We start from the raw sequence: 236,232 nt of genomic DNA, 5'->3' as shown, positions 1-236,232 counted from the left end.
ACAACAACATATCACAAAATTAAGTGAGAACAGCAAGCTCCCTACCAAGTAGAGAACATATACAGTGCCACCGTTGCTGCTTGGGGAAAGAAAAGAATACACTTCAAGGAAATAAACCAATGGGCCACAACTAAGGACCTTCTGTTATCCCAGAACAGCTAATTATTGTTTGGCTGGGGTTGCTAATAGCTGTTGATGTAACTTGCTGATATTGGATCTCTTTGAGAAAACAAGGATACTAATGATGTGGTAATGAGCGGGGAATTTTCAAAATGTCCTAGAAACAGAATATCTAGCCTTATAAATATTTATGAAAAGCCAGTTTCCATCCATATATACCGGTAAATGAAAACTGGTACACGCACATTCCCTGGTTAGACATCTTCTGCACAATGGAGAGCTGCCAACCTGGAATTCCCACAGCTATTTTATGGGAGCAACTCGGGAGTTCATAGCAGCCATGACAATTGTGAACCGACCCCATTTGGTCCCAGATCGCAAGATCAATTTGATATTTTGTTCTACCCAGAGAGATATTCTGTGGGTGGGGCATCTCTGGTTTCCACAGTATGGTAGATGGATCACCATCCAGTTAAAGTTGCATTAATAGTTGTCTCTCATCTTTGAAGAAGAATTAGGACAGCCCAACCTAGAAGCCTTTGAAGGATTCATTTGGATTATATGACATCTGGGAAGAATTTGGAGCTGATCCCAGAAGTTAGTTTGTTGATGTCCTGTTCATAACTAGATTAAGAATTTACTATGGTTATTGACCCAATTGCTCCTACGTATTCTCTCCAGTTTGCTTTAAAGTTGGTCCCATGATCCATCAATGAACCATGGGAACTGAAATAGCAAGGTAGACGACTACAGGGCAAATAGAAGACACACATCTGATCAGTATAAAGCCCAATTGAAGGCTTATGCTGTGGCAATTTTAATAGGTAAAGGTAAAGGTTCCCCCGCACATGTGTGCTAGTCGTTTCCAACTCTAGGGGCCGGTACTCATCTCTGTTTCAAAGCCAAAGAGCCAGCGCTTGTCCGAGGACGTCTCCGTGGTCATGTGGACGGCATGACTAGACGCCAAAGGCGCACGGAACGCTGTTACCTTCCCACCGTAGTGGTCCCTATTTTTCTACTTGCATTTTTACGTGCTTTCAAACTGCTAGGTTGGCAGAAGCTGGGACGAGTAACAGGCGCTCACTCTGTTACGCGGCACTCGGGATTCGACCTGCCAAACTGCCGACCTTCTATTCAACAAGCTCAGCGTCCTAACCCACTGAGCCACCGCATCCCTTGTGGTGATTTTAATACAACGCAATAAATTGTAGACTTATACAGTATAAAGAAAAAAAAGAGCTGAAAAAAGTATAAAATACTTTACTGTGTACAGTAAAAATCTGTCTTTTAATAAAGATGGTTCATATGCTTCATAACCAAAGGAAGTCTGTCTGCATTTGGCATGTTGACTAAGACTGTAATAACTACTCTCCCACCTCATCCTGTTGCTTGTATCAGATTTGCCTTGCAGGCACTAAAAAACTATAAGTGTAGACCTATAAATTTCTCTGCGAGAACAACTGTTGAAAAAGAGTAGGGAGACAGAGTAGGTGGAAGGATAATTGATTATGGTTATCTTTCATATACCACCTTAACCCAAACTGAAATATATAAACAACAGGATCCAAACCAACCAACCGCAGACTAGTTGATTATGTCTGAATCCAGCCTGTATGAACAGTTTATGGTGTAGTGTCTTGTATGAATCAAATGAACGATCTGAGTAAATTATTGATCAATTAATCATGGGGGAAAGGTGTTATGCAAACAAAGCCAGAAGATACTGGCATAAATCACAATGATAGAGGACTTAGGTGTCATAGCTGGAAATATAGTGGAGCTCTCCACCGCCAACAAAGGATGCACATCTCAAAACATCTGAACGCCTGTAGGAAGTCCATGATGTTTAAGAACTGGAGATACAGAGGAAAAAGAGATGGGGGGGAAAAACCCTGCAGAGGCTTCATATTTCTAGTGCAGAGTACAGGTAGTCCTCAATTTACAACAGTTCATTTAGTGACCATTCAAAATTACATCATTGAAAAAAATAACTTATGTATCGCAGCAGCCCCATGGTCACATGATCAAAATTCAGACGCTTGGCAACTGACTCATACTGATGACGGTTGCGGTGTCCCGGGGTCAGGTGATCACCTTTTGCGACTTTCGAACAAGCAAAGTCAACCGGGAAGCCAGATTCACACTTAACAAACAACCCATGTTATGAATTTACCAACTGCAGCAATTCACTTAAGAAGCGCAGCAGTAAGAAAAGTCGTCAAATGGGGCAAAACTCACTTCACAAAACGTTTCACTTAAGCAAGAGCAATGTGGGGCTCAGTTGTGGTTGTCAGCTGAGGGCAACCTGTACACCTGCAAAAATAAATATGCAGTACTGCGCACGCACACACACACACCCACACACGCCCACAAGTTAAACCCCACATTAAAATAAAATAGGGGGGGGGGGGGAGAAAGGATTTTAAGGACCAAAGAGGACAAACATTTCTAGCGTCTATGAGTCCCCGGAGGCCATTTTTCCTTTTTTTTTCTTTTTTGACACAGCTTGGCAACGGACCGGCCGCTTCTCTTGCGAAGCCTATCTTATAAAAGAGCCACTTGAGACTTTCCTGAGCCCTGGGGGCCCTCTTAGAAGAGGAGGAGCGGCGGCGGCGGCGGCTCGGCTTCCCCGCTCCAGACACACAGCCTGGCTTACCTGTGCGCACACGTTCCGCCCCGCGCCAAGGTGCTCTGGTGACACGACACGCCCCCGACCGCCTACCCCGTCCTCCTCCTCCTCCTCCACAGTTAACCCTTGAATCAGGGGTCTTCAAACTTGGCCCTTTTATGACTTGTGGACTTCAACTCCCAGAATTCCTCAGCCAGCAAAGCTGGCTGAGGAATTCTGGGAGTTGAAGTCCACAAGTCATAAAAGGGCCAAGTTTGAAGACCCCTGCCTAGAATCCTTCAGCCCCCGGCGCAAGAGGCAGCAGGAGTTCCGCAAGCCCGGCCCAGCTCGCCCGGCCGTCCCCGCTTTCGCTTTTCCAATCAGGAGGGGAGAACGGGAGGCTGGGAGGGATTTCCTGCTGAGCGATCCCAGGCGAGGGAGGGAGGGAGGGAGGGAGAGAGAGAGAGAGAGAGAGAGAGAGAGAGTCGGAGGGGGGGACAAGGGGAAGGGGAAGGGAAAAAAAAGGCGGCAGAGGCGGAGGCGAACTCTTGGGCAGAGTTCCCAGGGCGCCTGGCAAGCTGACCGGACGAGTCGCCTTCCGCGGGCGGGCGACGCTGGCCCGAGGAAGCAGGAGAATGAGAGAGCGGGCGCAGAGGGCGCGGGAGGCGCTGCGCCGGGCTTTCCTCCGCTTAAGTTCTCGGGTTCCGTAGACTTTGCGCGCGGACTCTTTGCGCCCTCTCGCTTCTCTTCCTTCCTTCCTTCCTCCCGCCTTCGCTCGCTCCCGGGTATAACTAGTCTCGGGCGCTCGGCAGGTCAGGGACGCGAGCGAGCGAGCGAGCAGGAGAAGTCCTCGTTTTACGTCTCGGCGGGTGTCGTGGAAGGCGAGGGCAGCCTTCCTTTTCTCCTCGCCCGGAGGAGAGGCAGCGAAGAGGAGGCAGGGGAAGCCACCGGCCGGTGACAGGAACGCTCGCAACTTTTGTGTGTGTGTGCGTGCCGGGAACGCGACGAGCCCCCGATGCGGTGAGTTGTGGGAAAGGAAAACCCGAGCGCTCGAGTTGGGAGGCTGGAGCGGGGGGGGGGGGGGGTGGTGGTGGAGAAAAAGGGGAGAAATCAGCCCCAAGTCTTCAATGTTGTCGACCGAGATTTGTTTCTCTTCCCATCTCCGCCCTCGGCGCCCCTTTATTCGCCTTATTTGGTCACTTTCGTGCAGCCGACTCTGGATTTAAAAACTCGGATTTTGCTTCTTCCGAAACCAGGCTCCGTCCTTCGGTGTTCTGTCTAGGTCAGGGGTCGGCAACCTTGGCTCTTTTATGACTCGCGGACTTCAACTCCCAGAATTCCCGAGCCAGCTATGCTGGCTCGGGAATTCTGGGAGTTGAAGTCCGCGAGTCATAAAAGAGCCAAGGTTGCCGACCCCTGGTCTAGGTGCTTGGTCTGATGGCTGCTCGCTTGGATTTTTTTTTTCAAGACAAACTTTTCAAAGAATTATATCCGCCAGGCTATATAATATCGCACTCTGATGCGCTATATAATGTACACTGGTTTATAAATGTTTTTTATCCCGAATAATTCTCGGCTTTGATTTTTTTTTCCCCCCACTACAGTTCTGCTCCCTCTCCTCCTGCATCTCCTCTTCCCGGATACCAGATCCGCTTTTTTTTTTTTGCAGCCTCCTTTGACCCATCTAGGTGCGCTGAACTACCACTTCCATTATCCCCAGCTCATTATCGATCATGTTGGTTGGGATTAGTCAGGTTTGCCGTGCAATACCCCTGAAGGTTTAGGTTGGTGAAATTGTTTTTAAGGAAAAAAGAACTGTGGTCTATTTCCAAAGCCTCAGCTCTTTTTCTCTGAACTCTGACGTTGTAGCATGCCTGAAAAATGATACCACTGTTGTGATACAAAAGTTCCCCAAGTCCTACCAGGTAACCTTTGCTCTACGCTTTGTTTTCCCGTGGTAGGAATGTTTGACTCTCGTCTTCCCCCCTCCAGAGCTGGTATTTTTAATAATTGTTGTTCAGCATCTTTAGCCTATCACTTACTTAATATGGTCCCCCACCCCCAACCAACTTTTACACTATGTTTGAGAAAGGAAAATTTCAGATACTTGATTGAGTTCAGCAGGTAGAGAGTCCTGGAGTGGTATATTAGATTTCTTAAGCAAGTTGGGTGTTTACCTGTTCTGATGGGGTGTAAGTGAACCTGGCTACTGGCTGCAATGCCATGCCTAAGCCTGAAAAAGGTGCAAAAGTGTTCACCAAGTTTAATACTTTATTTCTCCTGGTGAGAACACTGGCTTGTAAATGAGCACCATTCTGGTTCATTTGTTGGTCTTTATGTACAACAGCAAAGTTCCTAAGATTGCTTTAATACAGGGGATCTCAGACTGAGTAATATGTTTTGTACAAAAATTAACAAAAACAATTATTTTACTGTGCTTTGATTATAAGAGGCCAGGGATGAGATCAGGAGCTACAAATACTATTTTAAACCTAAAATCTACAGAAAATTCAATAATCAGTTGAGGAGAAAGTGCTCAGCGGGGAAAAAAAGGACTACGCCAATGAAAAAAAAATCCCTTTGGGGTCTATTAGCAACTCTTACTTGACCTTGAATGAAATGTGCCAGAGCTCATCATTTGCACCCCGTGAGCCTGGAAATGGGTAGAAGAGGCTGACCTGAGCAGAGCAGAGGAATGTGTTCTGCCCATGCATCTTGGAGCTTTTTGCTGTTATTTTACTTATTTTACTTATAAGAGGACTGATTACCAAAACCAATTCTGGTTTTTGAGTAGTAACTCTAATTACTTTTGTTTTAAGGGGCATAATCATCTTTTTGTTATGTTATAATAAATATAACATAAATGCTTTATTTGAAGTGAAATTATGACTTATGGTTGTAGAACTTGAGTAAATATGATCCTATTCATAGTCTCTGGGGAAAAAAAGTTATCTCTGGGGATAACATTTTCAGATCACATCTCGTATTTCTGCTGAGATGGGCTTCATCAGTTTGAATTTGTATCCTGGTGATTGTGTATGCAAATATTTACCATCTTGAATTGTCATTAATTATAAATTGTAGTTTGTCCAAGGACATCCTTGTAATCACATTGTTCCTGTAAATCCCCCATATCCATTATCTTCCTCTTTCTCTACTTCCTTCAACCTTGCCAAGCATGACAATGTTCTCCAGTGCCTCTTCCGTTCACAGGACATCCCAAAGTATCTTAGCTTCCTCATAAATCTAATTATGGCAGTTAAAATGGATTGGAGAAGAGAAAGAGACAAAGCTCAGAATATGTTTTTTTTAACAAGCAAAGTACCAACTACAAGTTACTGCTAGAGGTCCAGATTACTAAACTGTAATAATTGTATCTCAAGAACAAGAACAAGAGTGATCTATTATGCTCAACAGGGTCATTCTAGACACAATCTTTGAACAGAGCTGTAATATTTCTTGTATATTATGGTTTTTACATGTTCTAAATTGATTTTTTAAAGCAAATGAATAAGATGGTATGTTGCTGTAAAATATTTATTTATCTGTATGGCAACACGGTAACGCCAGTCTGAATCCCATCCAATGTGTGTGTTGATATTGTATTTTTAAATAAGATTCTGAAAGGCCTAATCCACTTAGTATTAATGGTCTGCAGTCAGAGCTGCTGTAGGAGATAAATATAAATATGAGTTTTTTTACAGCCAATAGCTATTCCCCAACATTTTGTCAAGCCAACCAGTTCCAAGATTCTCCATTAATGATGCTTCAAGCTAGATCAGCCCAGTTACCTTGTTCACAGCTTATTTAAAATCTATACTCTATGGAAATTCTCAACTGCTTAAGGTTTTATTGCTTTCAAGGTTATCTTGATCCTGCTTACATTTACATCCAACCCTTAGACCACTTGCTGGTTACTTGTTAATACTGATATGAAGGGTTTATATTTTTTGCGGTCATAGGAACTTTCGTTTTACTGAGCCTGCTAAAGGTAATTCTGGGTGGAAACGCTGCAGAATTTCTGGCACGTTATCTGTTATTTTCAGTTGGAGTTTTAGTAGTCAATGAACCTGGTCACTTTTGCCCACAAAGCACTTTGAGGCCATGCAAGGCCACTATAGTTGCTGAGAGCTCTGTGAGTTAGAACTCCCAAGCTCCAGTTTCTGAGAATTTCGGTCCTGATCCTGATTACTGTATGCCATTGATTGTTTCTGTCCGAGTATTTGCTTTCTTTTTCCTCCTTACATTTACCATTGTGTTTGTTTTATTTATTTACTAGATGTATGTTTCTATTATACTAGATTTATAGATCAATAATATTGATCTACAAACCCATTAAATAATATGTTGTATAGTTCTAGTTATGTATCCTGCCTCCCACTTACTTCCCATACCTATAGCACCCATTGCTGTTACTGTGGAGTCAAAATGGTCCTCAATGTCTTGTCCAACCCGCTTACCAAAAATGAAAAGGATCTCTCTAACATTAGAAGCAAAGTTGGGCTTATTATGTCATGCCATAACAGGTGAGGAATTGTCAGGCCCAAGAGGAGCTGTTAACCTGGATGAATCTCCTGTGTGCAATAAAATGTAGAATGCTAACAAGATGCATAGTCCTCTGAAGTTCTCTGCTATGATAGTCACGTACATTAGAAATCAAATTCTCGCTGTACATAGAATATGAGACAAGGAAGAAAGCAAGTTTCGATAATGTAATAGTCTCTAAAAATGTATGGGCACATGTCAATGTATTTGGGTTACAAAAATTGACATGTCCTGCAACCCCCCTTTTTCCCCCCATGTCTCACTTTATGTGAATTTATTTTATGTGAGATTTTCAGGGAACCTGTGCTTGTTTGGAAAGATAGCAATGCAGGTGATAAAGTAGCTACCAATATAGAGCCAGATCTTGTTTCATCTGGATGAGCAATTCATTTGTCATCTTGATCATAGCTGAGTGGTTGCTGTGGAGATGGGCAATACTAACACCAGATAAAAAACCTAGCTCATATACTAAAGCATCAGGTGATTTTGTCTTGAGGGTCAGTAAATGATCCATGTGGTCTTTGGAGTATTTAAGATTTCAAGAAGGAACACTAAAATATCCAATGTGTAAGCCAGCAACACATTCTTATGAGATAAGATCATATTTTTCTCACACGAAAGAGAGCTTGCTCTATCTCTTGCAATCAGTTAAACCCAAGGCTGATTTTTATAAATCACCTAGTTAATTCCAAGCGGAAATTTTCTAATCTGTACATTGTTAGCCTGATTTCCAACAGTAAAGATAATACAAATTCACCCTACTGTGTGTGGTGTTTTTGTGGCAGGGAAAGTTTGTTGTAGCATCTTTAAAATTAATTTTTAATTTTTGTTTTCTGTTTCTCACATGATTTTTGTAGCTCAATGCATCTTCTCTCTTAATTAACTGTACACACAGGCATGTCTCCACATTAATTTGGGAATGTGCCTTATAATGGCAGGGGTGGACTGCTGGGCAATTTCTACATTGCATTAAGACTCAAGATGGTCTCGCTCCTCTGAGTTTAACAAACTCCTCTGTCATCTTAAATATTCTACATTTCAGTTGTGGGACAAGTGAAAGTTTGTTCAAGCAGTAATCCTCAAACCAATCAACTGGTTCCAAGTTTAAAACCTAGTCTGAATCACATGTTTGTATAAATTGTTTCTCAGTTCTTCAATTCTCTTTTCTTTCCTTTCCTAAATCAAGGGTGCTTCAATGCAAAAGATATTGTGCGGGTAACCCATCTAAATTTCTTAATGGATGGGTGTGGGTGCAAAAAAAAAGATGAAGCAGTGGTAGGCAAACACAAGGGTGTTACAAAAGGAAGATGATATCTTCCGGATCCCCATACAATTCAATATTTTTGCAATGATGACATTATAAATCTCAGTGTGGGAGAGCCCTGGTCCCCAATAAGCAAGAAGAATGATCCCACTGGATCATTCAGATTATTCTGTTGCATCTGAACCAGATCTGAAAGGTCAAATGCCGTGTCAATAAACTCTGTTCTTCTTTGCCCAGCTTGCTACTTTTGAAATAGGTTAGATTCCAATGACCTTGACAGTTGTGGATTATGGGAATTCTCCTCTGGGCACCCCTATCCTGGTCTAAGGGTCTGTGGGGGGTTTTTTTGTTTTGTTTTTTGGTTTCAGATGTGAAGAATCTCTTACGGCAAATTGTAAAGATGCTGTTTTATCCCTTCAGTACTGGCAGATGAGGCAAGATGTTGGTCTTAGATTTACCTAGCTTATAAGGGAGCCAAGTTCAGAGCAAAGATTGTAAAGAACTCATCAGTTCATTACAACTTTGGAGGAAGTCTGAGGCAATGGAGAGAGGAGCATGTTAATCTTCTAATACTAGAAAAGATTTGTATTGTTGAATTATTGCAGGGCCTTTCCCCACTTCTCATAAAGTCTATGCTTGTCTGTTTGTTTCTCCCAGAGGACAGTCCCAAAGGTGCTTTTTCAAAAGGCAACTGGGCTTTGTTTTTCCTTGAAGACACTTCACTCCACATCCAAGACGCTTCTTCAGTTCTGACTGCTGTCTTCAAGGAAAAACAAAGCCCAGTTGCCCTTTTGAAAAAGCACCTTTAGGACAACCATGATCTAGATGACTGAGAATCTCCATAGACGCTCCCAGAGAAAGGAGAAATGGTCTTGTAAAGGGGCAAAGGAAACAGGTTATACAGTAAGTACACAGGAGCCTCAGATAGTGATGGGATGGAAAGTTTCAGTCAGAAGTCTGGGTTAAAACCCTATCTTCTTGCTTTTGTTTTTCCCTTTTTCCTTTTCTTGACTTAAAAAAAATTAAAAGGATATAACAGATAGCTAGTACAGATTTAAAATATCAGGTCCTGCTAGAGACATATGAGCAGGTATGGAACAAATCTGAAATATTACAGAACTAATGTATTCGGATACATCTTTAAAAGCTAATACTACGAAATGTTTTATATCCGTTTGCTAGTCAGACTCTAAGTGCCCCTGCTAAGTTTTATGCTTAACAAAATGCTTGTTCAGTTTCTGCTTATGTGATGCCTTAGACCCTGGCTATCTTGCTGCCAGCTGCTGTCTTCCCATTCAGAAAATTTTCAAAACAGATGCAGACAAAATTTAGCCAATGCATTAATAATTCAGAACTTTTTGAAGTTCTGAAAGTATTGGTGAAAAGGCTCATCTTCTAGCTCCAGCCACCCAGTGGTGCCCTCTGATGAAAAGAAGGAGCAGCAAGGCCAGTGGATTGGAGCTCATGAGTGAACAAGCAGAGGCTCGTGTTTGTATCCCACCCTGCCAATTATTAGGCAGCAGTGTTTTTTCTTCACATTTTGGATGTTTTCAATGACCGAATTTGCACAATGCACTAGCCAAAGCCGGGGGGGGGGGCGCAAGGGAGTATGACAGGTTTTTTTTGGGGGGGATGGTGCGCACACAGGCAGCACACAGGTTTTTTTCTCCTTGCTTTATATTGCAACAGTCACATATACAGCAAAACTGTTTTCTTCCCTTTAAATACCTAAGGGGTGCCTAGTATTTAAGCAAAATTGGCTGCAAAAGGTTGTTTTCCTTTCACATTCTGATTTGTCAGTTACCTTCAGATTTACCTTCCCTGGGATTCTTAGAGTTCTTACCTCTTGTTCAGTTCTCAGACCAACCACTGCTAATCTGTAGCAGGCTGGGTTTGACCTTGGTTGTTTCCAAAACAGTTGAGTGTGGGAAAGTAGATTTTCCCACCTCTCTCTGTTCCTATGCTTCCTCTTGTAAGTGGCTCACTGAGCAATTGGTGCTGGACTAGATCAACCTGCCACTTTAAACCTATAACAAGGTTGTCTCTTCCCCCCCCCTTCTTTGTTGTCCTTAGCCTTGTTTCCTTCCTTGTAGGTGATACCACCAGGCTGCACTTTGAACATCACTCTATAGCAGTGATGGCGAACCTTTTAGAGACTGAGTGCCCCAAAACTACCCCCGCTCTGCCCCCCTGCCCCGCCTGCCCACATGGTCACCCACCACCTCCATGGCCCACCGCAGCAGTTCGCTCAGGCGGCCCAGCAGTGCCATGTTGACCACGTCCTCTGCCCACACCCCACAGCATCATCTGCATGCAAAGGGCCGCGAGGGTGGAGTCTTGTCCCCGCTGCCCGGCTGCCATGTCCTTGGCTGCGCTGCTCCATACAGGCCGTGCTTGGGGCAGCTCTCCTCAGGGGGGTTGCTAGTGAGGAAGCTGCGGGGGGAGGCAGGGCTGGGGCGACAGCACACGTGCCCACAGAGAGGCCTGTGAGTGCCGTCTCTGGCATGCGTGCCATAGGTTCGCCACCACTGCTCTGTAGGCTTTTGCTGGCTTGGTTTATTGCTGGGGCGACTTCTAGTTTCTGCTCAAACTTTGTGGTCATTGGCAAGGCAGGTAGCTTGGCTCTGCTCTAGATGGACTGCTGGGCTTATTAGTACACAACCTGGATTTCAGCTGCCTAGCTTATGGGCCAGATTGGTTTTCCATTGGTGGTGGTATGTGCTGTCCTTCTACTGTTACTAAGTAGCCCCCTGAGTGAGCTTCTCTGTTATCCCCAACTAGGAATTTCTCTTATTGTCCTGACTAGGTTTAGGCCCTGAGTCTTCGGAGAAGGGCGGGATATAAATGGAATTAAAATAAATAAAAATAAATAAATGCTATTTTGGTGGCCCGGATGGTGTCCCAGTCAGCTTCTTTTTCTCCCTGACTGGGTCTGCAGATAATTGGCTGCCCTAACTGCAGTGAAAGGACCACCCAGCTGCGGTCTTCCTCTCTTTGGTGAGGTAAGAAGGGGCCCCGTTCACCTGGATCACGCTTCAGCTCTCTGCTGCCCTGGCAATATCTCTCATTGCTACTAACACCTGCTCCAGCTGCTGATCCTGATGGCCAGACTTCCCAACGCTCTTCTAGATGTTTTCCAAGCCTAAAAACCTGAATACCTCCAGTCTGCTAACTGAAGAGAAGATACTCCCAATTAAAAGTTCTCATGAACATCCAACCCACATTTTTGCACTGGCCAGTCTGCCAGCCACCAAGCCTCCTAGTTTGTTGCCAACTTCCATTGACTGATCCGCCAATTGAATTTATCAGATCTGCTGATTTTCCTCCTGAATACTCCTGTGTTGGCCAATCTACCAACCAAATTCTTTTCCCCATTGCAATTTGTCTATATTACCGGCCTCCTGCCTTCTGGGTCTTTACCTTTTTTCCTAGGTCTGGAACACAGCTTGAGTCCTTTGTCCTTTTCAGTGTCTTTGGAGCACCCACCAGCTCAAGAAGCAGAATTTTGGTAATCTTCCCCTGCCCACCACTGCTATGTCCAGCCAGCCAGCCAGCCTATTTGCCTGCCTTGCTTCAAAGTGAGCCAATTTCCTCTTGACCTACAAGCATGAACATAGCCATATATGCAGTACAAACCACCTCATTTGAGACAAAAGATCTTGGTGTTTGCAATCAGCTAGCCCTCCAGCATAGTGTGGGCATGAAGTTATTAGTCTCTTGAGTGAACCATGCCATACACGTGGCATTTGCTTGAATATAGCTTAGTCAGAGAAAACAATAATTATGTTTTATTAAACTGGGTTTAGAGTTAGCATGTTTTCTGAACCAAGCTAATGAGTTAGCAAACTGGAGAATTACAACAACAACTTGTATACTGCAAGCTCTCAACAACTCTGGCTGAGCCAAATAATAAATACGGGGGAAGAGATAAGCTGAGGGAAGTTAGAAAAAGTCTTCTGAAGACTTTGTCCTGTTCAAAGTTGAAACACGTATAGTACAATGAATTATTATGAGGCCTATTCAGTCTATATCAAAGGTGCCTGGCATGTAATACCTAAGATCTTATCTTGGGACAGGTGAACAAAAAATTATTTATAGAACCTGTTTTCAGTGTGAGTGTTCAACCACAGGAGGTGCATAACAATTGTGTAGTGAGTGTTTTTAAATATGCAGATTGTTTTCTTTCCTCTCCCAGGTACTATAGTAAATTCCTTGAGTTCCTGAAAACAAAAGAGGAAGGTGGAATTTACAAACGGGTGTCAGTTCTACTTGCTTAACTTTTTATAGGCAAAGCTATGCTTAATAGTAAGGGATTAATTTGGCAAATCTTCCACTTTCTGAACATCTTGCTGCTAGTAGTCCTATTCTATGGCCACTTTGAAACTCATTTTGCCTGTATCAGGCTTGGAATGATCACATCCTAGTTATATAGATGTAGATATGGGTATGTTGTTACATGTTGTTGCTTTTCTTGTATTTGTTTTGCACGGTCTGCTTGATTTTGCAGTGTGCTTGCTTAGTTTCTTACAGAAAAGCTATAAAGCATGAAGCAACAAGAGGTTTTTTTTTATCAGCCAGCTTGTTGCAGAGCCTGACACTGATTAGGACTGAGAGGGAATAACTGGCTCAAGGTCACCCAGAAGCTTTTGTGCTTAAGGGAGGACTAGACTCTGGCCTGCCCCTTCCTAGTCTAGCACCTTTACCAAAAACTACATCACACTGGCTCTCTATGTGCATACTGTATACATATATACATACAGTCCCTGGGTTAAGAATGAGTCTCATTCCTAACTCTCTCTGTAATCCAAATTTATATTTGTGTTGGAACTTGTACTTACAAATGGAGCGCCTATTATTAAAAATGGCGGACAGCATTCTCCATTCAATGCTTTCAGGAACCACTGAAAACAGGCTGTATATTAACAATGTGCGGCTTCAGCAGTTCCTGAAAGCATTGCACACTTCAGCGCTTTGTCGGCTCAAGGAAAGAACGCTGTCTGCCGTTTTTAGTAATAGGCAGGCCATCCGTATCTAGGGATTGTCCTTAAGTCAGACGTTCTTAACTTGGGGACAATATGTGTATACACATACATATATTTGAAATCCCAGGGTAATAGATATAGACACTTCCCTTCAGAATTAATAAGATAGATCTATTACATTGAGAGGACAGGAAGGCCTGGAGGAACATTGTCCATAGGGTCGCGATGGGTCGGACACGACTTCGCAACTAACAACAACAACATTACATTGAGATTCCTGCTGTAGGAATGAGTTCTGAGTCCTATCTATTTCTAACAAGTTTATTAGATGATGGAAAGAAGCTAAGAGTACAAAGTGCTAGAGCAGTGGCCCTGTGTGATTTACCATTTTATTAATAGCAAGTGTGTTAAAATATTTCATACACAAACATCAGTTCCTGCTTAACATCTGCATTGTATAGATTCTTATCATAAGTTAACTGAGCATCACTTAAAAATGTTAAGTATTCTGGAACTAAATGCAAGCTCCACTTCGTGCAACATTCTGACATAGCAAAGGGCAGCATTTAGCCAACTTTGCTGAGCTCAGAAAGTTAAGTGTGTGTGTTTGGGGAGGGGGGGACCTAGTTAATTCCTGGGTGGGAGACCCGAGACTCTTGACAAAGCTGAGAAGTAGGGGGGGGGGAAACTGAGAAAGAAGGCAATGGCAAACATTTACATACTGTTGCCATGATAACCACATGTGTTCACCAGGAATTTAGTTGATTCAAAGAAGTCTATACCTTTACTGTTTCTAACAAGAGCTAGTCAGATGCTTCTAGGGATTCAGCATCCCTTCCCCCACCCTGCATAGTTTGCTTTTGCTGTCTGTTATTTAGAGAGAGATTTCTCTGAACACAGAGGTTCCATTTAGGTTCAAGGCATTCGTTTATAAGTTGGTTTTTATTTATTGCATCTTATCGTCTGATGACTTAATACTTTCTGAAAGCTAAATAATAGTTTCTCCTAAAGGTTCTTCACTCCAACTGTAGCCTCCTAAAGTTAATTTCCCTTGTAAAGAGGTGGGTGGAGGGTAGTGAAAAGCATGAGCAGACTTTTTATCTGTCCTATGTTATCCATTTTGAACATAAGAACATAAGCAGTGTCCTGCCAGAGAAACCCCCTGGCCCAAGTCCAGCAGTCTGTTCTAAATGTTTCCCCCCCACACATACTATATTTAGTCCAGACCATTGCTTGATTTTGGAATATTCAATAGAGGAGGATGCTGGTGTGTTGAATGTTCAACCCCTCTAACTTAACTATTGTTTGCTTCAGAGCCTTCCTAATTATTCCTGTTATTATCGCTTTATGTGCCACAAGCCCTTAACACTCAGCTCCCTTTGAGACAGAAGAAGAAGAAGGTCCATTGTTGGTGACAGCTATGCCAAGCAGTAAACATATTTTCATAGTCATCTTACAGGATCTGAAGAAACCACAGCCGCTGGAAATGCTTTGAGTGGAGTCTTTGTGAGAGCTTTCCTGTGGATTAAGGGAGCTTCTGTTTTCTTCTGCATAGAAGAGAAAAACAATGAATTCTCAGCTATGTCTTGGTAGTTTTTTAAAAAAATCTTGCCTAGAAAAAGATCCCAGTTGGGATAGTGAAAGGACAGACCAGATTGTCAATCTGTTATGTAATTCCCCATTGCTGTATGTGTTTGGTGTGCCTCAGAAGATAATCCCTGCATTTTTAAAATTTATAAACAGAACATTAACACTGTGTCTGGATACCTTATTTGAAAGTATAAGCTATATATGCACGACAACAAGAATGCTGTTGGGCTACTACTGTTTGAGGAAGAGAGTCCATACCTTACCCTCACTTCTGTTTCAGCTCATGCCCAACAGGCTTCTACTGACTATGAACAGTGTCTACTAACAGTGGAAGGAGTAATAAAACTACTGTAGTGCTGCAGTTTGTGTTTTTTTTCAATGTAAACACAATTTTGGTCCTGCAATACTTCCTCCACACTCTACTATCTGAATGGATCAAGCTGAGCTAAAATTCTTTTTTATTTATGCAAGCTAGGATAGGCCTTTGAGTAACCTTGAAGAAGATGGCATGAGGTCAAGAAATGAGGAATGGTTGCTGGTTGTCCTTCCTAAATCTTCTTGTTTGAAAAGAGCCATTGCCATAAACAATGACAGCCTTTCCCAAGTTAAGATCCTCCATCAATGGTCAAGTGGTCTCATCATTGCCAGCCGCCACAGCAGTTGCCTTTGTGGGTATGACAGTGGGAATTATAGTTCAGAAGTTCAGACAAGACCAGAAAAATGCAAGATTGGCAAATCTACACATCTGGGTTTTGATTTGTGTTTCAATAAGATATGTGCCTCTAATTTTTCCTGCATGGATGCACAATCCTTTTAGATTATGGTTTAGAGCAGGGGTGTCAAACTCAATTTCATTGAGGGCCACATCAGCATTGCAGTTGCCCTCAGGGGGCCGGGTGGGTGTGGCCAGGGTGGGCGTGACCTACTGGGTGGGCGTGGCTAGAGTGCATATGGCCTACTGGGTGGGTGTGGCCAGCTCTACAACATTCGCATCAAGGGTGCCGATGGGGGCCTGGGCAGGAGTGGGACAGATCTGAGGGTCTGTGGCAGAAGGAGGGTCTCTGGGCCAGGGCCAAGGCAGTGGGGGCCATTCCCTCACTGTTTCCAGGATGGCTTCGCGGGCCACATGAAACCACTTCGTGGGCCGGATCTGGCCCCCGGGCCTTGTGTTTGACATGTCTGGTCTAGACAAATTAGATCATTTGATCAATAAACAAATATTAATAATGGAATGGGAATCTACCCCCACCCTAAACACAAGAGAAGATGGTTAGAAAAAGAGTAGCTGGTTGTTTATCGTGTCTCAAAGGTACTTTTCCAAAAGGCAACTGGACTGTTTTTCCCTTGAGGAAGAAGAAGAAAACATTTTGCTTCTAATCCAAGAAGCTTCATCAGTTCTGGCAGGATGGTGAGCTAATGAAAGGGTTAGTTCTGACAAGATGGGCGGGGGGGGGCGGTTGAAAGGATCATATTTCTTTGCAGTCATCTGGTCGTTAGCACTGTCCCTGAGAACTCTTGAGGCCACTTGAGGGTTTATCTGTGCCATCAGGGTCACCTGTATCAGAGTGCAAATGGTGCTCGCTTCGGCAGCACATATACTAAAATTGGAACGATACAGAGTGCAAATGGAGGAGGAATCTTCTTGGAACTGCTGAAAGGATTGTGTTGTAGACAGGAGATAGGTCTTGTCCTATCCCTTCCCCTCTGTTGAGAAGGCTCAGTGTTAACATAAATGGCCTCTTTTACCTTAACCAGTGGTCCTTTCTATCTAAATGTGGACTTTCCTGTCTTTGAAAGAGTGACCTCTGCCTTTCAAATGCAGATGGATGCTGAATCTTGTCATGCTCTCCTATGTTGTGTCATGCGTTTGTGAAGTGGTTGTTTTGTTTCATCAATGTACAGATCTGCACATGTCTCATTGCATTGAATTGTTAGGCAGTAGATTCAAACAAATACACACTGGAGGGTTAAAGGCAGATTAATTCAGTACTGTTTGTTTAATATTTCAGACATCAAATCCATAATCTTTATAGAGGACAGGGTAGAAAAGAAATTAAGACAACTCTAATGGTAATTCTCTAAGTACCTGAATAAATACAGTTACCGTAGCTGCTTTCTATTTTATTTGTATGATGACATCTGCATTGCTTTTATCTTTATATGAATATCTCCAAGGAAAGTTCAATACTCTGTTGAAGCCTTTCCTTATTTTAAGGTATTTTAGGTATATTTTAGCCCTAAAAATATACATAAAACTTCCCTGGTACCCCTTTATTTTTGTTGCAATAACTATTGGCTAAATATTATTTGTGGTGTCTTATGTTTCACATTTTCTAGGGTAGCTTCCTCAAAGTTAGGATCTTTCTGATGTTTTAAATCAGGGGTACTCAATCCCCAGATCATGGGCCACTACCAGCCTTGAGCTATTCGGAACTGGGCCACAGAAATGGCAGGCACACCCACATCCCTACTTGCACAAGCAGTGGGCAAACACATGCACACACATTCCATCTGCATGAGTGGTGGGTGCATGTGCCCACGACTTGTGCGAATGGAACTGGGTGCTTGTGCCTGTCACTCATGTGGACTGTCTCCCTCCCTCCCTCTTTGCCAGTCTTCAAAGGCAGAAAAGTTGGGGAACTCTATTTTAAACAACAATTCCAAACATCATTTACTATTGGCTGTATAGGGGGGGTGGGACATACTTTATAGAATTACTAGTTTAAACTGGTAAGATCTGTATTGGGAAAGGCTGTTCTAGCCTTTAATGTTTAATTCACAGCTTTTAATGTCAGGCCCAAAGGGACTTTCTTTTTTCCCAGATTTCCTATATCTCAGAGTTTGTGATATAGTAAGGCATTGTGCATGAGTGAGAAATAGCACTGTATATTCAATAAACAGGCATTAGAACAACATGCTAAGGCCATTTCAATTCTCTTGTTCATAAATTATAGATGTTGCTCGCAATCTACTTACAACATCCTTTAGTAAAGCCTGGCTTTGTTCAGAAGCGAGTTTAAGCCCAACTTAGAATGTTGTGCTTGTTTTTTTATTAAAAGGTGCACATACACAAATAACATTGTAAGAGGCAGATAGAGTAATATATTGTTCAGTACTGTTTCCAGTTACTGATGCTGTAAAGCAGCAATAAGAATGACATTTTGTCTTCCATTGCAAATAAGTTGAAATGTAATTATTCTGATTGTTTGGCTTTCTGTTTTCTACCATTTCTTTCATCTTAACAATGTGGACAACTTCATTTGTCTCTTTGTTTTAAATTTGGAAGGAGAAAAAAACATCATGATTGGATTTTTGTGTGAAAAACCTGAAACAGAACAAATTTTGCCAACTGGGTGTGTATTCAGAGATAGAACTTAACTTGTCTTTATTTCTGAGCATACCTCTCACTATTGAACCGGTGTACGAATACATAAGTCCAGTTGATGGATATTTGCTTTGTTTTGTTTTAAAAGGTCCTGTGTAGGCCATGAAATCTGTTTACCTATGATTTAACAATGCATATGGTTGCAATTATATCATTGATGAGATACTTAATAATATTACAGATAATTTCTGCAGACATTTGAGACCCCTGATTTTGGCTTATGTTAACAGAGAAAGCCCCTAGATGTCAAGTCTTTAAGAGGAAATATCCATGAAATAGTTCTGGTCAATATTTTGAAAAGCACATAAAGATTAAGGGAGGGTTATAGTACCGGTAATTGGGAAATCAGATTTCTCAGCCCAGCTGCTACTTCTTTCTTGCATCCTCTCCCCTTCATCTGTTGTATACCGAGTGAAACATTCATTTCATGGAAAATATATTCTATCTCAGGGGTGTCAAACTTACAATGTCACGTGATGAGTCCTGACGTATTGCGACTTTTTTGCCATTGCCGGCAATGGGGTGGGCGCAGTTTCGCTATGATGCATCCGGCCTGCGGGCCAGCAGTTTGACACCCCTGTTCTATCTAGTATTGAATTGTACTTGAACTGAAAAAGCAAGTTGCTTGTAATCCAGGATTTATATTAGTACAATACAGGTAGTCCTTGACTTGCAATCATTTCTTTAGCAACTGTTCAAAATTACAACAGCACTGAAAAAAGTGACATATGATCAGTCCTCACACATATGACCATCACAGCAGCCCCAAGGTCACATGATCAAAATTCAGGTGCTTGGCATGTATTTAGGACAGTTGCAGCTTTCTGGAGTCATGTGTCCACCATTTGGCACTCTTCCTAGCCAAGTTCTGATAAGCAAAATCAGTGAGGAAGCTGGATTCTCTTCTTAATGACTTCATGATTTACTTAACAGGATTAACTCTCTTAACAACCATAGCAAAAAAGATCATAAAATTGGTGCAACTCACTTAACCAACTTGCTTAGCAATGGAAATGTTGGTCCTAATTGTGGTTATAAGTCGAGGACTACCTTTATCCCAGTGATTCATAAGTCTTTTTTAAAAAACTCATTCTGACTTTTATTTTCATAGGTATCTGAGAAACAACTCAGGCATTGGCTGCAGAGACTCTACATCTACTGACGTGGAGAAACAGAGGATTCCTACCACCTGAGACGAACCTCTACCTGCCTAGGAAGAACTGGAGATTTGGAGAAAATGCTCTTATTTAGCAACAGCAGCTAAATATAACACTCTTTCTGTTGCTACTACCTATTCATTTTTCATTTTTCCTTCCCAATTTTCCCCCACAACTGGGATCCAGTCATTAAGCACCAAATTATTTAATGCCCAGTGGTATTTATCATTACTAGACTATTTTTTAATGTACTGTGAGAGGTCTAAAAATATTTTTGTTTCTTGGCCTTTTTACTCCTACCATTTTTGGGGACTTCCTCTTGAGTAGTTATCTCTCACACGGAGCATCTGGATGGCTTCATAAATTGGGAGCAGTGCCCTTGTTCATCATGGGGCGAGAACAGGAACTGATCCAGGCTGTGAAAAATGAGGATGTACCTGGTGTGCAGAAATTGGTAGCAAAGATCAAGGTGTCCAAAAGTAGTGAGTATCTCCTTACACCCTAACGTGATATTTTGCTTTCACTTGGGTCAACAGTAAATTAGCTGCAGTTCTGTGGCTTTTGGCAAACTGGCTATGGTTATACAGTATATAGAGACCAATAGTAAGAGATGACTCTATGGTGATTCATAATGTATAAAATACTTCTTTTTATCAATCCAGAACTGTTAACTGTGTTGGAAAGAGCAGCAGGATATAAGTTCTACCTAAGAAAACAATTTTCTCTTTGAGGACTATATTACCGTATATACTTGAGTATAAGCCGAATTTTTCAGCCCACTTTTTGGGCTGAAAAACTCCACTTCGGCTTATACTCCAGTCAACAAAAAAAAAGAACTGTCCGTTCGTTCGGAACAGGCTGCTGAGAGAAGCTGCCTCGCCTGCTGCGCCCCCAACAACCGCCGCTGCCGCTTTCCCCCCCCCATCGCTCACCCGCTGCCCCCGAAAATGCAGCTGCCGCTTTCCCCCCCCATCGCTCACCCGCTGCCCCCGAAAATGCCGCTGCCGCTTTCCCCCCCATCGCTCACCCGTGCTTTCCCCCCCATCGCTCACCCGTGCTTTCCCCCCCATCGCTCACCCGTGCTTTCCCCCCCCATCGCTCACCCGTGCTTTCCCCCCCCATCGCTCACCCGTGCTTTCCCTCCCCATCGCTCACCCGTGCTTTCCCCCCCCATCGCTCACCCGTGCTTTCCCTCCCCATCGCTCACCCGTGCTTTCCCCCCCCATCGCTCACCCGTGCTTTCCCCCCCCATCGCTCACCCGTGCTTTCCCCCCCATCGCTCACCCGTGCTTTCTCTCCCCATCGCTCACCCGTGCTTTCCCCCCCCATCGCTCACCCGTGCTTTCCCCCCCCATCGCTCACCCGTGCTTTCTCTCCCCATCGCTCACCCGTGCTTCCCCCCCCATCGCTCACCCGTGCTTTCTCTCCCCATCGCTCACCCGTGCCGCCCCGAAAATGCCGCTGCCGCTCGCCCGCTTGCTCGCTTCCTCGCCCGGGGACCAGCACCAGCCAGCCAGCCCGCCGGCGAGAAGCCCGGCCCGGAGGTGAGGGGAGGGAGCGGAGTCGCTCACCCGTGCTTTCCCCCCCCCCATCGCTCACCCGTGCTTTCTCTCCCCATCAAAGATCCTTGGAAGTAATGGTTGGAAAAGTTTGCAAGTCTTTGGGAAAGTTCAAGAAGTGAAAGGAATACCCTCCTCTTGAAAGACCAGATAAGGCAGACAGGGAGATGAAGAGTTCAACCGAGTTTCCTCTTTTGTTCAGGCATCTGCACCCGCTGCTTTTAAACTCGCCTGGCGCTGCAACGGCACCCGTTTTCCCCGGCGAGTTTTCCCTACCTGGCCCCTGCAGAATCGCGGCGGCGCCCCCGGAGAAGCCTACCCCGAGGCTGCGGCCGATTTTTCCTTCTCCTAGACTCTGCCGCCCAGAGCGTTGTTTCTCCCCCTCGTGCGTGCATGGGATGAGGCGAGAAACCAACAGCCTGCGTCCGTCTCTCTTTATGTATATTTCTGTATATATCTTATCTCGGGATCTAGACCTTTCGAAGGAGAAGGGGCGGCTGGAGTTCGTGAGTTGCTGTGGGACCCAAGGGTTGGGGGAAGAGAGATGGGAGGGAAAAGGGGAGAAACCTGCCGCTGGCTAGTTCTTTGTCTGATCGGGGAGCCTGAACAAAAGAGGAAACTCGGTTGAACTCTTCATCTCCCTGTCTGCCTTATCTGGCTTTTTGAAACGCACCACCGGCTGCTCCGTCCAGAAGCCCAGATTCGGGAGGGCTGCTTGGCTTCCACTTGAGCCCATCTATGTCCGCGGGCCCCCCCCCCACTACCCCTAGACCTCCGCCGCCGGCAGAGGCTGGATCCGCGCTCCGCAGCGGCAGGGCGCGGATCCAGCAGAAAGAAGCAGGCAGGCAAGGCACGGAGATCCGGAGACCTGCTGATGATTGGGGAGGTTTGGGCACCTCCCCAAACCTCAGCAGGTCTTCGGATCTCCGTGCCTTGCCTGCCTGCTTCTTTCTGCTGGATCCGCGCCCTGCCGCCGGCAGAGGCTTGTGGAGCACGGATCCAGCCTCCGCCGGCATGCAGGCAAATCCTGCTAAAGGGCTTTCCCCCCCCCACACTGGATCCGCGCTCCGCAAGCCTCTGCCGGCGGCAGGGCGCGGATCCAGCAGAAAGAAGCAGGCAGGCAAGGCACGGAGATCCGAAGACCTGCCGAGGTTTGGGGAGGTGCCCAAACCTCCCCAATCATCAGCAGGTCTCCGGATCTCCGTGCCTTGCCTGCCTGCTTCTTTCTGCTGGATCCGCGCCCTGCCGCTGCGGAGCGCGGATCCAGCCTCCGCCGGCGGCGGAGGTCTAGGGGTAGTGGGGGGGGGGCCCGCGGACATAGATGGGCTCAAGTGGAAGCCAAGCAGCCCTCCCGAATCTGGGCTTCTGGACGGAGCAGCCGGTGGTGCGTTTCAAAAAGCCAGATAAGGCAGACAGGGAGATGAAGAGTTCAACCGAGTTTCCTCTTTTGTTCAGGCTCCCCGATCAGACAAAGAACTAGCCAGCGGCAGGTTTCTCCCCTTTTCCCTCCCATCTCTCTTCCCCCAACCCTTGGGTCCCACAGCAACTCACGAACTCCAGCCGCCCCTTCTCCTTCGAAAGGTCTAGATCCCGAGATAAGATATATACAGAAATATACATAAAGAGAGACGGACGCAGGCTGTTGGTTTCTCGCCTCATCCCATGCACGCACGAGGGGGAGAAACAACGCTCTGGGCGGCAGAGTCTAGGAGAAGGAAAAATCGGCCGCAGCCTCGGGGTAGGCTTCTCCGGGGGCGCCGCCGCGATTCTGCAGGGGCCAGGTAGGGAAAACTCGCCGGGGAAAACGGGTGCCGTTGCAGCGCCAGGCGAGTTTAAAAGCAGCGGGTGCAGATGCCTGAACAAAAGAGGAAACTCGGTTGAACTCTTCATCTCCCTGTCTGCCTTATCTGGTCTTTCAAGAGGAGGGTATTCCTTTCACTTCTTGAACTTTCCCAAAGACTTGCAAACTTTTCCAACCATTACTTCCAAGGATCTTTGATGGGGAGAGAAAGCACGGGTGAGCGATGGGGGGGGGGAAAGCACGGGTGAGCGACTCCGCTCCCTCCCCTCACCTCCGGGCCGGGCTTCTCGCCGGCGGGCTGGCTGGCTGGTGCTGGTCCCCGGGCGAGGAAGCGAGCAAGCGGGCGAGCGGCAGCGGCATTTTCGGGGCGGCACGGGTGAGCGATGGGGAGAGAAAGCACGGGTGAGCGATGGGGAGAGAAAGCACGGGTGAGCGATGGGGGGGGAAAGCACGGGTGAGCGATGGGGGGGGAAAGCACGGGTGAGCGATGGGGAGAGAAAGCACGGGTGAGCGATGGGGGGGGAAAGCACGGGTGAGCGATGGGGGGGGAAAGCACGGGTGAGCGATGGGGAGAGAAAGCACGGGTGAGCGATGGGGGGGGAAAGCACGGGTGAGCGATGGGGGGGGAAAGCACGGGTGAGCGATGGGGGGGGAAAGCACGGGTGAGCGATGGGGGGGGAAAGCACGGGTGAGCGATGGGGGGGAAAGCACGGGTGAGCGATGGGGGGGGAAAGCACGGGTGAGCGATGGGGGGGGAAAGCACGGGTGAGCGATGGGGAGAGAAAGCACGGGTGAGCGATGGGGGGGGAAAGCACGGGTGAGCGATGGGGGGGGAAAGCACGGGTGAGCGATGGGGAGAGAAAGCACGGGTGAGCGATGGGGGGGGAAAGCACGGGTGAGCGATGGGGGGGGAAAGCACGGGTGAGCGATGGGGGGGGAAAGCACGGGTGAGCGATGGGGGGGGAAAGCACGGGTGAGCGATGGGGGGGGAAAGCACGGGTGAGCGATGGGGGGGGAAAGCACGGGTGAGCGATGGGGGGGAAAGCACGGGTGAGCGATGGGGGGGGAAAGCACGGGTGAGCGATGGGGGGGGAAAGCACGGGTGAGCGATGGGGAGAGAAAGCACTGGTGAGCGAAAGAAGCAGGCAGGCAAGGCACGGAGATCCGGAGACCTGCTGACGTTTGGGGAGGTTTGGGGAGGTGCGCGCGCACCTCCCCAAATCTCCCCAAACTTCGGCAGGTCTCCGGACGGCGGCGGCTTGGGAGAGGTGCGCGCGATCCTGGAAGCACCGAAGCCTCGGCCGCGCGCAAGTCCTCGGTAAGTTCCGGGCGGTCACTTGCTTCGCGTCTCCTGAGGGAAGGGGGGGCGACTGGAGCGGGCGTGTTTCCTCGCCTGCTGGGCGCCGCGATTTGCCCAGGGAACGCGCGGGCCCCGAATGGCAGCGTGGAACGAGGAAGCGGACAGCCAGGGCTTCCCCGAGAGCCGCGGCCACACAGGGTATTCCTGTGTATTCAGGCTTGCAAAATGGCGGATCGAGCCTCTGCTGGCGGCGGAGGCTTGCAGAACGGCGGATCGGCTTATACTCGAGTCACGAACTTTTTCCAGTTTTTGGGGGTGAAAATGGGGGTCTCGGCTTATACTCGAGTCGGCTTATACTCAAGTATATACGGTATCTGGAATCTTCCTGGTTGGAAAGATTGTCCAGTCCATGCCTGATTTAAAAGTAAAGAACCATAAAAAACGCTCTTAAGCTGCCCATCGTCACTTAATAGCTGATTAGAAGGGTTAGCAGGCACTGAAGTGATGTGAACATATTCTTCCTCACTGTTGTAAAGTATATTTATATTTGAATTATGCTCTTACATATGCAACATGTATTTTTCTTTTCTTCCTCTTGAATAGGTGCGTATCATTTACTTTTACCTTTATTGGAGACTTCCAGTTTTTCTTTCATGAGCTCATGGTGTTATTGTTAACTATCTTCCTATTATGGATTTGACAGGGAAGGTGTGGGTGCTGGGATTTGGAGTTCTTTTTGAATAATAACTGCATCATTTTATTTGGGGGGGGCATATTTGAAATATGAAATGTGCAATATGTTAAACGAAAACTAATTTTAACTTTTGCTTTTAATCAGAATAAATTACTTGGGAGTGTATGTTTTGGCCATCTGTTCAATATTGGGAAAATTCAGATGGAAAGAAGATTAAGTAGAAATAAAGCTTTTGTGTTTAAAAAAAACCATACTTAAAATATTGGGAAAAGGATATCAGCAGGTGACCAAGCTCCAGGCTTTATAAATAGATGGTTTTCTGCCTCAGATATAAGGGACTTGCATAAGATTTTAAAGGCAAACTTCAGGAAGCATCTCTGACACCTGCTTGGCTGAAGATGGAAGCAAATAAAGTATGAGTGATGGATTTATTCCAGTACAGGTAGTCCTTGGCATATAACCATAAGGGAACCTGCCCATTACAAGTTGCAAGTAGAGATCCATAAGAAAAGTTCTTAAGCTGCCCACGTTGCAAGTCAAGATGGTCGTTAAGCAAGGCATTCATGTGATCACGCTGTTTAACAACCTCAGTCGCTCTTTCCCCATTATGATAATTAAGCAGAGCATGGTATGCCTCAGGCATGGGGGCAAGCCCTGGGAGGCCTAGCGCAGGCCCACACTGTAACACCTTCCCAAATAACACATGACCTGACTCAGGCCTCTCCCATCCCCTGGGGCATCCTGTGCTCCACTTTCCACCCCATTGGATCCACGCAGATCTTAAGCTTGCTTTCCTATCCTGTGGGGTTCCCGCAGCATAGGTAGCCTTAGGCCTGCTTTCCGCTTCACCAGGTCCCACCATCATGGCTTGGTCCACTGACCTTTTCCTTGGGAAGCAGCTGCATTGCCACACAGCCTTCCTATACAGAAGCTGTCGGGCACCATCCTGGAATTGGATGCCATTTTGGGAGTGGCCACTATAAATAAATTGTGGTCACTCCAAAATGGCACCCACTTCCAGGTTGGTGCTACGCAGCCTCTGTACTCTATAGACAGGCCGGTGGGGGGGGGGGCAGATTGGCTGGCTCTTCTTCCCAAAGATGATTTCTGATTTGCCCCTTGGCCTCTCTGTATAGTATGGAGGCTGCATGGTACCATCTTGGAAGTGGGCCCCATTTTGGGTGTGGCCACAATTCATTGGGGCCACCTCCCAAAATGGTTCCTGCTTCCAGGACGGCACCATGTGACCTGTGTACTGTATAGAGAGTTCAAGGACTGCATCAACTTGAAGGAGACATACAGACAAGATAAGTGACTGAACTGTGACAGGATGGAGAGGAGGGTTTTGGACTCAGCAGGGTAGGGAAGCAGGCCCAAGGCCTGTCAGGATTCAGTGGGCCAGGAGACAGAGGAAGATAGACAACGGTTGTTTCAGTTTCTTTGTGGTTAGCTGTAAGGATGATCGGATTGCCCAGCACCCAAACTTTGTTCATGTGACCCTGGGGGTGCCATAGTGGATGGAATTTCGGATAGGGCTTGTAAGTCCCTTTGTTCAGCGCTGTCGTAATTTCAAACAGTCACTAAATGATCAGTCCTAAATCAAGGACTATATGTATTTGTTTTGCAGTTTCACAAATGCCATCCTTACCAGGAACTACAACTCCTAGCAAAGTTGTTAGTGTTTACTGTGTGGATACCAACTATTTAAAGAATTGCTGGGTGAAAGCAGATCCTGGGAGCTATAGCAGGTCTTCTGGAGAAAAAGAATAATGAGTATACGGAAAAATATTAGTTCTACATAGAAAGAAGTAAAGCAGAAAAAGCAGTGCCTTCAAAGAAAAAGCTTGCTGACGCATGTCCTACATATTGGGACACTTTATCTCTCCTGGGATAGACACAAATAAATTTGGATTATACCTTCAATCCCCCTTATCTAATTGCTGATAGCTAGGTTAGGCAGTCTTTTTTTCTGCTAAGGACCATATTCCCATAAGATTAATATGGTGAGAGCTGCAATACTTGCTAGTGGTGAAAAGGACCACAATCAAATTTGAATGTGGCCTGCATTTTCGTTCTCTGAGGCCTTTTTTTTTACTCTTTGGCTATTGAGAAAGAGCAATACCTGTTTTGAGAGATCCATTGTTTGTTTGCAAAGGACTCTTCAAATTAGGCTGAGGGTATGTGAAACTAGGCCAAGGCCCTTTTGAGTTGCAAGTGGCTGGTTCCTGATATATACAATGAAATCTCATTTTTAAAGAAATAATTTGGTAAGGAGGTTGGTTATTCCCAGCTGATGCCATCAGTACAAATTTCACAAATTTACAGCAAGGTTTTAGAGGTGGGAGGATTGTAATGGCCGCCCAAGCATCTCAGGAAAGTGCCCTGTGGAAGCAAAGGTGTTCCTTGGTAAGCCTACTTAGTTGGCAGGCCAGACTCTAGACTTTGGAAAGAAGAGGAAAAAGAAAGGAAGGAGGAAAAGATGTTTTCCCCTTGATTTACCTCCAATAGCTACTCACCTCCCATCTTTTTCTGCTCTCCTTAGGATCAGCTCCTACCCAGCCCAAATGAGGCTACCCTTCTCATCTCAATTCTAAGGGGAATTCCTGCACCCACCTTTCTAGTTGATGGGGTCTGCCACTCCCTTTGTGTTTATTTTGAGCACCACCTTCTCAGGCTTCCTGGCTGAGCAGTTGCTGGGTGGGCTCTCCAGTGATAAAGGGCCTTTCTCACCCATAAGTATCCAGTTTAGACACCTCAGATGAGCTGTATGGCTTGTAAATGTAGTTGGCCATGGAGGCAGCCAGCAGCAGCCTCTTTCTATAAGACAGGATGAGATGACCTTTTTTAAAAAACAAAATCCTTGCCAGAACCCTTTCCCTGTCTCAATGGATTCAGAATTGTGTCTTTCTGATCAGCCCTCGGGGATCTCATGTATCTAAAAAAAAGTCACTGCACATAATCAAGAATCAAGTGCCAATCCCAGCGACAGGAATTTGAGAACGTGTAGTTTAATATTCAGCGGACATATTCTTAAGCAATGCATGGCTTGAAAGATATAGGTCTACAAATGGGTCACGATGTCTATTACTGTATAAACTTATGGGGCTTGTAGGCAACATTTTATTGAAGAGGGGCAAAAATGATATCTAGCTGTGCATGGAGTAGAAGAGCAATGTGGTATCACAACTCTTGATAATTCAGCTAGAAAGGGAAAACAGTCATCTCTGGACAAGATGGACGGCACATACATTTAATAAATAAATAATACATTTTGCAAACCTTGTACCTTTTATAAGGAAGGCCTTTTTGACCCTGCTAAGTTGCCATAGGAGCTTTGCCCACAATAGCTGTGGAAAAGTCTCCTTTTTTTCCAACATTTTTTCTTTTCTTTTTTTTTGCCTTTGAATGCTGAGCAGCTTAATTGAAATTGTTAAACGACCCATCAAAGCATTGGCCTTTCTCCCTGATGATCAATCACTTTCCCGGCTGGACGCGCTTGTTAACAAAAGGCCAGTTGGCTGGGTTGGGGCGGACACCGTAGCCCCAAAGGAGAAAGTGGAAAATCCAAGCTCAGGCTGACATTCCTGGGGGCAGGAGGGTGTGTGTGGATATTATCCCTTGAAAAGGACAATGTCTAGGAGTCTTTCTGCAAGGAAAAGGAGAACCTGGTTCAGCTGCCTCATAAGAACTGGTCTTTCTAAAACACATTACAGTTTTCATTTCTTCTCTGAGAATGTTACCACACTTGACATGTTTTCTCTCCTTCCTATCACCAGTCCTAGCAAAACCCCTCATTCTATAACTCTTAAAGAAGACACGGCCAAATGTTTGCTCAGACTGGGAATTCCTCCTCATTTTGACAGTGATTCTGTCTGGGAATTGTGTTAATTTTACAACTTCATTGTTGAGATAATTCACCTCTGAAAATGCTGGTGGAAGTTGAGATCTTTGCTTAGCCAACAGTTTGATAGTCACTGGTACCTAATCTTGTGTATCTGAAAAGATTCACGTTTAGTACTTTTAGTTCTTCAACTGGCAAGAGAGAAGTAGCTAGATTATATTTAAAAAGCCCGGGCAAGCACCTAGGAAATTTTCTGTAACAGAGTATGTTCAGTTTCTTGATCTCTACAAGTGCTCAGTTGAAATTGTTAATGAAGTCAATATATCATTTGTTCTTATTATTTCTATTCTATTTTGTACTATGACTGATGGTGGAATTTTGAACTTCAAAGATGAAAGTGACATCTGAACATTCTGCCAGGATGCTGAATCAAACACATGGTTGTATGGTGGAAGCTCACTATATTTCCAAACTAGAAACAGTAAGAGGATATAATTGAAAGTGAGCCTCATGCTAACTCATGGTTCAGACTATAGACACATTCATTATTCTGTCTTTCTTTTGAACAAGTGGTGCTACCTTCACATTTATTTAAGCTTAACTAGTTTAAGCAGACCAGATTCATAAGCCACTTTAAATCTGTTTCTTACATTCCCAAAGGCAAACTTGAACTTGCCACACACTGTATACTAAGTAGAGAACTACAGTTGAACTGTGATCACTGGAATATTTTTCATAAGAATCAATGCTTGCCAGTATGGATTGGCATACCAATATTTTATGTAGTTAGATATACATTTAAAATATCTTAGAGGCATATTTTTATTAGCTTGCAGAAAACTAAAACAGCAAGTACGAAACGAGATAATTTTCAAAGAAATTAGACTGATATTTTTGCTGGTTGGGGCTGCAGTTGCTATATTGTTTCCTGATATATTCAATTAGTTGTGAAGTAATAGTGTGTTGCATTCATATGTTACATTTTCTGGTGGACATTTGAACCATCTTAACTATTTATATACTGAACAGAATATAGTATTTCTTTGAACTACCAGCGAAGAGCTATCCCTACTGAATTGATTGATTATGTGCTATTAACTCAATGTCAATTCTCAACAAACCCTTGACAGATTTTCTCCAGGAAGATTTGTCCCCAGTCTGATCCTTCAGATGGTACATTCACCACTGCTATAGTTAAGTCTACTCAAGTCTACTGAAATATATCTTTCAAATATCCTGGAGCACTGGGTAACTACCAGAGGACTGGAAAAGAGCTGATGTAGTTCCCATCTTCAAAAAAGGAGAAAAAATGGATCCAGGAAACTACAGGCCTATCGGCCTGTCCTCAGTACCTGGAAGATTCTGGAAAAGATAATCAAGCAACAAATCTATGCCCAACCATCTCTCAGGGTCCCAACAATTGGGCCCATCCTCGAGGGAGATAGAACAAAGGGCGAAAGGTCGTATCCAGGAGGCAGGAACCCTCCTGAGGGCTCTAAACTTAATTTTTCTCAATTTGATTTTGGATTGTGATAACAGTTGCTAGTCTCTGAAGTCTGCTGGAGGTATTGGATAGTCTCTTGTTATAGGTTTTCTTATTTCAATACTTACACAAATCCTTCTGTATTCATTGGCAATCAGAATATGAATCCAGAGATATCAAAGCAATTTTCAGATATCTCATTAAATATGTGGTAAGAAGTAAGACTCCTGGGTGAATCCTTTTGTTTATTACAACTCCTACTCTGCTTCGTTTGGTAATATAGAAGGGATTTATATGTACTGTAGTTTATTCCAATGCAAAGAAGCAAGTGAAATTAAATTCTACCTGATGTTTTCAGCAGCCTATTGTTCAATATACATTGTTTCAAGATTCATGTCCTGTATTGTGCAATAGATTTAAATAACTGTAGAAAAAAGGTGGATCTTCTCAGTCATTAATCATATAAACAACCAACACTAATATATGAAGATCATTAGGGAAGTTTAATTCATGTGGTTTGATTCTTCTGAGGTCATTTTTTATTCTTCTGAAGAACTTTTCTCTTATCTGTATGAGGATTTATTTTGGAGGGAATCTGGATTTTTGACTTAATTTGGAAAGTCTTTATTTTGATGGGATGATTTTCAGTTGTTTTCTATAAATATAAGGCATAAAAAGACAAAAATATTTGGGAGTTAGGAACGAGGAAGGGGCTAGAGAGGGTGGCAAGGAACAATCTTATCACATTTTGGTAAATGAGAGTTTGGAGCTGATCACACCATGTTGCCCGCCCAAAAAATTATCTTGACCAATGGTACACCATATAGACAACCATATAAGTCTCAGTTTAGCTATTTTATCTTTCTGTTGACAACATATCCTCAGATTGGTAAATTGCCCACTGTTCTTAAAAAGTTGAGATCCCTTGTTTTAGAGGGACAGGTTGGGCCTTTTAACTGCAACCTGCTACTCTTTGTCTCTTTCTGATCGGATAGTGAGGACCAGTAACTTTTAGTTTGCTATTTGCTACCAGGAAATAAATTATGTTTAGTCAATCATCAAATCCAAAATATGAAAATGAACAGGGGTCAAAGTTACTTCCATTTTTCTTCTAAGAGTTGGCAAATAAAAGAGCCTTGGTGGAGCAGTGGGCTAATGCCTCCCTAAGTAACACCAGCTGCCTGCAATTAGTGCAGGTTTGAGTCCCACCAGGCTCAAGGTTGACTCAGCCTTCCATCCTTCCGAGGTAGGTAAAATGAGGACCCAGATTGTTGGGGGCAATAAGCTGACTTTGTAATAATGCCGCTTGGGGGGGGGGGAAAGCCCTAATAAGCAGGCATATACATAGAATGAAGGCTATTGCTTAAGCACATTGATTTGTGCTTTAGATTGTAAGCCGCCCTGAGTCTTCGGAGAAGGGCGGGATATAAATGCGATTAAAAAAAGTGGTAGATTTTTGCTTTAGGTTTTTAGTATGTTTTTATGTATTTTATAATGTAAACCACCATGTGTAAATCACCAGAAATTATCTTCTGAGTAGAGTACTGGAGCAACACAATAATAAATGAAAAATAAATAAATAAATTCAAGACCGGTGGCAAATTGTCCTGCTGAAATTGTGTAATAGTATAACAGTAATATCAGCTTTGACATGCACTATTGGATGCTACCTCGTCCTATCTTTTCACTGATCTCATGGTATTTAGTTTGAGGTGTTCTTCCTTTGTGAATTACAGTATGTCTAGACTTAATCCTAAGCGTCATTTATGTAAGGTAGGAACTTTACTGTGCATGTTTTTTATACTTGGTTGAACATATGAGCAAACTGGACTTAACAAACATCCTTTTGGAATGTAACCTGTTTGTAAATAAGGAACTGTCTGTATTCTAATCACATTTCCAAGAAAGAAAAGAGATAAAGAGATAATCAGAACTGCAACATCACTATAGTATAGAGCAGGGGTGTCAAACTCAATTTCATTGAGGGCCGCATCAGCATTGCAGTTGCCCTCAGGGGGCCGGGTGGGTATGGCTAGGGGTGGCCTACTGGGTGGGCGTGGCTAGAGTGCATATGGCCTACTGGGTGGGCATGGTCAGCTCTACATTGTTCGCATCAAGTGTGCCTATGGGGGCCTGTGCAGGAGTGGGACAGATCTGAGGGTCTCTGGCAGAAGGAGGGTCTCTGGGCCAGGGCCAAGGCAGTGGGGGCCATTCCCTCACTGTTTCCAGGATGGCTTTGCAGGCCACATGAAACCACTTCGTGGGCCAGATCCAGCCCCCGGGCCTTGTGTTTGACATGTCTGGTATAGAGTGTTTATGGCTTGCCTGTTTCCATTCTGGAATGACCACATGCACCAACCACTATATGAGGCCAATAACAGGACCTTGCTCTCTCTTGTGTGTTGTTAAGTGGGGGAACACTCTCCATTGAGATATGTTGCAAGGGGCTTTGGTTGACAGTCTTGAAGGCAGAGTTGGAAGGAGAGACTACATGCAGAAAGTTCATTTCTCTAGATTTAAGTATCTCTTAAACAATAGAAAAGAGTCAAGAGCATACTTAGTTACCTTGTCCTTGAAAGCAGTTAAAAGATGGACCATGTACATAGGGAATATTTGACTTTGTTGAGACCTACTTTTATGACAATAGTCTGCTGAACTTGAGTTGTGTATAAAGTCACAGGGTAGCTATGAGCCTCTCTATTTACACTTGGGATATCAATCTCCTCCACCCCACGACCAAGTTAAAACTTCATCTATTAATGGTCTATCAAAGAGTCTTTCATGGTGGATGTTGCACATACCCCTTGAGTGTGATTAGGTTCAATCACTTCCTCCATCAGGAAACAGATCAAATCTGGATGACATGAAGGGAAAAGTATTTCAGAGAAAAATCCTATCAGTATTTGAAACTGGGGGTCACCGAGTTGTGACTTACCAGCTTTCCACCTCTCTGATCTGCTTGTCCCCTTGGAGGGGTTCTTGTCCAGCAGCAGCTGAGATGTGTGCCAGCAAAAGCATTCCTTCCTACCCTGGGATCTCTGGAATTCATCTCAATCTCTCTCTCTGGGAAAATATAATTAGCTGTTTCCTGTCTGACCAACTTGGACATTCAAGTAGTTGATAACAGTCACTATTATGACAATTTCTGCACTCAACATGTGTATATTGAAAAATTATAATAAAATGTGGAAGAGGGAATACAATTAGAATATTTTTTTAAAAAATTCCTGCTAGACCATTTTTTTCTTAGATATGGATAAAAATCATATATTTCTGTCCTGCCACCCCTTTTCCTTTTTTCTGCTAATTCATATCACCAGCTGAACTTCCTTTGTTGAGCCTCAAATCCGAAGCATGGAGTCCTCAGCAAACTAAGATAAGCACTGATAAGCAGCTGCACTGTGAGCCACCTTGAAGGAATCCAACGATAAGGCTAATCTAAAGAGAGAAAGGTACTGTTTCCTTGCCCTTTTCTCATACTTATCAAGCCCCATCTTCCTCTAACCTAAGGGATAGCCAGGATATGTAGTTGGGGTACAATGGCTACTTTGCCATGCAGTTAGAGAGTGGGGAATAGAATATATGAAGGCAGGAAATGTTTGAACAGCACAGAATAGACAGAATCACAGGCAGAATGCCGTAGTAAAGTGAGAAAAGAGCAGAATGCCTAGAGAAGTCCCATCGTTGTCAGTCTCTCTAGGATTTGATCTTAGATTCAAATGGTGCCCCTGTATTCCATTTGAATAATATGGCTGCCCAGGATTTGGTAGGAGAGTTGTTTTACTCCTAAATAGCCTTTTATTATAACATAAACATAACTCTCTCTTTGCAGTAAATTTTTAATCCATTAACTTATATGGGACCAGAAAATTGGGTCAATTAAATGAACTACAGTTAAATAAACCATTGAGTAGGCTGTCATAAAAAAAATTACTATATGCAGATGGTTTCTATGCACTCTTGAGAAGAGAGAATTTTGGGCTGTGGTTCCTGCCAGAGCCCCTCTCATTGGTGACTAATGGAGCTGGGTTTGCAGAGCAAAGCGGTGATATTAGGCACAGCTGGAATCAGAATTATCCAAAGGTCCAATTGAAGCCATATGGCTCAGAATCATCCTTTCCCCTCTTATCTTCTGTTTAGAAGCAGCTTTCAAATGGCCTTCCCTCCATATCTTGAAATAATAATGTCATTATTATACTGTAATTGTTGTTGGATTGGATTGGATGCTGCCTAGAGCCAAAGAAACTTGCAATGTGTTGATGAGCATAATAGGTGTCCCTGGGATCTACCACTTGCTTCAAAACGTTGAAAGCAGTGTTTTCTGACATGACACGAGCTCTTTCTCTTTCAACATTATAACACACATACAAAAAAGGATGGAGTTTGTGTTGTGTCTATGTAGCTGGGTTGCAGAGTTGAAGGACCACATCCTCCAAGATTGTCCAGGTTACCAAACGCCGATCTATAACAGAATAAATCTCTCTGACTTGGATTTGTGAAAGTGCTTAAATCTACACCAGCTCTTGAGAATGTTCACAGTGTCAGGACATTCCATAGAATCAGAACACTGATTAGTATCCCCTCTTGGAGTTTTCCCAGCTTTAGCTAGAGATACCAGGGATTGAGCATGAATGAGACTGTCTGCCTGCAAAGGCAAGGAGTCTAGCAGAGCTGCAGCCTCTTCATGACAAGGGAAGAGTTTCATAAGGCTGAGAGGAGGGAAACTAGCAATGTTTTCCGATTCAAGGATTTCTTGTAAAGAGAAGGAAGGTAAGGATATCTCTTTTCATATATTGGGCTCTTGCTGTTTTGTGGAATTGCATTTCCCATTGACCTAGCGCTTCCCGCAGAAGAATAGTTTCATCTGGAAAGGATTCTCTGGAACGTTTGCTGGAGTGCAGATGAATTTCCAATCAGACTTTGAAAGGAGCTGAATCTGCCAAGTTACTTTATATGTTCATATTCTTGCAGTGCTTGTGTTCTGAAAGACGCACAGCATGGCTTGGCACAGGGCCAGGGCCAGAGTGTGCTGGTAGTAGTAGATGCTGCTTCAGAAGTATGAAAGTGCAACAATTTCCCTACTCCCTACTTTCGCTTCCAAACCTGAAAAAGGAGGTAGGAAGAGAGAAATATTCCCCACCACCACCAAAAAACAACAACAACCCAGAGGTGCATATGGACTCACCCTATCCCCAAAGTTGAATTCAAATTTCAGCTTGGAGGTAGAGTCTGAGGCTGGGGCGGTGCTTCAGCAGTGTACACTCCACCTGCATTAGTAAGCTTTCCAGTGGTTTATAAGCCTGTCTGGAAATGCCTCCTAGCCACCGCTCTAGTTTAGCAATTTGATCTTCTGGCAATAGTGCAGATGATATCATCCCAATCGAGAGCTTAAAAGGCAGGCAAGGCTCTGTGCAACTTAGTGGTTGAGCCAAGGGTGTTACATGCGCGTGCACAGGAAGCCACCAGCAACCACAGATAAGGAAAGAACTCCGTACTGGCATCATTTGTCATGAGATAAAGGGACATACACATACCCCTATCTTTTTTCCCCTTTCATAAGCCACCATGGATGGCAGCAGAACATGTTAAAAGAAACTGAGGTGTATGAACCCGCTATACATGTCTTTCTCTTCCTAAAATTCTGTCTTTGCATTACAAAATTATCATGTATTTCTCAGAGAAGTAAGATCAGGCTTGTACTTCTACTACAACAATAAGATAAATAAAAGTCATAGTTAAGATGCTCTATTGATTCTGAGTTAGCAGCCATTGTTGGATGAGGGCTAAAGCTTATGTTGACTGATGGCTCCAATTCCACTGGTCCTGTCAATGGGCTTCTTTGCGGATTTTGCATAGCTACCTTTTCGTTTATTCCTTTACAGAAGTAAATTGTCTGGTTCTGAGCTTAGTGTTTGCTAGAAAAATACACTACAAATCTCAGAAGGAGCTGTCTTTGTTATGTACAGAAAGCCACGGCAAAGTGAGATTGGCCTCAAATTGCATTCGGCTCCCATGCTGCAGAACTTGCCACATGGAATGTAACTGAGATATGAATGGCCAGAACATTAAGACAAAAGCTAGAGTAGAATTCAACAAGGTGGACATTGTGCATTTTTTCTGCTAATTGACTGGATAGCCCATTTGTTTTCTTGTGGAAAGGGCATAGAGAAGACATCAGTCAGTCCTTGAGATTGATGCTGCACAAGGCAAACTCATCTGAGAAAGCCCATGCATTCCCATTTCAAAATTACCATTCTGATGGACCCTTGGTCTTCATTCCAACTCTTGGTCTTCCTTCTGCATGTGTACAGAACTTTGCTCTGGCGTTATAAGAGACCCTAAGAAAAGCAGCAGAGCAGATTGTAGACTGGCTTTTGAAGAAGCCAGTTCAGAGGTTCTGAGCACAGGCCTTGTGAATAAACTATAAGAAATATTTTTTTCCAGAAGGAGCCTGTATGAGTTGTTGGGGCTACATCAGACATGTCAAACACAAGGCCCGGGGGGCCGGATCCGGCCCGCGAAGTGGTTTCATGTGGCCCGTGAAGCCATCCTGGAAACAGTGAGGGAACGGCCCCCACTGCCTTGGCCCTGGCCCAGAGACCCTCCTTCTGCCAGAGACCCCCAGATCTGTCCCACTCCTGCCCAGGCCCCCATAGGCACCCTTGAGGCGAATGATGTAGAGCTGGCCATGCCCACCCAGTAGGCCATATGCACTCTAGCCACGCCCACCCAGTAGGCCACGCCCACCCTTGCCATACCCACCCGGCCCCCTGAGGGCAACCGCAATGCTGATGTGGCCCTCAGTGAAATTGAGTTTGACACCCCTGGGCTACGTTTTCTCCTGTAAGGCCAAGATTACCCTGTACCTAGGTGAATCACTAGCCAGAGATAATGCCTCCTCAGTGACTTTTTTCTTTTCCCACCAATCTTACCAATATATTGTTTTGGTAGGTTGTAATAACAAAATCACTGAGATTTTGGAGAGATTTTCTAGTGTGCTCTATTGTTCTTTCATACACAGTGGGGAAAAGTACATGCATAAACAAACTGGTTTAGTATTTAGATTAATTATTTTAACATTCATTCCATCTGAAGGTGAAGTGCCCTTTAAGTTGAATACTTACATAATTTTTCATGAGGCTCGTGAAAAGAATTATCCCGCTTTTGATGCATCTTACTCCTTGGAACCAAATGTGCTGTGGGTGAATGTTTCAGAAAGAGCAGTGAATTATAATTCTGAAAAGCCCATTTTAAGAATAGCTGAAAGAAGGCATTTCATTAGTCAACAGAATGGATGACAGCAAATCCCTTTAAGGCAACGACAAAAACAGTTTAGTTCGTGAAATTTGAATTTGGAATGAGAGGAGAAAATTCCACATTTGTGCAACTGGTAAAGAAAAGGGAACATCTAAATATGCATAAGTCAAAAATCTAATTATAATTAGATAGTCACTTTCCTCCTCCCTTCCCCTCCCCCCCAGAATCAAATGTGTAACCAATGTCTGTAAAACCAAACTAACCCAATCTGGCACCTCCAGCTATGCAGGTTGCAATTCCTATCAGTGCCAGGATACACCAGTTGCCCATCACATCTGGAGAGCTCCAAGCTAGAGAGGATTGGTGTAAACTGAATGCAGAAACTCTGTACTTGCAGAAATAGAGGAGGCAGGGTAGTAGATAGACTGGACAGATGGCCTGTTGCAAGGAGAGTGGAAGGATAAGCACTGTACTACAAGTACTCTGTCCAGACGTCATGCTAAAAGAGTGAGCCAGCCCATCAATTTATGCCTTCTTCCATTTAAAAAAAGATGGGTGGGATCTGTTCCTGCGAATGGCCAGGGAAATTATTGGTTGAACAAGAAGTCCAAAAACAGGACAGGAGCCACTTGCAAATTAACATTTTTGCATTTCATTCTTCCATGTTGATTTTCTGGATGAATAGTTGAGAATATGTTATTTTATTTATTTCTTCACTGTTGTAGATACTAGACATTTATTGCTTTTGAAGTATAACATTCAGTTAATTCTTTCTCTCCCTCTTCTCCTTTAAGCTTTGAAGTAAGAAGAAACATAGGGAAGCTCCATTACTCTGGGCTCCTATGGGAGGGGAATAAGTACATACATAAAGCAATAAATAATGCAACAAAAATAATAAATCCGCCTTCATGTTGGAAATGGTGTGTATCTTGTGTGCATGTCTCGTACAACACAGGAGCATACATGAAGCAAAAAATCTTTGGTAATGGGTTCTATAGAAGAGACACTTCTGTCATCATTAGGCAATAATTATATTTATGGAGCAGATGCCATTTCTGTTTAAATGTAATGTGTGTGTGTTACCATGAGTGAAGCTAATTCTGTAAGCAGTAGAAGACATAGATGCTCAAACTGATTCACCTTTTGAACTGCACGATCACACTATGGCCAGGTTTACAGTCAATGATCTTATCAATCTAAATATCTATGTTATCTTCATTTATATCATATGCTTACAAAACCTTTTTTTAAAAACACAGAAAGAACCATATACAGTAACGTCCTGTACTATATCAGCTGTCAAATACATTATGGGATGTACAGTTCTATTTTGTAAAAATTAAAATATATATGGGCCTTTCTAGATATGTAAATGATGAGGGCTATAACAGAAAAGGCTTCATTGTTTTTACATAGTGATCAGGCTTCCCTAAATGATGGAAAGATGCAGAGCTGTATTAAATAATATAAATATAGAATGGAGCCCAAAACCAAACTATGGAGTAGGGCATCTTTAAATAATTAACCATTTAACTGATCTAGCTGGAGGATTGTAAGATAAAACTGATTTGAAATACACAGTGTGTGTATTTAAAATTAAAATTATACAGACATTCTGAAGACATTCAGAAATGAAAGAGTGGTAAAACATGGAAGCATGCCATTACAAGGCTAAATAACTGAAACTTATCACAAAGTAAATGATAAGTAGAATGTAATCTGTGGGGGGGAAATGCAATTATTTATTGACATATGAGTTACCATATGCCAATTTAATCTGGCACTTGAAGGACACATCTTATCCAAAATCTGAGATCTCAGAACTATCACTATTATTTACAGCAAAATGCTCATACAATTCTTACCCAGTCTGAACTTCCCATCAGCCCTAGATCATACTTACATTCTTATATGCTGGCTGAGAATTTTAGGAGCTGCAGTTCTAACTGCAAGGTGCTAGAAACAAAAATGTAAAAATAAGGAATGGAATGCAGGGTGCTAGAAGACTGGTCTCCATTGTCAGGTAAAGGGAAGAGGTGGATGGGATGAAGAAAAAAACTTCCTTGTTGAATTCATAACGTCTCCAGGTACTCAGAGTCTTGGGAATGTGTTGTTGTTGTTAGCTACGAAGTTGTGTCTGACCCATCGCAACCCTATGGACAACGTTCCTCCAGGCCTTCCTGTCCTCTACCATCTTCTGGAGTCCATTTAAGCTCATGCCTACTGCTTCAGTGACTCCATCCAGCCACCTCATTCTCTGTCGTCCCCTTCTTCTATTGCCCTCAATCTTTCCCAGCATTAGGCTCTTCTCCAGTGAGTCCTTCCTTCTCATTAGGTGGCCAAAGTATTTGAGTTTTAGCTTCAGGATCTGGCCTTCTAAAGAGCAGTCAGGGTTGATCTCCTCTAGGACTGGGAATGTAGGAGGGGTTAAATATTGTTGGAATTAGCTCACAGAGAAAAGAATTTTAATAGTACTTAATAAAGATGTTGACTCATACCTCCTTAAAGTTTTTTAAACCATAGAAAAACAAAGGTAATGGTGTATCACTTTTGTTCATTTCTTATACCACACTGGTGATAACATGTTCTGCTTCATCAAGTGTTTGATTTCATTTGAACTTCTGCCACTACCACAATTCAACTATGACACTTCTACACCCATGTAGTGTGCATCCATTTAGCATGCCTTTTGACTCATCCAGTTCAAAATAACACACTGTATAAAATGCAACCAACAAATTATTGTGTGGTTGGAAAAATCATGTACACAAGTTCAAATAATATAACAAAAATCTGAACAAAAATAGTTTAGGGACATAATTTAATGTGCCCGTTGGAAAACTATATTAGATACCATCAGCTGAACTCTTACTGCTTACGAAAGATAGATCAGTAACATCATCAGTCTAGACAGAGGTTAGAGTTCCAGAACACTTTGGCTAATTATTATCACCGTAGGATTTGCATAAACTCAGTGTCTGTTTTGTTGTTGGCTATTTAAATGGAACAATGCTTACTGGCCAATTAACTAGTTCTGTTTTCATCTTAGACAAGGTGCAGCAAACTGGATGCTTTTCTAACGTAGTAAAATCTGTAGAATGCTTTTACTCATTTGTGGATTTTTACTAATCATCCAGAGGATAGTGCTTAATTTGTTCCAACCATTTGTTCATCCTTTTTGTACTATAGAAAATCCATTGAGTGGGAAAAGATGGAATAGCTGTGAAATATTTTGGCACAATTGTCCTAGCATCACAGCATAACATCATGAAAATACATATTTGCATTGCTGATTTTTACATTTTCTTTTCCTTAGCCAAAAAATATAAGATTATATTGAAGATGTCATGGCCTCCTCTGATTTTTCTGATTGAACTTACCTTCCATCAATTTTAACCTCTAATTTAGTTGAAGAATTACAATCTACAACAACACAAAGTAGTGTATATTATAGATAAATCTATATACATGACTTGTGCAGAAATAACTATTTTTGAAAAATCTACTGCTTGGTAGTTTAATCTTTTATACTAGCATTTTCTTAGTATGAAAATAAAGAAAGAAATGGATACATATTCCACTTGCGGTCTCATATTCCCATCAATTGGTACCACATTTAGAAAAATATGATAGTCTAAGCAGCAGATAACATGCAGTTGAAGTCAGTAAGCGTGTCATGTTTGTCTAAAATTGCCTGTCCTATGAAAATGATTGTTTTACCTGGGATTGTTTTCTTAACATAATTTGTTTTCTATTCATTGTAAAGGCTAAAGCTGGTGAAGAGGAGTTCTCAGGCTAGACAGCACCGTTACATAAACATTGAGCAGATATCTCTCAGTCTCAAGGATAGGAAGAGAACAGCCACATTTTCACTGACTTCAAAAGGCAGGAAGAAACAGTCTATAATTTAAACCCTTGGGCAGACAAAGAGAAACTATGCCTTGATTTCTCTGTTCTGCAATAGGTAGCTGTTTGGGGCATATATGATTTCTGTCATAGCTGTAATAAAGCTCCCTATGTAATTGTCTCATGTCTATAAGCTTATGCTGTAAGCAAGTTCCAGGACATGGGGCAAAATCTTGAAGAGCCCAGATTTATCGCCATGCCTGATGTGAAGGTCAATACATTAAGGATGCTTGTAGTTTTTAAGTAGTAGTATAGAAATTATAGTATAGAAATTAAATTATTATTAATTATTATTAATCTGACCATTACAAACATGGAGCTCATCCATTTTGCAGAGCCCTGTAATATCATCCTATCTTTTATCCCACATAGATGTTAATGTATGGGATGTCTATAAAAGAATTGAGTCTATGAATACTGAAAAGAAATGCTAACACCCTGTGTGATTACTTTTCAGTATTATTTACAATGCTTGTTGACTATTCCAGTCATACTGTATTGTTGAGGGTCATCTTCAACAGGAGAAAAAAAATCAAATGCATCATAATTATTTTTTAAAAAATTACAAATGACCAAATGCACAGCTGGTAGGGGTATCTCAGATTTGGATAAAGAAATCTATACAGATGTTTTTCTTTTTCTTGCTGGTCCTCTTGCACAAGGCCCCAGGTTGTTGGGGGCCATATGTTGACTCTGTAAACTGCTTACAGAGGGCTGTAAAACACTGTGAAGCGGTATATAAGTCTAAGTGCTAAGTGCCATTGCTAAGTGCTATGGGAGAATGTCTTCAAGTCAGAATTGTCTTTTTTTCAAATGTATATGATCTTCTGCCAAAAGAGTGCCTGCAGATTTTGAACTATCTTCTTAAAGAGGCCATCATGCAATGTACCAGATGACATAGACCCATTTACTTTGAGACTGTGAGAAAGTTAAATATACTTTTTTAAAGCTTGAATATAATTTAAAAAGAAACAAGATTATTATTGTTAGTTCTAGTAATACCTAGCAATAACCAGAGTAGTGTACTTTTTGGAAACAACTGTAAGCTTTTCCTAAGCAAGACTAAGTGGTTTTGAGTTTTATAGGCAATCAGGTCAAGAATTGGGGATTGATAGTCAGTTATAAAACCAGCCTAATACAATGATTGCTGGAAGGTATGTTAAGAAACTGACAGAACAATCTTATCCAAACTACAAATTCCCAACTGGTTTGTATAAGATTAAAACAGGATTTACTTGGACCGATCGAATCATATAGTTCAGCTTATTTATCCCAAAATCAGATATCCCATTACAGCATTTATAGGTTGCTGAGAAATATATTTCTTTCAAACTGTGAACTAGCATCCATCTTCAGAATACTTCTTGCTTGCGAATATGTACAGAATTTTCTTGGAAGACTTAAGCCATCCTGAATGCCTTTCGGATGTGCTAGACTACAGTTCCCATCATTTTCAGCTAGCACGGAGTTAGTTCATCTGAAGAACTCCTAATTGTAATGCTGTGGGATGTTCTACAGTGATAGATACACATATGTGTGCTCATGTTACTTTGAGTTCTTGTTCAGCCCTAGAAAAGGTGTGTACTGTTTCCTTACTGCCAGTTCTCTAATCTAATGTTCCATTGCTTTTTTTGTTTGTTTGTTATAACCTCAGAGTTCTGTGTCTTGGAGCATCTGTTTCCTGGACTATATTTAACAATACTTCCTGGCTCCTTGTTATGTTCTTAAGGAGACCTGAGCCTGAGGAAGAATGACTTTACCTACTTGGAAGGATTTATTTATTTTTGGTACCCTGTCAGTGTCTTCTTAACTCAAATACATGTTTTTCAGGGATTGCACAGCTTCCATTTGAGGCTGGGAAATGGCTCCACTTTTTTAAGGAGGAATCCATGCCTGCTCTAAAGCACCTTTTCAGTTTTAATGTGAAATGCACTACATTCCTATCTGCAAGCCCTATGCAGAATGCTGTAAATCTCCTGGTTCAGGTATTAGAGTGTGAGCCATACAATCTTGTATCAATGAAGAGGAAGCCGGTAAAGGAAGGAGCAGAGAGAAAGGCACCGACTAAAGAAAGCTGGTTTAAAAATTATAAAGTAACACACCAAGGAGACTAAACCTCTCCTTGGTATCTGTAACTGATGTGCAAATCTACATTCAGGAATGGTGTATTTCTTTGTTTGTTTTAGGAGGCAAGAGCATCCAGATATATACAGCATGAAGCAGTACAGGCCAGGAAGGAATTCTGCTACATGATTTTGCTAAAAATGAACCTTGACTGTGTTGAGTTTATTTAAACCAACCTTTGGTCCCCCGTTAGCCATTTCTTTTCTTTTCCCAAGTATAAGCTGTGCAATTATTAGAATGTAAGCAGAAACAGCTGTGCTGCTTCTGTTCCTCATCCCATTTAGTTATGTCAGCCTTGGCAAAATCCACTGGGTGTATCTCATTCAGAATGTCCCATTGATGAACTTCATCTACACCAGGTATGTAGTGACCCTTCTCGTAGCACACCACTGGCTTTTCACCGAACTGCAAACAGATTGGGTTCCCTTGGCAAAGTATGCCTTTGGTTAGTGAGTTCAACAAGTCCTCCAGAAAAACAAACAATAAAGCAGAGAAGATGGCAACAGTGTGGGAAGGCCAAAACTGTTCTTATTCTTGTTATTACTGTTGTGCTACCCATCCTCCACCTCAGCTGACTATAGATGTGGAAATTTGAGATGATTCTGCCAAATGGCCACTTGTAGATTGGGCTGTTGCTGTGACTAAATCTGACTACCCAACAGACCAAACCCATTTGTATGGTCCTCGAGGAGCCCCCTTAGCCGACTCATTGCAATCAAGAAATCAAGGGATTCCAGCTAGCTAGAGGGTATTCATGGCGCCTACGGTGTTGACAGAGGGCCTCTTTTGAAGAGATTTATGAGGACCAGTCGTCCTAGCCACACAAAAGGAACAAAGGAAAGGAATTTCAGCCTAAATCCATACTGTACAATGTAAGATGAGCTTCCTTCAGAGACATACGCCTGAGTTGCACACTGGAAAGAGATGGGGTGAGGTGAAAATGGATCGGGTGAATCCTGCCTCTACCAGCTAGCCCATCTCTGAGTCTAAGAAAAGAATCCGAGCAGAAGGAAAAGAAATTGAAGAACAAAACAGAAAAGGCTGATATTTATTATCATTGCTGTTGTTTAAAAATTCAGTTGGTATCCATCTTTCTGCCTGGAAAGCATTCCAGGTAACCAACAATAACTAAATTAAGAGGGTAATATCTCTCCAAGACATCCTAGTAATTTTAGCACAATACTGCTTATCAACTACAAGTTTTAGAATGGAGAAGGTTTACAAGAATTATGGGGAGGGGGTAAGGATCATGGTCTTTTCACTTTTCCCACCAAAGCTTACCCGTAAATGCTCTATTTAACCGGGTGTAAACCTGTTATTTTGTCACCATGTCGTTAGCCTATTGTTCCCCTTTGCATCTGACAGCATCTGTCAGGGGTCTATCACGCTTTGTACAAACAGACGAGGCAGATAACAGCATATGGAGCAGTGATTCTGAACCAAGAGCGAAACTCATAAATCCTACTTCCAGGCGAGCAGGTGTTGTAGGAGGAATAAGGAAAGAGCCTTCCCACATCGTGGCACAGTTAGAGGTGTGGCAGGAGAACAAATGCAGCTCAGAATAACATGGAGTCCCAGGTCCATTGCAAAAGAACACAGAGATAGAAGCAGGAAGGCTCAGATTCCTATTGAAGGATGTGATTTAAAGAGAACAAGGCAGCAATATAGCACAGTACAGGATGTCTGATTATCAGGGCAGGGTACTGGTGGGATTCAAATATGTGTGGATGCTGCTTCCGTAAGTCCCTTCTAGGCAACAAAAAATTAGCTACCGGTTCTGGCGAAGTGGTGCGAACCGGGTGAATCCCACCACTGCGGGAGGGGGAATATAAACACCTTGTTCTCTTGCATAAAGTCCTGGCAACAGCAGCAGCAGCAGCAACAACAAAAAACAAAATAATGAAAGAAAGGGCAGGAAACACCGCAGTTGGCTCTCAGTGCTTCTTTACCCTTGCCGGGTGGGGGGTGGGTGGGGGGTGAAAGATACAAGGAAATTTGCCTATGGTTATATGCTTCCCTTTTGATGTATCCTGGAAGGATGATCAAGTAGAGAAGGCTTGAGACCGTTTCATCTGTTTGGATGAAAAAAGATGGAAAAAGTTTCTTACTTGCCCATTCTTGTTTTTCCTCCCCCGCATACCCACAGTGCATTAGGAGGATTTTTAAAACAAATATGCGACTTTTAATCCTATTGTTACCTGTTCCTAAATGGGGACCTCAACTGTTTGACATTAAATCTTCCTGTTATTCTTCAAAACATAAGATCTGGCTCTCAAAGAGTTTAGAATTTTCTAGCCAGGAAAGTAATTCTAATTCAGTCCTCATAAATAAGTAGACACATATTTTAAAACTATAATGGAAATAATCAGCATATAAATATCATTAAAATCATAAAAATATTTAAAAGCTGGTCAATAGATAACAGCTATAGGCAAAACTTTATATATAATAATATGCTAACATTAGTAAAATGTAGATAAGGATGTTTTCTTAAAGTTCTCTTAGAACCAAGTCAAGAGGAAAAAAATGTAGATTTCCATAGGAGGATATTTCAGAGATATGGGGCTACCACAGAAGGCGTTCTGTCCCTATAATTTACTGGAGCTTCTGGACCATCTTCAAGGGCATCTCCATGTAGTAGTAATTAAACCTAGATGTACCTTGGAGGGATGTTAAGCACTTGGAAGAGTGCTTAAAAATAAAAATAAAATAAAAAACTTCAATTTTGATTCTAATAAGGTGTCTCAGAATAAATGGAGATATGAATGTAATATGTATCTGCAACTCTTTAAAGTAGATGTGTCTTTTTCTGGGATTACACTGGATAAGATTTCAGGAGGCAAAACTGTTAAAAACATTCCCATATATTGATTCTACTTATGTCTCCCTAGTAAGCATCTAAAATATCCAAATTATTTAAAAGTATCTTGCTCTGTTTCAATCATATTAAGTAGTCCTTACCTTCAGTATCTTGATTTCTAACAATAATATAATATAATATAATATAATATAATATAATATAATATAATATAATATAATATAATATAATATAATATAATAATATAATAATAATAATAATAATAATAACAACAATAATAGATTTGGAAGGGACCTTGGAGGTCTTCTAGTCCAACCCCCTGCTCAGTCAGGAAACCCTATACAATTTCAGACAAATGGCTGTCCAGTCTCTTAAAAACTTCCAGTGTTGAAGCATTCACAACTTCTGGAGGCAGGTTGTCCCACTGATTGATTGTTCTGTCAGGAAATTTCTCCTTAGTTCTGTTTATCCTCATGGACATCTATTTTAAGTTTCTTCTATCTTCTTGAGATTAAAAATCCATTTGAAATGCAATTTTATGTATATAAATGATTGGACCTTAAAGTACTTCTATCCAGTAGTTTCATGAAAATAGATTTTTGACTATGTAGTTTCTACCTCTGATGAAAAAGCCTCATTCTTTGAATCCTTTCCTCCAGGTAGGACCTGAAGCATACCCCTTTCCTATGGTCTACTCTTGAGACAAGGTCCAGGGACCTTGTACTTCCTGAACCCATTGTTTTATTTTCTCTTTTATTCTATCATTCATTAAGATAATATCTGTCCCAGATGAACACTGGAAGCCCAATTAGAATAGATCTAAATAATGTTCCACAAAATAAAGCACTCCCTAGTCAATTAGAGACGTTCACATCTGGCTTTGTGCCATACATCTGTCATTGGCTTCATCAGAAGTGTTTGAATGCATTGAGACAATCATGCCTTATGGCTCTTAGGAATACGATTAATGATCCCTGTTTGATTGAGCTGATGTCCATTATAGCTGTTCAGCCTTTCAGTCAGAAGGCTTGGTTGCAACTAAAGAAGTGTTGACGATTTTAAAAATCTATTCAGCAGCAGGATCTAACCTTCTAATTTGTTCCAAAATCAAAGAAGTGAGGCCAGAAATATCCAGGTATTTAAGAAATCTCTCTGCTGCTCAGAGATCACATGGAAAATAAGGAAGAGGAAGTTTTGTTTGAAAAGCCCTGCTCATATATAAAAGCCAGCTCATTAAAATAGAGCATAAGAATATCTGCAAGTACCAACAGATCTTTGCAGGGATGAATACTATAAAATGGCTGGAATCTCGTGGTTGAAGAATATGAGGCTAAGCCTATTTTGTATGGAGGGTTAGAACTTCAACAGTGAAAATTCTCAGCTGTTGGCTACCCTGGCTGGAAATTCTGGGGGAATTTCCAGACTAGTATCCTGCAAAACATTTCTAAAGGATAGGGGGAGGCAAAGAGATATAATATTGCTGATACTGAAGTATAGTCATACATCACTGCGAAAACTATTGTTTCAGCTATACTGTATCAAAGATCTTTAATGAAATTTCTATAAACAGACCTTGTTTTGCATAGTACTGTGATAGAAACAACTTTTGGAGAAATCTCTTTAGCAGTTACAATGAGTGCCGGGAAATATTATCTAAGCTTTTCTGCTATTTCTGATGAATAGACTCTTAGCTACACATTTCTGAGCTATAGCAGTTTGTTTGGAGAATAAACCTTGTTCAGGTCAAAGTTCAGGACAGGCATCTGTGTCGCATTTTAAAACATTTAACCATTTGACAATTCCAGCCATAAGTAAAAGTGCTGGAAAGGATCGGTGAGTCTGAAGTTGCCTTCACAATCCCAAACAATACCTTTATTCCCAACTATGGACAGGGAGAGATTTTGCTCCTGATTTTCAGACATTCCCAGCATGAGAAAAGGAAAGGAGAATAGTTAAGAATACAAACTCTGACCCAGCGTGACCTTCTGGACAATCCTGGATAAGCTGTTTCATCTCCCCTCCCACTTCTTTTTTCTCTTTCAACAGATGTAAAATAAATGATAGAATCTTCAGCTCACACATAGGTCTAAGGACTGGACTCTTCATGCACCATAGTTGGTTGTTGTTTTTTTTGTTGTTCCTGAAGTAATGAATTGAAACAGTCTCACACCTCTTTTTTCTCATAACCCAGGCACTCCATGCATCGTAGATTATACAGTTTGTGTTTTCTAAAAGCAAACAAAAAGAAGTGGGATCTGAAATTGCTGTGGGGCCTGTAGTGAATTCAAAGACCACATGGCTGATTACTCTATTGTAGGAGCAAGCTAATTTTTTTGTCCCGTGAATATACTGCAACATTTTCCCTCCCTTTATTAGGCTGATATCAAATTAAGCAGGAAGGTAGCATATAAAGAGAATTGTTTGACCAGTCCTAACAGGTTTTTTAATTTGCCTGATTTAATGTGTACATTTTGAATTATGTAGTGAAATGATAGGAGATCTAAATTCAACAGCATTTAAAAACAACAACCTTTTTTTTTTTGCATGAATGTCTATTTGAGGTACTTGAACTGCACCAACCTGAACAACATCTTTACACGGTAAAGTGCATTGTTTAATGCATCATAATTCTTGGAGAAAAATGAGCTCCCCATTTTGCAATATCTCCAGGCAGAGTCCTTCCTGGAATGTACCATTACATTTATTTAATTAAACTTCAGAAACGTTACAATTAACATTTCTTTTTTAAAAAATGTGAAATTATACAATAAACCAAATAGCAGTATACTAGTGTAACTTTGTATGCGTATGCTTTTGAGTTAGTGTTGACTCCTGACAGCAGGCTGAACTAGTCCCACCAGTTTTCCTGGCAAGATTTCAGAAGAGGTTTGCCCTGGCCTGCTTCATGGAGTCAAGAATTAGTGGCTGACCCAAAGTCACCCAGTTGGCTTTGTGCCTAAGGCAGGACTAGAACTCATGGTTTCCTGGTTTTTAGCCCGCCGCTTTAACCACTGTACTAAACTGGCTCTCAATAATAAAACTATATTGTTGTTGTTACTGTTATTATTATATAAAAACTATTATTAAAAAAGAAACATAAAAATAACTTTAAAATGTTTTAAGAAAGAAACTTAACCCAAAAGTAGTTAAAAACAACAAAAGCAAAGGAAAAAAAATAATGTATCATGTCAAATTAGGTTAGAAGAGTTACTTTGGTATAGTATATAAAAATGTAAATCAGTAGGACCACTGCTTTCTCTCTCAAGTGCTACAGAGAAAGAAAGTTAGCTGTAATAACCAAAACTATTGAAAAACCTTTAAATGATTGGGGTCACACATCGCATTAACCCATAATGTAATTTTGATTGAGCCTGGCTTGTGAATCCAACTATTATGACTTGTAAATCAAGGTTAATGGTATTGCTGTATCATCAAACTATCATTAATACAATTAATCATGTTAATGTTATTAATCATAAGCAACTAATCAACTTTTAACATGATGTGTAAACCCAACCCAAATAATACTTTGTGTACAAACTCTTGAATGCGTTTATATGACACATCACACACAATATACTTCACAAATTAATTTCTTATTTTCTGTAGGAATTCTACAAAAACATTTTGTGGAATTGGAATTATGATCAAATGGAAATTAGTAAATTGAATTATTTAGAATATCCCATAGCATGCATATGTATAATTCATTACTTTGTTCTCATTTGTCTAACTATATATAAAATTTAACTTATTCTCCATTAAAAGTAAACAGTGATAGACTTAAACAGATTACAAAACTGCAGCAGGAATTCCAACATACACATGCAACTGTCTTAAGTGCTTTTTGATGCCAACTGGGAAGACTTTCATCTCTCTTGCCGTACCCCTAGTTCATGTTTATAAGATACATGTCTCTGCAAACATCACATGTCTCTTCACCTGCAAATATATTTGCCGTATAAGTGTGTCTTAAATTATTTTTACTATAATTCTGTGCTGGATTTAATGCTTCCATCATATTCACTATTTATACTATTTGTAATGCACTTTTGTAACTTTAATAAACTTGGTAAAAAGTTTTCCCCTCTTTACTAAGCAGTTCCTTTAACACCTTAATGTACTTTTCTCATGAATTCCTGAAAGTCCTCTTGTCTGCCAGTGACATCTCGGTGTCATTGAGCATACAGATGCCAGATTCATCAAACTTCACTAACATTTGCATGTCAGATAAAAATGCTTGCAGAAAGACAGGTTAATTTAAAGAATTTAGGTAGTATCCAACTGCAAGTTTGCCAATATGAGTCTGTTGCACTGCAGTCTCATTTAGTACAGAACCGTTTACATTGGAAAGCTGCTTTGAGACACATACACACACAGAGAGACATTTTTATTGAAAATTTGTAGAAAAAGAAAAGGAAGAAAACTCAGGTGTAAGACAAAAAATGTTAAATTGTAAATTTTTCACATTTTTTTATTTTATTCAAAAAATTAAAATACAAAATACAAAAGAAAAAATAGACAAAACAAAATTAGTCAAAAACATTAAAAATATGAATTAAAAAACAAAAACACATATTATCGCCCCTAATTGAACACTGACAAAGCTATTGCAACTGTGATGACTTCCCCCCCCCCTTGCAAAATTAGATAGATTAGACCAGAGGTCCTCAACCTTTTGGGCACCAGGGACCGCTTCAGTGGAGAGAGGTTTTTCCACGGACCAGAGGGTGCATGGTTTTGTGTGCTGCCTTCATCCAGTGGATGGGGCTTTGCTTGTTTGTGAGGACCAGTAGCTGGCATGCCACAGCCTGGTACCAGTCCACGGACCAGCGGTTGTGGACCCCTGGATTAGAGGATGTAAGAAATCTGTTCATCTGCAGAGTTGCATCTAATTTTCAAGGATTTTATAGATTGGTTCTTTTCATTCTGATATGTGCAGATAGATTGCCTGCCCAAAGCTGCTCTAAATTGCACAAGAAGGCTCTTCTACTGCCTTCAAAAACCACGCAAAAGCACGTCCTATTCTTGCATTATTTTCAGAGGCCATGCAATAGCACAGCTCTTGTGCACAACTTCCAGAGTCTTTGGAGGCTGCATAAGTGCACACCCCATTCTTGCACAAGGTTCTTCAGCCTCTGAAAATAATGCAACAACAGGCCATCCTTTCAAGAATAGTTGTTGGGTTTGGGTGAATACTAGTGTGTCACCCAAATTGTTGCAGCATGTCACCTTTGACACGTGCCAGGTTTGCCATTACTGTCCTATAGAAACTGGAAGAGATTCGGCTTGGCAAATCTCTCAGGGATTTAGTTCTCAAAATCTCTTGAGGATTTAGCTCACAAATTCAGGACCAATTCCAGTGTTATAAATAGAACATAAAGTGTTTGCTCTATAATTTATATCATGAACATGAAAGAAGGTAAAGTATAGTTCCAAGCTTCATTTGGGGTCTTCACGTTACCTCCTGTCTGCCCCAATTGGTAGACAGAACTAGGAAATTAACTCCATGGGAAAGATAAAGCTACTCTTGTTGAGATTGGCTACCGTAAGAGAATTTTGCAATTCTGATTGACGCCTGCCTTATCCTTGTAGTTCAGTGAATTAGGGAGGCTAAGGCTCTTCCAAAAGTTATCTCATTGTTTCAGACTCAAAAATGCTTCAGCCCCTTTTGCCTAGAAAACGGTTCCTTCATATCTCCATTAGGATCACCCTCCTCACTTTCTACACCTTTTAATCCTCCTTCCTAATTCTCTGATATTGCATAAAAATTTGGGTTGGTTGCACTTCACCCAGTTTTCACATTTAACCTAATCCCGTGTGTGACACCTGTGAATCTCAGGTGTTTGGTGAAAGGTCAGTTCACATTCAATGTAATTACATATTTATAGCTTAATCACAGAGGTGGCAATTTGTAGAGAAACATAGATATGACCTTGCAGTAGGAATGATTTAAGCTGGGGGAAAAGAAGAGAAACTCAAGCTGGCTCCCCCTTAACTTTCTTTAGAGTAATAGGCATGGATGGTCAGGCTTTCAAGATTCTGTTACTTTCTGAATAAAAAAGAGTTCCAGTCTTTCTTGTGGAGCCTGTTTCTGGACTTAGCCTACCTCAGTGTTGACACACTTACAGCAGTTACATGGGCCATTCCTGTCATAACCACTGAGAGCCTTATTTCTTTCAGGAGTCATGGAAATGGGTGGGAGGGGCCATCACCACCTTCTACATCAGGGGTATCAGACTCAATTTCATTGAGGGCCGCATCAGCATTGCGGTTGCCCTCAGGGGGCCGGGTGGATATGGCCTGGGTGGGCGTGGCCTACTGGGTGGGCATGGCTGGAGTGCGTATGGCCTACTGGGTGGGCATAGCCAGCTCTACATCGTTCGCATCAAGGATGCCTATGGGGGCCTGGGCAGGAGTGGGACAGATCTGAGGGTCTCTGACAGGAGGAGGGTCTCTGGGCCAGGGCCAAGGCAGTGGGGGCCGTTCCCTCACTGTTTCCAGGATGGCTTCGTGGGCCGCATGAAACCACTTTGCGGGCCGGATCCGGCCCCCGGGCCTTGTGTTTGACATGTCTGTTCTACATCTATTCAAGCAGCTACAGCAATTCCTCCATGTTGCTGTCTCAAGGCAGTTCCAGCAGGTGTTGATGTAACTCCTGAAGCATCAGATACTTACTCCCCCCTCCAGTGCTTGCGACTGAATATTAGTTTCTGTTCAATTAAGCAATTTGGCTAAACAGCATTTGGAAGCCACTCTTAATACTGAGTGATTAGGAAAACATGTGGCTGCAATTGCAAATTCATCTGCAGGCTATATCTGCATAGACATCTGGCAGTCATAAAAATGTCCTGGATTGTTTTGGATGCTTCTCTTTTAATGGAAGGTAAAACTGTATATGATTGTCTGAAGTCATCTTTTAGTTGTATGTGGCCAAGTGCACACTTTTAATACCTGACTACAGTGATTTCCTTCATATATATATATATCTTTCTTGTGCAGTCAACAGCAACGGTTAACTGCATTCAGAAAAACAGGCTCGTGACAAGGAAAATCCAGGAACTTATGATGGAAACAGATCCTGAAACCCAACAGCATTTAGGGATTTCATCTTCACAATTTTGCTAAATTTTACTTGGAATAGCCATGTTAAAGCAATTTTTGTCAGAACAGAGGTCCCGTGAAATTTCTACAGTGAGAAAAGGAGCCACCCTTTGCCGGCACTGGGAGAAAGCTTCTCAACTGAAGCAGATCCTCTGTCGTATCACATGCGTTTCAGTTCCTCCTGGAATTGTTCTGTCCTTTCGGAAGGATGAAGGAAATGGACAAGGCTCCACCTTTTCCTTGTATAAATGAAAGTCTGCTAAGCTATCGCATCCTGAAAAGAGGAGTAACTGGATCCCAGAAGAAAGGGTGACTTCATAGGCCAGTAACAGGTTTCCTTGCCAGCTGGAAAAAGACCATTCCATATTTCGGAAGGAATGGCTTGATTCCCCCCCCTCACCCAATGATTTCCCCAGCTGTTTCCGTAATGGAGTGAGAAACGGGTAAATTTTGGATTCCAGGAGAAAAACAGACTTCCTCTGCTTATGAGAAGAACTACCTAAAGGCCCAGGAATCTTTCCTTAGGCATAGGAGACTACTTACAAGTTTATAATATCTGTTGGAACGTAAAAGTCAGGAAAGATTGAATCAACCCTTGTTTTCAGTTGCATCCTGCTAGCAATAAATGGATTGGAATGGTTAACTTTGGACTTTGCAAAACCACCTTTTTCCACCAAGCACTTTATTCTGTGATGATAAGCAGCTTTTCATTTTCATACATCTACAGCAGTCACACACAGGCCACGCCCACTCCAGCTCTGCAAAGGCAAAAAATGTCACAATACGTCACGATACGACACATGACACAATCGAGTTTGAACCTGTGATCTAGAGAGAGATCAGGTTTGTTTTTTTTAAAGCTAACTGTCCTTTGAGGCAAGTTTGATTCTTGGGTATTTCAGAGTACTAGTGTGCCATGGACTTCTTTGGGGATTATTTTCTCCATGTACCAGTCTAACGAAGGGCCCTCATATTTCTCCATGGCTCTTATCCAAGTAGTAACAAAATCCAACCCTACTTAGATTCCCAAGATTAATCAAGATCGAGTGGGTGGTGTTGTACTTATACTATAATAGTAAGATGTTGGGGAAGTACAATTCCCCTCTAATCCTTTACTAGTCGTAACTGCACTAAACATCATGAGCAATGTTTTTGGTACCTATTAGGGCAGGGGTGTCAAACTCGCCAAGTCACATGACATGATGCAACGTATCGCGACTTTTTTCCCCTTGCAGGAGCTGGTGTGAGCACAGCTTCTGCGTGACACATCCGGGCCATTCAAAGAGACCCAGAATAGCAAAGACAATACTTCCCCCCCCCCTGCAAGCAAGTCAATGAGTTTAGGACTTAAGGCTGGCCCAGATCTTTTGGCTTGAACCCTCTAAATCCACCTCTCTAGAAATAAGAGTACAATAAAAGTAAGTTACAAGTTAACCATTTTCTTGCTTATTTATGTTACTCCCTAACATAAAAGTTGTTGTCAGCTGTCTTATTCTAATAAAAATGCTGCTCTTGATACTTATGACATCACAGCTCTGAAGCAACTAAATAAGAAATAAATACCCTTCACACACATAAGTGTTATTTTGGGATTTTTTAAAAAATTGTTCTTTTACTATTTTACACCCAATTTTCCTTTTAGTTTTTAATTATTTCCCCTTTGCAGCAGTGAAAAATGAACAAGCTAGCCTACATTTCCGGCTTATTCTGTTGGTGGGGATGTAGAATGGCCAAATCTGCAGTTGTATGAATTGAAGGCAGCACTAGTTATGGGTGACCAAATGAGTGGAGAGATTGAATTATACTAATTAGCAAACTTAATGAAATCAGTGAGGTTTAAATTAATCTTACCTTGGTCTCATTGATGTCTCGGTATCTTCTCTAAATACAATTAAACCTGAAATTAAATCATTTTCTGAAAGCTCAGCAAAATTTTTAAAAACAAGTGTTTTACATTTTGAATCCACAATTCTCTTCTAATATCCTCATGGATCTGAAAACTATTCCTTCATCTTTTTGCATTGACGATTGGTATATTATATCCAAAAATGAAGGCCTAGACAATCCTCTCTCAAGCAGACATTCCTGAACTGCATTGGAAGTACAATCTCCATCATACCCAGCCAGACTGTTCTAGGATCTATCATCAATCTGGGGGGGAAAATTGAGTAGAGAAGTCTCTCCTTGCCCTAAACCTAATTTACATAGTTCTTTTCTGTTTCTTAGTCTGATTTGTTTTATTATCTTTCTCACACATGGCTAAATCTGAGGTTATCTGAATAAGATAATAGGTTATCTTCTTTGAACTACAGCATTAGAAGAATACTTTCAAGATTTACTAGATATAATTGATAACCGATGTAGTTACACTTGTTTTATACTCTCTGTTCATTCTGAATATTAGTCCAATGTTTTAAGGGTGATCTCAATATTACTTGACACAAATTAGTTACCCCCTCAGCCTATTTAAGGGGGTTTTTTTGTTTGTAGCATGACTAAAATGTTTTTAAAAGGAGCGTTTTTCTCTTCTTTCACTGACTGCTCCTGGGAACCTTTCCACAACCCAATATTAAGCTCCCTTTAGATTTATTAATTCAGCATGTTCTCACAGCCATGGATTAGAATCATCTCTTACCCCTCTGAAACACTCTTGGGAGCAGTCAGACGGGCCTATTTTTCATCCTTTGTGATAGTACCAACAAAAGAGTGATGAAAAAAGTATTGAGTTGTAAATAGTCAGTGTCTGCAATCATTTGAATGCTTTCCTGAACCGCTCTACTTCTTGGATCAGTCATTTAATCTTCTCAAAAATCAGATCTCTAGTATTTTGATCAGAATCATGAAGTTAAACTTACCTAAGTGCTAGTTTTAACTACCCTTGTCAGATTCGTGTTTTCTTTAAAAAAAAACTTCACTTGCAATTTAGTCTTTTGAAATTCTTTTGGCTTTAATTGTTTAGAGAAATGCACTGAGAAGGTTGAAATGATCTTCATTTATGTGTTATTGCCTTCTTTAAAAAAATGCAGTTACAACCCCAGACATCTCCAGCAAAAAAAAATAATAGTTGAACAAAAGTCTAGCACCATTCTCTAGACTAAGTAATGGCATAACTACCTCCACATGATAATGCTCTTTTGTAGCCATTTTTCTCAACACTGTTTCTGCCCAGTGGCTTCCTGTCTACCAATTACAAATTCTGACCTCTTTGTCCCCTTCCTACTAAGGAGCTGGACCTCATAATAGATCACACACTTTGGAGGAGGGAGGAGGGAGTGTCTTTCCCTCTTCCTGGCAGAGTGGACTTTCCAATGCTTGTTTCCTTCCATTGTTCTCCTCACCATTGACACCCTTTGAAATTACCTGGATGTTCCTTCCTGTTCTGCTTTGGGCTTTATGGAGCTTTTTGAGGAGGGAACTGATATACGGGAAGCCAAGATGCTAGACTACCTACAAACCAACAGTAAATTTTCACAGAAATTTTGGTTTAAGCTGTTTCTACAAAATTCTGGTTCTCCTTCACACACACGCACACACACACACACACACACACACACGTAGTCCTCAACTTATGACCACCATTAAGCCCAAAATTCATGTTGCTAAGTGAGAGATTCGTTAAGTGAGTTTTGCCCCGTTTTACAACTTTTCTTGCCACATTTGTTAAGTGAATCACTCCAGTTGTTAAACTAGTAACACGGTTGTTAAGTGAATCTGGTTTCTGCATTGACTTTGCTTGTCAGAAGGTTGCAAAAGATGATCACATGATCCCAGGGATACTGCAACAGTCATAGATGTGAGTTAGTTGTCAAGCAGCCGAATGTAAATCATGTGACCATGGAGATGCTACAACAGTCATAAGTGTGAAAAATGGTCGTAAGTCACTTTTTTCAGTGCCGTTGTGACTTTGAACAGTCACTAAGTGAATTGTTTTAAGTTGAGGACTACTTGTACATTTTGTGTGTGTGTGTCTGTGTGCGCGCGTGCGTGCGTATCCCAATTTTTCATCATTGAAAACAATTGTAAGTTTGTCGGCTCTCTTTCCTCCGTTGGGTGGCTTCCTGATGTCAGGAGGACTTAAAGTCCCCCAAATTCTCAGTTTGCAAAACTGGGACTTCTGAGAACTGGAACCCCCCCAAAAGTCTGGAGAATATTTGATAGAAATGCAGAGCATATATCTGTTATTAAATCAGTGTTAATTACTAATCTGAGGAGTTTGAGAGTCACAATATAGCTGTATAATTTATAGGACTGCTAAGGATGCTGCAACATTGCAAAGGATCTAGGCCACACTTTCCTGACTGCATGATGCTTCGTTTGCTCATCTAAATTTATTGCTATGGAAAAAAATAACTTGGATATTTGTGCAGGGATCAGATTTCATTCCTAAATAGCCAGTGCTCTTGAATAATGTAAAGCAGGTTAATTGCTTGACCCAGTAAATGCATCATATTTTTAATGCCAAATATCTGAGGTTGTGCTGCTATCACACTTTATTTTCCTGCTCTGCTTTATATTCTCTATAACCAGATCTTTATTAACAGCTTTGCTCTCTTACTTCTTATTCCCCTTCCCATCATATTCATTCTGTAGCATTCTTTTTCCACACCAGCAGCAACTTTTAGTGCAGTGCAGTGATGAAATTTTCTACAATGCTTCTTTGCCTTAAAGCAACTAATTATGTAATTAAAGTTAATATTGCATTCTCTCATCACAAGTGATGTTTTAACCAGCTTAATTAATGGCTGCTTTTGGGTAAATAAGGGGCAGGTATCTTACTTGTGGGTGTGTGCATGTGGAGAAGAGATAGGATAAACCCAGTTTAATGCACAGATAACTTTATAACTCCTCCCTCAACAGTGAGCAATCCAATCAAAACTTCCGTTAAAATGTGGTTTCCATCTATGTTTATTGAATTGAGTAAGGCATACAGATTAATGGGTGGATTAATTTGCAACCCTACAGTGACTAAAGTTCAACTCCTGGAATAAGTTAGGGAGTAGTAAGACTATATTGCTATCATTTTTCCTCTGAAATTTTTCCTCTTTCTTTTTGGTCTCTCGCTGTGGGTGAGTGGCACGTAGCTGCAGGTGTGTGCCAGACTGAAATGAACAATTTCAACTGCCTGTTTTGTTGGCTTCTTAGATCCTCCCCACCCCATCTGTTTGTCCAGATCCTGTGTACACTCCAAGTGCTTTTTACTCATAAAGGTCATCAGTAAGGCACGTGCACTTTCTCATGCCACCTTCTGAGTTAACTATTTCCTGACAACCTGTTCTACAAAATTCAAGCTAGCACTAACAACAACCAATGAACTACAACAACCAATGCTGATCAGGAATATTGGAAATTGTATTTCAACAACATGTAGAAGGCACAAAGTCAGTAGAGGATGATTCTTTGTAGATCTTTCTTTTTTTTCTTGCTATAAATGTGGTCATGGTAAAAAAACACAGAATTTCTGTACATCTTATTATTATAAGAATGGAAATTTTAGTGGATGGAATTTCCCCATTCCTGTGCAATAGTCAAAAATCTCTATCTGAATTATTCTCAAATTCAGAGATTAACAGAAAACCCATTCAAGACCTTTGAGAGCAGAAAGGCCCATTCAGCACTCCAAAATCTCCCCAAGCAATAATCATCCAAAAAAATTTCAAATCTAGTCCCTCATCCAGCAGCAGTCTGGAAGTTAAGATGAAGTTCCCAGCCTTTACTACCAAATTCTACCAATTTGGGCTACCAAATTCTGATGTAGAGAGAGTAAGTTCAGAATGCATTATAAATCCTCTACATGTGTCTTATGTGGCAGTGTGAATATCTTTAGATAAAATTGTTGGAATAAGATTGGGTGAACCAACCCTGAAGTTGGAGAATATCATACTTGCTTTGCAGTAAATGACCTCATACATCATTCCTCCCCGGTTTAGTGCCTCTAAATATATTGGGGATACAGCTTCTATTATACCAAGCTACCATAATGGAAAGCAGTGTTTGCTGTATGTCAAAGGCTCAGCTGGGGAATGTTAACATTACTCATCTTCAGCATGGTGCTTAGGGAACAGGTAGTTTAATATCAACATAGAACATCAACAATGTGACTCTACTACCAGATTGCTCATACCCCATGATATTATTCAGTGGAGATTCATTTACTGCCAGTGGTACTGGTGTAAATATTGTGTGGGCTCAAAGTCAGAAATGTGTTAAAATCAATAGTAGTAATCACATGGCCTGCTTGTGCCTTCCATTATTCCTAGTCTACGACTTTAAAAAGATGTATTGCAAGAAGATAAGAGAAATGGTACTCGCATCGCTACTCTGGCCAAGAATTACAATCCCACCAGAGCTTGATGGCTCCAAGGGCTAGGAAAAATCCAAGAGCCTCTCCTTTCAGTTTGACATGCTACATTTTCATGAGTTACATCATCCACAGTGGAGATTTTGTAAGTATTCCTGGGAGTAGGTGTAGGTCAAGTATAGGCAAACCTTTGAGTACTGGAGACATGTCAAGAATTTGGTGTGCATGTGAAAGGCTTTTATCAGAAGGTAAATTAATTCTCCAGATTCTTTAACTATTGTGGCCCAAAAGTATTGCAGAAAATACTTAATATGCTAGAGGCCAATGCTGTATTTTGCAGCATGCCAGCTTCCTATTTAATTGCTTTATTTTAAAGAAACATTAAACTAAGTCAGGTTGGTAGGGAGCCTACTGGGCACTCTGGAATATACCTTGGGGATACAATGATGCCTTGGATTTAACTGAAATATACACAGGTGCATGCATCGGTACCGACTTACACCTAAGTGTAAGTTAAGGGGGGGAGTGTATACACACCTGCAACTCACTTAATCCCACAGTAATGAGGTTTCCCCAGCACGATTGTTAGCACTGCGGGTATGTTGTGACAGTGCACTTTGACATTCCTTTATCAGATCATCTCAGCTTTATTAGGAGTCAAGTGTGGGCAGATTCAACTCACCCAGATAAATTTGTGTTCAAGAAAGACAGGGGTTTTAACACCTGTGGGGCAACATCTGGTCTTTGAAACTGGAATGTAGCTGCTCCTTTCCTAATCTTACAACCCTCTACCTCGCACACCAGCCATGGGCAGGAATTTTCCCTAAGAGAGCCTTTTGCCCAAATGGAGGTTGAGTCTGTTTTTTGTTTTTTTTCTTGAAGCCTCTGAACCTAGTGTTTGTAAGGGGTGGGGGGAGGAAGAGGGCAAGACCAGGCTTACCTCAGCAAAGAAAGATAAATTTGTTTGGTGCCTGTAACAGGCTAAGGAGGGGTGTGGCAAGCAAGATGGGAATGTGGAGAGCTTTTTGTAAATATGTCTGAGGAGAAATATATTCCCCTTGCTTTTTTCTGCTCCGGGTGCAGGTTTGTAACATTTTAGCTTCCAAGTTTTAGCCACCACCATTGGCTTAAGCTTGCCCCCTGCTGGACTCGTATTTGTTTCTCCAGGCCACAGAAGGACCCTCTCCGCTCCAGTCTGTGCCCAGCTTCCCAAATGCAGCAGTCTATGGACCCTGCCAGTTTAGGCTCTGGGGTGCTTGGCAAGAGTGGAGTGTGACTCACTGAGCCAGGCATGCCCACACAGCCCCAACTGCCACCCTTTTTGCCCTGCCTGTGCCATAGGTGTGGAGTAAAAACATTTCAACCTTTGGCAACAGTGCAATAATGGGAGGCAGGGAGGTAAGTAAGAGTTCATTTAGGAACCTGCTAGAAGCTTTAAATATCCCTCAGAAAGTGAGGGACAGAACAACAGATACCCTGCCCTTCACACTTTTTTTGGGGGGGGGAATAATATATGAATTAAACAGAATAGAAAAAAAATAAGAGAAAAGAAAGCAAAAGAATGACAACAATATACAGAAGGGCTTTTCTTATTTGTATATTTATATCTATAGCATTATGGTTGGTCATCTTGTTCGATGATGTTAAAGGTATCATCGCAGGATGTAAGCCATTCCAAGTAAAGCTGCCTTTTGTAATTGACAGTGATTTTGTCAATGCCAGTGGTGTTCAAGTGGTGCTCCACAAGTTTTGGGATTATACTCAAGGCACTTATTACTATTGATAGTATTTTTGCTTTCTTTTCCCACTGTCATCACACTTCTGTTGGCAGGTTTTTGTATTTTGTTATTTTCTCCACTTTTTTTTTCTTCTAATCTGCTGTCTCCAGGTACTTGAACATCTACTATCCAGATTTTTTTTTGTCTTTCTTATTGACAATTGCTAAGTATGTGGTGTTATGTGTGTTTGAATTGTAAAATCCCAGACCACTTTAGTGTCTTTATTTTCTGTTACGTTGTGATCCCGCCAGTTCTTGCTTGCAAACAAATGACATCTTTTTGCAGATATCTTATTGCAGCAGCTAGTGTAATGATCCACTGTTTCTTCAGCTTCTTTGCAGAGATACTATTTGCTATCTCTTGCCTTCTTCTCAATTCTGGCTTTCTATGGGTTTGTTGTTAAAGCTTAGTCTTATGCATCCAGAATTAGCCCCTCTGTTGCTATCTTCAATTTTTCTGCTCTAAGCCATTGTCAGATCTCGTTGTCATCTGCTTTGCCTGCCAGTATTTTTTTAATGCACTGGCCATGTAATATTTTGTCTTCCATGTCTCTTTTCAGTTCTTGATTTGTCTTTCTTGTGAGCCAGTTTGGTCTCTCTGGTATTCAGTAAGACTTCATGGTGTACTAATTCCAATGCATCTTTTTCATTGTTCTTCAGATATTTTCCCAATGCCCTTTTTTCTTCCTGAACTGTCTGATATAGTTGCAACATTCCATACCAACCTATAATTTGATATAGGAAAATTATCCTCTTGGTTTGTTATTTGCAAATCCCTTTTTTATTATTAATTATTTCGACATCAGCTGGTTTATTTTGTATATCCAGTGTAGCATCTTTTTCCATGTCATTCTTTTATCCTGTCATTTTTAAATCCACTTTCAAATGGTCTCAATCATGTCAGGTAATACTTGTTCCTCTTCTGTATCATATTTTAAACACAGTTTATCTGTACTCTTTAAATTAACTTCTGGGTCCATTGTTCAAAAATATCCTTCAACATGTCCAATGTTAAAATTCTATATTAAGTCTAAGTAAACTTAAGTAAGTTTAAGTGTTCTCCTCCTTCAATTATAATCTTTATTCCACTTAGAGGGCAATTTATAAAGATTTATTTTTTAAAAAAGAATTCAAAACAGAAGTATTTTCCCATGAAATGGATTCTTTATAATTAATTCCAAAATCTTATTTTGTATTTATCTATAGCCTTTGTCCATTTGTAACTGTCTAAAATCAATCTTTTAATTCCGCTTTTGCTGTTTACTCCAGGAAAAAAATTAAGTCCTTAAACTTTAAAACTATTTTAACTAAGGACTGAAGGAAACCCACTCAAATAATGTAAAACGTGTTGATCCAAAGTTTCCTAATAACTGAAAAGCGCTTAACAATTTCCAAAAGTGATTAGAAAAGGAAGTAAGTGAAAGCAATGTCCATTGACTATGGTTTGAGCAAGATGGCTGTTCCCTCATTTCCCAGAGTTCTAAACATGCTGGAGACCACTGTTTTTTGTTTCCTTACAAGAAGCTTCTGTATGGAGCATTTATGGGGAATCTCAAGGTCTCTCCTTGTCTGGAGAGGAATTATAAAGAGCCAGCCTATGCATTGGTGAGATCCACTTTTGTAGAGACATTCCTCAGTTTATCTTTTCTTCTCTGGAAGCTCCCAGAAGAGTCAGTTCTTAAACATTTAACAGTACAATACTCTGTGGGGGTGATTATAATGAAATACAGTCAGCCTCAACTGCCAGTATGATAATTTCTGAATACTTTGAGAGCCAGTAGGACTTATCCTTGGCTGTGCTTTGGAAATGGATAGACTCCCAACTACCTAGCCCACAGCAGTTCAGGGGTCATATATAGTTACCTAAAAATACTGAGAAAGGACATTGCCCCAAAGTCAAATGTTAACATCAGAAAGTCTGGTAGCATCTTTTCTGACTGACACACATTTTTATTAAAAAGTGTAAGTTTGGTGAGCTGTGATTCACTTCATGAGATGCTCAGAGTGGTTAAACTTTGGCTACCACAGGTTACCATGGTTCTTCTTCTAGGGCAAGGGTAGGCAACCTTGGCTCTTTTAAGACTCATGGACTTTAACTCCCAGAATTCCTGAGCCAGCTGGCTCAGGAATTCTGGGAGATGAAGTCCATGAGTCATAAAAGAGCCAAGGTTGCCTACCCCTGTTGTAGGGTGTTATTCATAATACTTACAGAAAGGCAATATTTGTTAACCACGGTTTGCTGTATAACTTTAAGTGGGCTGAATTTGCACAAACCATGGTTAACAAATCATAATGGCTAGGGTCATATAAAATTGTAATCCAGAATCCCAGCACTATGGCTTAGCATATTGTCTGAACCAGGCCCATAACTTGTTCAACAGTCCAGGGCATAATTGGATAATGAATAATTTAAAGCATGATTTAAACACTCACTTTTTTGCAGTGTTCTTATGTATAGTGAGAAATAGTTCTATGAGCTAGGTCTCTGGTTACTTTCATAAACTTGGTTGTATAAGACTAATATTGTGTACACTTACTTTGTAAAATCAAATCATAGGGCCTTAAAAGATGGTTACTTCATTTCAATGTTTCAGTCATGATTACTAAATATTAGAAATAAAGAGAACCAATCATATGTACTTACCTTACGTCCTACTCCATCTTTCACCTTTGGAACTTGAAGTGATGGAGTGATATACGTAGAGTACAGAGAGAGGCTCATCCAGACTGGCTCTGAGCAAACCTTAAGTGGCTTAACCCAGGGCTTCTCAACCAGTGGTACGGGTACCACCTGTGGTACATTGGCACCTGGCAGGTGGTACGCGACCATCCTAGAAAAGTGGTAGTGGGGGAGGGGAATGAGCTGAACCGGTGGCAGCACCGCACAAGCCTGAGCAAGAGATGGCTGGAGCTGCAGGGCTGCCAGGGCTCAGCGGAAGCACCAGGATCAGTGCCAGGCTCCAGCTGGAGCTCGGCGCTGATCCTGGCGCTTCTGCTGAGCCCAGAAGAAGCACCAATCAGCTGGAATGTTGCAGCATCTCCAGGGTCTTGTGATTTACATTCAGATGCTTGGCAACTGATTCATATTTATGACAGTCACAGTGTCCCAGGGTTATGTAAAGTGACCAAAACCTGCTGCAACCACCCAGCAGAGGGGGGAAATAAAAACCAAACACCCCACCCCCACTGCCAATGCTCAACAGAAATGCTCACAACAATGAAAACCTTGGACAGGAGGAAGAGCGCCGCCGGGCGGGCAGGCAGGTGTCTTGCTCGGCTGTGGCTTAGGGGGCACGTTTTTCAGTACCATTGTAACTTTGAACAGTCACTAAGCGAACTGTTGTAAGTCGAGGACTACCTATCACTTTTCCCTTTTTGTTTTGGTCATCAAGTTTTTGACACCTTGGTAGGCAACTGGGGGTACTCAGATGTTGCCATATCCTAAAAGTGGTACAATGGGTGAAAAGGTTGAAAAGCCCTGGCTTAACCTATTCCTGAATGGGCCCTTGAGTGCCCTCAGGTGATGAACTGGGAGATGGTTTCTTTCTGCTTCTCAAGCAAGAAATCAGAAAATTTAAGTCTCAACTGAGAATGAGGATTTTGAGATTAGAAGCATTCCTATTAAGAAGTCTAGAAGAAATTATTTAGATGGGGAATATTATTTGGAGGACAATAAAAAGCAGTGCTGTGCAGAGCAGGTACGATGCTTAGCAGTAAAACAAAGGAACCAGATTTCCACCTCCTTTTTTTGCAAAGAGTGACTTACTGACAGCAACATTTCTGTGGCAATAACCACATGAAGAACGACAGACTTTAGCTATGAATTTCAAAATCTACTGGCTTTGAGCTAACTCCCAGAATTTTAGCTTCCATCTTTTTTTTAAAAAAAACAAAAAACAAATTTAGGCTCACAGTTGCTAAAGTATAATTTTAAAAGACTGTATGCAGATGCACATATGCATGTTTGAGCTTATGTTTGTATAAATATAAGAGAAACCAGTATAGAGCTAGTTAATATTTGGAGGCACGGGACTTCTGGATTTTGGTCTAATTCTCTAAATTGCATACAATCCATTGCCTAGAAAGGAAATTGCAGTGGAGAAAAAGACGAATGGCTCTTCCTCAGACTGTTTTAAGATCTTTTTCTTTAGGTTTGCCTGTGCAATCTGCTTTCCATAATTCTAGGCCAGTTGTCATGCTGAGTTAGGATTATGGACATTGTGATCCAACAGGTTTGGAAGACACAAGTCAAGGGAGAGGCTGCTTTAACAGCCATTGCTTCCGTGTCTTGTTTTATGGTGGATTGCGAAGAGGAAATGTCAGGCTGCTCCTGGGAAGAAGGGCTCAGAAGCCAAGTAATTGCAGTTGTGGTTTCCTAGCCTGTCCCCAAATGTAATTTATTTATTTATTTATTTATTAATGGGATTTATATCCCGCCCTATCTCCCGAAGGACTCAGGGCGGCTAACAACAAAACATATAATAAGTACAGAAATTAAGATAAAAATAAAATTAAAATCATCTGTGCAATAAATTAAAATTAAAAACTAAAAATAAATTTAAAATTGTAAATATAATTAATTAAAATGCCTGTCAGTCTAGGTCAGCCTGCTGGAATAGGAGTGTTTTGAGGCCGCGGCGAAAGGATTGGAGATTTTGGGTCATCCGAAGCTCAGGGGGGAGCTGATTCCATAGGACTGGCGCTCCCACAGAGAAGGCCCTCCCCCTGGGGGTCGCCAGCCGGCATTGCCTAGCTGACGGTAATCACTGACACACCAGAAATATAACACTAAAAGATGATAGCTCTGCAACTGGGCCTGACAAAATTCTATCAAAAAAGGGTGTTATCAAATGCAATGAAATAAATTAACCATAGATTCATATATAAACGAATTTTTGTATTTTTAAGACAAATTATTGCATATCCTGGTTTTCTGATATTTGATATTTGTTTGTTGGGTGGTTTACAACCTCACAATGTTTCCAAATACTTTTCGATATGCCCATGAAATCCTGATTGAAATCTTGCCCCTAATGTCTATGGAAATTCTCAGTCATCCAGGTCATGGTTGTCCCAAAGGTATTTTTCCAAAAAGCAACTGTACTTAGCTTTTCCTTGAAGACTGAAGAAGCTTCTTGGATGAAAAGCTTCTTCAGTCTTCAAGGAAAAACTAAGTCCAGTTGCCTTTTGAAAAAGCACCTTTGGGATTTCCTGCCTCTAGCTGTTCTTTACCTTGTCCAATGCATGATGTTGTGTGTCAGTAATTAAGAATTAGCATGAGAAACCCATTTATTGTTTCATTAATCTGGCCAGTGCAACAAACAAGAGACATCCTCCATCGACAAATATCCAAAATACTGTGTGATTCCTATTATTCTTCTGGGGTTGGATGCTGTTCACTCCTTACTTACAACACACACACACACACACTTCTTTTTTTCTTGGCACAGAGTTGGATATTTTCTGATCAAGATGGAATGTGGCAAGGAAAGAATTCAGATAGAGCTGGATAACGAGCTTTGGGAAGCTGGAGATAACCAGCTACAGCCCATAACATCCCTCTCAAAGGTCAGGCAACCACATCAGAGAAGATTGTGGGTCAGTCACCAGAACCCAAGCAACTTCAAGGCTTGAGATTGCTTCTCAGAGAGAGGCCTGCTTAGCCTTGTGGTCTTAGAGGACAGTGCCACACCTCTTAAATAACAGATCCAGAGGAGACTGCGTGATCAGTGAAAGGCCCGTGTTCTAGCTATTTAGCCCACACTCCAAAATATATCCGTGGGAACCTGCTTAACCCAGCAGGGTTTAGGACAGAGTAAACCACTGGGAGGGTGTAAGATAGTATCTCATTCTGGCATGTAAACAAGGAAAAATTGAAGAAGTGAGAAAGAAAGTTTTCAGGGGAAAGAATTTAAAGAGCTACAAAAAAAAGTTCCCCTTCTTTCATTGAGTAGGCAGTGAAAACACTCCAATTATTGACCTGTTTGTGGAGGGCTCCATTGTACTCCACAAATTGTATTAGTTAAGACTTATTAGCAATCTTCAGTGCTGAGCTCTTGAATATATGAGTAGGCTTTACATTCTTGTTCGTTCTTATTTTAAGTTGGGAAAGATTTATTTTGGTTTGTTACTGTGCTACAAAATTTCCGTTTCACCGAATGGGTACTTGGGTCTTATATAAGTCACTACCAAGCAAGCCTTTGATTCCTACTTTCCAAAAAGTAGTCTCAGCACCCTTATCTGCCAAAATTGCAGATAAGGAATCCATTAATGAGACCTATAACCCAGTGCAGGGATTAAATGGTGGAGTTCTGAAGTCTGGAAACAGACCTCCCTTCATCTTCTCTTGCAAAACTGCCAATCCCAGTCAAATCCTTTGACAGAAAGAATGTGCGAACAAAGCTTGCTTGCCTAGAACTTTTGAAAGGAAGAAGCCCTTTTTCTCTCTGCCCTCCTTGCCTCCCCTGTGTATAGCTGGAGCAGGGTGGGATGGGGGTGGTAAGAGCTGCATTCTTTGCCATGGGCTGCGCTCCACGGCTTTGCTATTGTTGCAGTTCATGACATCAACATCCTTGGAGTTGATTGAGTTCCTCATCTGTTGTGAATCAATAAAAGACAGATGGGGGTGGGGAAGAAGCCACCCAAAGAAGCTTTCATATCATTCATGAGTCTGGCCCTTATATCTGAGAAAGGAGGAAGCAGGGGTTCTGCCAAAGGGAAACCAGTTTTTGCATTCTCTGTTCCAAGGGGGAGATTTCATAGACAATGAGGCCCTCCACAGTTAAAAGGAATCTCCATTTTTGGAGGCATTGTTCCATCTGAAGAACTTGCAGCAATTGGAGATTCTGCATGGTGTGGAATCAAATAAAGAACACGAAGCTGCATGGAGAATTTTTCCCCCTGTCAAGTTAGATTGATAGTTTTTGTTAAGGCTTGGGGCTCTTTGCCAGAATTTTGTGACTGAGATCTTTCTGTGTACTAAATGGCCACTGCTTTGAAAAGATATTTAGAAACCTTCCATCTCCATATTGTGCTACTAAGCAGTGACCTTGTTTAAACAGTCTCCTGGAAAAGGAGCAGCAGAGTGGTGCCAGCTTGTATGAAGTACAGAGCAGTGGGCCTTCAATAGTCATTGAGAAATAATTTATAGCAGACACAGCCTCTCCCCCACTGCCAAAGAGAAACAAAGCCTACCAATTTTGGGGAGGCGTTCTTAATGTATAAAAAAACATATGGGATATTATTATACCACGTTCCTTCATCATTGTAAATCACAGCTAGGCTAAAATTTGATGACACTGAAATCAAAACTATTAACTAATTATATATTTTTTTTCTTATAGGCTCCCCCTTATCTTGGATCAACCAAGTGTTGATCCATTGGTTGCGAAAGAAATTGATTGACCAGCTTGTCACCAAAGTCTGACATCATGGGCTGAGAAAGAGTGACTGATCCAAAGTCACCTAGCCAGCTTTCGTGGCTAAGGCAGGACTAGAACTCACATCCTACTGGTTTCCAGGCCAGCACCTTAACCATTAGACCAGGGGCTCCCAACTGGGGGTGCAAGACAATATTCCAGGGGGTGGAAAAACTTGGGTTTAGAAGTTTCAAAATTATAGTGTATATGCATAATTCGTTGCCATTATTTTGAACTTTTGTAAGGGGTGCGAGAATATATCAGAAGCGTTATAGGGGTGTGGGGTATAGAAACCAGCTCTCAGCTAATTATAATACTAGACTAGGGTAAAAATAAAATTATACAGGAATAAATAACATTTCTGCCATTAGATGGAGCTCTTGCAATTAGCTGTGAGAGCAATGACTTACAAAATCCGAGAAGAAAATCTGTCTTCCAATTTGCCAAATGTTTTGTTTGTGAAAGAGAGTTCTGTTTTTCTACTCCATTTTATTATGTTCGCTTGATACCCTAAATCACAAACTAGCAAGCCGTATTTTAGCATAGTATGATATTTAAACCCTACCAATGTGTGACTTCATGGTTCAGTGCAGTGGTGGGATTCAAATACCGGTATGTGAACAACCGGTTCTCTGTGTGGATGCCACTTCCGGAAGTCCATTCTGGGCCTGGGCAACAAAAAATTAGCTACCGGTTCTGCCGAAGTGGTGCAAACTGGCTGAATCCCTCCACTGGTTCAGTGTATTGTGAAATTGGGTTACTTTAGCCAAATAACCATGGCTTAGTTAACTACAGGTAAGTGTGTTAAGGGAACAGTCAGCAGCCCTCTTAATTTCTTCCCATGTTTTAACCCTAATTTTTTGTAACCATAAAACAGAAAAAAAAATATCTGCGGTTGTTTCCAGTCACATGTCTTTCCACCCCTCTGTGGCTAGCATGGTTGCCCACAGTTAATGATGTGTGTGACTTTTAAGAAAAGAGACTTCCCTTAGGACGTAACTGTTTGGGAAGCCATAATTCTTCTCCACCTTATAATTAAGATAAGGATTAAGAACTCAAAATCTTGTATACAAGGGCTTGTGGGGGGGAGGGGGGAGTACGCCTTTGTGTCAGTATTGAGACTGCCTGGACAAGTCCCTGCTGTTTTTTTGGCAAGGTTTTTTGGAAGTGGCTTGCCATTGCCTGTTTCCTCGGACTGAGAGAGAGTGACTAGCCTGAGGTTATCCAGCTGGTTTGGCCTCTCAGTCAGGATTAGAATTCACAGTCCCCTGTTCCTATACTGGTGCCTTAAGCAATATATCAAACTGGCTCTCTATACAGGGTTTTGATCAATATATTTTTCTTCTTTGGGAAAAAAAAAGAAAAGAACCATTTATTTTCCAGGCAAATGAATGAGAACAAGTTTTTCTAAATCTAGAATAAAATTTGGTAGAGCATTAAGTGATATTTTCTAGAACTGGATATATTGTCTCTAAACATGGTAGTGTTTTATCTACCTGAAAAGTAGATTCATGGGAGAGATAATTACTCAAGACAGAAGTTGCTTGAATTCAGCAAGGTTTTCTTCTATGCATGCAGTTATAGCAGGCTTTTCACGACAGCCACAGTGGATAGAAATTTTGAACACTCCAGCCCCAACACATCTAGAAAGTTTCCAGTTGGAAATCTGTCTCTGTATATATTGCAAGCTTTAGCCTTATCTTCAGATGGGCTAACAAAAGAGCATGAGAGGTAGTGGCAGTTGGCAATGTTATTTTAAACCACTGTTGTACTTGTCTATCACTTCTGGATCTATTGTGTGAAATTCATTTTTTGGTTTGTGAATTTCTTCGATTACTTCTTTAAGTTTTCAAAGTTTCCAAGCTCATAAGGAGATGGGAGTTTGATAGACAGCCGAACATTCCACTTCCAGACCCAGTGAAATCTGTTGGGCCAAGACTGTGTGACAGCCATGCTTTTCATGCCTAAAAGAGGACTACAACTTATAGTCTCCTGATTTCTAGTCACTACACCAAACTGGATCTCATGTCTTGTATATCAGAGGTCCCCAACCTTTTATGCACCAGGAACCAGTTACATGGAGAGAGATTTTTCCATGGACCGGAGGGGGCGTGGTTTGTGTGCTGCCTGCATCTTGTAGATGGGGCTTTCCTTGTTTGTGCAGACCGGTTTCTGGTATGCCGTGGCCCAGTACCGGTCCATGGACCGGGGATTGGGGACCCCTGTTGTATATGACAGAGGTTGGGGATTTGTAGTGCTCCAGATGTTGCCTAATTACACAATCCAGCATCCTTTGTTCTTTTCCATATTGTCTGGAGTTTCTGGAATCTGTTGTTAGTGATGTTAAGAGAACTATAACTTCCTCACTCTTATATCGTGTGAAAGGAGATCATACAAACCAAACATTTTTGCATACTTCTTTACGTGTGACTTCCAGAAAGAGTGGAAAATCTTTCGCCCACTAACTGCATGCAACCCAATCCATTTCTTCATAGTGTCTGAAGTCCCCTTCAAGTGAATGTCTGAATATCTGCATTTTTGTGTCATATTTAGAAAAAAGCAAGGTCTTTGGAAATAAATTAAAATATATATTTAAAAAAAAGAAGAGGAAAGTTCTGACTATTTTATCTCACCACATCTGTCTGGATACAGATGGGACTCAGGTAACTCAAATAACCCTTCTAGAAGAACCACTGCTTTCTTCCCCAAAAATGTCACTGGGCCTTTGGCATATGAAGAATAGCTCTTTATCCATTGAAGATTTCCTCTTCTGTTCAGATTCCTTTTATGAGATAGTCCTGTATAGGTTTACGTGCTGGCTGCCTGATTTGTTAGACTTCAAGCTACTTATGTGAAAGGTGGGGGGGAAACCCAGTCTTTTCCAAATAAAAACTTGTTTAGGTTTTACCACCTGGTCCCTTTGCTCTCAGCTTAATAAAAGAGGAAAGGCAGATCAGTTTTACCCCGTTCCTTCTTTAGTACAGAATGACTGTAGAACATTTTTTGAAGATGAAAAAGCCTTTTTAAAAAAAACAAGAAGTTATTCTGATTTTCTTTAGATTACCTCCTTTCTGCGCTGCTTGGCTGACCCTATTGGTTGAGTTTGTCATGCATGTTGTATAATCAGCTCCTTGGAAATGATTTTGCATTAATACGCCTATTTGCAAAATATTTTAATTAGCCCAAGGAAAACCACAATTACCAGAGTTTTCTTTTCAGCCCGTATTTCCATATGTCAGTGAGCCCACCACACTTAGAAGGGTAGGAGGAGTTGCAAAGCTTTTCCTCTATGTAACACAATCTTTTTATTCCAGCCCCCATCCTCAAGGTAATTGAAGCAAAGGAGAACAGAAAACTATAGTCCAAAGAATAGAAGTACATTTGAATGCAGGTCACGCAAATATTTACAGCAATGAGCTTGGGAAATTTCTAGAGGAAACCTTATTAGTGACATTGAGGAAGAAGAGGGATGCAAAGCATTTTCTGTGGCCAGTGCACTTGTTCTACCCTGATCTTTATCACCCGTCCTGATATACTCCACTTCTGTATTGTCTGATTTAATTCAGTTGCTAGGATCAGGATTATCCTGCCTGGCTGCTTTGGTGGTCCATGCAAACCAAACTTTAAAGCTACATTCCTGAAAACAAGCATATGCCTATCCTCCCCAGTCCCTTTTGGCATTCTTATTCTTTAGCCAGTTCTACAGAGACCTGAGCTACAGGAGGCTCAGAGACCTCTCTGTTCATTATGGAGAAGTATTCTGTAGCCCACGACGTCATTCCACCCATTGCCTGTCTCTAAAACAAAAAAACGTTCAGATATGCTCTTATCCATTCGCCTTATTCTGGTGATTATAAATGTAAGAAATGCTTTTGTGGTTGAATGGGGCCAAGAGGCCGAGTGTGTGGAAAACCTGATATCAGTAAGAAGCTTGCTGCTTGAGGCTGCAATTATGACCTTGTTCATCCTCAACATTTAGCAGTAGGATATACAAAGGCAAAGAGACGCGGTGGCTCAGTGGGTTAGGATGCTGAGCTTGTCGATCAGATGGTCGGCAGTTTGGCGGGTCGAATCCCGAGTGCCACGTAACAGAGTGAGCGCCTGTTACTCGTCCCAGCTTCTGCCAACCTAGCAGTTCGAAAGCACGTAAAAATGCAAGTAGAAAAATAGGGACCACTACGGTGGGAAGGTAACAGCATTCCGTGAGCCTTTGGCGTCTAGTCATGCCGGTCACATGACCACGGAGACGTCCTCGGACAAGCGCTGGCTCTTCGGCTTTGAAACGGAGATGAGCACCGGCCCCTAGAGTCGGAAACGACTAGCACGCATGTGCGAGGGAACCTTTACCTTTAAACAAAGGCAGAATACGATATTCATGATTTTCCTTTTTTCCTCTTTTTTTTGATAGCATGCAACTACAGGTAATGCTGTCCCCTTTCATTATCCCCTATCGTTGAAACACAGTCCTATCATTCTCTTGTTTGCTCTGGCTGGACCCTCATTTAGGTCTATGTGTTGCCAACCCTCACCTATCTGGAATGTTTTCCTTGAAATATAAAAAAAAATACTGCACAGAGTTTGAAATGACAAGTATGAGCAGAAGTGGCTTTGGAAAACCTGGACAGCTTGGTGTAGCTAAAGCATCTTTGGGATAGCTGTTAGTCATAATTACCAAAAATAAGATTCTTGAGGCAGAAGTAAAGAAGCAGGTTTCCCCCCCCCCACCTCCCAGTCCCTTGCAAGCAGATATGCTCCTTGTAAGTGATGGGGCTGGAAATAATAGAAGAGCTGGAAGGCTGGCCTAGAGCGTAGCCTCCCCCTGCCCATCTGTTATTTTATTTTTGTAATTTTCTCTTTTGCATTTTACCAGTAAAAGTTTTTTCCCCTGTGCATGTTGATAATGTTGGTGACGCTGGAAGAGTCTTTAAGATCACTGTAGTGTCAGAAGAATCCAACTGCTCAAGTTGCCTGTTTATTTTTACTTACATGCATTGCCATTTTAATCCCCATTTGCCCAAAGGGCTTGCAGGAATTAGGGTTGTCAAGTGATTATAAAGCTGCAGCAACTCAAAAGAAAAAAAAACTGTTCAAGCAGCCATCCTGAACAGACCTGCCAAGAAGATACCATCATTAAATAGACCCTCATCAACTGGATTCTATTCTAATGCTTTTGCTTTGCTAATTAGCTTAATTATTCTGAAATTCTAGGAGCTATAGTATTTATGTTTTTCTTTTAGATCCCGGGGGAAAAAAAATGAGGAAACCTGCTCAGCTAAGTGATGACTTTTACACTTAAAAACATGATATTTCAACGGTGGAATAACAAACTGCCTGTGTAGGATTGGGGATGTTAATGCTTTTTTTAAAAAAAAAATTCCATTCAGTTGTGTCTGATTCTAGGAGACTGCGTGGACAAGTCCCTGCAGTTTTCTTGACAAGGTTTTTCAGAATTGGTTTGCCCTTGCCTCCTCCTTAGGGCTGAGATAAAGTGAATGGCTCAGGGTCACTCAGCTGGCTTCATGCCCAAAGTAGGACCAGAACTGGCTACCTTCCTGATGTTTTAACCACAACACCAAACTGGCTCTCCATGTTAATGTCTGTATGCATATCTAAATTCTGAAGGTATTTTCTGTTTCAAAATGGGCGGCATGGTGGCCTAGTGGTGAAGACTCTCACCTCCCACTTGGAAGGTTTGAGAGTTGAATCCTAGTTAGTGGCAGATGTTTCGCTCCTAAGGCACAAAGAAAAAATATCTGCTGCGAACACCGCATGACGTCAGGAAGGGCATCCGGCCAATAAATATTCAGTACCCTCCTGTCACTCTGATTCTACCCCAAATTAAGGGATTACAGGTTCATAAAAAGGGAGTATTTTCTTTTTCTTTTTTTTAATGTTAGCAACCAGGAAAATTCTCCTGGTTAAAGCACCAAGCTAAAAACCGGGAGACCGTGAGTTCAAGTCCCACCTTAGCCATGAACGGCAGCTGGGTGACTTTGGGCCACTCACTTTCTCTCTGCCCAACTCACCTCGCAGGGTTGTTGTGGGGAAAATAGAAGGAGGAAAGTGTGTTGCATATGTTCTCTGCCTTGAGTTATTTATAAAACTAATAAAAATGGGATACAAATAAATAAATTAATAAATATAAAATACAAATGTTGGGTTTGAAGAATAGCAGGTAACATATAGTGCAATAATTATATACAAGGAAATTCAGAGGATTTTTACAAAACCTGCCAGTATAAATAATGATGATTGATATCTCTGGGCCAGCTTCACCTAACCTACGTGCTTCAGATATACAGTGATTACTTTAACCAGTTGATCTGGAGGGAGTTATACTGAATAAGTGCTTTTTGCTCTTGAGATGATGATGAAGATCCTAAGATATTACAAAATTGTATGTGCAATCATTACAATCCTGTATTATGAAGGAAACTGGCTGAAAAATAACCAGTTAATTTTTATGCATTACAAAATCTGCATTCAGAAAGGGTTTTATTTTCAGTATGATTGTCCTTTTTAATCAAGAAGGCATTAATCACCTTTCACAACCATGGGACCAGTTGCAATTTGGCTGATTTAATCATCCAAAAGGGGAGAAGTGGCCCTCACATCTCCAGAAATCCTATCCGGATCTTGAACTAAAGTATCTGAAAAAATGCCACATTAATAGGATGTGTGGTTACTTTCTTGTGATCTTCCCTCATATTGGTATCCAAATTGGGCCAAATCAGATCAACCCTTCCTGCAAGGAATGCTGAAAATTGCTCACAGCAAGTTCATTGTATTCTTTGTAAGATTCCTTCAGGCATGCTAAATAGCTGACCAATTTACATTTTTCAAAAGCTGTTCACAAAAATCCAACATATTAGGTAAAACATGCTAAATCTTTGAATTAGTTTTCAGAGAGTATTTAAAATGGTGTCGTGGATAGGACTGAATTAGTTCTGGAGAGTCAAGCTCAAGTCCATCTTCAGACATAGAAACGCAATGGATTACTTTCGTTAGGTCACTTTCCCTCAAACCAATCCATCTTGTAGAGTTAGTTGGTGCTATAGAAAAATTGCAGGATGAAGTATTTGCAAACCAGTAGAGGGACGCGGTGGCTCAGTGGGTTAGGACGCTGAGCTTGTCGATCAGAAGGTCGGCAGTTTGGCGGGTCGAATCCCGAGTGCCGCATAACAGAGTGAGCGCCTGTTACTCGTCCCAGCTTCTGCCAACCTAGCAGTTCGAAAGCACGTAAAAATGCAAGTAGAAAAATAGGGACCACTACAGTGGGAAGGTCACAGCGTTCCGTGCGCCTTTGACGTCTAGTCATGCCAGCCACATGACCACGGAGACATCCTCGGACAAGTGCTGGCTCTTCGGCTTTGAAACGGAGATGAGAACTGGCCCCTAGAGTCAGAAACGACTAGCACGCATGTGCGGGGGAACCTTTACCTTTACCTTAGAGAATAAATTATATAGAGAGATCTAACAGATAAAAATGATTCTTGCTTATATTTCCTACCCATAAATGTCAGCTCCTTTTGTTGATGCCCAGTTGTTTTACATTCAGATTCCTGAATGGCTCCATTATCATCCGAAAGAAAAGAAATGCATTGGCTGCTGTGTATGGGAAAGAGAGCATCATAATTGGTTCAGTTGCATACTTCATTTAGAAACTTTTTTTTTTCACAAAGTAGGCCATGAAAAAGTGGGGTACTTGGAGAGTAAGCAAGGTGAATAGAATGTCAGGCAAACACAATGCCTTTATTTAAAAACTCTGGATCTACCACCTCTGCCTCTGGAGGAAAAATGCCAGCCATCTGATGTGTGGGGGCTTTTCGCTGGTGGCAGGGAAAGCGAAGGGAGGCGGGAACAAAATAAATGTCAGGGTTTTTTTCCCCATTTTTCTGTGCATGCCACTTTATAAATGGAGGCATCTCTGATGGGAAGGAAAGCAAAGATACTGAACCAGTGCCCAACACTGATGGGAAAGGGGGATTTTGCCTGCTGGTTTTGTGGAAATGATCAGTTGGAGAGGAGAATATTTGCAGCCACTGTTTTGAGGAAAACTGAAGTGAAGAATGGAGCTAGTCCCAACCTGGTACTCACAAAGAACAGAGTTTAGAAGGCAAAGCAAAAGGAACTGGAAAGAAAGAAGAGACCGAAGGGATGGGTCAGGTGCTGTTCTGTGCACAGCAAGGTGAGTCTGGCCGGCTTGGGAGAAGGGCCAGTTACAGATAAAAGCCAGAAAGCCATGCCCTTATCCATTGGCAGTGGCGTAGCGTGGGTTGTCAGCACCCGGGGCAAGGCAAGTAATTTGCGCCCCCTAAACCATGCACCGCACCGCACGCCTGGCACCCCCCCTCCACAGTGGGCGGCGACCCGGCGGCTCGGATCAGATTCGCACAGCCAGCACTGCAGTGAGAGAGAGTGAGTGAGCCAGGCAGGGGCAGAGAGTTGCGAGTGCGAGCACGCCCCCCCAGATGTTGCGCCCGGTGCGGCCGGCCCCCCCTGCACCCCCCACGCTACGCCACTGTCCATTGGAGCACCAGGTTTCTGTTGTCATCACCATCAGTTCTTCTGACTATTGGGATGGCCACTTTAATTTCAGAATGACCACAGGACTGTTCCTGAGAAAGCAAGGAAATATCTAAATATATGCCACCAGAGAAGCAGAAGGGAAAGTATGCACTGAGTATATTTCTTTATCTGGTAACTGATTATTTAATTATCTGTCTATTCCTTTCAAAGAAACATTATTGTACTCATTCTAAACTACGGTTAGAGACAACCTAAAGGAGTTTGCCACTAAATTACTTCTCTGGTAATATTCTGACTTGGAGCTGAGCACAATATCTGTGACCAAGATGCTTCCTTATAAAGTCTTCATAGAGTTGCAGATTCCCGTGAAAAACATTGTTAAATGTTTCTCTCAATTTGCATTCAAACATACAGATCCCACAATTTCTCAATATACTAAATTGACACATTTTTTCCCCCTTCTCTTTTTCTAGAACTCTTGGGATCAACTAAACGGCTGAATGTGAACTACCAGGATGTGGATGGGTATGTAATTAAACAAAGACAAAAGTGTTCATGATTTAAATGGAATTTTATTATTTGGGTTTTAAAAATATGGCTGCCTAATTTGAAGATTAGACCATAAATTAAAAATGAGGCAAAATGAGCTACTTCAATTAAAATATAAAAACTTGGTTATAATAGGCAACCGAGAAATCCCATTCATGTACCTCTCAACCTGGGAAATTCCCATCATCCCATCCCCAAAGTTTGAGAATAACCCAGGTTTTTAATGCCTTTCTAAAGACAACAAAATAATATCCAAAGGTATTTTGGGGGGATTACTCCAGAGTGCAGTTGCCACAGTGGAAAAACCATACTTCCTGGGTCCTACCAAATGGCATTGATTCAGGGAGGGGGACGCAAAATGTGCCCACAAATTGGAGTGTGTGGGATGAGCCAATATTATAGGGAAGAGTCAGTCCTGCAAATAACTCAGTTCTTCATTATGAACATATGAAGAATTTGTAGTTATTTCTTTCTCCATGAGTTTGTACTCTGATTACAAGCTGAAGGATACTACTGGATATGTTTTGTCTTGTGCCTTGCCATTGACTCCCTGTATGACCTTGTGTCCATCGCTTCACATTATGAATGCAAAACACAAATCTAAAATAGAAATCTGTTCTTAAAATGCTGCAGGCAGATACTTCATTCAAATTATTAGTAGCAAAACATCCTTGTGTCCTACAAATGGGTATAGTTTGTAACTCCCAAATGGCTGGAAATTCATGGAGGGCAAATGAGAGAAAATCAAATTTGAGTTTGCATCAAGAGAGATTTGGGATCTGCAGCCACAGACCCTTTGAAAAAAAAATCCAAATCACTTCTGAAGAAGTACAGTAATTTCCCAGAGAAGCTACAGTACAATGCGATTAAAGGCTGAGATCATATCATACATACATAATTCAGTGGATTAATGCCATAGCTGTTTAAATGCATGAACATGCAGCTAATGATCCTCAATCATTACCTATTTATATAGCACCAATACAATATTATTTCCCAGTCCTGATTTTAAGTGGAACAGAATGCTTTTCTAGTTTTCTTACCACCTCCTTTTATTTTTGCAGACCAATTGTTCTAATAGGGAGATTGCATCTAACTCCCACAAATTTTCAAATGAATGAGGCAAATATGGCTTTGTGACAGTCTTTTGACATTCTAGTTAGAAGGAATGCCTCAGATTCTGAGGTAGATGCAGTCTAAGACAGGGGTAGTCAACCTCGGCTCTTTTATGACTCAATCTTCTATGAAGTCCATGAGTCATAAAAGAGCCGAGGTTGCCTACCCCTGGTCTAAGATAAATGTCTGTATGAAGAAATGTGATGGAAATTTTTCAAATATTCCCCTCCTCAATGAATTGTGGGGACTTGGGACAAGTAAAATACAGAACAAATAAACTAGATGATCAACCAAGAAATCAGGTCCAGGCCTGCTACTAGGTAAAAGGAGGAAGCTATGTGAGGCAGTAAGCAAAGGGCAAAAAACTTAGACTTCTGTTTTGTTGTTGGGTATGTTGCCAGGAATAAAGCGATGTGCTTGAGCTATTTCTGCCTCATTTGCCAAAATAACCTGACTTTGTTTACACTACATGTTGATTGGGAGAGTTTGCTGCTTCCTCTTAGGCAGAAAAATGTCTTGAGATGGGCTTGCTAGAGATCGGATGCTGACAAAAAGAGATAAGGTGAAAAATTCTGAGGAACAGTCATAAAATGTCCAAGATGAGTCTTGACTGGACTGTAGGAGATATTTAAATTGGAATGTACTAGCGTTGCAATCTTATCCACTAAAGATTAATAGTAGTAGTGATAGCGGTCTTTTTCATAGGCATCTTGCCTTACAAAGTAATAAAATATGGCGTCAAGCAATCAATATATCTCAACAATCCAATGGGAAAAAAACCCCCACAAAAGCTTGAATTCACTAAAGCTGACTTAAGTTTTAAGTTTAATTAAAGGATTCTAAAGCCTATGGGGCAAAGCAAGAGAACTTGTACAGCCCAGGAGCAGTTCAGAATAATTTTTTGACATGCTTTTCTGTCAGTGGTTCACAAACATGATGAGTTGAAGGTCGGTTCATAGGTGCATCTCTTCCAACATTTTTTCAGAAAAAGGGGATCTGTGGATACCCCTGGGAGGGGGGGGAGAAATTTTAGTTCTGGGCAAAGAACTTAAACTATCAACAAGGGTATTATTACTTCTTGATACTTTTATTCTTTATATGCCAAATACAAACTTACCGAGTGATGGAAATGGTAATGTTGCAGTTCACATGAGAAGAATCATTCATACACACCCATATCAAATATACATAAATACATAATAAATTTATGTTTGGAACGCAGGAAATAAAAAATTTATGTAACTTTTATAAATTACTTTACCACTAGGAATTTGCCAGGACTTCACTTTTATAAGATGAAAGAAACCTTCTAGAAACTCACACATTTTGAAACTTATAAATTTTAAAACTTGTAATGCTTCTGTGTTTGGTAAAGTTTACATTACATTTGTAATGTATTTAATGTATTTATCAGTGCAGAGTTTAATCTAACTAACAAATCTTAATAACTAGTATTTCTTTAATCATTCTAAAAATGAATTCATTGTTGAGCTATTGTATCTTAAAGCATTGATTACACCCATTCCCTTATCAACAGTAGTTGTTCTCTAGTGTTTCCTTGCTTTCTGTAGACTAAATGTTGTATTATATTGTATTCCAAGAATTGAAAACAAATAAATTAAATGTTGTTCCAGCTATTACCATGGTGTATGGTTTTAGTGGTTCAGAGATGTAGATAGCTACATGTCAAGAGGACGTTGAGTATATCTCACTTTGTCAGTTTCTCATTAGGTGGACTTCGCCAAATCACTTGCTTCAGGTTCACTGATGCCAATTCTAATATGGGGAAAGATCTGGACACAAGCAAGCCTGGATAACATTAAAGATTCTAGTGGGTTAATGTTCATGGTTCAGGCAATTTTCTCAACATTGCCCCTCAGCTCTTCTCCAAGATACATCTGTGGGATCTAGCAGTGATGAGATGGGCATCTCTGCATTCGTGCTATCACTGCTCCATTTGTCAAATAGCGTCAGTGTTGTGAGGTGATTCTCCAGTCTCAATTGTGTCTCGATTTAGAATATTTCAGAGTTGCTTGATGGGCTGTAGGAAAGCTTAGTGGCAGGCTGAGGGGGCAGAAAGTGAAACCTTGTATTGGTTGTTTCAGTAACACTGAGAATTTCAGCAGGAGTGGCAGGCTGCCAGTAACCTCCCCGGGACTCTCACAGGTTACCAACTCCTGCTAGGCAATGCCAATATAGCTCTAGGTGGCTATTCTTCCTAGCTCCTTTGGCCTGCCCCTTGGAATGGGCAAAGGGCTCTTTCAGATGCTCTGGCCAGTCTTCCTGGCTGTGAGAGCTCTCCTTCCCATTGAGAGGTTACCGTGGGGATAATTGGAGCCTCCAGGCCTGCAGCAGAAGCCCAGCAGGAGCTGACTGCTTGCTGGCTGCCTCTAGCTAAGGAAGGACCTCCCTGATGGAGAGTATCATTGTGCACAAGGGGACTGGTGGTGTTGGTATTCCTTGTGTTAATGGCTGCTATTAAATCCTCTCAGACAGGCTCCTACGGGAAGCCGAAAGACACAACTGCTTCCAATCTGCGAGATGGATGCCCATCATTATTGAACAGTGTCAGAGGGCTAAACCAGGCTGCCACTGAAGTTGCCCTCCACACTTTTCACTCCTGCTGGGGATAACAGTGCTGCGATCCGGGGCCGCATTGCTGCAGAGGTTGGGTTCCCGTGGGTCCCGAGCAACCCTCCATCCTTTCCAATGAATGAAATCGGCGTTAAGCAACGGGAAGGCGGGAGCCAGCGGGGGAGGAGGGGTATGGATAAACAAGCCTCTTTCACAAACCCCAAACACAAGAACTATTCATCCTCAGTGGCCTCACACACTCTGGCAATAGGAAAATGGTGCTGGGAAAGAGACGGCCATAAGCAGGACAAGTCCAGGGAGGTAAGGGGAGGGAGGAGTGATGCTCCCCCTACTGAGACACAGCTGGTCACTTGTCCCAAGGCCAGCATTAGCTTTTTCTGTCTGACCTTTTGGGTGCTACTCTGAAGACACACACACACACACACACACACACACACACACACACACACACACACACACCAGTATAAGAAGTAACTCATTAGACGGCTTAATCTTCCTACAAGACTGCTTGTACACTTTTTTTTAATTAGAGAAATGAGGGGGGGGGAAATCCACTCCCACCCACCCCCATATTTCAATGAGCAAAAGATCCCTTGTGTCTTTATGAGCTGCAAGGCTCGCTTGAGGCAGGCATCTTAGTCCTTTTCAGATAGGACAATGATTAAAAATATAACCCTTGCTGAACATCCTCTTGCATGCTAGTTACTGAATCTTAAAAGCACCCTAAATCAGAATATACAACTTGGGAGAAGTGGGCTATAAACATGCTGGGTACCACAGTTTAAAACTAGATGGGGCCAGGGCAAACAGGTGGATGAAATCAGTATAACTGGATTCAGAATGAATGAAAATTACATGGAAGGAATTAGATCCAATGAAATGGTTACTCCCCATTTATTTAACATTTCTCCTCCCCTTCCACCTTAAACCTTTTGAAGAGTCCACTTCTAAGACTATATATGGCTCAGATTATAGCTTTTATTTTAGCCAGTTGGTGCTATGTTATGTCCTTCCATCTCTTCATAAAGTGAGCAGGGTACCAAAATGCAGACACCAAGTCACAACATAGCAGCTTGCTCAAAGTCCTCTATTTATTAGAGCCAAGAGGGGATTGTTTGTGTCCTGTAGAACCATGGCAGCAGACTTTCCCATGTGCAAGAGCGTATATATAACAAGGTCTTCAAAGGAAAATGAAAAAGTTTGTGGAACATTAACAGGACAATGCCAGAAAAAGAAACGTGTCATTAAGCATTCTGGGCTTGTTTGGTCAATGCTGAAAAAGTGTAAATGGCAACACCTCCACAAAGAAAGGAGCTTACCAGAGCCTCTTACTGTCTGTGATTTTAGAATCTATTTGCCAGGACACTGTAATGCCAATATTTCAAATTAATACGTTCCAGAAATACTGACGTATACTATGAAGTACCATTTTCCAGCCATCATAGCAACTAAATTTGTTGAAAGTTATGGTCAACCACATCTGGAATACATCATATTGGGAAAATGCTTTCTTTTCTCCCCAAAAATCAATAGTGGTCCAATAAAGCCCCCTGTTTCTCATAACAACTCTGTAAAACAGATTAACCTAAAAAATAGTGGCCAGCCTAAGGGTAGCTAGATAGCTTCAAAGCGGAATAAGAGTTTGAACTTGGTTCTTGTCCAGTTTTTATACTGTACTGTCCAGTGCTGGCTTTCAAACCTTCTATATTGCTTCCCTATCTATATGGAGGACTAGAGTCACCATTAAAGCACAGTATCACCACGAAGAGGATGTGCAGAGATGAATCATGCCAGGGTGGATCGTGTGCCTAAAGGGAGTTAAATTTTTGTGGTATCAGTCTTAGTAGTCTTAAGTTCTCAACATATCTCCTAACAGGGAGCATGCCTGAGTCAGGCCAGGTCATGTTATATGTTCAGGAACCACAGAGGCTTGCTCCATCAAGGGATCTTATTCTTTTTTTTTCTTTTCTTGGTTTCAGGTTTTCAGCTTTGCACCATGCAGCCTTGGTTGGAAGCCTGGAACTTATCTCCCTGTTGCTGGAGGCACAGGCCATTGTGGATATTAAGGACACAAATGGTAAGACATTTGCCTATTCTGGCTTCTCCCCGTGCGTGATCAAGAAGGAGAAAGATCTTCTGAGATGTTCTCTGTAGCAACCGCCGCTGATGTGGGGAATTACATTTGTCTCCCTAATGATAATTGTCATTTGCGAAGAATGTGATAGACAACATTGCTTCTAGGGATGTAATAGTTTTATAATATTTTGGAACGAGAACAGAGGGCTGCCATACTCCCATCTTTTGCCCTAGTAGAGATTGTCTGCTTGCTGAACCATCCATGGTTCAGATCCAAAAATTTAGCACAGGCAGTCCACGACTTAACAACCATTCATTTAGCAACTGTTCAAAGGTATAACAGTGGTTTTTTTAAAAAAGGGACCCGTTCTCACACTTATGACTGTTGCAGCATCCCCACAGTCATGTGGTCAAAATTTGCATGCTTGGCAACAGTATTTACAATAGTTGGGGTGTCCCAGGGTCACATGATCACCATTTGTGACCTTCCCAGCTGGTTTCCAACAAGCAAGTCAGTGGGGGGAGTTGGATTCGATTAACAACTGTGTGATTCACTTAACAATTATAGTGATTTGCTTAACATCTGTGGCAAAAACGGTCATAAAATTGGGCACAACTCACTTAACTGCCTTGCTTAGCAACAGAAATTCTCGTTCCAATTATGCTTGTAAGTCAAAGATTACCTTTATGGGGTTTTCTTTTCTTTTTTTAAGAAAACTGTTTAATTTCTTTATATCTACATTCTCCAGATGTGCCTCTATAATCTCCACATTAGGTGGCTTATCTCTGTCTTTTCCTTTCTGATATTTGTTTTCGTACAGGAATGCGCCCTTTACACTATGCTGCCTGGCAAGGGAAGTTGGAGCCCGTGCGCCTCCTACTACGGGCGTCTGCCTCAGTCAATATGGCATCATTGGATGGACAGGTCCCACTGCACCTGTCTGCCCAGTATGGCCACTATGAAGTGGTAAGTGGGGAATTATGATGGAAGATGCAAGAGATTTTTTTAAAAAAGAGGTTCTTGTAACTCTGTGTGATAAGTCAAGCCTTCATTCTAAAGTTATGTATGGAGAAGCAAATCTGCTGATGTAGTTCTGTAAAGACAAACAACACGTCATTTCTTAGGCATCTTGTACAATAGTATACTGAAAATAAAATGTTAATTGTGTATAATCAACTGGTTCTCTGAATAAATGAAAACTAGAATACAATTCAATCACTCCCATTTCCCCTAAGACATATACTACCAGATGAAGAATATATTCGTGTGTGTCCGTGTGTGTGTGTGTGTGTGTATACATATACATATATTTATGCACACATACATACATACACACTTCGTCTGGTAGTACTGTATATGTTCAGACCTCACTGATGAGGAAATTCTAAGTTTGTCTTTTCAAAAAAAATCCCAAATGTCCTGTCCTCTTAACCTCATATTTCTTATATGTTCATATGACACACACCCCTCAAGTGAAAATTGCATAGCAAAACTATTATAGTGCTTTGGTATAAGCACGGGTGGCGTGCATAGTAGAATTAAAGTAAGCACAGGTGGCGTGCATAGTAGAATTAAAGTACCGTAAGCTGCAATCAGTGCCAAGATAGCATTTATACAGATTTTGTCAGGAAACAAAAAGGAAGAAAGATGACAAAAAATATTTGGTCTCATAGGTAGCATAGTTTTGCAGGGCAATGCATTCTACAAATAAACTCAGTGGAGTTGTATATATTTTGCTCTGGTGAAAAAATGTCATACACGCCATCACTATCATCCAAAAAATTCCCCATGTTGGTTATTTATAACATGAAAGCTTTTCTAGGAATAGCTCCAAAGTTCTGTCATATTTTTCTTGGTTTTTAAGCTCTCATCAGGTCTTGCATTGCACACAAATGAGGACAAGCATTTTATTTACAATTTTTTAAAGATAGAATCTGAGATTATTTGCATACCAAGCATTATAGTTAGAACTCTTATGAACTTGCGGGTTTAGAAAACTCGTCGTTTCTCCCGATCCAGTGGGAAAACTTTCCAGTGATTTTCACTGTCTGAATGAAACACAGCTTCAAATGTGTTGAGAGGGTGAGAATGCAAATAAGGATGTTTACTTTCCATCAGATTGATTTAGAGAAGAACTTTAAAGTGGCTAGAAAAGACTGGAGAACTTTCTGAGTTTCTTGGTCTGAGAATTAACTAGGAGGAGCTGGAGAAGCAAATTACAGGCCCACTATGATCCATATATAGCTGTGTTTTATTGTCAGTTCCAAATAAGGTTTTTCCTGTATAAAGGCTTTGAGTATGCGTCACAGAGAAATGAGTTTTGTATCACCGGGGAACGTGCCGCCACTTTCTCCAGATTCACTGACTTCCTTTCATGTTTTTACATGTTTGCCTGCAGTCAGAGATGTTGCTTCAGCACCAATCCAACCCGTGTCTTATAAATAAGGCTAAGAAAACCCCCTTGGACTTGGCTTGTGAGTTTGGGAGGCTGAAGGTAAGCATAGCACCTTGTATTACAAAACAAAACAAACAAATCAGAGAAAAGATAACCCCGTCTGTCTAGTTCATATCCACTGTCTATTGAAAAGCATTCTGGTGCGAAAAGCAGTCAAGCGTGCCATATAATTCCACCCTGTTCTGTCTTGTCCTGTCCCATGAAGCATCTTAAGCTAGCCTTAAATCAACTATCATACATTCTGTTTTCCTCATCGCATTGAGTTTCAACCCTTGCCCTATAGTTTTCTGTGGTAACCAAGTCTATGTCAATAGACTAAAGCAGAGTTTCTCAACTTTGGCAACTTTAAGATATATGGACTTCCCAGAATTCTGCTGGCTGTGTCAACATATCTTAAAAGATGCTGAGGTTGAAAAAAACTCTGGGCAGGCAGCAGTTTGGGTCAGGGCTTGCTGTAACTCTGGGACATAATACAGCGTCCTTCCCCTGGATATCTTTTTCCATTACAGTTCCAAAGCAACCAGAGTTTTGTCTTTACAGTTCCCACACAAAACCACACAATGCCTGGAACCTAATAATCCTTTCAGGCTATGAAGTCAGAAGCGAGGCCAGCTGGAATAGAAGGCCAAGCATTCCATCCTGACCCAACTGGGAGCTGGCTGTAGATTCCTGGCTCTGATATTTAGGACAGGTGCAGACGTCTTTTGAAATTCCTGGGGATGGGAAGCTTCCTCCAAGCTAAAGAAAAGAACAGAAAATATAAATAAACCCTAAGTTGGGGTGGGAACATTAATCTAAGGGATTGCACCAAAGAAACTGAGGGAGTGGCACATTATTTGCACGATTAATAATCAGGAAGTGTTTTGAACATCAGCTTTAGTAGCATAAATGCGCCATAAATAGCATGATGAATCTGACATAAAATAACATGCTCAAGATCTCTGCACGTGAACTACAATTTGTGATGGTGTAAGGATTACTGATAGCCAAAGACGGGTCAAAACCAAACTTGAATTTGAAATTATTTATCATTTAGTAAACTGCTCTAAGCATAACCTTTAGCCTGGCTGTGTTTTCATGATACACTGCCCATGGGTTGCCCAGTTTTCTGGATTGGTAGAACATGTCGAACTATAAATACACTCAGACATAAATCAAACTCTAATCAGCGTTAAAACTAACGCACCTTACATGGAAACTGCATCCTCGTGGAAGCAATTTCTGGGCAGGAGCATCTTCTATAAGGATTACAGGACCTGTGGTTGAAGGGCTGAAGATGGAGAGGCTGAAGGAAATGGGCAGGTGGAGTCTAGAAAAAGAGAAACGAGCGGCTGATAATAACAGAGTTGGATGACCCAGTTCCTAAAAGGCTGAAGAATTTGGCCTCTTTAAGGACTTGGAAGCAAAGCAGATGTACAACTCTTTCTTTCTCAGGGCTGTTGGAATGGGAGGAATGGCTGCTCCTAAGCATTTGCCTTCCTTGGAGGTCAGAAGCACAGTAGCTATCTCTTTTTTTTTAATTAATTAAAAATAGCCATTAGAAAGGACTAGACAACCCAATGCTGTGTTGGGGGTCATCATTTCAGAAATATTTCCTTATCTAAATAGAAAAACAGAATGATCCCGAGTGGGGCAAAACAGTGGGAGCAAGAGTAATCTTGGAAAGGAAGGATACAATGTAAATGCATTTCTAGTTGTTCTAAAGAGGATGGGAAACCACATTGTTGTATCTTATTTTCTTTTTTCTTGATTGCCTTTTTTCTGTCATTTCTTTTTTCATTCATAATTTTTCCTTTTCTTCTTTTCTTTAAAAATATGGTTTTGGCTCGATAAAAAAAATATTTAATGAAAATCAGCTGGGGAAAAAGAATGAAACCCATATAATTAAAAACAAAATTATGCAAATGGTGTCATAAGGATTATAATACGGAAACAATACGAGAAGAACAACAGAGGCAAAACTGGTAGGTCCCCAGAGAGTGTCCTTCCGCCCAATATTCCGCAAGAGACTCTGGAAAGCCATTGGAGTGGAGAGCCGACCAGATCTCAAAATTGGGAAGAAACTATATTTCAGGGAGATAGGAGAGTCTGAATGTTCTTGATGAGATGTTCTACACTGCTGAATAGATGGTCTGTCAATGAATTATCATTGGTCAGGTAGGCTGCCTATTGCATTTTATTCATTGTATCATTCCCTGTTCATTTTAGGTAGCCCAGTTGCTTCTAAACAGCCATATGTGCGTGACTCTACTTGAGGGACAATTCAAAGACACAAGCGACCCCAACTACACTACACCTCTACACCTGGCAGCCAAGAACGGGCACAAGGAGATTATCAGGTAATTTTCTAAGCACTTCCAAGATGGGTAAAGGCAATTGTCTTACTAGATGAGTCTACTGCTGGCCATTACTTAGGGCAGGGGTAGGCAATCTCGGCTCTTTTATGACTCATGGACTTCAACTCCCAGAATTCCTGAGTCAGCTATGCTATTCCTGAGTTGAAGTCCATGAGTCATAAAAGAGCCGAGGTTGCCTAGCCCTGACTTAGAGGAAGGGAAGTGGTAGCAAATCGTTTGTTAGCAAAATATATCTGCCAATAGCAGCATTCCTTTCTCTAGTATCCTTATAAGAATGATGCATTGTGATGTTGCATTGTTCCAAAGGACTAATAAAATGCTGTAGAGCAGGGGTGTCTAACTGCTGGCCCGCGGGCCGGACGCATCATCCGGAAGCTGTGCCCACCCCATCACCGGCAATGGCAAAACCGTCCCGATACGTTGCACGACGTCACGTGAGGTCGCGAGTTTGACATGTCTGCTGTAGAGGCTAAAGAGCTGGGAGGACTATCAATGAGTTTCCAATTCCTAAAAACTTATCCTAACGCTTCCCTTTTTGCAGCTCGGCATTCTGGCCAATAAAAGTTATAAGTAATTTTGTACTTACAGTTTACGCTTACCTTTCCAGACTGTAATTTATTCCTAGTAACTCCAATCTGCGCTGGTTTTGAACTGTGCCAGTTCTCTCTGTCATGTATTTTAGAGGAAACAGCAATTAAGTGCATTTTGGATTTTTCAGCTGTAGCAACCACTGAGTTACCATCTTTTAAGTCTGAGCCTAATTATGTCATAAATTAAAACACATTACTATATAGGGCACCCACATCCATTGTACATTCTTCTTGTAGTACAAAAGCTTCCTCCGAATTTATTTCTTGACTTCATCTGTGATCTCCTATTTTCACCCAGCCCGCAGCTAGTTTAGAGTAAACAACAAGGTTTTGTTACACTTCCTAGAATGATTGACCTAAAATCAGCCTGACTATTTTTGGTCTGCTGGTGCTCATTGTTTATTTTGCTGTCCGCACAGACAACTCCTGAAAGCTGGAATTGAGATCAACAGGCAGACAAAAACAGGCACTGCCTTGCATGAAGCTGCCCTGTATGGCAAGACGGAAGTGGTGCGCCTCCTACTGCAGGTGAGATCAGGAAGCAGTTTGCACACAACAGTACACCATAAAGCTGGATTCGTGATCTTCGTGACCATGAGCAGATAGGCATAACGAGCTCTCCTGAGTAAACCAACATGGCGTTTGGCAATCGTATGCAGAGCCCCAATATGATTCTTCCTCATGCAGATAAATCCTTCGTGCATATGCCAGCTTACATATAGCTCAAGGTTGACTCAGCCTTCCATCCTTCCGAGGTAGGTAAAATGAGGACCCAGATTGTTGGGGGCAATAAGCTGACTTTGTAATAATGCCACTTGGGGTGGGGGGCGAAAGCCCTAATAAGCAGGCATATACATAGAATGAAGGCTACTGCTAAGCTTGTAAGCCGCCCTGAGTCTTCGGAGAAAGGGCGGGATATAAATGGAATTAAAATAAAAATAAAATAAATAAAAATAACTCCCTGTCATACCGCTGCTGTATGAATGTACATATTCTGGGATTTGGGGCCAGTGAGAGAAAAGAATAATTGCCGATAATAGGGGAACATTTTAAAAAGTCCTGAAGTGTCAGAATCAATGTCTAACCAATGTCATCTAAGCAACACTGTCTAATGCAGGTTACCTAACCAATGCTTACTCGTGGCTTTAATTAAGCCAGTGATGAAACTGTGAGGCTCAGATCAGAATACAGTTCCCTACCAGTAGAAGAGTATATCTGTGGCTCAGGGTTGAACTGTGAAATCCTTAGTGTACTATGAGCTTGGTTGTTTATTTGCCGGCCCTTTTATTACCTGGCTAGGTAACATCAACCATGCACTGATGATGTTAGTTACTTGGGTAATGAAATGTCTGCAAGCAAACAAGCTCAAAGAGCACCAAGGACTCCACAATTCTCTACCTCAAGAAAAAAAATATTTTCCCTGTCTTGCAGATACCCTCTTTCCATAGTTTTTTTTTTAAAAAAAATCTTTCTCCTCATTCTATTTCATCTTTTCTCTGCTAGGGAGGCATTGATGTGAACATTCGCAACACCTACAACCAGACAGCCTTGGATATTGTGAACCAGTTCACCACTTCACATGCCAGCAAGGACATCAAGCAGCTCTTACGAGGTGAGCAAACTGAAAAACTAATCCCCATAGACCCTGAAGCTAGAAGATCATCTGCTGCAATCTGAAAGGACTTTGGCTGGAAGGCTCTTGGTGAGAGTGGGAGTAATGAACAACCTGTAGGTTTTTCAATCCCACTGCTGACTCTGAATCTTATAAGAAAGTTGAGGGTGGAAATAATATACCGCTTGCTTGAAGAGTTTGCAAGATGTGGGAAACAGGGGGGTGGAATCTATTTTGTAAGTAACAGTATCATCTTCTGGTTCCTTGGCATTTTTTTGCCCATTTCTGTCTCCTCTCTTTCCTTTTTTCTCTCTCCCTATTTATCACCTGTCATCAGAGGCATCAGGAATCCTGAAGGTCCGTGCTTTAAAGGATTTCTGGAATCTGCACGATCCAACAGCTCTTAACATCCGTGCTGGAGATGTCATCACGGTGAGAAACTGATGGAAATCATTCAAGATCTTACATGGTTATCCCTCTCCCCTAAAGCGTTCCCTCATCGCTCTCCCTTCGTTATGCCCTCTTCTTTTGTCATGGAAGGGCTTCATTATTATCCTGAGAAAAAGAACAAATACAACTTTGACTTGTCTTAAAAGAAGCAGCAAATCCTTACTATAGGAGATGGGGAAAAGTATATTATTATAATCGGATGTCAGTTGGCAATATATTCTGGATGCCAACAAGGGCTTTTAAGAAGAATGTACAAAAAGAAAGATTCATTAAATAATATACTTTGTAGCATAGCATTTTGTGTGTGGCACAACTTTTGCAGAGGTACCGAGTGACGAATCTCAGTTTTAGGTGCAGGTATAAAATTCAGGTAACAAGCTTAGCTTTCATTTTTTTTAAAAGAAAATATTTAGCCTTTAGAACAAGACAAGTTTGGTCTAATCCTAATGAAGCATTTCTTTAGTTTTTAATTCCATTGTATTCTATTTTTATTTACTACTTCTTTCAAGTGTTAATGCATAAACGATGCAAAACTAAAATAAAAGAATCACTCTCACACACACACACAATTACTTCATTTTAATCCTTACAACAGTTCTATAGTTCTAGACTACTGTATAGTCCTCAACTTACGACCACAATTGAGCCCGAAATTTCTGTTGCTAAACAAGACAGCTGTTAAGTGAGTTTTGCCCCATTTTACGAGCTTTCTTAACCTTTCTTGTTAAGTGAATCACTGCAGTGTTAAGTTAGCAACACGGTTATTAAGTGAATCTGGCTTCCCCCTTGACTTTGCTCGTCAGAAGGTCTCAAAATGGGATCACGTAAACCCCGGGACATTGCAACCGTCATAAAAATGAGTCAGTTGCCAAGCGTCTGAATTTTGATCATGTACCCAAGGGAATGCTGTAACGGTCGTAAGTTTGAAAAATCACTTTTTTCGGTGCCATTGTAACTTCAAATGGTCACTAAATGAACTGTTGTAAGTAGAGGACTACCTGCACCTACTCCCATTTTGTAAGTGGAGACAAATAGGGAAATGGCTAGCAAGTTCACAGCAAAGGTTAGCTTTGAAGAACAGAGGTTTCCCCAGGCTTACATCCATCACTATGCAACATGCCAAGTCTTAGAAAATCTTGCTTACCGTAGCAGGAAATTAGACTTAATGAACCTTCTTGCCTTTTTCAACCTGCTGATGGGAATTTTCTTTTCTTTTCTTTGGCCAGGTCCTGGAGCAGCATGCAGATGGACGGTGGAAGGGCCATATCCACGATGCTCAGAAAGGCACTGACCGAGTTGGCTATTTTCCTCCATCCATTGTAGAAGTAATCAGCAAGCGGACAGGTTGGCCCAGGGTTATAAAGGGAAAGTTTCACGAGAGTCCAATGATGTGATTGGTGGGTGGAGGAAAAAGCTGGAGACATTTGCGATTCCATGTTCCAGGACATCCCTTTTACCCTATTTTTCATGGCTTCATCAACTGCTTTGTTTAAAAAAATAAATCAATCTCGTAGCCTCTTATTCCGACCACAGTTACTCCTGGCAATACCTGCTCTGTCTTTAGTTGCCAATTCGAAGCCATGGTTATTGAGGGCAAGTTCAGCATATGCTTTATATGAGACTCACCTCCCCTTCCTTACTCCCTACCCCCGTATCTGTACCACCTTTTCAACATGAAAAGGCTTGTGCCCATTTATTTGCTGCCCAGAGTCACTTCGTACATACTAAATAAGAGGATAGAAAACTTGATGACTTCCAGATATTTAAGACTTCAGTTTACTGTATTTCCATGGGACCTTACAGATAAAGCTTATATTGTTAGTCATTCCCCTTCATCAAAATCTCCCCCAAAATAGAATATGGCATTATCCATAGATAAATACAAACTATCATTTATCAAAGGGAAACTTGCAGAGATGCAAATACAGCCTTATAGGTAATTTAGCTATTCACCTGGTCCACTCATGTTGTTTTAGGGTGGTTGCAAATATCTAATTATCTTCAGTCTATAGATGGATGTTACCGATGTCAGTTTTAATGTATTTGAATACCTAGCAAAGTAAAATACTCATATTTTAAACTTGTTCATGTTCTTAAGCAATTAAAATTTGGAGACATTTATTAAAAAAAATAAATGGTACAAATTCTATTATTGTATTATTGCTTCTAGCAGAAAAAAAGGTTGGGGGTTTTAAATGCAAAACCCTGCAAGATCTCTTATTTTTGTGAGGGGTGCACAGGTTTGTAGGAGAGGTATGGCAAGTGTCGGAGTGGGTGTGAGTCAGTGTGCGAGAGGTAGTGAGGATTGGGGAGGATGCACAAAAGTGCAGCATGGGTCAGGGAGAGTACAAAAAGGGTGTGCAAGAGGCACAGCGCAGGTGATACAGGCTGCTAAGGATGGGTAGGGGGGCAGCGTGCATCAGAAAGGGTGCATGGGGGTGTAGGTCAGAGACTGTATGTAGGGGTGCAGCACAGATCAAGAAGCGTGCCCAAGAACTGTACAAGATGGGGAGGTTATGCAGGGGTGTGGGGACAGGGTGTCTGGGAGGATGCAGTCAGGGTCAGGGAGGGTATGTGAACATATGTGTCAGGGAGTGTGTACAAGAGGCATGGTGCGGGTCAGGGAGGGTGCACAGGGGTGTGGCTGGGTGAGGAAAGGTATGTGGGGTGCAGCTTGGGTTGGGGAGGGTGCGCGAGGGCATGGCACAGGTCAGGGAGGGTGCACAGAATGTATGAGTGGCTAACACAAAGGACAGGAACTGAGGAGGATGCACAAGTGGGGGAGACTTACCTCAACAACTTGCAACCTTTCCTGCCGGCTTGCCCATTGATTGTAAGGGAAGATTGCAAATGGCAACCATGTGAACTCACGGCACTGCAACCAATCATAAGTGCAAACCATTTGCCTAGTGCCCAGATCACAATCACATGACCACAGGAGTGCTGAGATAGCCGGAATTCCGAGGGCCTGTCATAATTCATTCAGCACCGTTGTAATTTTGCAGTTGCTGAACCAAGGGCCATAGGTCAAGGACTACCTGTATAGGGATTCTGATTCTGCTGTTAATATCCATTATATGCTGCTGAAACTCTTTGTTAAAGGAGCATTCTGGAAGCATCTAGGTAATGGATAAATAATCCGCTTTAAACCTTTAGATGAACATACATACTCCACGAGTACCAAAGTTGTCCTCTAAAACGGCCTCTTTGTCCGTGTGGTGTAGTCCTCCATAGTGTGTCCCACTTGGAAAGATCAGCCACGCAGAGGCCAGTCCACTGCCTTACCTTTACATGCGCTCTGTTCTGACATGCATGTTTTGTCTCTACATGCAGGCCTGACTCTTTCCCGCACGGTGTCCACACATCAGTGCCAGAGCCATGCAAAGGGACTGCAGGTTACCACAGCCACCCCTCCTGGTGGGCTACAACTACATACCGACGCCTCTCCGCCACAGGCACCTCTCAGCCTCCCTACAGGTTGGGGCCACCTCACTCTTACTAGGACAGCTCCAGCACCTGAGAGCCCAGGTCAGGGTTACAGCTGGGCTGGGCTGGGCAAGGCTTCCTACCAGTCAGGCTGCCTGACTGCAGCCTAGGAGAGCACAGGCTAGGGAGAGAAGCAGCAAGGAAGAAGGGAGATGTCTGGTTCATCATATTTATCACCGGAGTATTTAGTTTTGGAGACACGTCCTCACTCACGCAAACCCCATTTGTTCTCGATTGATTTACGTGCAGGTGTATGTGTGCATGCATAACACTGTTGGGGCCTCATTCTTGCCTCTGTCTTTGTTCAAAAGATGGATAATGTGTGCCTCTGTGCTCCAAAAATTGCTGAATGCTTCCTTAGCCAATGGCAAGGGTTGCTGAGAATTGCAGTTCATCAACAGTTGCCCATTCTTGCACTACTACACTGCTACACTGTGCTGCTACATTTGTAGTAGACATCTGTGGACACTTCCAACCCTACCTGGTAACCCCACTAAAGGTACATTTATTTGCTTCTTCTTCCTTTTATTTTAAGAGCAGTTTTACCTATCAGGGCAGACTTCTGATGGCTATGCCACCCACGTCTACCACACACATCTAATGGGAGTGACACACTTTTCTCTCCTTCCATCTGCACGTGCAAGTTTGACATTCCTAGGCATCCCTGCAAAATCAGCAGACCCAAGCATGTTTGCTCTGCTTGCCTGCTTGTTAGTTATTGCATCTTCCTTCAAATAACCTGGTATGGTGGATTTAGAGTCAGAATCAGGAAAAGTGGAGGCTGACGTAAGGAAAGGGTCACATAGCTAAATTCCTTCATTGCTTGCCAACTAATCTCTTTTTTTGAAAACTGGGGCTTCTAATTCTATTTAGAAACCGGGGTTTTAATTTTGTGTGCTCCGTGACAAAGCCTGCAGGGCTGTGAAACTTGCTGCTACCGATTGCTTTCTTTCATTTTTCTAACATTTTCTTTCTCATGGAAGAAAAACTTAGTCTCTCCCCTCTTCCTCTCCACAAAATGCCATTTGAAATTTCTCCCTCCCTGTCCAGCAGGTGACAGAAACAGTGTGGGCAGCGAAGGCAGTATTGGCAGTATCCGAAGTGCTGGTAGTGGTCAAAGTACTGAGGGTACCAATGGGCAATTCATGGGAATCCTCATTGAGAATGTAAAGGTAAGGAAATAGTCATTTTTGTGTGTGCGCGCAAAAGAGTGAGAAACTTTTATTCTGTGATTTTCACCTCCTGTTCACCCAATACCAGTGCTTTTCTGGCTGGAGTTGATTTCAAAGTGATAAATTCATCAGAAGAGCAGAAAACATCCAACACGGCAGGGGTGTAACAGAATTTAAAGACACATAAAGCCAAATCCCAAGGAAAGGCCTTGACAATTTTAAGAATGGAATTCATTCACTGATTGCCATAGCTCCTGCAGCCTTTTATGGAAGGATTATATGCCATCAGGAGAGCCAGTGTGGGGTAACGATTAAAGCACCACACTAAAAAAAGCAGGAGGCTGTGAATTCTAATCCTTAGGCAGAAAGCCAGCCAAGGGACCTTGGTCCAGTGACTCTCTCTGCCTTAGGCAGTTGGAAAGGGCAATCACATCTGAAAAACCTTGCCAAGAAGACTGCTAGAGACTAGAACAGGGAACGAACGAATAAATGAATGAATGCTTTATCCCACCTTTATTATTTTTATAAATAAGCTAATGTGGTGAACAGACTTGATACTTGGTGGAGCCTTGGTGGAGCAGTGGGCTAATGCCTCCTTAAGTAACACCAGCTGCCTGCAATCAGTGCAGGTTCGCATCCCACCAGGCTCAAGGTTGACTCAGCCTTCCATCCTTCCAAGGTAGGTAAAATGAGGACCCAGATTGTTGGGGGCAATTAAGCTGACTTTGTAATAATGCCGCTTGGGGGGTGTATGAAAGCCCTAATAAGCAGGCATATACATAGAGTGAAGGCTACTGCTAAGCTTGTAAGCCGCCCTGAGTCTTCGGAGAAGGGCGGGATATAAATGGAATTTTTAAAAAAAATACTCCTTGCTCTTGCTATTTTTCCCACGAGATCAAGCCTATGAAGCGGGTTGGGTTGAAAGAGAGTGATTGACCCAAAGCCACTCAGTTAGCTTTCACACTTAAGGCAGAATTAAAACAGGTGCTTTAGCCACTAGACCAAATTGTTTCTAATTGTGAGGAATCAACGTTGATTTGAAAGCAAACACACACACACACACACACACACACACACACACACACGTATGGCTTCAAATTGGTCTTCATTATTAACCACCATGGGTAGGCCTTGTCCAAGATGTTGTGTCCCAAACCTGACCTTTCAGAACTTCCCATGATGCTCCCAGTGTTGTTGTAATTGAGTCCATCCACTTTGCTGTTCAACACCTTTTACTTTCTCTTTCTATGAGACTTCTTAAGAAGATCTTTGCATAATGTATCCAAAGTGATCATTTTGAGTTTGGTCAGCAACCTGTCATAATTGCCCTCCAAATATCAGCAGTCTCATAATTTACTTGGGCACCCCTGGTCTGACAAGACCGTTCAGCCCATTAATCCTGGCCTGCTTTGCCTGTCTCTTAACAAAGCCAAGCACCCTTGTCTTTTCAGACGCTGGCTGTATTCCTAAGGGCTGTGTGGAGGAGTTCCTGGGTCTAGGACAGGAACGTCTGGGCAGGTTGCTGGCTTGGTTTCATTGATGGGGCCCAGCAGCACAGGATCCACTTCTTGAATGCCTCTTCCTGGTCTTGGTCTGGATATTAGCAGGGTTCTGGGGACCAGACCATGATATTGTGATATATTTCCACTCAAGTGACACTGCCTTTAAGCCATTCTCATTTTAAAGAGCTTATATCTCACTTGGCGCTTATGCTCAGGTTCACAATTTGCTAATGGGTAACTTGTGACAAAAAAAAAACTAAAAAGAAATCAATTGTGAGAGATAATCTGCTTTTTATGGCCAAGCTAGATGAGATGTGGGAGCATTTTCTCATTTAACAAAAAAATTGAACTGCAGTTTTCTTTAAGACCTTTGTCAGACATCAGAGCTCAAAATTTGATTTAAGCACTGTTAAGTGACAGAGCTGATTGTAATTCTTTGCCTAGAGGCTATATATCTGTTCAGGTTCCAGCTCCTCCCCATCTACATTACTCCCCACTATGGAAAATATAATAATACTTTGTATTATGTTTGTTCTCGGCTTCAGATAGCAATTGCCTGGGAAGTCTGAGAGTTATAATCTGAATAGACTAAAGGGCAGCTGGTTGGGGAAGGACGTTCTTTATTAATTAGAGCCATAATTGTATGTCATTGTATGCAGTCATTTGAAAGGACAGGGGTGCTGTATCTGACAAAATTTCCAAGGAATAACCCTGTGATCCTTTTACATAAAGCAGTGCTGTGTTTTGTTCTGATGTAATAAACTGGGTATGAGGAGACAGTAGTCTTCCACTTTGGGGATGAATTGGGGATGGTTTGCATTCCCATTCCCTTTCTTTTCCCACTTGGGTTTTGAAAATGATAGAGCTTCTGTAGATCAGTGTTACTTACCTGCAGGGGAGAAATTAAAAGAACAGTCAGTTGGATAGCTCTAAAATCCCAAAGGGCTAGAAATTACCTTCTGATCTTAAAATATTTTTAACCAATGGGCAGTTGTGTGGCATTTGGGCTGATCAGTATTAATTGCCCATTTGCTTTTGCTAATGCTATATGCAAAATCTTTGAGTATGAGGGGGAAAGAATCCTATGTCTGGCATACTAATGACTGTGGGCTCTTCTTCACTCTCATATTTGCAGCCACTTTTGCCTGGTGGGGAGGATCTGCAGCAACATGTCCTGAGTTCAAATTCTCACAATGGACAAACCATCTCCTTGGGTAAGTGGAGATGTTGTCATCTTGAGACAAGAGGAGTAGATGTCACAGAAGTGGAAAGGGGAAACAGAGCATCTTTCCTAATGGTAACAAATACAAGCTTTGCGTGAGGTGAACATTCAGCTAGGTTGCATGGCAGGGAGACTGTGCTATTAATTTGTTACCAGAATAACAGAGTTATTGGAAGTCTTTTAGTCCATCCCCCTGCTCAGGTAGGAAACCCTATATCATTTCAGACAAGTGCTTGTCCAATCTTTTCTTAAAACTTCCAGTGTTGGAGCATCCACAACTTCGGGAGGCAGGTTGTTCCACTGATTAATTGTTCTAACAGTCAGGAAATTTCTCCTTAGTTCTAGGTTGCTTCTCTCCTTGACTAGTTTCCAGCCGTTGCTTCTTGTTCTGCCTTCAGGTGCTTTGGAGAACATGTCTAAGACTTAGAGCAGGGCTCTTGCTATCTACCTTGCAGTGTCAAATGCTGCTTTTATACAACAGCTTTTCCCAGCCTGATAGCAATAGCACTTAGACTTATATACTGCTTCACAGTGCTTTACAGCCCTCTATGAGCAGTTTACAGAGTCACCATGTTGCCCCCAACAATTTGGGCCCTCATTTTACTGACCTCGGAAGGATAGAAGGCTGACTCAACCTTGAGCCGGTCAGAATCGAACTCCTAAAGTGAGCAATGAGTTAGCCTGCAGTACCGCATTCTAACCACTGCGCCATCAGAGCTCTTGATAACCTCTGAATGAGTTGGATTACAACTCCCAGATTTCCCAGTGGCCATGTTGGCTGGAAACTATGACAGGAGAAGCTCAATACTTCTGAAAGGTATGGTGCAGAAGGCTGCTCCAAATCTCCATGAAAATTTATGCCTGAATGTCTTCGGTTTGAGCAATGAAAAATTGAAATTCAAGAGCACGTGAGAATTGACTTTAAAACAATACATTGTTTAAAATGAAACTGAATATACTGTTTGATTGTACTTTCCCCCCGCCTCCCGTCCCCTCAGAAGCTTCAGGTAGCTTTTGAGAAAAGATGGATTTTAAAATTAAAAAAAATTACAGGACAGAAATGTAAATAAAGTACATTCCCTGTTGGTGAATTCCATGGGTGTAAATGCAGAAAGTGCCACCATGACAGTGTAAGGATTTCCAATTCTCTTCCATGCCCTGTTCAAACAGAGAAATGTTATGTAGCAACGGGCCTTTTTGCATGACTATGTCCTGCATTGATTCTTCCAAGGCTCTGTTGTCTGCTCTGATTTTGCTTTGATTCTTTGCAGGGACACAAGTGCATCCGAATTTCTCCAACGACAGGATCTTCTCCCAGCAATATTTACGCCCAGAGCAGCTCCTGGAAGGGAAGGTATTGTAATTTCTTGGTTCAAAGAACAGACAACCCTTAGAAATGTTGATATCAGGTATTCCCCAAGATTCCTTAAAAATCACCTGGTGCCACTCTTGCCTGGAATTAGAAAACGGACAGAAGAATTGAAAGAATGCAGGGGAGTAATAGTGCAAAGTAGAGGAATAACAAATGCAGTGCTGGGGCTGCAAGTATGTTAAGACAAATATGAGTTTCATCTTTTCTGGAGTTGTGTTGGCAAAGAGGCATGCTGTATTAGTGGGTCTAGTTCAGGGGTAGGCAACCTCGGCTCTTTTATGACTCATGGACTTCAACTCTAAAGAAATAGAGAGTTGACTCAGGAATTCTGGGAGTTGAAGTCCATGAGTCATAAAAGAGCCGAGGTTGCCTACCCCTGGTCTAGTTGGGCGAGAAACCTTTCCTGGCAAGGTCTCTTTTTGTGGTTTTGCTGTCAGAATAGAGAGAGTAGAATGCTAAAGACAGCAGATGTTTCTACGGCTACTATAAAGAGTTGCGCAAGGGCAGAGATCCCTCTTCCCAAGAAAATGTTGCTAATAATTATTATTTTGAGCGCAGCAGTAAACAAAAGAATTACATAATAAAGTTAGATTCCCTCAGATCTTTGCAAGGAACCATATTATTAATAGCTGGAAATAAATCAGTAAATTTGAAAATATTAAATTGCACTTTCTGGACTCCGGTCTTGATTTGGAAAGTGCACTTGAAGACCATTTGTGAGGACTTTCCAAAGAACAACAATGAGTTCATATCTTTTCACTTTATCAAGAGAAATTGTATTACTTCCATTAAATAAGTGCAAGCCAAGCATGCCGATGAATGGCAAAGCTTCACATTAAGTCCAATCTGGCCCAAGTGCTGACAGTCTACTACTTTCGAATAGACGCCCCTACCCGGGGCTTAATGAGCGGCCCAACACTCAGAAAAAGTGGGGCTTAAATTACAGCAAAAACAGGCAACCTATTGTCCTCTTGCGTTTTCAACTACGTAAAACTCCTATGATCCTTATCCATTTGGTAAATTAGAGGTGGGTGACCTCTGCTTGGTTGTTCTTGTTTGTTTTAATACACACACTCAAGTGCACTATTAATATTTTGGTAAAATAACCAAAGGACAATAAGAATGTAGCGGTCTTTTCCAAAGGGGGCTTTTCTTTCTTTTCTTTGCAGGATGCCGCAGCCATTTACAACTGGCTATGCGAATTCCAGCTGGAGTGTTATACAGCCAACTTTCTGAATGCAGGTTATGACGTGCCAACAATCAGCCGCATGACTCCAGAGGTAAACAAAATAATTAAAATAATTAGAGGACCAGGCAAAGGTGGGAAAGTATCTTTGAGTTTCTCCACAAAATTATCACTCGGGATGTATAAGGACTTGCCCATTTTCCCTGAAGAGACATTGCAGGACAGACATTGCGTAGATGTTTTGCTCCCCATTGTAGACTGTATTAAATGCATTTCGTTGGTAGTAGATAACGTATCTACTATTCTTTGTTCTAGGATCTCACGGCAATTGGGGTAACCAAACCAGGCCACAGGAAGAAAATTTCGACAGAGATTGGACAGCTCAGCATTTCTGAATGGCTCCCAAATTATATTCCTGTGAGTAGGGCAACTACCGAGATCTGCAAGAAGCCTTTGATCAGCTGTATCCTATCTGAAAGCATACGCTTCCAGACCCCCCAAAAAGGCTATAGAGTGTCTGTGAGGCATATTTTAATCTAATAATTATTCAATGCCACCATATGTTTGACCATTTTCTACATAAAATGAGGTTGCATCTATTTCTATTCCCACTCCTTTCCCCAGAGTGCTGCATGCTTTTTGTGCAGATATCATAGAGTATTTGCAAATGTAAACCCAATAAGCTGCTCTCTACTTTACCAGGGCTATCATTTGCTCACTCTGATAAATTGATGATTTGAGTGAATGTTTTGATCTCTATATATAAAGTTGGTGGCATTTTGAAGACTGCCTTTTTTTTGGCTTGTCCTACTTAGTTCTTAGCCATGGTGCCTTCCAGTGAACATAAAAAATGGCAAGGGAATGCAGGCACTGTAACCCAAAACCTGATCTGACATATGTATCTTCTAGGATCCATTCAGTTTCCTAACCCTCCCAAGTTGCATAGACTTGGAGAGAAACCAAGATATTGCTAATGAAACTCAGAGCGATTGCACTATTTTCTAGGATGACTTGATGGAATGGTTGAGTGCTATTGGTCTACCACAGTACCACAAAAAGTTGGTGAGCAACGGTTATGACTCCATCAACATTGTGACCGATCTGACTTGGGAGGATTTGCAGGAGATTGGCATCAACAAACTTGGTGAGAAGACATCATAAGCCAGAGACAAAAGCACCGGGGCTTTGGGAACTTCTGGTTGTATGTACTAACAAGACTGTTCCTGTAAGGATGGGGAAATTGGATCCGTAACATAATATTCACTGCACCTCAGCTTGATTGTGTTTCAGTGATTCATCTCTCAGAACTTTTTAACTGACCTAGAATGGAAAATCTAGCTTGTCTGTATCGTTGGTTATCCATTAGAAGAATATTATGGTGACTGTGGTATTTACAGGCAAGAATAAGAACATTAGAAAATGTATTAGCAATTATCAATAGCACTTAGACTTATATAACACTCCATAGTGCTTTACAGCACTCTCTGAGCAGTTTACAAACGTCAGCATATTGCCCCCAACATTCTGGGTTCTCATTTTACCGACTTCGGAAGGATGGAAGGCTGAGTCAACCTTGAGCCGGTCAGGATCAAACTCCAGGCTGTGGGCAAAGCATTCTAACTGCACCAGGACTCCTAGCCTTTTGCCACTAACCTGGCATGATGGGAGTTGAAATCTAAAGTATCTTGATGGTGTCAGTTTACCTGCTTTTGGCCTAAGGTGAATCCAAGGATAGCCATAACTAGCTAATAACCAACTAAGAATAATGCAGCACCTCACAAAAGCTTTTACACTCCAAAGCCTATTTGATTTAAACTTACTCCTGAGATTCCATGGAATCCTAAGAAAAGTATTTCCTTATTCACATACAGTAGACTGACAGTTTGCCCAAATTTTGTTGGCTGATTCCAATTCACTCTGTGATATGTAGCCCTGAGAGAACATTGGACCTAGCCCGGGATGCAGTCTTCATTTTTGCACAGTGACAGACTCAGCAAAGCTTGCCAAGGATAGTCCCAAAAAGGAGACAGCCTCCTAGACTGTATCCACAGAGTTCTCTTCTGTGCACTGTGACTTGTTAGCTGAGAGATGGATGCAGCAAGAGCAGGAAACATTGCAAAAACTTTGTCAGGCACAATGGTTTCCTCACTTCTCATGGACAGTGGCTGTCTCTTTTTTTTAACAGAGCAGAATCTTGTGGTATCTTAAGGAAAATATTTGGAGTAATAGGTTACATTGTTGGTTGTGGAACATTTTGCACCTACATGTACAGTACATCCTTCTTTTTGTCTGCAGTTATTACTGGAGAGAGGCTTTAATCTGCCCCCTTTTAGCAATGAAGGATTGTGGTTGGCTGCCATTATCCCAGCAACTCTGATTAAGAATCAGGAAACTTTCATTCCTATCACTGGGCCACATGGAGCAATTCTAAGGGATGGGATGGTGTAATTGGACATCAACAGTTGGAAGCATCGAAGCAAATTCCGCATCTTGATCAGCACCTCAGGCAGCAATTATTTTGTTCGTTAACTTAATTTCTTTAGCATTCTTCCTCCTGGAGGAGCTGAAGTAATTTGCAACAAAATAAACGTAGATATCATAACATCCCAATCTTTAAAATTGATCAATACCAAAAATTTTAATTTCACCTGATCGGTACAGAGCATCAATTGTGAAGGACGTGGACACGGACCAGCACAAAAATGCTTAGATGTTTATTCCCTCAGGAACTGATTATCACGCATATAGGAAAGCTTCCTGCCCGTTCTTTCTTCTGACAGAACAGCCATGTTTCATTTTTTTTCTGCCTTGGTCTGGGAAACTCCCTTTTCCCACTTCACAGAAAGCCCAGTTCGAGGCAGCACTCAGAACTGTTACATCTAGATCAGTGTTTCTTAAACTTTCTTCTGTCAGGATCCCTTCCCACTGTAAAAATTATGGAGGACCACAAAAGAGTTTTTGTTTGTACGGATCATATTCATTGATATTTACCATATTAAAAATTAAAATCGATGCATTCACTATCGCTAATGTTTGCTTGAAGAGATTTTAATATTAAATTAATTTTCAACATAGGCTGGCAAATAATTTTGACTTCATGGACCTTTGAGAGGTGCTAGGGTGGCTCCAAAGTTCTTAGGACTACACTTTAAGAAAAACACTGATCTAAACCATCCTTTTAACAAGAACAGGATGCAGTGCCTCCATGGAACACGATACCATAGCATTTAACCGTTCCTGCAAATGCTTCTTCCACGCCTTCTGTCATGGCCTGATTTGATGAGTTAGGCAGCTCAGCCACCCCATCAAACTTTGACTGGCTCCTTACCAAAACCATGTTTTGCAACGAGGAAGGAAAAAGAATAGGGTGGAAAGCTTGGCCCTTTCTTTGGAGGCAGGAATTAGTGTAATTTTTGGCACTGCACCAAATTCCCAGAGTAATTGAATCCTGTTTTCAATGAAGGCAGCCTTGCTTGTCCGTGAGTATAAGCATAACCTAAATATGCCAACTGGCCTCATCCCCAAACAGCCAAACGTATACGTAATTGGGTGTACATGACAAATAGCTATTGATGAGACCCCCTTTAAAAACAAATGACCCACTTCTGACCCACTTAAAACAGTTGCTCCAGTTTCCCCCTTCCCACTGCTTCACTCAGCTTCCCCCACTGGCATATACAGAATGTCGAGAACTGCAACCCCATTCTCTAGTCATACATTAAAAACAAAAATAAAAACGCCATAGCTCTCCTCACATAACATGCTTAACCAGGTTAGAGGAGTAGGAAAAACGGCTTAGTTTACTTCGTCAGTTAATTGTAGAGATTTAATTCCATTTGTTGTGACTCAGGGCCAGCCGGTGGGTTCGGCAGCCGGCTCAGATGTATCGGATGACTCAGATGAGGGGGAGGAGGAGGGTGTGGAAGGCGAAACGGCTGATGATGGCTTGGAGGCTTCGCAGAGCCCTCAGCCGGGGCCCTCTTCTCAGCTGCGTGAGCCCGATAGTGCGGAGGATGATGACCCACAGCTGGCCCTGTTCAAGGACGCCCGACGCAGGAGGCAGTCGAGCAGGAACAAACAAAGAAAGGCTGTGGGACTCCTCGGGAGGAGGCACAGGGAGACCACGCCCTGAACTCTAAATAAAAGGAGTGTTTGGGGAGGGGCTGGTTGCTGAAAGCAACCCTTCCGCTTGAGGATTCAAGTTCCTGTGTTTCTTGTTCTGTTGTTTGGCTTGTGAATTAAACTTGGCAGACGCTTTGCAGCCTCAGACGCTCTCCAGTCTCTACTGCTTGAACAGGGGTTTGCCTTATTACAAGGCCGGTAGTTGGCTGGTTCAGAACACCATTAAGCTAACTCTTTCTAGTCAGAAGTACTGTATTGTCTGAATAATTGTTGAAATCCCTACAAAATAGGGCCTCTCTAGACATTCTGTTTCTATGGCTGTTCTGGTTGTCACGTGCCCATCGTTGCCCTGAGGCAAAGAACGAAACGAAATAGATAGCCACACACATTGTTTTTCCCACTCTGGCAAAAGAATATTATTACTGTTATTGTTTTTAATTGTTATTAAAAAAAAGAGGGGAAGGGAGACAAACGCAGGAGGACCGAAGTGATGAAAGGCAATGTAGAGTTATTGTAGTGATTGAGGTGGCATATAAATTGATAAATAAATGCTAAGCCATTCATTCCGAGTTGTATGCGGCTGGTATTCAGCAATGAATGAATGAGCAGTGGAGGTGATTGCTGGATCATTTGTGTTTTGTCTAAATGCACTTAATATCCTTGAGGCGCTATAGAAAAGACCCTTTAAACAAATGATGCATAAAAAGGGGTCTTATTTTACCGGCTGCTCAGCTGAAATGGCTTCTTCCAGGCTGCTCTGCCTTGCGCTCGTTTCGCCGGGACCTGAAAACCTGGCTTTTCGATCTATCTGGCCTGGACTGAGGGGGGTTTTAGTTTTATGTTTTAACATTGTTTTATTGTTGGGCTATTAATAATTTAATTCTTTTTAATTCTATTTTTATCTTAATTTATATTGTCTTTTAAATATTGCCCTGTAAACCGCCCTGAGTCCTTCGGGAATAGGGCGGTATAGAAAACTAATTAAGTAAAATAAATAAATAAATAAATAAATAAATAATACAGAGGTCCTTTTGGACTCCAGAAAAGAAGAGCCTTGAGCCTAATGAATGCTGCAGAGAGCTTGCTAAGCTTTCAGGCCACAAGAGGGGGTTATATATTGAACAGTAAAGTCTCTTAGGATTCAGTGCATTAACTGCACAGCCAGTTATTAATTTTGGTTGCTCATAAAAAACTAAACAGCGCTGAACCAGGAAATCCCAAGATTGTAGGCTACAAGAAACTGAACGTTGCAGAAAAAAGCAGTGGGAAACAAATTCCACATTGCTAAAAAAAGCTACATTGACTTATTAATTATATCACCAGGAGCTGAGGTAAGCTTGAAGGTGATTTTACCTTTAATTCAATATTGATTGATTCTGTGCTATGAAGTTAGCATCACCTCTTAGCAACCAGATAGATTTTCTCTAGGATTAATTCAATAACCAGAAGCATAAAAGATCCTGAACTCATTATAGGTTTATTATGATCATATGATCATTAGTAACAGACACATAACAATATATGTATGACAAACATGCAGCTAATAGCTATACTTGCAAGAAAAAAACAAAGAAGTTTAAAATTAAACTCTAATCGCAGATGGCATAATGTAGGAACAAAAACTTTGGCTTTACTTGGTAGATTTGCTCTTACAGCTGCTAAAGGGCAGTTTATTTAAAATGCAATCTCTGTGCCTGAAAGATCCTTTAAAATAAATCTTAGTCAAGTATAAGGATCTGTATGAAAGGGGTAGTGTAGAAGGATGTGGCATATAAATTCAACTTCGTTTTGAACTATAGGCAAATGTTTAGAAAGTAGAAGATTTTTTTGTACCTATTTGATATGAACATTGAAAGCAGCATATTGAACTGCCAATTGTGAAAGCTTGCTGATACTTTAAATTTGCTATGATAATAAAATGTTGATATAATATTTATCATGGTCCCTGCACAGGGCGATCTAGAAACCTATATCTTGTTGAAGCTCCATGTCCCAAATTTACTGTTTATTTATTTTCATCCTCATAGCCCAGCAAATCTGTGAATACAGGGGTAAATCTTAATATTTAAGCCTATATTTAGAATTCTTTTCAAGCCAATTTTCTACCAGACTTAAAATGCTAAAATCTGTTGGAGTGCACCTGGGCATTGCAATAACAAGCATAAACATTCAGACTGAAATACTTTCAGAGCTTCTGCTTCTTTAGAGATGTATTATTTATGCCCTGATGAAAGACAAAGCCTAATTCATGTTTCATTTATCTGTAAAGCTGCTGGAGCACAAAAGCTATCTCTAAGGACTACTGTTGACTTTCTTTGGGGCTACTTGTTCACCATACTTAACATGGAAACAGAACAATGGAAGACTCAGAACTTACATCATTTTCCAAGTTCTAGCACATTCCCATCAAATGGCCATCAATGTTTTTGTTCCCAAATTTTCCTTGACTCTTTTAAAATTTGAAGGTCAGCTATTCTCCTACACAATGGGCCAATTGCCCTTCGTGTTCCCAAATTCAATAATGATTTAATTTAATGATGACCATTGTCAGTATACATTTTAGTGTAGACAAATCCACAGCCAACTTAGGGAGATGAGATGTTCTGGGTTAGAGAAATTTGTACAGCCAACAGATTTATATAAAAATTAAATAGGAGCAAGGAGACAACATGCACCAGAAGTTGATCTACATGAGTACAAATAGCTACAGGTACAGGCTTCAACTATTCTTGATTGATTACCTGCCATCAAGTTGTTTTATATTTCTAGTGACCACTTAGATAGATTGCAACAGTTCCAGGCAATAAAGTCTTTTTCTGATTGCAACTGTGAAATAAGCTTAGATATTTCTGAGGGTAGAATTGGCCAATTCTGGTAAGAGGCCTACCTGGGTTCAGTTAGGGTCATACTTTCACAAATGTCATTAAAGATGGAACCATAATATTTCTCTGAAACATTTGCTAAAATCCCTATCAATTCTGGGTCCTTTGAACTCCAATCTCTTCCAATCAAATGCTTAAAAACTGTGCAATTTCTCAACTTAAAAGTTATAGTTGTGGGCTAGGAATTCTTTCTCAGAATTAAAACTTTGGATACTTGCTAATTAAAAGTTTGGATAGTATTTCCCATTCAAGAAGCAGAATTGGGAACTGCTTTCAATATTATCTTGACAACACAGCAAGCAGGACTTCCATCAGAATCTGGAATTGCTCGAAATCATTTTCAGTTAATCTGCTTGATATTATTGTTAACTGAAGATGGAGCCACTGCTCTGAGCTGAGCAGTTTTAAAGTTGCTTTCCACATTATCAAAAACCACCTTGCCTTTACAAAATCTATCTGTGCTACTGTTAACCTTAAATTACGTGCATTATAATTGACAGGTTGAAAGTCCAAGATTAGAAGCTGATAATCATTCCTTATTGAATTAAACAAGGAGCACGAGGCTATCCTATAATCAGTGACATTGGTTTCTTGCCTAGGATGGGAAGTGTCTTCCCCAATGTCCGCCCTAAGAGGTAGACCAGACTAAGACCCTCTCCCATTTAGATTTAAAGTTTTTATTAGAACAGCACAGAATCTTGAAGTCTGGTTGTGCTTCCCTTCCTCCTCATTTTATGTTCAAGTGAATTGGGGAGGAGGGACACCTGAGGTGTTTTTGTAAACCACTTGCTTGGTCTGGGCTCAAGTCTTGTTTATTTGATCATTTCCTTGGCAATGGACCTTCCTTCTGTCCTTTCAAGGCCATCCTCTATTCTTACTACATCCAACTACATCACCCTCCGCTAGCCCCTTCATCAGCCTCAGGTCTAATGTATTTGCGGTTTGGGAATGAGTCGTGTGACTTCCATTTCTTCCTCTTCCTTAGTCTGGGATGATGGGGTAGGTTGAGCCATAGTGACTGGTTGAAAGCTACCAAACGCTCATGTCTGAGTGACAGTGCTCTAATCATTATACACACTGGTCTTAACGAAGGTGGTGCTGTACCTAATATTCACCTGTTCATCTGCTCTTTGTGATAAGGTTTGTTTATGTACGAAATTACGTAGGACCTAAATTAATAAACGGCCCACAAGTCTGGCCTCAAGTAGGGAACTGGGAAATTGAAAGAAAAGGCTCCCAGACAATTGCTGAGTTTGTTTTTCTTGTGTGACATGCAGGCCACCAAAAGAAGATCATGCTGGCTGTCAAGAGATTGACTGATCTTTGTAAAAGTCAGAGCCAGGCTGAAGTCAACACTCTTAGGCGCAAGATCCCTGGTACCTTGGAAATAGTCACCATTGAGACCGTGGAGAATGGGGAGTGCCATTCTCCTCTCACCCCCAAAATGACCACTTTTCAGGACAGTGAGCTGAGCCACGAGCTCCAGACAGCCATGTCCAACAGCTGCCAAGAGACATTGACCATCAAGAGTACCCAAGGCATGTCACGGAGCCAAGAGAGCATTGGTGCACGTTCTAGAGGATCAGGACATTCCCAGGAGAACATGCTGTCCCAAAGCACATCCTCTAGCCATTCTCAGGAGAGTTTGGGTAGTGGCGAAGGGAGCAGTGGGAGCAGTGGAGGGCATTCTTTCACCCAGCCCCATCCTGCGGAGAACTCTGCCAGTACCCAGGGTCGACCCAGCCCAGACCATTGTGGGAAATTCATTCCATTGCTCAATGGACCAGATGGAACCAGTGGCTATTCTAGCAGTTGTGTGGGAAGTCCCCTAAAGGAGAGAAATCTGCCCGAGGGGATGGATCACTACCAGAGACCAAGTGCTTCACCAGAGCCATCAAGCCCCCTCCCAGTCCCCTCCCCCTGCACATTGCCCCATGCTGCCAGCAAAGGGACAGCCCCATATGTCTTCATGTATCCCCACATATCACTGAAGGCCCAGTCAGCTCCTCTACCTTCCATGCCTGAACAGGCCAAGGCATCTACCCATTTGTCTGTTCAGAGGACCACCTTCCAGTCAACTGCCCAGAAAGCTTTCTCCTACCTTCATTCCCACTGCAGCCCTACAGAGCCACCTCAGGTGCCCCCAAAGCCTAGGCTTGAACAGCAAAACGGTGAGGGTTTTAAGCACAAGAAACGCTCACAAAGCTTGAACCGCTATGCTTTGTCTGATGGGGAACCTGATGAAGAAGAGCCAGCCAGTAGCTCAGTGGGCTCTTACGCTACCCTAACCAGGCGACCTGGGCGCAGTCAGGTGTCACGGACACAACCACCTTCAGAAGCTAAAGTCTTGCGCAGTCAGTCTTTTGCTATCCGTGCCCGGAAAAAAGGCCCTCCACCTCCACCTCCTAAACGCCTCAGTTCAGTCTCCAGCCCTTCAGCAGTCGATGCAGAGTTTGAACAAGGGCAACAGATACAGAATGGATCCTTGGTCTCCAAGGACGAAGGGGATAATACTAATGATAGAGCTTGCCTGGGGAAAAACACAGCTGCTAAGCTTGATAGGCCAATCTATGATGGGAGCCCAGCCCAGCCTCTTCAGTCTTCCCAGATCCCCAGCTGTGGTCAGGAAGGTGCCAAGAAAGGTGGCCTACACAATTCAGTTCAGGGAGGCCTTGGTAACACCAATACCTTAAATGGTAGAAGTCAAGTCTTGGAAGGCAACGCTCCCAGAAGACGAACATTCAGTGAATCAGCAGTTACCATGACAGAGGCTTTGCAGTGTAACCATGAAGATATCCGATCAGACACTGAGGAAGATGGTCCAGCTGAGAAGGATGACTGTGCCAAATCCCCTTGTTCTTCCCAAAACAGCTCCAGTGAGTGCATCCCCTTCGCAGAAGAAGGCAACCTAACCATCAAACAGCGACCAAAGCCTTTGGGGCAGCTCAAAACAGAGGGCCCGGCTCCAGACTCAGACTCCACTCCTGCTCAGACCAATGGGAAAGAGTCTCCAGAGGCTTCCGCAAAAGAAGCCCCAGTGTTGGAATTCAACCTCACAGAATCCGACACGGTCAAGAGGCGGCCCCGGTGCAAAGAGAGGGAACCTCTCCAAAATGTCCTGAAGGCCTTTGGCATGGCCACTCCAAGCCCTGGCATGACCACCGCCCCACAGTACGCCCAGGCCCAGACAGTCAGCATCAGTGGGCCTTCGCTGCACGTGATGGAACCGCTCCCTACCACAGGCCCGTTGGAGGATGACAACATGGCGTTCCAAATAGTTGAGATAGAGAAAAGCATCCTGTCCCTAGAGAAGGGGATTAGCAAGCTTCCTGTCCCTTTGAAACCAGCCGGTCCAGGGCCACCGCACAGTGAGAGTCCTGGAGGGTCAGCCCAGCTAAGAATACCGGCCGTGGCAACAGGTAGGTTGTAGGTTTTGCTGCTGGATTGGGAAAGTTGGCAATAACTTCCAGAGCTACTGCCAAGATTACTACTAAAAAATTTTAATATGACAGATGGGGAAATTATTACTGTACTGTTACTGTACTAGTATTCTTAATAGTAAACACTATTAACTTTACTTAGAAACGTACTTAAATACATATAGGTAAAGGTAAAGGTTCCCCCGCACATGCATGCTAGTCGTTTCCGACTCTAGGGGCCGGTGCTCATCTCCGTTTCAAAGCCGAAGAGCCAGCGCTTGTCCGAGGACGTCTCCGTGGTCATGTGGCCGGCATGACTAGACGCCAAAGGCGCACGGAATGCTGTTACCTTCCCACCGGAGTGGTCCCTATTTTTCTACTTGCATTTTTGCATGCTTTCGAACTGCTAGGTTGGCAGAAGCTGGGACGAGTAACAGGCGCTCACTCTGTTACGCGGCACTCGGGATTTGACCCGCCAAACTGCCAATCTTCTGATTGACAAGCTCAGCGTCCTAACCCACTAAAAGTAATCTAAATCAGATAGTTTTTGTCCTGATCTGACCTACTTCTTTATAGAAGCTACACCTGATCTAGAGAGAGAGGGTGACCCTTCAATTTGAAAAAGGGATTTGGCTTAGTGAGATATGGGGACCTAGCTCCTCTTTGCTCTTTCTGTGATAATATGTTCACCTGTCATCCCTGCACCTTATTGCCTAAACTCTCTGGGATACTCTGAAGTCTCTTCGGCATCAGACAGGACACTAAGCACTAGCTTTTTTCTTTTTCTTTTTTTCTATTTCAGACATGACAACCATGCCGACGTCCATCGCTTCTACCAAGCTGGTATTTTCAGGACCCAAAACCATCTATCAGCAAGTCTTGCCAAACTCTCATCACACAAGTCCCTCCAGAGCAACCCCTGAGACAGTGTCGGAAGTGTCCGGTCCCTATCCCATGAAACTGGGTCTCAGCAATAAGCCTTCTTTAAATTTTGGGGTGCCCCTTCCACCAAGACCCTCAAGCATGTGCCCAGATATAACACAGACTCAGCAGCGTCTGGAACAAACCAGTTCATCTTTGGCATCTACACTTGAGGCTGCCGAAAAGGAGATCCTTGCGGAGGAAGCAGACAGGTGAGTAGAAGGCATTGAAGGAGACATCTTCAAATTCCACTGGGATAGATATCCAGATACAGGATACAGCTGCTCCATTTGCTAAAAAAAAAAAGCACTTATGCGCAGACATCATGGTCTGATTCGTTAGGACCAAATGTGTTCAGATTTTTTTTTTCAAGTTCAGCTGTAGGTTTGTGTGAAATTACATACAGGACATTTTGTCTGTGATGGCTCTCCCATTTCTCCCAAGCTATGGTGCTTCCATCAGATTTCTCTTGCCCCACTGCTACCATGTAGCATTAGCAACGTAAAAGGGCCACAGAGCCTTCTCAATAGGAACAAGCTGTGTGGACCACTTCTTCAAAGCCACACATTTTTGCACTCTGTTGTAATTGTGATACCCCCTTGCCTATTCTTGCTCAGACTTCAAAGCAAGGAAAACCTATGCCAGGGGTAGGCAACCTCGGCTCTTTTATGACTCATGGACTTCAACTCCCAGAATTCCTGAGTCAGCTGACTCAGGAATTCTGGGAGTTGAAGTCCATGAGTCATAAAAGAGCTGAGGTTGCCTACCCCTGACCTATGCAGTAGCTAGGGATATATGGGTGCAAGAGAGACCAAGCCTGCAAGTAGTTGCCAAAAAGGCAGCTGGTTATGTTCCTCTTTGCCAGCCTCTGTTATTGATGGGTAGCATTAATCTTTATTGACAAAATTTCCAAAGTCACCTTCAGGCCAGTCTTATTGCCATCATCATCTTCAGAATTTAAATGCCTAGATCAGAAAGACAGCCCTAGAAAAAGGGTGTAGTCCCGCTTATGTAAAGATGCAGCTAATAAAATGGCCTTTTAGTAACCACAAATCTTCATTATCTACTTCCAGAGAAAGCAGAGTTTTGGAAGCAATTCCTGTATCTGTTTTAAAAAGGGAAATATAGCTTCTATTACAGGAAGAACCACCAGCATTTTCTTTCCTTTGTCAGGATTTAGCTTTTTAGCCATATTTAACCACCAAGACTACCTACCCATCATTTGAAAAGATAAAAGAAAAGTGTGTGTGTGTGTGTGTGTGTGTGAGAGAGAGAGAGAGAGAGAGAGACAGACAGACAGACAGACAGAGATAGAGGTAGGAAGACAGAGACAGACTGACAGAGAGATGCAACTTGCCTTACCTGTATGTACCTAAGGAGGTATTGTGCTGGATCCAAACCTGTTAGCTGATGTAAATGCTTAAAAGTACTCATTACTTTTACTGCTTCTTGTGGTTTAATTGTTTTTATAATTTTTCAATTTTTTTTCATAAACTATCTTGTGAGCTATCTGGGGAAAAGGGTAAGCTGCAAATATAAATTATTCAAGTGCATGATGAGCTTTGTTCTTCAAAATAAAAGTTGCCTTTTTTGACACATTTAAAAAAATCTTTCCATATGTGGACATATTTTATAATATATTTGAGGATGTGATTTAAGTTAAATATCCAACATACTCAGCTCTGCATCTTTTTCCTATTTTCTTCTTTCAGACAAACAAACATTCCTTTTCTGTACTGAGTACATATTATCCAAAGCCTGTCCACGATAGCTGAACAAGATAGAAAATCCTAGGAATAAAAACTCCCAATATCACTAAATTAAATAATAATTGGCAGCCCCTTTCTAAGGTCAGATACATCTCTATTCTCTCACCCTCTGATGGAAGAATTGATCTAGGTGTTGTTAATCTGAAAAATGTACAGAAATTTAACAGCACCTTAAAGAATGAAACAGCTATAAAATACAATCTATTGTATGAAAGCAGTCTGTTTTGGGGAAGACATTTCCATGACAAGGATAAGCAATTGTATCTAAAGTGTGTGAGTGACATGGTCTTAAGTTGCCACAAAAGGGGTAGATCCACCCAACCTGTCTATTTTGCTTGACTTCTGCATTCATTTGGTATTTCTCTTCTTTTTCTGCAGTTGCTATGGGACAACACACTCAGCCAAGAACATTCTTGAAGACATCAGCAACATGTTCAATGACCTAGCTGAACAGCTGGATGCCATGTTGGACTGAGCACCAGTTTCTCTGCATGCATTTATAGGTTCACGCTTCTAACCTTATATAACAGGTGGATAACCTCTAAGATGAGTCTCACAAGTACTTCTAGTTTCTCCTTCCTGCACTTTAGCATCTTGCTTACTCAACATGTTTTGCTGGATAGAGGCTCCCAGATCTTCACCTCCAGCTGGAAACCACCCTAAATAGCTATTTATGCTCTGGTGCTTCCTACAACTTTGACACAAGATGAAGCAAGCACTCCAATGCAGATTGACTTGGTTTCTACTTATACACTAGAGCAACTGTACGGCCTTATGAACTGATGGTGCACACCATACCGCGGTTGCAAAGGGGCAGAAGTATCTCTACTCAGGCTAACTGTAGAATAAGATGATCAGTGTCACTGTGAGCTTCTCCTCAAAAGATCTCCACAGAGAGCTACATTTCTTCTCAAGACTAACTCATTCTTCGTTCCTGGATTTTGTCATTTCAGTAGTAGCAGCACTGTGTCAATTTCTTCAGATATAGTGATCCACCACACTGGTTAGTTGTTGGCCGCTTGCAGAACAAGGCAAATCCTTGAGGCCTTTTTAACATATCAATACAGAAAACCCTATATAACCAGTGAGCTTAAATTTCCATCCCTTCCTGTTTGAAAAGTACATGCTTGTGGTTCACAAAAAAAATTGCACACAACATTTCAAAACAAGGCTTTGGGAGGAACTGAAAGCTACTTGACCTCTCCCAAATTCTTTGGACTTATGCAATGCACGGGACCGAAAGACCAGAGAGCAGAGAAGAGATTTGTTTTCCATTTCCCCCCCCCCCCACACACACACTTTCAGTAGACTCTAGTTTAGCAAACTCCCTAGGGCAATCCTGGCTCAGGAATTCTGGGAATTGAAGTCCAAGAGTCATAAAAGAGCCAAGGTTGCCTACCCCTGCCCTAGGGCAAAGGTCCCCAGCCCCCAGTCCACGGACAGGCACCAGTCCGTGGCATGCCAGCAAATAAGCGAAGCCCCGTCAGTGGTATGCAGGCATATCCTCCATGGAACCGGTCCCTGGTGCCCAAAAGGTTGGGGCTGCTGCCTAGGGATAATGATTATAAAAATATGCTAACATGCCAACTGCGTTTCTGTTGTAGCCATATTGTGACTTTTTTCACTTAAGAGATCTTTGCAGGGAACAAAACACTTTTGACAGCTAATTAGAACGCTTCCCTTTTTAGGAAATGAAAAATGGCAGAATTTGGGCTCCAGATGTGGGCAAAACTGCCCCTCTTAGTCCTTTCCCCAGCTCAAAGAGTGCCTACAAGCTTATCATTAAACCCACGGAACAAGAATCTAGAGGACAAGAGCCAAGCTATGGCTTGTTACCCTACTTCACGTCAGAGACGATGATCTTCTTTGAAGTGAGATAAGGGAGAAGTTGCACACAAATTCTGTTTATAAGCTAGGAATAGACTATAGCCAAGATTTTATTTTAATTATGCCTGAAACTATATGATAGTGCCCTTCTCCCTTTGAAGGTTTCTCCTGTTTGAAGGGTTTTTACCAGGAGGGTAATGGCTCTCTTCATTGCTAGGACGCCCTCTGCTGGTGGAACCCAGAAAGCACAACTCTTTCTTTTTTCAGTGATGAATCATGTAAATACAAGTGCTGATTTCTTCAAAAGAAGAAGGGGGAGGGTAAATAGTAAATAGGACTGGCAAGATAAAGGAGCTTTTTAGCAGTTTTTTTGCCCTAGGTCTAGTTTCTCTTCTTGTTTGACTCTTTTTATCCAGTGTCAAGTAGATTAGTCACCCTTCGGTCGATGACTAGGGCTATAAGAATAATAGCTGCAACCAGTGGCACTTTTCAAAAAGGGTTCCTATAAAACTTTTTTCTAAATAGATTATACATTTCACACTTTACGGACAGGCAGAGCTCATTTTCCCCACTGTTGATAAAACTGTAAAAAAAATTAAAGATATGTATATATTTTTAAAATGTGGGTCTGTTATATATTTACTAATCAAAGGTCTGTTGTATTTTATGATCTGGGTGGAACCACGTTACTGTCTGAGCCACTAAGAGGCAGTAAAATGCTATTCTTTCTCCTTATCGCTAAGAAGAGAATCCAGTCTGTTTGGTTTTTATTTGCTCTTTCAAAGAATGCTTATTTTTAAAGAACTAGTAGTTTATTTTAAATATATTGTATGCTGTGTAAATTATGTATGGATGCAGCTGAGTCTAACCAGCCCTGAGGAAGAAAATGATGGGGAAATTGCTTCATGAGAACATCTGACCGTTTTTTTAAAAAGTTTAAATCTTGTTTAATGTTAATCATGGCTTATTGTTTTCCACTAACACACCTTACAATTTGATGGTATTAAATAGTGGAAATAATTTTCCTTTTAATGGCCTTGCCTGGCTAGTTGAGTCTCCTTTTTGCTTTCAGATGAATTGACTGTGTGAATATATTATTAGATTTAGCAGATAGAGCTTAAGGAACTCTTGTTTTCTTTGGACACCATAAACCATGAGTGCTAACTATACAGTTCAGGTACATACAGTGTAAATATACAAATTCTCAGGACTCAATGTGTAAAAATTTCAAAAGGAGCTGCCACAAGAGAAGAAATGGCCCTTCCTAACAGACTTGAAGGGATCTTGGAGGTCTTCTAACCCAACCCCCTGCTCAAGCAGGAGGCCCTATATCATTTCAGACAAAGGTTGTCCAATCTCTTCTTAAAAGCCTCCAGTGATGGAGCACCCAGGATTTCTGAAGGAAAGCTGTTCCACTGGTCTATTGTTCTGTCAGGAAATTTCTCCTTAGTTCTAGGTTGCTTCTCTCTGTGATTAGTTTCCCATCCATTGCTGCTTCTTGTCTTGCTTTCTGGTGGTTTGGAAAATAGGTTGACCCCCTCTTCTTTGTGGCAGCCCTTTGGATATTAGAACATTGCTCTCATGTCACCCTAGTCCTTCTCTTCACTAGCCTAGACAAACCCAACTCCTGCAACCGTTCTTCATGTTTTAGCCTTCAGCCCCTGCAATCACCTTTGTCACTCTTTTTCTGCATTCTTTTCAGAGTCACTATATCTTTTTTATAATATGGCAACCAAAACTGGATGCAGTGTTCTAAGTGTGGTATTACCAAGGCTTAATAATTTTAAAGAAATTCATGCAAATTCATGTAAGTGGTAAAAGGATGGAACATCACATCAGACGTCACAGTCCACAGCTAATAAAGGGAATTGTTCTATTTGCCACTCTGTGAGGTCTTTTCAAGTGTCATTAATAAGGTTACTTTGATTTGAAAGGCTGTTGGTGGGAGGAGGAGAACACAAACCTAGCCAGTTGTCATTTAGCCACTCAGTCACAAGTAAGTCAACCCTTCCAAAGAACCAACCTTACAAACATATAGGTCTCTGAAAGTAAGTTCCCTGAAAGCCAATGGGACGTCTTAGATTATTGTGTATTCAGTTGCAATCACTAAGTCTCTGGTTCATGTCTTACTTTATCTGGGAACTAATTAAGAGGCATTTGTTTCTTTCAATCTTCTCATCTGCAACATACTTTGCAGGGCTATGTTATATTAAAGAGCGCACTTGAAGAAGTTATTAAGGCAAATACCAAGCCTCAGAAAGCTGCTTTCTCCACAATATAAAATCTTAGTGTTTTCCCACTCTTGAGGGCAAGAGCTGTTCAGCCGTATATGTTGTCAATCTCCAGAACTGTGCTCAGATAAGCAAGTGATGTGACCTACAATGAAGTCTATCCAGTTTGTTCTCCAAAGAAGACAATTTGCAGAAAATGTTACTGTATCAAAGACAATCATTTATTGCCATTCATATCAGGTGCTCTTGGTTTCTTTATACAATTTACAAGTTTTAATACAAATCTATTTTACATCCATCCCAAAAATCTTAAATATAAAATGTACACCATTTAAAAACAGACTGTTAAGTGAAATTCATTCCTAAGGCGATGCCCCACACTTTTCTGAAGCCCTGTCTGAGTAAAGGCAGCAAGTTCTTCAGGAGTCCGCCATGAAAAAGGCTTTTCAGTCATGGTTTAACTCTAATTGAGTACCACTGAGGACAGATGAGAATAGGAAAGTAGGAGGAGAAAAGTCATTTTCAGGTTTCGAAGAGAGAAAAAAATAATTATAGGAAGCACCTTCTCTATAGGAGACTTGGTTTTCATCCACTGTTATATATAAAAATGGCCAAAGAGGAGTTTTTTTAATCTGTTGAGGAATCCTTTTTCCTACAGCAAAGGAATCCTCCCTTTTTGCACATCCTGACATTTTAACCTGGGATTGAGCAGGTTTCTCAACCCCAATAAGGATTCAAATCCCAGACAACTTTGTAGCTTGTTAATAAAACAGTTGTGTAAACCAGAATACATATTCCAAACCTCATTATTCTTAGAAAACCAGATAATATAATAATAAATTGAGAAAATGACAGGCTTTAACTATATGTGGAGAATAGCAAAGTTGAACAAAAGGAAATGTCTAGGCAGTAAACTATTTAGAAATGTAATAATAAGTTATTGATCACTTTCCCAGGCCAAATCAATTAGAGGTCACAAATCATCAATCTCTGCTTGCTGTATGTAGAGGACCATTGATCACGTTTCTAAAAATCTTCCAGCTAGAAAACGTCCTTTTTCAGAAAAATGTCCCAATATTGTCAGGCATCAATCTGTGATTATTACCTGGCAAGGATGAATACCATTTTGCCAAGTATGGAAAGATAATGTCCCCTCAGAGCATAGTGGGATTAGTCATAATCAATCAGTAATTTTAAATAGAGCAGTAGGAAGTGAATTGGGACTGTCTCATCCATATCTATGGTAAGTGGGTGCGTTACACTGCAGCTCAAAAATCTGACCAAAACAGTTTTTATCTAAGCATCTACCACCATTTCACTGCACATTATGTCTGGGACAGTCTTGATATGGATCATATAATCTAGCCTTAAGGAGAGTAACCTGAAGAAGTGAAAAGAAAACCGATAGCAGAACATAGTTGCAATAGCCTTCTGCTTAGAGAAAATTACTCATCATAGCTAAACTGGCCTTTAAGACAAGAGATAGGTGTAGGGGGTATGTAGGTTCCCACCAGAAAATCTCTTTTCTGGGGACAGACTTCAGAATGAGGTATTTTGTGTTCTTAAGTTCACTAACTCGAGCTTCTCCTCAAATATGCTTTGAAGTACAGGCAAGGACAACATTCAGCTAAAGGCAGCTCTCTGCTGGGCCTGACAAGCGACCATCCAGCCCATGGACTTGAGGCAGGAAGAGATACGGCCAGCGTCACCTGCCTTCACTCGTTCAAAGCAGCTGGAGGCAGTTGCCTGCAAATGTGCTCTCATAGAAGGAAACACAAACTCCTGCCCTAGCTGTGGTTCAGGCAACTTTGTGGGACACTTTGACTGCCATGTTTACAGGATCGCATGGATTCTTGTGGCTTCCCAGTCCTTGGGGGTGTGTGAGAGACATTACCACACACATCCAAATCTAGCCAATTAGCATGGAGCATTAAGAAAATATGGCACCTGGCCAAGCTGAGAAACCCACAAACTAACTTTCCCCATAAATGCTCTCACCATATGGATGAAAGGCCTGGCTTAGTAGTTAGGGATAACAGACGTCACATCCCAGGGAGTTTAATTTGAGAGCCTGTCTGCAAGTCACTTGCATCCAATTCTCTCCAATACTTTACTTCAGCCATGGTTTGTTCCTCTCTCTTACAAAGGGCAGTCTCACCACCATAATAGGAGAGGCAAACATTGCCACAGCAGCCGCAGTTAGGGGCCTCTTCGGGCCTTCTCTGCAGGGCCTAGCAGGACAGGAAAGTCAGACACGCACTTGAACAGAAGCAATCAACAGGAGGGAGGTCAACAAGTGACAAATTAAAGAATCAAATCATAAAGCCTGAAAAAGTATCAAGGACAATTTCCTGCTCTTAGATCCATGCCACCCTAAGGGCTTCCAAGAAGCATCACTGGAAGAGGTCCTAAAATAAATAACGGCAAGGACAGCTGTCTGTGTCTCATTGTCCCAATGTCAACCCTTTGCCTGGACCCCTGCTGACCTTTCAATCAGACCATAGAGGGATTCCTGTGTGAGGCTGTTGCTCTCCCTTCCTGCTAAGTGACAAGGCTGGACACAAAAGGGACATGCAACCCTCTAGGGCACATCCAACCTCAGGGGATTAAAAAGGAGAATTCATGCCCAGCTTAGTTTCAAACTGCAGCTTCTGTCTCTTCTGATAACGCACCCGAACCCTACAAAGAGAGAAAAAATATATAAACAAATGAAGAAAAGACAACAGGAAGTGGTCCTCTTCCTACAGTCTAAGCTACCCTCAACACTGCTCAAAGATTTTTTTTATAAATACATTCGTGTGATTTAATGCAGCTGTTTTTAAGCTCCTTGGAAATTGATCAGAAATTTCTCAAGTTAACAAGAGCAGCCGCTCCTTGGTAAATCTGTGGTGCAAGGATGCATTTACAAGGACTGGTCTAGGAAAAAGCTACCACATTAGCTTGTTTGGAAAGTTCAGTAAAGGAAGTCAGCAATTGAAGAACAGCAACTTAGCCCATTGGTTAAAAAAAAATAGGTGCACTAACAGTTCTGTCTGATCACAGACTGCCTACACAGCAGAATTTGCAGGCTCTCTGACTTGAGAATCTCTTTTTAATAAGCCTTCTTTGATAACTGGAAAGAAAATGATTTCCAATTATATCATGGTGACCTGCAGAAGATTTCCACGTTGCATATTTGCCAAAGGGTGCCTTGAATTCTTGACCTCCTCTGTGGGCTTCCCTCCATGCCATGGGTTTATGCTTCTTTCCTTTCACAGCTGTTTTGCCCCTAATCCTTGCCAATGTATTTCTGAACTTCCAAAGGCTTCAGTTTGACAATGAGACAAGATTACTGTTGTACACTAAATAACTCTGCACCTGGTGGCATAGTGGTTAGAATGCAGCATTGCAGGCAAACTCTGCCCACAGCCTGGAGTTCCATCCTGGCAAGGCTCAAGGTTGACTCAGCCCTCCATCCTTCTGAGGTCAGTAAAATGAGGACCCAAATTGCTGGGGGGCAATATGCTGACTCTATAACCCGCTTAGAGAGGGCTGTAAAGCACTACAAAGCGGTATATAAATAGCACAAAATTATTCTCCCTTTGAAGAGGGGATGAGGAGGACAATGATGAAAATAATGGCAAGCAAAATGCACTATCAATTCAAACATCCATAGCAATGGTACTTAGACTTATATATTGCTTCCCAGTGCTTTACAGCTATTCTTAAAGGAAAGATATTATACCCTATAGCAGAGATCTTAAGTTTTTTTCTCTACAAACCTGAGTAAAAGAGGACATTTTTACCACAAAGGAAATGTAGGGCTTCAGTTTTATCATCACACACACACACACACACACACACACACACACACACACACACACAAACACACACACAGAGTTTTGTTTAGCTGCTCTTTTGTCTTTTTTCTGCTGTTTTGGTCTTTTTTTATGTCCCGGGTTCTATTTGTCTCAATAAAAAATAAAATGTTTTTAAAACAGTGATAAGTTCACCTCTGTTGAAACAATTATTTTTCTTCCTAGTATTTCCCTGCAAGTGTAGGATATGCTTTTTTTAATCAATTTTTTGTAACAGGAATTGACTGACCAGTTTGTTGCCTAAGCCTGGCATCATGGGCTAAAAGAGAGTAACTTGCCTAAAGTCACCTAGCCAGTCCACTTACTGGCCCTGCAGAGAAGCTGATCCTTTAGCAAGATAGGACTTTTTCTTTTTAACAAGAGAAAGAAAGAGCCAGGGGGAAATGAGAGGCAAGAATGCCATGCAGGCTTTAAGGCTATTGCTCTCACCTATACTAGACATACTGTAGGCAACAGCCACCCATCTTCAATACTCACCAAAATGCCTTTCATTTTGACTCTATAAATACGCCTTCATTTTGTGTATATCAATATGTATATTTGGTGAGGTAAATGGTATACGGGAATGACCTTGTGGGACAAGGCAAAAAGGCAACTTAGCCCACGGCATGAATGTGGGCAGGGTGAGAGGTTCCCAAGAGACCCTTCTTAGCTTCTTGGGCCATAAAGGACATGTGGAGAAAGATATATTTTCAGACTTGCAAGGTTCTGTTCACCTGATAATAAAGTAGAACTAGCTCATCTAGCCATGTTTCCTCTCTGGTCTACCTCGCAAGGCTGAAAGGTTTCCATGCATCATGGAATGCTTTTTATCCTTTTGTATGAAGGTGCTGCAGAAGCTGGTAGCCATAAGGAGGTGTCAAAACATGGGGTCCTCTTGCACCTCATTCATTCTTTGGACCAAGGGATGCTATTTCTCTATTTCTCACCAATCTAATGTGAGGAGGAGGAGGAGGAGGGAGGTACCACCCTACCTGCTTTAACAAATTCCAAGACTTATTATAGACAAAATACCTCAAGCACTAGAAACGCTAGTAAGGCTGGGTTACTTAGTGAGTTGCTCTTGCCTGATTTCGTGGAGTTTGACGGTCTCGTTGATTATCACCACAAGGACAAGAGAGAGCAAACCCAGCAGCCAGGAGGCCATGGGAATGTCATGCATTTGGTAAGTCACAGGAGACTCAAGATTCACCCAGAGTTTCAAGTCCAGGAAGGTCTGAACAATCTGTCCCAGCAACCTGTCATATAAGGAAACAATCCTTGAGCAACATCATTCTTGGAAGGGAGATGCTGTCTTCTCCCAAAGGTGGCTACTGGCAGAAGAGAAAGCATAGTGGAATAGACAGAAGGAGGGAGGAAACCTTGCTGCTGAATTTAATAAGAGCCATTGGCTCCACCTCATATGGGGGCAACCTGTGCACCTCAACCTGTGCTGCTGATGTACAGATCCCAGCGTTCCTCACCCCTGGATTTGGTGACTGGAGTTGTTGGGAATTGTATGTTACAGTATTTGGAGACCCACAGGTTGCCCATTCCTGACCTATCCACAAAGAATCTACAAGATGATGGTGTATGCCAGGAGTTCTTCATCTAGGGACTAGAGAGCCCTAAAATGTCCCTGAATAAGATTCAGGAAGGTCTGTGAATTTGGATGGGAAAACGTTATATTCCCTTGACCACTAATTAAACTTTACCTTCTCATTTAATAAAGAATGTAGAGCACAAAGTAATCTGTGGCCTCTAGACGGCAAAAATATGAATGAATTTCAATAAATCTCACTATCTAAAATTATTTAAATTATTTTTGATGAATATATGGAGCATATATTGACAGTTTTTGTTACAGAATCTATGACTTTTATGTCATGCGCTTAAATATGTATTTTCTGGGAATACACCTGCAGGTTTCAACAGATGTTCAAAGTGGTCCAGGATACAAGAAGATGAAGAATTCCTGGTCTAGACCATGAAATACATTAGAAGTTCCGAGGCTAAGGAAATGATTACGAATCTGAAAAAAGAGGCAGAGAAAAATATTCCAGAAACACATAATCCATAAAATGACTCAAATGTGATGCTGTTTCCCAGTCAAAAAAAAAACAACAAAAAATAGAATAGAATATATTAAAGGAAGTGCTTAGGTGATAAAAGGATACTGGTTAAAAACAAAAGCAACTTGATAAAAAAAAAGGCTGACTAGATTCAGCTGCAGTTTCTAAGAATTAGGAAAAGAGACTCACACAACCACTACCGTCAGAGTCCACCAGAAGTTAGTGAAGGGGCTTTTCTTCCACAGTGGTTTGGTACGATGGACATGGGTAACTGATATAAACACTGCAAAGAAAAACCAGCTTGTTTTTTATTTGCAGCTTTGCAGCCGGTAGGCCAAAAATCTACCCAACCACCTATTTTTATGCAGGCAAGACTATTCCTTAACGCAATATGAAGTAAGGGCTAAAAATTGCTTACCAATGTGTAAGACAATCATTCCAGCTGTAAATTTCTGGGCTAGAAGAAGAACACTGGAGAAAGTTCCAAACCAATCGGGGTGGCGTTCTGCTCCACTAGAAAAGAAAAGAAAAAACCATTTAAGGATGGATCGGTGTTGAAAGCATAAAGACGCTCCCCGTAAAGGAATGGATCGGGACGGGGCCTTATGAGTGATCTGTAGGTGAGATGGCTTTCTGCGATTCAGATTAGATACCTTCTTTCTTTGGATTAACTGGTCAACCGCAGATGGTCATGGACATAGCATTACCATAAGGCAGCCGGTGACCAAGGACTGCCTGAAATGATAATGTGTCCCTGTGTGTATGTGTGTACGAATGAAAGTGAGTGAGTGAAAGAGAAAGCATTGGCTAAATTTACAACACCTACATATACTTTACCAACCATGAAAGCTATTGCAATGTGAGAAAGCTATCTTCTAGAGTAAATTATGGCACCAACAACCTCTTGGACATGACAGATTTAAATCTGAGATGATCTCAGAAATCCAGAGAGCACAGAGGTGAATTAACGTAACCAGTATCTAGAAGCTAGGAATTTAATTTTTTGCCCATATGCTCAGCCACACAGCCTGGAACAAGCACTTACTCTATGGTTCTTCACACTTCTCTTTTTTTTATCTCTGGGAAAAATATTGTAGACTATGCCAACTTGGAATAAAATATTAAAAAAACGTCAAGCTAAACGCTGCATATACTACAGCACAATTCTTCCAGCTGGTACATTTGGGAACATCCAAGAGATCCCTGAAACCTACCTTTGCAGCACGAGGGAGAAGCAGCCTGTGACATTCATGCTGAAGGCAGATGAGTTGAAGTTTGCACAGTAATCTTGCAGCAAGTAGCCAAAACAAGCCAAGCAGGAGCAGATGGTGAGGCTGAACTTCAACAGGAAGCAGAAGAGGAAGTAATGCTGAGTCTACAAACATTGCCAAGAAGACCAGTGTTATGTGTGGAAGATAACCCAAACACTCTCCCTGCACTAGCTGAGTTGCAACTGCAAAAGAGCCAAATTACCAGTTGCACCACTATGTAATTGGGCTGCTACTTAAAATAAACCTGATAGGCCTGGGGGGGGGGCATGGCTGCTGTTGCTACTGATGATCTGTGGTCTGGGAAGGATGAAATTAGCCATTTCCTAGTGACTTGGAGAAATGCATTGCTGACTTTTTGGGTGGCTTTCTCAATGGTATAGAGCAGGGGTCTTCAAACTTGGTCCTTTTATGACTTGTGGACTTCAACTTCCAGAATTCTTCAGCCAGGCTGAAGAATTCTGGGAGTTGAAGTCCACAAGTCATAAAAGGACCAAGTTTGAAGACACCTGGTATAGAGTCCAGAAGATTCAGTCACTGAGAAGAGCCCTTGAAAATCAACCACAGAGATTAGATGTGAACTTCTAGCAAACATACTGAGAAAATCATTACCGTTACATTACAATACAAGTGTTGTATTGTTTGTGAGTCAGCAGCAAAGAAATTTAATAAATAATTGGATTGAGATCTATCTGATGCAAAAGAGGAAAGACAATTTGTTTAGTCCCACCCAGAAGTCTAAGAGAATTCTCTTGCAGAAGTTAGAGCTTGGTCAGTAAGGCATCTATTGGAAAGAGAGTGGGATGATTTATAAGCAACTGGCTAGAAAATTAACCCTATGTAAAGTTTCCTTGTACTCCAAGCAAATAAGACATCCAACTGAAACATTTGCTTACCTTTTTAGGAATGAAAGTCAGGTTTTTCCCAGTGGCCATTGACATAATGGAACTATGAGGGGGCTTTCCCAGAAGGGACACACTTGAAAAAAATAATGAGGTAATTAATGTGAAAGATAGTCTAGAACATTAGAATGCAACAAGCACATGAAACTGTTTGGACATCTCGTCAGGCTCACCCCTAAGAATAACAGACATGCCAGCCAAAGTTCAGTTCTTAAGTTGCTCACACCAATAAACAGAATCTTGCCAAGCTAAACCTTTACTATTCTCACCACAGCAGATATTCTCTGGGAGATTCCAGGGAGTGGCAATCTTAATCTGTCTGACCCAGTGTGGGATTGTGTTGCTGCTTGTTTTGCCCCCTTTCTGAGAATGGGTTCCTTCCTTCCTGGGAAACTGCCATTTCCCTGTCATCTATCATACCACCTCCACCTTTGTAGGCACCCCCCATCTACTTCTATACTGGAAGGGAATAAAGTTTCTCTGATCAGGAGCCACAATTTATTCTTAAATACTACTGGTGGTCAGGGACCACCAGAATCAGATCAATAACACAGTGACATTATGAACATAGTGTAACTAATTTCTGTGGAGGATAGTAGCTTCAAGAGATTTGTGGTTTACAATATTGTAACTTTCACTGAAGAGTTGCCACAGCGTTTTTTCCCCCCATCCATAATCAGCAGGAAATTATTCAACCAACGTTTACCACTTTTCCTTTGCCTTTTAGTGGTGTTCTCCAGAGGATCACCAAACTGGGGCTTAAGTAGTTGCCCATCCCTGGTCTACAATGAGAGGCAATCAACAAAAATCAGTTCTAGAGTGTCGACTTATGTTCTGCAAATATGTGCAATATTTGCCCACTGTGTCGTCCACTGAGAACTCCCACATACTACAGACCTCTAGCAGTGATGATGTTACCTAGTTTAGGTAATGAAATGTCTTCAAGAAAACAACCAAGCTCAGAGAGCACCAAGGACCCTTCATTCCAACCCAGAGCTACAAATATTCTCCTTTATTGGACAATAGCTGCTGTATGGAAATTGTTCTAGTAGCCTTAGTACAGTGGCTAGAACATGAAAATCAAATCCAGCGTTCCTTATCTTAATTTTGCCCTTCTTAACTTAGGAAACCACTCCCTGAAAATATCACAAAATGGTGTGTGTGTGTGTGTGTGTGTGTGTGTGTGTGTGTGTGTGTGTTTTACAGGTAGCTTACCTTAGCAATGGGTAGCAGAAGCACGAAAGCCACAATATGTCAGTGGTACTGAGAATGGGAGGCAGTTGTGCCAGGCAAGACAAGAACTACATACAACAAAGCGAAAGGCATCATCAGAAGAAAAGCTGGAAATCGAGGAATCAACAAAACATCAAGGAGATCTAGAAGAAATGTATAATCTGACTATCTCTGAGGCTTTCAAAATCAATATTTATTTATTTTTAAGAGAAAAACAACTTACTTATTTTTAGAGAAATATTAGTGGCATACTGTATACCCCATAGTGACATTCTGTAGCTCTGCTTGAAAAATTCAGAATTGTGCCGATGTAAAAAAACTGACAGGAAAACTCACAAAGAGACCAACAGGAATTCAGATAGGGCATCTGCTTACTGGACACACACATAAACCTTTGTTGCTGTGCTTCTTTCCCTATAAAAAGTAATTGCTAAAGTACCCTCCACATTTCTTTCATTTCCCTACCATTTATTTAGAAAAATATATATCAGGAAATAACAAATTAGATTGGATTAGAGCCATCTAATACTGAATTCTACAGATAAATAATTTCTGTGATTGGGTCTCTGGGAAGCTACATTCTTCTTTCCAATATGCCTTTTCTGCTTTGTGAAATTGTTTAGGATAACTCACCTGAATAATGACCAGAGTCAGCTGACACTGCAGGAGAAAAAGGAAGCACTTCCGTATGCCATAAGTTGCATGGCGGGCCTAAAAGTGAACACATTTTTAGGATATTATTAATGTATGAGCAAAGCAGCAAATCTATTACCTACACCAGAGCCTACTGTTACAATAATAGATAACAATACTTTTATTAGGAAGCAATTTTTCAGAGCAAATACTTTCCAAAGATGTATGGAGGAAGGCAAAGAATACAACAAATTAATCTACTTTTAATTAATCAAAATTAATCAAATAAGTTTTCAAAAAATGCAAAGAGCCCATTCTAGCCTTTCAAATGCTTTCTCAGAATTCAAAATAACTTTAAGAAATGAACCATTAAATTTCTTAACCTATTGAATTACATTCAGACACCATTATATATTAGTAGTAAAAGGAAGCATTTTACCTGGATTTTTACCTAGAAATTTACCTAGATTGATTTCAAGTAGGATACTTTTGTCTAATGTAATCTTCTAGAAGCTAACAGAAATATTAATAAGATATGATCCCAATTAAGATGAGAAACTGTTCCTTTTACTTCTGGAAAGAAAAGTGGGCTTACTTGCTCTATAAGTCTGATGATCCCAATTGTTTCTTCAGGACAAATAGACAAGGAGCAGGATAAGCTATTCAGCTGGCCAGAGAGCTGAAGAGGCGTGAGCTCATCAGAAATATGGGTCAGGTTTGTGCTGGTAGCATAACCAAAGGTCTCCCAGGAGCATCGAGAGGGATAGAGAGGATCCAATGCAATGCTATATAGGTAAAATGGCATAAGGAAGATTAATGCAACGGGGGGGGGGGGGAGCCAGAAATAATGAAATAAAAAATGCTCTAAAATAATACGATGCTGATTGTAAACTAACAATGAAAATTGTGGATTACATGTTTGTGTCTGACTGAGATGATCCATTATCATTGGCAACTAATCAGGACGTCTACATACTACTTCCAGAATCTGAGGATACCATTCCCAGTAGAAAGGACTCTCCTTGATCCAAGAGCTGCAATTTCGTCGAAAAATTGTGTCCCAGCTGCTACTGCCTTACACCTCAACTGTCCTCTATACATTTATTTATTCAGAGTATGGCATCTACAGAGGTCATGTAATCACTGACAATATAGGAGATAATATAATAATAATAAAATCACCATCATATGGAGCCAAAGAACTGCAATGGAACAGATGTTATAATTCAATATCTAAGGGATCTGAGGGGTATAAACTGTAGACTACCTCCACGATGGTACACCCTGGGCCATGTTCCGTCTGAACAGAGTAGCTAAAAATCTATACACACGGTGACCAAACTGAATGCTGCATTCCTCACAGTTAAAAACTACAGAGGCAGCAATTCGACTAGAACAGTTCCTTTAGGAACTCATGATGAACAATATTGGACCCCAGATCCATATTTTGCAATTCAACACAGAAGGCTGAAATAGAAATAAATGTAAGTACCTAAGCAGACTGGCCATAGATAATAGGCTAGATGTTAGAATACTACAAGAGACTAATTTGGCCAATGAGGAACAGATTAAAGGTCGAGGAAAGTTTCTGGAATGCAAAATTGTAGCTGACTTAATGTCTAATGTCCACGGCTCCTTCATGTATCCTCTATACATTGGTATAAATGATGATTTGGATTTTCAGCTCAGAATCTCTTTACCTGACAACTAAATGGAAGTACATTTGTGGTTGACCTTAAGAGAAATGTAATGCCCAGCCTACAAGACCACAAAAAGGGGATGAAGCGGCTAGGAAGGGGGGGGAAAAACAACAACACACAATTTAGTGCTAAACTTCACCTTCGTGACTTAACGGTATGAGGAAAGTTAAGATTTTGGAAGGAACTGGGTTGCCCACTCCTGAATCAGACCACCCACAATTGTCTTCCATTCTTGGTTGCAAGGAAGAACATGTAACTGTACTTTCAAAGGCATGGAATGCACTCTGAGACAAAGCAAAGAAAAACGGTAATTTTTAAGACTGAGGAATGTTTTGCATGGCCCGAGCAATAAAAAAACAGCAGAGAAACAAAAAATCAGGGATGAGGTCATAGATCTCTCAAAGTCAGAAGATTAAATCCTGAAAGGCTGCTGCTTTCTTTTTCTTCTTACCTGATATCACTCTGAATGAAAAGGCAATTGTTGCGCAAGTTGGCAGAGCTGCCCAAACAGCAAGTGACTTCCCCATACTCCTGCATGATCTTGATCATCTCACACATGGCTGGACAAGGGAAAAGGAAAAAGAACTTACCCCGTGGACACCCTCTAGCTTTATTCGTTTTGATTTATTTTTATTTTTACGTAGGTAAAAAACAAATAGTGAAATATTATAAAGAAAAGAAAAAACAGAAAAGAAAAAGTGCAGAAAAGAGGGTTAAAGAAAAAAAAATAGTTACAGGAGTGACTCCCACCCTTCTTTATAGCAGTTACAAACAAACTCATTATCCCTCCTCCCTCACCTTACAATAATCCCTTCCGCCACTTAGTTGATCTTTTTTCAACTGTCAAATCCAGAAGTTGCCATTTCACTTTTTAAAATTTTTCGCGAAAACCTATAAAAGGGTTTCCCATCTTTTAAAGAAGTACTTCTTGTCCTGTCTCTGACAGAGAGTTCAGTTTTGCTAACAATGCCAGCTTCACCAGCTTCACCATCCATTCCTTCACTGTGGGTATTTCAGTATTTCACTGTCTTTCTGGATATAATAATCTTCCTAAAGTTAACCATATATAAAATCAGTCTTCCAGAAGTCTTTCCTTGTTGAACTATCCAGAAGCCCCAATAAAGAGAGTTCTTGTTTCATCGGCACCCTCTAGCCAGGGCTGGCTGAGGAATTCTGGGAGTTGAAGTCCACAAGTCTTAAAGTTGCCAAATCTGAAGACCCCTGCTCTAGCTTTTTATAATAGAGCCTTTCAGTCTGAGCAACAAAGAATCCAGTCAGCCTGAGCTTCACTTACTTTCTGGGGTGGAATCTGTAAACAGAGGAACGAGCAAAGGCACGTTGTCAATGTTCTGCAGGTGGGGTCTCACCTGATGGATTCCCCGTGGAAGTTTGGCCTAAAATAAACAAAGCAAACAAGCAAAAGAAAGACAGCTTATTAGGACCCATAGTCCTATAGTCAGATGCTAGGCGGATGGGTTGGCAAGGCAGAGGAGCACGATAACTCTAACCCTTGTTTGCTGCTGAATCCAATCTGAAGTGAATCTTACCCAGAAGTATTTTTATTGAAACTGATCTGTTGCTTGTTCTCAATCCATGTAAGCAAGCCACTCTCTGCCCTTATCAATCAAGATGTCCCAAATTCAGTGCAATATAATCCAGTTCTAACATCCAGTAATCTAATATCCAATAATCTAGGAATTACAAACCAGATCAAGTTGGAATCTCTTGCAAAAAGACTCCAGTGATGCAACTTACAACAATCCATCCATCAATCAATCAATCAATTAATTCACGTCCCGCTTTTATTATTTTTAATAAATAACTCAAGGTGTCAAACATACCTAATACTCCTTCCTCCTCCTATTTTCCCCACAACAATAATCCTGTAAGGTGGATTGGGCTGAGAGAGAGTGACCGGCCCAAGGTCACCCAGCTGGCTTTCATGGCTAAGGTGAGACTAGAACTCCCAGTTTCCCAGTTTCTAGCCTGGTTCCAAACTGGGTCTTAATATTCATTAAGAGGTTCTTTGCTAATAAAATATTTTCCTTGCATAAATTACAAAGATCTAGATCTATTTTTTTCTAGATTCTGGCCCTGTCAAGCTTTTGAGGTAATCCAGATAGGAAACCGAATACTAATACCACCTAATGCTTACTATAACCATAAGATTATATTAAAAGAATCTGGAAAGTCTGAAAGGATTTACCCCATCTCCTGCCTTTACTTTCCATAGAACTAGGCAGGGCCTCTTCTGAGATGCTTACTCTATCCCCATTCATGAGGACTTCACAGAAAATAACTGCTGGAAATAATGAGAAATTACTGTAGATATATTCATGTGAATATGTGAATAATTACAAGTTTTCTTTCCAAGACTCAGGTAGCTATTTTTTTCCCTCTAAGCCAGTGAAATAATTTTTACTCTCCTTTTTTCAAGGCATAATTTTCAGAAGGGGGAAAACACCCCTCCTTCGCTGCAGTGTCTGGAAATCCTCCAAAAGTGGATGTACAGTGATGCTGCACTGTAATTTCTAATGTGACAAAAAGGAGTATGAGGTATCATTAACTATATTGTTAAACACAGAAAGAGCCGCTGTATTAATTGCACTGAATTAAATTTCATTAAGTCAATCAATTCTACCTTTTTGCCTTTGCCCTGCCTGCTTTGTCTTGACTCTACATTCAGAGAGGCAAAGTAGAGTTCTTAGTGCCAAAAGAGTTGCACAGGTACATTCTGCAGCCGGCAGGCATCACCTCCTTGCATCAGATAATTATATCCTTTGAACTTCACTGGTACACCTGGGCTTCTGCTACTGAGATATTTTACAAAAGATGACATAATGTACTCTAATCTCCCATTACATATGCTAATACATCCATGGGAATTTGAGGAAGCAATGTGTTAATGTCATGGTTCCGACAGATGAAACTCTTCAAAGAACTTTGAGGCATTGTTTACCTTAAAGAATCTTTATTCAAGTAGCATGGCATCGGCATGTACATGGTCAAAGCCAAAATCTGAATTCTCCTGCCCTAAACACATAGTATCAAAGCACAATCCCTCCTCTAATTAACAGTCATACAGTTGCAAGGAAAAGTATGTGAACCCTTTGGGATTACGTGGAGTTTTGCATGAATTGGCCATAAAATGCGCTCTAAACGTCATGTAAGTCACAACAATAGAAAAACACAGTCTGCTTAAAATAATACTACACAAACGTTAGCTGTTATCATGTTTTAATTGAACATAACATGTAAACATTCACAGTGCAGGGTGGAAAAAGTATGTGAACCCCTAGCCTAATGACTTCTCCAAGAGCTAATTGGAGCCAGGAATGAGCCAACCTTGACTCCAATCAGTGTGATGATATTGGATGTGTTGCTGACAGCTGTCCTGCCCTTTAAAAACACACACCTGTTTTGGGTTTACTGGTCTCAAGAAGCACTGTCTGATGTGAACCATGCCTCGCAGAAAAGAGCTCTCAGAAGACCTACGATCAAGAATTGTTGACTTGCATGAAGCTGGAAAGGGTTACAAAAGTATCTCCAAAAGCCTTGATGTTCATGTGTCCACGGTAAGACAGACTGTCTACAAATGGAGAAAGTTTAGCACTGTTGCTACTCTCCCTAGGCGTGGTCGTCCTGTAAAAATGACTGCAAGAGCACAGCGCATAATGCTTAATGAGGTAAAGAAGAATCCTAGAGTGTCAGCTAAAGACCTACAGAAATCTCTGGCACATGCTAACATTTTTGTTGACACATCTACAATAAGGAAAAAATTAAACAAGAATGGAGTGCATGGGAGGACACCACGGAGGAAGCCATTGCTGTCCCAAAAAAATATTGCAGCACGTTTGAAGATTGCAAAAGAGCACCTGGATGTTCCACAGCACTACTGGCAAAATATACTGTGGACAGATGAAACCAAAATTGAGTTGTTTGGGAAAAACACACAACACTATGTGTGGAGAAAAAAAGGCACAGCACACCAACATCAAAACCTCATCCCCACTGTAAAACATGGCAGAGGGAGCATCATGGTTTGGGGCTGCTTTGCTGCCTCAGGGCCTGGACGGATTGTTGTCATTGATGGGAAAATGAATTCCAGTTTATCAGGACATTTTGCAGGAAAACGTACGACCATCTGTCCGCCAACTGAAGCTCCGCAGAGGATGGGTGATGCAACAGGACAATGACCCAAAGCATACAAGTAATTCAACAAAACAATGGCTTCAACAGAACAGAATACGCCTTCTGGAGTGGCCCAGTCAGAGTCCTGACCTCAACCCGATTGAAATGCTGTGGCATGACCTTAAGAGAGCGATTCACACCAGACATCCCAAGAATATTGCTACACTGAAACAGTTTTGTAAAGAGGAGTGGTCCAAAATTACTCCAGATCGTGGTGCAGGTCTGATCTGCAACTACAGGAAACGTTTGGTTGAGGTTATTGCTGCCAAAGGAGGGTCAACCAGTTATTAAGTCCAAAGGTTCACATACTTTTTCCACCCTGCACTGTGAATGTTTCCATCTTATGTTCAATTAAAACATGACAACAGCTAATGTTTGTGTAGTATTATTTTAAGCAGACTGTGTTTTTCTATTGTTGTGACTTACATGACGTTTAGAGCGCATTTTATGGCCAATTCATGCAAAATTCCACGTAATCCCAAAGGGTTCACATACTTTTTCTTGCAACTGTAAATCACATTCTCCAATTAGTTTGAAATGCAGACCTTCCCTCCAGTTCTCCAACACATTTCTTAGCATCTCTTATTTCAAACAACCTTGAAAAACACTCTACTACAATGTTGTTATGTCTAACTAATTCCCATACACATTCTTCCTCTCCCCCCCCCAGCATTATCTAATTCTAACTCTAAAAGTAACACACAAGGGGGAAATGGCTGCATCTTCATATATTGTCAAAGCAAGAACATCCGATGTTAGCAGCATTGACAGTTATATTAGGTAACATACACTATATATATATATACATATTTTTTTAAGTCACATTAAATTAACCCGAGCTTCCTTCTCGACACCTTCCCACTTCCTCCCTATACTTATTAAGCATAAGAATATGCAAGCACCCAAAGCTGCAACAATTGCTGAGAATCTACTCTGGCCAGGAAGGAAACGTCAATCGTACCCTGTTGCAATCCTCCAGGAAACTGGGGATGTCACTGTCTGTTGGCTGGAAGCTAATGAGATCCGAGTGGCCTTCCTCCTCCATCAACAGAATCCCCTCCGGATCTTCTCGGGAGACTGAGGACAGAGAGGACAAGAACATGAAAACAGAAGACCGCTATAACAGCTCTTCATGAATCTCTAATGTCGGGCACCCCTCCCAACATTTCCCCACAAGGCACTGTGACAGCCTAGAAGTGCAAATTCTGATTTTCTGTGTTACATCAGCTGACAAATCACACTCAACGTTCCTAAAATAAAAGGTGTCTTAAATAACTCATCTTAGTCAGCGTCAAAAGCATTAGCTCATAGTCAGCCAGGTTTTAGCTACATCTAATTGCCACTAAGGAAGTGTATCAAGTAGAAAAGCTTAAAAGCACAGATGCTTCCTGATGGATGGTTGGTAGAACTCCATAGTGAAAAGACAGGTAGCTGGATAGGGCAGGTTTGCTTTATGTCTGCGTTCTGGATGGGATCCATGGACTCGGGTGAGAGATGGCAAGTTTGGGAAGAGTGCTGGTTCAACAAGGGGGGAAGCAGGCAGTAATATCTCAGTGGTGACGGGCAAAGGAAGATATAGTGGAAGACAGACGGCAGATTATTCTTGGGAAGGGGAGATCTGGATGGGGAACAACAGATTTCAATGGAACTCAATGGCGGGAGTGGCTTTGGGGTTTGGGGCCCTCTGGTTCTCGGACTGCATCATCTTTGCTACTGAATGGCGTTCCACTGCCCAAAACAGACACTACGCAGGATCTGGGTGTACTCTAAATGTAGCTAGGAGGACCTTTGTGCAACTTTGTATTGAGCTCCAGTTGCACCTGTTGCTGGATCAAGAGGGTAGGTCAAGGTCATTCATGCCCTGGCCACTTCCCAAATGGACTATTGCAATATGCTCTACATAAGGGTTGCTTTTGAAAATTATCCAGCAACTTCAGCTAGTGTAAAAAGTGCAAGCAATTATGTGTGTTTCTGGTACAGCGCACATTACATCTCTGCTGTGTGAGCTGCACTGTTGCCAGTTTCTTTCTAGGTCCAATTCAAGCTGCTGGTGTTGACTTTTAAAGCCCTACACTGCCTGAGACCAGGTTATCTGAGGGGCTGTCTTTTCCCAATTTCATAGACTGGTCCCACTGGATCCAACAGAATGGGTATGTTATATAGGTACCACCATCTAGGGAGCTACTTTTGGCTACTCTAGGCAGCAGATTTTTTCTGCTGCGGTGCCCACATAGTGGAATATTAACCCAGATAACTGAGGTCCAACGTACAATGAAGAGCGAATCTGACAAATTGTTGGCAAGTTTTTAATAAAGATTAAAGGTAAAGTTTCCCCCGCACATGCGTGCTAGTCGTTTCCAACTCTAGGGACCGGTGCTCATCTCCGTTTCAAAGCCGAAGAGCCAGCGCTTGTCCGAGGACGTCTCCGTGGTCATGTGGCCGGCATGACTAGACGCCAAAGGCGCACGGAACGCTGTTACCTTCCCACCGTAGTGGTCCCTATTTTTCTACTTGCATTTTGACGTGCTTTCGAACTGCTAGGTTGGCAGAAGCTGGGACGAGTAACAGGCGCTCACTCTGTTACGCAGCACTCGGGATTTGACCCGCCAAACTGCCAACCTTCTAATCAACAAGCTCAGTGTCCTAACCCACTGAGCCACATTGTAGCAATAAGAGCAGAAAGACACAACTGCATTTTTGCACTTATTGCATCCATGGATTGCCATCTAGTGGCCCTGTTTAAGATGACTTGGTCCCTCCTAGGGATGGATGGCTCGAAAGAAGGACCCCCATGGGAACCTTTGAGGAAATTGTCAGATAAAAGTGCCATATTCACTCTGAGCTGAATTCCAGCTACACAGGTGATGCTAAGTTGCTGGGAGTCTGGTCTGGTGAACAGTTTGAGCCTTTTGGTCCCAAGGAAGGGAACTGGATTCTCAAAGCTGAGAACGTGGTGACTTACTCATAGATTCATATCCTTCCCTGATAGTCAAGGCCTCCCTAGAGATGACTATAGCTAGGTCCAAGTGGTGAATGCAGCCTTGTCTGAGGGACCATTCTGTCTGTCCTTTAGTAGGAGATGGCCCACTGATTCCTCAAGAAGCCTTCATATGATCCAACATTTCTGCTCAATTTCTGATCTGTCTCTAATTTTCCTTCTTGGGAAAGGTTGTTCAGAAAGTGCTTGGGCTACAGCTCCAGAGGTCTCTGGAAAAAACTGCTTACCTGGATCTCTTCCAGTCAGATTTCAGATCTTGGCACAACCCTGTAACTCTATTGACTGTGCTTATGCATGATTTATAACAGGACCAGAATGGGGGTAGGATGATGGGGGTGAAGATTGCTTTCTAGATCCAAAGATTTTCCATCTTTGCTTCTGAATGAATTGTGTTCCCCAGACAGGTGTGCAGTTTGAGGGCACTCCTACACTCATGACTTCTGCTTGAAGATATGTGGCAGCCACGACTCCAATCTATTTTGTGTACCGTTCCAGGATTTGGAACCCCTATCCATAGTCACTCATGCCTGTTCTTTCCCATCCACCCCTTAATTACCGCAACATGCTCTACACAGAGCTGTCTTTGGATTCTAGAAGCTACAGCTAATTCAGAATGCAGCAGAGGAGTCTAATTATGAATACATCTTTGGGAACCACTGTAAAACACCTGGGAAATTCCCACTCCCAATGATACTAAAGCTAGGGTTTTAGGGTTAGGGATAGGTCTCCTTGGAATCTAGGAATAGATTCTTAGAGGTGCTCTAAGGAAAGGGACAGTTATAGGTTTTTCTTCAGACTTCTTCTTGGACCACATAAAATACATGTGAAACTCCCATTGCCAATTAAAAGAAACCAGAGTTAGTTTTAATCTTAGTCATAGTCAGTGGTGGGATTCAGCCGGTTCGCACCACTTCGGCCGAACCGGTAGCTAATTTTTTGTTGCCCAGGCCCAGAATGGATTTCTGGAAGCGGCATCCACACAGAGAACCGGTTGTTCATATTTGAATCCCACCACCCCGGTGATAGGGTTAGGTCTCCTTGTTGTTGTACTTTGTGAGCTGTGCTAGTTATCGGCAGGCTTTTAGGTAGAATTCAAGGTTATTGCCCCAAAGGTGCTTTTCCAAAAAGACAAGTGGACTGGACTTTCTTGGTGTGTTTTTTTCCTTTGAAAACATTTTGCTTCTCACCCAAGAAGCTTTTTTCAGTTCTTCTTGCCTTCTGGAAAAGCGCCTTTGGGACAATCGTGATCTGGATGATTAAGCATCTCAGACAATTGAAGATGATTACTTTTAAAGTTCTTCAAGGCATGAGCCCACATAGATGGTACTTGCGATTAAACAGTGCCCCACCCCCCAAGTCCATTTGACTGGCTTTTCAGTTCTTAAGGTATTTGTACAGTATTGAGGAATTAAGAAAGGTTGTTGCCCTTTACCGCGTATTAGAATTTGCTTCAACAAATCAGACCCCTTTGTTGCAGCCAGTGTTCTACCCACCCTCTGCAAATCCTGCCAAGCTATTTTCCACTCACCTTGAGGAAGGTCCTCACGTAAGGAGCCTGCTTGACTGGGGCTGGAGGGAGGGATTTCAGAACCAGACACATCTCCATTGGGAGTTAGAGATATATGGCAATTCCAACCAGTCTCGAGACCCATCTTCTCAGCAAAAACCTGCAAAAAATTAATTAATTAATTAATATATGCTGTCCAAAGATGGAAGGCAAGAGGTTAGAGAGAAAATGAAATCAAAGCAGTGATCTGGGTCTACAATCCATAATTCAATTTCAAGATCACATATTACAAGGTATTCAGAATTTATTTTGATCAAAAACCTTTCTGGTTATTTTGATAAAAAGTCATCAGTGGTACATTAAAAACTATGTATGTTCTAAAAATGTGTACGTATTTCCAAATGTACTTTGGCTCTACTAGAAGGAAACTTGCGGCCGGCATCAACTTTCCTCCGCCCAGTACGCTCCCAGAGAGAGGGCCTCCTCAGGGTGCCACCGGTCAAAGAATGTCAACTGGTGGCCCCCAGGGGGAGGGCGTTCTCTGTGGGCGCGCCGGATTTATGGAACCATCTTCCGGCCGAGCTCCGGATGGTGCCTGAACTCCGCTCCTTCCGGCGCGATCTCAAAACCTACCTTTTTGAACAAGCTGGCCTGGCCTGATGGGATGGGGTTGGGTTTTATAAATCTGTTTTTAACTTTTTAATGTGTACTAATTTATTCATGGGCATTGTTTGTTTAATCGCTTTTAATTTTTGTATCTTGTTTTTAATATGTATTGCCCTGTTCACCGCCCTGAGTCCTTCGGGAGAAGGGCGGTATACAAATTAAATAAATAAATAAATAAATAAATAAATAAACTTCTATTTGGGGGACAAAATGAGTATATTCCCATTTTTGGACGCACAAGCCTATCTAGATTTACTATGTCAAATTTACTATTACAGTAATATATATTAAAATAAGCCTAATGAGCATTTAGTGAGATTCTTCCTTAATATACATCTTTCCGATAACAACAACATACTTTGGGAAAATTGACCATGATCACAAACTGAACAACATTCCTGTTAGGCATATGGTTATAGCCTACCTGGTTGGGTTGGAAATATATAAACCATGATGTTATAACTTTAAGGTGCTAATTGGCCAATGGGTGTGTAAGTTTTTCCAACGGCCATAAGAGGGAGCTAGGAACATGGCTTCTCTCTCTCTCTCTCTTTGCTCTCATTGTTTTTGCTTTTGGTTTACTACTGTGTTAAACCTTAGAAACTGTGTACTTGACCTTCAGACATTGTATTTTGGATACTCCCTGGACTGTTGCTGTTGCTTATCTGTGTATGACCTGGACTGTTTATTCGGATTGTGTTTTTGTTTTTACACCTACTAGTAAAGTATTTTTCTGGTTATCACAACTCAGTGTATCTGTGTGGTTACTGTGTGACTCTTACTATTCTCAGTACGCTTTTGCCTGTGCAGGTTCTTGATAACTCAAGAAGCACTTTGCACAACAATTTTCATTTTGCTAACAATTCCATTACTAAATTATCAATTGTGGTATTTATAGGAAAAAGAAGTGGGAGGAGAAAGTATTTCAAATTTAAAAAGATTAGCTATCACGAAGACTATCAATGCTAACATACAATAAACATATCAAAGGAAGAAAAAAGGGTAACATTCGTTCAGAATCAGTCCCAGGATGAACAGGACCACTGGGTCCTTGACCTGGCTGCCACAGGAGGAATGCATGCTAAAAAGTGACGTAAAAAGCAAAGAAATTGCTTACCTTACTCTTCAGCTCATCTTCCAGGGAGAAATAGACAAAACGAATGCAAGCATTGACTAGTCCCTCAATGAGGCGGACGACATCTGATCGGGCCTGATACTGGGAGGAGACCATGCCCATGAAGATCTGGCCACTCAAAGCCTGGATACAGTCCTCCTTCTCCATCACTTCCCCGATCCCTTCTTTGGGCATGCGAACAAAAGCAAATGCACAGCGGCAGATACGCCACGGAGATACATGCAGCCGAGAAGGCAGGCCGAGACAGGGACAGTCACCAGAGAACATCCAAGGCATCCAGTCAAAGGATCAAGAAGGAAGTATGATCAGCCACGACCAAAAGATCCCAGTGCAACACGTACACGTGTGCAGTGAAAGAGGGAAAGAAAAAGGAAGAAGAAAAAAAAAAGGCTAATCAGTTATAAAAAAACTAGTGACCGAAAAGGTATGTGCAAAGGTATCAACAGAACACCCAAATCCCAGAACATTTTTAAAAGCTAGGGGCAAGGTTTGGACGATCAATAGCTTTTTAGCAAATAGCCCCATCGGCAGAAAGTAAGGGAACTGGACTTGGAAGAGATCACTGTTATTCCACTTTTCTTCTCTTGTGCTAACTGGGATGTCTAAATTAGTTCTTTACAATCAGCTAAAAAGAAGATCCTTGAGGAACTTGCCAAGCTAAAGCAGCAAGACTGAGGCTGGATCAAATTAATCCTTTTTTCCGATGACAGGGCAGCTTGTCCAAACATCAAGGTTTTTTCCCCCCTCTTAGCACTTTTTCTTTTTTTTATATTTCCCTTAGTCTATATTAGCCTTTATCTTTATATTTTTAAATTTCAATAAAAGTATTATTAAAAAAAGCACACATCAAGAGTTTAGGTAAGCAGAATTCTTTCACAACTGCCAGAGCAGAGGGTGACCAGGAAAGGACCTTGAACCAGGGGGAAAAATGAATCCAAGAGTAATGAGATCTTTGTGCAATTACAGTGCCTTCTTATAAGAAATAAACTTTATTTAAACAGAGAATTCTCAATGAGACAATATCTTTTGCAGCCCAAGTAATTTTGCATTTACCATTAAGAGCACTTTGACTGACATTTTGTAAAAAAAAACACTGTAATTGAAGGTGACAATCACCTGACTCTGTCTGTATTTTTAAATTGCATCATTCCCCTCAAATCAGTGGAACAACCTGCCTCCAGAAGTTGGGAATGCTCCCACACTGGAAGTTTTAAAGAAGAGATTGGACAGCCATTTGTCTGAAATGGTATAGGGTTTCCTGCTTGAGCAGGGGCTGGACTAGAAGACCTCCAAGATCCCTTCCAGCTCTATTCTATTCTATTCTATTCTATTCTATTCTATTCTATTCTATTCTATTCTATTCTATTCTATTCTATTCTATTCTATTCTATTCTATTCTATTCTATTCTATTCTATTCTACTCTACTCTACTCTACTCTACTCTACTCTACTCTACTCTACTCTACTCTACTCTTTTCCTCCCTGCAACATCTTTTAAAAGCTATGGTGAATCTAGATCAGCTTCTCTTTCTGCATCAAATCCCAACTATGGTGGTGAAGCACATACCATCTGAGCTCCAGCTATTTCTGCGGCTGCTTTGCTTGATAGGTATGGTCCCTGGAAGATCACAAGAGGTGAAGATGGCATTTTGCCCAGGAACCTGCACCAGTTCTATGCATTTGCCATTCAGGAGGGAAGACAAGGCACAGTGCATGGGCTTGTAGGAGAAGGCAGAACAATAACCCGAAAGGCAGGCACGCTGGTAGAAATCCAGCACTTTCTTCCTGAGAAAACAGAAGACAAAAGCCCTTAGAAAAAAATTCACCCTAAATCACTTTTGTTGTTGTTAGTTGTTGCATAAGAAACCCTTGTGTTTACATTAGCAATGGATGAAATACTGGATTCCCTTGAAAAATATTACTTCAGTCTCACCCTTTTAATAGTTTTGGGGTCAAGGAAATTAAAACAGCCTAGTGAGGAATGAAAATGCTGTCAGGCTGCTGGAAGGGAGAATAAAAAAGTGTGTGTGTGTGTGTGTGTGTGTGTGTGTGTGTGTGTGTGTGTGTGTGTGTAAAAGAATTGGTGTCAGGTCCCCAAATCCTTGTTTTCCCTGGATATGTGCTCTTGTCTGGGGCTTGCCAATCTGCTGGCGGGGGGCGGGATGACTTCCCTACTGTCACTAACTCCTACTAAAAGTTCCTTTTGTGAAAATGTCTGTTTCAAGAGTTCTGCTTTCTTGGGTGGAATGGAACATCCTGGGAGGAGCTACAGTTAATTAATGAGGTTTGGCCTAGTGATCAAGGTGCTGGCCTAGAAACCAGGAGGTGGTGAGTTCTAATCCCACTGTAGGCATGAAAGCCAGCTAGCTGACTTTGGACCAGTCTCTCTCAGCCATCTCACAGGGCTGTTGCTATAAAAAAACATTCCTCCTGCAGAGAGGAAGACAGTGAGAGAGAAAGAGAGAGAGGGGGGTGGGTGGGTGGAATAAAAGTATAATAATGATGATAATGATGATGAGCACCATTATCATCATCATGCAATTGTTTTTGTTGTTGCTGGCCTTCTATAAATGGGCATTTGGGCTTTTAAAGTTGCAGTCTGAAATACTAGAAAAGACTGTAAAAAAACAGCTTAGCTCCAGAGAGGTCACAATAAGGGTGCTTGACAAGACAATTCAACCTCCATTGATGAGTGTGGACTGACAAGCTGCAAAAAATGCAGATCCGGACAGCATATAAAATTCAGAGGCGTTCAGAGGCAGCCCTCTCCCTAACATTAGAGGTACTCTTTACATGCATAATCAGTCATAGTTCTACAATATTGCCAACAGGTTTTTGATAAAACATAGGTATAAATTTTTGTGTCCCCTTTGGAACATTCTCCCCCACCTTGCAGAGATGAGGTGGGCCCACCACTCTTCTCACTTTTCAACAATGTCTAAAGACCAGGCTCTGCCATCTTGCTTGGGGCTCACAGAGGAGATGCAGCTGTGGGGCCGGTTAGCACCCTGAAGGCCCTCCGCCTACCTTTTAATAAATGTTTTAATATAACAATAGTATTTAGTCATATACTGCCCCATAGCCCTTTACAGCACTCTCTGGGCAGTTTACAATGTTGAAGCATTATTTGCACATTAACTCCAACAATCTGGGTCCTCAATTTACTGACCTCAGAAGGATGGAAATCTGAGTCAACCTTGATCCCAGTCAGGATCGAACTCCAGGCTGTGGGCAGAGCTTGCCTGCAATACTGCACTTAACCACTGAGTCGCCAGGACACTAGTGTTGAGTTTTAACTATCCTTGCCTCTATTTTATTTTATCTTTTTATATTCCATTTTTATTTTTTAACATTTTATTTGTACACCACCCAGAGTTCCTCTGTAAGGGAGATGGTTTCTTCTAAATAAATATATTTTCCTCAGTAGGGAAATTGAGCTCTGGAAGCAGGACCTGTTTGACGACGCCATGAGTACTCTTCAGAGTGAGGGGAAAAATCCCTGGCGCCAAACATTCATCCCAAGAAGCCATTGCTCCAGCAACCTGTATTACAAAGCCAGTGTCTCTGATAGGCCTAGAGAGCAGTCTGTCTACCTGTCAGAACCAGAAAGCGGGTAGATATCCGAGCCATCCCAGAAATCTGTGCAAGCCTCCAGGATGATGTCAGCAGTCCCGTGGGAAAGCATCTGCTCTGTGCCTAGGAGAGAAAATTGGACCTACATAGCAAGCCTGAAGGTGGCTTGCTGACAGGCTCATTTATTTTACAGCTTTCACATCAACCACAAGCATCTTCTTGCACTGAACAAAAGGACAACATGGTGGTGACTGAACAGAACAGGCCCTAAAAATAACCCACTGTCTGTCATCTGATTATCACAGGAGATTCCCAGCCTGTCAGGAGCCACAGCAGGGCAACCCCAGCTTTCCTGGACAATTATGTTTTGTTTCCTTATGCTGACTCGCGTTATGTTAGTGCTACTGACAAAGTGCCCATCATTTTTTCCACACTCAGGGACTTATGCAATATATATATGCAATATACAATAATTGTATATGCAATATACAATAAAATGTGTATCTCATCTATAGGCAATATTCCCTTGAGGCAAAACCTCTAACCTGTTCAGTGCCAGATACAGGATACCTCTATGGCAAATAATGGCTGCCCCCTGGGACCGATAGTCATCCCTCATCTGTCCTATCTCTTCCCAGTATTGGGTCTCAAAGCAGGGCAAAGCTTTGTATTAGAAATAGATACATGTACTTGAATAACATTTGCATTAGATAAGTATATAGAACTGTCATAGTTTACTGTTAAAAGGCTTTGTCACACTGTGCTTTTTGTTTTGTTATATTTTACTTTTTTTGTTAAAGCGCTTTTTTATTAATCAAAAAGCAATAAAAAAATAATAAAGAAAAACAGGGCAAAGATGTCCTCATTTCTTAACACACTGGTGTATTGAAAAAGAAGATTCATTTTAATTGGAAATCCTATTGTTCCCTGCCTTCCTCCAGAAACCAGCCATTCCCAGCATGGGGCCTTTAGCTGCAACCAGACTACAATTCTTAGCCAGCACAGCTCTGCTGGCAGGAAATTCTGGATTTGCTGTTCCAATACAGCTGCACTGTGCCAAGAGGTTACAGAACTGTCCCTTGGTGATGCTGGAAGGTAATCAAAATGCACTGTTTTTAATATAGTAGTTGTTAAGTCCAACTAGCTTTTAAGCATTAAAATAATTGTAATAAAAATCAATTCTGCTTTCCAAACCTGTTTAGCTTTTTACAGAGCTTACATACCGTCTGGGCAAGTGTGGAATATATACTCAATTCTTTAAAATAAAAGGCAAACGGAACTAACGGAAAATAAACTGAAGTGGGATATTTGGAAAAATCCTAATATTCTAGTTCTCGGCTGGAATTACACCCAGGACCCCTAACTTGCATCTTAAAGCATCAGTCAAGAAAAGTTAGTTAATCTTCATTTTGTGATGTGACTGGAATAGCAATGTTTCTTCCTCCTGGCATTTTGCCATAAATCCAAGCGGACACCTTAAATCTTTGAATTAACTACAGAGGCTGCCTGTCACATTGAAATCCCAGAGGCCGGACACAGCAGTTCTCAGTTTCACAGTCTTACTGGTTGTGGTGTCTTTCACAAAAAGGCTGATCATGTGACTCAAAGGCGGCCTCCTCTTGGTGACGAAGGAGAGCTTCCCAAGCATCACTTCTTTCACCATCTCATCGGAAGGCAGACGGTAAAGGGCCATGTAGTTCTCCTGCTTGAAAAGCTCTTTGGCACCAGGTGTAAACCCTAGGAATGAAAACCGTCAGTGGAAAAGGAGATCACCACAGGAAAGATTACCCAGATCACGGAAAATACGCCGCAGCTCTCCTCACTCGCGTGCCATTCCCATCTGGCCAGCGCCATCGTCCAGATAGCAGCTCCTGCTGATTAAATACCTCCACCATCTTCTTTCCTATTGCCTATTTTGCAGTCCAAAATGAAACACTGGGTGTCAAAGCAGACACACCACCATGTGAAATTGCCCTTAAAAACAGAGATGGGGGTCAAGCATTGCATCACAACAGAATGATTCTGTGAGTGACCGATCTTACCCTGGAGACCTACAATTAATTAAATTTGCAGCCTTATAAAAGGCTTTCTTAAAACGTGATAACTATACAAAAGAGAGTAGCTTATGAATTGTCAGAGGTGGAGAAGGTGTATTATTACACAGTTCTGGTATGGGTGGATGTTGAAGGCTTAAACCGATTAGGGGAAACGGAAAAGTTTATAGGAGGACCTAATCCTCTTTTGTCCAGCCACTTCAGCTATCTCTTGATTAAAGCAATGAAGAATTAGAAATCAGACAGTTTACCTTCTGAATCTCAGTAATATTCTTTGAAGGCTAAAATAAGAGTTGCCTATCTTTGATATAGTCAATCCCTAAATCAGTATTAGCCAGCATTCGCCACTGGCTCTGTAAACTACATGTTAAAGTTGATAACTGTAGATATAATACTTGTGTAGTCAAAAGTCTACTAATTGTTTGTGCAGACTTAGTTCACACGTACAGGTAGTCCTCGACATATAACCATTTAGTGACCATTCAAAGTTACAACAGCACTGAAAAAAGTGACTTATGACTGTTTTTCACACTTACGACCATTGCAGCATCCCCATGGTCACGTGATCAAAATTCAGATGCTTGGCAACTGGTTCATGTTGATGACGGTTGCCATGTCCTGGGGTCATGCGATCAGCTTTTGCGACCTTCTGACAAGCAAAGTCAATGGGGAAGCCAGATTCATTTAACAACCATGTTACTAATTTAACAAATGCAATGATTCACTTAACAACTCTGGCAAGAAAAATCGTAAAATGGGGCAAACTCACTTAACAAATATTTCACTTTAGCAACATAAATTTTGGGCTTAGTTGTGGTCATAACTCAAGGACTACCTGTGCTTTAAATAAAAACTGGCTGGGGTTGTACATCATGCCAACTCATAAAACAGTTGATGAATTTATGAAACCAAATTACACTATGGCCTAGGACAGGGGTCAGCAACCTGAAACAATGAGAGCCACTCGGAACCGGTTCCCTCAGAAAAGGAAAAACTGGGAGCCGCAAAAACTGTGTGCGCATGCGCATACATGCGCGCATGCGCAGAACAGGGTTTGACTGAAGAGTGGAGCCAAGGCGAGATATGCACCTGCATATTTGAATTGATTGGTTGAACTTTTTTAGTCCCACTTTTTTTTTTGGACTGCACATGGCAGAGGACTGGGAGCCGCAGGAGACGGCTGAAAGAGCCGCATGCGGCTCTGGAGCCGCGGGTTGCAGACCTGTGGCCTAGGATAATGTGTGCACCCAGTCACAGTCGTTCTATTTTCTTCTCTAACATAGGTAGTCCAATTATTCGTTTAGTGACCGCTCGAAGTTACAATGGCATCAAAAAAGTGACCTATGACTGGTTTTCATACCTATGACTGTTGAAACATCCCCATGACCATGTGAACAAAATTTGGGCACTGGGCAACTGGCATGTGTTTATGACAGTTGTACTGTCATGGGGTCATGTGATCATCATTTGTAGACTTCCCAGCTGGCTTCTGACAAGCAAAGTCAAGAGGGGGAGTCATATTTGCTTAAGGAAAGCATGTTTCATTTAATAACTGCAGTGATTTGCTTAACAACTGTGGCAAAAAGGTTGTAAAATCGGGCAAAACTCACTTAACAACTGCCTTACTTAGCAATAACAACCTTGTGTTCAATTGTGGTCATAAGTCGAGGACTGACTGTAAACACCATTTTCTTTTGGAATTTAACAAGCCAAACCAAATGGAACTTTCTCCCTATACATGTTTCCAGAATTGTTAAACATGTTTAAAAAAATCAAAGGCTAGAGATTTTGTTTTTCAGGCCACAGAGCCTGGTATAGTTTTTTTAAAAATCCCAGAAATGCTGATCAAGAAGCAAAATTCTGTTGATAGAAATAAATACGTTTCTTTAAGTGGACTTTTTAAATCCGCCTTTGGTCTCTCAAGGAACACCATCAAGTTTTGATGGAATCCATTTTGATGAAACTGAACCCCTCTAAGGTTCAGTTTCAAAATCCCTACTTTAAGAGCATTAAAAAAGATATGCTATGTCTCAGTTGTCCCACATCTCCTCCACTAATGTCCATGGAGATTTCTGCTAACAAGAAAGCTATGAAAACTTTGTGACTTCTTCTTTAAAACCAGGGAGATATTTTATCACCTGCTTCATACCTATTAGTCTGGCAAGTTCACAAAGCCCCCACGGTATGTGAACCGGCAAGACAGCATGATGTGTCTCTTGCAAGGCGAGGTTACACAAGTGGTCAGAGAAGCGGCAGAGGGGTTCTGTCACACTTGCGTTGCACAGATTGAGCAGCACGTTCAGACCCAGGGGCTTCAGAGAGGTTAAGTGCATTTGCCAGTTGGAATCATCAAACTGGATGCAGGAAGGGTTCTGCTGATCTTGAGACAGGCTAAGCATTTCCAAATGGTAATCGCAGACAAAGTCTTCAGCCTCACAGGCCAGTCCCTCAATGTCACCTTCCACCTAGGCCAGTAATAAAGACAGGCTTGATCAATTCTAACAGGATTTTTAAAAATGGGTATCTCATCCCAAATCAATATTAGAGCTAAATGGCTACAGTGATAGAGAAGATGCCAGCCACTCCTTCCCTCATATCAGACGTGGGCAAGCGTGGCAATTTTATGATCTGTGGACTTCAACTCCCAGATTTCCTAAACTAACAATGCTGGCTCAGGAATTCCTGGAACTGAAGCCCCCAGCTCGTGAAGCAACCATAGTTTGCCCATCCCTGCCTTATAAATATGCATCGGTTAGTCTTGAGGTTTCTAATAGTAGGTTACTCATGACCATTAAGGCTCTTCCATTTCATTATTGAGGTCCCAGAATAATATTACTTTTTCATATTAGAAAGCAAGACTCAGATTTAGAGTAAACAGTCAGAGGATTGGATGATAGTGAAAATTACAGGCAAAAAAACCCTGAAACTAAAATTCGAGGGGTCAGTTTGACTCTTTTCAGTTTGCGTGGTTTTTAGACGTGGTCATTCTTTCATTCTCCAGAGTTCTGTTGATGTCACAAGTCTCTAGAGAATAAAGGCAGGACATAAAGTCAAAAGACATATGAGAAATGGCCTCAAGAGCCTGAAGAAAGCTCTTTCTGATTGGATTTTAAAGAAAAAGGACAAATGGCAGATAGCGTTGTTTAACCAACTGAACAAACCAGTTCTTATTTGATTTTTCAGCTGTTTACTGGTCATGGCTGAGTAGCAACTACTGTGAAAATAATAGGACACGTAAGAGTAGCTGTGCTCTCCTCCTCTGGTCTGTGAAGCTGAACATGAAAGTATTGCTTCCGTGGGTTAAGCTTTCATATTTATGGTTTTCTATATGAGAGAAAATTAGAGAATCCAGGAAATGCAGTCTATCTATTACTTAAGAAACCTTAACTGAGAGTCACATAGTTGAAGTTAACTAAAATGACCACCAATCACAAACGGAAAGGTTGTGCAAACGCAATTCAGAAGTGCTTCAGATTCCATGCAAGCAAAGCATTTTTCTATGCCTTCAGGCTTTTAAACAGGCAGGAAAAAGAAAATCCAGTTCCTTTAATGCAAGGGTCTTCAAACTTGGCCCTTTTATGACACGCTGGCTGAGGAATTCTGGGAGTTGAAGTCCACAAATCATAAAAGGGCCAAGGTTGAAGAACCCTGCTTCAACGGGACATCTTATCAGAGATGCTGAACAAAAAAAGGTGGTTGCTATAATGACTGCAGAGGAATGGTATACTCACACATGCTGAAGCATTTCCGAAAATTTTTTTGAAGTATGCACAACCCAAGTAAACAGTTCCCCCGAAACCTTTTTAAGGATGCTCACCATGTTCTTTCTGATTTTAAAGCTTCTTCTAAGACTGGAGTTCCTAAATAGTTCCCAGGTCTTTTCTTTGTCTTCTGTTACACACCTCAGTCTCAAATCCCAAAGCCCTCATAATCTATTGTCTTGTACTTTATGATGGAAATCTCCTCTCACACAAGTAATTTTAACGTGGAGTAAGGAGGGCAGTACTCATATTGGTAACCCCGCTTCCTTTAGATCAGACATGTCAAACACAAGGCCCGGGGGCCAGATCCGGCCCGCGAAGTGGTTTCATGTGGCCCGCGAAGCCATCCTGGAAACAGTGAGGGAACGGCCCCCACTGCCTTGGCCCTGGCCCAGAGACCCTCCTCCTGCCAGAGACCCTCAGATCTGTCCCACTCCTGCCCAGGCCCCCATAGGCACCCTTGAGGTGAACGATGTAGAGCTGGTCACGCCCACCCAGTAGGCCATACGCACTCTAGCCACACCCACCCAGTAGGCCACACCCACCCAGGCCACACCCACCCGGCCCCCTGAGGGCAACCGCAATGCTGATGCAGCCCTCAATGAAATTGAGTTTGACACCCCTGCTTTAGATTGATGCTTCTCAAAGTTGGCAGCTTTAAGATGTGTGAATTTCAATGCCCAGAATTTCTTCAGCTAGGTATGAAGATCACTGCTCTGCAGATACCCATATTGGCATTGTCTCCTGCATGAAAGGAAGACAATGGGCCAGAAGTGACCCATCCTTCATTACCTGAGTTGGCTCCTCGTCTCCTCCTTCAATGTCTTTGCTGAAGCTCACATTAGATCCCGAAGGGTGCTTGCTGCGGCCTGCTGGTTTCTTATGAATCTGAGGATCAGAAGACTTGGGAGTATTGCTGGTGGACCACTCAGCCCTGTCTTGCTCGTTGCTGATGCGAACCACATCCGACAAGGGCCCTGAGAGCAAAGCATCCCTTTCATGGGGCTGTAACACAGCATAAACAAAAGAGGTAAGCAGAAAAACCCTGCAAGAGGAAACAAGGACTAACGTAGGTATTTATGAATAAGCTGAGTACAGGTAGTCCTTGACATACAATTGAGCCCCCAAATTTATGTCGCTAAGCGAGACATTTGTTAAGTGACTTTTGCCCATATTTTATCACCTTTCTTGCCACAGTTGTTAAGTGAAGCCCTACAACTGGTTGTTCTTATTTGACTTTCATTCACAAAGAACGGTCAATGAAGCATTTGGATTTTTGTTTTATTAAGAGAGGAGCTAGGTGGAGCAGAGAGTTTATGTTGCATTTAGAGATGGCAATAAGCTGTTAAAATTGTTTTTGCTTGTTTGGATGAAGGGGAAAGTTATCTTTTGTTCTTGATGTTTTCTCTTTTTCACACTTTTTGTCTTTTGTATTTTGCTGTTTGGGGTTTTTTTTGTAGTTAGTATTCACTTTTACTCTTTTTATGATCCTTAATAACTTAAGGATTACGGTTGAAAAAAAATCAGGTTCCACTTATCTGAGGATGGGCTAACCTGCAAGTACCTATGGCAATAGTTTCTAAATGTACCTCTATTTCCCATATGTATGCATATATAAGCCCATCCACAGATAAGCAGACCCTCACATTTTTAACCAAAATACCATGAAAAATGCAAGGTTGACTTATCCACAGCTTATTTTTTCATGGTATCTTGGCTAAATGTTCCAAAGTTGGATTATTCACAGGAGGGGTTATACATGAGTATACATGGTATATTACTTAATAATCTCATGTCAAAGGAAGGCTCATTTCATAATCCTTCCAAATGAAATTCCTGTTCAAGTTCATGATCAGTGTTTTCAGGAAAAATAAGTGTTACTTAGAGCAGAATTTTTAATTCTTATTCCCTCAACAACCACCTGCAAAGTATATGCTTTTGGGTTCTTTTGAACTATAATCATACTCAAAAAACAAAATAAATGCCTGATAAATTTAATTAATCTTTAAATCTCAAATTCTCTCCTAATTCCTGTTGAATTTGACAGAGGTAGGAATATGATATCATTACTAACTACGTGAATAGGAACTTACTTTGTATACATTTATGGTTTGTACAGAATATACTTTATATATTGGGGGCCCCTGAAAGCCCTAATAAGCAGGCAATACATAGAATGAAGGCTATTGCTAAGCACATTGATTTGTGCTTCTTATATATATATATATGTTAAATGCTTGTTAACTATTTAGATTACCTTGCTAGGCCCCAAACATGGGACAAATCTTTATTTCCTGTTTCGGCCTAACCGAAGGCCATCCACAGGCAGTAGTCACAACAGTGACAGCTCATATTTGTGTAAATTTTAGATTGCTGACAAAGAATTAAAGGGAGACTGATATGCATTTCAAACTTATTTGTTTTCATCAGTTAGCCACACCCTTCTGAGATTCGAACCTGGGCTGATTGCACATTAGGCAGTTGTTTTAACCTCTAGGCCACAAGCTCTATCTCACTTTGTTAGCTGAGAAGCAAGGGAGATATGTGTTAAATGCTTGTTAACTATTTAGATTACCTTGCTAGGCCCCAAACATGGGACAAATCTTTATTTCCTGTTTCGGCCTAACCGAAGGCCATCCACAGGCAGTAGTCACAACAAATTTACACAAATATGAGCTGTCACTGTTGTATAAATAAATAATCTAGATTGCTTATGTGGGCTAGCTGGAAGAGAGAATAAGTTTCCTAAGGTATTTGATTGCTATAATTTAGCTGCAGAATGTGAACATGCATCTGCAGTATTTAATTGCCTTTACCTTGCAAATGAAACAAGTCAGGAAGACCAAGACCTAACGAAGTATCCTTTATGAACCCAACCCTCACCTCTTCATCCATCTCTGGGTGGCAGAAGGAGCGTGTGGAGAGTTCGTCTGTCAGATCTTCATGGCTGCTGTGAGGAGGTTCCACTTTGCCACTAAAGAACAAAACCGTCTCTGGACTGGGGTTAGGCCAGGACAGAATTCCTTGCTTATCCACACAGCAGAGCACCTAAAAGCAAGCCCAAGACACCTGACAAAACCCCAGAGATATACAATAAACTATTGGGCAAGGCTATGTCTGTATCAGTGAGCCAGACACAATGTTCCATCTTTTAAACATAATGCAAGACAAAAGGCCATTTCCAAGCAACCTTCAATCTCTCAAGCCTTTTTTATATTTCCTGAATGCAGAGATATGTGCAGATGCCATAAAATACTGTAAAGCTAAGTAAGGAGATGACAAAGTACAGTCCTAGCTCAGTGAGAGATCAGCTGAGGCCAAAAGGAATGACAATTGGCAGTGTGTAGTATCCTTTATAACTCTTTAGCCATCTTCTATTACATTTCATGTTTAGGAGTGAAGACTCCTGTGAAAAATAGGTAGAAAGTAAGGCCCAATAATAGATTTTTAGTAAAATTAAATGTTAATGTTCTAAAAGCTGAAAAGGACAAGTGCATGCCTACTGCTCATTTGTAGTTTATTGATTTAAAACTAGAAACCTCAACTTTATTAAATTTTTTTGATGTAGAAGAGACTACCATCAGTCCAGCCAAGATAAAAGAGTTTGCCAATCAATAGCAACTTGATATCTTGGGGGTCCTCAATCTAAAATCAAAATGATCACATTTCTGAACCATTATCTCATCAATATCTAGCCAACACGTTCAGATAGATTTTAGAAGAACTGTTGGAACCATAAAGGAAACTAGCCAACGAGCCACATGGCAGGGAACACTCTATGCTCATTTTTGCAACTCTTCTTGCAAACAGACTTACTGTGACAGATCCCAAACTGTGAAGCAGACTAGAGGTGAAGGTGAGTGTTGGTGATTTGCCCTTCAGAACTTGCAGGAAGTGGCTCCAGATACACCGTAACATTTCCTACCAAAAAAGCCACAACAACTGGAGTCAACTAAATGCGGAAGAATGACAAGTTCAAAAAGACTTCATATAGGAACATGGTTATTTCCAGAAAGACAGGATTGGTAGCAAGTGACAGTTTAACATTTCCACAGGAACTAAGTATAGCAACCTGTGTATAAATTAGATCTCCAGTGCATGACAAAGCTTGTAGGGAATGTCGGACTTGAAATATGTACAGGAAGTAGGATGATTCAGAGGGGGTTTTTTTTGTTCTTTCTTTCCTTCTGCTCTTTTTGTCTTTCTTTCTTTCTTTTCTTTCTGTTATTTTAATTTCTTGTTTAAGAATATAGATCTAAAAACTATTGATTTTTGACAAATACATATCTAAAAAAAGTAAGTGCTAGCAGAATGTTGAATTTCACCTTTGTGGAGCAATTCTGAGGGAATTGTTCAATCTGAGATATTTTTTAAAAACATAGATACATCATCCTCTATTATGTAAATTTTGTTAAAAATATGTGGAAAACAGATGGTGAACAAACAGGTCTTGGGTCTAGTGCAGTGGGATTCATATGGTTACAATTATGGCTAGGATTCCACTGTCCACCTATACATGGCTAGAATTCCATTTAGAATTTTGTTGTTGTTGTTGTTAGCTGCGAAGTCGTGTCCGACTCATCGCGACCCTATGGACAACATTCCTCCAGGCCTTCCTGTCCTCTATCATCTTCTGGAGTCCATTTAAGCTCACGCCTACTGCTTCAGTGACTCCATCCAGCCACCTCATTCTCTGTCGTCCCCTTCTTCTATTGCCCTCAATCTTTCCCAGCATTAGGCTCTTCTCCAGTGAGTCCTTCCTTCTCATTAGGTGGCCAAAGTATTTGAGTTTTAGCTTCAGGATCTGGCCTTCTAAAGAGCAGTCAGGGTTGATCTCCTCTAGGACTGACCGGTTTGATCGCCTTGCAGTCCAAGGGACTCGCAGGAGTCTTCTCCAGCACCATAGTTCAAAGTCCTCAATTCTTTGGCGCTCAGCCTTTTTTATGGTCCAACTTTCACAGCGATACATTGCAACTGGGAAGACCATAGCCTTGACTATACGCACTTTTGTTGACAGGGTGATGTCTCTGCTTTTTAGTGTGCTGTCTAGATTTGCCATGGCTTTCCTTCCCAGGAGCAAACGTCTTTTAAATTCTTGGCTACAGTCCCCATCTGCAGTGATCTTGGAGCCCAGGAAAACAAAATATAGAATTGGAAAAGATTATTTAGCCCATTAAGTTTCAACCTATGCTCCACGCTGGAATCCAAACTTGAGCATCCACAAGAGAAGAATAGCCAGCCTCCACATGAAGAGAACAAACAAACAGGAGCCCATTACCTCCCTTGCTTCCACTGTCAAACTGCTCTTACGATTAAATAGGGGTTCTTTTGCTAAAATTCAATTTGAATCCACCTTCCTTGTCCTCAACTTTGGAACAATAAGGAACAGGTTTTGACCTTCTTCTCTGAGACATCTCTTCAGATATTTGAAAGTGCTGTCATATGTCTTCCTCAGTCATTTTTTTCTCAAAGCTAAATATGCAAAGTTTCTTTAGTCTATCTTCATGTGACACAGAAAAATGGAAGAAACATTTAGTTAAGTTAGCTACATTTCTTTAAAAAAAACTGAACATGGGAAAAGAAATGCTACACTGAATAGGGGCCCATCAGAGCTGACAGGAGCTTACTCAAATTTCTTTCTCTCTCTCTCTCTCCCCCTCCCCCTCCCTCCCTCTCCGCAGTATTGTTTCAGAATGCAAGGGATTGCTTCAAAGCACTAAAAAAATTAGACACCAGTTCATCATAACCCACCTGAATAGATACCACAGAAAATTTGCCCACTAATACTACCATTTCTTATGCAATCATTACTGAATTCAATCGGCAATCCCCACTGCTTCTTAATTTAGATAAAAGAAAGCAACAAGTTCCACCAATGAAATGTTTCTTGATTTTGCAGATAATGGAAAAGCATATTCTGTTTTCTCAGTTTAGATACAACCCAAACATCTAAGAAAGAACAATTAAAGAGGTTGATGTAATAAATGATAGGGGTTTGGTTCCCATCAATCAGATTGTAATATTACATACAGACTACCTGGATAAACTTAGAAACTCTACCACCCATTTGTTCCATTTAATCTCTTAAAAATACACAGTTTCTCATACTTAACTTTCCTAAATCTGATTCTGACACACAGATATAGAGTATGCAGCCTGAATTCTTAGGATGCTTTTTCCAGTCCCTTGGACCATCTGTCAGTTATTTTCACTCAGCAAGACAAGCAATGTGAATTATGTGCTTCCTTAAAATAAACTTTTGAAAAATTCCACAGGCTTAATTCAAATGTCCTTTTGTTCTCAAAAATCAGATAAAACTGGTATACTGTAGACATCCACTACAGCGGAAGAGCATATAGAAAAGGTGTGCAGTAAGCGTGCCGACCATCACCAGTTTAGCAAAATGAAAGTGCCAACAAGCCAAAGATACAAAGATACAAAGAAGAGTCCAAGCATTTTGCAACAAGAAAGGATGGACTGCACAGAAGAACACAGAACAGGATGCAAGAGTGGTCAATAAAATAGTACCTGGGAAGATACCATCTCTGTGTAGCTACTGAGTGTGTCTTCTGAGAACTTAGCCAGCTGCAGCAAAAAATAAAACAAAACAGGTTACTATCAAGATATTTGTAAGGGATACATGAAGAAAATCCTTCTGAATATACTTGTTACCACTAGGACACATGAATGAAAAAGGGATCTCTGTAGGATAAGCTCCACATGAAAAGTATGCTGCCTCAGATATTCCTTTACAAACTGAGGGGAAAAAGCCCCCCCCCCCCCAAAAAAAAACCAGTCTTCTTTTTGACCATGAAAAAGATCCTGAGTGTCACAGGAACTTAATCTTGGGACTAATATTAAAATTCAAAATAGCTTTTGGTTAAAAGGAAACACATTACTACATTAAAAATGAGCAAAGGTAATCCAAATAAGTGCAAGGTGGAACGGAAGGAGCAGCATCAAGTAGAAAGCGATTCAGAAGAAGACTTGCGAGAGGAAACCAGTGAGGAAAGTTGAAGGCAAAATTAAAGAGACGGGGAGAAGCAGCAGAAACATGCAGGCTGGGAGGGGAAAAAAAAGAGCCTAATTCCAACCCCCAGACAAAGGGAAAGCATGGAAAGGAAAAGAGCTATAGAAACCAAGAGGACAGAAGCATGTAATTGTGCTAGATGATTTTGGTGGTAAAGTGCTTCAAGAGACAGTGCTACTTTTAAGTCAAAGCAGAAGTGGCAAAAAATTCAATTACAGTAAGCTGGCAAAAAGCAATGATACAAGTCTACATTTGGGACGTAAGCATATTGCCCAAAGAGGCAAAATTTCTGGACTCTGGAATGGAGAAGGGAAACACCAAGAATACAAGCACTGGAGCAAACATGGAGAGGCTGGAGAAAGGAAGAGGAAAATAAGGAGATCAAGCTTCACATGCCTACAGCAAGCAAGCAGAGATGGAAGCAGAAGGAATGGAAGAAGCTGAACAAGACTGAATAGGAGAAGCAGAAGTAAGCAGGAATGATATAAATCAATTGACAGTAGAATTTACACAATCAAGGGGAAAAAACACATTATTCCTGCTATTGGTAAACCCCCATAGGTTCCCCAACTCTAAAAACTCTATTCATTCAATAGAGAGGTCAAACAATTAAGAATCAAAAGACCAGTGCAAGCTAAAATGGAAACTTACCAACTACCTTCTACAGAAGTCTGGAAACCCTGGTCACAAAAGAGTTGAGAATTGCAACCAACAGATGGTCTATCAGGTCTCTGAATAATTCCCATTTTGTTCATGATCAAAGCCCAAACCGGTTTCAGTTTTGTCCCTTTATCCCTTCAACTGCTCCCTCAGGAATGCCTCTAATTCAGACATGTCAAACACAAGGCCCAGGGGCCGGATCCAACCCGCAAAGTGGTTTCATGTGGCCCGCAAAGCCATCCTGGAAACAGTGAGGGCACAGGCCCCGCTGCCTTGGCCCCGGCCCAGGCTGGCCGGGAGCCAATGTACAATTTCATGGTGGTCATCTATGCTGAAATACATTCAGTCTTATCTCCACAAGGCAGTCTGGAAACAGCGAGGGACCGGCCAGTGCTGCGTTGGCCCTCCCCCAGGGTGCGTGCTGGGGAGGTATCACCCTTTGTGAGGAATGAAAAAATGCACCATCGCCTGGAAGTGGTCAGCAAATGGCCCTGCCTACTTCGGGCAGGCTAGGGGGCTGGGCAGCATTGCACTTCTCTTCAGATTTGTGCCACCTGGCTCAGCCTCTCAGCACTGTGAGGAGAGCGCCCCACTGCCTGCCAAAACCAGGCAGGCTGGGGGCTGGGCAGCATTGCGCAGGTAACATCGAATCTCACGCTGCTCATGGCATCCCCTCCCCCAGAGCCCACCAAGCCGGATATGTGAAGTAGGCGAGGACCATGTGTTGGCCACTTCCAGGCGATGGTGCATTTCTTCATTCCTCATGAAGGATGACACTTCCCCAGCTGCGTTTCTTGCCTGTTTTTCTCCCTCCCTCATGTCAAATATTTTCCCACCACTGGAAGGAAGGAAGGAAGGAAGGAAGGAAGGAAGGAAGGAAGGAAGGAAGGAAGGAAGGAAGGAAGGAAGGAAGGAAGGAAGGAAGGAAGGAAGGAAGGAGAGGGAGGGTTTGAGGGAAGTCTTGCCTTAATCCTTCCCTGCTGCCCTTTCACCATCCCCTTGCCCCCTCCTCCTGGCCTATCCTGTGGGGTTTCCCATCCTATTGCTAAGGAAACTTTGGATACAAAGCCAGGTCTCCTCACATGGAGAGGGAGTGGGCCTCCCTTTTGACTTTGCCCTCGTACCCATCATGAGCAACCTGGCTAAGGAGAGCAAGCACAGCAGCAGCAGCCTTGAGGAGGAGGTAAGTGCAGCTGGGCACCCCCTTGGGGAAGTGGGGCTGGGCTTAGTGCCGCAGGTGCTTGAGGGCTGGGCTGGGCATTTGACCTCCGTGCCACCGTCCAGCCCCCCCCCCCCGGCATGGCCTGAGAGGAACAGTGAGGCTCCTCCAGTGGACCATGCCGTGGCACCTGCCCCGGTCCCATCTCCTTCTGCCAGAGACCCTCAGATCTGTCCCACTCCTGCCCAGGCCCCCATAGGCACCTTTGACGCGAATGATGTAGAGCTGGCCATGCCCACCCAGTAGGCCATATGCACTCCAGCCACGCCCACCCAGTAGGCGGCACCCACCCTGGCCACACCCACCCGGCCCCCCAAGGGCAACCGCAATGCTGATGCGGCCCTCAATGAAATTGAGTTTGACATCCCTGCTCTAATTCCAAAGACTGATAAAGAAAAAGCAGGGAAAGAGAAAGAAGGAGCATAGGATCTCCCTCTCTCAATATTAAAAGAGGTCTGTGACTTCCCATTCCAAGATTATTATTATTGGGGTTTTTTGCCCAGTCCATCCTCCCACCTGTCTTTATTGTTAAATACCTACCAAAGATGTAGGGGAAGCTTTGCTCATCTGGGCTAGAACCCTGGCTTCACCAAAGGCCGTGGCAAGAATCCATAGGACTGGAAACAGGAGTGGGAGGATAGGCAAGACACCATTAACCTGTAATGCCATTCCAAGTCACAATGAGTACAACCACTTTCCATAGCTAAGGATGCAGTACCTCCCCAGATATTCAGTGTTGACCAAAGCCATAAGGACATTATACAGATGTCCAAGAAGCATCTTATTTTCAAGATCACTGGAATTACATATACAAGAATATAAACATGAATAAATGAAAAATGCAAGAAAAGGTAAATTACAGGCAGAATCTCGAGAATCTTACACCCCACCATATATCTCCATGAGAGACTCATTCTTGCCATGTTTACTTGTACATCAGCAGAACTAAAATAACAAACTGGGGCTGCTAATAGGTCCAAGTGCCACTGTTCCTTAAAACTGGAATCTCAGGACATCATACAAAGGTATTGAGCTTGCTTCCCAGGAAGGTCTGGACACAAGTACCATATTTTCCAGCGTATAAGACTGGGCGTATAAGACGACCCCCCAACTTTTGAGATGATTTTCAAGATTTTTCGTCTTATACGCCGGAAAATCAGCGAGCCCGGGAAGGCACGCCCTCCCCTCTCACTGTGGAGGAAGCAGGGCAGGCTGGTGTCTGGCGGGAGCCGGCAGGGCAGTCCTGCGCACGCGTGCACTCCCCGGCTGCTCCTTAGTGATGCTTCCCTCTTGAGTGATGCTGCCTCAAGAGGGAAGAGCGTCAGGCGGGAGCCGGCAGGGCAGTCCTGCGCGCACACGCGCGTGTGCAGGACTTCCCTGCCGGCTCCCGCCCAACGCTCTTTCCTCTTGAGGCAGCATCCCCGAGGACTCCTTAGGAGCCGGGGAGCGATGCTGCCTCAAGAGGGAAGAGCGTCGGGCGGGAGCTGGCAGGGCAGTCCTGCACACATGCGCACTCCCCGGCTGCTAAGGGGAGTGCGCGTGTGCGCAGGACTGCCCTGCCGGCTCCCGCCAGACGCCAGCCTGCCCTGCTTCCTCCACAGTGAGAGGGGAGGGCGTGCCTTCCCGGGCTCGCTGATTTTCCGGCGTATAAGACGACTGGGAGTATAAGATGACCCCCCAACTTTTGAGGTGATTTTCATGGGTTAAAAAGTCATCTTATACGCCGGAAAATACGGTAGTAAGAAATTAATACTGAGTTCCCTTGAATGCCCCCTTTCTGCTGTCAAAAACAAAACAGGATCCAAAAAATCAGAATGCAAAATAGAAGCAAAATGGGTCCCGCTTCCTCCAAACTTCTTCAACAAATCAAATAGCTGCATTCTGCAAAACCTGAAATTCCTCTCTCACTGCGAAATGCATCCTTAATGAGCATAGCTTAAAAGTGGAACCTAGCATATACAAAAGTATGAACATCACATGGGTATTTAACAGTTAATGCAAAAAGATACTTTATATATATATATATATATATATATATATATATATATATATATATATATATATATATATATATATATATATATATATATATATATATATATATATATATATATATATATATATATATATATATATATATATATATATATATATATATATATATATATATATATATATATATATATATATATATATATATATATATATAATTGAGAACCAAAACCAGTTTGGGGATAATAAGAGCATAGTTTTCTTTACCTGAAGCTGAAGAAACATGTACTGCCAAGGGATTATTTCACCAGCCATGAAAAAAAAACGCATGGCATTGGTGATCAGGAAGCCAAGCTGCCATTTAAAGAAAAGAAACAAGATTAAAAACTCAACTTTCAGACCCCCCACCCTTCTATAGGAAACATAATTATTCTTTGAAAGATTGTACAGTGCCCAGATTTGGGGTAAGTCAAAGAAACTAGAACACCCATTTCTGGTTGAACTAATCAACTAGAAATGGGTGTTCTAGTGATCTAAATACAGTAAACCCATCAGCTGGCTCACATTATTTGCCACTGCTGCAGTTTAAACAGAGAGGACACTGAGCCTGAGAATACAGGCTTTGTCATTTTCATTATATGTATTAAAAGATGTTTTCTGAAAAACACTTCTCACAGCAGGTAGCCCTTAGAAAGTTCCAAACATCAAAACAATGTAATTAAAATGTGTCAATAACACACTAAGGAAACAGCATTTGCTAGCTAAAAACTGTTTCAGCAAGCTTGATTTTCAAACACTGCTATGGATAGAAGTCAATTTGTCCTCCACCACAAATAAGTTCTAGTCTGGCTTTCTTGGGAGCAGCTGCTGAAAAGGCCCTGTCTTGGAAAGATTCCCAAAGAGTCTCCAATGATGGCATGGCAGACAGAAGGATCTCTCTCATCTAGATCTTAAATTCCAAGCAGAATTATATGTCATTCCAAAGAAAAAGTTTTAAACTGTGTTTGGAAAGGACCAGTAGCCACTAAACTTGTTTTCTCTGAAACAGGTCTCCATCAATATTCTGACAGGTTTGAATATATATTTTTAAAAACAGGCTTACTTAGTCCATGTTACCAAAGTCAACACAAGAGGTCCCTATGCCATGCACTGTTGTATCAGACATCTTAAAGAATGGACACTGCAGATGTATCGACTTTAGCTGTGCACAAATATTGCCATCATCCTTTAAAATCTGGATACCCGGTACACCCATCTTGCTAGTGAGATTGAGAGAGAAAGAAAGGGTTCACCTTGGATTTAGTTAAGCTATCTCCTCTTCTTCTGTGTTGGTCTATGACTGTAATAATTAATTCTCTCCTCTCTCTCTTTCTCCCCTCAAAACTGCTCCATCCGTTTTGTCTAGCTCTCTTCTGTACACAAAACAGTTCCTCCTATTTCTACAAATGAATGCTCAAGACTTGCAAAAAAAATATATATCAAGGACTATTTCTGCAAAGGAACAGAAAACCATCACTCATCAGGATAGTCCTAATCACCTAGAACAGGGGTAGGCATAACTGGCTCAGGAATTCTGGGAGTTGAAGTCCACAAGTCATAAAAGAGCCAAGGTTGCCTACCCCTGACCTAGAACTTGACTGGACCAAAACCGAAGAGCTGCTTCTTACAACCAATTACACATACCAGCACAACAGGAACAGCAAACTTCAGCATCACCGACTGTACTGTGAATCTCTCATTATCTAGAGCAGTCACAGACCGTGATAAGCCCGTGTCTAAACATAATCTGAAACAAACAAATGAAAAGTCATTGAGGATCTTAAAAACACTGTCAATAACGTATTACCTTTTGCCGGCTTTGTACCCAGCAAACCTCTGTTACACTTGGAGAAGAACTCTATCCAAGAATTAAGAACTTACCGAACATTGTCGATCACTGGTGTTTTTGTGACCCGAAAGAGTCGAAACATCTGAGGATTCTGGGGTCCTTTCTTCATCTCCCCATTGGGAGAGGGTGGGGGAGAAAGAGGAGGAAACAGATCCCCTGGCTCTAAGACAATGTGCTCATCATCCTGTTAGAAAAAGATCAGACAGTGACAGAGGCTGTCTAACAAACAGGCAACTCAAATAGCTTACAGAAAGTTCAGGCTTCTTTAAGCACCTAACAGCAATTGATCTTATTTTACTAATACCTATAATTTACTGTTGCTTGGCTGACACAATAGTCTTTTATAGCATCATTATCTGAACCCTGGTTTTCTGCTCAAAGAACCTCCAAAGCATATAACAACAACAAATTAAGCGTACTTCTTAAAAATGAAAAGAAATAAATGCATTTGTTATTATTTTAAATCTATTCTTCCCGTTACAGAAACAAGTGATTTCATCACAAGCTGTGTATGCTGATGTTTTCTGAAGTATTTGGTTTCCATTTTTAAAAGAAATGTTTAATTGTGGCCCTGTTAGGAAGAAATTTATGGATGTTTTTAATACTCATGTTTATGTAGAAAAATGTTAAATACTTTGAATCCAAAGAAACCCAGAATCAGACTTTGGACATGCCAAGTCAGAGTTCCAGCACAAATCCTTGTTTTTTACTAGTACATCACCATCATTATTACCATCAAGAAGAATCTGAGTTACCTTAATCCCTCTAAGAGAGGTGAAGGATTCCTGGCCTGGCCTCAGAGCAACAATATCACCTTCTACCAACAGGCTTACTGGGAGGTTGACAAGGTGACCATCCCTATAGACCCAGTGGAGTGACCAGGATGGGGCAAAGGGCATGTGAAGGTCAGGGTACATGGTTTTTGTCCAGATTAGTTCTTTATTATCTTTTAAAGTATCTGAAATATTAGATTAACAGAATATGGTTATTAAACAAGCAACATAGTAGAAAAATAAAGATATCAAACAGATATATCATGGTTATATAGATACTGACTAAAATACTAATAGGAAAAGTATTCCATGAGGGAGGGAGAAAATAGATAGGCAACCAGAACATTACCAGAAAAATTAGAATTTGTTAGCTTCCCTCCTTGCTTTGATAAAAAAAAGTCATTCACGGTTAACAAACAAAACATATTGGCAATCCACCACTGCAAATCATGTGCAGACGTCTCTTTCCAATGTTGCATAAATAATTCTTTTTGGCCACCCTCCATGCGTGAAGGGATTATTTCGTGAGGTCCCATCCACTAAAGTCATACTGCTAAACATTGATCCAGATTTCAGTTGCAGCAGGAATTTATTCTGAGTTCATTTTAAGGTCAAATTAAGCATGACATATGTCCAATTAAAAGCCTAACCTTATCCTTCCAGCCCCAGTATTAATTAATACAATCCTCCTGGATCTGTTGGCATCCATTCCATTTTAGAGAAATTATGTTCATTTCAAGCACGGCAGGAGGGACTTAATACTCTCCCCGTTTTCTTTTTCCAATCACTTGTTCTTCAACAACTCCTACACACATTTCCTAAAACGTGTATTTTAATGGCATCAGTGCAATCCATTACTTTAGTTCATGCTACAAACAATCTGCTGGGTCTTCCTATAGAGATTGCAAACAAGCAACAGTGGTTCTTGCAGCTTTCCCTGCAGTGCATCAAAAACCTCCACATCTGGATAGCTTTGGCAAGTAATATGTTTGTTCACAGAAGACATAACAGGATGGAGATCCAGATGGAGGGGAATAAGGAAACAAAGACAGCAGCAGTGATTTGGCCAAGGGTCCTTATCAAGCTTCACATGCTTTAAGATTATCCTCTCTGCCCATTAATATGAGACATTCTTCTCCATAGTGGCAGACTGGTTTCAGAATCCCCAGTCACAGGAAGAATGCTTGTTGCATTATTTCTGGTGCTAGGTTAAAATCTACTTATTTATCAAAACATTTTTAAATTTCAAGTTTATATTTTATTTAGTTTAAATACTTTATAAGGTTCATGCTGTTACTGTCATAGCTACCGATGCTTCGCTTTAATTTCCTTTTGTGTAGCACTTAAAAAATGAGTCCTTCGGGAGAAGGGCGGTATACAAATCAAATCAAATCAAATCAAATAAATAAATAAATATAGCTAGTCCTCAACTTACAATCTCAACTGAGCCCAAAATTTCTGATGATAAGCGAGTTTTGCCCCATTTTGTGACCTTGCTTGCCGCAGTTGTTAAGTTAGTAACACGGTTGTTAAGTGAATCTGGCTTCCCTATTGACTTGCTTGTCAGAAAGTCACAAAAGGTGATTACATGACGCCGGGACGCTGCAACCGTCATAAATATGAGTCAGTTGCCAAGTGTCTGAATTTTGATCACATGACCATGGGGATGCTGTAACAGTCATAAGTGTGAAAAACTGTCATAAGTCACTCTTTCAGTGGCATTGTAATTCGAATGGTCACTAAACAAACTGTTGTAAGTCAAGGACTACCTGTATCTGATATTGGGGCATATGACTCCAAACTCCTTTTTTGAATGAAGAGATGGTTTACAAGTATAGAAAATGAAAAAAGCAAAACATATTTCTATTACTATCCTAACATATAAAAATTACAGTGGCAACATTGCAGTAACTGGAATAAGAACAAATTGAGGATACTTCTCTCTGTATATTTGTATATGTATAGTTTATATGGCCATCCATTTTCCAACAGTCTCTGATGTGGCACCATCAGATGAGGGAAAACAAAGACTAACCAAATGCCTGGTTCACATCTGTCATGAAAACATCAGATAGATGGAAGGGGGGGCGGGGTAGGGGGAAGTACTGTAGCAATGATGGAATATAAAGACAAAGAGAGAACGTAGAGGAATATCACTGTTGGACACAGTTACTATATGAACCTTCTGGAGAATTAAGGTAAAGGTAAAGGTAAAGGTTCCCCCGCACATGCGTGCTAGTTGTTTCCGACTCTAGGGGCCGGTGCTCATCTCCGTTTCAAAGCCGAAGAGCCAGCGCTTGTCCGAGGACGTCTCCGTGGTCATGTGGCGGGCATGACTAGACGCCAAAGGCTCACGGAACGCTGTTACCTTCCCACCGTAGTGGTCCCTATTTTTCTACTTGCATTTTTACATGCTTTTGAACTGCTAGGTTGGCAGAAGCTGGGACGAGTAACAGGCGCTCACTCTGTTACGCGGCACTCGGGATTCGACCCGCCAAACTGCCGACCTTCTGATCGACAAGCTCAGCGTCCTAACCCACTGAGCCACCGCGTCCCTTTCTGGAGAATTATCTGCTGTTAATTAAGAAAGATTATTTCTTCAGGCAAAAAAAAAGTATAGAAAGTCTTCATGGTGTAGTGATTAAGGTGTTGGATTATGAGTAAAGAATTCCAAGTACTAATTCTTATTCACAATATCTCTCTAGGGATCAGTGGGCCAGTCACTCCCTCTCAGCCTAAACAATCTAACTCACAGGTTGTTCTTGTGGAGAAAAAATGGGAGGGAGGAACATTTATATACTATCTTGAGCTCCTGAATGAAAAGTGGGATATAAATCTATGAAATAAATAATTAAAAAAACAATGGCAAAGGTTCTAAGATCTGCTTTTGGATGGATGCAGCCACATCTACATAGGGTAACAAAAGCAATAAAGGTGGAAAAAGAGGAAGGTGGGGGGGGATCTTACCGTTTATTCTGCTGATGATTTTCCGAAGTCTCCTCTCAATTTCCCTGCATTTCATCCTCTCTTGCCGTCCAATCACAAAGAGGTCAAGTAGCACCAGGAAGAACAGTGCCAAGGCATTTACGATTTCTGAACCTTCACTGTTTAAAGCAAAGCATGAGACTTTTTAAGCAGCTGAAAGAATTATGACCAGACCCAGAGCAGATTGGACTCTACCTATAAAGGCCAACAGATATTTTATTTTATTTTATTTTTATTTTTATTCCATTTATATCCCGCCCTTCTCCGAAGACTCAGGGCGGCTTACAAGCTTAGCAGTAGCCTTCATTCTATGTATATGCCTGCTTGTTAGGGCTTTCACACACACCCCAAACGGCATTATTACAAAGTCAGCTTAATTGCCCCCAACAATCTGGGTCCTCATTAGTAAGGAAACCTCTGTTTTAACTCAAGAAGGATTTACACCTCCTATTCATTTAAATCATGCAACAGCAGCAGGAATGTAAATGAAATTATAACATATAAAATATTTCTCTTCATTTCTCTCATGGCCAACCAGAGAGAGCCCTTTGTCTCAGTCAGCTGTTCATAAAAGGATATGAGGTCACAAAGTTATATGTGCATCCCATTGCTAACAGCAATAGAATAAAATTAAGCTACCAGTCTGACCAATTTCTGAATACTTTATTTATTTGCTTATTTGCTCGCTTGTTTATTTGCTTGCTTGCTTATTTACTTATTTATTAACTTATTTATTTCCCATAAATAACTCAAGGAAGTGAAATACCTTAACATTTTATTCATTTAATGTTTTTAAACATCAAATGTTATCCTTCACTTCAAGCCAGAAGGCATCTTGGGCCAGCACTGTGAATCAGCTTCAATCATCTGACTCATAATCTAACTTTACAGCAGAGCTGCCAAAGCCAATGCAGTCTCCTTATTATAGCTCTGGATCTGATGAAATTCATCAACTAAAACAGGTTGAGTCCTTTGGTTAGAAGGACTGACTACGAAGTCACGCCTGTCAATATTTCTTCGAATAAACTTCATTTTTAAAAAAGACATAAGGCCAGGCATTGGTAGCTGTAGGACTCTCTATCAAACTGAATGCCCAATTTTGAAGCAAGCTGGGGGAAAAACTTCATAACAGTCTTTCAAAATACTTGGGACAGTTTCGTAAGCATGAAGACAGCGAACAAAGGGGATTAAAGTGTGAAGTCTTAAGAACAATTAGGCAGTTGCATAGCCCTATCACCAATGCTACCAGCTTTCAGTCACTAATCACATGATCTCTTATGAGCCTATCCATATACTTAAATCTTAACAGAGTTTTCATTCCATATCCATATTGGTCAAGGCAAAAGCAGGAGGTTTTGGGTGGATCTTGGACTCATAATAATATCAATTATTTTCTTTGAAGAATCCATTATAACCTTCACATATACACACACACTCACACACACTCACACACACACATACTTCCTATTGTCACCAGATTAAGATACTATTATTATAATATGCTTTCAACCTGCCTGGAAATGGTTCATGCGTTTGATAAATCCTACATAATCCAGGTTGAATTTGTATCAGCTTTAAAGTATGATTATGCAAAAAAAACATGCTTATGGTTTTCCATAGAATATGAACTTTGAAATTGAAGGCTAAGAAAATGTATAGATGACTTACCTTCCTTTGGGTTGGCTCCCATAGCAGCAGAATAGTAGCAGCATGGTTAGAAGCATCAGAGATGCCCCTGGCCAGTGAAAACAGGAACAACGGTTGCCATGATACAGAAAACTGGCTTTCCATACTTCCTACAATAGGACAAGTATAAAGAATGGGGCTACATTCACAAATGGAAACTAGACTTTATTATCCAACTGCAAAGCTCAAGACAAACAACAGTGGAACTAAGTTACATTGGGAGCGCAAGGACTGTAGATACAAGATTCTTGTTATCCATATTCCAAGCTTAAAAGATAGGTAGACTGACAGATATAGACACACAGAAAGCCAGAGAAACAGATAGACAGCCTAAAAAACAGATAGACAGACAGATGTTCATGAGCCCTGTCTACAAAGAATGCTAGTTCTCTATTCTAGCCTCTCAACAGCAGGAAATATTGTAGAAATTTGTCACCCTGGAATTATCATTTCCTTCCCTGAATGGTAAAGGTTACTAGCAATCTTTACAACAATAAATCCAGCAAAACCTCTAACTATAAAAAAAAACCATTACCCCAAATTAAACCTTGGCATCCAATTTTTCCCCTGGACCTCATGGTGGCCTAACTTTCATCCCAGCTGCCCCCTACTGCTGAACGTTTTTCACTTCCCTGAACACCAAAAATCGCTTGCAATCAAAAAATAGGGAGAATTGCCTTTAAACACATGAAATTACCTTCAAATCCACACTTAGATTACAGATAGATAACCTCTATACAACAAGAAGTACTGACAGAGAAGAAAGGTGTCTTTTGTGTCATATGGTTTCCCCAATTACTACAGGTTTCCTCCAGCTTCAGAGGAATGAAGTCAGTGTTACCGTGTTTCCCTGAAAATAAGACCCACCCCGAAAATAAACCCTACCATGATTTTTGAGCGTGCTCCTAATATAAGCCCTACCCCAAAAATAAGCATGGGGGTGGGTGGGCATGGCCAGCACAGGAGGCACTGAGCATGCAGGGGACAACAGTGTCCAGCAGCAGCCACAGCCCACCAGCACAGTGCCAAAGGTAAATCTAAGCACGTAGGCAGAGGCACAGGGGGTCAGACAAACAATCCGGACCTGCTGCACGGCCACCTGGCTTGTGGGAGGCTTGTGTGAGCTAGACAGCTGCACAGCACATCTGGATCACCTGCGTCCCCCCTGTGCCTCTGCCTCTCTCCTGCCAGTGCTGCCGCTCAAGCCTCCCGCGAGCAAGGCAGCCACACAGCACATCTGGATCGCCTGCCTCCCCCCCGCCTCTACCTCTGCAATCGGACTTACCTGCGCTACACCAAGGGGCCAGGGGGCTGCAGCTGCTGGCAGACACCATTGGCCCCTGTGCACTCACCGTCTCTTATTCATGAGCCGGGCTGATCACCCTGGTACCGTGTTTCCCCCAAAATAAGCCCTAATGCATGTTTTGGTGCAAAAAAAATATATAAGACAAGGTCTTATTTTGGGGGAAACAAGGTATCTTAATGCTGTTTGCTTACATATAAACTGGAAATTAAATGCCATATTCCATGTTTAGTAATGCTTTGTGTTTTTACCTTGAGCTGACTGAATTGATTTCTTATGTGAAATCTTTTATTATTTTTCCTAATCCTTGTATAGTGGTACCTCGGTACTCGTCAATTGTTCCAGGAGGTGCAATGAGTACTAAAAATGACGAGTACCAAACAAACCACGTGACTTACCACGTGACCCTTTGTTTCAGCTGGGAAGAACTTCCTGTCTGTCCCTTTTCCTATGTCAGCGACCTTCCCAGCATGGCTGACTTCCTGTCCGTTCTCTGCAGCCATCTCCCTCTTCCTATCGCAGTAGATCAAATACCAAATTCGATGGGTTCTGAAGCAGTTGAGTACCGAGCTACCACTGTATAGCTATGTTTCTGTTTTATGCTTGCCAGTTGTCCAGAGCTATCTGAATAAGATGGCTGGCCATATACATTTCTGTAATAATAAATAACAACCTTGCTTTCTTATGTGGTCTCTAACATGTATCCTTGTTCAGTGTTTAAGCTTTACCTAAAATGCACAGGATTCTCCTGAAAGAAACATAGAAACACATAAAACGAAGAGGGTTACCTACTTCACAAAGTTGCAATGCTTACCTTCCATGAAATCACCTTCTTCCTTTCCTTCTGATGTCCTTCCAGCAGTGTTGATAGCTGGTCTCTCAGAATAGTTAGGGCTTTTGTTGTCGTCAGACCCAAATTTGCAGTCATTTCATCCTGAAAGAGCAAAAGGCAAATCTAGTATTTCTTCACAATTTTTCCTACCAAGTTCTGTGTCATCTTCTCAAACAAGTTATACTTAGCAGTCACCTATCTCCTGAAAGAACTGGCATATCCTTGTCTATAATAATACTTTAAAACACAAGAGTACTGCAGGTTAAACTCTCTCTTCTTTTTTTCTTACGGGATGACATTATTCACTTTTCAAAGTATTGAGAAAGGGGGGGGGAAAATCCTCCTTTTCTTCCTATTTCTTCCTATACTATGGTTTCAAGCTTTCGTTCTTGATCTCTGGTTATGATACCTGATTGGAGATCCCTGATCTTGATCCTTTATCAAGGATCTCTTAATCACTGATCATATCTAAATAGAAATTCTACCCTATCCATATTAATCTCCAAAAGATTTTGTCCCCGTTGCTCTTGTATATAGGATTACATCTTTCAGTGTCTTATAGTGCTTTCACTTGATTCATGTTAACCCCATTATTTATATAAATCAAACATCGTGCCAATTTTTAAAGCAGGCCAACAGATTCCAGCTTTAATATTCCTTAAAATTCTAAGGAGATGCTCTAGTACGGTAGAAAAAAGAATAAAGTCTAACAAATCCAATATACTGTCTACTTTTGTCTCATGTGAAAAAAAATGTTCCATGTATCTCAAAGAGACAAAGTTGGTGAAAGCCACATTTGAAAATTCTCTATAAACTCAATTGGAATAGGAGCTGACAAGAGGCATTCCATTACCGGCTGAACACTTAAGCTTCCCAGCACATTAGACCCATTTTCAAGAACTGGAGAGTTGGCTGCATTTTGAATAGTCTACTTCTGAAACTAAGGTATCTTGAATGTGTCTAAAGAGTAGATAAATCCTGCCTGATTCACACATCATACCAATTTAAAGCAATTCTGAGATTGTGATAGGAAAAAAAACTCCTCTGTTCAAGGGGAAAAATATAATTTGCAAACGGTAGAAGATAAAAATAAACAAGTACTGTAAGATCATGACTTAATATTAAATGCATGGCAGTGAAGAGTATCACTAAAATAAAAGTAAACACTGGAGCTATGACAATTATGAAGGTGTTCATCATGCGTCTCCTGCCCAAAAGACCGATGATTGAGCTGATCAAGAGAAGCCCAAGTTGCCAAGGACAGACCCAGGACAACTGCCAAAGAATGAGTGTCTCAGACAATCAACCTTCTTGTAGAAACTTTTTATTTAAAGCTGCTGCTCTCTCACCTGGCCCTGCCTTGTTCTTTTTTTAGGAATATGAAAATGCAAATCCCTCAGCAATAAAAATGAACATGTAAAGCAAGAAATTCTCAATGCACGCAAGCAAATTATGCTACTTCATATTTGGAACAACTAAGAATAAAGCCTGATGCAATGTCCCTATTTGGCAAGCTCTAGGACTTAAATAACTGATCCTTTTTTTTTAAGAAGACAAACCAGACTGCAAACAAACATCATTCCCGTATATTAACAATAAAGCCAAAAAGAAAATGCAGGTATTGTAACTAGCAGTCCCAATTTGGGTCCATTCCTTGGGTCCACTCAAAGTTATACTCAGACTTTAACAATGATTGAGAGGTCCTCGGTGCTGTCTGAGCTTGCTTGTTTTCTTGCAGATGTTTCATTACCTTAACTAGGTAACATCATCCGTGCTAGTAAGGAGTGAAGTTTGCTGTCAGTTTATATTCTGGTGACTTGCCTGTCTGGATGAGTGGAGGCAGTCTTAGGAATTCTTTGGTTGGGCTGTTTACTAATGGCTCTGTGGCAGTTTCTTGACTGGGGAATTGTTTTTAGCTCCAAGGTCACCTTTAGACCAACAATCAGTAAGCAATACCCAAATCCACAAGTCTTACAAGTTGCCATGGTTGGAGACCCCTGAGTTATAACATGGAACATGGTTAATGCCAGAATATAGATACAGTCCAACTGTCCCAAACATGGGATTTTATGACAAATGGATATGAGAAACTAGAACTAGCCACAGCACTCTCAGATTTTCAATCTGGAAAGTTCAGAAGTGACAGACTGTTTGATTATAATCATCAGTAAAGGCAGATGACCTATTTGCACTCCCATCTGACAGTAAAAAGGCAACATTAGGATACTTCAATAGTTCTTTTTCTATTATTAGGATCAAACACTGTAGACATTAGCAAAACTCAGCTTCTATTAACCTGGTTAACATATACACGTTATGGTTTGTTAACTAGAAAAAGTCACAATTGGCTGGGTTTATTTTAATTTATCATGACACTAGTGCCATGGTTTACAAACCTCAGTGTCTGAGTTCAGGCATTCATTATCAGTTGTGGAGCCATAGTGTTTGTGGTCTTATACCTGAAAGATTGGGACCATCTAAAAGGCCATCAGTTCCACATCTCCAGAGAAATCCCTACCTCTATACGGTACTGTAAACTATTTGAACAAGAAACTGAGGAAGCCCAAACTGCAGACACGAACAAAGATGTTGAAGTTGTTTCAGATGTTTCCTTTTTTCCCCACCACATTCCTGCCTCTTCAGGCCTTGAAATGATGTTCTCTGACCCCTCCCACCCCACGCTCACTTTCACTTTCTCACATGATGCAGGCATAGCAAATTAATTATGTCAGCCGACCTAACTCCTACAGACCACACACAGTTTGGTGTTTGCACTGGCTAACTTCATACTATTATACAATTAACCCATTTTCTGGGTTCGCATAAGACACCGAATCGTAAACTAGCCAACAAACTATTCACCCATTAAGCACAAAAAAACTAAGCTAGTAAAAGCTAACTTACGTTAGGCTGTGCACATACATTTACTAGGTCTTTCACTGACCTAATTTAGTGTTTGTTCAACTCCAGTGATAGAATACTTGCTGAAATAAACTAATTAGTCCATAACTTGTCACAGCAGTCTATGAAAAAAAGAGTATTGTAGCCTTAATTTATTACTCTTTAGTGCTTTGCTTTAGAAATAATTCCCCGGAGTCTGGCTAAAGCAGCGACCCTCTGTTGAAGAAAAATAGAAAACAGCAGGAATTATAATAGAAAAGCAAAGTGGCAAACTGTTCAAGATTGGTTCCAATATAAACGCAGCAAGTTAGAAAGAGAATGCTGACAATGCGATTGTGTTCCCAGTACTGCTGCCTACTGTCTAGTCCAGGGGTAGGCAACCTCGGCTCTTTTATGACTTGTGGACTTCAACTCCCAGAATTCCTGAGCCAGCTATGCTGGCTCAGGAATTCTGGGAGTTGAAGTCCACGAGTCATAAAAGAGCCGAGGTTGCCGACCCCTGGTCGAGTCTGTGTTTGTTTTCCAACATGGGAAGTTCAGCATTTGCATTTGCCTCCTTCGCTCAGTTGATGGGTCGAGATTAAGTTATTATATTTAGATTACAATCCTGCCCACAACTGTAAAGAAATATGTGGATGATGAAAGCATACATCTGGCACTTACAAACTACACCCCAAAATGAAGCAACTACAGCCCACAATACTGCATGTGAAAAATGTCACCTTGTTTTATTCAAAGTACTATTGAAGAACACTCATCCATACAATGACAGTGATACAGGCTAATCGAGGAACTAGCAGGATGGTGCAAAGAAAACACACCCTCATCCTGCTCTCTGACTTTCTATCCCACCACATAGCAGCCCTGAAAACTTTCACTGCCCTAAAACAGGGAATGGTGGCAGCAGCTACCCAGGCAGTCTTTCAGGATAGCTCACAACTTCAGCGCAACAAGATGAAGTAATGTTTTACTGGCTAAGTAAAGTTAAGGAAGAAAATAGGAGAAAATGATAAACAGACAGTGCAAGGACAATTAAAGGAAAGAATCACAGTAGAGCTTTCCTTCCTTCCTTCCTTCCTTCCTTCCTTCCTTCCTTCCTTCCTTCCTTCCTTCCTTCCTTCCTTCCTTCCTTCCCTCCCTTTTTGATTCCTGGCAACTGCCTGGTCTACTCTCTGCAGCTTTCACCGCAACATTTTCCAGAAGTGGATTAACACTGGCTTCTTCCTATGGCTGAGAGACAGCAACTGGCCCAAGTCCACTAAGCTGGTTTTGTGCCTAAGGTGGGACTAGAGCTCAACATCTCCCATTTAATAACCATTACACAAACTGGCTCTGGTGCAGATATTTACATTATAAAGGTGGGGGAAATAAAAAAAATAAATAGTAACGAAAGGAAAATTTTAAAATTTTTTAAAAAGGGTAACTAGCAAACCTAGTTAGCATTAACCATTTTTTTTAAAAAAATGCCAATCCTGAACTTAACTCTTGTTAATATCAGCATGCAGTCCTATGGCCAGTTGTGCTTGTTAATGAAAGTCAGGATATGAGAATTATATAATAATTAAAATTACTATTTGCTTTAGTCACCTTTGAAAATCTCAAGGAAGCCATCACTCCATAGCTATCAGGGCATGATCCAAACACAATCTGTGATTGTACTGTTTGTCTCAACTTTATAATTTTTTAAGAAGTTGATATTCCTCCATATTTGCCCAATCAAATTGGCAACATAAAGAATGCCTTATTTGGCTATTTCTGATTACTTGCATCCCTCCAACAAAGAATGTTATTTAACCCTGCTTTATGGTCTATAAATTCAAGACATAGCTTTAGACTCCTCTGAGGCAAGATGCAATTATTTCAAGAAAAACCACACATGCATATACACGTAAACATACTGACAGCAGTTATATAACTATTGTGAGACACACAAACTAGTCAGATTTCTCTTCACTAAAGAAGCAAATATGTATCTCGAGGGTTATGATTTGTTATTTGGTTGGCATGCATACTTATTGTATGATAAGAAGGTGGATAATGTTTTTAAGATACATATATTAAGGTATGCTCTGTTGCGAGTATGGAAAAATATAGATATAAGTTAAATTATAAAATACCAATTTGGGCGATACCTAAACATGCAATAGAAAATATAAATGTTGGATTTAAACATGATGTGATTAAATACAAAGAAATTTTAAGGATAGAAAGGAATGTATGGCAATTAAAGCCATATAATATTTTAAAAGAAGAAAAGATTGTACAAACTTGGTTTCAGTATGGGCAGTTGCAAGCAAGATGGAAAGAAGATCAGAAAGTTGGTATTTCAATAACTGATGGAAATTTGGTAAAACAAATTAGAGATCAAGGTCAAGCACATATAAAAAGGATATTTATTTGAACAAGCCGGCCTGGTCTGATGGGTTTGGGGTTTTAATATGAATTTTAACTAATGTATCACATCGGGCATAATTATTTAATGTTTTTTAACTTTTGTATTTTGTATCTTGATATTTATTGCCCTGTACACTGCCCTGAGTCCTTCGGGAGAAGGGCGGTATAAAAATTTAATAAATATATATATAAATATATATAATGCATTGATAGAAATTGACTCAGAAACGGAACTTGTCAAATATTGTATGATAAAGTGGGCCCAGAACTTTCAGGAGGTTATAACAATGGATACTTGGGAAAAGATTTGGGTTAAAAACGTAAAATTTACACAGGCCCAAAATTTAAAAGAGAATTTTTATAAAATGTTTTATAGGTGGCACTTAGACCCTAAAAAACTACCAAGTATGTATCCGAACTACCAGCCCAAATGTTGGAGGTGTGGTTGTGAGGATGCAATGTATTTTCACATATGGTGGACTTGTAAAAAAGTCAAAGTGTCAAAAAAAAGTGTCAAAAAAAGTGTCAAAAAAGCATCCCAGTGAGGAGGCTAAAACAACCAATCTCTTTTAGTCAATTAGATGGGACTATAGCAGGCGGGGGACCAGCTACCCTAGCCACTCTACCAATCCACATGTCCCTGGGGTCTCATGAGGAAGACATAACGTTTATAGTGGCCCCAGGCATGGAATGCCCAATGATTTTAGGACTGGAATGGCTGAAGAAATGGAACCCCGGGATAAACTGGAAGACAGCAGAACTCAACTTCCCAAAAGTGGAACAGGAAAACGTAAAACCCCCAAACACCCCCCTAACCCAGAGGGAGGAGACAGCAGCAGTGGGGAAAGAGAAGGGGTTACCAGAGACACCGGAGGAATACAGGGACCTGGCTGAGGTTTTCAGTGAGGAAAGAGCAGATGAGCATGCCCCAATATAACAGCACAAGAGTTACTGACTTTAAACCACTTGTACCGGAACAACAACTGGCAGCACCAGTCACCACCAGGGCACAAGAAAAAATGAAGCCAAAGGTAGATAGCCAAACTGGAATAGAATTCAGGAAATCTTTGGAAAGTGATGAATGGTTCCAGAAAAATAAACATGTGTGCACAATTAAAGATGGACTGCCATGGGTGGGGGAGAAGCTATATATACCTGCCACACAGAGAATCAATTTCATGCAACTGTGCCATGATACAAAATCAGCAGGACACTTTGGCTTTGTAAAAACCTTACACTTAACTAAAAGGCAATTTTGGTGGCCATCTATGAAAAAGGACATAGAAAGCTATGTGGGTAGCTGTCAAATTTGCGGGATGGCCAAAAGACTGCAAGGGAAACCGCCAGGTCTGTTACAACCGGTGGCAAACCCCTCAGCCCCATGGAAAGAAATAGCCATGGATTTTATCGTAGAACTGCCAGAAAGTAGTCTGGACTGTCACAGATCTGTTCTCTAAGCAACTACATTTCATACCTTGCCAAAAAATCCCGACTGCAAAAGCATTAGCAAAACTTTTTGTACAGCATATTTACAGATTGCACGGGGTACCACAACGCATCATATCTGACAGAGGGGTGCAATTTACGTCAGCACTTTGGAAAGAATTTTTATCCCTCTTAGGAACCACCCAAGGAGTCATCTAGTCACCATCCTCAGACAGACGGAGCTTCTGAAAGACTTAATAATATACTTGAACAATATCTGAGATGCTTTATTAATTTTCAGCAGTCTGACTGGACGGACCTACTGCCTTTCGCAGAAGTAGCATATAATAATGCAGTCCACTCAAGCACAGGTTACACCCCTTTTCAAGTAGCTACAGGCCAGAGTTTCAACCCAATACCAGAACTAACCCCAAAAGAACCGGTCATCCCTGATCTGAAGGAATGGATTGCTCAATTGCAAAATACATGGCCAATTGTTAGGAAAGCGTTGGAAGATGCCAGAAAAGCATACAAGACACAGGCAGACAAAAAAAGAACCGATCCCGCACCATTTAGGGTAGGAGAGATGGTATATTTATCCACAAAATACCTGAAATCACTCCAACCCTGTAAAAAACTAGGACCAAAATATATTGGACCCTTTCCAATTAAAAGAATCATAAACCCAGTAACAGTTGAATTAGAACTACCCAAAAATCTTAGACGAATACACCCAACCTTTCACTGCAATCTATTAAAGAGAGAACAACAATCACCACTACGAGCAAAAATCCCATCACCACCACCCCCCATCATGGTGGAAGGAGAACAACATTTTGAAGTGAAAGAAATCTTAGATTCCAGAAAACACCATGGAACGATACAATATTTAGTGGCATGGAAACACCTCCCCGCCTCAGTAAATGAGTGGGTTAACAAACTCCATGTTAAAGCACCTAAGTTGCTTAAGAGGTTTCATACAGAATATCCGAACAAACCAGGCTAACATTTATATGTTTTCTTTTCCCCACAGAAAGACTCATCTTTTTTCTGAAAGGAGAGCCGAATGTCAGAATCCATTTATATCACATTTCATAAATGTATAGGTAGAACATTGGGCTTATTCTGGGGATTCTGCCATCTCTCCGAGGGGGGGGGGGAGGGGATGGTTACTTAAGGCGATCTTCAAACAACAGGGAACGTTTGAACTGGGGGAGAGAGGGGGAGAGACAGATCTGGATCGCATCTTCATTTACAACTGAAAAGGAAAGCAATAACCATAAAACCAAGGAGAGTTCCCTTTCCCATGGAAGGGCCTGACACCTAAGCAAATGATGGGGGCCTGACCAAATGGATGAGGGGAGGGGCTGAAATGGGAATGCTTTATATAGGATTGAAATGTAACTTTGTTAGATTCCGTCTTGTATTGCCACAATCGATTCCATCCTAGTAAACATTTTCCTTTTGGACTAAACTTGCATCCAAGAGTTCTTATTTCCTAAGATGTGGATTGAGGTGGGTCCTGACACAAAGCTTTTTGGATTAAAATTTGGTGGAACATGCAAAAGATATTTAAGAAAAAGATAAGGTTCTCTCCACAGTTGTTTTTGTTGGGTATTATTACAGATTTTACTGTTATAGATACTAAATTGATGTTGAATTTAATTACGGCAGCAAGACTTTTAGTAGCGCAATATTGGAAAAAGGAGGAACTGCCGACTATAGAAGAGTGGACTTTGAAAGTTTCTAACTTGGCGGAAATGGCAAAGATTTCAGCATATTTGAAAGAACAATCGCAACAGAGATATATTGTGGAATGGAGAAGATGGATCGAATATATTCAGAATAAATATGGGACTAAAAAGTTTCATTTAGCATTTGAATAAGTAGTGGTTTTATACGATGTATTATTAGTTATTAGTTATTTGTTAGTATTATAGTTATGTTTACGGAGAGTTAAAGTGCGATAGAATTTAATGTTTTATTTTTGTTGTTAGCATATTTTAGCTTAAGTTTGTAAGTTTATACCCTGTATTCAGCTCTGGGAAGTCGGGGAGGGGAGGGGAGGGGAGGGTTGGGGGGAAGGGGGGGAATTTAAAAAATGTACTGTAAAACTTTTCAATAAAAAAAGAAGCAAATATTTGTCATATTCCCCAACTTCAGTTATTCAGGAAAATCTTTTGATAATTAAGTCTGAAGACAATGTATAACTAGTTTGATGAGCACTGGGGAAAGTATTATTTTGTTTAAAACCACTGATATTAATGTTTTAGATCAGTGGTTCTCAACGTAGGCCATTTGGCCATGCCATATATCTAAGAGGTATATCTAAGTTTTCGAGGCACCTAAACATAACTATCAGGTATATGATCAATTTGTCATAAACCTCACATCTCATCATGTGTGCTCATTTCGGGAGCGTAAATACTGAAAATTACTATACTTTACAATAAATATTTATCAGCTAGCAGTCAGCATGTTGGGGGTCACCAGAGGTAAATGAGGCTCAGAAGGGAACCTTGAATAAAATAGTCAAGAACTCATTGTTTAGACAATAACTCTATATTTTGTGGCACACAGATTAAAATGTTGATCTGGATCTCCCCAAGTCAAGTCAGATGATTTGGAGGTCCAGGGGTGAGTCTGTCTGGTTATTCTCTCTCTCTCAACCAAATCAAACTCACAGCTCAGGGAAATCCATAGCAGTACCTAATTTAATCCTGTCCTATATGGTTTCGAGAGGAGCCCTGCTCAAGCAACCAAGTTTCAAGAACAAGCTGCAAAGGCAAAAGGAGATGACATGCTTGTTTCTGGTTAGGAGGGTCTTCTGGCTTCCAGGTCACCGCGTAAATTCTCTTCTATATTAAGAGCCATGTCATTGGAATGACAGTCCTTTTAATATTGGGTCATTCTAACTTAGCAATAGAATACAAAGCAGATCTACAAATCCTACAGAGGTCTGATTTAAATTGTCTCCATCGGTCGTGTCTCCTGCTACAGATAGATGGCTTTTTTGCTGGATAACCCCATTTCCGAGAGTGTACAAAAACTAAAAGCTGGATGCCAATAGCCAGAATAGGCTCACCTAAGCCTTTTTCTGCTGGGCAATTTCCCTTTCTTCTAAGACTACTGAGAGAAGAAACCTTCCTTTGGGCAACTATGTGCCGTGCAGCCTCTCTGCTCCATCCCTCCGGTCCTCTTTCCCCTGACATATCACCCTAGGGCCAGATCACAATGGAGCTAACACATGCCATGGGGATAGGTGTTTATGCTTTGTTTTTAAGACATATTACATAATCTGACATTAAAGCAAATATTCTTCTCTGTAGCTCCCGAACTCCGAAGGACGACAAGGGTACTGTTGAGAATTACATACACTTCTACCACTGCTGAGTGTAATCCTAGATTTATTAATCTGCAAGGATGGATCATTGCCATATTTGCTTCCCCTGAATAGAGCTGGCAAACCTCCCAATTCAAGAAATTTAGTATAAACCATGCTTGCTATTTTAAAATACAGCCTTAACCCAAATCCGTATGCATTCCAGGGCAAAATAATATTCAGCTGCAGTGCACGACCATCAGAAGAAACAGGCAAATCTTACTCACTGAATAGGAAGAGGGCTTCCTTTTAACACAAAACATGACAGATCTATCTCCTATATTTAATGCTGATATATATTCCACATAACAGAATGCCATCCACAAGAAAGAAATCCTATCCCTTATCAGATGTCAGTTAGTTCACCAGGGCTAAGTACTTTCTCACATGTTCTCTTCCCTTTCCTTTCTCTCCCTCATACACACACACACACACACACACACACACACTCCCTGGAAATATATTAGTTACTCAGGAAGCGATCCAGGAATTTTTGGGGTGGGGGAGGGAGCCATCTTGAATGAAAATGTTAGATAAGGGGTGGGGGGGGGAAAGAGGACCAAAAAAAAAAGGTAAACTTACTTTGCCACTTTTGGCTTGCTGAGACATCCACAGATCTGGCTGTTTGAAAAGCATCTGGGCTAAGTCTGCTGCACACCACTCGAAACCTTGAAAGAGCAACTTCCAATGCTGCTACCCACAGAGAAGCAGAGAGCAAGGGGGGGGAGAGAGAGTGCGCAGAGCACAGCGCTGCAGAGAAAGAGAGAGAGAGAGAGGAACAGCAGAGTGAAGCACCAAGCCACTGATTAATTCAGCCTGTTGCCAGTCACGCTGCTGTATGCTGGAAACAGAAGAAGAAGGGGAGGAATGAGAAGAAAAAGATGGAGAAGTTCTTTTCCCAAGGGGTGGGGGAGGCAGCAGAAGGATGCATATCAAACCAAATAATCCTCATGAACCATCTATGCAGAGATGTGATAAGGCTGAGAACCAGGTCATATACATAGATGTAGAGCTGATGAAGGCTCAGTTCTGATCACAGCAGCAGAGAGAGGAGAGCTCGTCTTCAAAGGGAGAAATCAACCTTGGGAGCTGAGAAGGATTGGGAATGTTCAAAACATACATTTATAAAGAAGGGGGAAATTAAATGACAGGGTCTGTATTTCTCAAGCCAATTATTTCAATACAATTGGAAAAGTCTAGAGGACCTTTAATTTGCTGAGCTCTGTGGGTTTTTAGTGCTGTCTACTGAGCCTCCTCTTGCTCTCAGCAGGACTTCCCAGCAGGAATCCGGATAGGGAACAGCTCTTCTCCACCACCAAACATCAAATATTCATAATATCTCAAGACGAGACACCAGAAGAAAATGCAGTCTAGGTTATTAATAACGACCTGATAGTTCTGTGGCTTGCCACTCACCAAGACAACAATACAGGGGACAAGAGAAGGACACAGAGCTAACAAATATAACTGTCATAATATTATACTCAAGTAGCAAAAAAGAAGAGAGAGAAAAATTATACAACTGACAAAAGTCAGGCCAACTCTAGCTACATCCTATTCAAGGCGCTGTGCCGCACAATTCCTCTCCGGGGTGAGGATGTTAAAAGTTAACATTTTAGCCCTACTCAAAAATTTTGTGAATGACCAATCTGCTTCAGTGATTTGAGTATAGAGTTGAATATGCTGAATGAAGATCAACTGCTTTCACAGCAATCTCTGGATGACTTCCTTATCCAACTATAAGGATCTCTCTAGCATGCAATAGCATCCTAACAGTCTCCAACTTCCTTGCCCAGTTGAAAAAAGCAGCAGGTGATCTTTGCAGTGGATTTGGATGTAAAGTTCTTGCTGGGCGAAATTAACAATGCTTTTCAATGCTGAGCGCCAAGGGGGTCTCCCATCCCCAGAGTCTTTCTGTTAACCTTTCTATCTCTTCCACCAGTCTGATGAGTTCAGTCCAGAAAGATCTTTCAATCAGTTCCTCTTGCTTCTTCTGCCAATCCTTCTCTTCTAGTGCTGGATAGATAACTGTCTTGCTCCAAAGTTTCCCACAAAATGATGCACTATGTGCTGCTGAGAATCACAGTAATCAAAGTTGGCTCAAAACTGGGGGGGGGGGAATCATGTCTGTGGGGTCCTTGATGCTCTCTGAGCTTGGAGGTTTTCTTGCAGCATTTCATTGCCAAACTAGACAACATCATCAATGCTATAAGGGAGTGGGGTTTGCTCAGATGTTACCTTGTTTGGTAATAAAACATCTGCAAGAAAACCACCAAGCTCGGACAGTACCAAGGACCCCATAGTTTAATCTACAAATATTCTCTTCTATTGGAATCATGGCTGTTGCAAATTGATGCTAGGCTGACATTCCTGAGAACTTTGGGAAAGGGGATACTGTAAGCTAAATTCCATTAATGAATCAAAGCACTATGTGTATTTTATAAGGCTGTGCACATAGGAAAATGATATAGAAGTAATGCAAATTGCATGAGAGTGTAGCACCTCTCTACTAAAACATGCACATCTTTTTCGTAAGGCTTTGCATAAGTCTTTAACATGATTCCTAAAGCAGCCATGACTTCTTTTTTGGGCTGTAAGGTATCATAGTGGTTATGCAGAAGAGAAGACAAAAAAAATATAACCTCGATAACATATAGTTGCTCTTGTAAAGTAGGGAAGAGCCAGTGTGACATAATAAAGTGGGAAATATGAAACAAATTCAGCCATGAGGCTAATGGGAAGATTGCAGACAGTCCCTATCTCTAGCTTATTTACACTGCAAGTCTGTCATATAAATATAATAGGAGGAGCAGAAAAGAACATGAACTTCCCTGACCAGGTAGCCGCTAGAATCAGTGAATTGAAACTTCCAGAATCATCCTACTGTGGTCTTGCTAAGGCTGAAAGGTAGCAACAAAAGGATTGAACTTTTCAATTCAACCTGTCAATGCACATAATTAACTCATCATGGTAGGAAGGCAAGCACACACAAAAAATAAGTTCTCCCAAAACGATAATAAATTTACGTGCCATAACATGTGAGATGGATCCTGCACAAGCTCACCCTCTCGGTACTACTGTCAATCTGCTCCAGGCCAGGCCCAGCTAGAGATACAAGGGGCAAGAGCCCAGAATCTCTTGTACATGAAGGAGCCATGCCCTGGACCTGCCCTGTACTAAGAAGTGGCTCCTGACGATTCCCTTTTCCTACTTCCTTCCTCCCTAAAAATACGATTTAATTAATACAAGTAGTCCTCGACTTACAACAGTTCATTTAGTGACCATTCAGTTACAATGGCACCGACAAAAGTGACTTATGACCGTTCTTCACACTTATAACCATTGCAGCATCCCCACGGTCACATGGTCAAAATTCAGATGCTTGGCAATTGACTCATATTTATGACAGCTGCAGTGTTCCCGGGGTCATGTGATCCTCTTTTGCGACTTTCTGACAAGCAAAGCCCATGGGGAAGCCAGATTCACTTAACAACCGTGTTACCAACTTAACTGCAATAATTCACTTAACAACAGTGGCAAGAAAGGTCGTAAAGTGGGGCAAAACTCACTTTAAAAATGTCTCACTTAACAACATAAATATTTGGCTCAATTGTGGTCGTGAAGTCAAGAACTACCTGTATTTGTGAGCTTTGAGCTGCACAAGCTTTATAATCATTGTTAACTTTATTAAATTTACAGTATTTCAGAAATTACAGGTAACACTGGCCATGAGTAAGAATGAGAAGGAACAATATGGTGAGCACAATACTATGACCAAAATAAATATTTATCTCAAAAAAAGTATTAAAAATCAATTTTATTTATTTTTATGCCATTTTTAATATTTTTATGAATAATTCAATAAGGTGAACTTTTTTGTTTGTGTTTGTTTTTGTTTATTGATATCCCTTTATTACTTTTACAAATATTATTGTTTATTGATATCCCTTTATTACTTTTACAAAGTGGTGAAAATGTCCAACACACCTTTCTCCTCCTATTTTCCGTACAACAACCTCTGAGGTGAGTAAGGCTGAGAAAGAGTGACTGACCCAAAGTCACCCAGCTGGCTTTAGTGCCTAAAGCAGGTTAGTCTCCTTGATCCTAGGCCAGTACCTTGACCATTAGACCAAACTGGCTATTATTAAGATTGGGTGCTTTTTTCCCCCTATTAATGAAAGGGAGAAGTGACGTGAACTTCACCACTAGCAAACCATAGGACTTTCCAAAATCTTCCAACCATCCCTGTGCTAAAACAACAGCCAGGGCAGGCTTTTAGTCACTGTGATGGCTGGGGAATAAATGCTGCAAAGATTTGTAAATCACTAAGATGGAAATGGCCTATAGCTGAGGAGCAAGACACACATCTCAAATCCAGGGGACTGCTGATTAAAGCATGCTTTTTTAACTTTGGGCCCCTTGGGCCTAGGTGTTACTGGATGTTGCACCTTAAGTAGCCCAAAACCATAGGAGCATTAAGGTTGGAGGAAAACCTCCCAAGACTTGGAAAAAAAAATGCTTTGCTTGAGATGCTGAAGGTGTTGCTGGCCAAAGATAGCAATTGAGAGACTTGACTCCGCATCTAGCCATTCTTTGGATAAGGGAAACCGTGGATGGCAAAGAACCTATAACCAAAAAGTACAGAACTGTGTAGCCTCCAGAAGTTGTACTCAACTCGGAGATTTTATTTATCATTATTTCAGGGATCCAAAGGCCAGCGTGCATAACTATAGAAGCAAAGCTCAAAAAAAGCAGAGGATTTTTGGTGCCGAATACAAAAGGAGCCCAGTGGGGAAGCAAGGGGAGGGGAAGGAAAGAAAGGCAGCATCTTTCTCCAGGGCATTGTGTTTCCTAGACGACACACACTCTGGAGCTGCACAAAGGAACACAATGTTTTGCACAGCATAGCTCTCCCTCCACAACCTCCCAGCAATGTCATCCCTCTTTTCCTTAACACCATTCCTAGGAAGTTCCTGGCCTGCTGAAGCACAGCTATGGGCAAGCATGGGGAAGAAGAAGAAGAAGAAGAAGAAGAAGAAGAAGAAGAAGAAGAAGAAGAAGAAGAAGAAGAAGAAGAAGAAGAAGAAGAAGAAGAAGAAGAAGAAGAAGAAGAAGAAGAAGAAGAAGAAGAAGAAGAAGAAGAAGAAGAAGAAGAAGAAGAAGAAGAAGAAGAAGAAGAAGAAGAAGAAGAAGAAGAAGAAGAAGAAGAAGAAGAAGAGGGGGGGGGATGGCGGTCTTGAAGCCATCTGTTCTGGGAAACTTTCAGTCCCAAACACAGCAGTTAAATGAGCTCTGATCTCTCCAGAGAAAGGCTCCCTGGCAAATGGTCCTGCAACTGCTCTCTCCTCACAATTTTGACTGACTGCATGGCACCACCCTGGAGGATAGAATTAAGGGATGCTTAAGGTGCTCTGTTCTGCTAAACAAAACAGAGCGCCTTAAGCCTGATGGACAGCCATGCTTTGGCAATTGCCTTAACAGACCCGCTGACTACATTGGCTGAACTTTTTCCTTAATAAATAAATGAGAATATGTACTCTCTTTCATTTAGATTCTGTTTACTGTTTGACATCTGTGAAATGTATGGAAAGTTTATAATCACTTTTTATTTTTATGTGTTTGTGGGGGGGAGTTTCTTTTGGTTTTTTTCCATGTGTATGTTGGTGTATGTGCATTTTTTTTAATAAAACTTGTTAAAGGATAATATAAAAAGAACTTTTCCCCTGATAAAAAGCTCATATTCTCTCTAACTGAAGACAACACAAAAAGCGTTTGAGGTGCTAATAGGACGACCTTTAAAAAAGTACAATGTGTACAGCACTTTTTCTGATAAAGGGTCAAGCCAGAAGGAAAAAAAACCTGGTATTTGTCAAACAGGAAGTATCCCAAAGGAGCAGAGAGAAAGGGCTGGGGGGGAGGGTTGGGGTGACCTATGGATCACTGATTAAAATAAGAAATGAGAGGAGGAGATACCTGAAGCTCTGAAGCTTGCTTCTGTGTACCGGCCTTATTGAAAGCAATCCTGCTGCTACGCCTCCGCTTTCCTTCACTCAGATGGAGCCGAGAAACCCAAGCCGCTGCCGCTAATAAACTTCTTATCCAAAGGTAGACCTTGGGCAGGGGTAGGCAACTTTGGGTCTTTTATGACTCGGGGACTTCAACTCCCAGAATTCCTGAGCCAGCATGGCTCAGCTTGGAAACCTCTCCCTTTCCCCTCAGCATGGCTGCCTTAGGAATTCTGGGAGTTGAAGTCCACGAGTCATAAAAGAGCCGAGGTTGCCTACCCCTGACCTTGGGGAAACTGGATTCTCCCTCTGTGAGCAAATGGGGCAGTTCAAAACGAAGCAAATCACTTCAGTTTCAAACGTCAGATAGGCGCACATAAACTTCTTATCCAAAGGGAGACCTTGGGGAAATTGGATTCTCCCTCTGAGCAAATATCTCAGTTCGGATAAAAGGTGTCTGAGCGTCTATGGGAGCTTTGGAAACACGATTTACTACGTTTTCAAGCGTTGCAATCCCACACAGATGGAGCCCCCCCAAGATCTCTGTTCCGATAAAAGGTGTTTGAGCAGCAGCGGCTTGTTTCTCCACTCCGTCCAAGTGAAAAGAAGCAGAGGCGCACAGCGGGATTGCTCTCAATGAGGCTGGTGCACCCAAGCAAGCAGCACACCTGCGTCTTCTTGAGAGCAATCCTGCTCTGCGCCTCTATTTTCTTCCTTTCGGACGGAGTGGAGAAACTCAAGCTGCTGCCGCTCAAACACTTTTCATCCCAACGGAGACCTTGGGGAGATGGGGAGCTCCATCAGTGTGCGACTGCAACGCTTGAAAACGCAATGAATTGTGTTTCCAAAGCTTTCATAGGCACTCAAACACCTTTTATCCGAATGGAGATCTTGGGGAGATGGGAAGCTCCATCTGTGTGCAAATGCAATGCAGCGCTTGAAAATGCAGCAAATTTGCTTCGTTCTGAACCACCCCATTTGCTCACAGGGAGAATCCAGTTTCCCCAAGGTCTCCGCCGCTTGATTGAGGAGGACGAGGAGAAGAGCAGTGAGGATTTGTGCCTGCCTGGCCCTGCAATGCCTCTCCACTCATTTGAAGGCTTTCTTCCTGCCCTCAAACTAAGTCTGGCACATGCAAGCGAGCCGCTCAGCTAGGCCACGGACGGTATTGGTTCCTGCGCCTGGCCTGCTCCGAATCCACGCTTTGCCCTATAGGCGTGCAAATGAAGCAAACACTTCTCTCCCCTCCCAGAGAATGGAAGCTTCTGGGGGCCATGATCTCTTTTGCAAAGAATGGGTTTTGAACTTCTGTGATATTACGGCACCCAGGAACTTCCACTGTCAGCACGAAAAGCATTTGCAAGCTTTTCTCCTCTCCCTCAAAGGAAAGAAACTGCGGCAGAGAGGAGACAGATTTCCCAAGTTAAGTGACTCTGGCGCGGCAAGAAGGGAGGGTGAAGCATGAGGTTTCTTAGTGGGTCGGGGAGGCCTTGGGGGCCTGTTCCATCACTAGGCCCCCCCATGGCCTTCCCCACCCTGAGATACCACATGTGCACTTAACAAGCCGCGTGCATCTTAATGAGCAAGGGAGTGATCTCATTCGATTTACGAGGTTCACTCTACGAGTTTTCAATTTACGAGTGGAATGGGCAGGCTCCATTACACTCGTAACTCGAGGACTACCTGCACTTAAACCATGTGACATCATGATAAATATAACTATTTTGCACAGTTTCTTATTACTTTCGTAAATCACAGCTTCTTCCTCCTATACTAGAGCACTAGGCCGATGCACAGCAATTCAGAAAACATAAAATCAAGGATAAGAATAGCAAACCATTTGCGTCTTTTGTCTACGTAAAGGAAATATATTCACAGGGCTTCATTCAGACAGACAATAGTTAAATTAAACCACAGGGAAAAAAATGTGCCAGGGAACAGTAGGAGATGCAAAAATTAATACTGTAAGAGAGAAGTAAGGGTTTGTGGAAAGAGACCTCACAGCAACATTATGTATGTATAAATGGGCATTACTTTCAGTGCAAAGGTTATAAAATATTGTATATAGCCCTGCAACATATAATTTATCAAGCCTGAACATGGAGAATTACAATGAACCATGGAATATAATTTAAACTGAAAACTGAAAACACACAGATGGAGCAATAATTTAAATGTATCCATCCCTAAGCAAAAACATATTTACTCTGCTGATTTTACCAGCCTCTGGAGAGTTTAACAAAAGTTCATTAAGTATGCAACATTTAGGCTGAGTTTAAACATCATGCTATATAAAGCTACAGTTGTTTGTTTGTGTTTTAGCCCCTTGCATGAATACACTGCAGCTTATCAGCTATAGTTAATAGCTTGTGTGCACCCAATTAATTGTGGTTTTTTCAACAAAACATTACTAAGAAAACACAATCTATGAATCCAGTCAGTGTACTACTATTTTGGCAGCTGCCATAATGACATTCGTATTTCCTGTTGATAGGATTATTTGATCTCTGGGAAAATGTCATTATCCAATACCCACAGTGGGAACAGGGTGAACTAACAAGCCCTCTGCAATACCAGAATTGAAACAGTCAAACAGAGTTTGCTAAATTGCTTTGCATGTGGATATCCCAGGAAGATATTCATTTTGCCAATATTAAATTATTTCCACATATTCCAGAGAAGGGGTTGGGGGAGACAATGGGTAGAAAATGAGTCTATTAAACTGGATTTCAGAGATACCTAGACAATCACTTAGGGTATTTGCTCTCTTGTTCAGAGATGCTCAAACCGGATGCCAGGCAATTTAGCATCTAATAAATGCTGGATCTCATCCTTCATTTGCAATGGAATCCTATGAATGACAGGAACTAGAAATCAAATCTCCTAAGTTTCAGACTCTTCGACTTTATACAAAGCAATTAATTACCCAGAGCAGAATTCATGAACTTCAGCAATATTGCTTATACATTTTGTTTTACACAATCAATACCTCTAAAAAAGTAATTTTCAAATACACTTAGAATACATATTGCATACCATCTTCAGAGGTCATCCTACATTTGGAATTAAAAGTCAACTGCTAGAAATGAACTGCTTCTCCTCAATCTTTTGGACGTTTGATGACAAAATTGTTTGTACTCAATCCTTAGCAATAAGGATTCAGATCATGTTTGCACAAAATTTACTTGTGCTATTTTATAATTGAAGGTTTGAATATTGAATATGCTCTCTAAAGATAAAAATAGCACTCAAATTGAAAACTATAGTGTCAAGGATTGTCAAGAGCCCTCTGTCCACATGTGGGAGAAAAAAAAATAGCCTCCATATAAAAAGCTGTTTTGATAAATAAAGTTCAATCCAACGTGTTCCATTTGTAATCTGAAGTAGTACAAACTAGATACATCTGAAGCAAAGCTTTTTTTACCTAATGTAAATTTTAATAAAAACTGATACTTTATCAAGTTAATTTTTTAGCTCCAACTATTCCAATAATTTCCATGTTAAATGAGGTGCAAAGAAAAGTAATACGTTTATATGATCAAATAAAAAATGAAGGATTAAGACTAATATTTTACAAAGGATGAGGTGGATTGCAGTACCAAATTTTAAGCTGCAGATATCACCTTATGGCTGTTTTACTAAAGTCTACTGAATCCCAGATGGTTTGCTTAAATATTTTTGGCTGAATACCAACAAAAATGTATAATTTGGAAGAGATTATACAATAAACTATTAAAAGTATGGGATCACTTCAATATTAAACATTTGTCATGAAAAAAATGAATCAAAGAGATAATAATTCATAAGCAAAACTTAATCCTTAATAAAACAAAAATGAAACTTTTTTTAAGATTCTTTCTTTAAAATGGTCAGAATCACCTTACTAGTTTCAATATATTCAAAGGAGAAGCATAATCTAAACAAGGATTTAGAGCAGGGGTGTCAAACTGCCAGCCCATGGGCCGGATGCATCATAGCAAAACCGTGCCCTCCCCATTGCCAGCAATGGCAAAAAAGTCACGAGACATCACATGATGTTGCAAGTTTGACACCCCTGATTTAGAGGTTTAATTGAATTAGAAAAATGCAATCATATTTTCAAGTTAAAATATGTCTCAGAAACTGAACTAGTTAGACTGATTAAATATTTTCAAAGATCCTGGAGCACTGGGGAACTACCAGAGGACTGGAAGAGAGCTGATGTAGTTCCCATCTTCAAAAAAGGGAAAAAATAGATCCAGGAAACTGCAGACCTATCAGCCTGACCTCAATACCTGGGAAGATTCTGGAAAAGATAATCAAACAACAAATCAGCAAACACCTTGATGCAAACAAAGTCATCACTAAAAGTCAACATGGGTTTGTCAAAAACAGATCATGCCAGACAAATCTTATCACATTCTTTGACCAAGTGACAAAAATAGTGGACCAGAGGAATGCTGTAGATCTAATTTACTTGGACTTCAGTAAGGCATTTGATAAAGTAGATCACAACCTACTACTTGATAAGATAGAAAAATGTGGGTTAGATAGCATTACCACCAGATGGATTCGTAGCTGGCTGACAGGCCGTACTCAGCGTGTGGTCCTCAATGGAACCGCATCTACATGGAAGGAAGTGTGTAGTGGGGTGCCCCAGGGCTCTGTTCTGGGCTCAGTGCTCTTCAATATCTTTAATTAATGATTTGGATGAGGGGATAGATGGGGAACTCATCAAATTTGCAGACGACACCAAGCTGGCAGGAATAGCCAATACTCCAGAAGATAGGCTTAAGATACAGAAGGATCTGGACAGACTCGAACACTGGGCACTATCTAACAAAATGAAATTCAATGGTGAAAAAAGTAAGGTTCTACATTTAGGCAGGAAAAATCAAATGCATAGGTATAGTATAGGTGGTACCTTGCTCAATAGTAGTAACTGTGAGAGGGATCTCGGAGTCTTAGTAGACAATCACTTCAATATGAGCCAGCAGTGTGCTGCAGTTGCCAAAAAAGCCAACACAGTGCTAGGCTGTATTAACAGAGGGATAGAATCAAGATCAAGTGAAGTATTAATACCACTTTACAATGCTTTGGTAAGGCCACACCTGGAATACTGCATCCAGTTTTGGTCACGATGTAAAAAAGATGTCGAGACTCTAGAAAGGGTACAGAGAAGAGCAACAAAGATGATTAGGGGGCTGGAGGGTAAAACATATAGGGAACGGTTGCTGGAATTGGGTATGTGTAGTTTAATGAAGAGAAGGGTGAGGGGTGACATGATAGCAGTGTTCCAATATCTCAGGGGCTACCACAAAGAAGAGGGAGTCAAGCTATTCTCCAAAGCACCTGAAAGCAGGACAAGAAGCAATGGATGGAAACTAGTCAAGGAGAGAAGCAACCTAGAACTAAGGAGAAACTTCCTGACAGTTAGAACAATTAACCAGTGGAACAACCTGCCTCCAGAGGTGGTGAATGCTCCAACACTGGAGGTTTTTAAGAAGAGACTGGACAGCCATTTGCCTGAAATGGTATAAGGTTTCCTGCCTGAGCAGGGGGTTGGACTAGATGACCTCCAAGGTCCCTTCCAACATTATTATTATTATTATTATTATTATTATTATTATTATTATTATTATTATTATTATTATTATTATTATTATTATTTGTAGAATCTAAATAGGACAATCAATATGCAACAATGAGACTATCAAAGGACGATAATTATACTGTGGGAAGTCAGCCTCCCCACAGAAGGAAATATTAAAAGGGCAGAATATTATATTTCCTCAAAGGATCTTAAAAGGCAGAAAAGCATGCCCAGTTTTTCTTAATAGCCCCAAGTCTCCCTCCCCCAAGCAGAAACCAGCTCTGTAGAAATGCAGATGTAATAATCCATTCAGGAAGGTTTGGAGCCCTCCAGCTAGAGGCTTAGGAAGACAAAGACACCTAAAATCTACATACCCCACCCAAACTCTAAGACAGGACATAATAGGATTAACCCACAGATGCCAAAGGGGCACACTCAGACTCAGGTCAAAGTACATGACCCAGGAAATACAAAGCCTCAAACAGGAACAGGAAACAACCTCAACAGCCCCAGAGGGTATAAAAACCCACTTCCTACATGTGCTCTCACTCTTTTCTTTCAGAGCCATCTTTCTGTCTGGCTCTCCTCTTCAATAAACTGCAACCTTCTTTCTAAAGTAGTCGCCATGTTGTTTATTCCCGGCTTCGATTGGACCCTGATGAAGACTTTTTCTTCAACAATACATTTATCTTGATTCATCACAAAGGAAATTGAATCAAGATGTTTTATCACTGCTATGTTACTCCTGTGCTGATTGCCAAAACAGATAAAGGTTGACTTCATTTAGCAAGCATAACTGGGGCCAGCAACTTGGTCACTAAAGAGGAGTTGCTAATTAAAGATCAAGATTATAGATTGAGAGCGTTTGCAGATGACTTGGTTATTATCAGTGCTTTTTTTGTAAAAGAAAAGGGTGCCAGAACTCACACATGTCATACAACCCGCCTTGCCTACTCTACAAGGTTCCATCCAAAAAAGGTGCCGGAACTCCGTTCTGAGCGTTCTATGAGAAAAAAAGCCCTGGTTATTATATTAGGTCAACTGACTCAGTCGGTTATAGATTTAATGGGAATAATTTTGCAATATGGACAAGTTTCTGGATTTAAGGTTAATAGGCAAAAAATTAAAATTTTGTCTAAAAATATGACTACAGAACAAAAGGTAGTCTTAGAAAAATTAACAGGATTTGAAATAGTTAAAAAGATTAAATATTTGGGGGTATATCTTTCAGATTCAAATGTGAAATTATATAAAAATAATTATGAATTGTTATGGTTAAAAATACAAAAAGAATTAGATACTTGGAAAAAAATTACAACTGTCTTTATTGGGAAGAATTGCAGCAGTTAAAATGAATGTTTTACCAACATTTTTATTTTTGTTTCAAATGATACCTATACTTAAAAAAGATTCAAATTTGGAGGAATGGCAGAAAGGTATTAATAAATTTATTTGGGCAGGGAAAAGACCGAGAGAAAAACTTATGCAAGATATACTTGAAAGAGGTGGTCTTAAAATGCCCAACTTTAAATTATATTATGAGGCTGCGGCTTTATCGTCAATTAGTAATTGGTTTAATTTAACAGAAGGAAGATTACTGAATATTGAGGGATATGATTTATTATATGGTTGGCATGCATATTTATTGTATCATAAAAAGGTGGATAATATCTTTAAGACACATATATTAAGGGATGCCCTATTGCGAGTTTGGGAAAAATACTGATACAAGTTAAATTATAAAATACGAATTTGGGCAATAGAAAATTTGCGATAGAAAATATAAGTCTGGGATTTAAACATGATGTGACTACATATAAAGATATTCTCAGATTGGAAAGGAATGTATGGCAATTAAAGCCATTTAACATTTTAAAAGAAGGGAAAATAGTACAAACTTGGTTTCAGTATGGCCAGATACAAGCTAGATGGAAAGAAGATCAGAAAATTGGCATTTCAACAACAGATGAAAATCTGGTAAAACAAATTAGAGATCAAAGTCAGGCACATATAAGAAGGATATATAATGCATTGATAGAAATAGATTCAGAAACGGAACTTGTTAAAGATTGTATGATAAAATGGGCCCAGAATATTCAAGAGCCAATAATGATGGATGTTTGGGGGGAAAATTGGGTCAGGAACGTAAAATTTACTCAGGCACAAAATTTAAGAGAGAATTTTTATAAAATGTTTTATAGGTGGCACTTAGATCCTAAAAAATTAGCATGTATGTATCCAAATTATCAGCCTAAATGTTGGAGGTATGGCTGTGAGGACGCAACGTATTACCATATGTGGTGGACTTGTAAAAAAAAGTTAAAACTTTCTGGATTAAAATTTGGTGGAATATGCAGAAGATATTTAAGAAAAAGATGAGGTTTACTCCACAGCTATTTCTACTGGGTATTATTACTGATTGTACTGTTACAGAAACTAAATTGACGAATTTAATAACGGCAGCAAGACTTTTGGTTTCGCAATATTGGAAGAAGGAGGAACTGCCTACTATAGAAGAGTGGACTCAAAGTTTCAAACTTGGCAGAAATGGCAAAAATCTCGGCATATTTGAAAGAACAATAGCAACAGAGATATATCTCGAAATGGAGAAGATGGATTGATTATATTCAGAATAAATATGGGACTAAAAAATTTCATCTAGCATATGAATGAATATTAGAATTATAAGATGTATTATTATTTACTTATGTTTAAGGGGAGTTAAAGTGTGATAGGATTTAAAGTGTATTTATAGTTGGTTAGCATATTTTAGCTTAAGTTTGTTAGAGGCAATAGCCTGTATTCAGCTCTGGGAAGTCGGGGGGGGGGGGGAGGGAGGGGATGTGGGGGGGAGGGGGAGGGAAGGAGTATATGCTTAAAATGTACTGTAAAACTTTTCAATAAAAAAAGAAAAAGAGGAGTTGCTAAGTGAAACCACAACTATGCTAATAATCTTACTTCAGCTTTCCTTTGCTTTACAGACCTGCAAAAGTCATAAATGTGAGGATTGTTTGCAAAGTTAGTTTTTCATCACCGTCATAACTATGAATGGTCACTGTATAAAGCAGTTGCTAAACATATAATTTATTTTCTGAAAATATTTGGAAATACAGTAATCTAGTTAGATCACTCTTTGATATTCCAATAAAATATAATATTTTTTGGCAATGTCTGAAAAATGATTAATTATAGAATAAAACAAAACTTTTTTATTCATTTGGTTTATCTTTCATCAATTCATCTTTCATACTTGGCGGCAATATCTGAAATATTATTACAGAATGAAACAAATCTTAAAGATTCCCTTTACTATCAGTTATTTTTCTATTAATCAGCAAACTTAACATTTCTACAAAATCTATGGAAATCTGTATACTGTATGATAAGTTACCATATTTATGTGTTTTACTGGTTATTCACATAGAATTTCCTCTTAAGACAAATGAGAATATGCATTAATATCAATAATTTCATATTTAAAAAATAAATCTGATTTAAAATTTAATTCACTTTTGAAATCAGTCATAGGCTATAATTTCAGTTATAGATTTTTATAGCATTGAAAATGTGGGTTTCTTTTAATATAAGGCTTTAATTTATTAGTCTTGCATGACTTGATGGAAGGACAGAACACTTTTTTCCCTTTTAGATTTAATTGATAAACAGACAGAAAGAAAATATGGGACATTGTTTCTCTATAAGATAATAGCAGCAAGACTTTTGTATGCACAGAGATGGAAAGATTTACAATTCCTACAATGGAAGAATGAATGCTGAAGCTAATGGAATTGGCTGAGATAGTGAAATTGACTGTTGATTAAAGGAAAGACTTTGTCTCTAACATTATTTTTGCTTGGAAACCAACTTGGACTTCTTGCTAGAAACTAAAAGAACTAAAAAAACATTCAGTTTTGGGATTTGATCATAGAACTGTTTATAAATACAAAAATACTACGTATTTTTGATTTTTGAATAAGGGATTCATGTACTTTATATCTGTATCTGTACCAAATAAAGTTGGAATTTCTTCTCTTTTTCCTTTTTCTCTTTTTCCTTTTTCTCTTTCTTTTTGTACACCTGATTTTTCTTTAACCTCTCTTTTCCTTAACACCTCTTTTTTTGCTTTTTGTATTTTACCCTTTGCTGAAACTTAATAAAAACATTGCTAAAAAAAGATAGAAATGTAGAACATTTTACCTCAAATGGTAACTCAATTATTTATTTTACTTATGAGTCTCATTATACTGGCTACCTTTGTTAAATACTGTTTAATAAATATTTTAATAATGGTCTTCATCACTTTTACAGTAGATCTGATCTAATATGTTACTTCAACATTTTCATTCAGTTTTATACTGTAAATTTATTTTCTATCTTCTTTCTGTTTTGCTTATTTCTTTTCTTCTGATTCCCCCAGATTGTAATTTTAAATTTGTATTTTAAAAAAAGGAAAGGAAAGGGAAAATGATATTTTCAGTTTGAAGAAAAGGAAAGAGAGATGAGGAAGATTGGATGGCATATTACCACAATAAGAGCAGAAAAAGCAACAAGCAACTTGCCTGTGTTTAAGGCAGAAGTATGACAGTACATGACAAAGACGAAATAGGAAGACGGCATTCTGCTAACTGGTTCACAAGTCAGTGATATACACAGTCATACAGTATTCATTAGCCAGGATTTTAAAATAATGGAGTGAATGAAGAACCATGACTGATACCTATGCAGATGTATAGCTATTAATTACATTAACTAAGGTTAAACAATGAGTTTAAAATCCAAACTGAGACACGCTAAAAGCAATTATACAAAATACTTTCATAATTTATGCAGCGAAGAAACTCCTTTAATGCCCAGGGGGAAATTTTATTCCTAGCAGAATCTGAAAGTATCTGCACTCAGAATACTTATCAAGAAACATTTGTCATTCAGAAATGCCATTTATGTTGGAAAAGTATAATTACTAATGAAAATTGCCATCAATAACTTGAGTGAGTGCATGTGTGGTTGGTCCCTGAACAAATTTGCCTCGTATTATACCCCAAAAAAATGCTTCCATTTCAGTCAATTTTCAAACACAAACATGCACCACAAGACTGAACTAATAAAAACATTTCTTCAAGGAACAGAAATTAAGAATCCTACTGATCAGCAGGGTTTTTTTTCTCATAGAACGCTCAGAACGGAGTTCCGGCACCTTTTTTGGATGGAACCTTGTAGGGTAGGCAAAGTGGGTTGTATGACATGTGTGAGTTCCGCCACCTTTTTCTTTTACAAAAAAAGCACTGCTGATCAGTATTAAAGTTGGTCACCGAACCATTTTTTGGTTAGCTTTGTTAGCTTCATTGGAATGTTGCTCCTGGGGCTGCTCAGTTAGAACAAAAGAACTGCATAATTCAATAGCATATGCATCTATGACTCAGGAAGAAAGCATACATTCCTAGAATTCCCCTAATCTTCATGGCCTCAAATTAGAAATCATGCAACTATGATTTATGCATATATCTATTAATATAATGGAGAGCCACATCAGGTACAGGTTCTGATATTCATACGAAGTGCAAAACATCTCAGGGAGAGATGTAAGGATGGCCTTGTGATAACCAAATCAACTTGTTACTAGAATAAAGGCTATTGCCTTGTTTTTTATACAGCCAAATAAAAAATGTATGGTCAAATAATAATTTGTATCAGCCTCCCTCAACATTATATCCATCAGACTGATTCAATACCTGAAACCCAAGTGAGCATATATCTTAGACAGGAGAATTCCCCCATCCTCACTCACTCAGGTCTGGTAATGCATGCAAGTGTGGCCTCTCATTTATGATCAAATCAAGGCTGATCATGTCATGGATGAGGATGCATTTATTACAAACAGAATTGGCACATATAATCACATCACCTTGAACTCAAGATTCTCAACAATCCATCTACCTGCCTCTTGAATTGAGATTTGGAGTCTGGAAGTAGAAAATGGCTGCAAGTTTCTAACCTCTTTTCCCCAGCAGTCCTTAATTTACAATAATAATAGTCTGTCCATTATTGTCCATGGAGAGTTTTTGCTGAAAATCAGAAGTAAATGCCAGTTTTGGCTAAAACGTTGTAAATCATGTAACCATGGGATGCTGCAAATTGCCATAAATGCAGGTCAGTTGCCAAGTATCCAAAATATGCTCACTTGACTGTGGGGGGCATGGTTGTTAGGTCTTAAGTAGCATTTGCTGTCATAACTTGGTTCCTAAGCAACTAGTCATATGTTGCTGGTTACCTGTAAAGATCCACCTGTCTTCTATCACACTTCCCTTTGCCCATCACAATTTCTTCTCTCCTCCTTCCTATGCCCCTCCTCAACCTATCTAGCCTTCTCACCTCTTTGAAGAAAGGAGACAGGGATATGCTATTGCTGGAACTACATCCTCTTTTGATCCAACAAAGATCTCTCAACATTGCTTGTGACTCCAGATGAGGGAAGTGTTAGTGACAAGATTGTGATTTCTATTCTTGTCTCTCTTTCTCCAATTGTCCTGAGGCAATATCCCATATTGCCAGACAGCAACTGCAGATAAACTTCTCATTAAATAAAGAAACAAACAACAAAACAGCAGGACGCTAAAACATCTTAGCAGTTCTATTTCCACTTTAACTGAAAATTAAAGTGGGCTGCATGGGGGCAAGTGAAGACTTTCCTGATTGGTCCAATGAAAAAGATCCAATTTACCCTGTTAATAAGGGGTTGCTGTATCTTCATGCTATTAATCACAAGAGGTGCCTTTAGCCTGACTCTTGCAACAGCAAGGCTCGAAGTGGAAGTCCACAACATAAATCATACAATCAGTTTTATAAGCTGCCAGTCTGGAATTGGTTTAATATAGGGGATGTAGGAATATCAATTTCAAGTAGGAACAGCTTCATAGCTCTTCCTTCCTATCAGCATTCTGAGCAAATTAATTTGTAGAATGATGCAGATTAAAAGCCATGGAAACTATACTTACAACTAAGCTTAATTCTGATATATACTTCCCCAGCATCCCTTTGCCTGGCCTTAAAAGCTTATTTCTGGTTAAGGCTACCAGCTCCAGGAAGCAAAAATATAGATTAAAAGAGTTTTCTACATCTCTGCTGCCATTTTATGGTCATCCAGATTACTTCGTCACTAAATGACTCAGTCACTAAATGAAGACTATCTGTATAGAAATCACTGGTTTAGGTTACATTTGATTCTGCCTCACAAACACATTAGTAACCTTTATTCATTTTCCACATTGTTATCAATGGAAACTAAAATGATGAAAAATACTTAATTACTCAACTATTTTCCCACTGAAATCTACTTAAAATACATTCAATTAACCACAAGTAGACAGATACAGATCAAAAATAAGGGTAGATCTGTGGCACAAGACTGGCCAAGAAATTTCTATTCCATATATTTTAAGAGTAGTAGTAACTAAAAGGTGTTTTTTCCACATTAAATTAGAAATTAAAAATGCAGAAATTAAAAAGAGGAAATAGAAGCAGACTTTGGGGTTGCACAACAAAATAAATTATGGTAGAGCATGAATCAGAAGCAACGGATGGAAACTAGTCAAGGAGAGAAGCAACCTAGAACTAAGGAGAAACTTCCTGACAGTTAGAACAATTAACCAGTGGAACAACCTGCCTCCAGAGGTGGTGAATGCTCCAACACTGGAGGTTTTTAAGAAGAGACTGGACAGCCATTTGCCTGAAATGGTATAAGGTTTCCTGGATTGGACTAGATGACCTCCAAGGTCCCTTCCAACATTATTATTATTATTATTATTATTATTATTATTATTATTATTATTATTATTATTATTATTATTATTATTATTATTATTATTAAGCTAGACAACCATGAAGTATTGGGTCATCAGTTCAGAGATATTTCCTTAAAGCAATGGTATTAGGAGCAATTTCCAACTTCCTGCCAACTTCTCCATTGACTTTCCTTGTAGGAAGCTGGTAGAAAGCATTGGAAATGATGATTACATGTCCATGGCTGGCCACAGCAATGCAGTGGTATGGCAGCATTGAGAGCCCCAACTTGCCAAATTTCAATCCAATGGGAACTGGATTTTCTGGATCTGGGGCACATTTCTCAGCCCATTTGAGGTACATTGATTCAAAAAATTGTTGCCCTCTATGATGAACTATTTTGCTCAATTGAACATTACAATAAAACAAGCAGAAGAGTTTTAGCAGTGTGTAAATGCCAATTATATGCCTTTATTCTATCCTCCAAAGTTACTACCTCACACTTGATGGGCCTAAATTCTAATGAAATAAGTAACAAGCATTAAATGTCATCCTACAGTAGATAAGCACGATCAGAATACCTACCTGATGCCTCTCCTTGGAGTCCATGGTTACTCAGGGCACTGCACATACCCCAAAAACCACAAGAACTCTGTGACAGGTCCTCTTCCAAATAAGGTATGATATCGGTTAATGGATGTTTGTGACACCGTCTGAGGAAAGAAACAGGATAAGAATCATTTTTCTCTTTTCCATCTTTAAGGAAAATGCTTTACACAACTTAAGATCAAACCGATATTCTGAAAAAAGAATATCACTCTAATTGTATTGGTTTCCACTCTTGACTGCATTTTCTAAAGTAATCAGTTAAACAATTAAAAAAACAGCATAATGACTAGCGGTAAAATAAAGTCTCATATAAAACATAAAGTGATGAACACCTTGGCACTTGACAGATGATACATCTAGGAAAACTGCCAAATTCTACCTCAGAGCAAGAAGCCAGATTTCATCAGGTGCAGCAAGAATGGCAGGCTTTAAATGCCAGCTGGGATAGAGCTGGCTATCATTAATGGCCATTTGTTTTGTCTTTTATTTTTATGTCTAACCCAAGTCTTTGCACAAATAATCTCTGCAGGAACTAATCATTCTTTTTTCTGAAAACATATCCAAACATTGTTTGTTAAATCTTTGGTATCATGAGCCAGGCCTGAGGGGTTTTTTTTAAAAAAAAAGGTGGCCAGAAGATCATCAACATGTGATATTTTTAGCATGATTTGGGCTATCAGAGTCTAGCTGGGAAGTTCCTCTCCCAATTTTCATTTTTTTACCTGTGGATCAAGATCTAATCAAAATCTGCAGCTTAGTTATACATTAGGCTCTAAAACAGACATGTCAAACACAAGGCCCGGGGGCCGGATCCGGCCTGTGAAGTGGTTTCATGTGGCCCACGAAGCCATCCTGGAAACAGTGAGGGAACGGCCCCCACTGCCTTGGCCCTGGCCCAGAGACCCTCCTCCTGCCAGAGATCCCCAGATCTGTCCCACTCCTGCCCAGGCCCCCATAGGCACCCTTGAGGCAAACGATGTAGAGCTGGCCACGCCCACCCAGTAGGCCATACGCACTCTAGCCACGCCCACCCAGTAGGCCATGCCCACCCTGGCCATACCTACCCGGTCCCCTGAGGGCAACTGCAATGCTGATGTGGCCCTCAATGAAATTGAGTTTGACACCCCTGCTCTAAAACATGATAGAACTCTTTTGTTTCCGTATATAAAATCAACCCTAAGGTTTAAAAAAAATAATGATAGATTGATAGATTGATAGATTGATTGATAGATAGATAGATAGATACCCCAGTATAGTTACAGATGCTACATCCCAGAAATAGCTACAATTCAAGTAATAACAATAGCAATTGAACTTAGACTTCTATACTGCTTCATAGTGCTTTACACTTTACACAACTCTACATGGTTAGGTGAGATAATGAATTTAAGTTTTTTCTACTTTGCTAGCTACCAAAGTATTTAGGAAAATATTTTAATATCATCAATAACAAATGAGTTACAATGGAGATATGTAGAACATCTTTCGCTGGAAACTCTATCAATGTCAATATTGTTATCACTGCTGAAAAATAGCATTATCTAGAGACAGCTAAGAGAGACAAATATGCATTATTCAAGAATCTCCACACATTATCTCAAAAACAGGATGAAGATGGAATGCTGCTAATCAGGATTCATTGTGATCAGACCCTTTACCAAATAAATTACATAAAAGCAGAATAAATTAATACTGCAGTGTCTTAAAGGTTGCAGAATTTATAATGTCACTTGCATTTTTTCTTTGTTCTTAACAAAGAAGGAGCTTGCCCCATCCCCTAGTAATGCTTTTTATGTTATGTTTAAATGCCTTCACACTGTCATGCCTTCAAAATGGCCTTCCACATGAAATGCACCTCATATTTTCATGATGATTCTTGCAGCATAGCATCAATCAAGGTATCTTTGGCTTAGCTTGCTCCATCAGTCTAGTTAGGGAATAAAAAGCGGGAAGACCCAAAGGAAGAAAATCAAACCAAACCAAAGCAAAATTCTTTTTGGAAAAAGTTGCTTGTGGGGAGAATCTCTAAGTTGCAAATTAGAAAAGGGCAAAGGCTTTTCCTGCCCACCATCTCCGTCATGGCTCATATGTTAAAGAACAGTCTTTCTTTGGAAATTAATCTTGCTCTGAAATTCACACATTTATCTACTGTATACAGGTATGGTAATATGTAAATATTACTATTGGTAATCATCATCAATCATTATCCTAGCATTTTTCCCCACAGGTGCAGGGTCCATTTTTCAGGTCAATATTACCAATTTTACTATTTGTAATGCATTTATTTATTAGACTGCTATACTGCTACAATCTTAAGATGTTTAGAGGCACACAAAAATACAGCATAAAGTTTTCATATTAAAATAATTGATATAGTAAGTTAATTTTTTTTAAAAAAATCAACTATCTAGATTTATCTAAAAACATCTTCTGGAACAATCCTCTCTCCTAACCACTGATTGGAACCATCCACTCTTAGTGTAGGTAGGCTAGGTCTATCTACTAGATCCCTATCTCACACCCAGATAAACCTCTAAGCTCAAACAGTGGCAGTTCCTCCTCAAAAGACAGGCCTCCCCCATCTGCACAATGTATATCTAAAAAATATACATGTTAATATCACTGTAAGAACCAGGGCAAACTTTAAATAGCTGGGCAGCCAGGTCTTTTAACACCGGGCATCTTGTTCTCCCTACTACAACCAATATATTATGCTTTTCTGAGTCCCAGGTGACCTATTCTATTAAGCCCCACTGAACTGACCTAGGAGAGGAAAATGCTTATGGCTCCCCGTCCCCCTCTTCCTCACCTAACCACAGATGGTATCACCCAATGTTGCCACTTTTCTAGGCTGCTGTTTTTCTTAATGCCACTTCCATTGGCATTGTAACTTCACTAGAGAAGCTCTTCCCTGTCACACTTGCATCCCAATTTCACACACAAGTACATAAGGGGCGGAACCTGTATCATTTTGCCACTTTCTCCCCTTGTCTCTCATTGGATGCTCCTAAGCAAAACCTCTGCTGCTCTGTAGCTTATTTATACAGTATAACTTTCTGGTAGTGAGACAAAACAAAAAGGAATTAGGGCCACATTGGAATTATCGATGTGATAAGAAGTTGCACATGGACATTCCATGGAAATCTGAAAATCCTGATCAGACAAAAGCCTATTGCAAAGAAGCTGCCCATTGCTCAACAATCATGCAACAGGAACTAAACTTTGAGCAAAGTCAGCAGCTCCTGAGGAATAAACTATTACATATTTGCTACTACAGTCCATATTAGGATGCACTTATGTTTCTTTTTTAACATGGGGTCAATACCTCTGCTGAAAAAGAAAGAGTTGCATTGAGAATGCAGACTATTAGCAAGTGCACATTGTTTGGTGTGGCTTCAAGCAATACTGTAACTTACAGAAGTCAAAATTTTGCTAAAGACTACAAGGGGATCCAGTCTATTGATCTGATACCCTAGGTTTGAACACAAAAATCAAGAAAAAATATTTTGGGGAGAATCCAATTTATATCAATACTTTCTGTGGGAAATCACTAGGCAAACAAATTTATTTAACTTTTTTAAAAAAAACCTAGATTTTTTAAATAAACTCAAGTCTATCATTTCTGCAATCTCTGAGAAGAATGCAGGTGAAAACCACAAAAAACAAAGCAATTATTTATTGGGGAATAAATCTACCAGTTTGCCTTTACAATTGTTACATGGAAGGGATAAAATCTGCCATTGGATAGCCATTGTCCTGGATGTTCTGCTTTCTTTAAGGAAGAATTGCTCTTCTGCTGGAGAATTGCCTGCACTTTCAAACCACCCTTGTAGTTGGGAAATCTTTTCTAACTTTCAATTGGAGTCTGTCCTCCTAATTTAAATCCATTATTCTGTGCTCAACATCCTGGAATTATAGGGATTAGGCCTCCTTCTTTGTTAACACTCACATAGATGTTTGAAAAATGCTATTAGATCCCCAATCACTTTCTTCAAAGAAAAAAAAATACCCAGATGCCTCAATCTCGTAAAATCCCCTAATCACCTTGGTTTTTTTTCTTTTCTGCATCTGTTCATGCTTGTCTGAATCCTACTTAAAATGTGATATCCCAAATTGGACACTAATTGAAGTGGAGTATGACCAATGACAATTATAATGTAATTACAGTTCTCTGTAATTTGGAAACAGTACTTCTGTTGATTCAACCTAATGATACTTCCATGCTACGCAGCTTTCTCTCCATTTCCAAACCCCAATTTCTTAAAAATAATGTTGAACCTAAATTTCAAGGACCTTCATTTTCATTGACTTGTACCCAGAACTTGGTATAACGGTATGATTAAGTCACAAAAAAGTCAACAGAAATAAGAATTGCTACAAGCCTCAGCTTTTCTAAAAGTAGAGTTCAGCTGTTCAATTTCCAGCTAAATTTGCACATTAGAAAAATGCTGACTAAGCTCTTGAAATAAACCAGTTTTGAAGAAGACTGTCTGCCAGAACTGATCCAGAAGTAGCACAGAGTGTAAAATTTGCATTCCTCTTTTTAGCAATCACATCATATTACTGAGACATATTTAGCTTCAACTACAATGCCAGGTGTAGTATTACTATGTCAGATGTCACCTGTTCTATATATGATTATATGATGTTTTTCCTTCAATGAAGAGAATTACACAGATCGCTTTTCAGTATAAAAGTGCTTTTGCTGACTTATCTCCCCCATCTTTCAAGAGTAGTTCTTCCCAGCTTCTTCCTAGAGCAGGGGTAGGCAACCTCGGCTCTTTTATGACTCATGGACTTCAACTCCCAGAATTCCCAAGTCAGCTGACTCAGGAATTCTGGGAGTTGAAGTCCATGAGTCATAAGAGCCGAGGTTGCCTACCCCTGTCCTAGAGGGTATCACCTTGGGTCCTGATGCCGAGCTTCTGCATTCATTCCAGGCAGACCAAGTGCTACATCCCTCCTATTTCTTGTAGGAGGGGATTATCCTGTAGGAAGTCAGTTGCGCACTAAAAAAGGGGAAGCCAAGACAAGCAAAAACAGTTTGATCCTAACAGGGCTACTTGCTGGCCCTCTGGGGTGAGTTGGGCTTCCTGCTGAGGCTGTTGCTACAATTGAAAGGTTACCGACAGCACGACTTGGTTCTGGGGGCACATTCTAATAGTGATACAGTTTTGGGTGCAAACTCCTAGTTCCTGCTCTGCCTGACATGGGGTGGGTGGGTTCACACATCAATCTATTAATGTGAGGGGTTATGGCCTCACAGAATTTGATAACCTATTTTAAAATATTCATTATCCAATCATCCGTCTGGCCTTGGGCAGAGGGTTGGACTAGAAGACATCCAAAGTCTCTTCTAACCTTATGACTTACTGTATATAGGGTTGTTATATAGGTAATAGTTTCAAATGTATCCTCTCTGTTTCACTGCCATGTCCTTAATAGCAATATTAGAGTTTCCAGGGCTGACTCTCTAGCACCACTCCAGGTTGTATGAATAATATTGTGGAGTCCTCGATACTCTCTTGAGTTTGGTTGTTTCTTGCATACCCTTCATTACCAAATGAAGTCAGTGATGAATAATAACTTACAAACATTTTCTCGGTACTATTTTTAAATCAGGGATAGACTAGTAAATTACTAAACTAGTAAAGTGTGGTCTAGAGCAGGGGTTCCCAACCGCCGGTCCATGGACCAGTACGGGCCACGGCATGCCAGCAACCGGTCTGCACAAGCAAGCAAAGCCCCAACCGTGGGATGCAGGCAGCACACAAACCACACACTCTCTGGTCTGCAAAAAAACCTTTATCCACAGAACAGGTCCCTGGTGCCCAAAAGGTTGGGGATCTCTGGTCTACAGGCATTTCTATTATTTGAATTGCCATTATATTGTACTTGTGATAGTATTTGGGAATGATGTTGGGAGACACTAGGAATACCCTCAGTCTAGGCAACAGATCTTCCTTCCGTCTTCCAAGGTCATTCTCACATACCATCACAATACTTCAATAATTTATTCATCAGAATAACTAAAGTACTTTGTCAAATGTCTGTTGAAATCAAGATGTATTACATTTTTAGCATTCCAAGAATCTACTAAGTTAATAGAGTAAAAAATGAAATTATTAATCTGATAAGGCTTCAAAGAAGAACAGATTTGGAAGGGCCTTGGAGATCTCCAACCTGCTGCTCAGGCAGGAAACACTATACCATTTCAGACAAATGACTGTCCAATCTCTTCTTAAAAACTTCTAGTGTTGGAGCACCCACAACTTCTGGATGCAAGCTGTTCCACTGATTAATTGTTCTAAGTGTCAGGAAATTTCTTCTTAGTTCTAGCTTGGTTCTCTCCTTGATTAGTTTCATCCTGCCTTCAGGTGCTTTGGAGAACAGGTTGACCACCTCTTCTTTGTTGCAGCCCTTCAAATATTGGGACACTGCTATCATGTCACCCCTAGTCTTTCTTTTCAAGATGTTTTTCATATTGTGGCGACCAAAACTGGATGCAATATTTGTTTTTTACAAACCCATGTTGAAGAATAGAATAGAATAGAATAGAATAGAATAGAATAGAATAGAATAGAATAGAATAGAATAGAATAGAATAGAATAGAATAGAATAGAATAGAATAGAATAGAATAGAATAGAATAGAATAGAATAGAATCTGGAAGGGACCTTGGAGGTCTTCTAGTCCATCCCCCTGCTCAAGCAGGAGAACCTATACCATCTCAGACAGGTGAATGTCTAATCTCTTCTTTAAAATCTCTAGTTGGGATTTTACTGTGGTTCTTATACTATTATTTATTGTTTTAGCTCGGGCCTTGTATTTAATTCTTTTTTTAACTTTTGTATCCTGTATTTTATATGTGCCCTGTTCACCGCCCTGAGTCCTTCGGGAGAAGGGCGGTATACAAATAAAATTAACATTAACATAACATTAGTGATGGAGCATCCACAATTTCTGGGGGGTAAGCTGTTCCACTGGTTGATTGTCCTCACTGTCAGGAAGTTTCTCTTTAATTCCAGGTTGCTTCTCTCTTTGATCAGTCTCCAACCATTGTTTCTCATCCTTCCCTCTGGTGCTTTTGTGAATGTGGCCCCCTCTTCTTTGTGACAGCCCCTCAAATACTGGAATACTGCTATCATGACTCCCCTATTTCTTCTTTTGTTTAGACTAGTCAGACCCAAGCCCCTTAGCCATTCTTCATATCTTGTAGTCTCCAGGCCTTTTGCTCTTCTCTGAATTTTTTCCAAACACTCAAAAGCTTTTTTGTGATCTAGTGACCAAACTTGGCTGCAGTATTCCAGGTGTGGTCTTACTAGGGTTTTATAAAGTGGTACTAATACTTTGCGTGATCTTGATTCTATGCCTCTGTTTATACAACCCAGGATTGTATTAGTTTTTTGGTTGCTGTTGCACACTGCTGGCTCATAGTCAAGTGATTATCCATTAGGACTCCAAGGTCCCTGTGACAGTTACTGTTTTGGAGCCAGATCTCGCCCAATCTGTATTTGTACCTTTGGTTTTTCCTACCTAAATGTAAGCCTTTGCTTTTTTACACATTGAAAATCATTTTATTGGATAGAGCCCATTGTTCAAGTTTGTCAAGATCTTTTTGGATCCTGAGCTAGTCTTCTGGGGTGTTGGCTACTCCTGTCAGTTTGGTGTCATCTGCAAATTTGATGAGTTCTCCTTCAATTACCTCATCTGTGTCATTGATGAAGATATTGAAGAGTACTGGGCCTAAGATGGAACCTTGTGGTACCCCACTGCTTACTTCTCTCCATGTGGATGTAGTGCCATTGAGGACTACTCGTTTAGTACACTTTGTCAGCTAGCCACAGATCCATCTGGTGATGATGTTGTCTATATTCCACCTTTCCCTAGCTTACCAAGGAGTAGGTTGTGGTCTACTTTGTCAAATGCCTTACTGAAATCTAAGTATACTATGTCCACTGCATTTCGCTGGTCTACTAGTTTAGTTGCTTTATCGAAGAATGAGATAAGATTGGTTTGGCATGATCTGCTTTTAACAAACCCGTGCTGGCTACTAATTATGACTTTGTTTGCTTCTAGTTGTTCGCAGATCTGTTTTCTGATTATCTTTTCTTGGATCTTCCCAGGTATTGATGTTAAACTGATTGGTCTGTAGTTTCCTGGGTCCGTTTTTTTCTCCTTTCTTGAAGATGGGGACATCAGCTCTTTCCCAATTCTCAGGTACTTCCCTGATGCTCCAGGATTTATGAGAGATGTGGTGCAATGGTTCTGAGATAACATTTGCCAGCTCTTTCAGAATTCTGGAATATAATCCGTTGGGTCCTGGTGATTTATATTTGTCAAGGTTGGATAGGTGTTCTCTTACCATTTTCTTGCTTATTTTAATTTTTGTTTCTAGTATGTCTTTTGCAGTGGTTTTTTGGTATAATGGGCTATAGTTTCTTTTTGTGTGAAGACTGACGCAAAGTATGAGTTAAGCAACTCTGCTTTCTCCGTTACCTGTAATTTCCTTGCCATCTTCTTTCTTTACTGGCCTACAGTTTCCTTGACTTTTTTCTTGTTGTTAATATGTTGAAAGAAACTTTTTTTATTGTCCTTGATTTTTGTTGTGAGTCTGTTCATTCTGAGCCTTTGCTTTCCTGATTTCTTCTTTGCATGTTCTGGCTGTCTGTTGATAATCGGCCTTGGTTATATGCCCCTCTTTCCATTTTTTGTATTTGTTCTTTTTGTCTTTCAGTTTGTTATAGAGATCTTTGTGCAGCCATGCTGGTTTCTTCTTGGATTTCTTGTTTTTCTTTCTCAATGGTATTGTGCTGGTCTGGGCTTTTTTGATCGCATTTTTCAGGGTTTGCCATGCTTCTTGGATTGTTTTCCCCATTAGGCTTTTCATCCATGGGATCTTTCCTAGGTTCTCTCTGAGTTTGTTAAAGTCGGCTCTTTTGAAGTTTAGGACATTGGTTGGATTGTTTTCTATTGCTAGTGTTTGCATTATATTAAATTCCAGTATGACGTGGTCACTTTCAACCAAGGTTCTGGCAATTTCGATTCCTTCTATCACTTCTTCTCTATATGTAAGGATTAACTCCAGTACAGCTTTACAACTAGTTCCCTCCTCCACCTTTTGGGTGACAAAGTTGTCAGCTAGGTTGGTTAGGAATCTGTTTGATCTCCCGCTCACTGAAAGTTTGTCTCCCAGTTGGTATCTGGATAGTTGAAGTCTCCCATTACTACTGTGGTATGCTTCTTACATGCATTGGTTAACTGGTTGGCAAAGAGCTCATCTATTTCTTCTGATTGGTTGGGTGGCCTGTAATATACACCTATGGTAATGTCATTATTTTTTTCTTTTTTATATTGACCCATATACATTCTGGAGAGATTTTATCTTTGATCATGTGCATTTCTGCAGATATATAGTGTTCTCTTTCACATAGTGCAACTCCCCCTCCTCTTTTTGTAGACCTGTTTCTTTTGAACAATTTGTATCCATCCATCAGTCCATTCCATTCATGGGTTTCGTCCTACCAGGTTTCTGTTATGCCAACTGTCATATCCTCCCTCATGTACTATTGCTTCTAGTTTGCCCTGTTTGTTCCCCAAGCTTTGAGCGTTTGTATATATGCATTTAAGACTTTTATGCCTGTCTATGGGTGTGTTTCATGTATCTCCTGATTGCTTTTGAGTTTTTATTTTTTTTCTCATCACTGCCTACCTCATTTTTTGTTTTCTTGGGAATTGTGATTGGTTTTGGGTTCTAGAGATTCTAGAGATTGATCACCCTCCCCCCTCAGTTTTAGTTTAAAGCCCTCCTGATAAGTTGGGCCAGTCTTTTTCCAAATACATTTTTGCTTGTTTTTGTGAGGTGTACCCCATCCCTTGCCAAGAGTCCTTCGTGTAGGAAATGCAGTCTATGATCCAGGAAACCAAAGTTTTCTTGGCGACACCAACCCTTTAGCCAATGGTTTATTTCTAAAATTCTTTTTTCCCTCAATGGATGTTGGCCTTTCGTTGGGAGTACTGATGAGAACACTACTTGTGCTCCTAGCTTCTTAACTTTATTGCCTAGTATTTGTTTGTAATCGCTCACTTTTGTACTCAGGTTGTTTTTTGTCTCCTTCATCCCAATGTGGAGGAGGAGGGGGGGTAAATTACTTTTGTTAGGTTCTCAGCCACATCTTTGATTTTTGCTCCAGGGAGACAGCATACCTCCCTGGATTGTTGTCTGGTCTGCAGATGGATGATTCCTTTGAGGATACACTCTCCTTTCTTTTTTGGGGAGGGGGGCTGCAGTCTGGGGTGCTTTTCTGTTTACCTCAGGTGTGAAACTAGCTAGAAACTAGCTACTGTAGTCCCAGAAAACTGTCAATAGATTTGCCATGAGGGGGGAAGCATCCCCTGGAAAAAATGGTATATTGTTTAAATTATTTCACTCCAAATAGGATCAAATATAATCATTTTGCCAAAATAAAGTAAGGTGAGAAGAAACCTATAATTAACATACCATTTCTACCACTGATTCTCAAAATACCTACACATAGCATTCAGTGTCTATCCCAGGCAACACAGACATAAAAAACTAAAGTAAACCACATTGAGTTAGCATAGTGTTTAACAGTAATTTTGCTTACTACTCTGGTTATAGCCAGCAATTACATCCAGAAACACTAAACAGTCCACTTAAAACAATTTACTAACTACACATTTAAAATGCAAGTGCTAAACTAAACTTGGAGAGGAAAGTAGTATATGATTGACTGCACTGTTGAGAATTGATTCTCATCAAAAGGCACATTTTAGGGATCAAACGTCTGCATTATTTAGTTTTAAGAAGCCTTGTCTGAACGTGTTCAGCTACTATTCTCATCTTTATACGAAACGACAGATTAAAGCAGATGTTAATTTTGAAAAAAATTGTTTTAAAAATCAGTCGGAAATCAAAATAGATTTGTTTATAAAATACTAAACCATAGTTTACTGAAGTAATCCAGATACCGACTTTACACTAAGCCTGGGTGACATTTGAGTATGTTTCTATATGTAGAAAGCTGGGATCTCTCAGCAAATACTTTGCGAGAACGGAGACACGACCTAGCCAACTAGGGAAACCCATCGCTGAAACCCACGGCAATCTGTTCAGAACTTCCCGTAACAATCCCCACGCGCACTGTAATGCGGCAATATGGGTTGCCTATTTTATCCTAAAGTCTTCGCTTGCGTTCAGTAATTCGGGATGTAACACGGGAATATCCCTAAGGCAGCCAGGCCTTTTTTCCAAGGGAAAACAGTGACCGGCGACTCTGGAAACGCCATCAATTTTAGCTGCTGCATTGCCGGCGGCGGGATGCAGCTGCGCCAAAGAACAACTCGGCTCCGACTCTTCTGCAGGGCACGTCTCAGACGTGCATACACGGCGAAGATCCGCAGCTGCAAGAGCAGAAACTTCCTATCGCTCCTGCAGTGCCTTTCCGTCTCCGTTAGGCACGGCTTAAGCGGAGAATAATTTAGAGCCGGATCCATCCGGCCTACCGTATTTCACTCATATTTCGGGAGGTAGAAACACTGTCCGTATAAGCAGCAAGGCGAATAACTTGGCTCTTGTTTCTCCGGATCGCTTCCTCAGCTTTGCGACTCCGTTTTAGCCTAACGTCTGGCGAAACCCCGTTTAACAAGAGGGGCGTGGGAACATTTCTTGGTGGGGTTATTGTAATCTGAACCCATGGCAAAGATCAGGGTTAGAAATCAAGGCGGTAGGTAACGCGGTCTTCCCCCCTCGATCTTTTTTGTGAAAGCTACACCTACTCACCAGCTTAATCTGCACACTTTTTTTCGTCCGTAGAGAGGCTGGCATATCCTGCGGAACCTTTCCACTAACTCTTAAGACGCCCCGAAGCAACCCTTCACTCCACCTAGTAGTCCAACATCGCTAGCTCCGCCATTCTTACTACTGGCAAATAGCCCGCTTTCCCTCTGGGGATTATGTGTATGATTTCAAGTACAGGGAAGCAAACCTCGTCTGGATTGGCTGTGTTTCACTAATATTTTAAAAGCTTTAGCTGTGGTAGGTTAAACTAGGGAAACGATTGACGCTATTCTTCCGCCCTTTTTATCATTGCATTTGCGAATGGTGCATGCTCTAAATTTAAGCTCTAGTGGCTGATATAGGAATTGAAACAGGAGCTGGTTGTTAATCGTAGACAGCAAGAGTTTCTCTTAAGCAACAGATCTTTACATGATTTCTCACCAGCTTGGCACACAGGCTGTTTTCATATGAAAGGATTTTGCTTATGAGATACTACCGGCCCTCCGGATAGCTATTATTTGGACTCAAGTTTTAGCATCTGTTATGTCACAGAAATCTTATATTCGCACAGGAACTTCTATCACAACTGGAATACTGTGTGTGCCTTTCTGGTATTCTGATAGTGGTAGGTTAATCCTATTATGTCCCAAAGGTCATATCCTGCTTCCCAGTGCGTGTGGCTGATAACTATGTCCTGTGTTGGATTTTTTCGGTGTGAGGGATTGTTGATTCTAGGGATCTTTGTCTTTCTTATCCCATCAGCTCTAAGCTTCCTGGTGCCAGTCTTTCTGAAAGGATTATGAGAACTGCATTTCTACAGAACTGGTTTCTGCTTGGGGGAGGGAGACTTGGGGCTATTAAGAAACACTGGGCATGCTTTTTTGGCTTTTTAAGATCCTTTGAGGAAATATAATATTCTTCCCTTTTAATATTTCCTTCAGGGGGTGGTGGTGAGTGACTTCCCACAAGAGGAAAAAGGTATTTTGGTAACTTGTAGGTGCAACCTGTTCTGGATACATCTTATCTTGCCAAAAGTGGAAATCATAAGAGAGAAAATATACAATTTTCTAATGCTATTTTCTTTTCTTTTTTTTAGAACAAGGACAGTTCTCATAAAGACCAATATAGTTCTAACTTACTATAGCAGTTTGGTAAACATATAAATAGCTATCCAACAGCTGCTGAAATTCCAAGCCTGTTTATCCACTTTCCTATTGTTGCCAAGAGGACTACATGGATATGTGTTCATGGATGTGTATTCTTCAAGAATCCACCTTTGTCTCTAGGGAAAAGGCTTTACTTCTTTTTTAATCTATGATGCTACAAATTTCTTTCTACTGGTAAATGTGGCCTGTTCATTTGAGAGGATGGGTCTATTGTTGAAGGGGAAAAGTGATCATCAGGTATAAGATTTTAGTGCACTATCACCTCATTTACATCATACTTAATTCTGCTGAAATTAGTATAATTTTGTTTTGTTTAAACAAATGGGACACAGCATGCATACTCAGAAATGACAGGTAAATAAGCACTAAAAACAAGCAGTATTGTCACTTCTTCTGTAATATTAGGATTACATCCCAGAGAATATTCTCTCTATCATATTGTAGTCTACATGAATAAGCAGCATCTTCCATTCCCATCATACATACATATATATAAAATACATATATATTGATACATATGTATTAAGATGGACAGAGAAATAAATGAATCTTTTTATCAATATAGCATGCAAACAGCAGATTCATATTTTGCACTTTAAAAAAAACAGGAAGAAGGGGACATTAACAAGTTGTCATTTCCTTGTACACTATCTTTTGTTTTTTTATTATTTACATAATCTGAAAAATACATATTAAAAACCATTTCAAAAATGCACAATAATTAAAAGAAATTTACAGAAAGGCGATGTAATTACATAACATTAAAATCACACATATTTAATATACAACAGCAAAACTACAGTATAATAGTTTGGAACATTTATATTAAAATAGAGCTTTCTCTTGAATCACAGTTTGCCTTATCACAAGGACATACAACAACCTCGAGAGATAATTTTGCATATCATTATAAGAACATTGAATTCAAATCTCTGGAGAGTGATTAAATCTCCATTTAATTCCCATTGACATATCCCTATTTTTATCATAAAGCTTAGCTAACTAATGTTAGAAAACAATCAACTTCTGTAATCTCTTCAAAAAACATCATTATTCTTGAACTTCATTTAAGCATACCTACTTGAATTTCTAGAATGTTAGCTATTCTAGCCTCTCAGAGCAAACCTGGGGATATTTTATGTGATAACAAATTCATTACAGTAAAAAAAACCATAAACTGAATTCAATTTCATCAGGCACATGGAAGTAAATTCATATGAATTAATGAGGCTTACCTCTAAGTTATACCTATTTCCTATTAAGCTTCCAGAATTAATACAGTAATTCATCTTACTTGTAAATACATTTTAGCTTTCTATATGTGCTATGTCTTTTTCTTCTTTTATTTGTCCATTATTATCTTCAGATCCTGGTGTTAAATCAAAAGGAAGAATACTTGAAGTCTTCTTGTATCATGCTCCTTTGTTTTTTCATAATATTTTGAGCATTTCTGTATTGTCACAATTCCATCCTCCAGTCCTTCAAATTCAGAATGGTGGTGCTGTGGTTAAAGCATCAGGCTAGAAACAGGGAGAGTGTGAGTTCTAGTCTCTGCATATGCACATGCACACACACGCGCGTACACACACACACACACCTTCAAAAGTACTTTGAAGCAAATCCCAAAATGCTTAGAGCCAGGCTGACTCCTTCTGAATAATTGTCATTGCTGTTTTTGCAGATATGGGAAGCACAAAAGAGAAACTTAATAACCAGTAATTATTTTAGTTCATGTTGTGTGCATCTATATGGTCAATTGTTAAAAGTCTGAGTAGTTGCTAAGATGCAAAGCTGCTAAGTCATATTTCCTCTTAAAAGTTCTGTGTGAAAATAACAAGTCTAAAACCAGAGAGAGGGGTGAGGGGAGACTGTACAAGTACAGAAAATTAATGACCCAGAAGGTCTGCAGAGTTTCAATATTTCAAAAATATATATATATTGGAACTTTGTTTTGATTTCAAATAAAATATTGAAAACCAACTGTGTGTGTGTGTGTGAGAAGACAACTGCATAGGTGTAAAGCTTTTCTAACTCCTGCAAACTCTCTATATAAAAATGGCTTTCCACTTACAAAAGAATGTTTTTTTAAATATTTTATTTTTAAAAACCAAAACAAAAATGACCGAACTGCTGTTTGTTATACCTGCCAAAAGTAACTTCATTTTGGCTATTGATCCTTGATCTGTTTCGGACTGGACTGAATGATTTTTTTAAAGCTAAGAATTGTGGTACTTATAAGGCAAACAGTGAGAATTGGGAACATAGGAATTAAACATCACATTAGTAAAGCATGGAAAATGTATAATATAAAATAATCCTTCCCTTAAAAGCCCAGTCCACATGATTTCTCAAAATGAGATGTGAAAAGGGATTTCAGGTCAGGATTCATGGCAAACTAGATGTCTCCAAAGGAGTGGAGAGGTGTTGCAGTGAGATCAGTAACCAGGTAGTGTTTCTAGTGGTCAAGCTTCTCCAGATAAAAGAGAAACTGTGAGATCACCCATTTGCACTCCAGACAATTGTTCCTCATGAGCAAACAGCAGGAACTAAGATTCTTGCAACCAGCTCCTGCATGGAGTATCTAGGAGTCAAGGGATTCCTACCAAGCTCACTGCCACAATACACTGTTATGGACACAAAGTTCTACCAAGCCTAATTTCTTAATCACTTTTAGAAATGGCTTTTTAACTGCTTTTTAACTATTAAGAACCTTCTGATCTTCAAGTGATAGTAGACTTTAGGTGAATTGAGTTTAATCCTTAGTGAAACATATATTAGAAGAGTTATAAGTTTAAAGACATTTTTTTAAAAAAAACTCTTTTAGAATAAACAGCAAAAGTGTGATTAGAACATTAATTCTAGAAAGTTATAAACAGTAAGGATGGATGGATGGATTTGAATAAGATTTTAACATTATAAGAATCTTTCCCATGGGAAAATGCTGTTGTTTTCAATTCCTAAAATAACTCAGGATAGGATTTTAAATGTTTGGCAGTAGAGGAAATCTGAGGGACTAAAGATTACAACTAAAGTGGAAGAACATTTAAATTTGAATCACTCACACAGAATAGAGTAAAATACTTTAATATTGGATATATTGGAGAATATTTTTGAATCATACACTCAGAAGCTAATTTTAAGAGTGACTGCTTCTACAGATATGTTTTAAAAGGTGTCATGGAACACATTTTACCAGACAATACTGTGATTGATCTGAAAGGGGATTTAAAAATGATAAGCTATGAGAATATTAGCAAAAGATGCTACACTGGATTTACAAATGAAATAGCTGTTGTCTTAATAATAAAAGGGATGTACAAATACCAGGAGTGCAAAAGTTGGGTTGAAACTAAACATTAAGAAAACCAAGATCATGGCATCCGGCCCTCTCAATTCTTGGCAAATAGATGGGGAAGAAATGGAGGTAGTGACAGATTTTATTTTCCTGGGCTCCAAGATCACCGCAGACAGGGACTGCAGTCAAGAAATTAAAAGACGCTTTCTCCTGGGGAGGAATGCCATGGCAAATCTAGACAGCACACTAAAAAGCAGAGACATCACCCTGCCAACAAAAGTGTGTATGGTCAAGGCTATGGTCTTCCCAGTTGCAATGTATGGCTGTGAAAGTTGGACCATAAGGAAGGCTGAGCACCAAAGAATTGAGGCCTTTGAACTATGGTGCTGGAGAAGACTCCTGCACCCTTGGACTGCAAGGTGATCAAACCGGTCAGTCTTAGAGGAGATCAACCCTGACTGCTCTTTAGAAGGCCAGATCCTGAAGTTGAAACTCAAATATTTTGGCCACCTAATGAGAAGGAAGGACTCACTGGAGAAGAGCCTAATGCTGGGAAAGGTTGAGGGCAATAGAAGAAGGGGATGACAGAAAATGAGGTGGCTGGATGGAGTCACTGAAGCAATAGGTGTGAGCCTAAATGGACTCCAGAAGATGGTAGAGGACAGGAAGGCCTGGAGGAACGTTGTCCATGGGGTCGTGATGGGTCGGACACGACTTCGCAACTAACAACAACAACAACCCATTTTTGCATGTGTATTGTGGCATTGCACATATGATCAGCAAATATTAATACTGATCCTGGTTGTAGGATCTGCAGATACTACTACAACATTCTGCTGGTTTACAAAGTCCTATTTTGCTCTTTGTATTATTTTGTGATACTTTTTATTTTGTTTTCATGCACACTCACCTAAATAATGTCATTTTTCTTCCTGGGAGGAATGTCCTTGAGGAGTACTATAAGAAAATCCCATAATATTTTCCTCCAATAAAATTGCTTGCTTCCCTACAAAGTGTACTCCCCTAAAAGAAAGGAAGCTGCAAAACAGAAACTTTCAAAAATATTCTCTTCAAATAAGGTTTTTATTTCTATTTTATTTGCCCCTTTTCACAAAATCCTTCTGAACTTTAATAAGTCTCTTGTAGATCTAATATAAGAAAGTTATCCAAATCATTCTTTTGGTCTGGTATTTGTTGTTGTTGTTAGTTGCGAAGTCGTGTCCAACCCATCATGACCCCATGGACAACGTTCCTCCAGGCCTTCTGGAGTCCATTTAGGCTCACACCTATTGCTTCAGTGACTCCATCCAGCCACCTCATTTTCTGTCATCCCCTTCTTCTCTTGCCCTCAACCTTTCCCAGCATTAGGCTCTTCTCCAGTGAGTCCTTCCTTCTCATTAGGTGGCCAAAGTATTTGAGTTTCAACTTCAGGATCTGGCCTTCTAAAGAGCAGTCAGGGTTGATCTCCTCTAGGACTGACCGGTTTGATCACCTTGCAGTCCAAGGGACTCGCAGGAGTCTTCTCCAGCACCATAGTTCAAAGGCCTCAATTCTTTGGTGCTCAGCCTTTCTTATGGTCCAACTTTCACAGCCATACATTGCAACTGGGAAGACCATAGCCTTGACCATACACACTTTTGTTGGCAGGGTGATGTCTCTGCTTTTTAGTGTGCTGTCTAGATTTGCCATGGCATTCCTCCCCAGGAGAAAGCGTCTTTTAATTTCTTGACTGCAGTCCCCATCTGCAGTGATCTTGGAGCCCAGGAAAATAAAATCTGTCACTACCTCCATTTCTTCCCCATCTATTTGCCAAGAATTGAGAGGGCCGGATGCCATGATCTTGGTTTTCTTAATGTTTAGTTTCAACCCAACTTTTGCACTCTCCTTCTTCACCCGCAACAAGAGACTCTTTAGTTCCTCTTTACTTTCTGCCATTAGAGTGGAATCATCTGCATATCTTAGGTTGTTGATGTTTCTTCCGGCAATCTTAATTCCAACTTTTGATTCATCTAGCCCTGCCTTTCTCATGATGTGCTCTGCATATAAGTTAAATAGGCAAGGAGACAGTATACAGCCTTGCCAGACTCCTTTCCAAATCTTGAACCAATCAGTAGTTCCGTGACCAGTTCTCACTGTTGCTTCTTGAGCCTAATATAGGTTTCTTAAGGGACAAATAAGACGGTCTGGTACTCCCATCTCTTTAAGAACTTGCCAGTTTGTTGTGATCCACACAATTTAGCATAGTCCATAAAGCAGAAGTAGATGTTTTCTGGAATTCTCTAGCTTTCTCCATGATCCAGCATATGTTGGCAATTTGATCTCTAGTTCCTCTGCCTCTTCGAAATCTTGCCTGTACTTCTGGTAGTTGTCGATCCACATACTGCTGGAGTCTAGCTTGTAGGATTTTAAGCATAACTTTACTAGCATGAGAAATGAGTGCAATGGTGCGATAGTTTGAACTTTCTTTGGCACTGCCTTTCTTTGGAATTGGAATGTAAACTGATCTTTTCCAATCCTGTGGCCACTGTTGTTTTCCAAATTTGCTGGCAAATTGAGTGTAGCACTTTTACTGCATTGTCTTTTAAGATTTTGAATAGCTCAGCTGGAATACTGTCACCTCCACTAGCTTTGTTGTTGGTCAGCTTTCCTAAGGCCCACTTCACTTCACATTCTAGGATGTCTGGCTTGAGGTCAGTGATCACCTCATTGTGATTATCAGGGATGTTAAGCTTGTTCTTGTATAGTTCTTCTGTGTAATTTTGCCACCTCTTCTTAATCTCTTCTGCCTCTGTTATGTCCCTCCATTTTGGTCCTTTATCGTGCCCATTTTTGCATGAAACGTTCCCTTCATCTCTCCAATTTTCTTGAAGAGATCTCTGGTCCTCCCTATTCTATTGTTTTCTTCTATTTCTTTGCACTGTTCATTTAAGAAGGTATTCTTATCTCTTCTAGCTATTCTTTGGAATTCTGCATTCAATTGGGTGTATCTTTTTCTCCCTTGCCTTTCACTTCCCTCCTTTCCTCAACTATTTGCAAAGCTTCCTCAGACAGCCATTTTGCTTTCTTGCATTTCTTTTTCTTTGGGATGGTTTTGGTTGCTACCTGTTGTACAATGTTGTGAACCTCTGTCCATAGTTCTTAAGGCACTCTGTCTATCAGATCTAATTCCTTAAATCTATTTGTCACCTCTACTGTATATTTGTCAGGGATATGATTTAGTTCATGCCTGAGTGGCCTAGTGCTTTTCCCTACTTTCTTCAGTTTAAGCCTAAATTTTGCAATGAGAAGCTCATGGTCTGAGCCACAGTCAGCTCCTGGTCTTGTTTTTACTGACTGTATAGAGCTTCTCCATCTTTGGCTGCAGAGCACATAGTCAATCTGATTTCTGTGTTGACCATCTGGTGATGTCCATGTATAGAGCAGTCTCTTGGATTGTTGCAAAAGTGTTTGCTATGACCATCGTATTCTCTTGAAAAAAATCTATCAGCCTGTGCCCTGCTTCATTTTGTACTCCAAGGCCAAACTTGCCTGTTATTCCAGTTATCTTTTGGCTTCCTAGTTTAGCATTCCAATCCCCCATGATGATAAGGACATCATTTTTGGTGTTAGTTCTATAAGGTGCTGTAGGGCTTCATAGAACTGGTCAATTTCATCCTCTTCAGCACCGGTGGTTGGGGCTTAGACTTGGACTACTGTGATATTGAATGGTTTGCCTTGGATTGGAACTGAGATCATTCTGTCATTTTGGGGATTGTATCCCAGTATTGCTTTTCCTACTCTTTTATTGACTATGAAGGCTAGTCAATTTCTTCTGAGAGATTCTTGCCCGCAGTAGTATACCTGATGGTCATCTGAATTAAATTCACCCATTCCTGTCCATTTTAGTTCACTGATTCCTAAGATGTCAATGTTCAGTCTTGTCATCTGTTTGACCACATCCAGCTTGCCTTGATTCATGGATCTTACATTCCAGGTTCCTATGGAGAAAAAAATCTTTACAGCATCGGACTTTCCTTTCACCATGATACATCCACAGCTGAGCGTCCTTTCGGCTTTGGCCCAGTCGCTTCATTCTTTCTGGCGCTACTAGTACTAGCCCTCTGCTCTTCCACAGTAGCATATTGGATGCTTTCCGACCTGAGGGGCTCATCTTCTAGCATATCTTTTTGCCTTTGGGTACTGTCCATGGGGTTTTCATGGGTTGCCATTTCCTTCTCCAGTGGATCACGGTCAGAACTCTCTTCTATGACCTGTCCATCTTGGGTGGCCCTGCACGGCATAACTCATAGCTTCACTGAATTACGCAAGCCCCTTCGTCACAACAAGGCAGTAATCCATGAAGGGGAAATGGCTGTAGTTTTTCATAATAGCATACACAAGTAGAAGTGGAGATAAAGGAAATTGTTCTTTTTAAGGCTGAAGTTCTAAATGCAAACTATGTGATGACTTGTATTATAATGGAATATAGCGATGCATAAAATTAATTTGTAATGCTGCAGTCCTAAGCGTGTTTATTTAACAAATTCCATCATGGGGGGAAAAACTGAATTGCTTTGAAATAAAGGTAAGATACTTACTGTCGATGATATTATAAGGCTGTAATTATAAATGCATTTAACTGGATTGAAACTTACCAATAGTTTTTTTTTCAAAGGACTCATGTGATGTGAACAGTTTCGTAATAAGTAGAAATCAGCAAATAACAGATTTCCCATCAGTGAAGATCCATTTTAGAAGTTTCACTTCCTAATTTCAAATTTTTATATGTAAAACTGGTGAGGACATCGGAGGGGGAAAAAACACCACCAGCCTATTCTCAGAACATTTTATCTGATATTTATTTTAATTTTATCTGAGAAAATACAGGTCTCTTCGACATAACCACCAGATTTGCCTTAACAATACTGTAATGATCGTCTTCATGCTATTGTTAAGAGGCTAAGCAACTGCCCCTACTTTCACACCCTACCAGCATTAGCACCAGGCAATGTAAGCAGCAGCAGACCATTGGAATCGAGTGGCTAATACATTTAAATAAATAACTCATGTCCCGTGGCATCCTTAAAATGTTATATTCCCTCCTCGGCTCCTTTTGCAAGGAGAGAAGGGGCAATAGAAGCAACCAAGCCATTCTCAGGATTTATGGCAAAGCTGCTGCTCAGTTTGGTAGAAAAGGATTAGGGGAGAGAAGATCTATGGCAGGGGTCTTCAAACTTGGCCCTTTTATGACTTGTGGACTTCAACTCCCAGAATTCCTCAGCCAGCAAAGCTGGCTGAGGAATTCTGGGAGTTGAAGTCCACAAGTCATAAAAGGGCCAAGTTTGAAGACCCCTGATCTATGGTCTTGGCTTCTAAAGTCTGGAAGTATGTATCATGGAAGAGACTGCTCTCCCCAGTAAAAAGTCACCCCATCTCCTATCTCTGAGGAAACAGCAGGAAATGCGATGCAGCGTTTCCTCTAGCACAGGACCCAAGTCTATCTATGAAGTTGTGGAATTACTTGACTCAAGTTTTCCCCAAGACAACTGAAAACCCACAATGCAGGAAAGTGCGAGAGTTAACTCTAATCCCAGGGCGCTACGAGGCGCACACGCGCGACCGTCTCCGGGGGGGGGGTGGAGGGTGGAGACCGAGCGCCCGGTCTCAGGAGCTCTGAGAAAGCGCGCCACGGCTCCCTCTCTCAACCCAGCTAGTCCTTCAGGACAGCGCGTGCGTTCTGGTCAGGGCGGAACGCTTCGTTCCCGCTGAGCGGAGGCCTCGCGAGATCGTTTGATGAGGGGCGTAGCGGAAGCTGTTCTGCGGCTCTCCTGCTGAGGGGTAAGAAGCGCCCGAGGGGGAGAGGGAAGCGATGGGGGGGAGGGGGTGCACTCGGAGCTCAGCCCCGGTTTACGGTGAACTGACTGGGGCAGCGCGTCTGGTGCAATCGAGCGGGTGTCTCTCGGGAGCCCTGGTTGTCGTGGGCTCTGCTTCTGGCTCGCCAAAGCGAGCGGGTGGCCCCAAGCCTGTCAAAGGGGCTCGGGCACTGATTTCCGACAGTGTTGTGCCACTTTGCGCGCGCCGGAACTTTCCCTTTCGCAGTTTCGATCTTGCTTGCAGAGAACTGCAAGTTTTTTTTGAAGCGGGAGGGGGGGGGGCTCCTTCTCGGCTCCGCCCTGGTATTGCTAACTTTTCGAAACCTTCCTCTCTTGTTTGCAGATCTTACGCTGGCTTTGGGGGAGTTTTGTTTTTTGTTTGTTTTTTTTTGCTTTTCTCGGGGTTATACTGTTTGGCCTCGAAAACAAGGTAGCTTTTATATTCGTGCGAAGTTCGGCCGGTAAGGAAAACTAGTTTTCCTGAACATTATTAGTTTGCATGCTAGTTCGTGCCGATTGTGTGATATAGCAAGTTAACACATTAAAAAGTGGGAACGAGCTTATTTCGGCCGTTGATAGCCCAAGGTGGAATTTGAAAATATGGAGTTTTGTCATCTGATTCTAATCAGACCATCAACTGCATAATTTTCCAATTTTATCTTCCAATTTTAACCTGAAAACAACCTAAAAGGGAAAAATGGATGCTACACTGAGTCTTCAGTAAAAATAGTGTGTGGGTAAAAGGAATATAAGTACATTTTGAATCTTACATCAAGAGTCAGCTGAATTTGGGAGTTTCTCATATATGTATATATAGTTTTGCTGTTTTAATAAATTCTAGGCATGTGACTAGAGATACACACCACAGTATGCAATGAGCGTTTATTGGGATAAAAGTTGTACTGTATTGATAGCTGTTTAGGCAGCTGAACTATTTTAAAATACTGTTCTAGATTTCAAATTGATTTCCATCTAATATTGTAATTACCATTTTTGTCTGCTCTGGAAGTAATTATTTCTGTGAACAGAAATACAGCTGATACCACTTCACAATGGCAGTAGTCTTTATGTAATATTTAAGTTTATGTGCCAGTATGAGAATGAATATTTGCATATCCAATAGATATCTCAAGTGTTTTTTCTCATCAGTTCTAATTAAAAGGAGGAAGTGGCTAACGTCCCCTTGCAGTGTCACCATTAAATAGTTCTGAATACTTTCTGCAAGTGTTACAGAAGTGTGCTTTCAGGTTCTCACATCACGTTAAATAGGAGATGCCACAAAATGGGACTCACTCATCACCCACTCAGAGCATTACAGGTTTTTGTATGTGTTCTTACCAATATTTTTGCTGTCCAGTTGGTAGAGGTACAATACTTTAAGACAAATTTAAGTTATAGAAATAATATTTTAGGAAAACAGATTTAACACATTGAAAAATTGAGGAGATTAAAGCAAAAGAAAATTCTAAAAAGGAAAAAAAATTGAACAATTTTCTTCCCCACGATCCCAAATCAGGTAACCAAGATGTGAGCCAAAACCAGTTCCATCCCTCTGGATCTTGGGAGATGTGAGAGGCTAGAGTCAATGACAGCGAACCTTTTAGAGTGCCCAAACTGCAACCCAAAACCCACTTATGTATCACCGGGTGCTGGGTGGGTGTGGCTACAGTGGTCATGGCAGACTGGGTGGGCGTGACCACCTCAATGTTGCTGCTGGGGAGGGATGCCTGTGGGGGCCAGGCAGGGATGGGGGAGATTCAGGGGGTCTCTGGTGGATGGGGCAGTGGGCAGGAGGCTCCTCCTGCAGGGTGAGGCAAGGCAAGGCAGGGGCTGGTTGCAGAGAAAGGGAGGCTCCAGTGAGGAGGAGGGGGAGGAAGAGGGTTTAAGCAAGCTTTGCAACTGGAGTGGGATTCTACCCCCCAAAGCAAACGTGCTTCCTGGGTAACCTCAAAACAGACAGAAGACACCAAAACCTGCTGCAACCACCCAGCAGATGGGAGGGGAATAAAAACCAAACACCCACCACCACCACCACCACCAATCCTCAACAGAAATGCTCAGCCTTGGACAGGGAGAAGAGCACGGGGCAGGCGGGTGTCTTGCTCAGCTGATGGCTTGGGGGGGGAGGGGGCAGCTACACCCTCTCCCAAACACTGCCTTCTCACGAAAGCAGGATGAAAATTCCAAAAAAGACAAGGAAAAAAAGTTAAAACAGAAGAGTGTCTCCGATGGTTTTCTTCCCCACTTCCTTCTAGCTGCAGTTTAAATATGTAAAGACACAAAAAACTTGCCTTTCTCTGTTTTAATTCAGAAGGCAGGAATGGGAGGATTGGGAGGGGAGTTGTTTGTTTCAAAGGAAGGGAAAGAGAGGGGCTGGGGGAGTGCGGCAGGCAAAGGGTAAGGTTGCAAGGCTTGTGGCTATGCAGGGCGGCGTTGGGGGCACATTCACTTTAAAAGAGCAAAAGGAGGCAAAAAGTAAAAATCCCCCACTCACTCCACCTCCCAAAAACGCAATAACAGAGCTTTCACTGATACAAACAACTTTTTATTGAAACGTAAAAGTTTGCATTTGGCATGCTTTTGAAGAATTAATGTGATTTTTGCTGTTGTATGCATGCTGATAATTTATCTAACCTTGGCTCATATTTTGTAAGTTTGAGAGCAACACATGCAGCATTCAGGTCATCTGTTAGTCTGCTTCTGATGTCACATTTGATAGAATTCAAAGCTGAAAACAGCTGCTCACAAATGTAAGATGATCCAAACAAAGTAAGGAGAGCAATCCCAAGTGCTTTCATTGACTTAAAATTATTTGGCAGAGAATTCCATGCTTTAAGGATTTCATTTTCAGAACTAACTCTGCTGTCCTTTGTCATTCCTTCTATCTTCTCAAGTGTTTCACGCAGGTCATGGAATTTATTTTTCCAGATAGAGTTTTCTTGAAATTCCAATAGCTCCATTTCCAGATTTCCTAAATCTAACCAGTGTAAGCAGGAAAGATCAAGTTCTTCAAATTTAACTTTATCTGGAGAAGTAAGAAAAGACAGGGTTGTCTCCATCTTACGGAACTGTAAAAATCTGTTATTAAAATTCACCTTTGCAGCTGCTACAATGCTGGAAAATTCCTTGTAGATTTCCTGATGGCTTGTAGGATTGTCTGAAAATGTTGTAAAATTTTCTAAATGCATTTTTAGATTTGGAAAATATTTCAGCTGCCCACTTTCAAGGTCTCTTTCAAAAACCTGTAGTTTTCTCTCAAATGTTTTGATATCACAAAACATCCTTTCTGCTGTTTTCCCTACACGTTGTAATTGTTTGTTCATTACATTGAAGTGTAGTGTAAAATCTGTAAAAAACATGAGGTTGGTAAGCCGGGCCATATCAGTGAGCTGTGGATATTCTTCCCCTTTTTCGTTCATAAACAGCCTAATTTCATCCAAGCAGGCTACAAATCTTTCCAGGACTCGTCCTCTGCTCAGCCACCGGACATTACTATACATAAATAAACAATTATACTGTGCCTGAACCTCCTCAAGAAGTGCTTGAAACTGTTGACAGTTCAGAGCACAAGCCATGATGAAATTCACTATTTTTGTGACATCTTTGAGGACATCGTCAAATTTTTTGTTGCTTTCCCTGGCACAAAGAGCTTCTTAATGTATAATACAATGGAACTGAATGACTTGATGTTTTGTTTCTTTAACAAACAACTGTATGAAACCAGATGTTGCCTCCACCATAGAAGGTGCTCCATCAGTAGTAACTGAAACCACTTTTTCTGGTCTTATGTCTTGTGACAAAAAGGCTTCCTTCACAGCATTGTAGATATCTACTCCTTGTGTTCTTTCAGGCAAAGACACCAGTTTCACCAGCTCTTCTCTCATGATGTCACCAACAGCATAACGCAAAATTACTCCTAGCCTTGCATGATTATTTATATCTCTGCTTTCGTCCAAGCACATGGAGTAACAGACTGCCTTTTGTAAGTCAGTGGTGAGCTGCTGACTAACATCACTTGCCATGCGCTGGATTCGATCTTTAACAGTATTTCTGCTAAGTGGCATCTCAGAGATGCGTTGAATAATTTTATCCTTGTTTGGGAAATCATGAAAAAGAGAATCACTCCCAGACAACATGGCTGTTCTGATAATATCCCCATCAGAGAGGGGCTTACCATGTTTTGCTATGCACAGTGAAATTTTAAAACTGGCAGCTGTCAGATGATTTGTTCTGGAAAGATAGTTGGAAAAACTAAGATGCGGGGAATGATAGTTCCTTAATTTCCCTTCAAGAAACTCTTTTCTTTCAGTATCACCAAGTTGGGCAACACTTTTGTGGTTGGTGTCAAAGTGCTGTGTGACACTTGATGTGCAACACACAACACTTTCGTTGCATAGAACGCATAATGCTTTCCCACTGCGTTCAATCACTCCAAATGACTCTGTCCAGGCCTCTTGGAATGATCTTTTGCTATCTGTTTTTGCTTTCTTTGCTGTATTCATTTTTGGTGTACAAGACTTGGAGTCTACAAAAACACAAAATTAAAAGAAAATGAAGCAACCAATACAAATTTATCCCTAAGTAAAGAAAAAGATCTTCAACAAACATGGAAAGGTAGACACTTTACCTGATTTACTTTTTATAGTTGCAGTATCATTTACGAACATACGGAAAAACCTTTTGATTCAGCAAAATACATTGATTATGAAAGATATTGGGCAAAGGAAAAAGACTAAAGTGGAAACCAAGAAAATAGATGATGGAACTTACCAGAGAGAATATTTAAAAAAGAAACATTTGAACATGGTTAAAGAAATAAAAAGGATTTGGAATATATATGTCATTCTAAGAGGGATGAATATCCTAAATAATATAATATGCTTTTCCCCCTTTTTTATTTTCTTTCTTGATATGAATAATATAAAGTTGAAATGACTTTGATAAAGGAAATGTGTTAGATATTTAAATATGATTGAATTTAAGAAAATTATAATGGATTAAAAATGTTTTGAATAAGAGTTAAAGGATTAGATGATTAAAATGTATTAATTGGAATATTTAAGGATTAAACATTTTAATTATGGTTAATTAAATCTTAGAAATCTTAGAAACAAATATATATTAGCTTAGGGGGGATATATATTTTAGTATGTTATTTTTTATGTTTCTTTACTCTTGCTCTTTCTTTTTTTCAGTTCTGCCTCTTGTGTGCTTTAAGAATTTGGCAAAAGTGTCCCAAACTTTAAATCTCTGGTAGAAACAGCAGCACAGGAGGTATTTTGAGTCCCATCCTCCCACCATGAAGCCCCATCATTAAACCAGATTACCTTGTCTGAGGTTGGAGAAGCTAAAGGGGGCATGAGGTTTTGAATAGTCCAAACCCAAAGCAAAAATCCATGCTATGTGCTTTGTTCAAGAATGGAGGCAAAAAACAGATCAGGCTTGGATAAATTCTCTAGCCTGTAAATTCTCCCATCTGATGTCAGAATGGGCCAGAGGGGGCTAGTAAAGGAGTTTATTGGTTTATTTAGAATATCTTCCTTTTCTAAGTTGCAGATAACCTTTGTGATCCTTGTTTCAGCAGCCTTTGGTTTGGGGTATTGTTTCTGGGGGGTTACCAGGGGCCTGGTCATCTTTACCTGTGCACTACCACATGTCCCACACTGTCCACAATGGGCTCAGCCCTGGAACCAAAGCCTCCATGTCAGAGGTCTGTGAAGCAGATGGGGCTGCAATGGAGATTTGCTTACTCAAAGAAAAGTGTTTAATAAAACAAGTCTCCGCTCCAGGATTTAACACAGCTTACTTAGGATCATTGTGGGTTAAAACAGAAACGTAATTCCTCATCTCTTTAGGGTCTTTCAAATGTTTTCCCCCGATACTGCCTGGCATGTGTTTATCAAGCACAGCAGTGTGGCAGCCGATCCCCAATAATAATTGGGTGCCAGACATTATGTCCTGCACCATGGTTTGGAACCTTTGTGAGACACTGAAGCGGTCAGCAGAATTGGGGGAATCAGGATTTCTCTGGTAGGTGTACCATTTGGTGCAGTCTTCAGGATAGGTTAATATGACCCGCTCAATTTCTTGGTCAGATAAATTGTACTGGAGGCTCAGTGGATGTAGCCTCCAGGTCCATTTTAGGGGATCAGGGCTCAAGGCCCCCAGATCTGTAACAATCTGTTTCAATCTGATAGAGGAGTATGAGTAACTACTTGTTCCCACTCTTCTCATTGCTGCTTTTGGGCATTTCTGCACCTTGTTTGTGCTCTGGTTTCCACTACTGCTATTGTAGCCTGAGGAATTTTATTGCTTAATTCCTCAAAGGGCTCCTTCCCATCAGAGAAAGAGTCTGGGATTTCATTGGGATCTTAGCCTGTTAAGCAGGCAATTTGGTAAGATTGCTTTCTTATTTGTCTGCGCAGCTCCCCAACCTTATTACATTCTGTCAGAATCCATTTATATCACATTTCATAATTGTATAGGTAGAACAACGTGCTATTTCTGGGGATTCTGCCATCTCTCCGAGGGGGGGGAGAGGATGGTTACTGAAGCGATTTTCAAACAACAGGGGATGTTTTACTGGGGAAGGGAGGGGGGACAGACAGGTCTGGATTGTATCTTCATTTACAACTGAAAAGGAAAGCAATAACCATAAAACCAAGGAGAGTTCCCTTTCCCATGGAAGGACCTGACACCTAGCAACTGACGACAGCCTGACCAAATGGATGAGGGGAGGGGCTGGAATGGGAATGGTTTATATAGGATTGAAATGTAACTTTTCTCAGATTCCGTCTTCGATTCCATCCTAGTAAACATTTTCCTTTTGGACTAAACTTGCATCCAAGAGTTCTTATTTCCTAAGATGTGGATTGAGGTGGGTCCTGACACATTCTCCACAAGCTGGGTGCTTTTTTCTAGTGGAGATCTGCACAAGGTCCTTTAAAGCTTCATTTTTTAATACTTGCACAGCATGCTTTTGTTGCCATTCTTCTTCCCTTCTAAACTCCCCTTCAGTTGAGCTATGGTCTCTCTTACAAAACATGTAAGCCTACAAAACATGGATATTTTTGAGTTGCACACAGAAGTGTGCTCTCAGGTTCAGCTTATGGTCACTCACCCACAGACTCACAGGCCTGGAAAATTGCCACACTTAATCCCAAATCAACTGAAATACATAGAGACCCAGTGACTTTAAAATAGCAAACTTTTACTGATATATTTTTGGTCTTGCGCGCGCGCACACACACATATACTTACGCAGTGTCCACTAGTAGGCTGCCAAGCAATGGCCAGAAGCCACAGAAACCACCAAGTCTGGCATCCAAAAGACTGGGCAGGCTTCAGGATCTCTCTTTATCCCCCAGAGGAGGGGCTTCCCATGCAGGCCCAACTCCTTTGTTGGTGAGACTTAGGGAGGGGCTAGCCATGTGCTCAGACCCAACTTTTGTCCTTTTGTTCCCTTAATGACTTGGTTCCTTTCCCTGAGGGAGCTTTTCCTGGCTTTTGTCCACTCTGATTACATGACTTTGCCATTTTTAGGTATAGTGGCTTTGGCCTAGTCTCACACAAGTACATTAAAACTTAGTTCTTGTTATGTATTGTACAAAAGCATTATGACTATTTCTACAGTGTAAGGGTACTTTAAGGTGTGTATATGTGTCAAAGGTATACCAACGCCAACCTCTTTGCATATTTTGGCAACTGTTAGCAAAGTATAGGATAATATTTAGTTCTTTACACATTTTAGGTAAAGGATGTTACAAGTTTCTAAGGAAGAAAAAAATTGTCATAAAGCTCTCTTCTCTAATAATGCTTTTTACTTTATTCAGAACTTTTTCTGTGTTAGGATTATTTGGATTTTTTAATTACTATTTTTTTAAAAAAACTACCTGTATTATAAAAAACTAGATTCTATAGCACTCTGTTTAACATAACCATCCACATGACATGTAAATGTAGAATATTAATGTCCTGAAAGAGAGGAAGAAAAAAAATGGCTATTTATAAGCCTTGACTAGTGGAACAAGGAGGAAGTGAACTATTGTTTTTACTGCTAAAGATTTTGCAGACTGAGATTAATCTGGTTCCATGGAAAAAGATGATTAGCTTTACTGTCTTCTTCCTAACTCAGGCCTGTTCTCCCTGCAGTATTTTGTATAATATGGTGGATGGTACAGGAAGTTTAAGAATGCAAAGTATTTGCTTAATAATGTCTTTTTCAGTTGAATAAGAGGGTGATAATAGTTTACTACATAAGGTCGTTTCTTGTTTTGGTCATTGTTAAAATTAGTTAAAATATGGGCCTCTTGAGTGTAAAGTGAGTGTACTGCAATAGTCTTCAACCAGTTTGCTGCTTAACCAGCTTTCAATAGGTAAGAATTGTAGCTGCCAAAAGTGCAATAGATCTTCTGACACTACCCTAGTTTGTGAGAGACATAAAGAGAAGGCTATTCACCCACCTTCTCACCACTTAGGTCTTGTACACACATTAGTACAAAAATTAAGTAGATTGCCAGTAGGGAAACGAATTGTCCTCTCTTGCTGTAGCCCATTGTAATGCTGTTCTAAGCATGCAAAAGGAAAAGCCCAATTTATTTGGCCAACATAGAAATTACTAGAATAGCAGCAAAAAGCATGGAGCTTCATTCTCCAATAGTACATAGTGTTTTTATACTAGGTAATTAATTCTTTTAGCCTGTGTTTCAGTGTTTCTAGAAACATTTACTGTTTATTTGCTTTTCTGATCTATACATTACTGTTTATTCAGGAGCTATATATATTGTATAGCTCTCTTTTCTCCCACAGTATCAACCCTGTGAGGTAGATTGGGCTAAGAGAAACACTGCCCAAAGTTATCCAGTGAACCTCTATGGTTAAGGGTAGATTTTAAGATGTGATGAAAAATCTCTTTGAGTGAAGAAGGGTAATCTGTGAAGATTGTCAAAGCTTGAAACGGTGATATATTTAGAAGATATATTTTTAGGTTTACTGTGTATGAATCAACTCATAATCCTCTAATGCTCAGTGCTAAATAATAAATGCACTGAAAATTACATCATCAAAGGAAAGCATTATGGTTAAATGACTGTTGTTTAATCATGATATACACATATATACAAGAGAAATGGTTTAATTGAAAAAATTATTTGGGGATGAAGAATAATTGCTATACAGTATTTATAAATAATGTATATTTATAAATCTCTTCCAATTTGTAGTCATCAGCATCATTTTGTAGGTAAATGTATTTCGATTTATTTACATTGTACAAATAATTTACAAATAACTCAAGGCAGCGAACATATCCAACACATCATCCTATTTGCCGGACAACAACCACCTGTGAGGAGTTGGGCTGAAAGAGAATGACTGGCCCCAAGTCACCCAGCTGGCTTTCATGGCTAAGGTGGGACTTGAACACACAGTCTCCTGCTTTCTAGCCTGGTTCTTAACCACTACTAGACCAAACTGGCTCCCATAGTTTGCATGTAATCTATAGGGTATAAACTACCAAACTGGTATCCTAAACCTTGCTGACAAAGTACTCCTACATCATTCATCGTAGTCCAGGTCATCTGGATGACTGAGAATTTCCGCAGACATTACCAAACAGATAATTTACTAGTCTTATGCATGATTAAAGAAGCTTCAGTTAGCAATATCTAAAGCCTTTCTAGATCAGACAGGAGAAGGAGAGCTTTCTACTCCTATAATCGCCAGTCAGAATCCCACAGTAATTAACTAGCTAGTCATGCTAGTAACTTCTAATTTGTGAATAAAATTTGTATTTCTAGGAATTTTAAGCTTGTCAGTGGAAATTATAGTCAGAGCTAGTAGACTTTATAGCAATGTCCTGAATAAATTGGTCAATTTTTTAAAAAAAGTTTTCTAAGCTGTTATCATTACATACTGTGATATCAGACTCTTTAAACCAGGGGTGTCAAATTCACAATGTCTCGTGGCGTGATGTATCTCGACTTTTTTGCCATTGCTGGCAATGGTGTGGGTGCGGTTTCGCTATGATGCATCCAGCCCATGGGCCGGCAGTTTGACACCCCTGCTTTAAAATGTTAAAAAACACTTGGTTTTGTCTGCCCTTAATTCCCCACTTTATTGGATAAGTGTGAATTCTGATATTATGAAATAGGAAGAAAAAAATATTTCTGTTTTCTCCATCTTTATGGTCCTGTATTTTTTTCTCTTCCCCCCCCCAAAACCCTTTTTGAATCCATTCTTAATTATGTACCATGGGAGGTATCCTTTTTACATGCACATCTGGCTACTTTCCATATATGTCACTAATAACAGAGATAATAAGTTCAAAATCACTTCCTTCTGCATTATTTATTTCACCTATTAAGTCACATTGGATTTACCAAAATTGCAGTTTGGAAACTGAGTAATATGCAAGCAGAGGAAATTGTACGCATTTCCTTTACAGATCATTTTGTAATATGCATTCCTGCAATGACTTAAACAAAAGATTTGCTCTTCAGAATTTCATATTCACTGTCTATATACTCTGTATCCAAACAAATTCAGGGACAGGGTGAAAAGTGTCATCCTAAATCATGTCAGCAATTTCCTGATAAGTCTAGCTCTCTTTACTATTGTTTCTGTTTAATATGTTATGCCTCATTTATGCTTGTAAAGTGAAGTGATATATTGTAAAATATCTGCCCAAATTAAGACTAGAAGATTTGTAAATTGTTTTGCTCAATAAACATTCTTGCTTTCATTCTTATTACATTGTTCTCTTAAGCTTGTTATATGTCTGCTTGCTGTTGTTTTTAGTGTAATGCTAAAATCTCTCAATAGTTTGATTCTTGCAGGCCCACTCAAGACAAAATAGTCAAGCTGTTTTTTAATTAAAGCATTTGGCTCAGGTAGATAATGAACTGTCTTGGTATTGGATTACTATTTGCAGAACAAAAATCAAGTTTAGATTTGTAGACCTGGTTTTCAAGCATTATACTATTGTAATTAATGTATTAATGCCAGCAGGCACCAGTAGAAAGCGAGAAAAAGAATTATCACCAGTTTCCTCAAAGTTTTTAGAATATCAGAAAAAGAGGAGGGTTCTGCCTTGATAGAGAGGAAAAAAATCATAACTTTCTCCCAAGTTTTCTGTTATACAAGTAGGAAGAAAGAAAAAGAGCTGTATCTAAGTTGACATAGGGATTTTGATTGGATTCTCACATTACACTATACAATAAAATATTTTGGCTTAGCTTGATGAGTAAATCCATTCACCAGAAGCAGGATGATAGAATGGATATTTTGTAAAAAACACAATAAAGTATATTGGGGGTGGACCTAAGAATGATGTCTGTGACTTGAGTTTCTTTCCACCTTTATTTACAATTTGTGGCTGTGACTTGTTCTAAGTTAGTTTCTCAGACTCCACTCTACTTTGCTGTTTTTAATCAGGTAAGAAATAGGAGGAAAGTAGCAGGAAAACTTAGGAGCTTTACAAATTGCATGAAACTATAATGTCTCTTGGTTTGTTGAAACTGGAATTCCAGCTACTGTGATTTATGAACCATAGCTTGTATTTTACTATTTGTGATTGGAGTTTGTTCAACAAATTATAGTTTAATACCATGGCTTTTCATTTTAGAAGAACGATTTCCAGTTAAAATGTCTGTTGGCATGATTTGTAGTGGTAAAGAATAGTGTTGGAATTGTACAGTTTTTCCCCAGTTCTGGTTTGGAAAAATACTGTATAGCTGTTCACAATTTATATCCAATTTGTATCATATTTATAATTAAACACATTTTTATTATAGGCTTGTATTCCAGATTATGTGTATTTTTTATATAATGACTGTTTATTCATTCTACCAACCTACGGAACTTGCTGATAAATATGACTAAGACCATAGATTTATCATATTCATGTATGTGCCAGACTTTATGTATTTTAAAATATAAGCAATTTGGCACAGGAATGAAAATCCTCTTTTAGATATATATTTGAATGTTATAATTCCATGTCTATAGACAGATTGCAGTTTCCTTTGATGACTTTGCTTGTAATTAAAGCTAAAATGTTTAATGAATTCATTACCATAGTATATGTAAATATATAAGCTAAATTTGTCTTATTTGAATCAAAGAAAGAGGACACCCAGGTACTAGTTATTGTGTCAGCACTCAGTACTTTTAGACTAGGGGTCTTCAAACATGGCCCTTCTATGACTTGTGGACTTCAACTTCCTTAGCACACTGGCTGAGGAATACTGGGAGTTGAAGTCCACAAGTCATAAAAGGGCCAAGTTTGAAAACCCCTGTTTTAGATCAATCATTCTTTCTCACCCTTGCCTACCTCACAGAGTGGTCATTGTGGGAAAAATAAGCAGGAGCACTAGGTATGTTTGGTTAAGTTTCTGAATAAAAGACGAGTTATAAATAAAAGTTATAAAATAAATAAATATTGAAGGGAAAATGGGAGGTACGTTGAATAGATCAGTCCTGAGACAGAGTTGGGATGAACTCATGCTACCTCATGAAAATCATTTAAATATGAAATTATTTCCAAAGTTGGACAGTAGAACAAACATTCAGATGTATGTTTTACATATATATAAAACAGCAGAAGCATGGATGAGAGTCACTAGCAAGACACTGATCTGTGGCTTTACCTGTAGGTATGTTTATGGAGGGAACAGCAGAGGATTTTATTGGCTTCAAATTTATTGAATAGTATTGCTATTAATGTAAAAAATAAAGCCTTTCCTGAAATACTGTGGAGTCAATTATGCGTCCTTTAAAATATACCGTTTGTTTGAGGGGGGTGTAAAGGGGATGTAAAACTTTATACAGTAATGAATGGGTTAGTTTGTAAGCTGCCATAATATAGTTATGGCTCATGTTTATCATATTTGAATATTCTGTTTTTTCGTCCTATGCAATAAATTCATGTTTTTTTTGTTTGAACATCAGATTTCAAACAGAACTAAAGGCTGTCTGGTAAATTATTAAAAGTAACTAGCAATTCAACCCATACTTCTATTTTCAAAATATTCTCTTTTATATAGTATGGACCTTTTTAAAGTTCTGGCACAACTATTTTTTTTTCTCAAAGGACACTATATGCAAGATCAGTTGCAACTCTGGGAGGTTGGAAACAATATTTTCTCTGACCAGTGGAGAAATGGTATAGACTAGCTTGGCTGGCTCAGGAATTCTGGGAGTTGAAGTCCATGAGTCATAAAAGAGCCGAGGTTGCCTACCCCTGGACTAGAGAGGCTGATAGCACAGGGGGAAACTTTTATTTTGTCTGATTTGGAAGAAAGCTTTTTTTTCCCTGAAAACTTGTCAAGATATGTTTGCCATGTGAAAACTGACCATCATCCTGTTTCACTTGAAAATAAATGGATTCAACTTACCTCCCCCCCCACACACACACATCCCCCAACCCTGAATTTAGACCTTTCATTCAGGACCGTACCCTTGGCCTTTAACTAGAGAAGGGAACGGCATGTTTAATTACTGGGGGGGGGGAGGAGTAAGACCATCGGAGGTATTTTATGTTTAATTAATTTTGTACAGCTAGGGCCGATTTTGGTGGTGACTTGGAATCTCTTCAGAACAGGAGAACACGTACAAGTTTTGCTTTTGGGTCGGATGACTTCAGCGTTTCCCCTTTGTGTGTGTGTTTGTGTGTGTGTATGTGTATAC

At 40.9% G+C, this 236,232-nt stretch overlaps 2 protein-coding genes across 3 annotated transcripts; one reads left to right on the top strand and one right to left on the bottom strand.

The window, feature by feature from the left end:
• Window positions 1-3,250: 3,250 nt before the first annotated feature.
• CASKIN2 (CASK interacting protein 2) lies at window positions 3,251-118,117 on the top strand. 2 transcript variants are annotated; one of them, XM_081320406.1, is made up of 20 exons: window positions 3,251-3,748; window positions 19,606-20,133; window positions 78,034-78,085; window positions 83,800-83,897; window positions 84,718-84,863; window positions 86,296-86,391; window positions 88,561-88,691; window positions 89,719-89,827; window positions 90,803-90,911; window positions 91,249-91,343; window positions 92,588-92,705; window positions 95,901-96,019; window positions 98,657-98,735; window positions 100,015-100,097; window positions 101,285-101,395; window positions 101,617-101,718; window positions 102,307-102,445; window positions 109,583-111,724; window positions 112,527-112,857; window positions 114,793-118,117. In XM_081320406.1, exons 2-20 carry the CDS (start codon window positions 20,040-20,042, stop codon window positions 114,887-114,889), a joined length of 4,251 nt encoding a protein of 1,416 aa, XP_081176532.1. In that variant the 5' UTR covers window positions 3,251-3,748; window positions 19,606-20,039; the 3' UTR covers window positions 114,890-118,117. The 2 variants fall into 2 exon arrangements, with proteins under 2 accessions (XP_081176532.1, XP_081176531.1); XM_081320405.1 differs by having other exon boundaries at window positions 95,898-96,019.
• Window positions 118,118-118,671: 554 nt separating this feature from the next.
• TMEM94 (transmembrane protein 94) lies at window positions 118,672-212,367 on the bottom strand. Its single transcript, XM_081318584.1, has 32 exons — window positions 212,237-212,367; window positions 200,410-200,537; window positions 170,352-170,471; window positions 168,217-168,344; window positions 166,531-166,667; window positions 163,546-163,748; window positions 162,823-162,974; window positions 162,586-162,688; window positions 161,170-161,256; window positions 159,451-159,567; window positions 156,530-156,586; window positions 153,818-153,922; window positions 152,885-153,049; window positions 150,794-151,006; window positions 148,390-148,705; window positions 145,750-145,923; window positions 144,207-144,309; window positions 142,181-142,398; window positions 140,596-140,777; window positions 138,834-138,972; window positions 135,269-135,384; window positions 131,411-131,510; window positions 130,568-130,676; window positions 129,012-129,201; window positions 128,417-128,494; window positions 127,766-127,851; window positions 126,545-126,626; window positions 125,595-125,755; window positions 124,799-124,893; window positions 124,570-124,663; window positions 123,397-123,567; window positions 118,672-121,151 (listed from the first exon to the last, which is right to left on the bottom strand). Exons 2-32 carry the CDS (start codon window positions 200,431-200,433, stop codon window positions 121,079-121,081), a joined length of 4,098 nt encoding a protein of 1,365 aa, XP_081174710.1. The 5' UTR covers window positions 200,434-200,537; window positions 212,237-212,367; the 3' UTR covers window positions 118,672-121,078.
• Between the last annotated feature and the right edge of the window lie 23,865 nt (window positions 212,368-236,232).

Source organism: Vipera berus (genome assembly GCF_964194415.1).
Source record: "Vipera berus genome assembly, chromosome: 2".
NCBI classification, from domain to species: domain Eukaryota; kingdom Metazoa; phylum Chordata; class Lepidosauria; order Squamata; family Viperidae; genus Vipera; species Vipera berus.
This window is presented reverse-complemented; position numbering and strand designations above follow the sequence as displayed.

Excerpts from the sequence above, each read along its gene's own strand:
- TMEM94 (XM_081318584.1), bottom strand. The coding sequence starts at position 200,433 with ATGGACTCCAAGGAGAGGCATCAG. Across the intron at positions 153,050-153,817 it reads ACAGTTTGGGATCTGTCACA|GTGCTCTGCTGTGTGGATAA; the intron begins GTAAGTCTGTTT and ends GCTTGCTTTTAG. Across the intron at positions 127,852-128,416 it reads TGACTCTGGTCATTATTCAG|TTCTTGTCTTGCCTGGCACA; the intron begins GTGAGTTATCCT and ends TGTTGTATGTAG.
- CASKIN2 (XM_081320405.1), top strand. The coding sequence starts at position 20,040 with ATGGGGCGAGAACAGGAACTGATCCAGGCTGTGAAAAATGAGGATGTA. Across the intron at positions 86,392-88,560 it reads GTGAGTTTGGGAGGCTGAAG|GTAGCCCAGTTGCTTCTAAA; the intron begins GTAAGCATAGCA and ends TGTTCATTTTAG. Across the intron at positions 90,912-91,248 it reads CATCAAGCAGCTCTTACGAG|AGGCATCAGGAATCCTGAAG; the intron begins GTGAGCAAACTG and ends ACCTGTCATCAG.